At 34.4% G+C, this 288,358-nt stretch overlaps 3 protein-coding genes and 11 long non-coding RNA genes across 23 annotated transcripts; 7 read left to right on the top strand and 7 right to left on the bottom strand.

The window, feature by feature from the left end:
• The first annotated feature begins 54,753 nt into the window (after positions 1-54,753).
• LOC149415936 (trypsin-1-like) lies at positions 54,754-87,819 on the top strand. 6 transcript variants are annotated; one of them, XM_089641511.1, is made up of 10 exons: positions 54,754-54,963; positions 70,207-70,311; positions 71,031-71,153; positions 71,482-71,814; positions 74,094-74,254; positions 75,059-75,171; positions 76,023-76,184; positions 76,968-77,062; positions 81,524-81,684; positions 86,539-87,819. In XM_089641511.1, the coding sequence occupies exons 2-10, from the start codon at positions 70,212-70,214 to the stop codon at positions 86,707-86,709; spliced, it is 1,419 nt and encodes a 472-aa protein (XP_089497637.1). In that variant the 5' UTR covers positions 54,754-54,963; positions 70,207-70,211; the 3' UTR covers positions 86,710-87,819. The 6 variants fall into 6 exon arrangements, with proteins under 6 accessions (XP_089497637.1, XP_089497641.1, XP_089497642.1 ...); XM_089641515.1 differs by having other exon boundaries at positions 54,755-54,963; positions 70,207-70,290; XM_089641516.1 differs by lacking the exon at positions 54,754-54,963 and adding an exon at positions 62,742-62,816 and having other exon boundaries at positions 70,207-70,290.
• A 959-nt stretch (positions 87,820-88,778) lies between these two features.
• On the top strand, positions 88,779-90,846 carry LOC149415935 (uncharacterized). The gene is made up of 2 exons (XM_089641820.1): positions 88,779-88,952; positions 89,504-90,846. The coding sequence occupies exons 1-2, from the start codon at positions 88,899-88,901 to the stop codon at positions 90,797-90,799; spliced, it is 1,350 nt and encodes a 449-aa protein (XP_089497946.1). The 5' UTR covers positions 88,779-88,898; the 3' UTR covers positions 90,800-90,846.
• A 15,276-nt stretch (positions 90,847-106,122) lies between these two features.
• LOC149415934 (allergen Tha p 1-like) lies at positions 106,123-109,440 on the top strand. Its single transcript, XM_089641510.1, has 2 exons — positions 106,123-106,366; positions 109,090-109,440. Exons 1-2 carry the CDS (start codon positions 106,165-106,167, stop codon positions 109,257-109,259), a joined length of 372 nt encoding a protein of 123 aa, XP_089497636.1. The 5' UTR covers positions 106,123-106,164; the 3' UTR covers positions 109,260-109,440.
• A 126-nt stretch (positions 109,441-109,566) lies between these two features.
• LOC149415933 (uncharacterized) lies at positions 109,567-114,102 on the bottom strand. Its single transcript, XR_016303500.1, has 2 exons — positions 113,951-114,102; positions 109,567-109,734 (listed from the first exon to the last, which is right to left on the bottom strand). It is a non-coding gene; the product is annotated as an uncharacterized LOC149415933 (long non-coding RNA).
• Positions 114,103-122,015: 7,913 nt separating this feature from the next.
• On the bottom strand, positions 122,016-123,450 carry LOC149415932 (uncharacterized). The gene is made up of 2 exons (XR_016303608.1): positions 123,299-123,450; positions 122,016-122,462 (listed from the first exon to the last, which is right to left on the bottom strand). It is a non-coding gene; the product is annotated as an uncharacterized LOC149415932 (long non-coding RNA).
• Positions 123,451-133,532: 10,082 nt separating this feature from the next.
• Positions 133,533-134,844, bottom strand: LOC149415931 (uncharacterized). Its single transcript, XR_016303607.1, has 2 exons — positions 134,699-134,844; positions 133,533-133,861 (listed from the first exon to the last, which is right to left on the bottom strand). It is a non-coding gene; the product is annotated as an uncharacterized LOC149415931 (long non-coding RNA).
• Positions 134,845-142,022: 7,178 nt separating this feature from the next.
• On the bottom strand, positions 142,023-179,203 carry LOC149415928 (uncharacterized). 3 transcript variants are annotated; one of them, XR_016303499.1, is made up of 2 exons: positions 148,721-148,802; positions 142,023-142,438 (listed from the first exon to the last, which is right to left on the bottom strand). It is a non-coding gene; the product is annotated as an uncharacterized LOC149415928 (long non-coding RNA). The 3 variants fall into 3 exon arrangements; XR_016303498.1 differs by lacking the exons at positions 142,023-142,438; positions 148,721-148,802 and adding exons at positions 147,363-147,810; positions 179,135-179,203; XR_016303497.1 differs by lacking the exon at positions 142,023-142,438 and adding an exon at positions 147,363-147,810 and having other exon boundaries at positions 148,721-148,841.
• LOC149415930 (uncharacterized) lies at positions 156,323-158,686 on the bottom strand. Its single transcript, XR_016303606.1, has 2 exons — positions 158,533-158,686; positions 156,323-156,682 (listed from the first exon to the last, which is right to left on the bottom strand). It is a non-coding gene; the product is annotated as an uncharacterized LOC149415930 (long non-coding RNA).
• LOC149415929 (uncharacterized) lies at positions 161,002-163,051 on the top strand. The gene is made up of 2 exons (XR_016303605.1): positions 161,002-161,157; positions 162,788-163,051. It is a non-coding gene; the product is annotated as an uncharacterized LOC149415929 (long non-coding RNA).
• Positions 179,204-180,960: 1,757 nt separating the features above from the next.
• On the top strand, positions 180,961-183,149 carry LOC149415927 (uncharacterized). The gene is made up of 2 exons (XR_016303495.1): positions 180,961-181,108; positions 182,882-183,149. It is a non-coding gene; the product is annotated as an uncharacterized LOC149415927 (long non-coding RNA).
• Positions 183,150-211,542: 28,393 nt separating this feature from the next.
• LOC149415926 (uncharacterized) lies at positions 211,543-214,838 on the top strand. The gene is made up of 2 exons (XR_016303496.1): positions 211,543-211,700; positions 214,643-214,838. It is a non-coding gene; the product is annotated as an uncharacterized LOC149415926 (long non-coding RNA).
• Positions 214,839-226,405: 11,567 nt separating this feature from the next.
• On the bottom strand, positions 226,406-230,843 carry LOC149415925 (uncharacterized). Its single transcript, XR_016303494.1, has 2 exons — positions 230,538-230,843; positions 226,406-226,707 (listed from the first exon to the last, which is right to left on the bottom strand). It is a non-coding gene; the product is annotated as an uncharacterized LOC149415925 (long non-coding RNA).
• Positions 230,844-246,503: 15,660 nt separating this feature from the next.
• On the top strand, positions 246,504-256,841 carry LOC149415923 (uncharacterized). 3 transcript variants are annotated; one of them, XR_016303492.1, is made up of 4 exons: positions 246,504-246,656; positions 247,520-250,095; positions 254,598-254,798; positions 256,827-256,841. It is a non-coding gene; the product is annotated as an uncharacterized LOC149415923 (long non-coding RNA). The 3 variants fall into 3 exon arrangements; XR_016303491.1 differs by lacking the exon at positions 256,827-256,841 and adding an exon at positions 255,015-255,029; XR_016303490.1 differs by lacking the exons at positions 254,598-254,798; positions 256,827-256,841 and having other exon boundaries at positions 247,520-248,060.
• On the bottom strand, positions 251,704-254,746 carry LOC149415924 (uncharacterized). Its single transcript, XR_016303493.1, has 2 exons — positions 254,620-254,746; positions 251,704-253,299 (listed from the first exon to the last, which is right to left on the bottom strand). It is a non-coding gene; the product is annotated as an uncharacterized LOC149415924 (long non-coding RNA).
• Positions 256,842-288,358: the final 31,517 nt, after the last annotated feature.

The following is a 288,358-nucleotide window of genomic DNA, read 5'->3' as shown; positions in this document are numbered from 1 at the left end:
TAGCTAACCTAGGAACAGATTGGCAAAATAAAATGCAGCACTTTGAAATAGTCGATGTCACTTTAAGAGCACTTTTAACATTTTGAAAACAAAAAAATTCAGTAGTAACATGTATTACAATTATTTCTCCTCATTTCGACTGGTACTACTGCAGTTCCAGGCGGTATTTTCCTGACGATAGCCAAGTTTCAATAACAAAACTTTTCAATAATAAGAGTCTAATTTGTCCCTGTGTCTTACGTGGGAAATATGATCGACCACATCTTTAATTCCGTATATCTTTGTATTGCACACGATACAGTGATAATTCGCCTCTTTCAAGTATTGTACACCTTCAACAACAACGGGATTGTGAAAGCACGAGCGCAGATGCGCAAACGCCATGGGGATGCTGACAATACCGTTGTAATCGCAATCGACACATCTGTAACAATTTTTACCCGTTTTAACAATGTATATATAAATGTGAACAAGATTTGAATCATCACTGATTCTATCTTTTAGCAATTTGCCGTCCATCCCATATCTTTCAACAGGTGCTGCATTGTTTGCTTGGTTATTGTCGTTAGTATCTACGTTTAAACATTGATTTTGCTTGTCGTTGCTTAAAGCCCCGTTGTTAGTTTTGGTGACCTTCTGTTTACTGGAACTTGCAGCGCTATTTGGGTTTTGTGGCAAATTTTCTTTTTCCATCGAAGCTATTTTCAATTGTAACTTAAATGACTTCAACGAATTAACGTGTTCGGTAGTTTTTGCATGGTTCACCGCATGTACGTTGCTAAAAGTAGCGTTTCCTTTGCACACGTTGCAAGTGTAAGCCAACGGTACATGTCCGTACCGTAGATAAATCATATTATCCGACAGTAGTTTTCGCTCTTTAGCGAGTGGGCTTTTTGGGTCTTTCAAAAGTTTTAAATTATCCAAATGCGTTTTTCCTTTAAGATGTGCCTCAAAGCATTTTTGATTGGGGATATCTCGAATGTCGCAAGCCAAACAAGTAATCTTTTCGTTAATTTCAGATATCGAACTAGAGCGAGAAATCTCGTCCGAATTAACATCAGTTGAAGATTGTGCTTCTTCGTTATCATCGAGACTCCCTTCGATATCCAACGAACTTGATTCCGACTGCCGTTTATCGAAAGAGCTCTGCATTTCTGTCGTATCTTTAATTGTGACCATTTTGTTGAGTTCCGCGAGATAAATCGATCGGCGAATTGCATGGTTCGGCGAATATACATGCGCTTTGATCGCACGTCGTGAATATTTCATTTCGGTCGTGCAACAACCACAGAAAATAAGCTTTCTAGGCGGATCAATGAAAATTGTGTCCTTTTCAATAAGGGTGTCGGTCATGGAATACGGCGAATTCGGTGCAAAAACCAAAGGGAATCGTTTAATCATTACTCTTTGCAGTTTAGCGTTGAACTGGCAGAGTTTTACTATGTGCCGGATGTCGCCAACGTGTTGCGTGATAATGGTTAAATCTGTCGGGAAAATAGAATGGCATGGATTGCATTTCTTGAGGTCAGGTTTGATTTTCACCAGTCTATTAACGGTGGACATTTTTCTAATCCGTTTAGAGACTTGTCTTGAATATTTCTTTTCTTCTGCACCAGCACTCTGATCATTTACGTTTTTAGTTTCTTCTGCATTGGCAGCAGCCGGGGTGTAACTTTTTTTCGCTGTTGTCTTCGGTCCAGTCATTTGCAAGTCGACAAATGCCGGATCTTTCATTTCAATTATCTCGGTAAGTGTTGATAAGCTTTGTGCCGATGCGTCCTGATCATTTTCTTTCTGTATCCACTCTTCTAGCGGGATATACCAGAGGTCATTCGGTAAATTCTCTTGCGAAATCGAATCAGATTCGTCGTACCTTCTTTTGAGACTTACCGGTTTGCTTGCGACGACTTTAGACTCATCACGAGCTTTGGTTTCGACAATCGCTGGCTTTCCGCCTTTCGTTTTCGGTGTAGCTACTTTACCAAGTTCCGATACTTCTTCGAAAGTATCGCGGAACTGCCTTGAAAGTTCAAAGTTAATCGCATGTTCTTCGATAGTGAGATGCGTCAAAATATTGTGATGAATATCCTTCAAAATCACCGGCTTGCGACAAATACCGCAATATGCAAAATCAGCAACGGGATTTACAAACAATTTATCTTGACGAAGGTGTTTTTCCGTCAACGGATATTGCTTCCCAAATCCGAAAATGTCCGGATTCGATTTGATGATTTCCTTCTGCACTTTATAGTTGTATTCGTTGAGCGTATTTTGATGTTTTGCGCTTTCGGCGTGTTGTACCACGTCATATAATATGTTACTCAATTTTGTATCGCACGGAATGCAATTTAAAGTATCACCATCGAACGGCACAACCATAATACGATTTCCTCGTAAAAAAGCAGAGATCCTCTCGTCGTGCATGTTGATTTTTCTTATTTGTTCTTTCATACAAAAAACTTCGGCAATATGCGCTTTGCTGTTGATATGAGAACGGATAGCTTTGGCCGCATATTGTAGAGCAGATCTGCAACAAACGCAAAATGCATTCTTGGTGGAAGGATCGATGAATATTCTATCGTTCCACAATGCATTGGCGGGAAGGCCAAAAGTTTGCACGATATTAGGATACGTCTCAAGAATTTTGCTTTGAACATCGAAATAGTAAACTCCTAAACTATCTAAATGCTGCGGCGTATAGATATGTTCATTCAAATTAAGATGCGTGACTGTGAATTCAACATTGCAAGGCGTGCAAAATACAGTGTTAGTGCCGCGATCGCTTTCTACCAATGTGTGGATTTTATTTAACTTCTTTCTCAACGCTTTACTTATCACTCTTGACATATCACAATCGCCGGTTGACATATCGGAACATATAGATTCGACAGATGATTTTGAATCTTGGGGCTTGATTTTCAAAAATCCACCTTCTAATTTAAAAGCGGGTTTGATGGATTCAGAGGTGATTTCGATTGATTGAATTTTGTCCTCAATAATAAAGGTTTGGTCTGCAGATCCTTCCATTTCATCTGTTGTATTTGAATAATTCAATTTGGAAGGTGATTTTATTGTAAAGAGGTTTGAATTTGAACTTTCAGCTTTTGAAAATGTTTCAATTCCGGGCAGCGTTTCAACAGTTTCTTTCGAACATCCCGCTTTTGGAACAGTTTCTTTCGAATTTACTGCTTTTGGAACAGTTTCTTTTGAACCTTCCACTTTCGAAACAATTTCTTTTGAACTTCCCGCTTTTGGAACAGTTTCTTTTGAACCTCCCACTTTCGAAACAGTTTCTTTTGAACTTCCCGCTTTCGGAACAGTTTCTTTTGAACCTCCCACTTTCGAAACAGTTTCTTTTGAACTTCCCGCTTTCGGAACAGTTTCTTTTGAACCTCCCACTTTCGAAACAGTTTCTTTTGAACTTCCCGCTTTCGGAACAGTTTCTTTTAAACCTCCCACTTTCGAAATAGTGTCTTTTGAATATTCCGCTTCTGAAACAGTTTCTTTCGAAGATTTCGCTTTCGAAACAGTTTCTTTTAAACATTCCGCTTTCGAAACACTTTCTTCCGAAAAAATTTCAACTTGTAGTGCTTCAACAATTCCACTATCAGGTACAAGAGATTGTTCCAAATCAGCCATCTCCACATCTTCATCAAGCTTTGCGGCAATCCTCTTCATCAGTTCATCGTCCAAAAACTTAGCGACGAATTCATCGCACTTCAATTTGACCGCCTCCAATTTGTCTTTCAATTCTAGCGCCTTGTTCAAAACCGATGGAGGGTCGACAACTTTAAAAAACTCCATATTTTCAGAAATCTTCTTAACTTTATCCATTGAAGTTTCTACTTCGTTAATGATTCTTTCTAACGCAGCGTCGACAGAACGAGCTTTGCGCTTCTTCTTTTTATCCTTTGCACTGTCGCACGAGACCAAGAAATTGGCCATTGACTGCGAAAAAGCTCGTTCTTGCACTTTGAAATCTTCATCTAAACTTTCATATTCTTCGTTACAATCTTCGTATTTATCAAATTCTATCGGATTTACGACAGTACTGACTTCTTCGTTTACGATAAGCACCTTCTGGGTTCCGTTTTCATCTATTTTCTTCAAAACTGCCGTAATTAGCAGCACCATCTTAACGATTTCGTCCAAATCGCTAAATTTACTAGATCTTTCAAAATTCATTTCCACGGCAATGTTAACTTTCTTCATTAAATCTTCCAAAGCAATCGCATTAAGAAGGTTGGCGTTGATCTTTGTGTAATTGAATGTTTTTAAATTCTCTATTAAAGTCGGCACGCGAGACCAGGCGGTTTGTTCGTCTATACCGCGCAGATTTTCAACAACGTACGCCACCTCGTATTGCGAGAAGACTTGCTGAGCGTTGTTTTTGCCGAGATTGTACGCAGGGTTCAAATTCAAATTTGGAAGCATTGTGTCAATGATCTTTGATGTTAGATCTTTATACAAATTAAGATAATCAGATATTTTTTCTTTTCCTTCCATTTTTGATTTCTCAAAGTCCAGATTTTCTGTAAAAGATTTATATCGTATATATCTTTTTTTTTTTTGCAGAAATATGTTTTATTTGTCAATTTTTGTATAACTTTTTATTTATTTCAAGAGGTGTTAAATTGTCCCAACCAACGTCTTGTAGTTTATGATCTGAAACAAACAAAAAAATAACACAATATTAGAACAAATTGATTTAAAAAAAAAAGCTTTTGAAATATTGCAGATACTGTCAGTATTGCCCTGGTGAAAGACCACCATTGAGTTGAACCGAAAAGTTGCTTGAAATGGCTTTTGTCATGTTTTGTGACCAGATTTGAATAACCTGGTACTTCCCTTCAGCCTCACAATGTACCCCAATCGTGGATGCCATCGCTCAATGCCTCTGGACAATTGGGAGTTGGGACTTTTGTGCAGTATTCACATTTTTAAGAATATGTTATGTCGTCTTAATTATATTATGGGGAGCAACGAATGCGAGAAACTACCTAATTAACCGTCTCCGCAGGGGTAGGCAGTAACTAATCTCTATAATCGAACCTACACACTTCTCACACAATCATACATGGCTTTACCACGCGTTTGCCTCAGGGATCTCATTTCTGCAGTATTCAGTCTACCCTTTCTCTATCGGTTTCATGCCTCAGGATTGGCACCAGCACGCCATTGTGGACTGCTAGCTAGCTTCTTTTGGACAATTGTTTGTTAGCGCTAATCACCTCCGTCAATGCAGTTGCAGCAAGATTATTTATTTATTTATTTATTAACGCCAATTATAGCGGCTTTTACAAAAGAATAACAATTGTTTTACCGGTTTCGTAATAATGTTGTTTTTACAGGGAGTGGTTATTAGCCATTCGCCCAACCCCTTACTGGAGGAAAACAAAACTAAAATCATGACGCAAACCAGAACCCCACACCGCAGAATAAAAGACAAAGTGAATTTTAAAAACTCCTATAACTTTGAAGTGGTCGAAGAGTTTGCCTACCTGGGCTCCATCATAACGCAGGACAACGAAGACCCAGTAGAAGTAAGAAAGCGCATCACAGCCGCTAACAACACTTACTTCGCGTTGCTGCCAATGTTCAAATCCCGAAACGTCCATAGGAAAACCAAAATAACCCTGTATAAAACAATTATTAGAACGGTCTTGGCCTATGGATGTGAGGCGGGAACACTGACAGCAAAGTCTGCGGAACGGCTGGACACCTTCGAAAGAAAGGTACTTGGAAGAATCTTAGGAGCGGTGCGAGAGGGAGAGGCATGGAGAATCCGCCACAATAAGGAGCTATATGACATCTACCAAGCTCCCAGACTCTCTACTCATTTACGGCTCCAAAGACTAAGATGGGCCGGACATGTGCACCGAATGCCAAGCACACGTGTACCAAAGAAGGTTCTAACAGGACACCCAAACGAAAGGCGGGCAGACCTAGGCTGAGATGGGAGGACGATGTCAGGAAAGATGCCAGAGGACTACTCCATGTTGCAGATTGGAAGACGACGGCCGAGGACAGAGGGCGGTGGAGGCTCATGTTAAAGGAGGCCAAGGCTCCAAATGGGCTGTAGCGCCATTGAAGAAGAAGAAGAAGAACAATTGTTTTACATATGAATACAGAATATACATAGATAAAAAAATATAAATATAAAATACATAAAAGAGAACAATAGAAATAGTAGTATCAACATAAAAAAGTACAATGAGTAGGTTATTATAAATACAATACAACATATTATAAATACCGGATATTATGTAATGAGTGTTAAGAAATTAATACTTTAAAACTGTAAACTAAACAGGATTAAAAAATGGCTAGACTACCATTCACTTACACTAAATGCTAATAAAACCAAATTCATCACTTTCAAAATAAAAAATACAAAAACTCTGAAGAAAACCTTAACTTGAAAATTCATAGCCCGCATCACTTAAATGAGGATTGTAATTGTCCCTCATTAGAAAACGTTGACCATATAACGTGTCTAGGTCTAAAAATAGATGGAAATTTAAAATGGACCAATCACATTAGCTATTTAGATAATAAAATTTAAAAAAAACTATGTTATTTTTTCAAAACTATCAGAAATGTGCTCATTAAAAAAGACTTAATCAAAATCTACATGGCTCTCTGCCAATCACTGTTAGAATACGGTATTATCGGATGGGGCAGTGCAAACAAAAATATACTAAATCCACTAATTAAAACTCAAAAAGCCATAATGAAAATTATACTGAAAGTTCCTGTAAGAACTAGCACTGAAGAAATCTTCACTAATCTTAACATCATGTCAATTAAACAACTATATTCTAAAACTATACTCATTTACATTCATAAGTACAAAACCCAAGAAATAACAACAAACACATACAATAGAAACACTAGATCTCATGGTCAAAAACTTATCCAACAAATAACTACTAATACAACTTTTGGGCAAAAAAGCTTTATATATCATAGTATTAAACTCTACAACAAAATACCACTCACACTCAAAAACCTCGACACTTTAACATTTAAATCTGAAATAAAAAGCTGGATACTTAATATAGGGAGATCTGAAATAGAAAATTAACTGAGATCAAACACAGACTAAAACAGAATCAACTGAACTATACCAAAAAACACTATCTTACTTATTTTAAAATTACTTAAAAAATATATATACTACATTATACTTTGTTGTAATATTAATTTCTTATAATTAAATTATAATATGTAAATGACATCCTCAGCACGGGAGATCCCAGTGAGGATATCATTATATCTATGTGTTAATAAGAAAAGAAGACAATAAATCATTATTATCATTATCATTTGATTATAGTCAATCTGAGAAGCGCTGACAGACAGTTTTAATTAAGTAGTGTTTGTATGAGGTTAAACTAGCAATGTTTATAGATTCATCCAAAACATATTTATTTCCAAGTACATGCAGGCGATTCATTATGGAATTGAGTTCAGCGTTAGATCCTGTATTGTTGCAATGATAGGGTAATTTGAAACGAACTGATCGACTAGGTACATGGAAACATATTAACGAAAGAAGTTCAGGGGAGTTCAACAGGTTGGTAACGATTTTAAATAAATAAAATAGGTCAAAACCACAGACATATGAATATATAGACTAGAAATTAAAGGTGAGGGGTAAAATCAACTGATGAAGAACGAAGAGGGTAAAGCTGACTGTGATTCGTCAATAAATCAATCTGACAGTATATAGGCATCTCGCATTATAATATCACCATTTAGTTCTTAAAAGTAAAATCTGCTTTTGAATGAATAGACATTTTTACATGGGAGCGCAAATTACTCGCCACGTTATGAACAAATTTGCGAAGTCCAAATTCGGCAAAAAAAATTTCTTCTATTTTCAGAGTCGAATATTTTGTTTACGTATTTAGTTAAGACACTTTTATAAGTGTTCATAATTTACTTCCCAGTAACAACGATGCGCACACTTGAGAATCGCTACATTCGACCAATGTTGGCTCGATGTGATAGTATATGTTTCTACAACTGATTCATATATTATACGACGTGAATAAGCTTAAAATGATGCTTACATATGGAATGTAATACGACAATTGGGTTTATTCTCTTTTTCACATCTATTTTTACAAGTTTTCATATCACAAGCCACTATTTTGCCGTGTTATTTCATAAAATGCCTCGACCATAGCTCGACGCTAGTTCGAACAAGAATGATGACGTCACATTCTCAAGATTCACGGGAAGCCATACGCGAGCCCAGCCGGCTCCAATGGAACCGGTATGGGGAGTGGGGAATAATACGCTTTTAATCACTTAGGGCAGGTCTACTAATATTCATATGTCTATGGTCAAAACAAATTCTTCTTTCTTTTAATGTATCGAGTCCCAATAATTGTAACAGAGAGGGGTAATTAATGTTTTTTGTTATTGACGGCCAAGTCATGTTTTTAGTTGTCGCAGGTGATATCTAAATAATAAAGGTATATAAAAACACATGCGTATTCGAAAGCAACGTTGTGTCAAAATTTCAAAGCAATCGTTGAAGAACTTTCAGAGCTATAAGATTTAGAACAAACAAACATTTTTATTTATATAGACAAGTGGACCTCGCAAAGCTTCGCTATTGCTAATGTCTTTCTTAGGGCGTCTCCGACTTCTTTCACCATTCACTACTGCACACCACAATGTTACTGTTAAAAAACTACATTATGTCGTCTTTAATTCGACTCTGTATCTCATTCCTGTGTAGAGATATTGCGTTAAGTATTCCTCGGGCGTCCCCGACTTCTCCTACCATTCACACTTCTCTCTAAACACTCCTGGCACTAATAACAACAAACTTTGAAATTTTCAGCAATATCGGTCAACTACTTTTCGAGTTTTGCTAGCGCAAACATATGGAAGCTGAATTTTTATATATTAAGATATATAACATCTCGTCTGTTAACATAAATGCCTTATTTCATATAAATTAATTATGCTTCTCTATCTCTATACTATGTCTGAACTATGCGTCCCGGAAAACCCTGGTCTGAGGCAGTCAACTCTTAGATCAGCAACATCAGCAGCTGTAGGCAGACTGATGGAATTCAGGTCTAAACTAAAAACATACCTTTTTAAGCTGTCGTACCCTTAAATTAAATATACCTTTCCTGAGAGAAAATCCAGTTATATCCAATTATGTCCTAAATCTTGTATCTAAATTTTGCGAATAAACAATTAGTTAATGTTAATTAAGTGTTAATCTCAAGTGATCTACCAGGTAAGTATTGTACTGTATATTATCTCCATATATAGTTAGTAATAACTAGACATCGGATTATATGCACTAACAAAGTGCCAAAATATGCATGCAATATGCACTAAAAAAGGCCGAAATATGCACTAAAAACTCTTGATTTTCCAAAATATGCACAATGCAAAATCAAAAAACCATTTATATTTTTATATATTTTAATTAAAGACCGTACAAAAACAGCGAAATATTCTTAAAATTTTGCATAGTTTTTGTGACAATATACAACTAAGTATTTTTCCAAATTTTCGATCTGTGACGTTTGTCACCCAGTATTAATTTGTACGCCGAACACGACAACTCTACGTCAACTGACGTCATTGGACAAAATTTAAAATTTGGCGCCATTTCTGGAGATACCTGTGCCGTTGATGTAGGCATTAATGTTCTTCATATCTTCAAGACTCGGGTTTTTAAGCAAAATAGAGTCTAACTTTTTACGAATCTTTTCTGATATTGAATTAGGAAGGGCGTTGGCGAGTTTTTTTATTGTTGATACATTATTTCATATTCTAATTCAGTAATGTTGGCCTCACTGGGTTCGATCATTGTTTCCAGTATTTCTATTGCTTTAATTAGAGCAGGGCTTCCCGAACTGGGAGTCGCGACGCCCCGGGGCGCCGCGGGATCAATGGCGTCGTGAGGCAATCTTTATAGCGTCTTCCACACGCACACGCACACGCGGGGGGGGGGGGGCGTCGCAAAAATATGGCAACTTCCCAAATGCTAGCTTGCTTGAATGAATTGCAATGGCCTCAGAACTGTCAAATTGCCCAACTACTTGTTTTACTGCCTCAAAATTTTCAGCATAGAATAATACTGCATTTAGCCAAGTACCCCATCGAGTAATTATGGGTTCTGGCGGCAACGCTAGATTTGGCAATTGCTCTTTATAAGACTGCACACGCGACGGTGCTTTTAAAAACACCTTTTTGTAGAGGAAATCAATTTATTAACATTCCCATACTCTTACCGTATCTCTTCTGCAAGGCGATGAAACCCGTGAGCTAAGCAGGTAATGTGTAGTAAATTTGGATAAAAAGGCTTGGCCAGCTTTCACCATGTATGGCGCAGCATCAGAAACAAACATGCAGATTTTTTCATCCACAGAACAATCGGGAAACAAAGATCTTATGGAATCATTTATAAAACGAGCAACAGTTGAATGATTTGTTTTTTCTAGGATTTTACAGGCAACCAAGTCACCTAGTAGCTCCCTATACGTAGATGATACCTCCCGCTATTAAACGAAATATGCACGATTTGGGAAAAAAGGCTGAAATATGCATTAACGTCGTAATTAGAGAGTTATATGCATTTGCATATGCAAATATGCAAATGCATATAATCCGATGTCTAGTAATAACATAGTAGAAATGTATTATATACTTGTACAGCGCCCTTGAGGTGATTTTGCACAAAAACGGGGCTATAAAAATCTTCCAAATATTATTATTTAAATGTGTCTATAGTCACTACAGTCAAATTAAATGTTTAACACACAATATCTCAGAAATGACTTTTTCACATGACGCTGTTTTCCGCATAAGTGTTGACTTGTTCGGCAATATGCAATAAAAAATGGCAATTTATCTGGCACATTCACTTGCACCTCTATTGCTGTAGAATTACTGAACAAAAAAAAACTAGAAAACGTAATCAATTTATCTATGTTCGTTTGTTCAAAATACCCTTATACCTCCGAAATTTCTTCAACGATTGCTTTGAAATTTTGACACAACGTTACATTCGAATATGCGTGTGTTTTTATAAACCTATATTATAAAAATGTCACCTGTGACAGGTAAAAACATGCTTGTTCAGATAAACAGCGCCATTTGTTATTCGTAAAAGCACAACGCGCGCTTGTTTCTCTATCTGCGCAGACAGACTTAGCAACAGCAAAGCGTGGCGGGGTACAGTTAGTAATCAAATAATTCTCTTTCAATAGATAAGAAAAAATAATCTATATTAACTCAAGATAGTAAAGTAATCAACATTGAATTAAAATTAACAGTGATTAAAAATGTTTAAATTGCAACATGATCGAGTGGTTCAAAATGATGGGTTCGCAGTTCAATCCTCCGCTGACTAAGTCCTCCATCATTGCACAAGCCACACTTTAATACCAAAATGATGACAGTAGAGAGAATTCTGATAGATTTTCAGGTTGTTCGTAACTTGGGAATTTTAGTCTTTCATAACAATAAATAATGAGTTTCGCATACGAGTACCAACTGTTCCCAACCGTCTGAAGCCAGTGAGACTATCGCTTCTCCGATTGGGGTTCGTTGTTAGGCTGAAGGCAGCAGGGAGGGGAAGGAGGTGGAGAAGAGGAACTACCTGGTTATTTCGATCTGGTCACCAAACACGGATTAAACCAAGTACTAAGAAGATAACCAACGATCATGCTTTATACTGTGCTGCCTCCTTTTTTAGCCGAAGTTTTGGACAGCATGACAATCCTCTAAAAGCTGGTAATTACACTATAATTTAAAATGGTTTTTATGCGTTTAGTTTTGGTGTAGCTGTCAATTACCGGATACCAAGAACTATTAAGCTTAGCTCCGTTGTCTTTATTAAGACACTTCGGCCTGGAAAGGTAGTTCTATCCGTTCGGTCGATTGATGCTTAATTGATGTTTTTACATGAATATTATATACCAATCTCTTTGTAAAGGTCCCAACTATATGTACATAATTATCCAATCGTAATGCAAGTCTTTTTGTAAATTTATTTTTGTGCCGTTCATTTACATCGGTATTTCAACAAAAGGATAATATTTTATTTGTTAGTGAAATAATTCAATTCCTGGAATGAGGGTTTTTATGACCGTGAAACCTGATTCAAATCTTTTTCTCCGTTCTGCACCCACTCAACTCCTACGTGCAAGCGAGTGAGAGATGTCGGGCATATTTAAAGAAAGCAGGTATGAGCAATTACCGATGAGCGGACCGTAATAAACATATTACAAGGTTAACCTTTTCATTACTATGCTAAAAAAATCCACGTGTTCCGGTGTTGTGTAGTCAATACACAACTCAAAATAAGCGATTTAATATCGAAAAAATATGAATATTCCTAGCTAATCGCTTATGTTTATTATATATTATATCAAAAGTGATAATAATTGTAATTTAATTGCTGAAAACATGAAAAAACCATCGGCAGATGGTAAAAAAACGTGCAAGGGGTCCATATCTAACGATGGTCCGCTTTTGACTGGCTGGCGGCTGGCACACACCGAGATGTGCGGTCGTAGGTATTGATGGTCTAAATCAAAATACAACTGCGGACGTGTGGATTTCTCATGTTCCGCATAGCGAACTAAATTGGGACATCAATAGCGTGTCATTTCCTTCGCACACTCATCGCGTAACAGTGTCACACGGTTGATTGTATTGGTGTATTTGTTTCCGATTTTTAAGAAAAATCTCTGATTTTTAATTGAATTTGAAAACTATGTAAAATATTATTTTTTAGTTCAGTGCATAAATGTATAACAGAGGAATACCTAAAATCTGAACCCAGAATTTATTATATTTATAAAGTTATTAAAGTTATTAGAAGCAATGTGTAGTAAATACACACCACAGATTAGGAAAGGTTAATGGAGTTGCATTTCAAATAATATTTGATTTTCGTTTAGTACTTTAATAGCTTGGGTATGCTGAGTTATTATGTAGAAATTTTTATTAAAATGTTTTAATTATTTTCGAAGATATAGCCATTTAAAACAAAGTAAAGAAATTCGCACGGGACCTTTGTACAAGCGAGTGAACATATCTTATCATCTCAATAACACCAGTGACATAGAATGTAGTATTCGCTGCAATATTTAAGTATATAAACGCTGCCCGGTGATGTATTTCTTTTCCGTGTTCAATAGAAGGCACACAAACTCCAACGGCTCGGAGGGCTTTGAAGCAGAGAATGGACGGTTATCTCGAGAGTATTTCCTCCTGGGGTAAAAATAATCTCAAGACCCAATCCTGTCTGATTACGTCTAAAAGGGATCCAAATGATAATCTAGTCTCCTTCAACGGAAGCAATCTTCCCAACAGGCCTTCCATTGATATGCTTGGTGTAACTATAAGTGACCAGCTCAGGTACGGGGGCTCCATCGAAGCCAGAGTAAAGTTGGCCTCTCAGAAGCTGGGCGTACTGTACAGGGCCCGCAGATACTTTAATAGTACACAACTGCTGACCCTGTACAAATCGCAAGTGCGCCCTACTGTCGAATTTGGCAGCCATCTCTGGTCCGGAGCCCCTAAATACCTGAAAAAAACCCTTGACTCTGTGCAAAAACGGACGGTCCGTTTGATAGATTCCCCAATCTTAACAAACGGACTGCAATCTTTAGAGCACAGGCGTCAGGTAGGTATGCTGTCCTTGTTCTATCGGTATTACAATGGAAGATGCTCTGAGGAACTAGCGTCATTGATCCCTTCGGCACCGGTGCGTAGTCGGGATACACGCCAAACGCGCGCCCAACTTTTGTACACGGTTGACATTTGTCACATGAGAACGGGTCGCTTCTACGATTCGTTCTTAAGTTCAACAGCTCGGCTGTGGAACGAACTGCCGGCCTCTGTGTTTCCTCCCTCCTACAACATGGGACTCTTCACCATGTTCACTCTTTCCTCTCCACAAAAAGACCCTCCACACAGCATCCCCAAAGATGATATAGGCCCTGAATGAAATTATTTTGTTCAGGGCCTCCTGTGTGGAGTTAATATAAAAAAAAAAAATTAAAAAATATTAATAGAGTTTAGAAAGAGAATTAGAGTAACAAACCCGTGCGTGTTTCTAGGCAGTCCTGCCTCCTATTGAACACGGAAAAGGAAATACACTGCCCAGTTCTATTCAATTGAATGAAGAATTAACTGGAAAATAAAGCTACCTTCTACTTATCTACAATGCTGTAAAAATGAGATCCCCGAGATATTTCTCAGGCGTTCCCGACGTCTTCTACTATTCAAAACACTATCTAAACACACCTGGCACTAATAAGAACAAACTTCGAAGTGGTAAACTTGTAGAATTGCGCTGCATGCAAATGCTGTTTAAAAAAACAGCACTCGATTTCAACTTAAATATCTAATGGAGACAACTATTTATGTTGCACATGCACAAAATAGGTTTTTAAGGTTTAGTTTAGGGTGTATTTCCTAACCATTAAACTTAACTTTGATTGAGAAAAAATTAAACTTGAATCTATTACCATCTCTCACCACATAAATAGTTATTTCTTGTGATAATTAAGTTGAAACCAAGTGCTATTTGACAAGTATATCCTTTGAAATTTTCACCGATATCGGTCGACTATTTTTCGAGTTTTGCGAGCTCAAACCTACGCAAGCTGAATTTTAATATATTTAGATTTAGTATAATGAACACAGTTATTTAATTATTATAAATAGCTGTTGGAATACACGATACTAAAATAATTATTGTTGTACAAAACACGGCGCAAATTGACAAAATACAATGTATTACAAAATGTATGTGTAGTTTAAATTAAAGGGGTGAAATGCAGATCACGCCAAACTCTGGGAATTGAATAAAAATGCACTTTCTAGATGAGAAAAGTGTGTAGAAACTCATTAAAAAAAGAATTAAGGCGCGGAAGAATAAATTGAGGGAGATACAGCCGATCAAAGTTTAATAAAATTGCACTTCGCGATCTGAGGGTAAAATTCGGTTTATGGGAGTATAACCGAAATTGAACTTGATTTAGACTAATTTAGGGCTGGGGAATCCGAATCTGAAAGAATTAGGTGGGGGTCGGCACTATTAACTGAGTTATAGGGTTTTGAAACTTCGTACGCGATACATAGGAACCATGTTTTATTTATCAATTATGACTTAAGAAAATCAAATTAACAACTATTTACTTTTGAAATTTCAGTAGTGCCAACCAAAAAAAAAAAAGTGTTGCCATATAATAATAATATTTTTTTACAAAATAGGTTAGGTGTTTAGTTTGGGTTAGAGTAGGCAGAAGAACATGGGAAAAAGGTATTAGAATTAAATCACAAACCAGTCTATACAAACCTAGCGTAGCCCACAAACTACTTGAAAACTGGGATATAACTCTAAAGGGGACGCGAGCAGGCGTTATTAAAGGGGCAATTTTGTGTGACAGGAAATAACATGGAAAAAAGGTATTAGTATTAAATCACAAACCGTCTATACAAACCTAGCGTAGCCCACAAACTACTTGAAAAATTGGGATAAAACTCTAAAGGGGATGCGAGTGGGCGTTATTAAAGGGTCATTTTTTGAAGTGTAACTTCTTTAGGCGCGTAATGGATTTTCGATGGACGGAGTAAAACCGAGTCAGGATCGACACGAAAATGCGGATACCCCCACCACCGCTCACCGTTCACTGTCCCTCTCTCACCATATGCGCTTGTTGAGGTGGGGGAGCCGCTCACGAACGTTCTCTCTCTTCTCTTCTTTCCTCTCTCTCAGACACCAGCGAACTGCGCCACGCCAAGCATCAGCTGCTTGGTTAGTATACTGCGTCGTGAGTGTAATACGAGTGAAATACGTAATTGATTGTGGTTCATACGGTTTAACAAAAGAAGTTTCACTTCTGTCTTGCGTAGGCTTGACACACCCACTTTTTTTTTTGTTATAGAAAATCACAGTTAGGTTAGGTTATATATATACATAAATTAAGTATTTACAAGATTTTAAATAATAAACTACCAATCTGGCAAATGATATTTAATTTTCAGAATTTTCCATGCATTGATATTATTATATGGCAATACTTTTTATTTTTTGGATGGCACTACTGAAATTTCAAAAGTATTAAAAGTTTTTAATTTGATTTTCGTGACAAAATATGGCGGCGGACTGTCCGAATATGGTGATAATATCAGATCGCGAAGTGCAATTTATTAAACTTTGATCGGCTGTATCTCCCTCAATTTATTCTTCCGCGCCTTAATTCTTTTTTTAATGAATTTCTACACACTTTTTTCATCTATAAAGTGCATTTTTATTCAATTCCCAGAGTTTGGCGTGATCTGCATTCCTCCCAAATTAAAGATTGCACCGTCACAAAGAGATTGGTTTATAAAATTATAATTGATGAATAAATACATCTGCAGAAAACGCTTAACAAGCAAATAAAACACTAATAATTATTGTTGTAAAGAACCAATAGAAAACAATATCAAAACACGTCACACGAAATGCAATTCTGGTTTAAATTAAAGATTTAACCTTAATTAAGATTCTGGAGTAATAAATAAAGCTGTAGAAAAAGCTTAACAAAAAACCAAACATGAATTGTTGCGTAGCATTGGACGGTAGAAAAACAATGGTAACAGATGTCATACGAAACGAAAATGTAGTAATTAAAGATTATTAAATCTTTATTAAAGATTCTGGCATGCGACAAATGTTATTTAATTTTTAAATAAAGCTGCAAAAGACACGTAACAAACAATCAAACCTCAATTGTTACGATGCATCGGACGGTAGAAAAACAATGACAACAGATCTCATACGAAACAAAAATGTAGTAATAAAGGTTATTAAACCTTTATAAATATTGTGCAATATGTAAATTTGTTTTTAATCAATCAATAGGGCTGAAATAATGGTTTATAAAACTTACTGCGTACTGTTTTTAGCTGTTGGTAAATGGAAGGCGGGTGATCCGGTGAATATGACAGCGAGTCGTTTGGAACAATAATAAAATATCTATGAAACTGTAGAGTTTTTTTTCGACCGGTACCTAGTTACAAAATAAAAATAATTTTCTTATAATTTATAAATTCTAGCATTTATTAACTAGCTAAAGTCCCGGACATTGTGCAGGCTTAACACAGATATTTTCCTCTTATTTTGAACGTCAAGTGTGCAAAATTTCATCAAGAACTTTATTTTTGTTTTAAAAATTATTTTGCGTAATAAAATAAATTTATTTTGTTCGTGGGTTACGAATAACCTGACAATATTATAAAATCTCCTACTACCACCACAGTAAGCGGAAAATGTTTCTGTTGCTTGTATGGTGATGGGGGACTTAGCCAATCGAGGAATTGAACGGAATTGCACTGACTGGTCGAAGTAGTTTGAAAATTCAGCTTGTGGTGGAAAAAGGGGGTGGAAATAGTTTTTCGAAATATAATGTAAACAGTGACCTTCCTTCTGTTTTGAAGGTCATGTGTGCAAAATTTCATCATGGAAATAAATGTTTGTAGATTAGTATACAAATCGAAGCCACGTCTCCCGCTACAAACACTTTTTTAAGGGGTGTCTATGGTCAAAGTTCACAAACTTTGAGAGATGATTCTATATGATTCTAGGTTGTTTTATTTTTCCATAATTTACAAACAATTCTTATTTTTACCTGAAAAAAGTTAATGTCTTTTTACTAGTACTATCATGTAAAATTACCTTCGGAAGTTTGTGCAATTTAATCCTCCGACCTTGTACAGATTTTTTTATTTCATTTGGGAAATATATTATATTTTATGTTGTTTACTTGAAATAAAAACATCGCTTGTAATATAACGCAACACTACAGCTTTGACTCTTTGGGCGAAATAAAATAAATGTTTCCATCACAAAGAAATTATACGTATTTTAATCTTTATTTATTTATTGGAATAACTTGGTTAGTAATACCTCAAATTGTAATATTTAATTATTGAAGACAATATTAGCGATTCTAAACGAAAATCTGAAACATAAAAATCAGAACAAAACATACGGTCACATCTAGGACTCGAACCTAGGACTCTTGCCTTGCCGGGGCACCACTCTACCAACTGAGCTAATGGGACCCTATCTCTTTCGGTCATATTTACTGTATCATACTTCGAATAAGAACTACCGACATTGTCTTCATTTTTCTCACTGCAAATTTTTATTGGCAACTATCTTTACCTATGATCGCAAGATTCAACCAGAACTAAATGCAATCTAGACAATGTCTTAGATAAATATACTTATTTTAATTTTAATGTGCGACACCTATTACAGGTGATTATATAAAAACAATCACTTGTATTTAATTGATTATTATTGTATCCCAATATTTTTATGTTGTTATCACGCCAAATATACATGATATATATACTGGGGACGATATTTATTTCATATTCTCACTCCGCTATAATATTTTAACTTATTTTATTTTAATTACCCTTTTACGCTGCCTTCAATAATTTATTTTGACAAAACAATATTTCTATCGTATATTTATTTATTTGATTGATACATGATTTAAAATTGATGTTTTTGAAGTAGCTTAATTGGCGACCAGTCGCCTTTTAGATTTTTTCCGGCGCCGATTCTCGCTCTGAGTAGCCTAAATGGCGATATATCGCCCTTGTTGGCAACACTGGTTCTGAGGTTTATACATTCCGAATGAAGAAAAACGAACGTTTGCGCTAGTCTCACGGAATTCCGAATACGGAAAACGAATTCGGAAATCGAGTACGGAAAACGTATGTATGCGGCCAGCCTTAGAGAGTACATGTGGTTTTTTGTGATATTTCACCCTCCATGCTAGGGATGACCCTGTGTTATGGCGGGTGAATTTTACAGTTTGCGGACATAGAATGTATACATTACTATAATATAAAAAAAGAAAAATAAGGAAAATGATATATAGCTAGTTTGGGTTGCAAGAAAAGGATGGAGAAGTTAAAGAATTATAAGAAGATGAAAAATTTAAGAAATTATTAGTAAATAGATCACACTAATTAATTATGTACATACTATACCGCTAAGTTAGGGAATGAGGATATATGTTTTGTCTGAATGGTGATTAAATTGGTAGAGTGTAAAATGAATGGGTATTGTAGTTGTAATGTATTCCGTGTGTACGGATCCATTTCGTAATTAGTTTTTTTAAAGAAATGGGGAATGGAATATTAATATACCTGAAGTTTTTTTTGTCAACAGCTCCAAAGAAGTGCTATAGCTTACATCTCTTTTAAGATATTTCAGCTTTAGTACAATAATCATTTTAAAGTTATTTCTCTGAGAAACCGGTTACTTTTGTGTTGATATCTTTGTTTTTTCTTCAATCACATCCAAATATGTGACTTACAATAATTGGAGATGCTATTATTTTAATATTCTATGTTTTACCTACGTTTATAGGAAAGAAAAAGCGCATTTTATGATTGTCAGTACAGAACAATGATTTGATAAGAAGTTATTTTTTTATCCACTGGAGCGGTTTTTGGCATACTATGCCAAGTTCGCAAAAACGTTTTGAGCGATCGCTTGCATGGCAAATTTATAGAACCTAAAAATATGGAATAAATGGTGAAATATAGGTTTATTTATTGACTTCAAGCCGCAGTAAGCAGTTTCAAATGCTTCCATTTTAATATTGTGAGGAATGATATTAATTAAATAATATGGTAAATGCATATATATGACAACAATGGCTCGAGTGGCTAAAAGTGTTCGTCCCTCAATAGGGAATTTGGGTGAACAAAAGGACCTAGCAGATTCATACAAAGTGTGACTTTGTATGAATGCAATCATGGACGTAAAAAGCCATGGATATAGCATTAGTGCCATTTTGTATGAACGGGATTGAAGCCAAATCTATGGTGAGAAGAAATTGCATGGCAGACATCTTATATGACTTTACCTTTCAACTGATTTGCACGCAAAATGGTGCATAATGAAATATTATTATTTAATTTTTGTGTCGTTAATGCAGTTATAACGGATTATGGTTTGTTTTTGAGTGTTTGATTCAATTCAATTTGTTTATTAATTTCAAAAACATTACAAAATTGTCAATTTCAATGCGTTTTTAAAATAATTTTATAATAAGAATTCTAAGATTAATATTTACAGTGTGTATATCAACTATACCAGTGATAATAGAGCTTGCCTTTTAAAGGAAGCTTCATTGATGCAAAACATGTCGATATCCGAATTGATTCTGTTCAACAGCAAGATTGCTCTCCCCACAGGCATGACCTGCAGACAAGTTAGTTCTGCAGGCCGGGAGATAAAATAATCTATGTTGTCGGTGACGTAGATAACCATCGGGAACATAAAAATTAATGCTCTCCATGATGACCGAGTTTTCAAACCATCCACGAATCAGTCTAAAGAAATGTGTAGCAATGCGCACATCTCTCCTGACCCGTAGATAGTTCATTCCGAGCATACCCAAAAGAAAGTCAGTGGGATAGAGCCACGGGTAGTAGCCATACTCCCTCATGTAGAGAAATCTCAAGAATTTCTTCTGAACTCTCTCCAACATGAAAGAATGGATTAGACAAGGGATAGTCTTTAACAAATTAAAGTAGGTTTTGGCATTGTTCATACATCTTTCTCCTCACCGCGGCTTCTCGCTGTCCTCGAATTGCCCCATCCAGAGCTTTTTAGGTTAGGTTACCATGGGTGAGGCAAAATTGACTGGCAACCATCTTGTTTGATAAATGATGTGTAAAGTGATGCAAAGTGGTATGTAATGAACTGTTATAATTTATTTTTTGCGTAAATTAACTTAAAACCGCTTTATTTTTGGTATTTGGTAGGAAAGGTATGTCAGTAAAAAAAATCAGTAGGTTTTGAAAATTTTTCATATAAAAATTTCCCTCGCCCCCGTTGATTCGAATTGTTCTAAATTAGGTACGTTCAGGACCTTTTAGGTTGGTTAGTTGGCTAGTTACTTCATATCGCTGGGTAGGTACTAAAATGGCGTGATCAAAAATAATAACTAAAGTAGCGGTGATATTTTTTACGCTGGCAGCACTGGCCAAGTTTCTACTGATTATAGTTTATCTATGATTTATGTCCTCAAAATCAGCGCGGTTATTAAAATGCAAATTTTATAATAATACGTAATTTTTAATGATAACCATCACTTTTGGCAAAAATAATTATGTTGTCACCTTTAGCTGCATGCGTAGTAAATTTTGATTTTCCCAAACATGCTAAAGGCTCGTTCGCATTGGTCGAGTAGTTTAGTCAAGTAGCTCGCTACTCGCCATTTTTTTTTTTTTTTTTTTTTTTTTTTTTTTTCTTATTATTTCTGGCTTTCACCCTTCAAGGGTGTTCTTGGCCATCATTTAAAATTATTGAGAAATGAAAGGTGAATTTAAATATTAATTTTATTTAAATTGGCAAATTTCAAAATTATAATGAAAATTGGAGTCGAGTTCAGACTTAGAAGAGATGAGATGTTGAATGGAGGGGAGGCAATTTTAGATAAGGCTTGATAGAAGAGAGGATATTTGTTTAGAGAGGGACAACCAAAAAATATGTGATCTAAAGTTCCCACTTCTAGACCACAGAATGTACAATCTGGGGAGTCAACAACGTGAATTTTAAAAAGATGGGAAGGAACGGAACAATGTCCGATCCTCATTCGAATGAGTGAAGAAATTTCTTTTTTGGAAAAATGAGGGAATTGCTGAAACCACGGTTTTGATGGAATAGTCCTTTGTATTGAGGCATAGCAGGCTCCCTTGGATTGACTAGCAATGTGCCAATACTCCGACCAAACATTGCGGGATCTATCTTTGATGATGGAAAAAATGTCAGATAGGGGAATGTGGTTTACGAGGGTAACAACAGGGTTGGACGCTCCTTGTTTTGCCAAGGCATCCGCAATATCATTACCCATGACACCAACATGTCCAGGAATCCAAATCAGAGTTACAGTTTTACCAGAGCTTTGAATGGAGGCTATCATCTCTCGAATAAGGCATACAAAGTGATCATCAGGATGAAGAAGAGGACTGGATTTAAGTTTTTGGAGGGAACTGAGAGAGTCAGAGAGAACGAGGGAATGTTCAAAATTATTTTTGATTATATATTTGAGAGATTCTATTATTGCAATGCACTCGGCTGAAAATATTGAAAATTGATTTGAAATTGAATGAAATATTCTGTCATTAGAATTATTGTGGTAAACGTTAATACCTATACCACAGTTAGGAGAGTCGGGAGATTTGGATCCATCAGTAAATAAAAGAGAAAAGTTGGGCCATTTAGATGAAATAATGTCATTGAACATATTATTGACAGTTCGGGCCGGGAGATTGGAATGGCTTTTAAGGATTCCGATCCCTTCTATTATTGTTGGGGATAGGGTGACGTGACTATATTTTAATTTGTATAAGGGAAGTAGATCATTTTGGATAATGTGAAGCTCTGAGAGAGACTTAAAATTTTTACAGATGTCAGGAAGAGGTTTAGTTGAAGCTCTGATTGTAGATGAATGAGTTGAGTGAATGAACAACGAGACGCTGGGGATAACCTGATGACATTTAGAATTTAAACATTTAAGAACAAATTTGTCAGCAAATAGTTGACGCCTTAAATAAAGAGGAGGATCAGAACATTCTACTTGAAGGGAATTGATGGGTGACGATTGCATCGCTCCAGTTATAATTCGCAAAGATTTAGATTGAATTTTGTCTAATTTATCAAGTACATTTTTTGAGGCAGTACTAAAAAGTGGGCAGGCATAGTCAAGATGGCTTCGAATAAGTGCGTTGTAAAGCAACTTAATGCAAGTAGGGTGAGCACCCCACCAAACGCCAGATAATGATCTGATGATATTTAAATTTTTTTCGCATTTAGTAACTAAATTATTAATATGGGAAGACCATTTAAGTTTCCTATCAAATGTTACTCCCAAAAATTTTACTTCAGAAGCGTTGGGGATTGGAGAATTTTTAAATAAAATTTGAACGGGGGGGTTTTTATGGCGATTTGAGAAGGTGACACACTGAGTCTTTTGGATTGAAAGTTCAAGACCATTTAACGTGAGCCATGTGCAAAGGGCATTCATGGCTTCATTAAGATATTTGACGGCGAGAGGGATGATTTTGGATGATAAGAAGAAAGCTATGTCATCTGCGAACTCAATAACTTTTACTTGTGGGGGAATAGCGACATGCATATCATATGTGTATATATTATACAGTAAGGGGGACAATACATCGCCCTGTGGTAAACCCTTCCAAATAGACCTACTTTGAGGAAAAATATCTGGAAGTTCAATGAAAATTTTTCTATCTAGAAATAGATTAATAATAGATTGAACAAACATGGGGGGAAGGCCAAGGCCTAGAAGTTTTTTTTTCAAGATTGGGATGGAAACATTGTCAAAGGCGCCTTCTATATCTATAAAGACGGCAAGACAAACTTCCTGTTTAGAAATTGATAAATTAATATCAGTACTGATGATGGCAAGGTTATCTTGAGTGGATTTTTTTTTCCTAAATCCAAATTGAGATGGAGAGAAAAGCTGTTTACTCTCGACAAAAAATTCTAATCGGTTTTTAATTAATTTTTCATAAAGTTTACTGAGGGTGGATGAAAGAGCGATTGGCCTGTAGTTGGATCCAGAATTTGGTGATTTGTTTGTTTTTAAAATAGGGATGATTATTTGACAACTCCAGTCATCAGGCATTATACCAGTCTGGAAGATTTTATTTAAGATGCTTAAGAAGTGATTTAGAACATTATCATTACTATTTTTGATTATGCTGTAAGGTATACCATCTCTGCCTGGAGATGAGTCCTTGACTGTTGATAAACAATTTTTTAGCTCAATTAAGGTGAACGGAGAGTCTAGCCAATGATTAGACATAGGAGTATTATAGATGGGCGTTATTTCATCTAAGTTAGGTACAGAAGGGGGGGCAATTTTGTCCAAAAATTCATCGATCCATTTAGAATGAGACGCTCGAGGAGATGGTGAACTGAAGGAGGATCTAAATCTTCGGATCATAGACCAAACTTCCGAAATTGGAGTGTTCGGAGATACTGAACTGCAGAAGTTGTACCACCCAGATCTTTTTTTTGACCTCAATACCCTTTTGGCATTGGATTCAGCATTTTTGTATATAAGATAGTTCTCCATAGTCATATTGTAACGATAGGAAAGAGATTTAGCTTTCCGAATTCTTACTACTTTGGAACATTCCTCATCCCACCAGGGAGTTGGAGGGAGTTTTTTGAGAGATTTAGTTTTAGGGGGAGGATTTGATTTATTTATTGCAGTTATGAGCATTGATTTGAAGTTATTATAATCATCTTTGACGGAAAATATATCGGTGGCGGGTGAATTTAATAGGAACTTGTCCATATGAGAGTTAAATTCATCCCATTTGGTGTGTTTCGTTTTAATTTTTGTCGAAATATGAGACTTGTCTGATTGGAAAGAAGTTTGATAAGTAATGGTGATTGGGAAATGATCACTGGAGCAAGGGTCGGGGGACACCACCCACGAGGAGAGAGAAGCCAGACTAGTAGAACATATCGATAGATCCACTGCACTGGGGTTTGTGCTGGGGCGTGAGATCCTAGTAGGAGATCCGTCATTCAAAAGGAAAAGGTTGGATTGATCTAGGAAATCCATCACACTTCGACCATCTCGGTCGGAGAAAGCAGAACCCCAGACGGGGGAATGGGCATTAAAATCGCCTAATATAAAGAAAGGAGGGCTTAGTTGACTTACAATTTGCAACCAAGTTTGTTTATTGAAGTGGGCTGTTGGGGGAAGATAGACTGAAATAAAGGATGTGTCCTTTATTTTAGCTGCAACCATTTGAAAGTCAGCATTGGGGGGTTTGATATTATTTATTGGGGAAAATGATATGGATTTTTTAATAAAAAGGGCAGCACCGCCGCCCGAACCTTCCGGGCGGTCGTCGCGGAGACAGGAATACCCTCCCACACAGTGGCGGATCCAGGGGGGGGGTCACGGTGGTCATGACCCCCCCCCCCTGGGCCCCAGCCCAGGGGGGGTCATGACTACCTAGGTCCTGGGCCCATCCAGGACCTAGGTGGACCACTAATTAAAATTGTTAAACATAATGTTTTTATATATTTTTTGTCACAATATAAATTTTATTTAAGTACTTTCAATATTTAATTAATTTAATATAATACTTTGTTTGACGGCAAAAGCATTATTCGGGAACGAACGCATCGAAAATTCGAATGTTACCGCGTCACCGCGCACCGCCACCGGCGCGCGCTTCGGCCGCCACCTTTCATATTATTATGACACATTTCGTGTAACCACGTGTGACGCTTGCGCGCGCTTTGTTTCGACTAACGTCTAGCGTCTAGCAAAACCTAACCTCAATCGGAACGACTAAACTTTATTAATAAAGTGTTTACTTTTATTTGTTTACTAAGTTAAAAAAAATAAGTTCCAATATAAGTAATAGTGTTCTTAAAAATTGTTGCTGCAAATTCAATTCATTACAAGAAATGGTAAGTAATCTAATCAGTTTCTTCATTATGCCAGTGTATGTGTGTTTAAACTCAAATGTTATTTGTTAATGTTCTAAAGCTGGGGTTAGACTCGTAAGTTTTTTTTCCTGTAAATCGCTCTTGAAGGCGAGTTTGGCCAAATTCCCAATGTAAACGACACCAAAAGTCACTTAACGTAATTTTAGTAAGTTACAGAACTTATTCTTTCGGAAGTTTTTTTGACAGGTCTGGACAGGTCTAACGCGCCCGCGCGAATTACCAGCCTTCCTATACTTCCTAAAGCAATTCTTAAGGCGAGACACAACCTCATTCATCGAGGTTTTGCCCAAGGCTAACATTTTAATTTATTTCGGCGAAATTATAATTGAATTTAAAAAAAATAAAATTATGCCGCACGAGGGATCCAAGTTATTTATATTTTAGATTAATAAAACAATACCTTACAATTAATATATTTTACGTTCAACGATTTTAAAACTTTATAACCCGTGTATAACTATAAAGTTAGCGGACTTAGCGGTAAGTACCAGATTTTATTTTTCTAGATGATGAATTAATAACTTCGGAAGTGGACACATTTTTAATATTTGTAACAAATTCTTCAGAATCAATAAAAATGAAGGCTAAAAGTGTGGATAGATTTTTTTACTAAGATTACGAAAACGTTAGTAATTTTTTTTAGAAATGCATAGTATTATTTTTAATGATGGATTTTGAATGATTTACATGAAAATGTTCCGTCTCCGATTATGTTCCCTTAATTTTGTAAAATTCCACACTGATTATTTTTTTTATACGGCAACACTTTGATATCCGGCGAATTTTTGAATTTGACGTTTAACGTTCACTAGATTTATTGTTTGTTCTCTGCGAACTTAACCACCAGGGGGGGTCGACTCCGACCTAAATTTTGGTCCTAGAATGGTGGCGGTTTGGTGACGTCATAGCAATATTTAAAATGCCAATATCCAATAGGAACACTTTGAACGCCATAGAAGAACTGAGTTGTATAAAATGGGATATCTGTGGTAACAAAAGTCAAAAGTCAAAACACCACATGTTTATGGTTATATTCATGGTTCTTCGCCGACGTAAATATTTGTGAAAAGTGAAAGTAGATTTGTTAAAATGCCTCGCTAATTTCGCTGTAGTGTCGAAAGCTGTGAGGATGTTGTTTCAGTGCGACACGACAATAACGAGAGTCTGTTTCGGGAATGTGCGTGGAGAATTGGCAGATTAGATTATATTTATTACCCGATTTTGGCAAATTATGCACATGTTTGTAGTTCGCATTTTGCAAAAGAATTAAAAACGACGTGGCTCGTTGAAAAAAGATGCTTTGCCGACCCTTAATCTTCCAGATATCGGAATATATCGGGATTTACCTGGTGCACAAGGGACCCGGGATGTTAACCAAAATGCAGGTGCGAATCTCCCTCTGTTTGTTTAATGTTTCTAATGTAACTTATCATTAACTTTATTTATTATTAGAGAGATAGAATGAAAGAATAGACGTTGATTTGAGTCGTTATTATGATAAAGATATTCATTCAATAGAATTATTATTTCTTCAAAGCCAGCAACTGAATTACAGATATAATATTCTATGTTTTGTTTGAGTAATGTGATGTTTATTTATTTCAGATTTCTTCCCTGAACCCAGCAGCGGGCTCATTGCTGCCAAAATGGACGTAGAAGCGTATACCTTCATACGCTTCTATTTACAACTGTTTTATTTTTCTCTAAATGAAATAATATTCTAATATTCTGTTTTGGTGTGTTAACATTTTAATCTCATTTAAAATGTGTTTTGTGTTTACACAAGCTTGTATGTCCCTTTTTTGTGTTATCTGTGTTTGAGTAATAAAATAATTCATGCAATTACGAGTTTTTCATTATTAAATAATATTTTAGGCTAATAAATTGGGACCGTATTTATATTGTCTATGGTAGTACCGTTTTTTTTTTTTTACTTTCCTCTATCTTTGGTCGATGGTTTGTGACGTCGTGACAACTATTCCCTTCTCTCGCCCTTCTCTTTCTTTTTCTCTTAGTTCCAAAAAAATCCGTCGGACGAAATATGTTCAGTACTAAAAGCACGAAGATGACGATCTAGGTGTAGGTTCATTTATGTTAACCACTTAACCTTTGATTTGACTTTTTGCATGAGTAGGTGGTTTGGTATATTTATGCTTTTTGCTAAAGATGGCGGTGTTTTGACAGATGTTATGAACAGAACTCCGTACAATTTCATGCCATTTTTGTGACATTCGTGTTGAAAACGTTCTTTTTTAAATGACTTTCGGCTAGTTAATTACCCTTTTTATTCTACTCTTCGATAGACTGGATAGACACTTCATACCTACAGTGAATATTACAGTGGAACGATTCAAATTCTTTACCAGGAAGCAAAGAAATAACGGTCAACAAGCTGTTATTATTTGTCTATTTTGTCGTGACAAGCAAAGTGTTACAATAATAATGTCGAGTCAAATTCTGCAAATGCAGAATGCTACGGATATGGTTGGCGAGTGGAAACGTTTTAAGCAATCATTTATTTTATATATGATGGCGAATAACTACAACGAGGAAAAGGAAATTCAAAAAGTTGCAAGATTCCTACACACAATACTATGTTGAAGACACACCTGACACCATGTTATATTGTGGTGAAATAAGAACACGATTAATAATTGTAATCTGTACTGAATTGGTTGACAATTGACATTACACGAGCCTACGCCGCCCGGGCTTGCGGAGCAAAAGACAATCTTAATGATATACCTAGTGTTACCATATCCAACAATACCTACTTTTTACTTGTATATATTATTATCAAAATTAAATTATAACTTCTTGTAACTGTAACTGACCGGACCTAAGTCCTCCATCACAACACAAGCAAGCATTTTCGGCTTTCTGTGGTGGTGGTAGGAGTTATTGTTGGGTTATTCGTAACCCGGGAATGTTTGTCTTTCTTTAAAAAAAAAAAAAAAAAACTTGACCACGACTACGTGACCCCCCCCTGGCGCCAAAGCTGGATCCGCCCTTGCTCCCACATTAAAGTGGGTGGATGGAGTAAACCAAGTCTCCGAGATAGCAGCCAAAGAAATAATGTTGGAATTTAATAGGTTAAGGAGATCAGATTTGTTAGAAATAGCACTTCGGCTATTCCACTGAAGTATTCTGACATCCTGAAGAGTCATTTTGAATAAATGATTTTAATGTGGAAATAATAGTAGCAGCGTTGGACGGTAGATTAGTTTGAGAAGAAATAAGGTCAATTAGAAGCATAATAAGAGTTTGGATAAATGAAGAATTGTCTTGGGAGAGTTTTTCAGAAAGTTTAAGAGAGTTCATTGAGGACGGATTATAATTATTTGCACACCCATTTGTGGCATTTGAAAGAGGTGAACCATTGGGATTTAAGAGCAGTGAGTTGTGTTGTGGCTGATCGTATCCAGGAGCCGGTTTAGAGATAGCGTTTTTGTATGTGAATTTAGTTGAACGAGAAGAAATTGTTGTAGTGGAGGGAAGAGAGTTGGATGAGGAGTTGCTGGATAAAGCCTCAGCAAATGATTTTTTGACAGGCGGGAATAGTTTAGAAGCCTGCAGAAAAGACAAGTTCTGAGAGGCCATAGAAATTTTAATATTTTTTTGGCGAGATTGTTCTGGGCAAGATGTGTTGATAGCTGTATGTGAGCCTGAGCAGTTAAAACATTTAGGTGAGGATGAAGAAGGACATTGGTCAGCTGCGTGGTTTTCTCCACATTTAAAACATCTGGGTTGAGATCTGCATGCAGCTTTGGTATGACCAAAACGGCAGCAATTGAAACATTGAGTGGTGGGATAAGTATACATTTCAACTGGTAATGAGTTGAAGAATAAATATATATGGGAGGGAAGAGATTGACCTTCAAAGGTGATAACGACAGATTGGGAGGGCTTCCAAGAAATTATACCCTCAGAGGAGTCCTTGTAATTTAGCCTCCTGGCTTTTATGGGATTGCCAATGTGTTGGGGGGTTGAAAGTGAAGACAGAATTTCTTCGATGGACAGATCGGTCGAGATACCTCTGACCAAGCCCATGCGAGTGACATTGAAAGTAGGGATATATGCCTTGAACTTTGAATTAGATGAAATGAAGATATTTTTGATGAAACTGTTGGCAGCTGACCCTGAGAGGAATTCGACGGAGATTCGGAAGCGACCCTCGGCTTTTACACCTCCAGGCTTGATTGAAAGATTCTTGCTATTTGATAGGAATTTGCCAAATTCAAGAGGGTGGATGGTTTTTCCTTGCTCAGTTTTTTGGGCGTATACTATGAATGGGCCACGGGAATGAGGAGAATAAAAGTTTGTTGGAGGAAGTTGAGAAAGTGCTGGTGGGGACTGTGAAGTCGAAGGCGAGTCAAGTTTTATTGGGGAAGAAGGAGTAAATTTCCTTTTTTTGGTAGAAGTCAAAATGACAGAATCACTGTCAGAAATTTCTACATTTTCCCCGTCTGGGGGGTCCGGAGAGGGATCTGGGGGCTTTGTAGGGGGTCCAGGAGGGAAATCTCCCTCCATTATTCACAACAGTAAACAACTACAATAATAGTATGAAAAATGACAGAAGTAAAAAAGTTTATAAATATCTGGAAATCAGCAGCGAAAAGTGACTCCTGGAAGATCAGAAGGGAGAAGAAACCTCAAGGCACAACACACTACACTTTTTTTTTGGCCAGAAAACAAAATAGAATGGAAAAAAATTAATTTTAGATAGAGCAAAACAAAACAACTGATGACAGCCAAATGTTATTGTTGCAAAAAAAAAACTACTACTCGCCATTTGACAGACCAAAAAGCGTTCGCATTGGTCGAGTAGATTTCACGAGTGAAGTGTCAAATTGTAAGATGAACGGGCTGCAACGCAACAAAGTAAATAGGCTAATTAAGCTGATTGTAATGGATATTTTAGAAGAGGTGGAGGAAGAAATTAGTGAGACGAAAGTGAAAAAACTATGGATACGAAAATGGATTAATAGAAGAGATGCATTAGGAGCTACAAATTCTCTTCTGAAGGAAATGGCATTTGAAGATCCGAAAGAATACTTCGCGACTTTGAGAATGACTGAAAGCTGTTTTAATTTCCTTCTAATGAAAGTGCAGTCACAAATTCAACGCACGGATACCCTTTTCAGAAGTGCAATTCCCGCAAAAACCAAATTACAGGCAGTTCTCTACTTTTTTGCTACAGGATGTAGTTTAAGGACAATCACACATCTCTTTCGACTTGGAAAATCAACTGTTTCGGAATTCATTATAGAAGTTTGTGAAGCTATCTATGAATCATTAAAGGAATTTATCAAGGTAAGATTAAGAGCTGTTTCACACAGCTACAAATATAGTAGATGGCTTATTTCAGCATATCATTCGCCATAAATTCCCAATGGAACGACCACTGAAATAGCCACTAAAATAGGCCATCCCGCTATAATTATAGCTGTATCTAAAACGGTTCTAAATAAATTATAAATATAATTTGAGAAACATTTATTAATTTTCACATGGTTTAAATATTAAAATTTACATTAAAGTTATTCGATGTCATGGTTTTCATGTGTTTCAATTTCATATGTGTCTTCTGGGGGCTCATCTAAATAAATTACATCATCATAATACGAAGTATTACTACATGGAGAGTCTTGCGAATCATTTGATACTGGTGTGACTATCCTGGTGAATCTATTTTGCTCAGTTGAATTTTGAAGGTGTTGGCGTCGAATTCTGTTCATGTACAGTTGAATATATTCCTGGGTTTCAAGTGCCAATAGCAAGGGCAAAGATTTCAGTTGTAAGCCGACGTGTCTGCCGAAGACCTCAAACTCGTCTTCTTCTGTAGAGTTGGCAACCTCAGTTATCTCCTTTAGTTGACTCACCATACTCGAAAGTTGGGAAAGCCGCTTTTTTTTGTAGGGGGTTTAGATACGGGTTCACGAAAAGAATTCATAGTAATTCTGCTTTCCTCAGTATCTGTATCCGTGTGTATAATGTCTTCCTGAAAATAAAGTAGAATGTTGTTTATATCGAATGTATACATTATTATAAATCTTTTTTCAGGTTCCCGCCACCACAGACTGGAATATCATTGAGAACGGATTTCGAAAAGAATGGAACTTTCCTGGATGCTGTGGAGCAATCGACGGCAAACATGTCGTCATTAAAGCACCTCCTGAATCAGGAAGTTTATACTACAATTATAAAGAGACAAACAGCATTGTCTTAATGGCAGTTGTAGATCATAAATATTGCTTCAGTTATATAGACATTGGATGTAATGGGCGGGTTTCTGATGGAGGCGTATTTCGAAACTCTCGTTTGTATCAAGCATTAGAAAACGGTATTCTGCCAGAAGGGCATGTACTAGTTGGAGATAATGCATTTCCCTTGAAAGAATACCTTTTAAAACCTTTCCCAGGAAATCGATTAACATCAAAGCAAAAAAAATTTAATTATCGATTGTCTCGGGCCAGAAGAATAGTTGAAAATGCTTTCGGTATACTAGCTGCCAGATTCAGAGTGTTTGAGAAACCGATGCCCTACAGTCCTGAGAAGGTTGTTTGCATTGTAAAGGCGTGTTGCGCTTTACATAATTGGCTCAGAGAGACAAAATTACAGAACAAGCAGTTGGAATATACAGTAGACAAAGACAATTTTGATTCAGGAACTGTTATCCCTGGTAATTGGAGGGTGGAGCCAGAGCCTCAAGGATTGGAACCACTACCAAGTTGTCTGTCCAATCGTTCATCCCGAAGGTCTACAGATCTTCGAGAAAGATATGCAGATTACTTTGTGAACGATGGATCGGTACCTTGGCAGACAAGAATGGTACATTAAAAACTGATGTATAAACGATAGAATAGAATTGAAATGTACTTGCCAAGTTGCTTTCACTTTCTGTTAACATTGTATTAATGTTTCTGAGGGATCCATCTAATAGATTGAACCATTTGACTGATGGTGAATATACTGCGTCAGTTCCGGCACCGGAGGGTTTTGACTCCTTTATTTTTTTTAACTCCTGTGAGTAGGTAGATCTGAAAAGAAATTATTAATGATTAATGACTCTGCTACTACTTTAACATAAATTTATAATAATACAGGCACTTGTAATATACCATATAAATAAAAAAAACTTCACTAACCTGATGCTTTTAATTTTCGCTCTTATCTCCCTATCACCAAATCCAGGAATATTCATCCCTTTTTCTAATTCAGCGTATGCTGATTCCCTGATTTGTTTGATCTTATATCGGGGCGACTTTATATTCCACAAGCATTCGTGTTGTAAATACAACGTCACGAATTTGACAGTAGCGTTTTCGCTCCAACGACAAGACATTTTGGCGTGTTTTGACGGCTACTAATGCTATACTCGCTATACTGATCACTGACTAATGCAGCCAGTGACAATAGACCATCGATAAACTCTATAAATCTGCCATAGACACATGATGAGGGACGCTACTCGCCCGAAAAAATAGAACAGAATGGATTGACTTGACTAAATCGCTGACTAAACTACTCTACTAAATTTATGGTGTTCGCACGTGTCCAGTTACTAAATTACTCGCTACTTGACTAAACTACTCGACCAATGCGAACGGGCCTTAAGCGACAGTGATGAGAGACGGAATTTTACTGTGTATCACTTGGGCTATGTACTGTATAGTACACCAAGTACACCCATCTTCTGAGACTTAACTGGCTTCGATAGAGCCCCCATGCCTGAGCTGGTCACTGAATTGCGTCAATCATGTCAATGAGGGGCATTTTGGGATGATTGCTTCCGTTGAAGGAGACTAGGTTGCGCTGTAATACAAAATTCAAACAAAATGAGACACTTTATAAGTTGAAGGGTACGTGGGTTTGTATTTTTGATGCTTCACAGTGTAATAAAGACGAGTTAGTGCTGGCAGAAATCCAACCCACCGTAATTAGTGCTAAAAACATATTTTTTTACAATTTTATTTTGGCAGTCGGGAATGGATAATGCAGCCCCGAGAAACATTCATTTTATAACCTACACCTTTGCCATAAGTCACCCCAATTGGCAAACTACGGCCAGTGGCTTAGCAATAGCATGGGTGACCGAGTTCATGAGGTAAGGTTAGTCCAGGTCTTGGCGGCGGCAGCATCTGCCGATCAAATGCCTAGCGGGCCGGAGCGAGAAAGTCTGGTTGACGGAGGCTTTTTGAACTCTCTAGCCTCATACAGCGCAGTTAGAGGATTGGATTCATACGTCCGTTACTCCTTGACACACTTACCACCAGATTCCTAACTTCGTACCTTTTTGCTTTTCAGAACCGCCTTTCATTACTTTTATTTAAAAAAACACAGCATTCCCTAAGATGATGGAAAGTATTTTCCTCACGGCCTCCCGTGTCGAGCGAAAGAAAATAATTTGTTCATATATATTTTATTTATTTGTTATTTCTCCATTGTTATATTTGTTCAAACGCTTTACACATTTAATATTATTATCGATACAATATGAAAATGTAACACAGCATGTAAAGCAAGAATATATTTTTTAAATCAACTAAAAACATTTTTAAAAAACAACAGAAATACACAGCGTATAAGAAATATAAATGGAAACATTTTAATGGTCACCATTAAATCCACAGAATATTTTTAAGGATACCATTGTAGTGGGTAGAATAAAATAAAAACAAGTTAAATTAATCGAAGCAAATTAATTTAAGATTTTGAACAAACGAAAACACACATTTTTATTTATACAGAAGACTAGATTTTCCACTTGTCGAAATAAATTTTACTAAAACAATATGTCCATAATATGATGTGTTAAGTATGTCAACCATAATCTTATGAGCTAAATTCTGTAACGGCGAACTGCAGTATACAATTGCGATACCGTGTTCGAGCTGTCGCAATAATACGTCAGATTTTTTTGTTGCAATATAAAAAATATTGGTTACATTTATTCATATGTATTTTACAAAATATTATATTTAAAGTCATGTCTACCTAGACATTCTTGTGCCAGATAATGCGACAATTTTTACTTTGGTCATGTATTATAATATGTTCTGTATAAAATATTTTTTAATTTTATTCTGATTGATTAGTAATACAAAAGCAATTCATTAGGAGATTATTGTAGTTTCTTTTATAGTTTGCTAAATATAATGGTTTTGCATTTTAGTAGTTTTAAAATTAGGTGTAATGAATTGATTTACATTCCTCGTGTTGTAGTATTCCCGATTTTATTTTTTCTTTGCACTTTCTTAAAATGGAAGCTTAAATAGTATAAAATAAAGTCGCTGTCCGCGTCTGTCTGTTTATGAGATTAGTTATTCTAAACTATGCAAAGGATTTTGATAGGGTTTTCATTATCATTCAGAGAATTTCTTCCGAAAGGTTTAAATATACAATACATGCATATTACATTTATAGAAAGTAGAGAAAAGTCGATGTTTTATAATCAAGTCATAAAAAATATATTTTCGGATGCTTACATTGCTAACGCTGGCTAAATCTTATGAGATACATCAAAATAATGTACTACGGAATTGTATATCTTTAAAAGGCCTACAGAAAAGTAGACAAAGGTATATGTCTATCTCCTACGGATAACTCCTAGTAACGCCAGGTATACGTCAGCTTGTTTAAAATATGTCTATATCTAACAAATATATATTCAATTCCTTCTTCTCTTTACTAGCTCTGTAATGAGTCTATTCCACTTTAGGTTTTTATCAATGATCACACTGAGATATGTAATTTCAAAGGAAAAGTTAACTACAGTACATATAGGATAATGTTGTTTACAGTTTACATTGTCACATTTTTCACGGTGAGGCATGGAACTGGCAGAGAACGGATGAAAGTAGACTGAATGCTGTATAAATGAGATCCCTGAGGCGTATACCTATGTGGTAAATGATCGCGTGAGAAATGTGGAGATCCGCAAGGAGTTTAAAACTGATGTAAGAGTAATAAGTAAGATTAATAATGGGACGCTTAGATGGCTTGGGCATGTGTAACGAATGAACAATAAAAGGAGTGTTAGGAGAATATATGACGCAAATGCGAATGGTAGCAGATGTCGGGGACGCCCGAGGAAGACATGGCACGTGAATATATCAAGTAAATCAGATACTTGAGTCGGGCCATGTCAAGAGTCAGCATACTTTCTGTTGGAAATGTCATTTAGATATATTATAAATAATAATGAAAAGATAATGACTCACGAGGTACATGAATAAATCAAGAAAAATGATCGCTCAAGGCTGTCAATTATTGAATTTAATATAAACAATTAAAACATTGATCCATGATCTGATCATTTTAATAAATATAGTTCTTCAACGCGATCCGAAGTCAATAAATATGAAGAATTTATTCGGAATTATTTCTATCGTGGGATGGAATAGCAAAACCTGGCGCTCACATTGTTGAGTTGTACTCAATTTTACTCATAACTAAAGATTACTCGAGATTAATTTAATATGTTGTTTTTCATACTTCAAATTAATAAGATAATTAAGAACACGAAGTTTCCTTGATTTCACTATGAACTGCCATGTGTAATCTCAAAGCAGAATTTTTACTGCAAGTATAATCACACTCACGACAAGAAAATGTTTTTTTTCCAGCGTGAGTCGCCAAGTGACGTTTTAAAGCTGATTTTCTTGGAAATTTATAACTACACTCACCACACGAAAAAGGTTTAATCCCAGTGTGGTTAGACATGTGCAGCTTTAGTGTTGAATTCTTACGACATTTATAACTACACTCCGAACAGGCGAATGATTTAACCCCGGTGTGGATTGACGAGTGCGCTTTTAAAGTTGATTTTCGCGTGAAAGAAACATTGCACTCAGGACACGAAAAAGCTTTTATACCAGTATGGTTTATCATATGCAATTTAAGATTCGAATTCGTCTTGCACGAATAATTACACAAATTACACGAAAATGGTTTTATACCAGAATGGGATAGCATGTGTAATTTTAGCGATGTTTTCAATATACAAGTGTAATTACATTCTGAACACGAAATGGGTTTAGTTTTTTTATGTGTCATCATGTGTACTTTAAGATACGCTTCTGTTATACAAGAATGACTACATTCCGTGCATGAAAAAGATTTTATTCCAGAATGTGTTAATAGGTGTACTTTTAAGGAAGATCTTCGTGGAAATGTTTTACTGCACTCGTCACATTGAAATGGCTTGATGCCTAAATGAGTAGAAACGTGTCGTCTCAAGTTAGATTTACGCGTGAAAGAAATGTTACATTCAGAACACTGGAATGGTTTGTTCCCCGTATGAGCAAATAAATGTCTTTTTAAGTACGACTTCCATCCGCATGAATAAGTGCAAAATGGACAGGAATACATTTTAGCTCCACTGGGAGAAATTGTTTGCAGATTTAAATCTGAAATAGATGGCACAAAAGGTACAGTGCAAAGAGTACGTGGATGTTTTTTTACTGCTGTTAGTTGAGACTCTTTTTTGATTTGTTGCTCGTGTGGTTCACTTGTTGTTAGGTTGGGTTTCTTTTTATCCCTCTCTTCAAAATCTGTAAGAAAAAAAATATTATATTATCACCTTAGGAAGATGAACAGTGGATAAGGAGCAATTCTGAGGTGGCTGAGACAACAATCACAAGCGGAACTATTCTGGAATATGTGGCACGACTTTCAGATCACCGTGGAACACGGAATCATCGGATGACTTCGACCTTAATCGGGAAAAAGATGCACATCAGTTAGAAAAGGTGTAAGATAATAACAAAATCATGTACCTGGTGAATTATTGAAGTTTTTCACAGATTCATTTTTTACATCTGAAAATTCAATGTCGATTTCTGTATAGACTGTCGAAGCGATATCTTTTTTACTTGTCCCTGGTTCGTATTTTAAGACTTCCTCTTGTTTTAAATCGATAAGCTCCTTGAGTTCTTCTTTACTGTCGACATTTTTAAGATCTCCTGTATATTCGATTTTGATTTCAGGAAAGTTTGAATAGATTTTCGGGTTGAACGAATCCTCTTCGTCATCACAACTAGATTCAAGTTCTGTTTTTATTTTAGACATATTGAGAATTTTCCAGCTATTGAGAATTGTGGTGTAATGTTTATTTCAGTTACTTTATTTGTTTTCTTCCCCTCTTTCTGTTACAAGCGTTGTTTTTGATCAAGAGGGAGATGTTGGATGATATGCATGCTACTAAAAGCTCTGTTTTAATAGCTATTTATGTTGGATTGCAGTTTTTTAAGAAAGATTGATACTTCTTTTTATGTTAGGTACATGTTTTTTGACAAAGAGAGAGATGTTGTTTCATATTTCTGCTCACGTGAGCTCCGTTTTAACGTTTCTTTCTATTACATTCTTTGTTGAACAGAAAGAAGGATATAATTTTACTATCCGGCCACTAAAAGCTCCATTAACCACTAACCATTTTTTTAACCACTTTTTTTTACGTTCGTCGTTTAAGAGAAAGGCGGATAGGTAATAGCGTGATTTTATTAATGTGAGCTCTGTTTAAACGTTTCTTTCTGTTATATGAGATGTTTTTGACAGAAGTTGGGGTTATGTTATGATCCTACTGCTAATATTTCCGGTTTAACCACTTTCTGTTATACACATTGTTTATTTAGAAGAACAGATGGGTTATAATATTATTATGATCTTTCTTAAAAGAGCTCCGTGGTTATCTCTCTGAGAAAGAGTGAGAATCAGCGGTATGCCTACCTACATAACTTAGTTTATCAAATGTTTGTGTTATATTTTAGAACACTTTTGACAAAAAGCATGCAAAACGTCAAATGTAAATTCCATAGAATACTTAAATAATGCACCACTTGCTAGTGATGTACAATTTTCGAATGTGATTTCGAGAATTATTATTCGTTTCGAATAATGTTTTGAGTATTAGTGATTTTCGGGAAATAATAATACTATTGCGTCATAGACAGAACCCCATCGAACACAATCGATTAGTAAGTGCTATGAGCACTAACCAACTGGAAAACATTAGGGTTAGTATCAGCACTCCACTATGGATTGCTAGCCTTGTCCCTTATGACATTTAAAACTTGTATGGGCACAGTTCTTTATGCAGTCATACTGCAAAACAAAGTATGCCATTTAACATTTCTTTAAAGTAACTACTGTTTTCAAATGTGCTTGAAAAATTAAATTCATAAAGCATATAAATATCTTTAAATCCAATGTCCATATTCCTTTTCAGTCCCGATCATCAAATAAGTAGGTATTCTAAAACAAAATATAACACGATATCGTTTTAAAATTCATTTAAACCAAGAGAGACCGTGCAGAAAAATAATTTAAATAGGTACATTAGCGTGAATCTGTAAAATGTAAGTGATGAGTCCCATTTCCAACTCGGTGGCTTCGTCAGCAAGCAAAATTGTCGCATCTGGGGCTCGGAAAACCCAAGAGTTATTATTGAAAAGCCTCTCTATCCTCAACGTGTGACTGTTGGTGCGGTTTATAGTCCGGCGGAGTCATTGGACCTTACTTTTTCGAAAATGAGGCTGGAGCAACAGTTACGGTGAATGGATTGCGCTATCGAGAGATGATTAATGATATTTTATGGCCGGAATTAGATGGTATTGATCTGGACAACGTTTACTTTCAACAAGACGGCGCTACGTGCCACACAAGCAACGAAACCATTGATCTTTAACGATTGAATATCAAAAAACAACTTTTATTGGAAAACCTTGTATAAAAGCTATTTTTTCAATAATTAATTTAAAAAAAAAAATGGAACAATAATGTTCGGTTCCCAACAAATAACGGCTCTAATTGTAGTACTGAATATTTACTGAGTTTAAATTATTTGCAAAAAAAGGAATTTAAATTACTTACAAAAGAATTTTGTCCAGAATTCTGCCTCCAGGGTTTTAGTGTGGAATAATGAAAATTTGGATGATTCCAATTTAGTTTTTTATTTAAAAAAAACTCACTTATAATAATTTTATGAACAAATAGATCGCGTACGCAAGAAGAGATTTAGGGCTAATTCGACAGCTAGACTGCTGGAGACAGAATAATATTATTTGCCTACTAATAATATTATACTCTACCTAATAATACCAGCATCACAAGAATGTAGGTAAAAATAATGTTGTAGTTATTTTCCGGAGATGTAACTCCCTATAATTTACCCTAGACTACCTTTCTTCAAAATTAATGTTATGAATGGGTGTCTCTAATTATTATGTAGTCAGTACTTCTAGGTACCTCCCGAAGTAAGCGTAATTTACCTCCGGACACCCTGTATTTATTTATAATTCCAATATTTGAAAGGGTTTTTAATTAACTTTCCATAGCAGTTTTTAGTTATTTGTTATCATGGAACCTAGTGGTTAAAATATATGACTCTAGGAGTTAAAAATATATCGAAATGCTCAAATTGAAAATTCGTTTTCTTGGATTTATGTGTATGTATAAGTTATAAATATTGATTATTTAAGGAATTTTCGCACTTAAATTTGCTTGTTAATAATGAGATTCTCACGAATACGGATCTAAAGAATGTTTCTTGTTCACACTGAACTTATAAACGTCTAGAAGTTTTACAATTTGATCGCATTTCTTTTGAAATTGATACACCTTTTCAAACATCGAAATGGTTTCTTGAACAACTAACTAACTAACAATCAAGCCCTTTCCCCGCAGGGGCAGACCAAGAGGATGGACCGCCAATCATTTCAGTCTTATCAAATATGTGGTTGACTTGATCGTGCCCGGGCGTCCCCTCATTCACATTCCCATCATATTTATAATTCTTATTTATTTATCTGACTTAACAAAGCAAATACACGTTCAGAGTACCAAATCGTAACACGAGTCTTCCAGAGTTGTTCTTTGTTTATTCGTTGAAAATTAAGTATTTAATTAATTTCTCAGTCTAAGTATTACACAAGCCTTGAAAAACGTCAGTTCCGTTGATTTTTAAATTAATTCTATACTAAAATATAAATAAGAAAATATTGTCTCTCTAATATTATTTACTATACAAGATGTCCGAAGATAATTCTACATGATAGTACAAGTAAAAAAGTTAAATAAGTTTTTTCTAAATTTCAACGTTTAAGGTAGTTTTCAGGTATAAAAGTTGAATTGTTTCTATGGAGAAAATAATATACTTCCATGGAAAAATATTTTTCTATTAGAAAAAAACAACGGAATTTGTTAAAAAGTTTATTTTTGATTTTTACTTCTGCCATCATATAGAATCACCTTCCGAAGTTTGTGCACTATACCCCCGGACACCCTGTATAATATAATCTGTAACTTAATTTTATAACAAATTATTATAAGCAATAATTAATTACTCGCTTGAAATATTCATGCAAATTGAAAATATCTCCCGATTAAAAATAAATGCCGCTGACGGTAATTGAACCCGTGCCTTCTGATGTCCAGTCAGGTGCTCTGTCAGCTTATTTTCATAGTAGATAATATACAGTACCACACTTACCTGGTAGGTCACTTAAGATTAACACTTAATTAACATTAACTAATTGTTTATTGGCGAAATTTAGATAAAGGATTTAGGACATATTTGGAAATATAATTGGACTTTCTCTCAGGAATGGTATATTTAATTTAAGAGTATGACAGCTTAAAAAGGTAAGTTTTTAGTTTAGATCTGAATTCTGTTGGACTTGTTATGAGGGAGTTTATTCCAAGCCTTCGGCCCAGATACTCCGAAAGCGCGATCACCAAACCAAGTATTTGGCTTGCACTTAGGTTCCATCAGTCTGCCTACAGCTGATGATGTTGCTGATCTAAGAGTTGACTGCCTCAGACCAGTGTTTTCCGGGACGCATAGTTCAGAGATGTAGGGTGGGGCCATTTCATTGATGGATTTAAACACCATCCGGCACAATTTGTACTGGATTCTTTCAGGGCACTTGAGCCAGTGAAGGTTACGAAGGAGTTCTGACATGTGTGAATATTTAGAAACCCCCGTTATGAGCCGTGCTGCTGCATTAAACACTGATTATTCTGAGGCATGTTATTATAGCCTTCTTGTTAACTAAATTCCGTGCAGTTGAACACATCTAATATTTCCTAAGATGAATTAAAATGAAAGTAATGCATAATGATATTGTTGTCACAATTAAAAATAATATCGAGTGTTTCTAGTTGGTATATGAAAGATAATGAGGTTTAGTAAATCAGGGCTGTCTATATTACCCTTAATAAATTTAAAAATGAAAATCGTTTTGTTCGTTAATCCGTTATAGTAGAACGGTCTTATATTGTTATTTATGTAATGTAAACTGTTGCATTTGGCAGCCACCTCTAGTGTGAAGCCCCAAAATATCTAATAAAACCCTCGACCTTGATAGATTCCCCTCTCTTAACAAACGGATTGCAATTCTTAGAGCACATGCGTGAGGTAGGTTTGCTGTCCCTGTTCTACCGGTATTAAAATGAAAGATGCTTCGAGGATCTAGCGTCATTGATTGGCATCGTGTAAACGGTTGACATTTTTCACCGTTGACTCGTTTTTGAGTTAAACAGCTCGGCTGTGGAACGATTTGCCGGCATCTGTGTTTCCTCCCTCCTACAACTTGAATCTCTTCAAGACCTGTTTTCACTCCTTCCTCTCCTCAAAAAGAACCTGCACACAGCATCCCCGAAGATGACACTATCCGCGAGGAAAATATTTTCGTCAGGGCCTCCTGTGTGGAGTCAATGAAAAAAAATGTGTTTTACATCGCATAAAATCGATATCTAAAGCATTTCTAGGAAATATTCCTTAAGTGGTTTCGCTTCACTTGTCAAACCATTGCGGAAGTTCTATAATAAAAACAACTAAATCTCGAGTCATTATTGATGTTGTCTTATTGTGTACGGTGACTGGAAAATCGTGTGCACAACAACCAGAGATGTGCTTTATTTCAAATAAATCCATTTCAAATGGAAATGCAAAATGCAAAATGGGTATTTTCCATTTTGCATTTTAAATGCCTTTCTAAAAACCATTTTTGATTTTGCATTTTAAATGCTTTTCTCAATGCATTTTCCATTTTAAATGCTTTTTTGCAACATTCTTCCTACTATCTCCACTCATCTTAGCCCCAAATATCAGTCGGTCCTCAACCTCGCTATGAGAGATAATTTACATTTGTCAAGTTGCTCCCTGGTAGGAGCCCTGGCAATTGAGTGATACCATTACAAAAAAATACTGATTCAAATACTGAACATGGGGCCATGACGCTGTAATATTAAATGTTAGATAGCAGTTTCTATGTTTTTACGTTGGCAACATTAGTCCCGCGCAAAAATTTTGTGGTTTCATAATCTGTAGTCGTGGTGTTTTTGGATTTACTATCATGTAATATGTTTGTTCTACATTGATGTCCATTATTAAAAGACAAAATTGTTTAAAAATTCTATAATTATTTTAATTGTTTGACCTTAGAAACCATTTTGCATTTTCAATGCATTTTGAAAATAGGTATTTTGCATTTTGCATTTGAAATGCTTATCTAAAACCCATTTTGCATTTTGCATTTTCAAATGGAAAAGTTTTGACCCATTTCCATTTTGCATTTCAAATGGTTTTGGGTACCCATTTTGCACATCTCTGACAACAACTCACCATCACGCTGTTTTCCAGCAGAATAATTGAATTACCTATAATGGTTTATACATTTTCGTAATACCTAAATAACTAAGTAACTTCATCACGCCGTTTCTCCGCAGGGGTAGGCAGAGAGTACGGACCGCCAAACAGCTCGGTCTTAGCACACACTTCTTGCCTCATTTACATTCATACTCTTGATATGGCCAGATTCAAGTATCTGATTCACTTGATCGTGTACATGTCTTCCTCGGGCGCCCCCGACTTCTGCTACATGTACATGCCCAAACCATCTAAGAGTCCCTTTCTTAATCTCACTCATTACGCTTACATCGGCATTGCAATATTTGAGGTTATCCACATTTCTCACACGATCACACATGGTTTTACATAGGGATCTCATTTCAAGAGCATTCAGTCTACTTTCAACCTTTCTCTGCCAATTCCATGCCTCACTTCCGTACATCAGGGTAGGTACCAGCACCTTATTGTGGACTGCTAGCTTCGCTTCTTTGGACAATGTTTTGCTGGCGCCAACTGCGTTCAGTCCTCCAATAATGGAGTTACAAGCATTTACCCTATGACTAAAGTATTAGTATTAAAAATCATATTTGTAAAGAAATATTCGCTTCTGTTTGATTTCTATTGTTTTTCGCATGACAGCTGTTTCGCCCTTCGAAGACATCATCAAACTACGACCCAAGAGAATTATTAATACGATTTTTCTTATTCCTACACCTGTGTGTTGGTATTTTAGCCCATAATAATGGAGAAAACCCCTGTCAAAATCCGTTGCGTAGTTTAGAAGAACTAAGCGCACAAACAGACAGACGCGGATAGCGACTTTGTTTCATACTGCAGGGTTTTCCAATAATAAGTGTTATTTTGATATTAAAAGTAAAAAAACCAATGGTTTCGTTGCTTGTGTGGCACGTAGCGCCGTCTTGTTGAAATTAAACGTTGTCCAGATCAATACCATCCAATTCCGGCCATAAAAAATCATTAATCATCTCTCGATAGCGCAATCCATTCACCGTAACTGTTGCTCCAGCCTCATTTTAGAAAAAGTAAGGTCCAATGACTCCGCCGGACCATAAACCGTACCAAACAGTCACACGTTGAGGATAGAGAGGCTTTTCAACAATAACTCTTGGGTTTTCCGAGCCCCAGATGCGACAATGTTGCTTGTTGACGAAGCCACCGAGGTGGAAATGGGCCTCATCACTCAAGATGATTTGCATTTGATTCACTCAAGTGAATTTTAATAATTTTAATGCGTTGTTGAAGCGTGTATCGTTCCATTTTTCTTAATGGCGTAGTTTCTACTTGTCAAATATCAAAAAATGACAGCTTCAAAATTAACATCTACCGAAATAGCGGGCTATTCAAAATAACACCTCTTATTGGAAAAACTCTGTATTTAGAGATTGATACAATAAACTAGTGATTAAAAAGTAAATCGAACAACTAGAAAAACAGAGGAAGCTACAATCCAAAAATGTGTATATTCTTGGTGTACCTTATATTGTAGGTAATAGGCATTAAAATCGCTTGACAAACGGAGTCTAGAAATGTTCGATTTCAAGCAGTAAACTGGTTTTTATTTATTTTGCATTTAATTTTATAAGAAATCAAAAAGTTAATCAAGTGAAACTGTCACAGATAATCTTAGCTATAATACTGTATTTTTTAAAGTTGTTTCCTTTATGCGTTCATACATTTCAATTGAAAAAAAATTTTTTTTTTAGTAGTTTACATTTATATTTTTTATAGAGTAATTTATTTTTTAATTTGTATTCTGCTCAAGCGAAACGATAGGAAAACCTTCAATTTATCTAAAGCATATTTTTTGGTATTCATAATGTACACCAATTCGTTATAAACATTAATCAAAATAGTGATTTAGCACTAAGCTTCGCCTTAAGGTAAGCTGAGCAGCAGTACAATAATGAGTGTATATTACATAGTATATTACGCCGAGTACAGACTAGTTACCGAGTAGTTGTCGTTGAGAAATGTTGTACATTCAAGTAATAGTTGTTAAATAAATATTAATGAGTACAAGATACGTACTTAAGTTACTATGGAAGTAGTTGTAGAATAAATTTAATAACATTGTTGATTTTAGTAAAAAAATATGAAATGTTTATTGTTGAGTTTATTGTTAGTATTTAGCAAAACCTTTATAATGACATAGGGAGTCCAATTAAAGTGTGTGTAATATAGTTTTTTAGCAATAATATTGTGGTATACAAAAGACATTAATATTATGGTATATAAAAGACATTAATCCACTAGTAGGTATATAAAAACAAGCAAATTATAATGCAAAAATGCCTGTCAAAATTTTAAAGCAATCTGTGAAGAACTTTGAGAGATTTAAGATTTTAATAAACGAACATTTACATTTGTATTTATATAAATATATATATTTATATATATATAGACTATTACTACGCCTTCTCGGGTGTCTCCGACTTTTTCCATCATTCACTTCTTGTTCCGTCACGCCGATTTGCTTTTGACAGACCGTGTGCTGACCAATAGTATGGTCAGATTTTGAACTGTACAGTTTGAAATCACACACGTCAACTATAATCGCGGAGTGCCGTGAGCCGTACAATCGCATCAAAACGTTCGTCTTGTCAAAACCAATGTGTGTACTATCGCCGGTTATTTATCGGAATAATTCCTTAAACGTATTTTATCGCAATCCAATTCAAGATAACGAGTGCTACCGTACAAAGATCACCGTTCCAGTGCTGACAGATGATTCTCAAGATGCAGATTTCGTTCGCCACCCGGTAAGCTGACTGTGAATTAACCTTACAAATTGTGTTATCGCATTTGCCTGTCATAAGCAATAGGCTTTATCCATGCTTTATCTGTGTGGAATAGCCCTTTAAAATACGGCTATCCCAACCCTTGTTCGTTCCTCGAACACTGCTGTATACCACAATGTTACCGTCAAAAAACTACATTATATTGAGTTTAATTCGACTAATTTTCGAGTTTTGCAAGCACAAACAAATGAAAGCTGATTTTTATATGTAGAAAGATGTTTTTCCAAACACTGTATAGAATTTTATTTACAGCTTGCAACCACCACAAAAAATGTAACAATGAATTATATTACAAAGTATATTTTTTACTGTAAATTTACCGAAAAACGCTATTTTCTGCGATTAACTTGCTGCCAAACTAACTCAAACCAGAAATAATGTCCTTGAAGCGTAAGGAATCAGTTCCTGATTTTTTACTGAAAATTCTGAAGGATTTATTTAATTAATCTGGCATCTTTTTATCGAATTGCTTCTTTCATTGAGAATATTCTTGTTAGAGCAGCAAAGCTCATTGGCTCCGGATCTAGAGATAGCTGGTGCGAAACCCTGTAATAATAAATATTTAAAAAATATTACAATATGTGATAGGTGCATTTAAACAATGTGTTATAAAATATAATAGCAAATAATCAATTTGGGAGGCGGGTATGGGTACCGTCGCCCCGGAAACCATTTATTGAGTAACCGACACCCCTGTCAAATATCATTGCAAGTGTTTTGCTACATTTTGTGACTTAGCAGAGGTGCCCGGGTTCATGGGGTAACATAATATATGTTTAATGATTTATCATTTATCATTTATCATTTATCATTTATCATTTATCATTTATCATTTATCATTTATCATTTATCATTTATCATTTATCATTTATCATTTATCATTTATCATTTATCATTTATCATTTATCATTTATCATTTATCATTTATCATTTATCATTTATCATTTATCATTTATCATTTATCATTTATCATTTATCATTTATCATTTATCATTTATCATTTATCATTTATCATTTATCATTTATCATTTATCATTTATCATTTATCATTTATCATTTATCATTTATCATTTATCATTTATCATTTATCATTTATCATTTATCATTTATCATTTATCATTTATCATTTATCATTCATCATTCATCATTCATCATTCATCATTCATCATTCATCATTCATCATTCATCATTCATCATTCATCATTCATCATTCATCATTCATCATTCATCATTCATCATTCATCATTCATCATTCATCATTCATCATTCATCATTCATCATTCATCATTCATCATTCATCATTCATCATTCATCATTCATCATTCATCATTCATCATTCATCATTCATCATTCATCATTCATCATTCATCATTCATCATTCATCATTCATCATTCATCATTCATCATTCATCATTCATCATTCATCATTCATCATTCATCATTCATCATTCATCATTCATCATTCATCATTCATCATTCATCATTCATCATTCATCATTCATCATTCATCATTCATCATTCATCATTCATCATTCATCATTCATCATTCATCATTCATCATTCATCATTCATCATTCATCATTCATCATTCATCATTCATCATTCATCATTCATCATTCATCATTCATCATTCATCATTCATCATTCATCATTCATCATTCATCATTTATCATTTATCATTCACCATACATCATTCATCATTCACCATACATCATCCATCATTCATCATTCAACATTCATCATTCATCATTCATCATTAATCATTCAACATTCATCATTCATCATTCATCATCCATCATTCATCATTCATCATTCATCATTCATCATTCATCATTCATCAATCATCATTCATCATTCATCATTCATCATTCATCATTCATCATTCATCATTCATCATTTATCATTTATCATACAGAATAACAATAAATATAACATTTCGAGTTACTATAATACATGACAGATCGATATATCACAACATACTTAAAACATTACATTCTTTCCTTTATAAAACCCTCCATAGAGCATCACCAAAGATGACATTGTCCCTGCGAGAAATTATTTTTCTCATGGGCTCCTGTGTAAAGTTAAGGTAAAAAATATAAGTATTTGATAATATAAATTAAACAATTCAATTAATAACTCACGAATAACTCTACATCTTATGACTTTGTATTCTAAATCACTGGTGCGAGTGATATTCCGGACTGCAGTTAACTTATCTTAATACCCATCAAGAGTCCCAACCGCTCCTTGCTAGCCGGAGCTAGTGAGACTATGCAATCCCTAATTGGGGTATGTTTTAAAGCTGAAGGTAGTGGGGGGGATCGTGGGCAAATCTGGCTGTATAGATCTGGTCACCAAACATGGCTAAAACCATTTCAAGCAAGGTTTAATTTTTTTAATGAGATCGTTTTCCACACAAGAACGTGCCGCAAATATATCATGTAATTATTTAAATCAAATTTACTGGCGCATTGAATTTTAAGCCGCGACCTGCGGATTGCTAGTCGAGAGCGTTACACTTCGACCAGTGCAGTTCAGTATCCAACATCAGGGCTGATTAAAATAATATGTTAAAAATTAATTGCAAGATAACATTGTTAATTATGACATGTAATAAATAAGACAAAGATCCTGGGTTCGATTCTCAGTTGCGACCGTTTTCTTTTTACTTTCTTTGTCTTATTCTGTGTCATATTTACGTATTATCATCTTCTAAAATGATGAAATAAGTGACGTCAGTACCGCTAACCTTCATTGGGAGTTGGCACCAGTTACCAGTTAACGTAGAAAAGTAATTATATTTCCTTATATTCGATTGAAAAATCTATTGACATCAATAAAATGAAGTCATTTAAATATGCAAATAAATAGTTTGATAGTTCTTTAGTCTGAGCATGCGCAGTGAGTCATCGTCGTGGTTTTCCTGTAACCAGTTAGAGCGCATGCGCCTGTTCCGACTACGAAATCAATAATATACATTTAAATTGCCGAAACAATACTGACATTTTGTTGTGATTTGTCCTTATTTCTGTGCATTCTCTTGTCGGAGATTGGCAACCATCGAGAGGAACAACAGATGGATTGCCTGTGTTTGTTCTACTAGTATTTTCATTGAAGGTGCTGCGAAAAATTGTCGAGAGACTGCGCGACAAACGTTATTAGTACAGGGATGATATTTTAATGCTAAAACTTAACAGAAACAAACGATGTACAATATGCTGTGTCTTTGCCATCGGTATTTAAATAGAAAGCTCTTCAAAGGACTAGCATCCTTCAAAAATGATATTACACAGTCGGGTACTAGAAAAATACAGTGTGTGGCAAGCCTACGCACGACGGAAGTGAAACTTTTAGTATTCTTCTCTCTCTCTTTTCATTTCATTCTCTCTTTTTTCTGTCTATTGACATATTTATAAGTAGCATGTGATTAAAAGTTATAAAAATATAGGATTCGAACCCGGGTCCTGCATAACGAATGTCGAACGCTCTGTCTCTAGACCGCGAGGAGAGGTATCTCGCGCGACGAGAACCGCGTATAATTGCTCAATTTAATTACTCAATAACCGCTCAATTGACTTGTCCGGCTGTGTTTTTTACTAAAAAAACTTGTCACGCACGTCTGCGAGGGTAATTAGTCGCGTTATCGGCCTTGATTAGTAATTTTAATGATTCAAAATAAAAATAATTAATCAAAATACCGAGCGACTCTACCGGCTCGATTTGTAAGCTATATTTCGACCAAAATAAAATATAGTCAAAATATCTAAAAGTCGCAGCACGAGAGCATTTTATCACTTTTCCTCGTATTAAAAAAATCACAAAAAGAAAAAAAAATAGTTAAAGCGGGGATCGAACCTCGGTTCTTCACGACGACAGTAGGGCGCTCTGCCTCTAGACCACGAAGCTGAGTTTGGAGAGTGACCTAAACTAGGTATATACCTAATATTAGCTAGGCTCCTATAGCGAAATGATCACGGTTTTTCGTGACGGTCATGAGTCGGTTTTACTCCGGTCCTCGAAATTGCATGACGCGCGTAAAGAAGTTTCACTTCAAAAATACAAATGTATATTATATATATTATATAATATATGTATATATTCCTTAATTATGCATATTATTACATGTACCTTGATAACATTTATCAGGTGTTTTCATAAAAAAAAAAAAACTAATATTCGGGTGTACAAATACGTCTGAAAAAGTTTTTATTTTGATTACTTTGAAAAATATATATGTATACATATAGAATATATATTACTAGCTTAACTATTAATGTAAAGTATGGAAATATAATTCATAACAGCAGCGTGTACAAATGTTAACTAAACCAGGCAATTTGGCTGTCCTAAAACGGGAAAATTTCCTAGTTGGACAGCCAAAGCTTCCTTAATATGTATGTAATTATTTGTATCCAATAAATAAATAAATAAATATGATTCTTTCTCGTATTCAAGCGACCGTTTTTGCTAAGCTCGATGTAAGATGTTGAGTGTTTACGATACTCAACATCTCATACAATTAGTTTTAAATGGCTTTGGAAGTATTTGGTGATCAGATCTATATAGCCAGATACTTTCCCACCTCCCTCTACCCATCTCCTTCCAATCACCACTGCCTTCAGACTAACAACGTACCCCAATTGGTGATACGTTAAACCAGCAACGCTCGATTCGGGAACCAACACATTTGTCCGCTCGACTACTAATCTAGTATTCTTTTAATTATTGTGGCAGTAATATTGGATTGTGACACATGCTAATTTAGTTATTTGCACAAATTATAAATTCTGTAGTCTGTAGAAAGTAGATTTATAATTTAATATGAGAAAACAGCAACGCTCGATTCGGGACCCTAAACATTTGTCCGCTCGGCTACTAATCTAGCATTCTTTTAATTATGGTGGCAGTTGTATTGGATTGTGACACACGCTAATTTAGTTATTTGCACAAATTATAAATTCTGTAGTCTGTAGAAAGTAGATTTATAATTTAATATGAGAAAACAGCAACGCTCGATTCGGGACCCTAAACATTTGTCCGCTCGGCTCCTAATCTAGCATTCTTTTAATTATTGTGGCAGTTGTATTGGATTGTGACACATGCTAATTTAGTTATTTGCACAAAATATAAATTCTGTAGTCTGTAGAAAGTAGATTTATAATTTAATATGAGAAAATATTGACATTGCAAAACGTGTTTTGAGGCCCGCTGCTTGTCGGTTGTCGATAATGCGGTTCCGATACGAGACTTGAGGTCAGAGGTCATCGATGCAATCTTTGAAGAGGATGCCAACCATAACTCGATAGTAAATTGTAATATACTAACCGACATGTACCCAAAGTTGCTCGGGGATATGAATCGTTTGTAGTTAAGTTTTGAGGTTGTAAATTTTAATATAGGTACCTACCTAAAAACTGAGTCTATTTTTTAACGTGGAAACATGATTATTCCAAAGAATTGAAAAGTTAATTTTTTATAAGTTTTCGTTTCACTTGATCGTACCATGTCTTCCTCTGGAGTCCCCGATTTTCACCATACACTACTGTACACCAAATTGTTACTATGTTTAATTTAATTCGGCCATGTTTCTCATTCTAGTGCAAAGATAATGAGTCTTTCTTGGGTGTCACTGACTTTTCCAAGTCCACAGGGGGCAAAAAAAGAAACATTTGTTTTTATACAGGGTGTCTTTTTAGTTTTATTATATTTTTTACTGTACTATCATGTAGAATCGACCCCTTCTAAACTCTCTCACTACTATCACAGTAAGCGGAAAATGTTGCTTGTGTCGTGATGGAGGACTTATCCAGCCGAGGAATTGAACTCGGTTGAGCCTCGGTGGTACCCAAATGCAATTCCAACTCAGCCACTGACCGATTTACACCTAAATAATGATTGTACAATGTTTGAAGTTACATCATTGCATTTCGAAAGACAACAAGAAATTTATATTTCGAATTACCACCGGTTATTACTAATCTTGAATAATTATGATATCTGTCAAAAATTTAAATAAAATTAATACATATTTCAAATGGTAACGGGCAATTCAGGTTGGTGGCAATTCAAAACACCCTTGAAAAGTGATATCGTGTCATTAAAAGTGATATAATATCATGAAAAGTGATGTAATGTCATAAAAATTTAAATAACGTCATGAAAATTGATATAATGTCATGAAAAGTGTTGAAAAAACTAGATTTAATAGGTTGCGTGAAGTTATGTCACTTTTAACTACTTTATATCACTTTTCTAAAGTGTATTGAATTATCACTGTCCTGATTTGTCATTGAACCATTTCAAAAATAGAATTATCTGTAGGTACATTGTGGCGGAGGGCGTTGTGGTAGTTTTTTTATATAAATCTACAGTTATATTCCAAGATTGATGAAATTTTGCACACTTGAATTCAAAATAAGAAGAAAATGAAAAGCCCGGACAACGCCAGTGACTTTGAACTTAACCGCTTTTCTGAATCGTTCCCACAATCAGTTCCAATTTCGAAAAACAAAATCGCAGTTGTAGAGTTCATTAAATTATTACATTAGCTCCACACTCAATAAAATAATTGCCCTCAGGGCATATATCATCTTTGGAGACGCTGTGTGGAGGGGAATTTTAGGAAAGGTAGGAGAGAACCCTCTGGGCCTTCCCCTAGATGCGCCACTGCCTCTGTAAAATACATACAGATGTAATTTTATCCGACAAACCTGAAAATAGTCAACAATTAATTAACGTGTGGATGTGATAAAGTATACAGGTTTCTCCGATGACACGCTGTTGACTACTTATCGTGTTTACCTTGATTAAAAAAATACCGCTAATTATGTTAGCACCAATGACATGATTTGGACTAATCAAGAGACGTGTATTAGGGATGAGTCGTTCATGAACGAACAGCACAATTGAGGTAACTCTTTTTGATGAGTCGTTTACGTACGACTCGTGATAAACCGTACCACGGCTAGTAGTATTTTGTTATTTTAGAAAAATATGCCATTAAAATTATTAAAATTATTAATTGTTAATTTGACATTTTCCATTTGTCCTTAGTCCAGTTTACTAAATGCATATTAAATCAAATTTTTAACTACGTACCCTCTCCCCCTGCTGTATGTAAGATATACATATAAAATATCTCAGTTATTTTCATTAAGGTGTGTAAGATATCTAAGATATCTCCGTTATTTTCACTAAGGTGTGGAAGATACCCTAGATATCTCAGTTATTTTCACTAAAGTGTGTAAGATGTCTAAGATATCTCAGTTATTTTCACTAAGGTGTGTAAGATATCTCAGTTATTTTCACTAAGGTGGGTAAGATAAGTTAGTTATTTTCACTAAGGTGCGTAAGATATCTAAGATATCTCAGTTATTTTAATTAAGGTGTGTAAAATTTCAGTGCAGAAATTCTGGGACTAAGTACCATATGTATTACTCTTTGCCCAGAATACTAACAGAGAGAAACAATTGTTTCCTATAATGAATCAATGCATAATTTTTAAACTCAAATGATAAAAAATATTACAGATGTCCCGAGACAGTGGGGAGGTAGGGAAGATGAAGTGTAGGAAGTACCTGACTGTTCAGACCCTGGTCAAGTACGGTCGATCGATAAAGGTTTTTCGATATTGCTGTAACTTGTCATCGTTCCCGAGACAGTCAGCCTGCAGATCGCCAACGCCAACCAGTTCACAATGACCAAGTATTTTTTTGTTCTCTAACGATCTGAATTAGACGTGTTTGGTGACCAGATATAGCCAGGTACCTCGTCAACTTCTTCGTCTTAGTGTGATTACCCTCTCCACAATTAACACGTCAAATACCCCAATGACTCCAGTCCACAGAGCTTAGACTCCTATAAGAGGAAGCTACAAGCCAAAAATGTGTATATTTTTGGTATACCTTATATCGTAGGTGATAGGCATTAAAATCGCTTGACAAACGGAGTCTAGAAACGTTCGATTTCAAGCAAAAAACTGGTTTTTATTTATTTTGTAAATTTTATAAGAAAACAGAAAAGTTAATCAAGTGAAACTGTCACAGATAATCTTACCTAAAATACTGTATTTTCAAAAGGTTGTTTCCTTTACGCGTTCATACATTTCTATTGAAAAAAATTTTTTTTTAGTAGTTTACATTTATATTTTTTATTGAGTAATTTATTATTTTATTTGTATTCTACTCAAACGAAGCGATAGGAAAACCTTCAATTTATCTAAAGCATATTTTTTGGTACTCATAATGTATACCAATTCGTTATAAAGATTAATCAAAATAGTGATTTAGCATTAAGCTTCGCCTTAAAGCACTGTCGTCAGGTAGGTATGTTTCTCTTGTTCTACCGGTATTACAATTGAAGATGCTTCAATGTGCTAGCGTCATTGATCCCTTAGAAACCGACGCATAGTCGGAAAGCACGTCAAACGCGTGCCCAACATATTTACACGGTTGAGATTTGTTGCATGAGAACGGGTCGTTTATTGGTTCAACAGCTTGGCTGTGGAACAATTGCAGGCATTATGCTCATCACACCCCCACACAGCATCCCCAGATATGATATGATAAACCAACACTAAAAAATACCAGAAGAGTTAAGATTATTGTTATTTTTTAAACAGTGTTTTGTTCGTAAGCCAGCAGTTCTCCATCACTTCGGTTTTACCAATATGTCATCTCAAACGTTTATTACACCTCCCGTCTATAATAAGACACACGCGAGGACTCAGTTTTTACATAAAACCAGGCAGTGCAGACGTCTGATAAACTGAGTTTACTGTTCAAACAGACAATGTTATAATTATAATACATAGTTATTCCGATGTGTTAAATATTTATATATAAAAATCATTAAAAGAACTGCACTTCAGTGAAAATTAGTTTTACAAGATAAAAATAATCACATTGTTTGTTTCTTTGACCTCGGTGAGTATTATTTTATTGTCATCTTTAGTGATTATAATAATAATATAATAATAATAATGTTTATTTCAGCTGGACAGAGCGGTGTGTGCAATGCTCTGCCTGCCATAAAAGTTTACATTTAAGTTAATACATAAAAATAAAATGAATAAAGATATAAATAAAAATAATAAATAAAAAATCAATACATTGATGTGCACATTAGGACTTTATGGTGGCTTGAGTGAAATTCTCCATCTCCGGTGTAGAGGCGCTCCCTGCCACTGGGCAACGGCCTGGACAAGAGTGTTGTTCGATCTCTGGTAGCGCTGACTCGTCCCGGCTATTCTGTGGCGCATCAAAGCAGCGAACCCATGCACCCTTCCTTCGGTGAACATCTGTGAGGCGCTGCATCGCCAGGGGAGGCCAAATAGGGCTCTGTATGCGTGGTTGTACTGTACTCGGAGTGTGTTCATGACGCCTTGTGTGTATGTCGTCCATAGCTCGCTAGTGTAGAAGCTCATACAATATGTTTGGAAAAGTTGCTTCTTCACCGGAGGACTGCATTTGTTGAATCTCCTGGCAAGCATGTTAGCTCTCACACTCAGTACTCTTCTTTGACGTTCTATGTCTTTTTTATCATTTAGGTCATCGGTGATGACATGCCCCAAATATTTGCCCCAAACATGTTGTGTTATTTGAGATGTAAAAATAATATATATTTAATAAGATTAAGAAAGGGAAGCTTAAATGGTTACGACATGTTGAGATAACGGATGTCAGTCCACAACGGAGTGTTGATACTTACTGCGAAGTTTATAAAAAATAATTTATTAGTATAGAAAGTCACCATAAAACTTTAACTTTAACTTTAGTTACCATAAAACATTTATTTTTTATTAATAAAAATTTGTTTTTACTGAGAAAAGAAAGAAAACTTAGCCATGGTATTGATGAATTTGGTAGGACTGAAGTTTATTTAGCATATTAACAGCAGTAACGCAGAAATGCGCATTAGTCAGCGTGTGTATACATGATTGCCACCAAAAGTTGATAGAATGCATTGTCATCAACAAAGAACCTATTTGCCGAGTTTCAGCTCGATCGGATGACGGGAAGTGGGTTGATTTCCGCTTTCAAGATTTGCATTAATTTATTACCGAAATCTAATGTGAACTTCAAATAGACGTATTTAAAATAACATACTGTATTTTTTTGGTTTAACTGGGGATTGACCCTTCCTCCCGGGGGACTGGAGTCAACCGCGCTAACAACTGAGCCAAATCTCAATTGGGTAGGACCGACAATCATTTCGTATATCACAGCTGTAATGTCATCTAATTTCAGAGTAATGCGTATAATGTCCACGTGTGTGTGCGTGTTTGCAACCATTCTTAGATTTTTTTACGATTCGTAATTTTTTAAATACATTTATTTGAATTTTACTTTTATTTTCTTGAATGAATGTTTGAAGCGAATGAATGAAGGTATGAATTAAGTGAATTAATGAATGTATGAATGAAGTGAATGCATTAATGTATGAATTAAGTGAATGAACGTATGAATGAAGTGAATTAATGAATGTAAGATTTAAGTGAATGCATAATAATAATAATAATAATAATAATAAATGATTGATTTATTGTCTTATTTTCATTGGTAACGTATATAGATAATGATATCCTCACTGGGATCTCCCGTGCTGAGGATTTCATTTACATATTATAGGTAATTTAATTATAAGAAATGAATATTACAACAAACTAACATACGAATTTAATTATAAACATATATCATGTAGTATAATTTTTTTTTTTTTAATAATTTTAAAATAAGTAAGATTGTGTTTTTTTGTATAGTTCAGTTTAGTAGATTCGGTTTTAGTCTGTGTTTGATATCAGTATATTTTCTATTTCAGATCTCGTATCCAGCTTTTTATTTGAGATTTAAATGTTATAATGTTGAGGTTTTTGAGTGAGAGTGGTATTATTTTAATAAGCAATAATTATTCGCCTGAAACACTCATCCACATTGAAAAATCTCCTGATAAAAGATACATGACGCCAACGGGACTTGAACCCGTGTCCTTTCGATTTCCGGTCGACAGCTCTGACCACTGAGCTATGGCGGCTTATCTCTTATCCGCGAAATAATTCAATATATACTAGTGATTCATTCAACCATTACTGCTTATTACATTTATTGTAGAGTTTAATACTATGATACAAGAAGCTTTTTTGCCCAAAAGTTGTATTAGTAGTTATTTGTTGGATAAGTTTTTAACCATGAGATCTAATGTTTCTATTGTACGTGTTTGTTGTTATTTCTTGGGTTTTGTACATATTAATGTAAATGAGTATAGTTTTAGAATATAGTTGTTTAATTGACATGATGTTAAGATTGGTGAAGATTTCGTCAGTGCTAGGTCTTACAGGAACTTTCAGTATAATTTTCATTGTGGCTTTTTGAGTTTTAATTAGTGGATTTAGTATATTTTTATTTGCACTGCCCCATCCGATAATACCGTATTCTAAAGCGGCCGCTACACTACTCGCTTCGGCGCTTCGACGAAGTCCTCGACGAAGTTAGCCGAAGTCCGAAGTGCGTGCCCACACACTCGTGCAACTTCGCGAGTAGCTCAGTCTCTCGGAGTCCGTGCACTAGGCAACATGGACGTTCAAGTGGCAAATAAAGGATGAAAGTAGATTAAATGCTGTTGAAATGAGATCCCTGAGGCGTATAATAATAATAATAATTGGATAATTTGTAAAGCGCCGTTTTTGTGAAAAATCACCTCAAGGGCGTATGTGTGGTAAAACCATGTTTGATCGTGTGAGGAATGTGGAGATCCGCAAAGAGTGCAAGGCTGATGTAAGCGTAATGAGTAAGATTAAGTAAGGGACGCTTAGATGGTTTGGGCATGTAGAGCGAATGAGCGAAGATAGGAGTGTGACGGCCGGCATAGTCCAGTGGTAACGCATTGGACTGCCATTCCGAAGGTCGCGGGTTCGAACCCGGCGTGCGCAAATAAATTTTATTTGATTAATTTGTGTTATTTCACAATTAATTAATTAAAATAATATATAGTATATTTGCGGCACGTTCCAGAGTGGAAGATACTACCAGTATCGCCCTGGTGTAAGACCACCATTCAGAATTGAAACGTTGCTCCAAATGGCTTTAGCCGTGTTTAGTGACTAGATCTGAATAGCCAGGTACTTCCCCACCTTCCTCTTTCCCTTCCCCACTTACCTTCAGCCTCACAACATCCCCCAATTGGGGATGCCATAGTCTCACTGGCTCCAGACGGGAGCAGTTGGGACTCTTGTGAGGTATTCACTATAAAAAAAATATAAAAAAAAGGAGGATATATGATGCAAATGTGAATGGTAGCAGAAGTCGGGGACGCCCGAGGAAGACATGGCACGATCAAGTGAATCAGATACTCGAGTCGGGCCATGTCAAGAGTCAGAATAATAGAAGAGTATGTATGAGACGATGTATGAATGTGAATGAGGCAAGGAGTGTGTGCCAAGACCGAGTTGTTTGGCGGTCCGTCCTCTCTGCCTATCCCTGCGGGGAAACGGCGTGATGGTTAGTTAGTTATCTTTATAGTCCCTTTCAATTGGGTCCCAAATAACCGCCTCGGATTGGAGTGTTTCTAGAAACAAAAAAATTAGGTCCTGTGACCACAGTGTAGAAGCCATATTTTATTACGTATAGTCACTATGACTCTGCGCACGCACAACCACCAAACACGACGTCTCGAAGCGAACTGAAGTGAACCGAGTAGTGTGGACAGACACTTCGTGTTCGAACTTCGAGTCCTTTGACTCGGGCGCATTTACCGACAACAATCGGAAGTCGGGCCAAGCGAAGCGAAGATGCCCGAAGCGAAGCGAAGTTCGTGCCCACACTATCGTATTAGGTCAACTTCGATCAACTTCGCGAGTAGTGTAGCTGGGCTTTAACAGTGATTGGCAGAGAGCCATGTAGATTTTGATTAAGTCTTTTTTAATTAGCACATTCCTGATAGCATTAATGCATGAATGAAGGTATGAATGAAGTGAATGCATTAATGTATGAATAAAGTGAATGAAGGTATAAATGAAGTGAATTAATTAATGTAGGAATGAAGTGAATGCATTATTGTATGAATGTAACTATATATTATAATAGGATATTTTTAATTGATTAATTGTTACAAAACAGAAGCGATTCAAACAATTTTAATTAATTACGGAAAGTTTACATGCGCATGCATATATAGTCTAATCTAGAGAAATATTCTAATAATTCGGTACACGAATAGATATATTGTTGGCTTGTGTATATTAGGGTGAAGCGGTCTAGTATGGAGAATTGTTTTTACCGTAATATCGAATTCCGCGTACGCGGGATTGATTGGAGTTAAGAAGGTTTTTAGAGAGATTTTAGAGAGATTTTTAGAGAGGTGATTACTCATACGATGAACTGAAAGTAAAATTAAGGACGGGTTGTTTCGGAGAATTTATCTCTATTGTTTTCGTGCCTTATTTTTGTCATAGCATGTTTTATTGTAACATTTATTCTTGTATTAACTTTTTGTAATATGTAATGAGTTAAATGGACTTAGTCCATTAGTAAATCAATAAATAAAAAACTTAAGCTACTAAAGACAAAGATTTTTTAATTTTTTAATGATGAACTAATGTTTATAAGACAAGGTTTTTATGCATAGCATAAAGGATAACAAATAATTATAAGCAAGTCGCCTAAAATATCAATATAAATTGAAAATATCTCCCGAATAAAAATAAATCCCGCCAACGGGAATTGAACCCGTGCCTTCTGATTTCCGGTCAGGTGCTCTGAAACCACTGAGCTATGTCGGCTTATTTCCAACCCGCCAAATGATCCAATATGTACTAGTAACTCAATCAACAATTACTGCTTATTATATTTTTTCCATCTGTAAACAACCAACTTTATTTTTGTAGGAAAGGCTTTGTTAGTGCTAAATTTCTCACTAGATGGCGTCGAGACATATTATATCTTCATTTAGTACAGCACAAATTTCAAGAATTCCTATTGATAACATTAATTATGTCAGTTTGATGAATCAATTGCATCTAATAACACTGTCTGACAGGAGAATTATTAGAGACCTGGTTGTGTTACACAGAGTCATTAACAACTTAATCGATAGTCCTGCCATCCTTGCCACTATTAAATTATAACATTCTTCTGCAATACATACACGACCAACTATCAGACACACTCACTGACCAATAGGATGGATGATCTGGGCAACAAGTATGGGGGTGCTATTGATTTATTTATTGACTCCATATATAGAACTAAGCATAATCTATAGTATCTATACCAACACTTTGTCGATTCCTACAAATTAGAGTAGCGTTGGTAAATTAGTTTTAATGTTTTGTCTTATATGTAGTGTTGTTGTAATTTCCTTTTTACTTTATGTTACTCTTACGTTTTACTAATATTGCTTCATATTTAGTTTCCTTTTTTTTGTAATCACAATTTTACAATTGTGTATTTTGTACCTTCTTTACAATGAATTACATCTATTTACTGTCAGTATCTCCTGTATAATACAGATATTCTCCTATGTACACTGCATCATGTATCACTTCTATGTAAAAGCCTTTTTAGGCGTATATACAGGGTGTATCGGCACTAACCCGACAAACTTTAACCAGCTATTCCTTAGCACATTTGGAGTAAAAAATGTTATGGGCACTTTGCTGTCCGGTAGCATTTTTTTTTCAATTAAAAACAAAAAAAAAATTAAATTTCCACACTACATCACTGTCATTGGCATTGCGTTTCGTGTTCAACAGCTGTTATAAGCAAGTATGTCAAAAAGCGTCATCGCTCTTTCGCACACACTAAATAATAATAGTTAAAAATGCGACGAATGGTGCCGTGCCATTTCGTTATGATTGTAGAAGTGCGCCAATATAGGTACACACGTGCATTATTCAACGGAATTCGAATAAAATATTTGCCAGAAGGGTTTTCAAACATTGACAAAGGATAAAACAGTGGTGACATGTAGTGAAAATATGAATAATAAATTTTTTATTAAAAAAAAACGTTACCGGACAGCAAAGTGCACATGAGATTTTTTACTCCAAATATGCTAAGGAATAGCTGGTTAAAGTTTGTCGGGTACGTGCCGATACACCCTGTATAAATAAATTAATTTATTGGTGAAGTATTTTCGACTTGTCAAATATTATTATTTTTTAATGATAAACTTATGTTTATAAGACAAGGTTTTTATGCATAGCATAAAGGATTTACGCAAAGATTTTTCCTTATCACACTCAAGTTACAGTAAGATGTGTAAAAATTATAACCGAAGTCTCAAATACTGTTTGGGAAAACTTGAGATAGCTAAATGAAAATAAGGCTAGAATCAGGAAAAATATGCAAGTTTTCAACATCAATACGCAGGTATGGTACTGTATCATTTGTAAGACCTTTCGAGAATCTTTTGAGAGGAGGTTTTTCATGGTGTTTAGTATTATTACTGACAAGTTTTAAATTCTCGAAACGAAAATATAATGTGTGTTGGATATACTGATTGTATAAAATCGTAAAAATGAAAACAATTGTGGCATTTGTGAGAGTAGAAAGAGAAATATGGAGAAAGGGAGATAGAGCTAATGTTTCTAAAATTGGATTGGTGATGTGACCGTTCAAGGAGTTAAAAGATGGATAGACTATCAGACTGTTGGTAAGGCTATTAACCCCTAGGGCGTCCATTTAAAAAAAAGTATTTTTATCTTATTTTTTTTTATACTACGGAAACACTTAATATTTTTGACGTTAGAAAGAGGAACAATAATTCTTTCCAGTTTGCCTCAAATATGTATACAGGAATCCATTAAAAAAATCCTAAAAATAGCCAAAATTAATAATTCATATTTCGCGCCGCTATCGTAACATTTTAACAGTATTAAATTATTTCTTATTTTTTATTATATTAACGATATAAAAGTGAAAGTACAGCTTTCTTACAAATTCCCCAAACACAACGAAAGTTTTTTCTAAATTTCGAATTCAATCAATTTTTTTTAAATTGGAGTAAAAATTTAAATAAAAATGTGGTTAGCGTTTTGGACAATATTTTTCACGTTTGATATTAAAAATTTATTATTTAGAAATGGTAATGTTTATTTTAAATGTATACACCGAAAAGAAAATTTCATCTAGTTTCTAAAATAGTATTTGTTTTTACGGAAAATTAAAAAAATTAGACGTATACAGCGCATTTGAAATACACAGAAAACATTGCAAACTGAACAAAAGTGTTAAAAGTAAGAATCCACTAAGACTACAAATAAGAAGGCAACAGTACCCACATTTTTAACTATTTTGAGTTCTTTTTCACTTAGATTTTCACGAATTCAATCCCTGGGGTTTTGCAATACCACCCTAAAACACGTTTCTCGTTCGTTCAAATGCCACACAAACTTGTTTTGATATTGTTTGATAGAGTTTTCACATACATGGATAGAGATGTAAAAATATATTTTCAGGCATTACTTTGAGATTAGTTAACCTTCCGGAAGAAATTATTTAAATTATAGTGAAAACCCCATCAAAATCCCACGCGTAGTTTAGAAGAACTAAGCGCACAAACAGACAGACACGGATAGCGATTTTATTTAATACAATTTAGAGATATGTACTACGAAATTTTAGTTTTGAACATCACTAATTCCTTTATTAATCTCTATAATTGTTCCGTTTCTTTTTCTATGCTTTTTCTTTTCAAAGTTTTATATCCATGTTCGAAAAGCGGCTGTCAAATCAACTGTCACTATATTAGTTTAAAACTTTTAAACATCATTCAAATAAACGTACGTATGCAGTTTCATTGGTAAATATTAATTAATTATTATTTTTGGTAATTATTTACCTCACCGCTGCACTTTCAGACGCCGATTATGGATATTAAAATCTCAAAAGTTACTACAAGACAACTATGTGTACAAAATAGGTTATTAAATTAATAAGTTGTTAAAAAAGTAATTTAAACTTATTTAGATTGCAGCGAAATTTTTCCAGTGTAACTAGATACTTAAATAGCCCAAAATTGCGGCAAAGAGATCGTATTATACGGTTAATTTTTAACTTTGGTTAATAAAAATGGAATTATAATGCATCTTTTACCATTTAACTTTTCAGATCTATCAAAAGTTGTATCGATTCCATTCTTCTGCAGAATGATCTTGATTCTCTTGTCAAATGGTCGGAATTAAATAAATTACCCTTCAGCATCCAGAAATGCAGTGTAGTTACATTTACAAGATCCAAAGATACATTTCTATTCCCATATCACATTAATAAAAATATATTAACACGCAAAAACGAGATTCGTGACCTTGGGGTGATCTTCGAAGCAAATCTCTCTTTCAAATCCCACATATCTGACATTGTCTCCCGCGCCAACAAAATGCTTGGATTTGTTCTTCGTAATGCGAGATCATTTACTAATGGAATTGCAATACGGAGAACATATGAAGCACTTGTCCGCAGCATCCTGGAATACAGCTCCATTATTTGGGCCCCTTCTGAACAAAACCATATCTTAGAAATAGAAAAAGTACAAAAAAGGTTTATGCGTTACCTGTATATGAGGGAATATACATAATATCCATTCCCGTATCCATCCTTGTTATTAACAGGAATGCTCGATTTCAATACATTAGAAGCCCGCAGAAAAATATTTTTAGGAAAACACTTTTTTAAGTTAATCTCTGGTACAATACACAATCCGCCTATGTTGAAAGAGGTTAACTTAACAATTATACTCGAGGGAGATCCCATGCACTCTTATATGCTCCGAAAGCGAGGACTTCTGCCTATCAGAACGCGCCAATACACAGAGCGACTCAACTGCTTAACGATTCTGCATTAGCCATCGACATTTTCAATGTCACCTACAGACAATTCAGTAACTATCTTTTAACACATGTCACAAAATAGTAAAACTGCCTCTGTAAACTTTTTAATTTGTAATCTTCTCCATGATATATTGGTGTATAACCGTTTTATGGAGAACATGATAAAATAAATAAATATAGCTATCCAGCGTATCCCAGAATAATTATTAATGTGTTTAGTTTCTATAAGTAAAGTCATTGTGGTCATTTAATATATTCCTGAATATATACGACCTATGATAACTCAGTAAGTGACTGATTAATAAGTCAGTCTCTTGTTGAATTATCATGGGTCGTGTCAAGTGTCAATGTAACAGAAGAGTGGTGCCAACAGAAGCCAATCTGCCAACTGTCAAAATTATTAGATAAAATATATCAGTTTAGCAATGGGAAGGCAAACAGAGTGGAGAGACAAGCACCATCCTTTTTGAAAGAAAAACCAAATTAATGAGAGTCATGTTATGTTAATTCTTCAATATGGGAGGCAGGTTTGTGTTACAAAACACCTTTACCATAGGTCACCCCGAGTAGTTCGCTACGTTGGTGAGTTAGCAGGGGTGTTCAGGTTCATCGGGTGAGATGTATTTCGGATGCACCTGCCAATCAGCTGCGTGGCGTGACAGATCGAGAGGGGCTGGTTTGAGACCTTCGACCTCTCCAACTGGTATTTCAACCCATCCCAGCGGGAGGGATAGATCAGCAACATCATCAGCTGTAGGCAGACTGATGGAATCTAAGCGCAAGCCAAATACTAAGTTTGGTGATCGCGCTTTCGGAGTATCTGGGCCGAAGGCTTGGAATAAACTCCCTCCAGAACTAAGATCCATAACAAGTCCAACAGAATTCAGGTCTAAACTAAAAACTTACTTTTTTAAGCTGTCATACCCTTAAATTAAAAATACCATTCCTGAGAGAAAGTCCAGTTATATCCAATTTTACAATTATTCCTAAATCCTGTATCTGAATTTCGCTAATAAACAATTAGTTAATGTCAATTAAGTGTCAATCTCAAGTGACCTACCAGGTAAGTATTGTACTGTATATTATCTCCATATATAGTTAGTAATAACAAAGATCATTGTAGAAATGTATTATATATTTGTACAGCGCCCTTTGAAGTGATTTTGCGTGAAAACGGTGCTACACAAATATTATTATTACTCTTATATGTCTGTTACTCACTGATCCCTTGATTCCTACGCATCCCTCGTGCCTTTTTCCTTCCCAGAACTTCTTCTCCTTCCTTTCCTTAAAAAGACCCTCCACACAGCATCCCGAAAATGACGCCCCACTCTTGAATTTGGTCTGGAGCCCCCAAAATACTTGAAAAAACCCGTGACTCTGCAGAAATAGGCAGTCCATTTAACAGATGTCCCTAATTTAACAAACGAAGCACAAACGACACAGATATCATGCTGTCTTTATTCTACCGGTATTTCAAATAAAGATGCTCCAAGCGACTAGTGTCAGACTCAATATAAGTAACGCAAGACCGTGTCGTTTCTACGACTCTTTCTCGAGGTCAACAGCTCGGCTTGCGGAATGATTTGCCGGCCTCTGTGTTTCCTCCCTCTTACATCATGAATCTCTTCAAGAACCCGGGAACTTTACTAAAAAACTGTCTATTTAAATATTGCAAGGAAAAAAACGGCAAGTAAAATTATTTTTCATTAGATTTCTGAGAAATTTAAATAATAACTGATTAATTAACCACTAAAGTCAATAATAAAACCACAACATGTAATGAGTGTTGTAATACCTAAGTAATTATTCATTTTATATTAAAATGGGCTTCTTGCATGCAATTTTAATTGATTTTTTTTTACATTAGCTTCACACAGAAGGACCTTAAATAAAATAATTCCCCTCAGTGCCAATGTCATCTTTGGGGATGCTCTGGGAAGGAAAAATATAGGATGGGTGGGTAGGAATTTGGGGGTCATTGTGTCTAGGTATGACAGACGTATGATAAAGACAAACCTTGCCCCGTTTACCCGGGCACCTCTGCTAAGTCACCAAACGTAGCAAACCACTTGGGGTGACCTATGGCAGAGGTGTTGGTTATCCAATAAATGGTTCCCGGGGCGGCGGTTCCCAAACCTGCCTCCCAAATTGGAAAGTTGAATTTATATGAATATATATTTATACATACTCCGAATAAGTACCTTCTTATTGTAACCTATATATTTTTATTATAAAAAAAACTTAAAGGTGGTAATTAAGCCACTTCCCGTCACCCGACCGAGCTGAAACTCGTCAGATATACTCATTGTCGATGACAATAAATTCTGTGAACTTTTGGTGGCAATCACGCACATATACGCTGAAATATACGAAATTGAATAAAAATTACAGCAGTTCATCTATCTATATAAATAAAAATGTAAATATTCGTTTGTTCAAAATCTTAAATCTCTGAAAGTTCATCTTAGGCTTCTTAAGCTTAAACACTTTTAAACTTAAAATCGAAATTTTACAAAATATCGATAGCGACGTTTATTTGTTTGTACGAAATAACTGTTTTAATTTTTTTGCATATTTGTATATTAGACACTTGCCCAGTTTTTGGGGAATTAATGAGGAAAGAAAGGTAATATATTTTTCTTTTCCGACTTTATGTCCGGGTTAAATCTTCCCTACAGGAAAAACTAAACCCTTCCACACACTTTTCCACAAATGATCATCTAGTCAATCCACATTATGCAAGTGCATTATATAAGCATTATAAATACAAAACAATACAAGATCAACACGTCAACTCACCAGAGATCAAATGGGAAAATAATTCACCGACTCCAGATATTTTCATATCAGAGGGGATATCATACCGCTCGGAAGAACTCCTAACTGGACCTATAAATTTAATTACCAAACTTTGGTGAATTGTTTTTAAAACTTGATTGTGCCTAAATGTATACTCAGACGGCGCTAATACAGAACATCCCTATATTATATGTTCTATAGTTTCCGGAAAAGCCAAACATTTTCTACATAAATCATCAATTTGATTTGTATCTTTGATTATATGCTTCCTATAATTTTTAGTATTAATGACTCTATCCTGAATGGCAAGCATAAATCCTTTTATTTCTGCGCATAACTCTGCAATACTCAACCATTTTGTTTGACGAAAATTTGTCAACATACGTTTGGTTGAGATAATTGAAGTGTTTTGCGTGTAAAATTTTAAGAATCTAATAATTCCTGGTTGGGATTTATAAAAATATTAACATTTTCGTTGTATAAATTTAAAGGTGTAATGTTTCTATCTGCCTTGCAAATTATTTTGTGCATTTCTGAGCTATTAGCTTTCCTACGGAAAAAAGTTCTTAGCATTTCTATCTGATTATGTTTCAAAGAAGTTATTTTGACTATACCTCTACCTCCTAAATTTCTAGGTAAATTAATTCTTTCTACAACTTTATTATTTTTATTTTTATGTAAGTGGCACATATTGTAGCAATAGATTTACTATGAATAATTATCATAAAATTAGCATTCGTGTAATGTTAAGTCATTAATTTTCTACAGGAAATTCCTCGTGAGGTAATTTGCTTTTCCTTTCCTAAACACTCATCAACGAACTTAAATATATATAATTAAAATACCCGAAAGTTAAATTTCTCTAATAAACAATAAACAGTGTTAATCTCAAGTGACCTCACAGGTAAGTATGGTACTGTATATTATCTGCCTGTACAGAATATCAATAAATAATATTAATATATTCGGCTATCGGTATTATACCTAGCTCTCTCATTAAAAATTTAGGCGTATTAGATCTATCAAAAAATACATGTAGGATTACGAAAGATTTTTTAAGTATTTATGTTGAGGGATCAGTAGGATTTATAGGCCCTGTTAGGAGTTCTACCGAGCCGAACCCTCTGATATGAAAATATCTGGAGTCGGTGAATTATTTTCCCATTTGATCTCTGGTGAGTTGTCGTGTTGTTCTTGTATTTTTTGCATTTATTATGCTTATATAATGCACTTGCATAATGTTGATTGACTAGATGATCATTTGTGGAAAAGTGTGTGGAAGGGTTTAGTTTTTCCTATGGGGAAGATTTAACCCGGACATAAAGTCGGAAAGAATAAAAAAAGTTGATTCTATCATCATGTTCATTAATCACATGCATTTTACATATAGCTTTGTATTATTGATTGACGAATCGGTGGATGTAATCTGTTAGATATAGATTGACATTACTTTGACTAGTCTATAGTTAGTAATAACATAGATCATTGTAGAAATGTATTATATATTTGTACAGCGCCCTTGAGGTGATTTTGCACAAAAATGGCGCTAAATATTATTATTAAGTTGGCATTCAGTTGATTCTGACTAGCTACATGTAAGCATTATAATTCAATGTTTGTAAACTGTGTCCGGAAACTAGTGGATCAAGCAGAAAACATATGAATCTACATCACATAGAAAATATAGATATATATTTTTTTTCGATCTAGCATTTGTTTTTGCTCCGTGGAACTAGCGTCATGCATTCCTTCGCAAAACACGCCAAACCTGCGCCCAACATGTATATGTTATTATAATGTTATATATCGAGGAACAGCATGGATTTAGATCTGCTAAATCTACTACTACTAACTTACTATCCTTTACCAATTCCATCGTCAATGGCCTAGAAGATAACTCACAAATAGATGTTCTATATACCGACTTCTCTAAAGCTTTCGACAAAGTAAACCACTCAATCCTTATGGCCAAACTATATGCTATCGGTATTAGAAACCCCTTGCTATCATTCTTTAATTCTTATTTAAGCAATAGAAAACAAAGAGTTAAATTAAACAACTTTGTGTCTACTATTATTGAAGTAACGTCCGGCGTACCTCAAGGAGCACATCTAGCACCGCTTCTTTTTAACTTGTTTATAAACGACATTATTAGTATTTTTTCTCATACACGCTTTTGGCTTTTTGCGGACGACAATAAGATTCTAAAGATAATAAAAAATCACGATGACTGCCTTCTTTTCCAATCAAATATCGACTCTTTCAATGATTGGTGTAAAATTAATTGTTTGAAACTAAATGTCGATAAATGCAAAATTATGTCCTTCTATAGATCAAAAAAACCGATTGCCTTTGAATACAAACTTAATAATATTTGCTTAGCAACTGTTACATCTATTAAAGACCTTGGTGTCTCTCTTGATAGCAAGCTTTCTTTTCGGGATCACATAACTGCAATCGTTAATAAATCCCTCAAACTACTTGGTTTCATCACTAGAATCACTTCGGACTTCAAAAACGTAAATACCCTTAGAACTCTTTACTGCTCCTTGGTTCGCCCCCATCTTGAATATGCTTGTGTTATCTGGTCTCCTTTTTATGCTGTCCACATTCGACGCATTGAATCTGTTCATTGCTAGGACGCTAGGTTTAGAAAAAGGCAAATACTCATATGATGAAATTGAACTAACTCTAAACCTCTCTCCTTTGGAAGTCCGTCGGGAAAGAAATGACCTCATTTGCTTCTTCAAAATTATAAATGGTATTATTGATTCACCTACTCTACTGCAACTCATTCCCTTCAATATCCCCTCGCAAAGACTCAGAAATAATGAACTGCTCTTCCTCAACCATCATTCGACAAATTTTGGATATTATTCACCATTGTCCAGAATGTGTAGACTGGTCAACTCAAGTCAAAACCTTAACTTTTTTGGAATAAGTCTAAATGATTTTTGCCAGTCGCTAAACAAGTGACGGAATATTATAAGTGTCCTGTGGTCCTGACCCAAGGTGTAGTCTTGACTTGATTCGACTTGTCACTTTATTTTCTTATATTATATGTATCTACCTTATGTCTTTGTCTACTCCTATATTTTTCATTTTACTTTATTTGTGTTATTATTTTGTAATTTGGACGATGTCCGTTAGTAATAAATAAATAAATATGTACACAGTTGACATTTTTTGTCACATTAGAATGGGTCATTTCCAGTGGCGGCTTGTGACTGAAACTGCCAGTAAGTTCACCGGGGTTGTCATTGGATATGTGGCTATGTCTTCTGGTTCTACTGTATGTCTCCCCGGGTATCAGCCTTGTTCCCAACAGGGCAGGACATTGGCACCAAAGGTGAATTGGAGTCTCTTCATCCTCTTCACATTTCCTGCTTCTGTTGGTGTTTTCCACTCTCATGTGTCTCCTGAGATGGCAGTGTCCTGTTAGTAGTCCTACCAGTTAACACTGCCAATTTGGTTTCTTCTTTGTTTGTATTTCATTAATATTGCTTCAATTTTTAATATAATGACGTATTATTTGTTGCAGTGACTATGGGCGCAGAATGGCGCTTGCTGTTGGCCGGTTTCCTGCTGGTGAGTTGGACGGGACTTGCAGCAGCTCAAATCGGAAGTGAGTTAGACTTATTCTTAGGTATTTACTCTTTCTGATTTTCACGGCCCTTGATCCCCTTCCTTCTTACAGTCATCTCATTGACGTGCTTCATTTTAGTCTCATTGGGAGCTGTTAAAAAGGTCACAAGGGTCTGACAAGGATCTTATGAGCTTCTTTTAGGGGTCTCACAGGGACCTTATAAGCTTTTTTCAAGGGTCTCACAGGGATCTTATAAGCTTTTTACAAGGGTCTCCGAGAGATCTTATGAGATTATTTCAAGGGTCTCACAGGGATCTCGTGAGCTTCTTTCAAGGATCTCCGAGAGATCTTGTGAGATTCTTTCAAGGGTCTCACAGGGATCTTATGAGCTTTTCTCAAGGGTCTCACAGGGATCTAATGAGCTTATTTTAAGGATCTCCGGGAGACCTCATGAGGTTTTTTCAAGGGTCTCTGAGAGATCTTATGAGATTCTTTTAAGGATCTCCCAGGTAATGACGGTTTTTTTAAATGTGCGTTTGTGCAGTGAACTCCCATAAAAAATGAAAAGAAATGGGACAAACTTGTATTATAATTTTACCAAACTTTAAACAGCAAATTCAAACACAAAAGTTAGGTTAAGTTTTTTGACGCATGTAATTCCAGTATGTTTAATTTCGTCTATGTGCAAATCGGGCAGCGTAATATCGGTACGTGAAATTCACACCTTCTTAACCTCATTTTTCTATATTTTTCCTTGTATAACCCTTGTGTGTTTGCAGTTGACGAACCCTGCACAATCCAGCGTGACGGTTCTTCAGGGGTGTGCAAGCTGATCGACGACTGTCCCTCCGCCGCTGCGCTGATCGCCAGCAGGCAGAGGCCCACAATCTGCGGTTTTGCCGGTAACGTATCCTTAATTTCACACTCCTACATTGATTTTGCTAAGGGAAGTTTGATACATCAAAAATCCATTACATATCATTTTGATAATCAACGCAAATTAGAATTTTCGATTTTTGGACGGTCTCCGTTAATCGCCTGATCTCGACCCGTCACAGCTTTTGATCAAATTTTTATCACCCGAAAAGTGTAACAACATCACCGCTCTGCTTGAAAGCCAATCACGGTTTGCTCAAAAGCTGAAACCGTGTTTAACGGGAATAGTTCAAATGTCTAATTAAAATTCTCGATCAGATTCAACTTTTTTTCATAATGTATTTATCGTTCCAGGTAGAATATCAATCGTTTGTTGCGAGCGACAACGTCCAAGCCGACCAGTCAACAATAACAACAACAACGGCTTCAACAATAACGGAGACAACAACAACGGTAACACAGACGCCAGTCGATTCTCCAACCTGCCGAGCAATAACAACGGATTCAACAACAACGGCTTCAGCAACAATAATGGCTTCAGCAACAATAACGGGTTCAACAATAATGGCTTCAGCAACAATAACGGATTCAACAGTAACGGCTTCAGCAACAATAATGGATTCAACAATAACCGAGGCAACGGTGATTCTAACGGCAGGAGGCCACTGAAACGCGTCAGTATCAGAAGTACGTATTTTATTTAAGGCGATGCCATACGTAGTAATGCAAAATCATGTGTTTATGGTTTGAAAATTTGGTCACCTAGAAATGTTTCAGATGCTTTAATTAAATACTGCGAGTAGAATACATCTTGGCCTTTGAAATAATCGAGTATTTTTTAGATAAATCTTTTTATAAGCCCAGAAAAAAATAATGTATAAGGCCTATGAAAGCTGCTTTAAAGTTCAAAATCTCCTACTTACGAACCCATTTTCGGTTATAGTTTTATTGTATAATGTGGCAAATTAAATTATTTATAAAATGATCGAAAAACATTTAAATATTTGTGCCTGAACATCCACAAAATAAAATAAAAGGCACTTTTTGGCCACGTTTTTTTCTTGCATAAATCAAAACAGGTGGATGGTGTTAAGCGGGAATTCAAACCTTATCGCCATCTACATAAGGTGTGTTATTGATAGCGGCTTGATTCAAAATATTACACGACGTAGTGCATCGCCTTAATGTTATTACTAAACATACTAATTTCTGTTGTTAGTAAGTTGGTTAGTAATGTGAAATATTCCTGCGTAATGCGAATCATTATTTACGTTCAATGAACTTTCAATTCTGAATTGGAACTATTTACAATATCAGAAAACACGCGTGTTTTATCTGAACTAGGTCCAGTGGACATACTTTAGCTGCACGTTCATGTATAATATATTCTTTGAATCGCTATCCTTTTCATAAACGGTGCTACATTTCTTGTTTGATTAGTATGAATATAACGTGTCTTGTATTTTTATAATGTCATTGTTAGATGTCGTAATTTTTCAGGTTAACTAACATTTGATAGGTAATTTTATTATTTTGTAAGGCAATGATGCTGACGCAAATACTTATTTCATAAATACGTCCAGCGTCACATATCCTACAATTATAATATTCCGTGATTTTTGAGAATATTTTCCGTCAGTCTGTGCTAGTTGTTATGGGTCAAAAATCATGGATTGTAACTTGTTTTGCCATGTTGAAAATCAACAAATTTTGCTTCCATAAAATTGAAAATATATCAAAGATATACAGGGTGTATCGGCAAGTACCTGAAAAACTTTAACCAGCTATTCCTGAGCACATTTGGAGTAAAAAATGTTATGGGCACTTTGCTGTCCGGTAGCATTTTTTTTCCATTAAAAACAAAAAATAAATAAAAAATCCACACTCCGTCACTGTCATTTGCATTGTTTCTCGTGTTCAACAGCTGTTATTAGCAAGTGTGTCAAAAAGTGTCCTCGCTCTTTCGTACACACTAAATAATAATAGTTAAAAATGAGACGAATGGTGCCGTGCCATTTCGTTGTGATTGTAAAAGCGCGCCAACGTAGGTACGTACGTACATTATTCAACGAAACTCGAACAAAATATTGCCAGATGGGTTTTCAAACTTTGAAAAAGGATAAAACAGTGGTGACATGTGGTGAAAATATGAATAATAAATTTTTTATTAAAAAAAAATGTTACCGGACAGCAAAGTGCCCATAACATTTTTTACGCCAAATGTGCTAAGGAATAGCTGGTTAAAGTTTGTCGGGTACGTACCGATACACCCTGTATACAAATATATTAGTTGCAGAAGTCGGGGACGCTTGAGGAGGACATGGCACGATCAAGTGAATCAGATACTTGAGTCGGCCCATGTAAAGAGTCAGAATAATAGAAGAGTATATATGAGACGATGTATGACTGAGTTGTTTGCGGTCCGTCCTCTTTGCCTACCCCTGCGGAAACGGCGTGATGTTTAGTTAGTTACAGATTTTAACCGTCTCACCGTTGAATTTGGCAGCCACCTCTGGTCTGGAGTCCTAAAATGCTTAAAAAAATCCTGGCTGCAGAAATGGTCGGTCCGTTTGATTCCCTTATCTTTAAAAACGGATTTCAATCTTAGCATCTCAAATAGGAATGCTGTCCTTGTTCTACCGGCATTTCAATGGAAGATGCTCCGAGGAACTAGCGTCATTAATCCCTAATTAAATACGCGCCAAACATTTGTAAACATTTGATATTTGTCACGTGAGAACTGGTTTCTACGACTTGTCTGTGGAACAATTTGCCGGCCTCTGTATCTCCTCAAGTTGTTCACTTCTTCCTCTCCTCAAAAAGACCCTCTACACAGCATCCGCAATGATGACATAGGCTCTGGGGAAATGCTGAATAAAAATTCTTCAAATTGAGCCGCGCACGGTGGATTTCTGAACTGATTTGTTGAGCGGTACCTAGGTTAAATTACGGGCTTGTATTTGCAGTGTGCGAGGAGTTCAGTAGCCAGGTGACGGAAGAGCTTCAGGCGCTGCCACTCCTGCCTGATCCTGAGCCCATCACCTTCCAGGTGGCCAAGTGCTCGCTGCCCAAGACCCCCCTCATCGTGGGTGGGGAGGAGTCCAGGCCGGGAGAGTTCCCCCACATGGTGAGTTCATGATGAGACCTTTTTACAAGTGGCGGGTTCATGATGAGAACCTTTTACAAGTGGCGGGTTCATGATGAGACCCTTTAACAAGTGGCGGGTTCATGATGAGACCCTTTTACAAGTGGCGGGTTCATGATGAGACCCTTTTACATGTGGCGGGTTCATGATGAGACCCTTTTACAAGTGGCGGGTTCATGATGAGACCTTTTTACATGTGGCGGGTTCATGATGAGACCCTTTTATATGTGGCGGGTTCATGATGAGACCCTTTACAAGTGGCGGGTTCATGATGAGACCCTTTTCCAAGTAGTGGGACTTTTTCACACATGTTGATATCATAATAAGACCTTTTCCTATATTTTTGGTCCTTTTCTCACATGGTGATTCCATAAAAAAGTCCTTTGACACGACCTTTTCCCAAATGGTGATTCCATGGCAAGACCTCTTCTCAATTGATTCCATTGACCGACATCGCCTTTGGGTTCCACCCGGGCGTTGTGCGTTCAATTCCTCGGCTGGCTAAGTCCTCCACCACAACACAAGCAACATTTTTCACTTACTGTGACAGTAGTAGGAGATTTTTTACATGTTGTCAGGTTATTTGTAACCTGGTATTTCTTTACAAAAAAAAAGGTTAAAATCTTTTACCAAATGATAGTCCATGATAGTACCTATTCTTACATGGTGAGCCCATGATGAGACCTTTTCCTAATATTTTCCCACTATAATGATGGTAGCAGTAGTCTATGTTCAATATAATATTACCTGGACATTGTTTGATTTCCGCTTTCCATTGGTTTCCAGGTGGCGGTGGGCTTCGCCTCTGGCAACACCGTCGTGTGGAGTTGCGGTGGAACCCTCATCAGCAACCAGTTTGTGGTGACGGCCTCTCATTGCACCTACAACAAGCAGACTGGGTAAACCTTTAATATATAAAAATTCATCCTGCAAATGTTTGTGCTTGCAAAACTCGAAAAGTAGTTGACCGATATCGCTGAAAATTTCAAAGTTTGTTCTTATTAGTGCCAAGAGTGTTTAGAAAGTGGTTTTTGGAACTTGGAGACTCCCGAAGAATACTTAACGCAATATCTCTGCAGTGGAATGAGATACGGAGTCAATTTAAAGTCGGTGTAATGTAGTTTTTTAACAGTAACATTGTGGTATACAGTAGTGAATGTTGAAAGAAGTCGGAGACGCCCGAAAAAGACATAGTAAAATAAAACTTCTGTAAAAATGCAATACATTTCAATTTAGACTCATAACATATATCTCTTGTTATATTAATACTATCAAAAATACCAATTTCGGGTGTCTGTGCGTGGTTATTTGTCACTGTGAAAATTTTCTGCGTGAAATATGGTTCAATGAACTCAAATTCGCTTTGAATTTAAGTGTTATTTTCAAAATTGGAACTGCTTGTGTGAAGAATAATTATTTAGGCAAGCGATAAAGTTTTTAAAATTTAGATACCTACCTATAATATAATATTTAAACACTCAAATTCAAAGCGAATTTGAGTTTATAGAACCAGAGTTTACTCAGGACTAACGCACATCACAGACAACCGAAATTAGTATGTTTGATAGGTAGGTAGGTACTTTATCGCTTGTCTGAATTCTTCAATCAATCAGTATTTCCAATTTTAAAAATTGTACTTAAATTCAAAGCAAATTTGAGTTCATCAAACCAAATTTCACGCAGGAATTACTAACAAATATTAAAGACAACTGTAATTACTATGTTATTTTTTATTTTTTTTATTTTCCAGTGGTCCCCCAACTGTTGCACGTTTGGGTGCTCACAGCCTCGTGTACCAAGATGACCCAAAATGGGTCGATGTGACCATATCGCGGGTCATCGTTCATCCTGAATACACGGCACGTAGCAAATACAACGATATCGCGCTGTTGGAGCTACAAAATACAGTCACGTGAGTACTTCATTTCTGCATATATCATTCCGAACAAGAGTCCTAAGCGCCGAGGGGGAGAAGATGGGGTTGTATCTAGCTTTTCAGATTTGGTCACACTATTGGAAATTAATAAAAAAATTCACTTAACCTAACATAATCTAACTTTTTCCTAACCTAACCTATTATTGAGTGAACATAGCAAAGACCTGTTTTAACTCAACCGTTTGGCATTTCATCTGTCTCCGTTTTCAAGAATCTGCTGCTAAATAAACAGTACAGTCACAAAACTGCATTTATTCTTCTTTCGTATGGTGGGGGGTGTCAGATTTGAATATCTGTGGACCTCGTCAATCCCGCCGGGGAATGAATACAGCTGGCATTTGTTGACCATGTGTTTGGTGGTCTACACCGCACTGCATTCACACATCACCGTCTCTTTAAGGCCTCATCTGTGCATCTTGTGGGCACAGCGATTGTGGGAGAACCTTATCCTATCGATGGCGGACCAGAGTTTGCGAGGCAGTGAGAATCTAGGCTGTCTCTCAGTGGGGTCGTGCGCGAGATGGGCATTTCGAGATGGCAGGATGAGAGACAACATCATCTTACGTTTTATTGCAGCGCCTTCTTGTATTCCCTCAGTATTGCAATCTCTCGCCTGATATTTAGTGGGGTTATGTTTACAAGTACGAGGAGCCAAGAGAGAGGCGTACATTTTAAGGTTAACACCGTTTAACAGTTGAGTAGTGTTTTTTTTTATTAGTAAGGCTGTAGCTCATCAATTCTGTTGTATGTATGTTGCAGATTTACTGAGACTATCCGACCAGCCTGCTTATGGCAAGACTCTACCATTAACCATCCCAAGGCCATCGCAACTGGTTGGGGAAAAATTGGATACAGTAAGCAAATTCCTAGCTAATAAATGTATGTCATGATGTTGTATCGAATCAGCTTGCAGTGGACTATATCTAATCAATAATTTTAACGTTTCAAATTGATACAATCGCTTGGTTAACAGTTAGATTCTGGCCCCGAGGAACACTGCGTTTGTTATCACTGAACAAGGTTTCCGTAATAGACTCAATATTATATCCCACTGAGGGTCAACTCTTTGCACGCGGCCGTATCAACTGTTATTACGTCAAAAAGCCCATACTCACACGCGGCTGTATCAACAGTTGATACGGAAACTTTGACGGCCGATATTCCAGCGCTCTTTCGTCATAAATGTATTTCTTGCTCACTTGGACATTCGTAGAACTATCACGATGCTGACATCTACAAGAATTTCTCAAAAATAAAATTGTATTTCATAAAAAAAGATCGATAATCAAGTGCGCCTCTTCGCGCCTTTTAGTCCTTTAGTTTACATTTTTGTCAACGGATGGCGTTAGTACTAGTATGTCATTCACAACTTTTCATAACTAAAAATGATAAGTGATCATGGTGTCCCACTTGTGTCTATCACCTAAGTACACACACACCGAGTGAATGGCGGGACCACATTCAAAAGATACGGTACGTCTTTGTATGAAATTTTGTTTTTATAAACATCTAAGAGTGTTGACACACGAGGATTTGTTTTCATATTGTGGAGAATAATCTGTTCTGTCTATATAGTCCAATAAATCATGCCAGAATGCTATAGTTTGACATTTAATTGCGTGCATAGGTATTTGAAAATATGTACCGCGTACGGGTATAGATAAAACGGAGCAAATTAACGCATTCAAAAGGTTAAACATTACAATAACTAATATTTTAGAGTTCTTGCCTAAAATGACTTTGACTAAAATGAAAATGTCAAGCGACCTAGAGGTATCATTTAGCAGCCCCAAACCTCTTGTCATGCTATGCTGGGCCATAACGTCCGTTCTTCCGTGTGGAATACAGAGTTGTGGCGTCGACCCTGACGGTAGTTGTTCGGTACAAACAATTTATAGCATTCCAAGAGGTATGGGCTGTCAATGTAATAGTTCATGATTTTAAAAGCTGTTACTTCAAGGGTCCCATTTCTCCTGTCAAAATATGCTGAAAATGCCAGTAAAAAAGTGCTTTTTTTATAGATAATTTATATAAAAAAGAAAAACCGTTGCCATTTCTGTTACAATACACTAATTTTTTCGACATTCTCTTCAGAAGGTTTCAAACCAAAGATATTAGAAGAACGAGATGTGCTATGAGCAGTTCATACTGTGTGGAATTGTTTTGCCCAGTGTCGCCGGTTTTGTTCACCAATACTACTGCACACCTTCGCTTACGCTAAGGTATCCGCACTAATACATACAACAGATTTCTGTGCGTACACGTCCCGATACCGTTCAAAGTACCCTAATTAGGTAGTACTCCGGCTACGGTCCGGCGGCCAACATAGCATATCTCGTTCTTCTAATATCTTTGTTTCAAACTATGATAATAAAAGCACAGAAATTGAATACTACATATTTATTGACAATTACAGAAGATATATGGAAAATGTACAAGATTTATTTACAAGATCGTTTTGCAAACATAGCATTTGGCGGCAGTTCCAAGAATTGCGTATTTGATTGTCACATTTTCAAGGTCATCCTCACTATGGTTGCTGTCGCTAATAACACACAACCTCCGATTGACAGGAACGACAATATCACTTCCGCTATCGCTCTCATAATGACTAACACTGATTTATTTATTTATTTATTATTCATTAACGCCCTATCGGGCTTTTACAGAGTAAATTGACAGTTTATGTATGTAAGTGCATATATATATTTATGGTTTTGTCATTTCAACATCTATATCTGAACTTTAATCTGCAAAATAGTTTTTTCTTCAAATTTGAAAATGACAATTAAATTAATTTTCGTTATTAACCTTTCCTTATCTGTGGTGTGTATTTACTACACATTGCTTCTAATAACTTTAATAACTCTATAAATATAATAAATTCTGGGTTCAGATTTTAGGTATTCCTCCGTTATACATTTATGCAATGAATTAAAAAATAATATTTTACATAGTTTTCAAATTCAATTAAAAATCAGAGATTTTTGTTAAAAATCGGGATCAAATAACCAATACAATCAACTGTGTGATACTGCTACGCGAAGAGTGTGCGAGGAAATGACACGCTACTGATGTCCCGCTTTAGTTCGCTATGCGGGAACATGAGAAATCCACACGTCCGCAGTTGTATTCAATTTAGACCATCGATACCTACGACTGCATAGCATCCAGCGCCAGTCGGTCGCGGGCCGTTGTTAGATATGGACTCCTAGCATGTTTTTTATCATCTGCCGATGGTTTTTTCATGTTTTCAGCAATTAAATTACAATGATTATCACTTTTGATATAAAATATAATAAACATAAGCGATTAGCTATGAATATTCATATTTTTCCGATATTAAATCGCTTATTTTGAGATGTGTATTGACTACACAGCACCGGAACGCGTGGATTTTTTTAGCACAGTGTGCCAGACGTAATGTGTGACACACAAGACTGTAAACAGGGCGGTGATCCCAATCCGTGGAGGCGTGAGATGTCTTCCTTCAGTGGCGTGGAGGGGTAGAACGGGGCCGTCTCTGAAGCCGTTGTAGCTGGTCCGATGCTGATTCTGGTCCTTGTCGTAGAGTCCGGGTCTTGTTGTAGAGGCAGAGAGGTCCGGGGTGAGGCGAGGGTCAGAAGAAGAAGAGAAGGCGAGTAGAGTCAGAAGTCGGAGCGAGGTAGAAGGCTGAGCAGAGAGAAGTGTAGAGCTGGTGGTGGTTGCTGGATATCTAACTTTTCAAGGGACTGTTGCCCGTTTTATAGGACCCCGGCGGCCTTCGCTGGCCGAGCGACGCTCACACGGGCCCGCTTTCTCTTTGATTCCTGGAATCGAAGCCCGTGTTTGTGACGCGCCCGCGGCCCGCCGCCGGGTTGGCTACCGCCTCTCGGCCGGTAATTTCGGGCTCGTGGTCGAACGCGACCACGGCCTCTCTTTGTTCAGACACGATCCTCAGAATCGCGCTTGGGGAACGTTCTGACGGCGAATCACCTCGCACGCTACGACGGCGCACGGCCCCTTGCTTCGGGCCGGGGCCGAACGTTCCCTCTCGTATAAGCACGACTCTAATAATCGTGCCCGAATTAAATGCTCTCATGATTGTACCAGCTCTAACAATACTTCTCTGCCCGTATACCTCTATCCAAGCTCCGACGTTTCATTTATTGATAACTTTTTACATTTTCATACATAGTTACATTTACATTTCAGTTACATACATTTTATACATTTAGGATTTATTTTAATTTTACATACATTTACTCCAGTTTATTTAATTTAAGGACAGGCAAAGTTAAGGCAAATAAAAGATTTTAATATGGGGCGACCGCGCCCGATCACGGAGCAGTACGTCCGTTACACACAGTAAGGGAAAAGTTAACATTCGTTCACAGTTGATGTTGGCTTCTTGAGGACGGTGTAAGACGGTTCGTATGTGGAACGAGCTGCTGGTATCTGTTTTTCCTCCTTCATATAATACGGGCCTCTTCAAGACCCGCATTGATAAATTCCTTCCTACAGCCCCTACCTTAACCTGCCTCATAACGCTGCCCAACTAGGTGGCGTCATAGCTCTCCTACATAGCCTTTACACTGTACAGATAAAAGCGCTCTTGTGAGGAGTACTCTAGAGTTCATCAAACCACAGTTACAGACAGACACGACACACAACCAAAATTAATATGTAATGTGTTTTTTTCCGATTTCGCTAACATCATCTTGTTTTTCTGTTATCAGTTATATTATATATAGCGAAATCTTCACTGATTAATGTAACACTGTTAAGGCGATGCCATACGTAGTAATGCAAAATCATGTGTTTTTGGTTTGAAAATTTGGTCACCTAGAAATGTTTCAGATGCTTTAATTAAATACTGCGAGTAGAATACATCTTGGCCTTTGAAATAATCGAGTATTTTTTAGATAAGTCTTTTTATAAACCCAGAAAAAAATAATGTAAAAGGCTTATGAAAACTGCTTTAAAGTTCAAAATCTCCTACTTATGAACCCATTTTCGGTTATGATTTTATTGTATAATGTGGCAAATTAAGTTATTTATAAAATGATTGGAAAAAAATTAAATATTTATGCCTGAACATCCACAAAATAAAACAAAAGGCACTTTTTGGCCATGTTTTTTTCTTGCATAAATCAAAACAGGCGGATGGTGTTAAGCAGGAATTTAAACCTTATCGCCATCTACGTAAGGGCTGTTATTGATAGCGCCTCGATTTAAAATATTACACAACGTAGTGCATCGCCTTAAAAGTCATTACCTATGTCAAAATTGTCCTCAGTTACCATGTCCGTGCTATAGTCTGTCCGTTTCCCTAGCCGAGGACACTTCCGACGTGCTGATGAAGGTACAGCTGGACTTGATAGACAGCGTCCGCTGCAATGAGAGGATCTCCAATATGAAGTCGCTGAAGAACGGCATTGTTGCGTCGCAGCTGTGCGCTGGTGACCTGAGCGGAGGACGCAACGACACGTGCCAGGTGACCAATCCTATTCCTATTATAATCAGTGACACTAAGGCCAGAAACTATTTTATTTTTGATTGATCACCGCCATAGACATTTGTATTGATAGACCGGCCCAGAGAAAGGGGAACAAACCATGTTGCACGGAGCGGGGAGATGGTGTGGAGGTGCGCAAATCCTTCGTTCGCAATTGTGCGGGGGTTGGATGCGGTGGTGCGATAAAGACTAAGACAAACAAAAACGAATTGAATTTGCCTTAGTGTTTGCAAGAGGAAATGATTGGGAAAGGCCAAAGACTTACCCTGGTCTCGTCCTCCATAAGCCGCTGGTTCTTTACACTTATCAGCTTGCATACAATTAAGGGCAATTCCCTTTTAACATTCGCTCACTTAACACAAAACAAAACAGTGACATTCACTGCGGCGGGTAAAAACGTTTCACTGGACGATTGTGATGCTCCAAAAAAACAGTCACAGCCGAGTTCAACATATGCGGGTATTCACAAAAACACGAATGTTCGCGGTAAGATGCAACGATAACAATGCACCTTGTCTTTGGGCCCGGGTCGAGGAAAGGGGACAAGGGGCAAAGGGGGGGTGAAGGGTTCACATTTTAAGGCAATTCAATTTTAAAACCTCACGCGCAACTATGGTGTGATAATTAATTGGTCAATAAATGAATCGTGACAGTATACAGGCACCTCGCCATTTAGTCCTCGAAAATATAATCTGCTTAAGAATTACAAGCCCATTTTAAAATAGCGTACAAATTGCTGGCTGCGTTACAAATTGGGTAAACAAAAATTTGGGCTTGTTTCCAAAATCGAATATTTTGTTACACACCTTTACAAATGTCCAATAATTTACGCCCCTCAATGGGGCCTTTAAGAAACCGAGGAGTGGAGAGGAAAGACAAAGTCCTCTTCCCTCGTGGAGCCTTCAGGGAACCAAAGGGGAGTGGAGAGGAGAGATGAGGCTCTCTTCCTTTGTGGGGTCTTCAGGAAACCAAGGGTGATTGGAGAGGAGAGATGAGACCTGGGAAGACACATTGTAGAACCAGAAGAACTCGCTGATGGAACTTGTAGGACTACTAACAGGACACTGCCATCTTAGGAGACACATGAGAGTGGAAAACACCAACAGATGCAGGAAATGTGAAGAGGATGAAGAGACTCCAATTCACCTATGGTGCCAATGTCCTCTGCTCTGTTGGGAACTAGGCGCAGATACCTGGGGAGACATACAGTAGAACCAGAAGACATAGCCACATATCCAATGACAACCCTGGTGAACTTTATTAAAGGGACTGGGTTGTTGTTAAAGGAATGAGGTAAAATGAGAGATAACACAATGGGCCTATGGCCTAACTGCTCACGGGAACTATATGTAAACCATCTCCGCTCTATAAATAAAAAAATATACACACCTCACTCATTTTTGCATCATTACGCAATGAAATTTGTAGGTGGTTCAGTTAAAAGTGTACATTTGGACCCCGCGCAGAAAAGTTCTACAACGGACTGCTTTGCAAACTTTCGTTTTCTGCTCAAGGTCTGATTATTTCGATGTGCACTCTTCAGCGGTCAACGTACAACTGATGTCGTAGTTTATTCAAAGCGTTCTCGGACTCTCCTGGTGCCAAAATATGGTCACGGGGTTTGGCTCCAGCTCTTCAAAATGATACGAAGATTATGTAAGGGCAAGTCTATCATTTTAGATGTCTCTGATCATCGCACAAGAGTCCTAACTGCCCTCATCTACATCACATGTCATAGAGAACCTAAAAAAAATAGGCTTTTTTCCATTTGAAAATTTTATATCGCCAAACAAGACTCTACGTTTGTCTGTTGTCTGTTAACAATATTTCTCTTAGGACGGGTTGTTTCGGAGAATTTGAACAATTCTTCAAATTTCAAAGTCAATTTTCAGGTTATGTGAAAGATTTTTTCAAGTTCTGTTTTTATTTCAGTTCTGTCAAGCAACTACCCTATGCTAATATAATAACAGAACTTGAATAGGACTTTCACAGAACCCGGAAATCAACGTTGAAATTTGATGATTTGTCGTCTCTTTGGGAGTTATTCCTCCTAGCCTGACACGGACTCATAAAAGTCATGCTATCTCATTTTCTATTATGTCGAGATATGTGATTTAAACAGTGTTAGAAAAAGAAAACAGAGCGCTTTCAGTTTTCATACAAAAGTTATCCAAATAATTATAATATATTCCAAAAAGTCATTGACTGCTATTGCTTTTGTGTTGTGAAAGATTTGTCAAAGTTGTGACATTTGTGTAGTTAACCCTCCGATGGGCAATATGGCCTGGCCAGGCCATATTTTTTTCAAAAATGATTTCTTTTTTTTCTGTTGACTTTTTGGCCAGCGGTATCAATTTACTTTACAACTCGGCGAGCTGCGATGAATAGTGCTATTGCCTATAAGCTTGTGTTTGTATTTAAGACATAAATAACGACTTTACCACATGGCCTGGGCAGACCATTGCGTATGGCATCAAGATTTGGTCAAATTTACACGGGAAAATTTCCAGATGCTTGATCGTGAAGCTAATCAAGGTGTACGAGTTGGATTTATGTAACAAATATCGCTTTACTGGCCGAACAGTATATCCTGCAACACGTCACTCGACTTAGCCATAATTCTGATGGAAAAAAAACTTGCCATCGTTGGTTCTCTATGTGCAAACAGTGTGTTTGTCTGTTATGTTCACATATAAAACATACATACTGTGTGCAGAAACGGGCGGTCCGTTTGATAGATTCCCCAATCTTCACAAACGGACTGCAATCTTTAGAGCACAGGCGTCAGGTAGGTATGCTGTCCTTGTTCTATCGGTATTACAATGGAAGATGCTCTGAGGAACTAGCGTCATTGATCCCTTCGGCACCGGTGCGTAGTCGGGATACACGCCAAACGCGCGCCCAACATTTGTACACGGTTGACATTTGTCACATGAGAACGGGTCGCTTCTACGATTCCTTCTTAAGTTCAACAGCTCGGCTGTGGAACGAACTGCCGGCCTCTGTGTTTCCTCCCTCCTACAACATGGGACTCTTCAAGACCCATGTTTACTCCTTCCTCTCCACAAAAAGACCCTCCACATAGCATCCCCAAAGATGACATAGGCCCTGAGGGAAATTATTTCCTTCAGGGCCTCCTGTGTGGAGTTAATATATAAAAAAAAAATACATATACAACATTTTGACACAATCATAAGCACTATTTGCACACCTGCCTTTATCTAAAACTAGTTTGATAGCCCACACCTCTTATATGGCCTGGCCAGGCCACATTGCTAATCGAAGGGTTGAATGTGTTTTTTTATATATTTCTTATAAATAATTTTGATTTTTTTTTATTAACAATAAAGATTTTTTACAGGTTTTTTTTCGATGTGTGTCTCACTAGGATAAACCTGTGTCGAGACGGACGTATTGAGTACATAAAGTAATGTTTACATATTATTTGATACATATAATATTTCATAACATAAATAACAATGTGAAAATGATAAAAAAGAATAAATAATAATAATAAATGATAAATTGGTCAATCAGCATCTAGTACATACTTATGAGGGAATTTTTATAAAATTTTTGATCTTGGATCCGTCTTGGCTGATGATCCAAGACTTGATGTCTGTTTTATATTTCGAAAAAAATTCGTTCAGTCTAATGGCTAATGGGAGAGCATTATATAACCTTGTTGCAAAATATCTAAAATTTCTCTGGCCAAAAGTTGTTTTAGCGAAAGATTTGTAAGAGATTATGTCCTTTGGTTCTAGTATCGCGAGCAGTTTGGACATTGTCAAAAGTAGTTTTGTGTTTGAAGAGGTATGCTAGTATGTTTTTGGCATAAAGTTGCCTAATGTCCATAACACAGATTTTCCTAAAGATTTCATCTGAGCTGCTTGTGATTGGTAGTTTGAGGATAATCTTAACTAACCCTACACTTGCCTACAAACTTAATGGAACACCTCTAAAAGCAGTGACATTACAACAAGACTTAGGAGTTACCATATCACAGGACTTGAAATGGGAACCACACATCGCTGGAATTGTGAAAAGAGCAAATTCACTAACATATCTAATCAGGAAAACCTTCCTTGACCTAACACCGGACATGATGTTAAAAATATATAAAACATATGTGCGACCTCTCCTGGAATATGCTTTCCAAATATGGAGTCCTTACTTCGCAAAGGATATAAATCTGTTAGAGAGAGTACAGAGACAAAATACCAAGAGCTCTGAAAGATCTACGATACCAAGATACACTCAAGGAACTAAGATTACCAACCTTACAAGAAAGAAGAGAAAGGGGTGACTTGATCGAGACTTTTATCTGGACATTACAGTTGCCCTAGCATCCAACAAATCTTCACATTACCAAATCCTAGAAAACACTTCCTTGCAAATAGAGTAGTGGATGCTTGGAACAAACTCCCACAACATGTCATCGATGCAACAAATATAAATCAATTCAAAGCTCTATTGGATTCACATTTGGAGAGAAGAAAGGACTTAGTTCAAACTTAAAACAACTCAATTGCTGGCAAACTTGTTGTGAAATCAGATATGAGCGCATCAGCAGAATGCTGCCTGCTCATTACATAATAATAATAATAATAAGTTTCTGAGCTTTAGATATTGGATCAATGGCGGCAGCGTTTGCTCCTCCCCATGCTATGATACCATACTCTAATAAAGATTGACAAATAATGATTCTGACTGATCTTTTAAAGTAACTTGACAACAAAATATCAATAGACCCCAGGGGTTAGCTGCAGAAACAAAAAGATCCCCATTATTTTAAGAGCTTGCTGTGTAACTTGAATTCTGTTTCTATTCCAGGGAGATAGTGGCGGCCCTCTCGTAGTGAGTTCCACGACGAACCGGTGCGTCTTCAATCTCCTCGCCGTGACCAGCTTCGGCTTTGGTTGTGGATCCGCCCTTCCCGCTGTCTACACCAGAATCTCCAGCTTCATACCCTGGATTGAGAGTGAGGTGTGGCCTAATCAGTAGCGGAACACAAACTGTACTTAAGTCTGAAGCGCGATCAATCCGTGGCACTTACGTTATGGATCTACGCATTAAACTACTTCATTACATTACGACTTAAGTCTAAAACAGGATCTGTACATTGCGCTTAAGTTTAATGGACGATCATGTGTGGTACTTGTCTAAATCATCTATCTAGTCTATGTTTGACACTTATGTCTATAGTAGGATCTATGTTTGACACTTTGATTTAAAGCAGTATCTTTGTTAGTCACTTTAGGATTTCAGGATATATGTTTGGTACTTAAGTCTAAAACTGAATATACGCATTCACTTAAGTCTAAAACAGGATTTACGCATTACACTCAAGTCTATCTGTAGCAGGATTTACGTATGTATTAGAAGTCTAAAGTACAATCTTTGACACTTAAGTCTAAGCAGGATCTATTTTTGTCGCTTAAGTTTAAAGTAGGATCTATGTTTTACACTTAAGTTTAAAGTAGGATCTATGTTTTGACACTTAAGTGTATGTTTTACACTTAAGTTTAAAGTAGGATCTATGTTTTGACACTTAAGTGTATGTTTTACACTTAAGTTTAAAGTAAGATCTATGTTTTGACACTTTGGTCTAAAGTAGGATCTATGTTTTACACTTAAGTTTAAAGTAGGATCTATGTTTTGACACTTAAGTGTATTTTTTACACTTAAGTTTAAAATAAGATCTATGTTTTGACACTTAAGTGTATGTTTTACACTTAAGTTTGAAGTAAGATCTATGTTTTGACATTTTGGTCTAAAGCAGGATCTATGTTTTACACATAAGTTTAAAGTAGGATCTATGTTTTACACTCAAGTATATAGTAGAATTTATGTTTATAATGTGTATTAGAAGTCTAAAGTAGGATCAATCCATGGCGCTTAAGTCCAAAGCAGGATCTACGCTTACGCTTAAGTCCTAAATAGGATATACCCATTAAACTTAAGTCTATTCTAGGATCTGTGCATATTTAGTACTGCAATCCACCAAGTCCAAATTAGCTATGGACAGAGAACCAATACTCAATATATTGTAGTTATATTATTTAGGTTTAAGTTGACATTATGATTTTAAATATAAAAAAATATATAATTTTACTGTAATATTTTATTTTTCAATTACCTGGCGAAATTCGCAACAAATTTGGGTCTGTTTTTTCTCTCACAAGAGCGCCCCCGTCAACAGTGCAAAGAAAGTGGAACTATACCGCCATTCAGTTGGGCAGTGTTGTGAGGCAGGTTAAGGTAGCGGCTGCAGGAAAGGATTTATTAATGCAGATCTTGAAGAGGCCCGGATCGTATGAAGGATGTAACGCATGTGTCGATAGCTTGTTCCACATACGAGGCACGTCTATAGTCTAACAAAAAATTGTCCAAAGAAGCGAAGCTAGCAGTCCACAATAAGGTGCTGGTACCTACCCTGATGTACGGAAGTGAGTCATGGAACTGGCAGAGAAAGGATGAAAGTAGACTTAATGCTGTAAAAAATAAGATCCTTGAGGCGTATGTGTGGTAAAACCATGGATGATCGTGCGAGAAATGTGGATATCCTCAAAGATTGCACGGCTGATGTAAGCGTAATGATTAATATCAAGAAAGGGACGCCAAGATGGTTTGGGCATGTAGAGCGAATGAGCGAAGAAAGAATGTAAATGTGAATGGTACCAGAAGTCGGGGAAGCCCGACGAAGACATGGCAGGTCAAGTGAATCAGATACTTGAGTCGGGTCATGTCAAGAGTCAGAATAATAGAAGACGATGTATGAATGTGAATGAGGCAAGAAGTGTGTGCCAAGATCGAGTCGTTTGGCGGTCCATTCTCTCTGCCTACCCCTGCGGCGAAACGGCGTGATGGTTAGTTAGTTAGTTAGATAAAAATTAATAATAATGTTCAAAATAACAATTTAACAAACATTGCAAAAATTAAAAACCACAGCAAAGCAAAGAAACTGGACGAAGTATTTGCAAATGTCAATATTAATTTAGATTCCAATGCAAATAATGGCACGGGAACAATACTAAACGTTATTGACGTTGAAACAAGTGGCCATTCAACAAATATAACACAACAGCTATTGTTGGAAGAACGCCAAATAAAGGACAGTTGGAAGAAAAAGAAAAACTTCAGAAAATAATTATGTTTTGAGACGACAGCAGTAATTCTACGGACTCTGCAAAATGATCTTTTCAAATATTGTGGTGACCTTTTTGGTTGCTGCTCTGACCCATCAAGTAAGTATATTGTTTAATTAATTTTACGTTGTCCATTACAAAAACGTTTTCACTGTGTTTTCCTATTAACCCTTTCCAGTTTCGTGAAATCATAATACATTATTATTTTTTACTGGTTCAATTCCCGTTGGCGGCATTTGTTTTTACTCATCTGTGTTTTCTTTCTGTAGCTACATACGACGAAGTTCTAACATCAAGCTTCCATTAATTTCAAAAGGATCTAACATCGGCGCATTGTAATTCGTCGCTTTGCTTGAAGGGATTCTGACTCCGCCTTACTATGTTCTGAGATGTCAAAGTTTGCACAGACCATTTCTCATATGATGTTAAGTATACGTCCTATTTAAAATTTTTACTTTAAAATTTAATCTCCAACAAGATTTAAACTCAAAATCAGAAATGGGTAAATGGATAGTGAGAAATCGTCTTTACAAACTTTGACACCTCATATCTCAGAACAATGTAAAGTGACCTTAGAATCCTATCCAACTACTTTCATATATAGTCATGTCTCTTTAATACACCCAAACTTACATGTATTTGTTTTTCAGGGCGCCATCGCTTATCCTCAAGGAATCATACCAATCAGTGCAGAACCGGCAATAGAACCGGCTCCAGTCGTTACTGACTCGAAGCCAGTTTTTGCATCCGAGTCAGATCCTGTCACTACAGACCCGAAGCCAGTTTTTGCTTCCGAGTCAGATCCTGTCATTACCAAATCGAAGCCAGTTCTTGCAACCGATCCAGATCCTGGTACTACTGAACCGGTGCCAGTTCTTGCAACCGATCCAGACCCTGCCACTAGTGAACCGGTGCCAATTATTGCAACCGATCCAGATCCTGTAACTACTGACCCGAAGCCAGTTCTTGCAACCGATCCAGATCCTGGTACTACTGAACCGGTGCCAGTTCTTGCAACAGATCCAGATCCTGAAACTACTGAACGGGACCGATTTCTTGAAACCGATCGAGGCCAATTTCCTGATTCTCCACCAACTGTCACCGACCCTCCTCCAAAAAGAGTTAATCAAACTCTAGGAGCTGAACCTGTAGAAGCCAATTTAGATGTTGACGCTCAAAAAGATCCAGTCGCTGTCCCAAAAGACAACGGTGCAAATGATAATGCCAAATCAAAGACCTCGGTCAAAACAAAGAAGAATGGTGCATCCATCACTGAAACAGTAACAACATCTGGCGATGAAGACACTAAAGTAGAGAGTAAAACTATTACTAGAGTCACAAAGAAAGGAAATGTGATTTCCAAGACAACAAGCAAGGTCTTGGAAATGGGCAGTGACCCAAAGAGCAAACTTGATGATGTCGAAGTTAAGACTATGAGCAAAAGCATTGTAAAGACAAACAAAACAGGAGATCTTGTGACAAAGGCGGACAGCAAAGTCATCAGCAAGAGTGGTAAAAAAGCTGATCAACAAGTCCAAGCTGTTGCAACTGCCGCAAGCACTAGCGCAGCTGGAAACGCTGAAGCAAAAGCCAAAAGCACAGCATCGACTTTGACTAAGAAGAGTGGAGCCACTGTCGCAAAAGCCATCACCAAAACTGAGACTGTTGTAAAACCAGGATCTTCAGCAGCAGCCACTGCGACAAGTACAGCAACATCTGGAAGTGGTGGCTCGGCTCCAGCTGGAAGTTCTGGAACTGCTGCAAGTAACGCTGCCACAAGCGGAGGTGGTGTTGCAAGCGCCGACTCTAAATCTGGAAAAACCAAAAACAAAAAGGGGGCAGTACTTAGTAAATCCACAAGCACAAGTACCAGCAAGGGTAATGGAGGAACAGCAAGCAGCGCAGCCAATTCTGGTGTTGCTGATGCCAAGAAAATACATACCTAAATATTTTTTAATATTCTTTGAAATATCAGATTGCTTTTTTCTTTCTCTTTGTTGAGTTTTAATCATGTCTTTCAATTTTAATTCATTATCTGAGATGAGTCAACAAACCAAATTCATAAAGCCCAGTTGTTTTGCAGAAATTCAAATGTAACTTTGTCAACAAATGGCTTTTCAACGACAATCTGTTTTACATTTGAAAGGTCCAGGTTAAACACTGATACTGGTTGTGTTTCAACTTTCCTCCAAAATTATATTATGCTGATAAGATTAACAGCATGATAGTTGCCCTCCAGAGGCGGATTTGCAGTCTTGGCCGCCCTAGGCCCCAGACCATGTAGCCGCCCCTTCCTCAGTACCCATCATATTGACCAGGAGTATCCAAACTTTTCAGTAAGTTCCTAGGGTCAAAACCGTTTTAATTTTACTGCCATTATCATTCATGGTTCATGGGGTGAGATTTGTCCAGGTCTTGGCGGCGGATACATCTGCCCACCTGCTGCGTGGCGGGCCGGATCGAGAGAGACTGGGTGAGGGAGGCCTTTTGACCTTTTCAGCCGGACTATCTTGACCCATCGCCTTGCACCGCAGTTGGAGGGATGTATTCATACGTATGTCACTCCTGGACACACTAATCCCCAGATTCCTACCCACCCCTCATACATTTTCCTTTTCAGAACTTCCTATCCTTCCCTTCCTTAAAAAGACCCTCCACACAGCATCACCTAAGATGACATAGGTCGTGAGGGAAAATATTTTCCTCAAAGCCTCCTGTGTGGAATTAATGTAAAAAAATACGCTTGCTAAATTCGCTAGTTCAATTACTGTATAATTGTCGATTGTCGCAGGCCGGATTGATGACATTGGCGGGCCGTTGTTTGGAGACCCCTGATATAGACTATAGACTACATAATGAATTTACTTTATTGAGAACTTTTATCGAAATCGATTCAGAAATTTAGTTAACTATAATAGCTGCTAGTTTGTAATACTTTCTAAGGTTTCAAGGATTTGAATAAAACATTTAAAACAGTTTTAGGTTTAATTTATTTAACTAGTTTCAGGTTTATTCTCATACAATAATATATAAGTGTTTCACAGTTACAATTAGGGTTGCCAGATACGGGCTGGATAAAAAGTTATTATTAAGTCTCCAAACAAATAAAAGAAATCAGCACCTCTTTTAAATAAAAATCAACGGTACATATTGGAATATAATAACTAAACTTAATTTTTTTTATTGTTTTTGTGTTTAATTGGTAGAACTCAATTTAATTTTTTTTAAATTTAATTAAAATCAAATTTAATAATATAATTATTAAGTTCTGCAAGTATTTTTTGGTTTTTGTTATTGTTACAGCTGTTTCGGCTTTCAAGGCCATTTTCAAACTGTGGTTAAGCCACGTTTTGACAACTTATTAATATAATTCTATTTTACCCCCTCCCAAGTTAAAATGATTTATTACCGGTTAAACCAATTTATTGATAAAAATAATTGTGACAATAGATTTCATTTTATGTGGGGGTATTTTGAAGTCTGTTTTCCCCACATTAATGTTATCTTAATTGTTTAATAATGATGTAGCAGTTATTAATTTATTTAAATGTGTTATATTGTTTAGGTTTTGTGAACATACTTAGAAGCGGGGAATAAATAGTTTTCCTTACTTTATTAATTAATGTTATATTAGGGTCATTGGTTCTTTTATTGATTTCTAATTGTTCAAGTAAATTTAATCTAAGGCCCTTTCTTTCGATGTGCAAGGGTTTAAGTTCGTTGTTGTCAAGCGGGACGTGATTATTTACTAAGAGATGTTCTGCGAATTTTGAAAATGTGCTCTTATTATTATAACATCTTATATGTTCTTTGAATCTAGTTGAAAAAACCCTTCCCGTCTGTCCGATATAAGTAGCGTTGCAATCGGCGTGGTCACATTTTAATTCATTAGCCACTATTATTAAGTTTAGGATTTCTACTTTTAGAGTTTTTAAGGTTTGTTCCTATGTTATTATTGGTTTTGAAAGCTTATTGAAACATATAAACAAGGTTACAATTTTTTAACAATATAAACACCAATATTTCAATCACTCTCCTAATAAAGCAGCTGCTATATTTAGGCCGCATTTTTTTTTATTTCTTTTGCTATTTTTATGGATATTGGACCGATAAATTCGAGACATGCAAATTTTTCTATATTTTTATTATTTGCCGGATATGTTAAATTAATTTTATTTTTATATTTCTTATTTTTTATAATTTTTTCGATGTTATTTATGTTATATCCATTACTAACCGCGATCGTTTGTATCGTTGCCTTTTCTTTCTCATACGCTTTATTGTCCAAGGGAATGTTAATGAGTCTATGTACCATGGAATGGTAAGCTGATAATTTGTGAGACCAAGGATGAGTTGAATTTGCATTTATTGTAGTGTCTGTAAAAGTTGGTTTTCTAAATATTTCAAAAGTATGTTTATTATTATCCTTTCCAATTGTTAGATCTAAAAAAATTATTTTACCTTTGATCTCATGTGATCTCTCTCTTTAATCTCATGAAAATGGCCTTGAAAGTCGAAACAGCTGTAAAAATAACAAAAACCAAAAAATACTTGCAGAACTTAATAATTATATTATTAAATTTTTAAAAAACTAAACTTAAAATACAAATTAAAACGTTGGTAAAAAAATGTACGTAAAGCATTATCTAACATTAAAAAAAACTGAACTCAAAACAAAAATCTGGCAGTTACAATTCTCGTCTGCACTTAAGTGCAGCAAAATCATTAATTAGATCTTCGCAATCCAATTTCCTTAAAAATCTGCTTCTATGTTAAGCAAAGCAAGATTGTTCAGCCTTTGCTCCGCCATTGTTGTGCGTAAATAATTTTTTACACGTCGTAAATAAGAAAATGATCGTTCTCCAGAACAGTTACTGGCGGGAGTACACACACACATTCGAAGAGCAATATCCACGTTTGGATAAATGGTTTGAAGATCTTCAGTTCGTAACCATTTTAACAAACTGACAGCATTGTTTCGATCCTTATTTTTCACACTGCAGTGAGCACGAAAATGGAGACATTCTTCTGAAAAATGGGCTTCTAAATCACTAGAATAAATCATTTGCAATGATTTTGCCTTTTCTTCGACTTCAGACGGGCTTAGTTTTGTCAATTGAGTAATAAAATTAAATTATAGCTCTGTGTGTGAACACGCTATTATGCATAACAATACCTAACGCGGTTCAGTCACTAGGGCAACTGAATCACGGTAGGGATTGGAAATACGCGAGCGGGCTAGCGACGGAGCATGATAGGTGTGGCGAGGGCGGCTGCGGGGCGTGGGGGCGCGCTGTGTGCTGTGTGTGAACACGCTCTTGCATATCGCTATTTCGTACGTACAATATTTAGGTACTTAGGAAGTAATTTCTTGTTTTCATCTGTGACTTTTTTGTCACGATTGGCCGCCCCTAATATCTGGCCGCCCTAGGCCCGGGCCTACATAGGCCTAAGGGCAAATCCGCCTCTGTTGCCCTCTGCTTATCACAATTTGTTCATAAGCTCAAACGGACATAGAATTGGGATGACTTTATCACACACGCATTTCTGCGAAGCAACTGAATCTAAAATGATATATTACATATACAGGGTGTATCGGCACGTACCCGACAAACTTTAACCAGCTATTCCTTAGCACATTTGGAGTAAAAAATGCTATGGACACTTTGCTGTCCGGTAAATTTTTTTTTTAATAAAAAATTTACTATTCATATTTTCACCACATGTTTTATCGTTTATTATTTATTTTATTATTTATCATTTTTTTTACCGTTTTATCCTTTGTCAAAGTTTGAAAACCCACCTGGCAATATTTTATTCGAGTTTCGTTGAATAATATACGTACGTACCTACATTAGCGCGCTTTTACGATCACAACGAAATGGCATGGCACCATTCGTCTCATTTTTAGCTATTATTATTTAGTGTGTATGAAAGAGCGAACATGCTTTTTGACACACTTGCTAATAACAGCTGTTGAACACGAGAAACAATGCCAATGACAGTGACGGAGTGTGGATTTTTTTATCATTTTTTGTTTTTAATTGAAAAAAAATGTTACCGGACAGCAAAGTGCCCATAACATTTTTTACTCCAAATGTGCTAAGGAAAAGCTGGTTAAAGTTTGTCGGGTACGTGCCGATACACCCTGTATAATTCACAAAAGAACGAAAAACAGATCATATACTGGATAAATATCAAAAGATACACAATTTTTCCAAATCATATTCACCACAAACCAAACAAAACAATTTTAATATACTAGAAATGATTATCAATTATCATCTACGTTTTTTTATTTTGTTTTATTCTGTTTTCTTCTTAACTGCTTCATTATTTTTTTACTTTACCAGCAGACATGTACCTGGCGTTTGCTGGGGGTTATCCTTAGGAGATAGTCATATACGATACAGGACTTTTCTATAGGTCTTTTTAAGATATACAATTTCGTTGTACATTATTTTGATGTATCTCATAAGGTTTAGCCAGCGTTGGCAATATAAGCCTCCGAAAATACTTTTTAGGACTTGATTACAAAACATTGACTTTTCTCTACTTTCTATAAATGTAATATGCATGTTTTGTATATATAAACCTTCCGGAAGAAATTCTCCAAATTATAGTAAAAACTCCATCAAAATCCGTTGCATTTAAGAAGCACTAAACGCACAAACAGAATCACGCGAATAGAGACTTTATTTTATACTATTTAGAAATTATCGTCCTTTTTAGGGGACTTTTCATTTGAATGGTAAAAAATATTTATTAATACACAACATATTTACTTAACTGCATCATTAACAATCTTTTGTATTTGTAAAGTGATAAATTAAAGATTTCCACTGACTCGGTATAATTATTTTCTGGGCAGTGAGAGCATATGGTAGTTAGTACTTGAATTTCTGCAATGAATTACATCCCGACTTCCAGTATTACGTAGTTGAATCCAAAAGATTATCAATGCAATCAATTCTTGACTATAAAATGGAGCAATTAAAATTTTATATAGATATATGTACTAAGTCAGTATATCTGTATAAAAATATATATTTTTGATGAACGAAGTATGCATGAAGAATGAGTTAATGATGAATGTAAGTAAGTCTAAAGTAATGGTGGTTGAAAAAGAGAGTACGAAAGCAGTGTGCAATATAGTTGTTGCTGAGGAATACTTGTCGCAGGTGGATGAGTTTGTGTATTTAGGAAGTATGTTCTAGAGAGATGGGAAGGCTGACAGAGATATTGAAACAAGGGGAAATGCAGGGAACTCCATTCATGGAGGACTGAACGCAGTTGGCGCTAACTAAACATTGTCCAAAGAAGCGAAGCTAGCAGTCCACAATGGAGTGCTGGTAACTACCCTGATGTATGGAAGTGAGGCATGGAACTGGCAAAGAAAGGATGAAAATAGATTGAATGCTGTTGAAATGAGATCCCTGAGGCGTATGTGTGGTAAAACCATGTATGATCTTGTGAGGAATGTGGAGATCCGCAAAGAGTGCAAGGCTGATGTAAGCATAATGAGTAAGATCAAGAAAGGGACGCTTAGATGGTTTGGGCATGTAGAGCGAACGAGCGAAGAAAGGAGTGTAAGAAGAATATACGATGCAAATGTGAATGGTAGCAGAAGTCAGGGACGCCCGAGGAAGACATGGCACGATCAAGTGAATCAGATACTCGAGTCGGGCCATATCAAGAGTCAGAACAATAGAAGAGTATGTATTAGACGATGTATGAATGTGAATGCTCTCTGCCTACCCCTGCAGTGAAACGGCATGATGGTTAGTAAGTTCTTTTTTAGTTTTACTAAGTCAGTAAAAATCCGTCTGTCCGATAATTTAAACATATTCATTTGATTGCTGGAATACCCATTTCAAAACTTAGGACGGGTTGTTACGGAGAACTTGAACAATTCTTCAAATTTCAAAGTTAATTTTCAAGTTCTGTGAAAGATATTTTAAAGTTCTGTTTTTATTTCAGTTCTGTCAAGTAACTAGCCTATAATTATATAATAACAGAATTTGAATAGGACTTTCACAGAACCCGTAAATCAACGTTGAAATTTGATGAATTGTTCAAATTCTCCGAAACAACCCGTCCTTAGAAAACTTTAGAATTTATTTAGTATTTTTTCAATAGCTTGTACAAAAATATTGTAATGTACCCACATGGAACCCTCCAGACAGGAGAATTGTTCTCGAGTAGACTTTTAACAAAGTAGACTTTTAACAAAGTAGACTTTTAACAAAGACTTTTAACAATATCACAGTTTAATACACTTAATATTGTTGAAATTTCTAGTCAACCTAGACTACACTTCAGCATACTTTGTCTTCACTGTCATAGATTGGCGTCTAAGTTACCGTTACCAGAAATGAAGCTGTTCACTGTTCAAATTGATTCCATCTATGTACCTCCATATCTTTTAATACCCTTGTGCTTGTACCTATCATTTGTAACTACAATTTGTCCCTACGCCAAACAAAATATAGAATTTGGCTAACTACAATATATAGTATACATTGTGTCTATTCATTTTTAACTTATTAGAATGACACGCCAATAAAAAAAGAACAACTAAAAAACGAATCACGCTTATATATTCAGGGTGTATCGGCACATACCCGACAAACTTTAACCAGCTTTTCCTTAGCACATTTGGAGTAAAAAATGTTATAGGCACTTTGCTGTACGGTTACATTTTTTTTCAATTATAAACAAAAAATGATAAAAAAATCCACACTCCGTCACTGTCATTGGCATTGTTTCTCGTGTTCAACAGCTGTTATAAGCAAGTGTGTCAAAAAGCGTGTTCGCTCTTTCATACACACTAAATAATAATAGCTAAAAATGAGACGAATGGTGCCATGCCATTTCGTTGTGATCGTAAAAGCGCGCTAGTGGAGGTACGTACGTACATTATTCAACGAAACTCGAATAAAATATTGCCAGGTGGGTTTTAAAACTTTGACAAAGGATAAAACAGTGGTGACATGTGGTGAAAATATGAATAGTAAATTTTTTATTAAAAAAAAATGTTACCGGACAGCAAAGTGCCCATAACATTTTTTACTCCAAATGTTCTAAGGAATAGCTGGTTAAAGTTTGTCGGGTACGTGCCGATACACCCTGTATATATAATACACGATAATACCCAATTGTAATATTTAGTGAACAACTGCTGACCCTGTACCAATCGCAAGTCACTTGCATTAGTAGTCACCTATGATCTGGTGCCCCAAAATAATTTGTAAATCCTGACTTAATGCTGTGCAGAAATGGGTGGCCCTTTGGAAGACTTCATTTTAGATTACAGACGTCATGTGGAAATGCCATACTTGTTCTACTGGTAAGGAATTAGCATCATAGTCGGAAAACAAAACAATATATTATTTCTTATCCAAAAGTATCATAAAATCGTTGACAGCCATGTTTTACTAAAGCCAAATTGCGATACTTGCCCAGCTATTCCAAGTAGAATTAATTTTGAAGGCAACAATAAATTCACTACTACTATCTATTATAATATTTTGCTAGATTATACATATGAAAAAGACACTTTTTTATACATATTAATATTCTGTTCAAATGAAATATTTATTTATTTAATATCAACGGTATAAATATACCATAAACAATGATAACATGTCACAGGTCACAGTTAAAATATTTTAAAAAAAGAATTACAAATATATGTGGCATTTGATTGTGAAATGACATTAGAGAGTAAGAAAGTAAGTAAACAAGAGATACAAGTACATAAGTTTCTGTAGTGCAAATAAGGTAGAATTAGATTAAATTAATATTGATTGAAAAGATTTGATAGCATAGCCCTCTTGTACCTACCTTGCGTGCAGTTAAATAGATCTGCCACATCTGCGTATCTATTACTAACTTCATGCAACCTAGGTACAAGCGAGTGTTTGGAATACTCAGTCCTGATATTGTTGCATTTAAACAAAATTTTAGAACGAGTAGCTCTCGTGGGTATATGAAATTCAATGAGGTTAATTAAATCAGGACTGTCTATACTACCATTTACAATTTTGAAGATAAACATTAAGTCGGATATTATTCTTCGATCTGAGAGTTTTAATAAATTTAGATTTTTCATCAAGTAATTATAATTTATATTTTCAATGGGAATACCGAGTTTAAAATTAATGTGTCTTAGGAATTTATGTTGAATTTTTTCGATTGAATCTGAATGTAATTTGTAGTGGGGGGACCAGATCGAGGAGTTATATTCGACTTGACTGCGAACCAGGGATGTATACAAAATTTTTAATGTTGAAATATTCTTGAAACCTCTGGAATTTCGAAGAATGAAGCCTAGCATTTTCATTCCTTTATTATTAATATTATTTATATGCGATATGAAGTTTAATTTAGAGTCGAAAGTTATCCCCAGGTCATTAATTTCTTCGACAGAGGTAAGGATTGAGTTATTGAGTTTATATGAATGAATAATTGGTTGATTTATTCTCTGTTATTATAACATTCTAAGTCTTAATAGAATTTACTTTGTATTAATAACTATTCATTATCATAAACAGTTCATAGTTCGATTTATGTCAGGTCTTATACAAACCTAGTATTCATTCAACTATTACTACACTTGTAGATATTTCTTTTAATTATGTATTGTTTTACTGCACTTCTATTAACAACTGTATCACTTGCAACAATATTTTTGTGTAGACATTACTTGTTCTGTAATCACTCCATTGTAAAAGCTATTTTATGGCGTTTAAATAAATAAATAAGAATTATGACTAGTACTAACCTATTTTACACTACATGGGCAGAATCACATTGTCCTTCTTGAGACTCTCAAGGATGATGCTGTGTTTTAACTTATGAAAGCATAAACACTTTATCTAAATTATGTGAACTCAGCATACCACATTTAGATGACTTATTTAAATGATTCGATTTGAACCCCTCCCAATTTAAAATGATTTATTACCGGTTAAACCGATTTACTGATACAATAATTGTGTCAAGAAATTTAAAATTTTGTTGGAGTATTTTGATGTCTGTTTTCCCCACATCAATATTATCTTAATTGTTTAATAATGATGTGGCTGCTATTAATTTATTTAAATTCGTTATATTATTTATGTTTTGTGAACATACTTAGAAGCGGGGAATAAATAATTTTCATTAATTTATTAATTAATGTTATATTAGGGTCATTGGTTATTTTATTGATTTCTAATTGTTCAAGTAAATTTGAAAAGAAAATGTTCTTGAAAGCTGAAGCAGCTGTAACATTAACAAAAATACTTGCAGAACCTAATAATTATATTATTAAATTTGATTTTATTAAATTAAAAAAAAATTAAATGGGGTTCTACGAATTAAACACAAAAACGATAAATAATTTAGATAAATAGTTTTCCTAGTGAGGTGTTCACAAAACTACTTTTAACCCATACAATAATTGCTAATACCTCAGCATAGGTTTTCCTAATGAGGTGTTCACAAAACTACCTTTAACACATACAATAATTACTAATACCTCAGCATAGGTTTTCCTAGAGAGGTGTTCACAAAACTACTTTTAACCCATACAATAATTACTAATACCTCAGCATAGGCTAAGTACTTGATAAACGACCATGTATGTGAAAACATTCCCAATATAGAAACTGACATTAAATAGTTCATGGAAAGATATATACATTGCTTATCCAGCCAAAGCGGTTAGTTTATCTGTTGTATATACTTGAAATAATAATATTTTCTAAGAATGGGTTGTTTAAAAGAATTTGAACAATCCATCAAATTTCACGGTAAATTTTCAAGGAATGTGAAAATTCTATTCAATTTGTATTATTATTTCAGTTCTTTGAAGCAACTGGACCATGTTGAAATAATAACAGAAATTTAATAGGACTTTCACAGAACTTGAATATTAACTTTGAAATTTGATGAATTATTCAAATTTTCTGAAAAAATCTAAAGATATTTTTAATGTTCCATATATTTCTTCATTTTAAAAATGTCGTAAAACAATTATTATTTTAGAAACAAGACTAAAATTTAAAAATTTAAAATTTCCTTTCAGATTTATGTATTTAAAATATACTTTAATATTTAAAAATTACAATATTTTAATTTCAAACACGAAAAAAGTTGAAAAAAACATTACCGAAATATATACATCGAAAAATTTCACAGAAATCACAATTCTAAAAAGACATTAATTTTGTTTAAAGGATTTAGAAGAAAAATATATAATTTAGAATAAAAAATACAAAAAATATTGAAGTTGCTATTCATTCTCATATTCTCACATTCCCGCAATATTATACAAAGAAGAACCAGTTCGTTACAAAGTGACTCAGTCAAAACTCACAACAAATTGGTGGCGGCTCTTTAGCGGGGGTGTTTTGGTCAATGACCACCCAAAATATAATGCAATAGTATTTATATAAAAAAGGATTTAACAAACATCCTGATTATTAATTTAGTTTTAATATTCGTACGGTAACAGCGGGTTCCCGTGCCATCTACAGCCCAAACGAAAAGCTTCTGTATGTACCTACCGTGGGTCACTTCAAGTTTTGCCCCAAGTTATCTGCTTTCTTTCTCTTTGCTGTACAAACAAAGGAGGTAAACACTATCATGTCTGACGTATGCTTAGTATCATACAAAATTTATTTTATAGAGATTTTCGGACGTGGCCGCGGTGAGATAAATATATCTACGACCTAAGATTATTAAGGTATTAGGCAGCGGTCGGGGAACCGGGGTAAATTACCCCAAATGGCGTAAAAATGTTTTTTTTGGGGTAATAAGAAAATTTTTCTACTTTGCTATTTTGGAAGACTATGAAAATATTACTTTTGATGACATCAAGGATACAGTTATAAAACATCTTACCAAACTCAGAGAGCGGTTCTCTGACTACTTTCCAAATCTTGATATACATAATTTCAATTGGGTTGTAGATCCTTTTAAAAGTGAATTTGCTAACATACCAGAAGAACCTCCGGGTTTGGCAGAAACAATACTTGAACTTCGATCTAATATTAAGCACGTATTCAATTTGAGAGCAAAGCCAATCTGTCGTCTTTTTGGATCTCAAAAGCTACGAAGGCTTACAAAATTGCACATGAGGAGTAAAAAAGTTGCTGCCATTTGCAACAACCTATCTTTGTGAACGAGGCTTTTCCACTCTAATGAACATAAAAACGAAGAACAGAAATCGATTAAACGCCGAAGACTGTATTCAAATTACTCTTACATCAAAAAGTCCCAATTTTGAAGTAATTGTATCAAACATGAAGCAACATCATTTCTCCAAAAACTGAAAATCTCAATTTTTGTTTGATCCAATTTGAGATTTTTTTTTGTTTGTCTATTACATACTTACTATTTTCATGTAACTTTTTTTTTACTATCCGTGTAAATTAATTCAATAAATAATGTTTATTTAAATATACATTGATTGTCTTCTTTTCAAAATGGGGGGAAGGGGTAATATCGACTTACGCAAAAATATTTTGGTAATGGTTTAAAAAGTTCCCCGACCGCTGTATTAGAGGGAGATGTGAAAAAATGTTAGTCGAAAGTTTTTTGGGTGATAAAAATAATAGCCATCTTCAACTTTAATATTATTTCGCGAAATTATGTTTATCATTGTTGACGTAATTTGTATGGAATAATTAAAAATGTCAAATTCTGTGGATAACATATCGAAAGAAATTGCAAAAAAATCATTGAATCGTGACAAACGTATTGAAATAAAGTGTCAATTAGTTTATGTTACAAGAGATAAAAATAAAGAGGTTAAGAGGTTACAACAGTCTTATTCTTTATCAGTACATTTGCGGGTGCAATAAAATGTAGGTATTGGTAGGTACTTTTGCTTTCTTTGTTTACTTTCTACTAATGTGTCTACTAATAAACAATGGAATGTTTGGAGTTAGTGATCTATTAGCTATAAGTGTAAATAATTTGATAAATAATCTTAGTTGGACAATATTGAACTAAAGGTGGGTACCGGCAAGTTAATTGCCAGAGGCGGATTTGCCCTTAGGCCTATGTAGGCCCGGGCCTAGGGCGGCTAGATATTAGGGGCGGCCAATCGTGACAAAAAAGTCACAGATGATAACAAGAAATTACTTCCTAAGTACCTAAATATTCTACGTACGAAAAAGCGATATGCAAGAGCGTGTTCACACACAGCACACAGCGCGCCCCCACGCCCCGCAGCCGCCCTCGCCACACCTATCATGCTCCGTCGCTTGCCCGCTCGCGTATTTCCAATCCATTCAGTTGCGCTCAAAGATATTAGAAGAACGAGATGTGCTATGCGCAGTTTGTACTGAGTGGAATTGTTTTGCCGAGTGTCGCCGGTTTTGTTCACCAATACTACTGCACACCTTCGCTTGCGCCAAGGTATCCGCACTAATACATAGAACAGATTTCTGTGCGTACACGTCCCGATACCGTTCAAAGTACCCTAATTAGGTAGTACTCCGGCTACGGTCCGGCGGCCAACATAGCATATCTCGTTCTTCTAATATCTTTGGTTGCGCTAGTGACTGAACCGCGTTAGGTATTGTTATGCATAATAGCGTGTTCACACACAGAGCTATAATATGCGTGGGATGGCGTATTTCAGCATATCGCTCGCCATACTTTCCAATTTGGAATGTACGGCGAGCGATATGCCGAAATACGCCATCCCACGCATATTATAGCTCTGTGTGAACACGCTCTTAATCACTTTACAAAAGCTATAATAAATAAATAAATCAGAGATAATAAAATAATACAATAATAAGATGTTATTTATGCCAATTATGAACTTTCCACTGATGATAGTGAATAATAAAGTGTTACATTATAATAATTTTTCTTTAAAAAATAAAAAAAAAAATATTTTTAGTTAAAATCTATGAAAAAGGGTGGGGGGGGGGGCTGGAGGAACGTAGGAATAGGATTAAGAGGCAAATGATTTTTATTTCTTTTTAGCATTGTTCTAAAGTAGCCTACGGAGTTCGGATTTGTGACATCTATGGTCAAAATAGATAAAGCATTGCAATTTGCAATAGCTCCGTGTTAAAATAAACGGCTGGCCAAGAAAATGTTTTAAATAATTACAATAAATGTTTTACGAATGGTAGGAAATGTGGTCCATTTTTGGACCGACATCAATCGCAGAAAAATAAAAGTGGTCCGTTGTCCATTTTTCGACCGAAATCGTTCCAGAGGAACAAACCCGCATAGGGATTGGAAATACGCACCCGCTCGCGACAGGCGACAGCTAGCAGTCAGTGCCGGCAGTGGTCAGTATGCCAGTCATGCCAGTGTGCGTACAGCAATTGTAGCGAGTTGACGAGCGTTTTTCTAATTTCTTAAAAGTATTACAAACTAGCAGCTATTATAGTTAACTAAATTTCTGAATCGATTTCGGTAAAAGTTGTCAATAAAGTAAATTCATTATGTAGTCTATAGTCTATATCAGGGGTCTCTAAACAACGGCCCGCCAATGTCATCAATCCGGCCTGCGACAATCGACAATTATACAGGAATTGAACTAGCGAATTTAGCAAGCGTATTTTTTTACATTATTTCCAATTGACGACCGGCATAGTCCAGTGGTAACGCATTGGACTGCCATTCCGAAGGTCGCGGGTTCGAACCCGGCGTGCGCAAATAAATTTTATTTGATTAATTTGTGTTATTTCACAATTAATTAATTAAAATAATATATAGTATATTTGCGGTACGTTCCAGAGTGGAAGATACAACCAGTATCGCCCTGGTGTAAGACCACCATTCAGAATTGAAACGTTGCTCCAAATGGCTTTAGCCGTGTTTAGTGACTAGATCTGAATAGCCAGGTACTTCCCCACCTTCCTCTTTCCCTTCCCCACTTACCTTCAGCCTCACAACATCCCCCAATTGGGGATGCCATAGTCTCACTGGCTCTAGACGGGAGCAGTTGGGACTTTTGTGAGGTAATGACTATAAAAAAAAAAAAATCGAGTATTGTTTTATTAAGCATTTTCACCATTTGCGCTTAGTATTAATAATAATTAATAATATTAATCTAATCTAACATTCGTATTTAGTTATTTCCCTTTCAAACCACCTTTGAACGCTTACTACGAATTTTCCACCCTCAATGATAGATCCCGCAATAGAGTATTGGCACATTGTTAGTCAATGCAAGGGAGTTGTTCTCTCTGATTCTCACAGTTCACTCCAAAAACTTAAATCCAGCCCTATTCTTCAACCTGGTGATCACTTTGTATGCCTTATTGGAGTGCTGATAACCTCATTTTAAATCTCTGGAAAATCCGTAACTCTGATTTGGATTGCAGAACATGTTGGCATGGTAAGTAACGATATAACGGATTCCTTGGCAAAACGAGGAGCATCTAACCCAATTGTTAACGTCATTTTGACACAACGTTGCATTGCATTCGAATACGCGTGCGTTTAATATACCTTTATTCTAAAGACGTCACCCGTGACAATAAAAAACACGCTTTTTCTATCTACAATACAGCTCTAAAAATAAACTAAAATCACAGACATAGGAATTAATAGACGAGAAGATAATGGCGAGGGGTAAAATCAACTGTTGAAGAACGAAGGGAGTGAAGCTGACTGTGATTCGTCAATAAATCAATCTGACAGAAAATAGGCATCTCGCATTATAATATCACCATTTACTTCTTAAAAGTAAAATCTGCTTTTGAATGAATAGACATTTTTACATGGGAGCGCAAATTACTCGCCACGTTATGAACAAATTTGCGAAGTCCAAATTCGGCAAAAAAATTCGGTTCTATTTTCAGAGTCGAATATTTCGTTTAAGTATTTAGTTAAGACACTTTTATAAATGTTCATAATTTACTTCCCAGCAACCAACCAGCTTTATGTTTCGCGTCCAGACGCTTCTCGATGTGATAGTAACAACTGATTCATATTATACGATGTGAATATGCTTAAAATAAAGTAAAATAATGCTTTTATATGAAATGTAATACGACAATTGGGTTTATTCTCTTTTTCACATCTATTTTTACAAGTTTTCATAGTACAAGTCAACATTTTGCCGTGTTATTTCGTAAAATGAACCGATGATGCCTCGACCATAGTTCGCACAAGAATGATGACGTCACGTTTTCAAATTTCACTTGAGGCCATACGCGAGCACAGCCGGCTCCAATGGAACCGGTATGGGGAGTGGGGATAATACACTTTTAATCACTTAGGGCAGGTCTACTAATATTCATATGTCTATGACTAAAATCATGTTTTTTCCCATTTTTCAGATACAATGAATTTTCATCTGCTTCTAAGTAGTTTCTTCCTGGTGGCACTCATAACTTTGTCAGCGGGTAAAGGTTACAAAGAGTACCCAGCCAGCTACAACGATATCGATGTCATGGGAATCCTGAACAACCGCCCCCTGCGCGATGCGTTTGTGGAATGCTTGATGGATCGTGGTGCCTGCTCGCCTGAAGGGCAAACCTTAAAAGGTAAGCAACAACAACGAATTTTTAAAATCTATTTAAATGAAAATTGTCTTCTGTATCTTTTTTAAAACAAAATATTTGAATTTTGGATTTGAACTTTTAGAAAACAGTTTTTTCATCGCTATTATTGATTGACTTTTCATCAGTTTTTAAAGGAATATTAAATTATCATGGAACCACGATCTTTTAGAATACATCTTTTTCAATCGAACTTTTGTTTTCTTGAATGAAGTTGAATCTTGGAAATGGGAATTAACCCTCTTCCCGACATCTGACCGAGCCGATACTCGACAGATAAACTCACTATTGATGACAATACATTCTATTTAACGGTGGCAGTCATGCACACGCGAGTGGACATATATTATGAAATTCGATGACATTACAATGTCCTATCCAGAGATGTGCAAAATGGGTACCCAAAACCATTTGAAATACAAAATGGAAATGGGTCAAAACTTTTCCATTTGAAAATGCAAAATTCAAAATGGTTTTTAGAAAAGCATTTCAAATGCAAAATGCAAAATACCTATTTTCAAAATGCATTGAAAATGCAAAATGGTTTCTCAGGTCAAACAATCAAAATAATTATAGAAATTTTAAACAATTTTGTCATTTAATAATGGACATCAATGTAGAACAAACATATTACATGATGGTAAATTCAAAAACATTTTATTTCATGTGACTACAGATTATGAAACCACAAAAAATTTGCGCGGGACTAATTTTGCCAACGTAAAAACATAGAAACTGCTATCTAACATTTAATATTACAGCGTCATGGCCCCATGTTCAGTATTTTTTTTAAATCAATTGCCAGGGCTCCTACCAGGGAGCAACTTGACAAATGTAAATTATCTCTCATAGCGAGGTTGAGGACCGACTGATATTTGGGGCTTATGAAAAAAAGATGAGTGGAGATAGTAGGAAGAATGTTGCAAAAAAGCATTTAAAATGGAAAATGCATTGAGAAAAGCATTTAAAATGCAAAATGCAAAATGGTTTTTAGAAAAGTATTTAAAATGCAAAATGGTTTTTAGAAAAGCATTTAAAATGCAAAATGGAAATTACCCATTTTGCATTTTGCACTTCCATTTGAAATAAAGCACATCTCTGGTCCTATCCAATCCGGATTACGCACAGTTGGTATGTTATCTAGAGTTGGTAAGGTTTAAACATTCTATAAGACATTTCAAAATAGATGTTAAAGTAAACAAACATAGTTTATTTTACAGGTTGATTTAAAAAACATATATTTAACTCACTTCCCGACAACCGATCGAGATATATGAAACATGAAACTATATGAATACGAAACTTGGCAGATAGATTCATTGTCGATGTCAATGCATTTGACCTTTTGTGGCACTTATGCACACACTCATTTTTCAGAAATGGTTTTATTATATTTAAAAAAATACACCAGTAAATATATGAAATAAATGTCGGTGCTATCGATTGTGGGTAAATTATATAAAGTGTTTCTTCCATGTGAATATATTATATAAAACATTTACCTATCAATCACAGAATCAACTCTACGATATGGAATAACCATTTGGGGACATTCATGTAAAACTAACTCAAATTACCCACAATCAGTACAAAATTCATTATTGTATCAAAACTAATGGGACAAAATATGATTCAGGATATATATCTGAGTCTGAATATAAAAATAAATTGGAACATGAACACTACGCTAGGTTCACAAAGAATGAAGGCGGCTTGTTACAAAATATAACAATAAATACGGACAGCAAACCCTAGAATATAATATGCTCAAAATGTACAACATGTTGCCAAGTAACAGATTCAGATATATGCTGAAAACATGGCCTTTAAGTAGAAATACTTCAAACTAATCTTCACCATCAATCAATAGTTTATTTATTTATTGGCATGTAAATTTAGTGTTACTTTAGATTATGTGTGCCAATAATAAAATGCAACAGTGTTATGTATATTATTTATAATAAGTAATAATATTAGTATACATATTTACATTGTAATTGAACCTATACATCCTGTTGACAAACTGCTTAGTTGTAGTTTAACAGGATAGAGATAAAGAACAATAAAAAATGATAATATATTTAAAAAATCCAATTAGGATTTCACTTGGGTCTTAGCGGTGTTCACTCCAGTCCCTCGGGAGGAAGGTTTGATCTCTTAGTTGTTCCTTTTTATTTTTGTCTCTTTTTCTATCTACTGCCATTTCTTTTACCAACTTTTTCTTATTCATCTAACTCTACTTATTTTTCCTTTTTTATGTAGCACTATAATTTGAAAAAAGGGTTTCTTTTCGCTTTTCCTTCTCTATTTCTATTTTTTAGTTCTTAATTTCTTTTGATTTGTATTTGTTTATTTTATTTTTTTATTATTATTATTATTCATCTTCTTTTTCTTTCTATTTTCCTTTTTAAGGTAGAAATGTACATTTTTATTTTAAAAGATTTTTCTTTCCCTCCTCATGTATTTCTACTTACATTTCTTTTTTTGTATTTTCTTATCTTTTTTTTCTTCTTTTCCTTCGTTTCCTAAAGGTCCATTCTCACTACAAAGTAGCTTCATCTGTATACCCGATAACGTAGGGTTTGTCGTACCGGGATTCCAGTCAACTATATCTATTTTACTGTTAACATAAGAGTAATTGTTCCTTGCCACATTTTCTTGTCTAGATGTATTGAAATGTTAACGTAATATTAATTGTTGTTTTGCAGATATACTTCCGATGGCCGTTAATGACCGTTGTGGACAATGTACTCCTAAGCAGGTTTCCTTGTATACTAAAATCAAGAAACACTTCAAAAAATCTAGGATCCCGGGAGATCGCCAAATCTGGCAGGACATTGTCGTCAAATACCACATCAACAACCCCAGGAAAGGATGAGGTGGCAGAAGTCGTAAACTCCATCAAAACCTTGTTCCTGTCTTGACTTGACATTATTACATTTTTTAATTATCCCGTATTGCAGCATTTCTCGTTGCAATAACGTCGTGTAATATATAATGTTTTGTAATTGAACAAGGTCCGTTAGAAAATAAATAAATAATTAACTACAAATTTTAAACGGAGATTTAATTTCTTTTACTCGTGTAGTTAGTGTGTTTGTGCTGCAGGATTTCATTTTTTATATGAATTTGGGGGTATAAAAATTACCCCTTCCGGTGCGAGAGGGTTAAAAAAAACACTAGAATTCTAAATTGTGAAAATTTATTCATGACCAACAAACATAGTGGTAGTTCGACATTTACCACTGGCCGACTGATGGACCGTCATCAACTAGTTCAGCCAAGTCCAAGTCACCGAGCTCATCTGCTGCAGCTGGTGTATCGTCTTCCCCAGACTGGGCTACTGCCAAACTCTGCGAAAAATAAAAGATAATAAGAAAATAATTATTCAATTTTATTATGGACTAGCTGATGTGTACCCGGAGTTACTCGGGGTTATGAATGGTTTGGAGTAAGTTTTTGAGGTTTTTAATCCTAGTGTATTGAAAAACAAGGTGCATTTAAATAGATATAAATAGTATTATTGTAAAGAATTTTAATAAAAGATTACGGTTGTTCTCGACTCACTCTACCATTTTACTTCCACCTCATACATTCTCTCTACCTATGGATATATCATATCCACAATTTACCACATATTCTATTAATTTCACTGTGTCATGTTTTCCTCGGGCGTCCCCGACTTTTTTTATTATTCACTTCATTTCTCTTCCATTGATATGCTTGGTGTAACTATAAGTGACCAGCTCAGGTACGGGGGCTCCATCGAAGCCAGAGTAAAGTTGGCCTCTCAGAAGCTGGGCGTACTGTACAGGGCCCGCAGATACTTTAATAGTTCACAACTGCTGACCCTGTACAAATCGCAAGTGCGCCCTACTGTCGAATTTGGCAGCCATCTCTGGTCCGGAGCCCCTAAATACTTGAAAAACACCCTTGACTCTGTGCAAAAACGGGCGGTCCGTTTGATAGATTCCCCAATCTTAACAAACGGACTGCAATCTTTAGAGCACAGGCGTCAGGTAGGTATGCTGTCCTTGTTCTATCGGTATTACAATGGAAGATGCTCTGAGGAACTAGCGTCATTGATCCCTTCGGCACCGGTGCGTAGTCGGGATACACGCCAAACGCGCGCCCAACATTTGTACACGGTTGACATTTGTCACATGAGAACGGGTCGCTTCTACGATTCGTTCTTAAGTTCAACAGCTCGGCTGTGGAACGAACTGCCGGCCTCTGTGTTTCCTCCTTCCTACAACAGGGACTCTTCAAGACCAATGTTAACTCCTTCCTCTCCACAAAAAGACCCTCCACACAGCATCCCCAAAGATGACATAGGCTCCGAGGGAAATTATTTTCTTCAGGGCCTCCTGTGTGGAGTTAATATAAAAAAAAAAACTTTTTATTATGAGATGCACGTCGTTAATGTTTAAAAAATTACATTATTTAGACTCCGTTTCTCATTCCATTGCAGAGTACCTATTGATTATTTTGGAAAACCGTAATTTTTTGTACATCTTTAAGTAATAAACTTATAAACAATATAAATAAAAACTATTTACAAATTTTCACATAAACATCAAATTCAAAATTGTAAGTATTAGATAAATAATAAAACAAGAACGTAAATAAATGATAATACATAAAAACAAATTGTCTTTCCTTCAATACCAACATCAATAATCACTAATATTTTTTATTTATTTTTTATTGTACAACAGAACATTCATTCCAGTTGCAGTAAAATTTTACATCATATCAGCATTTGGGTAAGTGACTCTTCAATAATTGTTTTAGGTCATTTAGAGAATAGTCATTTACATCCAAATTCTTTGCTAGTTCGTTCAACAGCACCACTCCCCTCGTCATGCTATGCTTTGCCAGGACGTCGGTTTTGCCTTTTGGTACTCTGAATAAGTCATGGTATCGACTTCGGCTGTAGTGGTCTGGTACATATAAATCATAGCATCCCAAGAGGAATGGGCTATCAATAAAATTGTTCCAAATTTTGAAAGATATAATGGCTAGACTTGCTTTCCGCCTAGTTTTCAGACTCACAGAATTAGTTTCCTCAAGTAAATCGATATGGTGCATGAACCTGGGATAAGTTCCATGTGTTCCATATATACCTACACCTAAACTGAACAAATGTTTATAAAATAAATGGCATCCAGCTGAACAGGATTCATAACAACAACATGATAACTTGCAGTATCTTATTAAAAATTATAAATTATTCAATGTTAGCTGGAATTTAAATTTAAAATATTCTTGAATTACACGAAAATATGTCAATATCATTAAAATTTTTATAAAATAAATTCTTGTTTAAAAGTGCGACTATGATTACCGATGATTTTTAACCGATTTTCCGAGCATAGACTTATTTTGATTGGCAATTTAAATCGAAATACTAATCTTAATATGCATTGCGAGTCCGAATTTAATTTTTAAAATTTAAAATGGAGTCATCAGCGCCCTTGAGGTGATTTCTCACGAAAACGGCGCTATATAAATTAGCCAAATATTAATAAGGCCTTTCTTCAAACTTGTTGAAAATTTTTCTTTTCTGTAAGTCCGAACCAATTCTAGTGTACTAATCCTTTCATTTCTAAGAGTTTCGTTAGTTTTCAACTTCGTTTGTTGATAAGCCAGTTATTTTGCATAACGATAGACATTATTAAAAAATGTGTATATTGACAGTTAACCGAAGCTTATCTGATAATTATGGAGGCCACGCTAAAATTTGTCAATCGTCGGGCGTCGGTCGAAATATTTCTTATCAATCGTTGATCGTGCTCGCAAATATCGCTAACTGACCATAGATGACAGATTTTGTCAATTTTCGGCGCAGAAAAGTTCAAAATGGACTGCGCTTTAAACCTTTACCATATTTGTCTATCTCAATCTATCACAAGTTACTATTAGACACACTGTTTTCGTACTCTCTCTTACAAACACCATGACTTTAGACTTACTTACATTGATTATTAAATTATTCTGCATATTATATTATTATTGTGATGAAATTTGTTCATTCCGGAAACGAGAGACTGGGTATCTTCCAAACTATTTGAAATAACCGGATTCTTGTTGCAAAAGCAGGAATTCACCTTTATGGAGAAAAATAATATCAAATTTATACAAATAAAAAAAATTAATATCTTTGAGTAAAACCTCAAATTGTAATATTTAGTTATTGAAGACAATTTCAGCAATTCCTCAAACGAAAAATTGAGACAAGAGTCCTGTGTTCAAGTTCTTGATATGACTGTATCTTTTCTGTTTGAAAATTTCGTTTAAGAATCGCTAATATTGTCTTCCATAATTAAATATACTATATTTTTAGGTTAAGCTTAGGATTAAACCTACCTCCAAAGAAACCGGCTTTTAATTGCAGTGAATTTTTAAAATTGTCTTTTAAAACATAATATTACCACCTGTATGGGTGACTGTCACCAAAAGTTGATAGACTGCATTATCATCGACAGCGGGTATTTAGTGTCAGCGAATTACAGCTCTATCGGATGTTGCGAAGTGGGTTAATTTTCACTTCTAAGATTCCACTTCATTCAGGAACATAAAAAGGCATTTACAAAAAGATGTATTTAAAAAAATCGTTGTTCAATGACGGTTAAATACCCTTTTTAAAAGTGATGTAAAGTCAAAAAAACTAATCTAGCAAACCTAACCTAACGTGATTCATTTGACCTGTTTAACCCAGTTTTTTCACAACTTTCATGGATTCATATCGCTTTTCAAAGGTGTGTTGATTTGTCACAGTGTTGGGTTGTCTGGTTGCCATTTTTTACGTATACACCGTATTCCACGCTCATACTGTGAAACTTTGGGGAGTGATTATTCAGAGATTAGAGGCATTGTCAATCTAACACGGTAAAAGTCCAAGTGTTTGCTTGTAGCCGAAGTTTTATTGATTAATAGTGTTTAAGAGAAAACCCCGTAGAACATATTCACATTTTGTTTCTTATGTTTTATTTAGTTTTGCGACCAGCTGGACTTTAACATGGATTATAAGAACAAAATATACCTAGTGAGCCAACTGATAAACTGAAGATGAAACAATATTAGTAAAACATGTAACAGTAACAAAAAGAAACTGAAAGAATACTACATGTAAGACAAATTACTAAAACTAAATACCAACGCTACTAGAATTTGTAGGATTCAACGAAGTGCTGACATAGATTAAACTAAGTTCTATAAATGGAGTCAGTAAATAAATCAATAGTACCCCCAAACTTGTTGCCCAGATCATGAATTCTATTGGTTAGTGAGTGTGGCTGAGTTGTGTATGTATTGCAGAATAATGTTACATTTTGTCTTGTGTATATATTCGGCACATAGAATTTGATAGTGGTGACTATGGCAGGGCTGACAATCAAGTTGTTAATGGCTCTGTGTAACACAACTAAATAAATGTACACGAATAAACCCTACCCAAATTTTCGTGGAATGAGCGATGAACACGGTACGTCTATGAATGGTTTAACATGAACAATATGATAAAAATGATTTAAAAACGTGTTTATTTTCAAATAAAATATGTCTTACCATGAATGCGGCAAAGATCATGAAGCAAACGAAAAATATGTTGCAGAACTTCATTTTGGTATTTTTGAAAGTCAGTCGAAGACAAAAATGTTTTGCAATGTGGTGCAGATGTTTTGACTTCTTTTATAACCACATTCAGATGTCAATAATATAAATATGAAATAATGAATGACAGGGCTGTGCGCTTAATAAAAAATATTACTATACAAAAATTTTGCACACGACTTCTGCTCAATTGTAGTGAGCAGAATTTGTAGTTTTTGTAACACGAAATATATAAATACCCCTAAAGCCTATGACATTTTGCAATGCACTTTTCTCATAATAGAACTGTCAGAATATATTAAATTTGATTTTAGATAAATTTGCTGGTTTTGATCGTTTTTTAAAATAAAATACCTTTCTTGAAAGTAAATGAAAGACTTTTCCAGATTTAAAAATACAAATAGACTTCCCGGACTATCTATCATTTACTTCTGTGCAATATTATATTATGATGGCCCTCCTTTCCTTGCTCCACATTTCAAAACCATTTATGTCCCATCGTCGATCTTACTCCTTGTATTTTTCCGGATCTTTACATTTAAAGAACGGTAATACTATACGGTTTAACTCACATACTATAGCATATATACATTTCTATAGCATACAGTCTACTTTCATCTTTTCTCATAGTTATACAGCGCCTTCATTTCAATATATTTTAAATAGCGTTGGTCAAAAAGTCGTTCCCTGTGGCATTCCACAAAGAGTATCTTATTTCATGTTTATTCATTAAAAATATTCTTTATTTGATTTGAGCTCGTCCCATTGTGGACTGTTTGGTCACTTCATGTGACCAACAGAGGTTTTACTACAAATATGCCTCAGGGATCTTATTTCTATGGCAAACAGTTTATTTTCATCTTTTCTGATAGTTAGTTAAACAGCGTCTACATTTTAATATATTTAGAATAGCGTAGGTCCATGAATTGTCCACTGTGGCATTCCACAAAGAGTTTATTATTTCATGTTTATGCATTTAAAATTATTATTTTTTGATTTGAGCCCTGATGGTCACATGAAGCCCAAGTGATTTTACCAAAAATATGCCTCAATGATCTCATTTCTACAGCATCCTGTCTATTTTCATTTTCCCCTGAGTCATTGACGTACATCGTCATTGGTATCACACTCCATTGAAGACTGCTAGACATAATCATTATCGGTATTACACTCCATTGTGGACTGCAAGACACAATTATTATTAGTATTACACTTCATTGTGGACTGCTAGACACAATCATTTTGGTATTACACTCCATTGTGGACTGCTAGACACAATTATTTTTAATAATATTTGGATGGTTAAGAAAATTTCAAAATTATTCAAGTGTTTCACATAACCCTAAGAGAATTGAATGAATCCAATCCCTTATAAATATTTTCAATTTACACAGCTGCGTTTTTTTGTTGTTTTCACCTGCTGTTTGCGCGGTGAGAATCAATTATTTGTTATTTGATTTCTAGTGACTAACAGTGTAGTTTTTGTTTCCACATTTTTTTTATTTTCAGATTATACAAACGAAATTTATTGCAAAAAATTATAACTGAAGCAAAATAATACTGCGTGACATTTTCTCGACCGGAATTACTATTGTGAATAATTTTTGATTTATCATGGTGTGTTAACTAAACTAAAACCCGAAAACCACACTGATTTAACTAATCATTATCACGTGATAACTTCTGCATACGTCCTGTATAAACGCACAGTTCGCCACAATCTACACATCTGCCTTGATGATGAATTCTATAACGCTGTCTGAAACGTTGGTATATTTGGTCTATGGTTGCCTCCGTGGTCGATCGGTATGGCTTTCGTCTATGAATCCGGAGGTCACAGGTTCAAATCCCAGCTTGAGCAAACAAATCTTATTTTGTTAATTGTTTTAGATTGAGTAGGGTGTGGAGTGTACTCTCGGTAGCAAAGTAATCAAAACGTTGCTTGAAATGGCTTTAGCCATGTTTGGGGACCAGATTTTTATAGTCAGGTACTTCCCGACTTTCCCCTCTCCATCTCCTTTCCTTTCCCACTCCGCTTGCTTTCACATATTACCCCATTTAAGGGTTCCATAGTCAAACTGCCTTCAGATTGTTAGGAGCAGTTGAGACTCTTGTGCGATAATCACAACATATATTTATTTAAGGTACTCAAATTTAAAATTAACGGGTTCTTCAAAATGAACAGAATTTTTAAAGTGTCACCAATTTTTTGGCTGTTCTATCAAGCCTTATCTAAAATTACTTCCCCTCTATTTAACATCTCATCTCTTCTAAGTCTGAATTCGACTAAGGCTCCAATCTTCCATATAATTTTGAAATTTTCCAATTTAAACAAAATTTAAATATAATTTACCTTCCTTCCTCCATAATTTGAATTTATGGCCTAGAACACCATTGAAGTCTGAAAGTAAGAAACAAAACTATGAAATTTTTGAAGTGTTGTAAAAATATTTCATTAATTTAACTGAATTTTGATAAAAAAATAATAATTGTCAACAAAATAAGGAAATTGATTTATATATTTTTGAAAATTCGAAATAATCTCTCATTGGTAAATTTAACATCGGTCTACCACGCTATAGTATAATCAAATTTTTAATACGCTGTAGTCAGCTGCATACAAAACAAATCTACTCCCTGTTGAAATTTTACAACGTCTAATTATAAAAACAATATTGAAAAAAACTAAGAGATTGTCCAACACACCTAATATTTGAAGAATTTTTAGTGTTAAAATTTAATGATCTCGTCCAAAACAACATAAAAATTCAAATGATAAAATACAAAACAAAATCACAACACAACTGAAAGTCGTACTCGTCAAAAACATATATTTCCAACACGAAAATGTAACACCTCTTTTGCTCAACATCATTACATATATCTAGGGAAAAAATCGAAAACGATAAAAACTTACTGAAATCGATTAAGGCGATGCCATACGTAGTAATGCAAAATCATGTGTTTTTGGTTTGAAAATTTGGTCGCCTAGAGATGTTTCAGATGCTCTAATTAAATACTGCGAGTAGAATCCATCCTGGCCTTTGAAATAATCGAGTATTTTTTAGATAAGTCTTTTTATAAGCCCAGAAAAAAATAATGTATAAGACCTATGAAAACTGCTTTAAAGTTCAAAATCTCCTACTTACGAACCCATTTTCGGTTATGATTTTATTATATATGTGGCAAATTAAGTTATTTATAAAATTATCGAAAAAAATAAAATATATATGCCTGAACATCTACAAAATAAAATAAAAGGCACATTTTGGCCACGTTTTTTTCTTGCATAAATCAAAATAGGCGGATGGTGTTAAGCGGGAATTTAAACCTTATCGCCATCTACGCAAGGGTTGTTATTGATGGCGGCTCAATTTAAAATATTACACGACGTAGTGCATTGCCTTAAAGAGAAGTTTCATGTAAAAATACCAAAATGATGAAATTATCTTCTTAATTAATTATAAATTTTAATTTGTTTTTTACACTTTTTTTAATATTCATATTTCCTTAAATCATAATTACGAACACTATATTCTTCATATTAATGCTCACCACTCTTTTAAACACAAGCGCCAGCTTCTATAGAAGAGAAACATTTAAAAAAAATCAAAAGGGTGAAAACTAATATTATGAATTATTTTAGTTAACATAAATGATTATATTCCGTAAATTTATTAATTATTCAATAAAGAAAAAAATTGCTAAAAATTTAATGTAACTCGAACAGCCGTGTAAACAAAAAAAAGTTTCTTTAAACGCCATAAATGCAATAATTAATTAATATTTACCATTTCTTGATTTATGACTTCTACAAGCTAATCAAACAGAACACGCAACAAATCTTTTTGAATTAATATAATAATCAATGTTACCTTCATAACCATATTTTTATATATCTCAACATCATATTAATTCATTTATTCGTGTTCTCCACAAACCGCTGATGCACCAATAATATAAGATTACAAATTTGAGGTACACGTTTGAGCCGCGAGGGTTGGAAATAAATTGTCACTCTTCAGGGGTACCCCAGGGATCCGTTTTGGGTCCACTTCTCTTCATCCTTTTTACAAATGATGTCGCCAAAATAATCATTTGATCTCTTGTCTTACTGCTACGCTGAGGATCAGCAAGTTTATTTTTAGAAATGTATTATATACTTTTACAGCGCCCTTGCGGTGATTTTGCACAAAAACGGCGCTGTAAAAATCATCCAAATATTATTATTATTTATTTTACACGAAAGTGTAAAAAGGTCCAGGGGGCTGATTTAGTATTTTGTGACATGGCACTTCAAAATACATTTGTTGAACTGAACGTTGAAAATATCGATGGTCAGTAGTCACTCTGTTGATTGGCGCGTACTGATATGCAGAAGTCTTAGCTTTCGGAGCATAAAACGTGCATGGGATCTCCCAAGAATATACTTGTTACAATTGTTAGGCATATATAAGTTAACCTCTCTTAACATAGGTGGATTAAGTATAGTTACAGAAGTTAACTTAAAAACTTGTTTGCGTAAAAATGTTTTTCTAAGATGTTGAAATCTAGCATTCTTGTTTAGATACAGGAATTGATAGCATGTATTCTCTCGTCTGCAGGTAACGCATAAATCTTTTTTGTTCTTTTTCTATTTCTAGGATATAATTTTGTTTAGAAAGGGCCCAAGCCAAAAAGCAGTGTTACAGGATACTGCGAACAAGTGCTCATATGTTCTCCGTATTACGATTACATTAGTAAATGATCTTGCATTAAGTACGAAGAACAAATCCAAGTATTTTGTTGGCGTTTGAGATATTGTCAGATATGTGGGATTTGAAAGAGAGATTAGTTTTTAAAATCATACCAAGGTCTGTAATCTGATTTTTTGCATGTACATATTTATTAATGTGGTAGGGGATCAGGGATTTATCTTAGGATCTTGATGTGATGTGATGTGACAATACTGAATTAAGTTTCAAGCATTTGACAAGAGAATAAAGATCATTCTCCAGAAAAATACATTTGATGTGACTTTTAATAGATTTTAAAAGAATAATATCATCTGAAAAGATGGCACATTTAAATTATTTATTTAATTTATTTTTTTATTTATTTACTTCACGCCTATTAAGGCTTTTTACATGCATATATATTAAAAAAAATATTTACGAAATTATACACGAAAATAGTGAACAACAAAATAAAAAAAATTACAAAAAAATAAAGTCAATATAAATGAACTTGATCTACACAGCATGTAGGCACAAAACATAAATAATACAAAATATTTTTTTCTGTTTCAGTTGAAAAAATTATTTTGTGTTATCAAATTAAATACCTTTATTAAAATATTCCACTTCTTGATGAAAGAAACTTCAATAAGGTATGCTTATATATCGAAATTGATTTACTAAATATATCAACAATTTGAGCGGTTAATGGTCTTTTCAATGTCATTAATAAATAAAAGAAAGAATATGGGTCATTGGTTCGATCCCCGGGGAATGCCGGAGTTGGTTATGTATTCCTGAGAAAGATGGTGTCCGTAACGTACCTGTCCACGAAAGCGAAAATCCGATATCAACTTTGTAAAATACTTTAAGGTTTGTTGGAGGTGATTGGCGATTATTAATATTTGTGAATAAATCAGGGGTTCTAAAAGTTTTGCGTGTGCTGATAAGGCACCAATACCTCTATAATAGTCGATTACCGACTTTTTGCAAGTGTAAAGGTGTAATGTTTGTTAGTTTCCATGTTTCAGGAAAGATATTATAAGGAAGTGAGAGGTCAAAAGTATATCTACATATCAACGGCGAGGGCGGGACAACATGGGAGGGCATGGGTACTACCGCCCCAGGAACCATTGGATAACAAACACCTCTACCTTAAGTGACCCCAAGTTGTTCGCTACTTTTGGTGACCTAGTTTAGGTGCCCGGATCATGGGGTGAGGTTTGTTCAGGTCTTGGCGGGGGATGCGTCTGCCGATGACGGTTGAAGGAGATACTTTGACCTCTCCAGCCATACTTTCACAACCCATTTCTTCTCATCGCAGTGAGAATGGAATGGATTAAGAATTTCTTCACTCCTGTGTGCAGTGACCTCCAGATACCTTTTTCTTTCCAGAATTTCCTCTCTTTCACATAAAAAAACCCTCCACTCAGCTTCCCGAAAGATGACATAGGTCCCGAGAGAAATTATTATCTTCATGGCCGCCTACGTGGAGCTTATGCACAATAACCATTACACAAGCTGTTCCACTTATTAAAATTATATTTTTTTGTGTGAACACCGCAGAGAAGAGTCCCAACTTCTCCCAACAGTCTGGAGCCAGTGAGACTATGGCATCCCCAATTCCAATCCTCAATTGGGTATGTTGTGAGACTGAAGGTTGTCGGGAATCGGAGGAGACGTAAGAGGAAGGTGGGGGAGTATCTAACTACTCGAATCTAAATACAATTTACTTGCGCACGCCAGGATTTAAACCTGCGACCTTCGGATTGCTAGTCGAGAGCCTTACCCCTCGATCACGGAGGCCGTCTAACTAACTAACTAACCATCACGCCGTTTATCTGCAGCGGTAGGCAGAGTGGACAAAACAACTCGGTCTTGGCACACACTCCTTGCCTCATTCACATTCATACATCGTCTCATACATACTTTTCTATTATTCTGACTCTTGACATGGCCCGACTCAAGTATCTGATTCACTTGGTTATGCCGTGTCTTCCTCAGGCGTCCCCAACTTCTGCTACCATTCACATTTGCATCGTATATTCTCCTTACACTATTTTCTTCGCTTATTCGCTCTACATGCCCAAACCATTTAAGCGTCCTTCTATTGATCTTACTCATTACGCTTACATCAGCCTTGCACCCTTTGGTGATCTCCACATTTCTCACACGATTATACATGGTTTTACCACACATACGCCCCGGAGATCTCATTTCTACAGCATTCAGTCTACTTTCATCCTTTCTCTACCAGTTCCAAGCCTCACTTCCATACATCAGGGTAGGTACCAGCACTCCATTGTGGACTGCTATCTTCGCTTATTTGGACAATTTTTGCTAGCGCCAACTGCGTTCATTCCTCCATGAATAGAGTTACCTACATTTACTCTTCTTTCAATATCTCTGTCAGCCTTCCCATCTCTCTAGAACATACTTCCTAAAAACACAAACTCTTCCACCTGCTCCAAGTGTTCTTCATTTACAACTATATTGCACAATGTTTTCGTACTCTCTCTTTCAAACACCATCACCAACAACTCATTCTTCATACATAATTCGTTCATCCTAGACACAAGAGACTATAGATCTTTCGTTCTATTAGCAATCAGCACCGCATCATCAGCATACAACAGGCAACATACTTTTAGATTACTCAAATTCACACCCAGTCCCACCTCTTTCAATTCTTGCATACAATTATCCACAAATAGATTGAACAACCAGGGTGACATTACGCAGTATTGTTAAATACCTTTTATGATTTCAAACCAACCCGTAAAACGACCGTTTGCCCTAACACATGCAACGCCTCCCTCATACAGAGACGCAATTGCCTGTGTGAGATTCGTTTTCACTCCATACTTGGACAACACCTTCGATAGTTATTTTCTTTCGACTCGGTAGTATGCTTTTTGTATATCTACAAAGGCACAGAGAAGTTTATGGTTTTTTGCCAGAAACTTCTCAGTGAGCATATGCACCCCCTTCCACCCATAAAAGCACCTTGCACATCCCACATTTTATCATTTGTTTCATTAATTGTTGTTATATTCAGAGAAAATTTGAGTTCAGTGAATATGAATAATTTCACTCATGAATAATTCACATCACAGACGACAGAAATCTGAATGTTTGACGAATTGATTATTATTAGGCGAAAATCACACTTTTTGAACAACTCTTATTTATAGTACATCGATTTAAATAAAATAGTACACATACAGTATTGCGATTTCTAATAAAGAAGGAAAATCAAAAATTTCTTTTGAAATCGTCCCATTCGTCAACAACAAAAAAACACGTTTATTTTATTTTATTTATTGCATTCTAAAATTTTGGAAATAACAATCCTATCCAAACATTTTTGAGAAAATACAGCTTTCACTAGACTTTCAAATAATAATGAAAGCATTTTTCACAGAGTTGCTAGATAACATTCTTTTTTAGCTGTTTCGATGACTAGAGGAACTTCTGTTGAATCTTTTATAATTAGTTTGAAGCAGTTGGAATTTTGATTAATAGTATTTCTGTAGAGGAGAGTTTATTTGTGTTCTTCTTTAAGTTTCATTTCATTGTTGGATTTGAAGAGATTATTATTTTCAGTTTCCTCTAACCCAGCCCTTGTTTATACCACCACCCCTTTTGTTGTTGTTGTTGTTGTTGTCATTGTTCTTGTTGTTCTTGTTGTTTTTGTTATTGTTATTGTTGTTGTTGTTGTCATTGTTGTTGTTGAGACGAGCTGATGTGGCCTGAAAAACGTACAAACAGATACCAGTTAGCTGAGTGAACAAATGGGTTTAGTTTCCTGTGTGGCATCGTTGGTTCAATCCTCTGCTGATAAAACAATTTTTCTTATTTCGTGTCCCATTAAGGAATCCACAAGGGACGCCATAGCTTTTTGGAAGAGGGTTCTCCCACCTAGATATACTCTTGGCAAATAAAAACTGTAATACAGCGTAATGGTAAAAACATAGAAGAAGCGAATGAAGATTCGTTGGACTAATCATTACATGATGGACGTCGAGAATGTTTGTGTCCGCGAACTTCTGTAAATCGAAGGATCGTTGTTAGTGGAGGTCCCAAAACTGTACCTTTAGAGGACGGCAAAGTTAGAATGAAAAGGGTAAATAAAAAAAGGAAGATGGCCTCATTCATTGGACTAATTCTGTAACACAGATATCAGACACATATTAAGTGTGGATAGTGCAGGCCCGCAAAACTTTAGGGACTCTAAAGTTTAAAAGAAAATGGTTACTCCTTTGTTTACCGAAGGGAAAACTTGAACCTGAAAATACTCACTGTGTCGTACAGAAAAAGGCAGAAGAAGGCAAAGGAAGAACACAGATGACATTTTGTTCAGAATAGTGGGGAATAAAACGAAATAAATTCACACATACGCAATAACGTATTCCGTGAAACCTATGTTTAAGGTTTATGATTTAAATTTTCATTTTTTAACTCCAAAACAAGAACCTCGGCATACAACTTTGACATGCACCGACTCTTCACCAAACGAACAAGAAAGGAACAATCATACATCCATGGGAACCAAAAAAAACAGAACATATATATTAGGATATCTTACCATGAATGAAGCCATCAGCACAAAGGCGACGAAAAGGATACTGGCGAACTTCATTGTGATTTGAATGATTGATTCTGATACTCGCTATAAATATGCACCCGCTTTTATACGCTTTTGCAACTGTAATAATGTAATAAAACGCATTATCCTATTTACTTACAGGTAAACATTTATTTATTTAACGCCATTGTAGCAGCTGTACCAATTACTAAAATAGAAACAAAGAAGTTATTTATTTAGTTTACTGATTTATCGAAGGCCTGTTATATTGTTAATTTATGACTATCTGATAAATTCACTATTAACAACATTTATATAATATGTAGGCATCTATCTTATAAAAGAACTTACATTAACACGTTGAGATCCGAAGTGAAACAGTATTTTTTCTTTATAATCTTTATTATAATTTTTATCTATAATTAACAGTGGCAGAATCATGGAAGAAGAAGTCAATCCACGCGAGTATATAAATAAAGCCACGAAGAAAAAAAACGAAATTACATCGGTATTCGAGGATAGCTCAACAAGAATCACGAAAGATACTAAAATAGAAATCTCCAAGAAAATATATTCTATCATGGAAAATATTTCGCATATGGCGATAGACCTGGCAAAACTGAAAGAAAATAAAAGTGACCAACGCATCAGCATTAAAAACCAATTTTCACCAAGGAAATGAGACTGACGAAAAAAACTCCCCAATTATAATATCACCATTAAATACGAACTTAAATCAAGACCATCTCAAGGCAACAATACAGAATAAAATTAATATATCTACTCTGGGAATCGTAGTAAACAGCATGAAAAAATAACTAACAATCGATTGGTAAATGCCCCTAAAAAGGAATATGCAACCAAACTGAACAATAAAATTAACAAAATATCCAAAAAAGACAAAAAAGAAGAAATACTATGAAAAAAACCATGCATAATATTCAAAGGAATACAAATAAATTACACAAACGAAAACTTCTTAACAGACCTTGTACTCCAAAATGAAGACAATAAGATAATGACAGATCAAAATCCGGACATATTTCAGGTGAAAGAAACAAATCATACAATATAACATAAATCATGTATATTGTAAAAGCCTTTTACGGCGTCTAAATAAATAAATAAATAAATAAATAAATAATTGTGGTACCGAATGTTGTAAAAAATTACCACATAAAAAAAAACGTGTCAGCTGAGGATTCTTAAGGATATATGTTGAAGACTGCGACCCTTTAATTCAATTCTACCATTGTCTAGGATTTGGCCATACTGCACATAAATGGCTAGATAAAATTAAAAAAAAATAAGAAATATGTACTGCGCATCAAATTATCGCAACATCGCAGAAGACCACCAATAGACATTACTTATTAAACATTGCTAAACCAAAAATCGATAACGATTCGGAATAAATTCATATTACCCAAAAAAACCATCAACCATACTAATTTAAAATGGATGATTTCGTTTCAAAACAATTAAAAAATATTTCCGAAATTCAGGAATACGAATTTAATCATACATCTTGTGATTTCCCCCCCCCCCCCCAATTTTAACGGTTTATTCACCAGAATCTCTCTCTGGTTTCAATCTTGGGATTGGTTTGCAGCAATTTCGTCTAATCTCCTCTTCCAATCTTCCCTGTCTTGTGCGGCTTTTTTGACTTCTGCATATGATGAGCAGCGCACGTCCACCAGCAGGTCCTCCAGGTACTCTCGGCATGGGCGTCCCCTAGAGTTGGTCCCCTCGGTCATACCCTCCATTATGACATGCAAGAGGCCTTCTTGTCGTATAACATGGCCGATCCATCTTGCACGCCTTTCGGACAAGGTCCTGAGCAGGTGCCTTCCTCCTTCGATTCTTTGGAGAACCTCCTCATTTGTAATATGGTCTCTCCAGGAAATTCCTAACAGTCTTCTTTAGGACCACATGTCAAAAGCCTTTAGTATCCGTTTATCTCTTTCAGATAGGCACCATGTTTCGCAGCCGTACATCAAGATACTCCATACATAGGTCTTGATGAGGAGTATTCTCAGTTTTAGGTCTATATTATTCGATTCTATTATTTTCGACCTTTTATTGAATGCAAGCCTAGCCTGATGTATACGGCTGTCGACCTCGCTCTTAGACCGACCGTCCCATGTTATTTTGCTCCCGAGGTAGACAAACTCCTTGGTGTTCTTTAGTGGAACTCCTGCCATCTCTACTCTCATCTGATGTTGCGTTCGGCCTGCAGTCAGCAGCTTTGTTTTGTCTTTATTTATCTTCATGTTGAAGTTGTTTTGAAGAATGTTTTGCATGGTTGTTAAGGCCTCTTGCAGTTCTTCTTCGCTTTCAGCAACCAAAACAATATCGTCAGCAAACCTTATCATATCCACCTTTTGCCCGTGTATCTTTACACCTTTTCTGTGACTCATTCTCTCTCTCAAGTCATCAATCGCACTCTGTATATAAGCATTACATAGAACAGGTGACAGAGAGCATCCCTGTCTCACCCCTTGTCTTATACTGGCTTCTTTTGTTTCATTGTCACATCTAATTATAGCAGCCTCATTCTTGTATAGCGCCTGGATTATTCGTATATCTCTATATTTTATATTAATTCTCTTCAGAATCTCGAAGAGTCTTTTCCATTCTACTTTGTCAAAAGCCTTCTCCAGGTCTATGAATGCGATGAATGTGTTTTGGTTTCTTTTTATTCTTTTTTCTAGTAGTATTCGTAGCGACAATATTGCTTCTCTGGTTCCTACACCTCTTCTAAAGCCAAACTGGTCTCCGGAAAGGATGTTCTCTACCAGAATATTCGAAGTATATTTCGCTATTTCGATGAGTTCATTATTAAAATCAATAATTTAAAAATTCAGCCGGACTGCATAGTGTTAACAGACCCATTCAAAATGATTAATCACCCGCCTATCTCCTACCAAACTATTATTACACCCCGACAATAATAAACATTAATAAGAATAGCAGAATTAATAATAATAATAATAATATGATTACATTAAGGCACAATCAAGTTTTAAAAATAATTTACAAGAGTTTGGTAATGAAACATAACTTGACTGACTTCCGTAATATAGTTATATATTATGAATAGGAATCAAATTAATTTTTAGAAAATGAATTTAATAAAATATATTATGACAAAACTATACTAATAGACCGAACTATCGTATCCGGTTTTTAAAAAAAACTACTGAATCCGAAATACACCATACAATGGAAAACTTGAGAGGCGGCTCTTCTCCAGGTTTTGACCATATTCCTGTAAAAATACTCAAAACAATGAAAATGTACTCACTTACACCTTACTCAGTCTGACCAAAGATATATTTCTCACAAATATAAAATCACTCATATCGCCTATCTTTAAAACTGGTGACTCACAAAATGTCTCAAATTATAGACCGATATCTCTTATATTGAATATGGCAAAAAAAATTGACCGGTCGGTGGCCGAGTTGACATCGCGTTTGAGTCCCACTCAGGCGTAGTGTGTTCAATTCTTCGCCTGCTTAAGTCCTCCATCACAACACAAGCAAATTTTCAGCTTACTGTGGTGGTAGTAGGAAATTTTCAAATATTGTCAGGTTAGGTTAGATATTCTGGATGAAAATAAAATATTACACTGAAGTCAATACGGCTTCATAAAAACAAAAGGCACACAAGGTGGTTGTTACATCACTTATATACTCGACACTTGCTGAAGGCAATAAATGCGCAGGAATTTTTATAGACCTAAGAAAGGCATTTGATAGTATCTCTCACGTAAAGCTTGTTAAAAAACTAAAATCTAATAACATTAACGATAAAGCCGTTCAATGGATAGAAAGTCATTATTTGACAAATCGCCCACAATACGTTAAAATCAATGACAAGACTAGCGACCAAGAAATGTCAAATTTCGGTATTCCACAATGCACAGTTCTGGGACTGCTACTTTTTATTTTGCATGTAAATGACATATTTGTTCAACCATTACATCGAAAAATTATCTCTTATGCTGATGATACAGTCTTTATAGTTAAAAAAACACGGGAACAATTAATTTTAAAGCTACAGAAGATATAAATAATCTAAAAATATGATTTGACGTTAACCTTCTGTCGTTATATTGTGAAAAAACATACAGCATCCCCTTTGAAATAAATACCAACAATATACCTCCAAATCTTCAAACAATCCTACATGATCATTCTCTCACACAAAACGACGATAATCACTGTCGACAAACATGCACATATCTAGGAATAATCATTGATAAAAACCTAAAATGGAAAGATTACATGTGCCATAGAATAAAGAAAATTAGGAAATTAATTTATATTATCTTACGGATCACAAATTTCTTATAAATGAAAAATCTTTACTAAATATAATATATGCATTAGTACAGTCTGTTTTATAATATGCCATTATCAGTTGGGGAGCAGCTTACAAAACTAGCCTGACTCCGATCGAAATTTTTCAAAAATTCATAACAAAAATGATACTAAAAAACCTCCAGACTTCCCCACTGAACGCGTATTCAAAGAATTCAAAGTTCCTACATTTATAAACTTATTTATGGAAAATTCATTTATTAAAATTTTAAAAGAATAAGATTAATACTCATTCATAACTGAAAATCGAACCAAACATAAATATATATTTCCATTCCCTAAACTACACACTTCTTTTGCCCAGCACTATTATACCCACCAAGGAAAACATTTCTTTAATAAATTACCAGAAGAAATCAGAAGCATTAATGATAAAAAAAAAATATGTCCTCTAAAATATTTTAGGGAAATCATTAACAAAAAACTGCTTCCCCCAGTTTCAATTGAAAATCTCACAAATTAATCTACAATACTCTATTTAACTTCCCTAATATTTTTTTCTTCTGAGTATGGATTTTAATTTCGTAATAATTTTATTACTTTGTAACCATGACCTTAATGTAACATAAATCTTTAATTATAAATATATTAATTATTTCACCAAATAACACATTTTTTTGCAAATGTACACTCCTCTTCCATCCACAAGCAAATGCTTTTAATGGAAGAGTAGTATAGTAAGAAAACAGAAGCCATATAAAACCCCTAAATTGTACTTTGAAATTGATTCACCGAGTGTACGGAGGCATAAAAAGGATGCACTATTCCTGTATACAGTTGTTAACAATAATATTCAATGCCCAGAGTTGCTAAACAGGATTCCATTTAATATACCTGCGCGTTCAACACGCTCTTGTATCCTGTTCAGGGTTGTCAAAACAAAACGAACTCTAAGTAGAATTATTGCCTGAACAGACTATGCAATAATTATAATAGCGTATTATCTAAGGTTGATATTTTCAGTTGCGAACTTACCAAATACAAGAGGTCCATAAAAGAATATTTCGCTGATGTTTTGTGAATAGTGTTTATGTTTCTATTGTTTATATATCTATTATGATTTGATTTATATCTACAACCTCTCTCCATGGCTATAAATGTATTGTTTTGTAAATTTTTCGTTTTATATAATCTTTTGTTTTGTATAAATTTTTTAATTCATATTCCTTTCTCACAAATTTAAATAACTTATTCCATATTATGCTGTCTCATTCAAAGTCACAAGGAGGAAATCCATAATTGGTTTTATTTTACTATATAATACTTATGTACAAACTGATTAAATGTAAACTGTTGATTTCCCGAAATTAAATAAATAAATAAGTAATATTATGTTCAAAAGTTGAATTAATAATAATAATAAGATTAACTCTTGCTTGCCACATTTTTTCTTGAATTTGTGAGACAATGGCGAGTCTAGATATATTGATAAGTCATTGTTTGCAGCGCAATGTTACGAATTATGCAGCCACAGGTGTTTGATGTGGACTTAATAAAACTTATTTACACTTTTGTGTTTATGGAAGACTGAATGCCATCAATTTTGAATGATGGTTTAAAACCAGGGCGATACTGAGGGAATCTTCCACTCTGAAACGTGTTTCAGGTATAATTCATCAAATTTTATTTATTTTATTTTATTAATACAAGACTTAGAGAGTACATATGGTTTTTGTGATATTTAACCCTCCATGCTAGGGATGACCATGTGTTATGGCGGGTGAATTTTACAGTTTGAACATTAGGCCCGTTAAGGTTATTCTAAAGAACTCCACTGAAGCAATAAATATCCTCAGGAGAAAGAACTTTTATCTGACCAACTCCACTGTTAAAATCTTTTCCGACCAAACACCGAACCAACGAAAATTCTCTTCGGACCTCCGCCAAGAATTGGAAACTCGGATAAAGGGAGGAGAAGTTGGGTTAACAATAAAATATATGAATAACAAGCCCACAATAATAAGGTCAACTTCAAAAAACTCAAACACATCATCGGATACGGCCAAAATATCCGAGGCTGCCGTACCAAACTCATAGAGCTACAAACTACTCTTCCACTACTCCAACACATTGAAGTTTTTCTTCTTACCGAAACTTGGCTTGATCCTGATATTCACACCGAGGAACTTGGATTTTCATCTTACAACACCTACCACCTTGACAGAAATCCAGCCACTAGTACTAAAACCAGAGGAGGAGGAGTTCTTATATCCGTTACAAAATTACTGCCATCCACTCGATTAATTTGTAAACATCTGGACGTGGAACAGGTATTCGTTTTACTAAAAACTAAATCAGGCAAAATTCTACTGGGATGTGTCTACATTCCTCCTGGATCCAATATCACAGTCTACAGAAACCACATAGATGACCTCGAAACCTTTAAAAATAAATACCCTGATGCCAGAACAATTTTATTTGGTGACTATAATACCCCTTGCATTGATTGGATGAATAAGGACTCTTATAACAACTTAAGCCTACCAGAAAATGCCCGCGAAATAATAGATATGACGAACTTACTCTCTCTACATCAAGTCAATCAAGTCTACAATACCAATAATCGGCTGCTGGATTTAGTATTCTGCAGTGATACCTCAGTCCATATTGCTAAATCAGTTGACGAGCTTCTCCCCCTAGACTGCCACCACCCCGCCCTAAGCATAACCATCACTACTAATAACTCACCAGATGACACAACTGTTCTTCCTAACCTAACTTATAATTTCTCCAAAGCTGACTATTCTAACATGAATCAATATCTTGCAAATGAAGACTGGTCATTTCTTCACCATAATAATACTATTAACTATAATATTGAATTATTTTACAAAATTATTAATAAGGCCATTGAAAGCTTTGTACCACTTTCACACTTCAAGGAAGCGAAGTTTCCAAAATGGTTCAGTGGCGAGCTAATTAACCTAGTTATCTGTAAAAAAATTGCACACAAAAACTTTAAAGAATCGAACTCTCTTATCGACTACAAGATATTTCACAACTATAGAACTCAATGTAAAAAACTATCAAGAAATTCATATTTCAATTATATAAATGGAATCGAAAACTCTATACCTTCTAATATACAAAACTTTTTCACTCACGTTAACTCTCTTAGAAAAAACAAACAAGGTTTACCCCTTTCAATGCACTTCAAAGAAAAGAGTAGTACTGACATGAATGTAAAAACTATTTTGCTGATTATTTTAAAAGCGTCTATGACGAAGATATCCCAGTCAATTATATACCACCTTCGTCGCTTAACGAGAGCATACATATCCCTGCCATACACATCAACATAAACGACGTTATAAGTAAAATCAAATCCTTAGACAAAAACAAAAAGGCTGGACCTGATAATGTACATCCCAATATCCTGATAAATTGCATTACTTCACTGGCTGAGCCGATTTTTCTATTGTTTAATCAATCCCTTGACACAGAGTGCTTCCCTGATATTTGGAAACGTTGTTATCTAACTCCTATATTTAAAAAGGGTAATAAAAGTGATGTTACTAACTATAGACCAATATGTAAGCTATCTGTAATTCCTAAACTTTTTGAAAAACTATTACTTGATAAAATTTCACCATGTATTAACCATCTCATTGTTCCGAATCAACACGGATTTTTGTCAGGTAGATCAACTCTGACAAATCACTCGTTATATGAAAACTATATATCAAACGCATTAGCTAACAGAACTCAAGTCGATTCCATATATACGGACTTTATCAAGGCCTTTGACAAAGTATGCCATAAAATTCTCCTGATCAAACTACGTAAGCTCGGTATTGACGGAAAACTTTTAGAATGGTTTGCTAGCTATCTAACTAATAGAGTTTTACTTGTAAAAATCAATTTGTTCATTTCCAATCAATTTATAGCTACCAGTGGTGTACCACAGGGGTCTCATTTAGGCCCAATATTATTTTTACTGTTCATAAATGATATTGTAAATATATTAGATGAAGATATCAATACGTTACTTTTCGCAGATGATTTAAAAATATTTAAAATAATCAAAAGCGCTGAAGATTGTATCTGTCTACAAAATAATTTGAACAGGTTAATTAATTGGTGTTCTCTTAACAAACTTCATCTGAACATAAATAAATGTTATTCAATTAAATTTTACAGAATAAATCAACCAATTATTCATTCATATAAACTCAATAACTCAATCCTTACCTCTGTTGAAGAAATTAATGACCTGGGGATAACTTTCGACTCTAAATTAAACTTTATATCGCATATAAATAATATTAATAATAAAGGAATGAAAATGCTAGGCTTCATTCTTCGAAATTCCAAAGGTTTCAAGAATATTTCAACATTAAAATTTTTGTATAAATCCCTGGTTCGTAGTCAAGTCGAATATAACTCCTCGATCTGGTCCCCCCACTACAAATTACATTCAGATTCAATCGAAAAAATTCAACATAAATTCCTAAGACACATTAATTTTAAACTCGGTATTCCCATTGAAAATATAAATTATAATTACTTGATGAAAAATCTAAATTTATTAAAACTCTCAGATCGAAGAATTATATCCGACTTAATATTTATGTTCAAAATTGTAAATGGTAGTATAGACAGTCCTGATTTAATTAACCTCATTGAATTTCATATACCCACGAGAGCTACTCGTTCTAAAATTTTGTTTAAATGCAACAATATCAGGACTGAGTATTCCAAACACTCGCTTGTACCTAGGTTGCATGAAGTTAGTAATAGATACGCAGATGTGGCAGATCTATTTAACTGCACGCAAGGTAGGTACTAGAGGGCTATGCTATCAAATCTTTTCAATCAATATTAATTAAATCTAATTCTACCTTATTTGCACTATAGAAGCTTATGTACTTGTATCTCTTGTTTACTTACTCTCTAATGTCATTTCACATTCAAATGCCACATATATTTGTAATTCTTTTTTTAAAATATTTCTACGATTTTAACTGTGACATGTTATCATTGTTTATGGTATATTTATACCGTTGATATTAAATAAATAAATAAATAAATTACTATAATATGAAAAAGAAAAATTATGTAAAGCTAGTTTGGGTTGGAAGAAGAGAATGGAGAAGTTAGAGAATTATGAGAATATTATAAGATCTATTTACTAATAATTTGAGAAATTATTAGTAAATAGAGCACACCAATTATTTTTGTACATACTATACCGCTAAGTTAGGGAATAAGGATTTATTATGTTTTGTCTGAAAGGTGATTAAATTAATAGAGTGTAGAATGAATGGGTATTGTAGTTGTAATGTATTCCGTGTGTAAGGATCCATTTCGTAATTTGTTTTTTAAAGGAATGGGGTTGACTCACGGTTTTTAGGTTTTCAGGGATAAGGTTATGGATTTTAGGAGCTAGGAAGAAAAATTGTCTTTGAGCTGACGTTGTATGTAGTGAAGGTACTTTGTAGTGACCGTTGGTTATTGTTCTGGTGGTGTAGTTGTGTTGTAAAAGAGTTTTGTTTTTATATTTGAACAAGAAATGTTTTAGCTAAAATTTATGTTTATTAATAGATTCGACCTTCGGATTGCTAGTCGAGAGCCTTACCCTTCGATCACGGGGGTTGTCAAATACTTAAATTCAAAGCAAATTTGAGTTCAGTAAATATGAACAACTTCACTCACAAATAATTTAAATCACAGACAATAGAAATCAGAATGTTTGACGATTTGGTTGTTATTCGGCGAAGATAATAATTTTTTGAACGAAGCGATTTACGAAATATAGTAACACATTATATAGTTTTGCGATTTCTAAAGAAGGTAAATCAAAAATTTCTTTCAAAATCCTCTCATTCGTCATCAAAAAAACACGCTTTTTTTAATTTTTTTTATTTATTGCATCGAAAATTTTGAAAATATCAATCATATCCAAACACGTTTGAGAAAATACAGCTTCCACCAGACTTTCAAATAATACTGAAAGCTTTTTTGGAATTTTGAAAAATGGTATTATTGGTGATGTTCTTCTTTAAAGTTCATTTCATTGTTGGTTTTGAAGAGTTTAGTATTTTCCGTATCCTTTAACCCAACCCTTGTTTACATCATTACCCCTTTTGTTGTTTTTGTTGTTGTTGTTGTTGTTGTTGTTGTTATTGTTGTTGTCATTTTTGTCATTGTAGTTGTTGCGACGAGCTGATGTGGCCTGAAAAACGTACAAACAAAGTTAGTCATTTTTTTATCAGTTAGCAGGTGTTTCGTTATTTCAATCCAATTTCATTTCGTGTTCAATTGAGGGACGCCATAGCGCTTTAAAAGAGGGTTCTTGTACCTAGATAAACTCAATGGCAAAAATAAAAACGATAATACATTGTAGTGATAAAAAAATAGAAGAAGCGAAGGAAGATGAACGATTAGTTAGTATAATTATGTATCCTAGACATCGGAAATGTTTATGGATCATATTACCATGGATAGTGGAGACCCCAAAAATATACCTCGAGGGACGCCACAGTTTAAAGAAAATGGGTATTCTCTTGTTTACCAAAAGCAAAGTTGTGGAAACGGACTGCGTCTTGCCAAAATCAAAGAAATATTTATTTTTCGGAATAACTGTATTGAGTAAAACCTCAAATTGTAATATTTAAATATTGAAGACAATATTAGTGATTTCTAAACGAAAAGAAATATGTCTACGCTTATGTGTATCACCAGTCAGTGGACTGTACCCCAAGGTAGAAAATTTTCTGAAACGGACTACACTTTGCGAAGATAGTTTTTTTTTTCTATGTTAAGGTTTTTTACCAGTCTTAATCAAATTATGTCTGAAAAACGTCCGCAAAGTGATTGAGAGTAACATTTAGCATAGTCTTTTTTTTAAACTCAGCCTCCCCGGGGCAAAATTCTAGGAGCGCCACAAAAACCTCAGCATACAACTTTGACATCCAGCAACTCTTCATTTAACGAACAAGAAAATAATGAAACAATCATACACCAATGGGAACCAAAGAAGAAACAGAAAAAACATAAAATGATAACTTACCATGAATGAAGCCATAAGCACAAAGGCGACGAAAAGGATATTAGCGAACTTCATTGTGATTTGAATGATTGATTCTGATACTCGCTATAAATTTGCACCAGCTTTTATACGCAGTTTCAATTGTAATAAAACGCATTTTCTTATTTACTTACTGGTAAACACTTATTTATTTAACGCCATAACAGCAGCTGTACCAATTACTAAAATAGAAACAAAAAAAGTTATTTAATTATTTGACTGATTTATTGGAGGCCTGTTATATTATAAATGAGTATTTAATACATACATTATGAATATTATTTATTTAATTTTTGAAGACAATATCAGCAATTCCTAAACGGATATTTGAAACAGAAAAATATACGGTCACATTTAGAACTCGAACCCTGGACCCTTGCCTTGCCGGGGCGCCGCTCTACCAACTGAGCTAATTGTACACTATATCCTTTGTCATATTTAAGTGTATATGTATAAGCTTTGATTAAGGACTACCAAAATTGCCTTCATTTTACTCACCGCTCATTTTTATTGGCTGCTATCTTTCATCTGGGAAGCTAAAAGGTACGAGGGTTGGGTAGGAATCTAGGAATCAGTGTGTAGATGTGAAGGCAATGGATCAAGTGACCAGTTGAAGAGGTCAAAGGGTCTCTCTTAACCAGCCTCTCCCAATCTGACACGCAACGTAGCCTTTGGGAAAGCACATCCTGAGAACCTATCACAGAGCGCTGTCCTAGTTCTTGTATGTTCAATAAGCCTTTTTAGCAAAACTGAGTTATGAATGCCATTGTGTTCATTAGCCTATTACGCATTAATGTAGCTAAAAAAAACCAAATTTTTCGGTTTTTAACTGCTATTTTCAGCATTTCTCGAGTGCCAATATCCACTCACGGAACAATTTGTTAGTTCTTGTATGTTCAATATTCTGTATATTGAACGTTCAAACACTCAAAGTTATGCATAGAATAGTTTTAAAAAAGTTCATACATATTTGTTCAACGTTCTGCCTAGTCGTGCCGCAATTTGAGTTCTTGCATGTTCAATATTCACTTTCAACCAATCAGGAGTCGGCTTGTTACGGCTTTAGGATTGTTAGCGGCCATCTTGGTTTTTTATTGTTTTCGAACTGCCATCAGAGCTTCGCATTGTTCTATTAAAAATACGTTTAATTGTGAATAAACTGCTGTTATTGAAGTGAAAAATGACTTCACCGACTACAGAATCAACAAACCTTAGACCAGTGGCTCAAATAGAGAGGTAAGTCTTAAAATTATGTTATTTATACGCATTTCCAATATATTTTACATGTACTTTTTGAACTTGCTAGGCATATACACAGGATGCTCCATTTATTATTTATTAATTAAACTATTTATTACACCTTTCGTTCTTTACGTAAAACAAGTCATAATAAATTAGTTATTTTTATTCGTAATTTGTTTATTTTAATACGTTTTAAATATTCTAAAGATAAAATTAACCGATTTGTGGACTTAATCATTAAAAACGTATTATGTTAAATATGTGTCAGTTTATAACCTTGCGCTCGTAACGGCAGCCCGTCCCACGGTACTGTCTTCGCGCTCTCGTTACGCCGCAACGTAACACTTTCATGACGGTAGAAGAGTTGTTAAGTACGCTAAAAAATGAAGTTCAAAAAATACAAACCGTTAAAGACTCGAAAACCAAAACTAATATCGAAAAAATTATCATTGATCTTGACAATGAAGTGAAATCTGAAATATTAAAAATGCAACAACAAATAATTCAACTACAAGACAAACTTATCGAAAAAAACGACCAACTGGTGGGAAACTTTGAAAAAATAATGAAAAGCGCAACAACACCATCCTATGCACAGGTATTATCAACAACCAAAGTCACTCCTCGAGAAGAAGAGAGATTCTCAATCATCATTTCGTCGACCAAAAATAATGCTAAAGCAGAAGAAATTGAAAAGATAATAAAAAAAGAAATAAATTTAAGTAACATAAAGATAGGAATAAATGGTTTGAGAAAAACAAAAGAAGAAAAAATAATAATATCATGCCCAAAAAAGGAATATGCAAATACCTTAACCGCCGAAATAAAAAAACTGAATACCGATTTGGTGGTAAATGAAATTCAAAAGAAAAGACCAAAAATAATAATAAAAGGATTAAAATCCAATCTTACTGAAGACGAAATAGTTTGCGGAATAATTACCCAGAACGAAGGAATTGAAAATGTTTACAAGGAAAGTGAAGACAACAAAATCACACTTATAACGGAGATAAAAAACACAAACATAAACGAAAAGCAGCGCCAATTCACTAGCTACATCATGGAAACCAGTGGCAAAATGCGAAAAAGTCTCCTTGCACTCGGTAAACTAAATATACAGTTTCAACGAGTAAAAATTGAAGATTGCGATCCATTAACTCAATGTTTTCATTGCTGTATGTTCATGCATACGGCTAAAAGATGCCTACACCGAACCAGCCCTCCAATTTGCCCACACTGTATGGGCGATCACATCCTTTCAAAAAAAATGATGTGGTCAATAAATAAATTGTGTTGAACAAACAATGTTAAGTTATGTGTTTTCCGTGAAATGTTTCAAACGACTGACGACCTCAGGCCCCTCCACCGAAACTAGTAATTTTTGTAGCTTATAACTTCGGCACATTTTTTTTTATTTTTTTTTTTATTTCAGTGTCTGTTCCGCCTTTCCATAAACTTGTTTGTCGTATTATAATCCACGGGTTATTTATTATTTATAAAAAAATAAAAATGTCTTCACGTTATAATATAATGGAAATGTAAAAGGAAAAAAAAATACTATTCGAAAATAAGTAAGCTTGAAAAATAACAAACATAATTAAAAAAAAAAACAAAGCGAAAGCCCTCCAAATATATGTATGTATATAATTTATAAAATAATTTTGGTACCCACATTTTCGTTTGTCTGATATGATTTAATACTTATCAGTTCCAATTTTAAAATTAAATTTGAACTTGAATAATTTTTTGTTTTGAAGAGTTTTATTTTAAATGTAAATGTACATTTAAAATAAAACTCTTCAAAACAAAATGTCTAGAAATTGTTACATAGTTAATGCCCAAGAAATACAAAAAATTGAATAATTTTACCTATGTTGTTACACATATGAATATTTCACATCACGCATGCACCGACAACCGAAATTAGTATGTTTAATAATGCACAGCTTACTCATACGAAACATCATTAAGACGTATCTTTGTACATAGTTACGCTTTCAAACTTATATAACCTTAATCATAATATTTGAATGATTTAAAAAGTGTCGCCTTTGTTGACAATTACCTGAAGAACGCTGTTTGTGTACATATTTCAAAGTAATAATTTAGGACAACTACTACTTACAAGATAAAATTATATTGTTTGAAATCTGAAAATCACCCTGTACGTACAATTTACCACTATTTGGCTTATTGAACATAAAATATCTCAAAGTTTTGCACGCCGAATTGTTCAATATTCTAACAATGTGTTCAATATCCAAAAGAATTAAACATTATTTTCAACCAATGTTCAATATCCACCTTTAAAGTCATAATATGGGCATATTATAGCTTCAAACTTCGAAATTAGACGTTTCAACATTTCCTGTAATACATATGTATAAAATGAAATGACCAAAGCCGAGAATTATTTAGAAAATGCCAGTAAAAACAAAAAAAATGTCTCCTGTAAAATTTGCAAAATGGTTTATTGAACATACAAGAACTAAGGCAGCGAGAGGTGTTGGTTATCCAATAAATAGTTCCCCGACTGCTTGGTATTTTTGCCTGGTAACCGTTCCGCTCCAATACATCGGTTAGCTTTATAAGTTACGACCCAATTTACAATTAATTCATTACAAATAATATACAGTTTGTGTATATTCGCAGTACATTTATTTTACCAGAGAATAGAAAACTATACTTGGAACATATTTTACATTTTGTATATGTTAAATTTGGAACAAATGTTAAATTTGGATCGTATATTAAATTTGGATCGTATATTACATTTTGAATTTGTAACATTTGGAAAATATGTTACATTTTGTGTATGTAACATTTTGTATATGTTATATTTGGAACATATGTTACATTTTGTAAATGTTTTTGAAAATCAATACAATTGTATAGTTTTTTTTTTTATTTATTGTTTTTGTGTTTAATTCGTAGAACTCCATTTAATTTTTTTTATAAATTTAATTTAGATTAAATTTGATAATATTATTATTAAGTTCTGCAAGTGTTTTAGTTTTTTATTATTGTGACAGCTGTTTCGGCTTACAAGGCCATTTTCAAACTGTAGTTTGAACAGTTTGAAAGTTTGACAGTTTGAAAGTTTGACAGTCTGACAGTTTTAAAATGGCCTTGTAAGCCGAAACAGCTGTCACAATAATAAAAAACTAAAACACTTGCAGAACTTAATAATAATATTATCAAATTTAAACTAAATTAAATTTATAAAAAAAAAAAAAAAAAAACAATTGTATAGCTTTCGATTTCGTCGTTTTAGTAGCAGGAGGTCGAGCACGGACGATTGCTGAACAATACTATGACAGTACTAAATTAAAAGAGAAATGAAAGAAAATGTTTCCATTTCTTGGCAAACCTTAAATTAAATTACTGGTAAAACCAAGAAAAAAGATTTCATTTGTAAATGCACCCAAATTATTTTATTAAAACGTAAGTACGAAAAAGATCACCAAAAAGAACAGGGTCCTTATTCCGTGTTCGTCTTTTAGTGTAAGCGAGTGAGCAATTGTAATCTCAGCCACACGTGTGATGTGATAGAATCTAGTATTCGAGGCAAATACGAAAACGCCACCCACTACCGTTTATTTCGTTCATACAGTCTTTCTTTGTTATACATGATCAAAGTTTGAATTAAGAATTTACTGGAAACATAAGAATGTTTCTAACTTGCCACAATGTATATTGAATTAGTGAGACAATGATGAGTTTAAATGTATTGTTACGTCATTGTTTGCATTATTTTGAGTTATGCAGATACAGGTGTTCAATGTGAACTGTGTTTTTAATAAATCGTTTTTAGTAAATCACTCAATACGGGTGACTTTCCTGAAACACTCAAGTTAGATGTTACACCTGTGTAGCTGCACAAACTACATGGTCACATTACTGCGTACAGAGAGTTCCACTCAACCAAAACCGGACTACTTCATAAGCTATCAGACATAACTCTTGCCGTAGAGTCAGGTAAGTTATCACTTATCTCACTCCTAGACATGAGTGCAGCATTTGACACGATTGATTACGAATTCCTTATCAGGGGATTAGAAGAAATATTTGGTTTGAATTACGATATCAAAAAATTTAATGTATCCTTTCTATTCAATCGCTTACAAGCCGTGAGGGTTGGAAATAAATTGTCTAACTTCGCAACACTTTATTCAGGGGTACCCCAGGGATTCGTTTTGGGTCTACTTCTCTTCATCTTTTTTACAAATGATGTCGCCAAAATAATCGAGTCATTTGGTCTCTTGTCTCACTGCTACGCTGACGATCAGCAAGTTTATTTTTCGTCTCAAAATTTCGTATAACTGAATGTCCAGAAGCAATAACTCGTTGAATACCTTCAAACAAGCTGAAGCTGAATCCATCTAAGACTGAGTTTCTCTGGGCAGCCAATTTCATATAAGATTCACCTTTTTATGTTTCCAGCGATATCATTGCAAAAACAACAGTCAAACTGCTCGGTGTCAATTTAGACTCGGGCTTTTCGTTGAGAAGTCAAATAAATAGAACTGGAAGCACCGGCTTTTTTCACCCAAGACAACTCAAGTCTGTCCAAAGAAACCTTTCCACAAAAGCAACAAACAACTTATCAACTGTTACGTAGTCTCACGTCTCGATTACTGCAACGGAATTTATGCCAGCCTTCCAAAATATCAATTTGAAAAACTTCAATCAGTGTTTAATGCAGCAGTATGGCTCATAAGCGGGGTTTCAAAATATTCGCACATTTCAGAACACTTTTGTAACCTTCGCTGGCTCAAGAGCCCTGTAAGCATCCAGTACAAATTGTGGTGTATAAATCCATCAGTGAAACGGCCTCACCCTACATCTCTGAACTATGCGTCCCAGAAAACACTGGTCTGAGGCAGTCAACTCTCAGATCAGCAACATCATCAGCTGTAGGCAGACTGATGGAACCTAAGCGCAAGCCAAATACTAAGTTTGGTGATCGCGCTTTCGGAGTATCTGGGCCGAAGGCTTGGAATAAACTCCCTCCGGAACTAAGATCCATAACAAGTTCATCAGAATTCAGGTCTAAACTAAAAAAATGAATTTTTAAGCTGTCATACCCTTAAATTAAATATACAATTCCTTAGAAAAAGTCCAATTTTATCCTAAAACCTGTTTCTAAATTTCGTTAGTAAACAATTTGTTAATTTTAATTAAGTGTTAATCTCAAGTGACCTACCAGGTAAGTATTGAACTGTACACTATCTCCATATATAGTAAGTAATAGCGTAGATCATTGTAGAAGTGTATTATATAATATTAAAAAAAAAAAACATATACATTTATTAATTTTCCGAGTATAGGTCTCAAATCTCTTCCTTGAGGGACACCATGGTTTGCTGGAAGATTTTTTTGGTCATGGATTTGAAGTGGGGTTCTTGATTCTCCACAATCGGGGAACTTCCGAAAGTGTGATTACGTACATAGTGTCAGTCAGAAGCAGTTCTACTTATCAAAATGATCTTTTTTGTGTGTTTACCGCAGAAGAGTCCCAACTGCTCCCAAAGAGCTGGAGCCAGTGAGACTATGGCATCTCCAATTGGGCTATGTTGTGAGACTGAAGGTTGTGGGGAATGGGAGAAGACGTAAGAGGAAAGTGGGGGAATAATTGGCTACTCAGGTCATTTCAAGCATCGTTTCAATTTTGAAACGCGTCTCTTTGGAACGTGTCTCAGGTATACACTATTGAATGAATTGTGAAATGATACAAATTCATCAAATTAAAATTACTTGCGCATGCCGGGATTTGAACCTGCGACCTTTGAATTGCTATTAGAGAGCCTTATCCTTGGATCACAGGGGCCATCAAATATTTAAATTCAAAGCAAAATTTGAGTTTAGTTCACGAATAATTCACATCACAGACGACAGAAATAAAGAATGTTTGACAAATTGATTATTATTCGGCAAAGATCAAACTTTTTGAACTATCTGTATTAGAGCTATTTACAAAACAAAGTATAGCGATTTCTATTAAAGCAGGTAAACCAAAAATTTCTTTCAACATCGTCTCATTGGTCAACAACAAAAAAACACATTTATTTTATTTTATTTATTGCAATTGAAAATTTTGAAAAAACAATCTTATCTATAACACGTTTCAGAAAATACAGCTTTCACCAGACTTTAATACAATAATGAAAGCATTTTTCACAGAGTTACTAGATAGCATTATTTATTAGCTGTTTCGATGACTAGAGGAACTTCTGTTGAGTGTTTTATAATAAATTTGATGCAGTTGAAATTTTTAATAATAGTTTTTTGGACAGGAAAGTTTATTTGTGTTCTTCTTTAAGGTTCATTTTATTATAGGTTTTCAAGAGTTTAGTATTTTCCGTATCCTTTAACCCAACCCTTGTTTACATCATTACCCCTTTTGTTGTTTTTGTTGTTGTTGTTGTTGTTGTTGTTGTCGTTGTTGTTGTTGTTGTTGTTGCGACGAGCTGATGTGGCCTGAAAAACGTACAAACAAATACCAGTTAGCAGCTGAGTGGACAAATGCGTTTGGTTCCCTCTGTGGCATCGTTGTTTCAATCCTGATTAAACGAATTTTTCTTATTTCGTGTCCAATTGAGGGATCTTTAGGGACGTAGCTTTTCGGAAGAGGTTTCTCGCACTTAGATAAACTCTTGGCAAATAAAAACGTTAATAATGGTAAAAAAATAAAGAATCGAAAGAAGTTGAACGATTCGTTTTACTTATTGTGTATTCAAGACCTCGGGAGTGTTTGTGTTCGCTGCTGTCCATGTTTTTTATAGGACCGTGGATAGTGGAGACCCTAAAACTGTACCTTGAGGGACACCACAGTTTAAAGAAAATGGGTATTCTCTTGTTTACCGAAGAGAAAATTGTAGAAACGGACTGAGTCTTGCTAGGATCAAAGAAAAATGTCTACGTTTATATGTATCACTGGTCAGAGGACTTTGTGAATTTTTTTTTTGATCTATGTTAATATTTGTCACCGGTCTAAATCAAATTATGTTTGAAAACCGTGATTATGATTAACATAATGTGCAGTATGGCAGCTGGAACTTTTGTCACTAATCATTTATCATAACTTTTAGAATTAGGCTTGTTCAAACGTTGCAATAACGTCTTGTGTAAATTTTATAGATATGTATGGCATATTTCCTTTTTTAAATTCAGCCTCCCCGAGGCAAAAGCCTCGGAGCGACACAAAACCTCAGCATACAACTTTGACATCCACCAACTCTCCACTATACGAACAAGAAAAAAAAAAGCGGTAATTCACCCTATTCCCAAGAAAGGTGACCGCTCCAACCCGGCCAACTACCGCCCCATAGCGATCACATCAGTTCTGTCCAAAGTGATGGAACGTGTGATCAACGACAAACTGCTCACATACCTCGAGAAGAACAAAATTATCAACGACCGTCAATACGGATTCCGGCGGAACCGCTCGTGCGGTGATCTTCTCGCGTATGTGACGCATGTTTGGGGGCGGTGCCTGGAACGTCACGGTGAGACCCAAACGGTCGCACTAGACATATCCAAGGCCTTTGACCGGGTCTGGCACCGAGGACTTGTCAACAAATTGCATTCTTACGGACTTCCCGCATCCCTGTGTACGTGGATTGCTGACTTTTTAAGGGATAGGTCGATTCAGGCGGTTGCTGACGGTTTCACCTCTTCCTCGCACTCCATAAATGCTGGCGTCCCACAGGGATCGGTTCTGTCTCCGACTTTGTTTTTGTTGCACATCAATGACCTTTTGACATGTGCACCGATTCATTGTTACGCGGATGACAGTACAGTTCATGATAGTTTTTTGTTTGACAAGCCCCCAAAGGGCACACAAACCCCAACGGCTCGGAGGGCTTTGAAGCAGAGAATGGACGGTTATCTCGAGAGTATTTCCTCCTGGGGTAAAAATAATCTCGTCGAATTTAATGTTTCAAAGACCCAATCCTGTCTGATTACGTCTAAAAGGGATCCAAATGATAATCTAGTCTCCTTCAACGGAAGCAATCTTCCGAACAGGCCTTCCATTGATATGCTTGGTGTAACTATAAGTGACCAGCTCAGGTACGGGGGCTCCATCGAAGCCAGAGTAAAGTTGGCCTCTCAGAAGCTGGGCGTACTGTACAGGGCCCGCAGATACTTTAATAGTACACAACTGCTCACCCTGTACAAATCGCAAGTGCGCCCTACTGTCGAATTTGGCAGCCATCTCTGGTCTGGAGCCCCAAAATACCTGAAAAAAACCCTTGACTCTGTGCAGAAACGGGCGGTCCGTTTGATAGATTCCCCAATCTTAACAAACGGACTGCAATCTTTAGAGCACAGGCGTCAGGTAGGTATGCTGTCCTTGTTCTATCGGTATTACAATGGAAGATGCTCTGAGGAACTAGCGTCATTGATCCCTTCGGCACCGGTGCGTAGTCGGGATACACGCCAAACGCGCGCCCAACATTTGTACACAGTTGACACTTGTCACATGAGAACGGGTCGCTTCTACGATTCGTTCTTAAGTTCAACAGCTCGGCTGTGGAACGAACTGCCGGCCTCTGTGTTTCCTCCCTCCTACAACATGGGACTCTTCAAGACCCATGTTCACTCCTTCCTCTCCAAAAAAAGACCCTCCACACAGCATCCCCAAAGATGACATAGGCCCCGAGGGAAATTATTTTCTTCTGGGCCTCCTGTGTGGAGTAAATATAAAAAAAAAAAAAAAAGAAAAATAAGTGAACAATCATACACCAATAGGAACCAAAGAAGAAACAAAATATATTTATTAAGAGATCTTACCATGAATGAAGCCATAATCACAAAGGCGACGAAAAGGATACTAGCGAACTTCATTTTGATTTGAATGATTGATTCTGATACTCGCTATAAATTTGCACCAGCTTTTATACGCAGTTTCAACTGTAATGAAACGCATTTTTGTATTTACTTATCGGTAAACAGTTATTTATTTAACGACATAATAGCAGCTGTACCAATTACTAAAATAGAAATAAAAAAGTTATCTAATTATTTGACTGATTTATTGAAAGCCTGTTATATTTTATATTTTTGAGTATTTGATACATGCATTATGAATATTATTTATTTAATTATTGAAGACGATATCAGCAAATCCTATACGAATATTTGAAACAGAAAAATATACGGTCACATCTAGGACTCGAACTCAGGACCCTTGCCTTGCCGGGGCGCCGCTCTACCAACTGCTAATAAGACCCTATCTCTTTTGTCATTCTTACCTGTATCATACTTTGATTAAGATCTACCGAAATTGCTTTCATTTTACTCACCGCTCATTTTTATTGGCTGCTATCCAAAACCAAACCAGTCTCTCCCAATTTGGCACGCCACGTAGAGTGGGCAGGGTCATCCTGGATACACCTCACTCGATGAACCCGGGCAAGCCAACCACTTTGGGTGACCTATCACAGAGGTGTTGGTTGTCCAGTAACTAGTTCCGCGACTTTGCAAGATTTGGCTCTTATGATTGCTTTGTATGTTTGAGGGGTAACCATTCCGCTCTAATACATCATTTAGCTTTATAAGTTTCGACCCGATTTACCATTAATTCATTATAAATAATATACAGTAATTGGATATTCGCAGCACATATATTTTACCACAGAATATAAAAAGTGCCGGGAGTATTTACATAGTGGTTTTAACGGTAGAAGATATTGGGGACGTACGAGAAAGACTTAACTCACTATCTTTGCACTGTAACGAGATACGGAGTCCAATTGCTGTCAAAATAATGTATTTTTGAGCATTAATTAGGTAAATTTCATGATACTACGTGAAGAAAATGGTGGAAAAAGTTGGTGGTGTCCGAGAAAGAAATGAATCAAATGATTATTTTAGGTAAAATGAACGAAGAAAGTAGTGTAAGGCGAATATCTGACTTGAAAGTGAATGGTTAAAGAGGTCGAGAGATCATGTGAAACAAATAATTATTAAAATACAATAATATTATTTCCACCTTTGAAATGCACCCAGTTATCAGGTACTCTAGAAGTGACTACAAAACATTGGCCCAAACCATTTATAAGTCCCCGATTAACGCCGGGTACACGTCAGCTGTTTGATTAATTATTGTTTCCGGTAAATATTCAGGATCGCTGACCGCGCTTAACATGATTTTTTTAAAAATATTATCTTTTGATTTACGTTAATTATTAAAAAAAGAAAGTGACTGCATTTAGGAAATTTTTAATCACTTAAAATGAAATATCGCCCTTCGTTGTATGGGATGATAGCCATTTCAAATAATTTATGTTAATTGGTATAACTGATTCCACTTATTGACCGACTTCACAAGGATTAGAAAAAAAATAGCAAGTAATTTTGTTTACAATTTTAGCGACATAAAACAAAGTATTTTTTCTCTACCAGCCTTCTGTAGTAAAGGTAAATCAAAAGGTTATTTTTCTTTTACTTTTCTCAAGCATTGGCTTCTGTGAAAAAGTAGTATTTAAATCTCTTAGTAAATAAAAACCCAATGAAAATACGATTTTATATGCAATTTATTTATTTTTTTGACAATAAACAAAACATATTTATTCATTTTCCGAGTATAGGTCTTAAATCTCTTCCTTGAGGAACGCCATGGTTTTCTGGAAGGTTTTTTGAAACTAACTAGTTTTAAAGTGGGGTTCCTGATACTCAACAATCAGAGAACGTCTGAAGATGTGTTTAAGTAAATAGTATCAGTCATAAGCAGTTCCACTTAATAAAATGATATTGTTTTTGCTGCTCCCAACAGGCTGGAGCCAGTGAGACTATGGCATCCCCAATTGGGGTATGTTGTGAGACTGAAAGTTGGGGAGGAGATGGGGAGGAGGAAGGTGGTTGAGTATCTGGGTACTCAAATCCGGTCACCAAACACGGCCAAAGCCATTTCAAGCATTATTTCAATTTTGAATGGTGCTTTTAAGCCAGGGTGATATTGAAAGTATCTTGGAACTCTGGAACGTGTCTCGGGTATATCATATTTAATTAATGAATTGTGAAATAATCCAAATTAATTAGACAAAATCTAATTGCGCACGCTGGGATTTTAACCTGCGACCTTCGGATTGCTAATCGAGATCTTTAACCCCCGTCCACGGGGCCGTTGAATACTTTAATTCAAAGCAAATTTGAGTTAGGTAAATATGAATAATTCCATTTACTAATAATTCACATCACAGACAATAGAAATATCAGAAACCAGAATTTTAGACGATTTCATATCATACTTTTTGCACTATCTATACAGAATCTATCTATGTACAGCAGATTCCATAATATAGTACAAATATAGTACAGTTATTAACTTAATATACTACATATATAGTATAGCGAATTCTTATAATTCTTATAGGTAAAGCAAAAAAAAATTCCGAAATCGTGTCATTCGTCAACAACATAAAAACACATTTTTTATTTTTTTTTATTTATTGCTTCAACAATTTTTAAAAATAACAAACCTATTCAAACACGTTTGAGAAAATACAACTTCCACTAGACTTAAAAATAATAATGAAATCATTTTTCGCATAGTTGCTATATAGCATTATTTATTAGCTATTTCTATGACTAGATGAACTTCTGTTGCATCTTTTTTGAAGTTGGAATTTTAAATAATAGTATTTCCAGTGGTGAGAGTTTATTTGTATTCTTCTTTAAGGTTCATTTTATTATCGGTTTTCAAGAGTTTAGTATTTTCCGTATCCTTTAACCCAACCCTTGTTTACATCATTACCCCTTTTGTTGTTTTTGTTGTTGTTGTTGTTGTTGTTGTTGTTGTTGTCGTTGTTGTTGTTGTTGTTGTTGTTGCGACGAGCTGATGTGGCCTGAAAAACGTACAAACAAATACCAGTTAGCAGCTGAGTGGACAAATGCGTTTTGTTCCGTCTGCGGCATCGTTGTTTCAATCCTCCACTGATAAAACGATTTTTTCTTATTTTGTGTCCAATTGAGGGATCCTTAAGGGACGCCATAGCTTTTTTGAAGAGGTTTTTTGTTCTTAGATAAACTCTTGGCAAATAAAAACGGTAATAATGGTAAAAAAAAAATAGAAGAAGCGAAGGAAGATAAACGATTCGTTGGACTTATTGTATATCCCAGACCTTGGGAATGTTTGTGTTCGCTGCTGTTCATTTTTTTTATAGGACCGTGGATAGTGGAGACTCCAAAACTCTACCTTGAGGGACGCCTCAGTTTAAAGAAAATTGGTATTCTCTCGTTTACTAAAGGGACAATTGTGTAAACGGATTGCGTCTTTCCAGGATGACAGAATTATGTCTACGCTTTTGTATGTCACCAGTCAGTGGACTGTACCCCACGGTGGAAAATTTTCTGAAACGGACTACACGTGTCGAGGATAAAATATTTTTTTTCTATGTTAATTTTTTTTACCAGTCTAAATAAAATTGTGTCTGAAAAACGTGCGCAAAGTGATGAAGAGAGAAAAAGATGATTCAAACAATGTGCAGTATTGCAGTTGGGACTTTTTTCACTAATCTTGAAGCGTAACTTTTAGAAATTGGCTTGTTCATACGTTGCAATAACGTTATGCATGGCATATTTTCTTTTTTAAACTCAGCCTCCCCGAGGCAAAATACTGGGAGCGCCACAAAAACCTCAGCATACAACTTTAACACCCACCAACTCTCCATTAAACGAACAAGAAAAATAAATAAACAATCATACATCAATGGCAATCAAAGAAGAAACAGAATATTATATATTAGGATATCTTACCATGAATGAAGCCATAAGCACAAAGGCGACGAAAAGGATATTAGCGAACTTCATTGTGATTTGAATGATTGATTCTGATACTCGCTATAAATTTGCACCAGCTTTTATACGCAGTTTCAACGCATTTTACTATTTACTTACTAATAAACACTTATTTATTTAACGCCATTACAGCAGCTGTACTAACTACTAAAAAGGAATTTTAAAAGTTATTTATTTATTTGACTGATCTATTGAAGGCCAGTTATATTATTAAGTGATGAGTATGTGATACATGCATTTTTTATTTATTATTAGGGTTTGATGGACATTAACAAAAAAATAATATAACCTCACACAGGATGCCATGAGGAAAATAATATCCCTAGGTCTTTTTTAAGGAAATGAAGAAGGGGAAGATCTGGGAATCTAAAAGGTATGAGGGTTTGGTAGGAATCTAGGAATTACAATAAAATAATATTCATAATAATGTACACAGTTGAGCAGCATGAAGCAAGCTACGGGCACGAAGCTATCAGGGCGAATCATGTCGCGCAACGTATTTCGACTCGTAAAGAAGTAAATTTATTTTTTAGTTTTCTTTCTTATAATTTTTGGTTTATCATGTAGCATAGTTAAATGATTACTTGTTTGTTACGTTTAATCAAACTGGTGACTTATAAATTCATTAATTTTTCAACTTACTTCGAGTTTCTAACCACCCTTGAGATTTAAATTAAATAAAACTATTATAAAGTCTTCTTTACAACTTAAAACATTTTTTTTTTTTTTTTTTTTTTTTTTTTTTTTTCTGAATATGAATATGAATATTTATTACATTTATTATATAAGTACATTTTTGTTTGTTTGTTACAATATAAGATAAAATATTTCAGGACCCCTCTTCCATAGAAGCATTAGCTTGTGGCTGGAAGAGGAGTGTACATTGTTTTATTGCAATAAGTAAGTAATTTAAAAATTAAATGATTTTAAACTTATTTAAATGAAGTGAGTTATTTTTCATGAAGTGAGTTATTCTAAAGATTAATTCAATTGGAAACATTTTTATTTTTTGTGAGTTTGTCTTTAAAATATTTTTTTACAGTGTTTATTATTTTGATGTTATCATTAATGTTTCTAATTTCTTCAGGTAGTCGATTGAAAAAAATTCTTGCCCGGTAAGTGTAATAATTTTGTGCAAAGGAAGTGTTTAATTTTGGGCATGGAAAAATATATTTAAGTCTAGTACGGTTTTCAGTTAGAAATTGATACTTGTCTTTTTCTTTTATGATTTGAATTAGTGCATTTTTAATATAAAGATCTTTAAATGAAGGCACTTGAAATTCTTCGAATAATCGATCCGTTGGGTAATCGGAAGGTTTTCGTAATATTATTTTAATTATTAACCTTTGTACCACTTCTATTGGAGTAAGGTTAGTTTTGTATGTGGATCCCCAACTAATGATACCATATTGTAGCGTTGATTGGACCAAGGCATAATATATTAAATATAGGTTTTTTAAAGACAAAAAATTTCTGATTCTTAAAAATACATATATCAGTTTTCTGATTTTTTTTACAATTTGACATATTTGTTCCTTCCAATTCAAATTTTTATCGATAATTACTCCTAGATATTTGATTGTGTTTGTGTTTTTTAGTATTGTGCAGTTTTGGAGACAGTAATTTTTATTATGTGTTTTGGAATTGTCATGAATGATAATGTTAAAATTTTTAGGGATGTCTTTTGTGTGTATTGCAAATGGAATTACATATGTTTTATCGCTATTTAGTGATAGCAAATTAATGTCGAAGAAATTCTTAAGAGTATTTATGTCTTCAGTGGCTTTAAGTATTACGTTTTCCCAAGTTTTTTCACTTATTATTAGAACTGTGTCGTCGGCATACGAAGTAATTTGGCCATGTAGTGGTTGAAAGAAAATGTCGTTAACATATATGATGAAAAGAATTGGTCCAAGCACTGTACCTTGCGGGATTCCAAAGTCAGAATGTTCTTTATCGCTATTGACATTATTTATTTTTACGACTTGTGGTCGATTTTTTAGGTAGTTTGAAATCCATTTAATCGCATTGTCTTTTATGCCTATATTATTCATTTTTTTTAGTAGAATCTTATGCGATATGCTATCAAAGGCTTTCCTTAGATCAATAAATATACCTGCACATTTTTTACTTTTATCTAAAGATTCGTAAATGTATGAAGTTACGTTAGCAATAGCATCTTGTGTGCTGAGAGATTTTATAAATCCAAACTGGTTTTTGTGTAGTATTTTATTATTATCTAGGAAATTGACTAATTGTTTTTTTACTATTTTTTCAAAGATTTTTCCTATATTTGAAATTAAACAGATTGGTCGATAATTTGTTACTTGATGTGGATCTCCAGATTTGTAAATAGGTGAGATTATTGTATTTTTGTAGTTCGTTGGAAATATTCCTTTTGTTAAACTTAGGTTTATTAAATGAGTGATTGGTTTTATTAAATAAGGTTTCATAGATTTTAACATATGTGCCGTAATAGAATCAAAACCGGGAGACGAACCTACTTTCATATTATCTATTATTTTTATGATTTCACATTCTGTTGTCGTTTCAAACGTTGAGAGTATATTACGTTCCTGTAAGTTTTCATTATTATGATTTTCCGGGATAAAAGATTTTTGGATATTTTTCGCAAGATTTTTTCCGACATTAGCAAAAAAAGAGTTAAATATGTTTGCACATTGTTTAGGTTGCATATTGGCATCTATAATTTTGTTATCATGCTCAATATATTTTACGTTTTGTGTTTTTTTTGTATTGTCAATAGCCAAATTAACTGTTTTCCACATTTGTTTTTGGTTATTTTCTGAGGATAATATTTTATTTTTAAAAAAATCTTCTTTACTTTTTTTAATATAGGCTGTTAATTTATTTTTATATTTTTTATATAAAATATATGCATTTTCATTTTGGGGATTTTTTAAAGTTGTCTTGTAAAGTTTTTCTTTGTTTCTAATAGATATTATAAGTCCTTGTGTAATCCAAGGCTTTAAACATCTTAATTTAGATTTTATGTGTGTTGTTGTTTCATTTGTTGAATTTTTAATGTGTTGCGACAGGGTATTTTCAAAGTTAGTCGAACATGTTTCAGTGTCATTACTGTTTAAAACATTGTTCCAATCCTCTTTTTTTAGCTTTTCAGTGAGAATGGTCATATTAATGGTGGATTTTTTAGTTATTATATTATGTTTTTTTTGTTTAATATTGTTATTATATAGAAGTAAGCATGAATGATGGTCAGTTATGTTAGTTTTCCAAACAATTGATTTTAATTTGTGAAGATTTTTAATATTTACGTTTGTCCAGATATGATCTAAGCAGGATGGAGTATGTTCTTTTATTTCTCTTGTGTTTTTATTTATGCAAGATATGAAGTTTTGTTCAGTCATACAGTTAATGTATTCATTTTTGCAACCATTTTCAATTTTGTCATTAATGTTTAAGTTAAAATCACCTACAATGAAACAAAGCTTATTTTTAAATTTCGATAATATGCATTTAAGGTCATTAATAAACGTAATTATATTCGAGCCGTGCGTTCTATAGATAGCTATTAGATGGTACATTGATTTGCCGAGTTTAAAATGTATTTCGATGCAGTTAACTAAATGTATTGGGTGTTCAATTATTTTAATAATACTAAATTTATTACTTGCAAATATTACTATTCCACTATTTTTATTGATATCTATTTTGGTAGAAATATAATTGTATTCGGGTAAGCAATAGGAAGGTGACTCAGCATTTGTAAATGTTTCGGATAATACTATGAAGTCCGGTTTTTTTATTAAATTATTTATTTTTAGAGTTAGCTCTTCAAAATTTTTTTGAACACTACGAATATTTAGGTGCATAATAATTATATCACTGTTGTTTTTAGAAATAATTTTGTTACATGAATCAGTGGATATGCATTCATATTCTTGAATTTTAATATTTTTTTCTAATTCATTATTTATGAAATCATCTGAAATCATCATGAAATATTGTGTTACAGATGAATGAGTGTGCAAATAAATATGTTCGGAAGTATATTTTGTTAGTAATTAAGAACTCGTTTCTATTAATAACGTCATAATTGGGCGGAACAATAATAATCATATACTTATAAATAATAATGTAACTCGACTGTGAGTTGTTAGTACTTAAGTAGATACTGCAAATTTGAACAGGCGCTATTAAACAGGGTGTCGACATTGATATGCTGTAAACAAAGTATAGTTGAGATATTAATTTCTTACTTGTTTTTTTTAATGAATATAGCATTTTAATTATAGTCAATTTTCTGGTAAGCAGATTCTGTCATTTTCTTGACGTAGTGGCACTTGCTGTCATTCGCTCGATGGTTAGAATTTATTTTCCCATTTCTTTTTTTATTAAAGGCTAGACAATTGTAGCACTTTGGTGTTTGATTTTTATTTGGGCAGTTCGCTAGAATGTGTTCTTCTGCGCAGTGGAGACATTTGGGTTTTTCTGTTTTCTTTCGGCACTTGTTGGCAGTATGTTCGAACCACAGGCAGTGGTAGCATTGGGACAATGGGTTGGAGTCCTCTACGTGAACCCGCATAAATCCCAGGTTTATTCTTCCTTTTTCGATTAATAGTTTTCTCATTTGACCGGTTGTTTCTAGGATGTAGTTGGATAGTTGATCGCTTCTTTTGTTTTTTATTTTTGCCATTATTTTGGGCATGTGTTTGCTGTCTTCTTTGGTAAGTTGATAAATGTCTTCATTTTGTTCTATAAAATCTTCGTTAAAATCTTGAATGTTGTAGTCTTTATGTATTCCTTTGATGATAACGTTCGGTTTACGTTTTTTTATTTCTGATGCAGATATGCTGTTATTTTCTTTTTTGTTTATTTCTTTCATAATTTTATCAGCGTCTTCTTTTTTGGGGCAAGTGATGATAACATTGTTATTAATTGTTTTTTTTATTCCAGAAACTTCAACTCCCAATTTCCCGACTCTAATTTGTTTTTGTATGTTTATTTTTATTTGGTCAGTGTTTTCATTATTATTCGAAATTATCTTAATTGTATGCAGCTCTTCTTTAGGCAAGTTTGATTTTCCTTTTTCAATTACGCTAGCGTACGTTTTTTTGTCGTCCGCCGTTGATTGTTGCGGGGGTTGAGAGACAATTTTTTCATATGTCATTAATTTACCCTCAATTATTCCAACCTTGGTACCAACGTCAATCATTTTGCTTGAAAGGGTAGATAATTTTGTCAAAAGTTTAGCCATTTGGTCTTTAGTAATTTTGAGAGATGGATCCGTAATGGCATTATGGATGCCGTCAATGAGTTCTTTTGCTTCATTAATAGATATGAGGGCGTTGTCGTTAGTATTCATGTTGTTGTGTGTGACAGCCCTGCTTGAGTACACAATGTAATTTATTTGATGCGGTAGTATATTTGCATCATGTTGTGCGCACCGTTACACCGATACATGCGAGGTAGGTACTGTGAACTGTGATTGTATGCGTCCAAAATGAAATGTTATTATCACTTGTTCTGTCACTGTCACTGAAGATTTTAATTTCACTTTAAAATATTTAAATATTGTTCGGTTTTAACCAACTATTAATCTTGTTTATTAGTTGTCCCTCAAGGGACTACTTTCGATTTAAATATATGCTTTAAGCGGACTTTTTACCGGGTTTAGTACAAATTTAACACGGAGCAAAGACAACGTGTGTCTTCCGATATTATTATTCACAACTATGTAAAATTTAAAAAATAACAATGTATATCGTCAACTATAACTTTTTTTTTTTAAATTTTACATTATAAGAATTTAGAATGCGATAGAATGTAGTATTCGACGCAAATACTAAAACGCAACCAACTATCGTTTGTTTCGTTCAAGTGAATATCTATCATTGTTAAACATGATCAATGTTTGAATTAAGAATTTACTGAACACATAAGAGTATTTCTTACTTGCCACATTTTTGCTTGAATTTGTGAGACAGTGACAAGTTAAGATGTATTGTTACTTCATTGTTTGCAGCGCAATGTTGAATTATGCAGCTACAGATGTTCGATGTGGACTTTACAACTTATTTAAACTATTGTAATCATTATTGTTTTCAATTTCATCCTTCAATACGGCAATAATAATTTGTCTAATTATCTAGCACGGTTGACCGATAAAACTCCATATCATCACGAAATTGACTAAATCTGTCATCTATATTAAGTTAGCGATATTTAAGAGCACTTAGGTATAGCACGGACGATCGATAAAGTCCTACATCAATACGATATTGACGAAATCCGTTATCTATGGTCAGTCAGCGATATTTGTGAGCACGGTCATCTTATGACTCTGACAGTCGGTCGACATAAGCCGCTACTTTTAGCGTGGACTACAAGGTATCGGAAAACCTGTCAATACGCACAACTTTTTGGATGATGTCGTTCGTTATGCAAAATAGCTAACTTATTAGTGAGTGAGGGTGAACTAACTAAGCTCTTTGAACTGAAGTATATCATGTACACTATCCAAAGACTTAATACATTAAAATAAATGCTAACTAACTACAAAAATGTACTGTGAACTCCTCTTCCAACCGCAAGCTAACGTTTCTATTGAAAAGAAGTATTCAAACCTCTTAAAATGTATTAACCCAATGTGTATAACATTTTATATGTAATTATTTTATTTCTTTAATAATAAAAACAAATATATATATATTTATAAATTATCCGACATAGGTCTCAAATCTCTTCCTTGAGGGACCCCATGGTTTGCTGGAAGATTTTTTTGTCAAATGGGACTTGAAGTAGGGTCCCTGATTTTCAACAATTAGGGAACTTTTAAAGAAGGTGTGTTTAAGTAAAAAGTGACAGTCACAAGCAGTTCCACTTATTTAAATGATATTTTTTGTGTGAATACCGCAGAAGAGTCCCAACGGTCTTGAGCCACTGAGACTACTGCATCTTCCAACGGGGTATGTTGTGAGAATGAAGGTTGTGAGAAATGGCAGAAGATTGGGGAAAAGGAAGGTGGTTGAGTACCTGGCTACTCAGATCCGGTCACAAAACACGGCCAAACTCATTTCTTGCATCGTTTCAATTTTGGAAGGTGGTCTTAAACCAGGGCGATACTGAAAGTATCTTCCACTCTGGGACGTGTCTCATGTATACAATATTGAATAAATGAATTGTGAAAGAATACAAATTCATCAAATAATATTTACTTGCGCACGCCGGGATTTACAACTGCGACCTTCGGATTGCTAATCGAGAGCCTTACTCCTCGATCACGGTGGCCGTAAAATTCATTAATTCAAAGCAAATTTGATTTCAGTAAATATGAATAATTTCATGCACAAATAATTCACATCACAGACAATAGAAATCAGAATGTTTGACGATTTCATATCATACTTTTTGCATTATCTATACAGCATCCTACTATGTAATGCAGATTCCATAATATAATACATATATAGTATAGCCATTAACATAATATACACATACATAGTATAGCGATTTCTACGTATGTAAATCAAAAAAAAATTGAAATCGTCTCATTCCTCAACAACAAAAACAACTAAAAACCATAAAATTTATTTATTGAATTTGAAAATTTTGAAAATAACAATCCTATCTAGGTACAACACGTTTGAGAAAATAAAGCTTCCACCAGACATTAAAATAAAAATGAAAACATTTTTCAAAGAGTTGCCATTTAGCTTTATTTATTAACTGTTTCAATGACTATAGGAACTTCCATTGAATCTTTTATGGTTAGTTTGAATTTTGAAAAACGGGTTTTCTGGTGAGCGGAGTCAATTTTTTTTGTTCTTTTGGTTTATTTCATTATTGGTTTTGAAGAGCTTAGTATTTTCCGTATCCTTTAACCCAACCCTTGTTGACATCGCTGCCACGATAGTTTGTGCGACGAGCTGATGTGGCCTGAAAAAAGTACAAACAAACACCAGTTAGTAGCTTAGGGGACAAATGCGTTTGGTTCCCTCTGCAGCATCGTTGGTTCAATGCTCTGCTAGTTTAACTAATTTTTAGGATTTAGTGACTCCTTCAGGAATACTTGAGGGATGCCATAGTTTGTTGAAAAGGGTTCTCGTACCTAAATAAACTCTTGGCAAGTAGAAGAAGAGAGTAGAAGAAGTAGAAGAAGTGAAAGAAGATGAACGATTCGTTGAACTAATCATTGTATCATGGACGATTGTAGGAAGTGGAGGTCCCAAAACTCTACCTTGAGGGACGCCGTAGTTTAAAGGAAACGGGTCAAGGAAAAGATGATGATGACCGGTTCATCGGACTTATCATGTAACAAAGACGTCGGGAATATTTGTTGGATCGCAGGACCTGAGTAGTGGAGGTGCCAACAATTAAGGCACGCCATACTTAAAAAAAGGAAAAGGTTAAAATAGAAGAAGCAGAGGAAGATGACCGATTCGTTGGACTAATGGTGTATCACAGACCTCATAGACCGAGGATCAAAGAGTTATGTCTGTGCTTATGTGTATGACCAAGCATTGGACTGCACCCGACGGTAGATACGGACTACACATTGCGATGATATAGGATTTTCTTCTATTCTAAAGCTGTTCAGCAGTCAAAATCAAATTATGTCAATGTGAACGTGCGCAAAGTGATGAAGAGAGAAAAAGATGATACGAATAGTGTGAAGAACGGCAAATAGGACTTTTGTCACTTGTCATGTACAGTAATTTTTAAAATATTTTTATTTTATTTTTTATATTAACTCCACACAGGAGGCCCTGAAGAAAATAATTTCCCTCAGGGCCTATGTCATATTTGGGGATGCTGTGTGGAGGGTCTTTTTGTGGAGAGAAAGGAGTGAACATGGGTCTTGAAGAGTCCCATGTTGTAGGAGGGAGGAAACACAGAGGCCGCCAGTTCGTTCCACAGCCGAACTGTTGAACTTAAGAACGAATCGTAGAAGCGACCCGTTCTCATGTGACAAATTTCAACCGTGTAAAAATGTTGGGTGCGCGTTTGGCGTGTATCCCGACTACGCACCGGTGCCGAAGGGATCAATGACGCTAGTTCCTCAGAGCATCTTACATTGTAATACCGAAAGAACAAGGACAGCATACCTACCCGACGCCTGTGCTCTAAAGATTGCAGTCCGTTTGTTAAGATTGGGGAATCTATCAAACGGAACGCCCGTTTTTGCACAGAGTCAAGGGTTTTTTCAGGTATTTAGGGGCTCCGGACCAGAGATGGCTGCCAAATTCGACAGTAGGGCGCACTTGCGATTTGTACAGGGTCAGCAGTTGTGTACTATTAAAGTATCTGCGGGCCTTGTACAGTACGCCCAGCTTCTGAGAGGCCAGCTTTACTCTGGCTTCGATGGAGCCCCCGTACTTGAGCTGGTCACTTATAGTTACACCAAGCATATCAATGGAAGGCCTGTTCGGAAGATTGCTTCCGTTGAAGGAGACAAGATTATCATTTAGACCCCTTTTAGACGTAATCAGACAGGATTGGGTCTTTGAATCATAAAATTCGACGAGATTATTTTTACAACAGGAGGAAATACTCGAGATAACCGTCCATTCTCTGCTAACAAGCAATAATCTGCTAATATAAGCAATAACGTCTTCTGTAAAACCTATGTTTTAAGTTTAAGATTTCCATTGAATAAAAATCTGAGAGTGCCATAGAACCTCAGCATGCAACTCTCCACCATACGAACAAGAAAGAAACAATCGTACATCCATGGGAACAACAGAAGAAGAAACAGAAAAAAAAAAATATATATTAGTATATCTTACCATGAATGAAGCCATAAGCACAAAGGCGACGAAAAGGATATTAGCGAACTTCATTGTGATTTGAATGATTGATTCTGATACTCGATATAAATTTGCATCACCTTTTATATGCAGTTGCATCTGTAATAAAATACATGTTCCTATTTATTTAACGCCATAACAGCAACTGTACTAATTACCAAAATAGAAATAAAACATTATTTATTTGACTGATTTATGGAAGGTCTGTTATTTTATTAATTTATGAGTGTTTGATACATTCTTTATGAATATTATTTACATAACTTGTAAGCATCCATCTTATTAAAGTATTTGTAGAGGGTTTGAAGTGATATTTATTTAAAATTGTTACATTAACCACACACACCAGAGGAAAATATTTTGTCATCTTAATTTAAAGAAAGAAAGGAAGGGAAGATCAGGGAAGCTTAAAGTATGAGGGTTGGGTAGGAATCTAGAGATCAGTGTGTCCAGGAGTGAAGGAAGTATTAGTTTATTCCTTCCACTGCTGCGCAAGGCGATGGGTTGAAGAACCAGCTTGAGTTGAAGGACGCCATGGTCAAACGGGTGTTGAGGTGGGGTTTCTGATTTTCAACAATTGGGGAACTTCTGAAGAAGGTGCGTTTGGAGAGTTATAAGTGTCAGAGGACCTTTATTCTGTGACACCTGAGCAGATGAATATTTAATTGGGTTAAAGTTAACGGTGAGAATTTACACTTCAAGTATTGCCGTGTTAAAAGACCTCCATTCTCAGGTCATAACAGGTCGTTCTCCTCTCCACATATTCAGCCTCACAACGTTTCACAATCGGGGACATCATAGTCTCTCTGGCTTCAGACGTATAGGAGCTGTTGGAATGCTCGTTAAACATTGTCATCTTCATGTTTTAAAGGATTATTTGTGACAAAAGAATTAGTCAAGCCCTGACCAAGCTCTTAAATTGAAGAAAATCGTAAGCGCGGTCTATTGAATCCGGCTAATGACAGTAGTTGTTCTTGTTAAAATATGACACCTTTTGGATAAAGACATCATTATCTAATTGAATCCCTTTTCAGTGACAAAAATAACTTCCAATGTACATATAAGTTAGTATTTCAACTCAGCATTGTCAATTTCTTCATATTTTTAGGTTTGTCAATTCACGGAGAGACCCGCTAGTGTTGCTATCTGTGAGGTATTTTAACTAGGCGATGCAGGTGGGGGTTATCCAGGTGTTAAGCTGATGTGGTAGGAGAGGCTGAGACACGCATAAACTCTGATAAACTCTTTACATAAACTGTGCAAGAATTCTGTCTCGCTTGCACACATTTCACCATCGTTTAACGATTTTGTGTCAATATTGTTTGGGTATCAACAGCGCTACTGTGTTCAGGGTATGATATAAAATAATTGAAAGTTAGTCTTTCATTCTAATGTTGAGTTTTCAATTTCAGATTATTTCAAAGTATTTATTTAATATTGTAAGAAATCGGCGAAAACAGATCCTATATTAAGTTTTAACCGTTTGTATGCACACACTTGGTTGTTATCAACATTTGCTTTTGAAATGAAAAAAACAGTTGCATCTGTTCATATACAGTGTTATTGTTTTATTTGTTGATACAATCATTAAAATTATGCTCTTATATTGTTAAGTAAAATACTATCACTGCAAAAGGTCTTCAACGTCAATTTAAAACTTTTGTTCGAGGAACTATAACATGCCTAAAGTTAATCAATATTTTTTTAGAAAGAAATTAGAACACAGACAATCATTTTCTATAATCGCATAATATTAGAAACACTCCGATTAACATAATTGTTAGCAGACAATTTTGCTTGTACAATGATGGAGATTTGCTTATCAGAAGAATTGAATTCGAGTTGCATTTCAAACAGACAAATATGTGGACTTAATTCAAGTTTTAATGTAGTTCCAATAATTTGCGTCTCCCGGGAACCATTTATTGGGTAACCAAACCATGTTTTATAAAAATGAATAATTTATTGAGATTGTTAATTATTTTGTATCAGGAAGTTTTCTTCTTGGTCTCCCAACCCATCGCCTTACACCGCGGTGGAAGACATCTGTCTCTCTTTGACACACTGAGTCCCAGATTCTTTCTCACCCCTTTATACCTTTTACTACTTCCTTTCCTTAAAAACACACTCCACACAGCGTCCACAAAGATTACATAGGCCTTTGAGGGACTTCGACTTTTAAGACTTCTAGGTATTCTTGATTGAGGGATTATTATGTGGACAAAATAACGCTTGTATATTAGCGCGCACCCTCTAACATTCGAATTTACTTATATCCCTTTCAAACCATCTTTGGACGCTTAATATATGGCCTTAAGTCAGATTTGAAACAAATCTGAAAAAAGGACGTCAAAAGTAGTCAAAATACAGACTAAATAATTATTTTTCCACAATGGTCAAAAACTTTTTCGTGTATTACAAATTGATCGGTCTGTTTGATTGACATCTAAGAAGTTCTGCATACACCTGTTCATTTGCTAAAGTATAAAAGCTGGACCAACTTCGCATCAACCACTAATCAACTTTGATCAGTTAATCAATCAATTGTTCAAAATGCAGTTCCCTATTCTGTTCTTTGTTTGCTTCCTGCTCGCCACCTCTATGGTAAGATATCAAACACAGTTTTCTTTCTTGCTATATTACATTTATTTTTATTATTAGATCATTTATTAAATGTATGGCATTTAATTGACATTTACAAAGCATTGATACATTAAACGCCATACTAGTCAACAACTGCCTGCGTCACGGTGACCGATACATTATCGTTAATTTTTATAAAAAACTTTACACAAACAATATAATGTAAGATTTTGGGTCTCATAAACGTATTTAGAACCCTATACAACTGATAACCATGTAGAATACAAGTAGTTGGTTGTTTTTTGAGCTGCACAGACCTAAAGCACGCCGTAAGAGGGTAAAAATATAAACATTATCCACTGGAGCGATTTTTGGCGTATTATGCCAAGTTTGCTAAAACGTTTTGAGTAATTCCAAGTTAAAATGTGCCCTACTAATAGAACCTAAAAATATTGGCTATAAGCCACAGTAAGCAGTAATATATGTTTTCATATTAATATTTTGAGGAATTGTACCAATCATTCGAGTAGATTTATGAATTAGTTTTGAATTAACATTTGAATTTCTTAATAAAAACGCATTTAATCAAAACTTTAAGGGTGAAATATTATCTATTAAATTCAATTAAGATTAAAATTAAAATATATATGTATATATATATATTTCACTTTTTTATTCGATTACAATGCTCAAAAATATTAAAGTACAATTTTAATGTAACGTATGCATTTATAATGGTCAAAATACGCGAATGTGATATTTAGATAAGTAATCATGCTGGAAAGGGATGAATATAATATGGATAAAAACAAATATAATGCAATACGAAACATCCAAAAATGAGATCTAAAACGGAGCAATTAGCATTTCAGTTAACATTTTATATAGTATTAAGATAAATGTATCAAGTGACGCAAGTAAAACTTCAATGAAAATATAACTACAAATTTTGTTGCTAGTTAGGAATAATATGAATAGAAAAGATATGATTTATTTTTTTAGTTATTGAAGCGAACTACTCTTAACTTCTGTAATGTTTTCTTCGATAACAGCAAAATTACTTTATGGGGTAATTTTAATTTAAAGACATTGAATAAAGACTGTTTCAAACTCGTACTAATAAATAATATATTAAACTGGCTGCGAAAGAGCTGGCAACGTTGCGTTTCAGCTGAGTGACGCACGTGGTTCCTGTTTTGAAAAATCTAGGTTATTTCTGATGTATTATTTTTTACTCAACTATTTACCCCGTAATCGTTTTTTTACAAATTTCCTAAATAAAATTAATGTGTTTTTAAAACTTCGTGTTCTCCACAACTTTTCGACGTTTGGAGTAAAAGTATATGTTATTTATTTATTTGAATTATTTAAAAGAAAAAATAAATATTCAAATTTATAAGAATCAATGTTTAAACCAAATACAAAAAGTTACAAGATAATTTTATCTAATTTCTAAAACTTGTATTTGTTTAAGCGACATTTTTTCAAAAATTAAATATAAATAACATTGAATGTAACTTGGAAATATCCAAAATTTGACGAGAAAGTTGTGTGAGTACAACATTCTTCTAAAATAAGACAAGGGTTATATTTTTTACAAAACTTTTCTTTTGAAGCTATAAAAATAATTTTTGTTTTCCAATTTCTACAGATGGTTTCAGCCAGTTCAGGAAAAGGAAAGCATGGCGGCAAACACGGCGGCAAACACGGCAGCGGTGGTCGCGGGGGAAAAGGTAGCGGGGGTCGCGGGGGACGCGGTAGCGGAGGTCGCGGGGGACATGGCGGCAAGGGGAGCGGGGGACGCGGTGGCGGGGGAAACAGCGGAAGCAACGAAAACGGCCATAACGCATATTGTTAAGAAACCATTATATAAAAAAATCTAATTTTTGATTAATAAAGATTTTTTAATGATTTACTTACTCTCTTAATTTATCCTTCTTAAGTTCCTAATTGCTGAAGATTGTGACTCCTATTCCAATTTCCATGGTGGACATGGTTCCTTCATTCCTTGTGGTTTTGAGCTGCATGGAGAGCCAAACACACCAACTTACTGGACGCCAGTGATACTTGGTCACTCCAGCGCTTTAGTGACCTTCCTCCTCTTCACCTGTCAAACAATTTGCCAGTGACTATGAGTTTCTCAAAGTTGAAGTCCTCAGTTTGGTAAGCAAAGTGTCCAATCTTAAAATAAGCTGTAGGCAGATAGTTGAAAACCTGTCGTGGATACCTAGCTCTTCCGGAATGAACGCATGTGTGCGTCTGGCTGTGCATTTATAAAAAAGGTTATCGTTGTTACTGTTAAAGTGAAAAGTAGAGGAAGAAGAGGAAGAAGAGGAAGATGACAAATGTGTTGGACTTATCAGATTGTTGAATTGATGAACGTGGATAGTGGTGGTACCAAATAGCTTCCTTGAAGGACGCCGTGGTTTATAGTTAAAGGTCTAGAATTACTCGAACCTCCATAGTCACTGATAAAGTGGATAGCAGGACAACCACAGGGAGATAATTAATGCTTTAAACTGATTAAATATCGTTGATGTTCAGAATATTAATGTCATCTACGACCGGATGATAATCATCCAATATTTTTAATAACTTGTGTTAGTACTCTGATGAATACCTTATATAAACTCTTTATGAGTCTTTAGCTCTGGTTTTTTCCGGCTCAGTGGAAAAAAAGTAACATAACACCTTATTTCAAAAAGGCGATAAAAGCGATTGATCAAACAACATACCAAAAAAATGTCTGCTTTACCGAAACTTTTTGAGAAATTAGTGCTACATATCGTCGTACAATCTATTAACAACACTATTGTTCTAAACCAACATGAATTCATCACAAATGTCGCTCTACCAGTTATTTAATGATTTGATTTTAAATCCCTTGGTTTCAAAGAACAAGAGGAAAACACTGATTTTAGTAATGCTTTTGACAAGGTTCGCCATCACATAATTATATATAAACTCCGATTGTTGGGCATCAAAGGAAAATTATTACTTTTTTTATTAATTAAACTTTTGAACGTAATATTAAAATTCAGATTTTACATAGCTTCTGTTTTCTATGTATACTACTCTTCCACTAAAAGCATTTGCTTGTGGATGGAAGAGGAGTGTACATTTGCTTAAATATAATGGTATAGTAATATAATGCATTATTTGATGAAATAACTTACATATTTTAAATTAAAGATTTATGTTGCATTAAGGTTATGGTAAAAAAGTAAAAAATAATGGCGAAGTTAAAATCCATACAAATTGTTGCATTAGGAAAGAAGAAAAAAATATTGTAGAGTATTGTAGGATAATTTGTGAGATTTTAAAGTGAAACTAGGGGAAGCAGTTTTTTTAAAAATGATTTTCCTAATATTTTTTTAAAATGATAAATTCTTCTGATTTCGTCTGGTAATTTATTTAAGTTTTTTTTTCCTTTGTGGGTATAAGGGTGCTGGGCAAAAGAAGTGTTTAATTTAGTTATTGAATTGGATTGTTAGTTATCTAAGTAATAGGGTGCTTAGAGTAAAGATAATTTTTTTTTACCAAATGAAGTAAGTTTAAAAATTATAACAGTGTGCAAAATAAATACATTTAATTATTCTACTACTCCAGAAGGTGAGTTCCATGAGATCGTGTTTACGGAAGGAGTAAGTGTTACATATAAGATTCGTAACAAGGTGTGTGTGCATCATTTTATTTACATCGCATGTATGGTCTTGGTGTGTGGGACCTTTAAGTACCTACACATTGTCATTTTGATATTGGTCAAATTGACAGCCCTGAAATTCTGACTTGGAGAGTTGCCAAACCTGGGGGAGCAAGGATCTGTGATTTGCATTGGAAGCAGTCACCATTCTTTGATCACCAGCCCAGAGCAGCGGGCATTCTTCTTTGCTGAGGTTTGACATTCACCAATTTTTGTGAGCATCAGCTTTGCATCTGGAGCATTGACGATTGGATTGATGGTGATCTTCCGATCCTCATTGGTTAAGAGGGACCCTTTTGGAGACCAGCAGCGTGAGGCTGTTTTGCATTGGACTAAAAGACTATTTTTTGGATAAATTATAAACTTTGAGTTGCTGTGAAGAACCGTAATCTACTACTTGGAATCAAGAACTGGTATCACACCTTCATTTTACCTATGCAAGCCCAGCGCCAGACAGATTAAATAGTAGGACGCTAATAAATTTATTTTTTATTATCTCTTTTTATGGAAATACATTTTTAGTATTCTTAAATATTTTTTTTTATTTCTAGATAATAAACCCATCCTTACTTTTATTTGTTGCCACTTAATCCCAGGGTAACATTAGTAAATTCAAAAAGAAAATAATGTTTCAAAGGTGATGTGCGAACAGAATTCAAAGTCTTATTGAAAAACTACAAACGTGATTAAATAAACAAATTTCAATATTTAAATTGGCTGCACATATAATTCAATCTTCAAATTAACATGAAACAATTTGTTTTACACGTTTTTAGAGAATTAGTATAACAACAATTGCCAAAGTTTTTTTAAATGCTAGATATTATAGATTGTATGTGTAAATTAAGGGTACAACTAGGGCTGCCACCTTTCCGGGTTTGACCCGGAGTCTACGGGTTTGCATGGTGCATGTCCGGGCTACGGGTTTAACTCCGATATCTCCGGGTCAGACCGGACCCTCAGGGATCTCAAAAAATGTATCTAATGGTCATCAGATACTTTGACTAAGAAAAAGGTGTTCAAGATAAATTAGGGGATTTTTATGAGGATTCCAACGAAACATCTCAAAAGATATTTTGAGAACATTGAAAATTTTATGCTTCAACATGACAACTTTGCTGTCTGCATTCTCTGCAGACAATGCAACGGTGAATTATGGTGCTCACGATTCCGTGTCCCAAAAAATTAATGAGAAATATTCTGACACCAAAGTCGTTAAAGCAAATTGTAATTGTCACGTTCTTCAAAGTGTTTGCGGAATTTTTGAACAGTGAAAATAACGTGAACGTGAACAGTGAACAGAACGCATGAGAAAATTACAAACATCTTTTGAGGATTTCCAAATTGAATACAGAAAAAATTTACGACCTTGGCTTACTTGATGGTTTAGTTTGGGGAGAGCTGTTGACCGATTGATATTTTCTAAACATAAAAGACAATGTTGAAAGCCGACTGCATGATGAATTTTACGGTGCCAAAAAAATGAGAAACATAAAGTTTTTGAGGCCTTCTGATCAGGATCAATTAGAAAAGAAGTCAAGAAGGTTTACAGGAGAACTCTTGAATACATACAGAAATATTATGATTTTGAGGATTCTGTATTCAAAATCGTTTCCAAATTCGATCTAACAAGTGCAGTAAGTTACGAAGATACTGTGGAAGCACATGGTTTCAAAAATGTCGACGAAGATAAACTTTATGACGAGACCCGAAAAATTAAAGTATTTCCTCAGTTCGTACATTCTAGTGATTCCACATTGCCTGTTAATTAACGATGGGTTCAGTTATTCAAAGTCACCTGAACCTTCACCGAACTGCCAAAAATATATTTTTTTTTTTCAATCCCTATAAGCAATGCTTTTGCTGAACGCGTCTTTTTTTAACCTTTCCATTAATTTTTCCGTTGTTTAAAATAAGCGATTTAATATCGGAAAAATATGAATATTCATAGCTAGTCGCTTATATTTATTATATTTTATATCAAAAGTGATAATAATTGTAATTTAATAGCTGAAAACTTTAAAAAACCATCGGCAGATACTAAAAAAATGTGCGAGGGGTCCACATCTAACGACGGCCCGCGACTGACTGACGCTGGATGCTATACGGTCGTAGGTATCGATGGTCTAAACTGAATACAACTGGGGACGTGTGAATTTCTCATGTTCCCGCATAGCGAACTAAAGCGGGACATCAGTAGCGTGTCATTTCCTCGCACACTCTTCGCGTAGCAGTGTCACACGGTTGATTGTATTGGTGTATTTGATCCCGATTTTTATCAAAAATCTCTGATTTTTAATTGAATTTGATAACTATTTATTTATTTATTTTTTATTTTATTTGGGACACGAACAGTTTACATTAGTAAAAGCATAATAAAAATTGAGTTACAATAATTAAGCCATTTACAGGTTTCCACATAGGTATTGTATACAAATGTAGTGATTCCGAGATATTTACTAAGGAAAATTACATTTCAAGAGATAAGTTATTTGGGTGGGAATAGGGAGGGGGTAGGATGGGGGGATCGGTTAGGTTGAGTTTTAGTAATAAAATATGCGTATCAAAAAATTAAAAGAGAAAAAAAGGAAGTTAATAGAGTGGTGGTTGTATTAGATGGTATCTGTAGTTATTGTTATTGTAATGTATCGAGAGAGTGTCTGTGGGATTTTAAGGAGTGTGGTGCAGAGTTAAATATGTCAAATTGGGAATAGTGTATGCTAAAAATGTTGGACGTACGATAGATGAAAGCATTCTGCTTAGAATTAGTGTTGCATCGAGGGAGGCTAAAAATCATGTCTGATCTGGTTCGTCTGTTAGGAACTCGTATCTGTATTCGTTCTAGGAGTTCTGGGCAATCAACGACGGACCTGGCTATTTTTTGAAGAAAGCGTACATCGGCCGAGCTTTTTCGAACTTCTAATGATAGTATATTGAAGTACGCTGCTGAATCTTGGTGACTTAGATGTGGGCGGTAGCTGCGGAAATCCAAGTATCGTAGAAAACGATTTTGAACACGTTCGAGAATTTCCACATATGATATGTATTGCGGGTTCCAAACTTGTGACGCGTATTCTAGTAAGCTGCGGACATAAGCAAAATATAGGATTTTTATTGTTCTAAATTTATTGAATATTTTACATGTCCTAAGAATGAATCCTAACATTTTAGAGGCTTTTGATGTAACTGAGTCTATATGAATATCAAAAATAAGCTAAGAGTCCAATGTCACTCCCAAATCTCTGATTTATGTTTTGTTGATTAATATTGAGCCGTTCAGATTATATTCATTTATAATGATATTTTTATTTCGTGTGAAATTCACAACGATACACTTTTTAACATTAATTTTAAGGGTGTGCTGTGTACAGTAAATATTAAGATGATTTAGGTCCTCTTGCATTTTTTGACAGTCAGCAGTACATCTGATAGGATAAAAAACCTTCATATCATCTGCGTAAAGTAATGTTTTGGAGTATTCGAAGCATTGGCCTATATCATTGATGTAAATGTTAAATAGTAACGGTACCAATAGAGATCCTTAAGGCACACCTGATGGGACGGTTACCCAGTCCGAATTAAAGCCACCCCCAATTACGACTTGACTGCGGTTTGATACATAAGATGAGAGCCATCTGAGAAGATCACCGTGGACTCCGATTTGCATAAGATTGCGTAATAATATGTCGTGATTCACTAGGTCAAAAGCTTTGCTATAATCCGTATATATTGCGTCTACTTGTATACGTTGATCCATATAATCTTGCAAAAATTCCGTGAATGCTATTTGCTAAGTTGTTGTTGATTTTCCACTCATAAAACCATGTTGGTTAACATTGAGTGAGGATTTCAAAGCGGGAAACATCTGATCGTATATTATTTTTTCAAACACCTTGCTGAAGACACAAAATTTTTAAATAGGACGATAGTTTTCAATGTCAGATTTTTGCCCGGTTTTGAAAATGGGTGTTATGAAGGCAGTTTTCCAAGTATTATGAACCACACCCTCTTTTAAGGAACGATTGAATATAATGAATAACGGCTTAGAGAGACTGCTTGCGCATTTCAGGATGAAGAAGGGGGGAATTTGATCTGGGCCTGCGCCTTTATTTAGTTCTAAATTTTCCAGATATGTCTGCACCAGACGTTCGTCAACTTCAATACAATGAATGGTGGAAGAATTATGAATGTCGTAGTTGTCTGGCATATTTTGAAAAGTTTGAACATCGTTGGTGTAAACAGAACTGAAATATTTGGAGAATGAGAAAACAATCTCAGATCCGTTCTCAGCTTTTTCATCCCTTAGGAATACAGTGTTTGGCACACCCTAGTTGTCTGGCATATTTTGAAAAGTTTGAACATCGTTGGTGTAAACAGAACTGAAATATTTGGAGAATGAGAAAACAATCTCAGATCCGTTCTCAGCTTTTTCATCCCTTAGGAATACAGTGTTTGGCACACCCTGTGATTTGGAGTTTAATTTAACATAATTCCAAAGATTTTTTGGATCAGAGGATATTTTATGTTCGACATTAATAAGGCATTGATTGTGAAATTCTCGTTGTAATTTTTTATCTCGTGATCTTAAGAGAGAGAAAATGGAGTAGTCAGATTGATTTTTGTAAATTTTGAACTTTTTTAAATAGTTATATTTTTTTACAAGGACATTGCAAGGTTAATCTTGAAATTTCGCTGAGAAAGCTTTCCATGTTTTCATTATACGCTGGACCTTTGGGAAGGTAAACACTATGTTTAAAGTATTGCACAGCGTACTCTTATTTTTAAGGATAACCATAAGTCTTCTGCTTTTGAGTGCCACTCTGGACGCCCGCGGGCTACCAGTTCGCGTCGAACAGCGATCAAGACACCTCCGCCCAAGCGTTGACCAGTTGCACAGTAATTTCGATCTCGGCGGGACACGTCATAACGATCGTTGAACAGTTCTTCGTTACGGATGCCATCAGTTAGCCCCGATTCATTAAAGGCGATAATATCGTATTCGTTGAATCTGACAGCATTTATCAGTGTATCAGTTTTTGTACGTAAGCCTCTTACGTTTTGATAATATATATTTAATGTCATTTCATGGCTGGTTTAAATCTGTATTTGGGTGTAAAATAGTAAGCTAGTTGTATGCCTGATTTTATATGGGAGGTGAAATATTATTTTTTAATTCATTTGGACTTGGTTTGATGGACATTAACAAAAAACTACACTAACCCCACACAGGATTCCATGAGGAAAATAATATCCCTAGGTGAATTATTACAAAGTCCTCTTTACAACTTAAAACCTTTTAAAAATAAAAATATATTTCGTCAACTGTAACTTTTTTTTTTTTAAATTTTACATTAAAAGAATTTAGAATGTGATAGAATGTAGTATTACACGCAAATACGAAAACGACATCATCTATCGTTTGTTTCGTTCATGTGAATGTCTATCTTTGTTAAACATGATCAATGTTTGAATTAAAAATTTACTGAACACATAAGAGTATTTCTTACTTGCCACATTTTTGCTTGAATTTGTGAGACAATGACAAGTTTAGATGTATTGTCACTTCATTGTTTGCAGCGCAATGTTGAGGTATGCAGCTACAGATGTTTGTTCGACTTTTCAACTTTTATGTATTTATTTATTTATACGCCCGTTGGGCTTTTACATACATAGTTTATAAAAAAATAATATTCTGAAGATTGTAAGTTCACAAAAGTAATAGTAAAAATGCATATAACCATATCCATTTGGCATATTATAACAGCAAGTAAATAGTAAATGCATACAATAATTATTTGTAGGTATAAACCTGTTGTACAAAAATAAGAATAACAATATTCCTACTCCTAAGTATACAGACTTAATTAGTTAATAAGAAATGTAAAGTTTATATGTAAATGCTAGGTAGTGGCAGCAGTAACATGATACAATAGGACACATAGTGTAAGAGGCCTTTGAGTTAGAAAATTAACGAAATAATTATTGGCAGTATTGTTAACAAATAAACTGCGTTTCACAGGTTGTCGTGGCCTGCTAAATCGAGGGCGATCGGTCAGCCATTTTACATAGTTTTTATAAAAAAATATTGTGAAGATTATAAATAATTATAATCTTTAATTAATTATAGATAATGAATAGTTAAGCAATAATATAACAATCACCATTTGACATATAAAGCCAAGCAAAAAGCAAATCTAAACATGATAGTTTGTAGGTATAAGCCTGTTTTGTCAATCTTGAGGAAATAATTCAATAAGAGATAGCTAGATGTTTATTGTTTTATTTTAAAAGTTCTAATAAATTGGTTTTAAATTAGGAAATCGATTGGAAATGATAGACATCGATTGAACTATATTTGTTTCCAAGTGTATGAAGCCTTTGAATTGGAGAGTTTACGAAGTAATTATTGGCAGATTTGGTAACAAAATATAGAGCATTTAAACAATATTTTAATTAAGCTCTTTAAATCGAGGGCTTCCAGGTTGCCATTTGATATATTGAAAAGGAAAACTAAGTCACTCATTGTGCGTCTTGTAGTTAAATCGCTTAGGTTTAGTAATTCCATTAAACATGTACAATTAAGTTCTTCGATTGGTATTCCAAGTTTGTAATTAATAAACCTTAGAAACTTATGTTGTACTCTTTCAATTTTTTGCTGATGAGTCTTATAAAATGGAGCCCAGATTGTTGAGTTGTACTTCAAATTACTTCTTACCAACCCAGTATAAAGCAATTTGAAGAAATTAATTGTTTTAAATTCTTTTATCGTCCTCAGAATGAACCCCAGGCATTTCATGGCATTGTTGGTTATTTCATTTATATGAGGAACAAAAGTTAATTTACTGTCAAATAATATACCAAGGTCCTTAATTTGTTCGACTCTTTTTAGGAAATTGTTGTTGATGCTATATTGATATTTAATGGGATTTTTGATTCGGGTAAAAGTTATTGATTTACATTTTTCAATGTTGAGAAACAGTTCATTAAGGGTGCACCACTCTTGTAGCCTCACAAGATTTGATTGCAATAGTTTTGAAAATTTTTAAATCGTCCGCAAATAAAATTATCATAACTGCATCAAAGATGGTAGTTATGTCGTTGATAAACAAGGAAAATAACACTGGGCCCAGATGTGACCCCTGTGGGACTCCGGTGAAGATTTCAAAGTGATGTGAAAAATGTGAATTGATTTTTACTGATATTTTTCTTTTGAGAAGGTAGCTTTCGAACCGACTTAAAATATACCCAGTCATACCTAGGGATCTTAGTTTGTTTAAAATAATTTTATGTGAGACTTTGTCGAAAGCCTTACTAAAGTCTGTGTACACTACGTCTGTTTGAAGGCGATTTTTCATGGAATTTGTTATATATTCCTGATATATCATTAGGTTTGTTAGAGTAGATCTTTTTGCTGAGAAACCATGTTGTCGATGTGAAATTAATTTATTGATTTCAGGCGAGAGTTTAGAGAGCAGGGCAGATTCAAGTATTTTCGGGATTGACGACTGGATACAGATAGGTCTATAGTTGGATATATCAGATTTATCACCTTTCTTGAATATTGGAGACAAAAAGCTTGTTTTCCATTTTTTCGGAAAAATTTCAGTTTTTATGGACAAATTAAAAAATTTAGTTAGAGAATAAGTCAATACTGTTGAGCATTTCGATAAGAAGATTGGTGGAATGTTATCAGGACCAGCCGATTTGTTAAGGTCAAGGGATTTTAATTTGGTTCTTATATCACGTTCTTCAAATATGCATTGATTGAAATCGATGTTATTATTATTAGGTGTTGTGGCGTCAAGCATTGGTGAGTTGTTTGTAGAAGCATAGATTTTACTGAAGAATTAGCAAAGAAGAAAGAGCAAACAGATTAACAACTTCTTGGCCGTTTTGTTATCTAAATACATGTTGGAGGGAATACCGGAGTCATTTTTGTTAAGTAATTTTGAAAATTTACAGATGTTATGGGGGTTGGCAAGAGCCAATTCTTCACAGTTGTCGATGCACTTTTTATAACTTTGCTTGGAAATTTTTTCGTTTGACTTTCTGAGTTCGTTAAATTTAGCGTAATCAATTGGATCGCGTGTTGATTTGTAGATTTTATGAGCCATTTTTTTGTCTCTAATTATTTTAATGAGATCGTTACTGCACCACTTTGGATAGCTATGTACATACATTTTTGACACGGGTACAAGCAAATCAATAGATTTATTTAGAATTGATTAAAATTTATCTACCATTTCATTTATGTTTTCTTCAAAGTCCAAGAAGTTCCAGTCAGTTGAAGATAAAAGATTAGTGATTTGATTATAGTCGGCTTTGTAGAAGTTCAATTTCGTTGATGCCGATGGATTTATTTTTTTAATTGAACTGTTGCATTCGATCAGTAGAGGGGGGTGATATTTGTCTATTGGGAGTATAGATTCAATAGATGCAAATACTTATAATACAAAAACTAGGTCGAGAAGACGAGAATTAATATTGAGTACATAGTTTAGCTGTCGTAGATTTAGAAAATTTGACATCTCGATTATCTCATGAGAACCATGGTTGATGTTGTCCGTGGTAGAAGTTTTATTGTTATCTATGTCCCATATTACATTTGGCAGATTGTAGTCTCCTGTCATAATCATGGTGGAGCCAGAAAATTTTCCTTCTGATTGTTTCGATTTCGAAGTAGTGGTCCTTGTATAGTTGGGCTTCGGAAGATGGGGATATGTAGATACACCCAATGATGATTTTTTTCACTTTTGGTGGACACCATGATGAAAAATTGTTCAAGATGTTGTCACGTCTGAGGTCAGGTCTGATGAGCATGGACCCTTGTCAATCACCAGGGCTATGATGAGGCTAAGGCAAGGAGGCATAATGTGTAAAAGCATTGAAGAACCTTGATCATGTTGTCACGTCTGAAGGTGTTTTGAGAGTCCGCCAGCGGTGAGCAGGTTGCGCCGGGTAGAGATTCGTGGGATAGAGTGCGCGAGGCCATCTTCAATTAATCAGCATCCATTGAACGTTTAACGGAACAATGATGATTCATCTTTGTGTCACCTCGACAGCATGCTTGGTAATCCAGTGTAGTCTCCAAGGCATTATTACTCTTCAAAACCACTCACAAATAAAACCATTTTTTTATTCAAATAACTGATTGTATATTTTAATCTCTTCGAACAATACCACTCTAAAGAAGAACCGGCTGATCTCGCGCAGGTGTCAAAACGTTTGTTTTATGTTTGGTTAATTTACACGGAAAGTCTCCGAAGCATCGGTTCATGGTATTCGCGTGCTCTTTTCCATTTTTTTTTCAATATTCATTTTGTCTCGCAAAACACAACGCACAACGCGGAATCGTCCTCTCCCGTATTGTCCCCGATCTTCCTACCCGCGTTATTTTGCCTGCCCGTCCAACCGATCGCAGGGAAGCCACCCGAAGAAACTCTCAACAAAACAATAACTGGGCACTACCCTGGCAATCCAAACTTGCACAATTCTTTAACGTTACAATTTGTATGTATGCACCTGAGTTTTCTTGATTTGAGTCTATTGTTTATGGCTAAAAATACACCTCCTCCTCTTGTTTTAATGCTTTCGCTTCTGTCTTTTCTATATACAGTGTGATTAAAGAAGCCCAATTCGGAAATTTCAATGTTTTTACTAAGCCAAGTCTCAGTGAAGGCGTAGGAGTCGTGGTTCAAGGTTGGTAAGTTTGTTTTCAGGTCCTGTAATTTTGTCCGAAGTCCTTGTACGTTTTGATAGTATAATGAAATTTGAGTGTTTAGTCTGTTGGATCGTTTTAACGATTGTAGGATTGTTATTAATATATTTTATTGTGATATCCGTTTCACGTGAAGACTTCCTTTTTTCCAGTTCTTCTCTTAAATCTATTGAATGTTTACGTTGTAGAAAAGACTGGTCTTGATAAATTCGGATATGATTTTTCATAGTGTCTTTCTTTTTTAGTAGAATTTTCGGCAATTAAGCTTCCGGAAATTCAACTTTTATACTTCTCGGTTTGTCAGTTTTCCGAATACCCAATCTGTAGATTTTTATGTCAAGGTTTGTTGTCGAGGCATCCATATCGGAGATAATTTTCTTAACTGCTGCGATACCACTATTTATTGATTCAGTCTGAGATGATGAAGTATTCTCCAGAATGTTATGAATAATTAGATTTTTGTCTCTGAAGCTTTGTTCTTTCATTGCAGCGATGATTTCACACACGGTTTGGGTTTGGGCTTGTGGGGAGTACACATTTGGATTTAAACTTTTAAGAGCCGTTAATTCATCCTCAAGGTTTGCCATTTTTACTGCCATTTGAGCGATGGTTCCTAATATATCGTTTGTTCTAGGTATTATTTTAGCGATCTGCTCTTTTGTAAATTTATTGTTAGGCTTCATTATCATATTGGTCAATGAGTTGACTGCGTCTATCGCCAGTGAAATATAAGCCTGAGCGTCCATATTAATTAAAAATTTGTAAAATTTTAATTGAAGATATGGCTGGTGGGACTGCCTTGTTTCCGCTGCGCTTGTAGTAACCGCTATGAATGATAGCTAGTAAGTACCTCTGGCCAATACACTGCAATACACTATGCACTGTTTTTTGCGGAGAGCGTTTGGTATCCGCTACCCACACAGTTCGCGTTGAATAATGTCACAAATATATTTGGTGCACTTGACTTTTTTGTATTATTTGTTTCGAGTTATTATGTGATGGTTAATCGTGAACAAAGTAATGCACTATTCTGACTTCAATGCTTAAGCATTTCAAGGAATGGAATTTTCACTAAAATTTTCGGTAGAACTCTTTAAATTTTGCTTTTTTGCGAGACAGAATATTATGCGTGTGAACTGTACAAATCTCGTATATTTTTCCAACTTATTTACACTATTTTAATCATGGAAATCTGAATGCCTTCGAGGCATTATAGCATTTGTTTTCAATTTCATCCTTCAATACTGCAATAATAATTTGTCTAATAATCTAGCACGGTTGATCGATAAAACCCCATATTAACACGAAATTGACTAAATCCGTCATCTATAGTCAGTTAGCGATATTTGCGAGCACTAAGGTATAGCACGGACGATCGATAAAGTCCTTTATCAATACGATATTGACGAAATCCGTTATCTATGGTCAGTCAGCGATATTTGTGAGCACGGTCATAGTATGCTTCTGACAGCCGGTAGACAAAAGCCGCTACTTTAAGCTTGGACTCCAAGTGTCGGATAACCTAATAATTAATAACATAATTATGTATTTTTTTACTGCACTTCTATTAACAACTGTATAATTTGCAATAATATTTTTGTGTACACATTACTTGTTCTGTAATCACTCTATTGTATCACTCTATTGTAAAAGCCATTTTATGGCGTTTAAATAAATAAATAACCTGTCAATATGAGCAACTTTTTGGATGATGTCGTTCGTTATGCAAAATAGCTAACTTATTAGTGAGTGGGGGTGAACTAACTAAGCTCTTTGAACTGAAAGAAATCATGTACACTATCGAAAGACTTAATAAATTAAAATAAATGCTAAATCACTACAACAATGTACTGTCAACTCCTCTTCCAACCACAAGCTAACGCTTCTATGGAAAACTAGTATTCAAATCTCTTAATATGTATAAACCCAATGTATATACCATTCTTTATGCAATAACTTTATTCATTTAATAATAAAAACAAATATATATACTTGTTTTTATGTTTTTTATGACCGGTCGGTGGCCGAGTTGACATCGCGTTTGAGTCCCACCCAGGCATAGTGTGTTCAATTGTTCGGCTTTCCTCCATCAAAACACAAGCAACATTTTAAGCTTACTATGGTGGTAGTAAGAGATTGTCAAATATTGTCAGGTTATTCGTAACCCGGGAATGTTTGTCTTTCTTTAAAAAAAAATGTATAAACTATCCGAGTATAGGTCTCAAATCTCTTCCTTGAGGGACGCCATGGTTTAAAGGAAACGGATCAAGGAAAACTTGAAAAGTGTGTGAATACCGCAGAAGAGTCCCAACGGTCTTGAGCCACTGAGACTACTGCATCTTCCAACGGCTTATGTTGTGAGACTGAAGGTTGTGAGGAATGGGAGGAGATGGGGGAAAAGGAAGGTGGTTGAGTACCTGGCTACTCAGATCCGGTCACAAAACACGGCCAAACTCATGCATCGTTTCAATTTTGAAGGTGGTTTTAAACCAGGGCGATACTAAAAGTATCTTCCACTCTGGAACGTGTCTCATGTATACAATATTGAATGAATGAATATGAAATAATACAAATTCATCAAATAATATTTACTTGCGCGCGCCGGGATTAACACCTTCGGATTGCTAAGCAAGAGCCTTACTCCTCGATCACGGGGCCGTCAAATTTTCAAATTCAAAGCAAATTTGATTTCAGTAAATATGAATAATTTCATGCACAAATAATTCAAACCACAGACAATAGAAATCAGAATGTTTGACGATTTCATATCATACTTTTTGCACTATCTATACAGCATATATCTATGTACAGCAAATTCCATAATATAGTACAAATAAACTACATATATAGTATAGCGATAGGAGCGGAGTCAATTTTGTTGATCTTTTGGTTTATTTCATTATTGGTTTTTAAGAGTTTAGTATTTTCCGTATCCTTTATCCCAACCCTTGTTGACATCGCTGCCGCGGTAGTTTGTGCGACGAGCTGATGTGGCCTGAAAAAAGTACAAAAAACACCAGTTAGTAGCTTACGGGACAAATGCGTTTGGTTCCCTCTGCAGCAACGTTTGTTCAATTTTTTTTTTTTTAATTTATTTCTATATATAATTTACAGTTTCACATAATTATTTATATTTGTGTATGATACATTTCAAACTTGTAACTATAATATGTTGTGTGTAAGGTAGGTTTGAGAAGGTGATACTGTATGTGAGTAATATTGCATGTTTCGTGAACACCTCACTAGGAGAACCTGTGCTGAGGTGTTTACGTGGTTATGTATAGGTGTGACAAGTATTTATGTGTTGTTGAAGTTTTTATTTTTTATAAGTTTTAATTTTAATTTTTTAATTTTTTGTTTTTTTGTAAATTGAATATTCATATAATTTTAATGGTTTTTGTAAATTGAATAATGCTCTGCTAGTTTATCTAATTTTGAGGATTTAGTGACTCCTTCTGGGATACTTGAGGGATGCCATAGTTCGTTGAAAAGGGTTCTCGTACCTAGATAAACTCTTGTCAAGTAGAAGTAGAAGAAGTAAAAGAAGATGAACGATTCGTTGGACTAATCATTGTATCATGGAAGATTGTAGGAAGTGGAGGTCCCAAAACTTTACCTTGAGGGACGCCATAGTTTAAAGGAAACGGGTCAAGGAAAAGATGACGATGACCGATTCATCGGACTTATCATGTAACAAAGACGTCAGGAATATTTGTTGGATCGCAGGACCGTGAGTAGTGGAGGTACCAATAATTAAGGGACGCCATACTTAAAAAAAGGAAAAGGTTAAAATAGAAGAAGCAGGGGAAGATGATCGATTCGTTGGACTAATCTTGTATAACAGACCTCATAGAAGTCGCGAATGTTTGTCTCCACAACACTCTTGCGAGGATCAAATAGTTATGTCTGTTTTTATGTGTATTACCAAGAAACGGACTACACATTGCGATGATATAGGATTTTCTTCTATGCTTAAGTTTTTCGGTAGTCAAAATCAAATTATGTACGAAAAACGTGCGCAAATGGATGAAGAGAAAAGAAAATGATACAAATTATGTGAAAAACGGCAGATAGAACTTTTGTCACTTATCATGTATGGTAAATTTTCACATGTACCCAATAAAGACTTCTGTAAAACCTTTTTTTTATGTTTTAGAGTTTCGTTGAATAAAAATCTGGGAGCGCCATAGAACCTCAGCATGCAACTTTGACATTCACCAACTCTCCACCATATACCATATATACTCTCAACCATAATTTCTTACTATGATTTATTACTATACTACAGATTTATACTTATATTATGTTTATATCCCTTTTTTTCAAACTTTTAACCTTATTTACTATTTACTGATTATACCATTATACTTATATTTATATTGTTGCATTCCTTATGTTGCTGTACTATTCTCTGTAAATTAGTATGTAAATGGCACATGTTGTGCCGTATATGTGAAATAAATAAATAAATACGAACAAGAAAGGAACAATAGTACATCCATGGGAACAACAGAAAAAGAAACAGAAAAAAAATAAATATATATCTTACCATGTATATTACATTACATATATCTTACCATGAATGAAGCCATAAGCACATAGGCGACGAAAAGGATACTAGCGAACTTCATTCTGATTTGAATGATTGATTCTGATACTGGCTATAAATGTGCACCAGGTTTTATACGCAGTTGCAACTGCAATAAAATGCATGTTCCTATTTATTTAATGCCATAACAGCAACTGTACTAATTTTCAAAATAGAAATAAAACATTATTTATTTATTTGACTGATTTATTGAAGGTCTGTTATTTTTTTTTTAATTTATGAGTGTTTGATACATTCTTTATGATTATTATTTACTGTTATTATATAAGCATCCATCTTATTAAAGTATTTGGAGAGGGTTTTAACTTCTGAAGAAGGTGCGTTTGGAGAGTAATTAGTGTCAGAGTACCTTTATATTGTGACGCCTGATCAGATGAACATATTATTGGGTGAAAGCTTACGGTGAGAATTTACAGTTCAAGTTCAGTATGATATAAAATAATTGGAAGAAAGTTTATCATTCTAATGTCAAGTTTTCAATTTCATCGTGCTCCTGCTTCATATTATAAAGAATCCCAAATGCAAAGCTATAAATCTATTAATATTTTACGAAACTCTACTTAACTGATGTTTTCATAAAAATATCTAACAAATTCAGATTGACGATTTATTATCTATCTGTAGTTTTATATTTAAAGAATATTATTTTAATTGCGTTTTTAAAAATTGAAATTATAATATTTGGTGATTTTTTGTGGGTTATAGGACCTTATATAATAATAATGATGCAATATACATACTAAAGTATTGGTTTAACTTTGTAAGGAATTGGCGTAAACAGTTCCTATATTTAGTTTTAACCGTTTAAATGCACACACTTGGTTGTTTACAATATTTGCTTTTGAAATGAAAAAAACAGTTGCATCTGTTCATATACAGTGTGATTGTTTTATTTGTTTATACAATCATTAAAATTATTCTTTTATTGTTAAGTAAAATACTATCGATGCAAAAGATCTTCAACGTCAATTTACAACTTTTGTTCGAGGAACTATAACATGCCTAATGTCAATCAATCATTTTTTAGAAAAATATATGAAAACAGACAATCATTTTCTATAATCGCATGATATTGGAAACACTCCGATTAATAAAATTGTAAGCAGACGATTTTGCTTGTACAATGATGGAGATTAACTTATCAGAAGAATTGAATCCGCGTTGCATTTCAAACGGACAAATTTGTGAACTGTAAAGCAACTAAACGGTAAATTCAAGTTTTAATGTAGTTCCAACAATTTGCGTCTCCCCGGGAACCATTTATTGGGTAACCAAACCATTTGTTATAAAAATGAATAATTTATTGAGATTGTCAATTATTTTTTATCTTGGGAAGTTTTCTTCTTGGTCTCCCAACCCATCGCCTTACACTGCGGTGGAAGACATCTGTCTCTCTTTAACACACTGAGTCCCAGATTCCTTCCCACCCCTTTATACCTTTTACTACTTCCTTTCCTTAAAAACACACTCCACACAGCGTCCACAAAGATTACATAGGCCTTTGAGGGACTTCGACTTTTAAGACTTAGGTATTCTTGATTGAGGGATTATTATGTGGACAAAATAACGCTTTTATATTAGCGCGCTCCATCTAACATTCAAATTTATTTATATCCCTTTCAAATCATCTTTGGACGCTGAATATGTGGCTTAAAGTCAAATTTGAAACAAATCTGAAAAAAAAGACGACAAAAGTAATCAAAAACAGACTAAATAATTTTTTTTCCACAATGGTCAAAAACTTTTTCGTGTATTACAGATCGATCGGTATGTTTGATTTACATCTAAGAAGTTCAGCATACACCTGTTCATTTGCTAAGGTATAAAAGCTGGACCAACTTCGCATCAACCACTAATCAACTTTGATCAGTTAATCAATCAATTGTTCAAAATGCAGTTCCCTATTCTGTTCTTTGTTTGCTTCCTGCTCGCCACCTCTATGGTAAGATATCGAACACAGTTTTCTTTCTTTCTATATTACATTTATTTTTATTATTAGATCATTTATTAAATGTATGGCATTTAATTGACATTTACAAAGCATTGATGCATTGAGTCACGGTGACCGATACATTATCGTTAATTTTTATAAAAAACTTTACACAAACAATATAATGTAAGATTTTGGGTCTCACAAACGTATTTAGAACCCTACAAAACTGATAACCATGTAGAATACAAGTAATTTGTTGTTTTTTGAGCTGAACAGATCTAAAGTACGCCGTAAGAGGGTAAAAATATAAACATTATCAACTGGAGCAATTTTTGGCGTATTATGCCAAGTTTGCTAAAACGTTTTGATCGATCGCTTGTCATAGTGTGCCATACCAATAGAACCTAAAAATATTGGCTATAAGCCACAGTTATCAGTTATATATGTTTTCATATTAATATTTTGAGGAATTGTACCAATCATTCGAGTAGATTTATGAATTTATTTTGAATTAACATTTAAATTTCTTAATAAAAATGCATTTAATCAAAACTATAAGGGTGAAATATTATCTATTAAATTAAATTAAGATTAAAATTAAAAAATATATATATTTTTCACTTTTTTATTCGATTACAATGCTCAAAAATATTTAAGTACAATTTTAATGTAACGTATGTATTTATAATGGTCAAAATACGCGAATGTGATATTTAGGTAAGTAATCATGCTGGAAAGGGATGAATAGAATATGGATAAAAACAAATATAATGCAATACGAAACATCCAAAAATGAGATCTAAAACGGAGCAATTAGCATTTCAGTAAACATTTTATATAGTATTGAGCTCAATGTATCAAGTGCCACAAGTAAAACTTCAATGAAAATATAACTACAAATTTTGTTGCTTGTTAGGAATATTAATATGAATAAAATAGATGTTGCTTATATGCTCATTTTTTAGTTATTGAAGCGAACTGCTCTCAACTTCTGTAATGTTTTCTTCGATAACAGTAATTTTTTTATGGGGTAATTTTAATTTAAAGACATTGAATAAAGACTGTTTCAAACTCTTACTAATAAATAATATATTAAACTGGCTGCGAAAGAGCTGGCAACGTTGCGTTTCAGCTGAGTGACACACGAAGTTCCTGTTTTGAAAATTTTAGGTTATTTCTGACATATTATTTTTTACTCAACTGTTAAAAGTGATGTATTTTAATAATATAAAAGACTTATTTAAATATATATCCAAAAAAGAACGCTTATGTTGCGCAATAAACGACAACAATAAATCCAAAGTTTAATTTTTGTGTTATTATCTGGGAAATACTATAATTTTTTTTTATTCATAAACGAGTTAAAAAGTAACGTTATCGTTTTCTTACAATTTTCCTAAATAAAATGAATGACGTGTTTTTAAAACTTCATATTCTCCACAATTTTTCGACGTTTGGAGTTAAAATATATGTTTATTTTAATATTTATTTATTTTAATTATTTAAAAAAATTTAAATATTCAAATTTATAAGCATCAATGTTTAAATCAAATACAAAAAAATAAAAGATAGTTTTATCTAGTTTCCAAAAATTGTACTTGTTTAAGCGACATTTTCAAAAAAATAAATATAAATAACATTGAATTTGACTTGGAAATACCCAAAATTTGACAAGAAAGTTGTGTGGGTACAAAATTCTTCTAAAATCAGACAATGGTTATCTTTTTAACAAAACTTTTCTTTGAAGCTATAATACCTATTTTTGCTTTCCAATTTCTACAGATGGTTGCAGCCAGTTCAGGAAAAGGAAAACATGGCGGCAAACACGGCAGCGGTGGTCGCGGGGGAAGCGGCAGCGGTGGTCGCAGGGGAAGTGGTAGCGGTGGTCGCGGGGGACATGGCGGCAAAAGGCACGGGGGGAGCGGTAGCGGGGGACGCGGTGGCGGGGGAAACAGCGGAAGCAACGAAAACGGCCATAACGCATATTGTTAAGAAGCCACGATATTAAAAAATGAAATTTTTGATTAATAAAGATTTTTTTAATGATTTACTTACTCTATTAATTTATCCTTCTTAAGTTCCTAGTTGCTGAAGTTGAGACTCCCACTCCAATTTCCATGTTAGACATGGTTCCTTCATTCCTCGTGGTTTTGAGCTGCATGGAGAGCCAAACACACCAACTTAATGGATGCCAGTGATACTTGCTCACTCCAGCGCTTTAGTGACCTTCCTGTACTTCACCTGTCGAACAATTTGCCAGTGACTATTAGTTGCTCAAAGTTGGAGTCCTCAGTTTGGCAAGCAAAGTGTCCAATCTTAAAATAAGTTGTAGGCAGATAGTTGAAAACCTGTTGTGGATACCTAGCTCTTCCGGAATGAACGCATGTGTGCGTCTGGCTGTGCATTTATAAAAACGGTTATTGTTGTTACTGTTAAAGTGAAAGAAGTAGAGGAAGAAGAGGAAGATGACAAATGTGTTGGACTAATCAGATTGTTGAATTGATGAACGTGGATAGTGGTGGTACCAAATAGCTTCCTTGAAGGACGCCGTGGTTTATAGTTAAAGGTCGAGAATTACTCGAACCTCCATAGTCACTGATAAAGTGGATAGCAGGACAACCACAGGGAGATAATTAATGCTTTAAACTGATTAAATATCGTTGACGTTCAGAATATTAATGTCATCTACGACCGGATGATAATCATACAATATTTTTAATAACTTGTGTTAGTACTCTGATGTATACCTTATATAAACTCTTTAATGAGTCTTTAGCTCTGGTTTTTTCCGGCTCAGTGGAAAAAAAGGAACATAACACCTTATTTCAAAAAGGCGATAAAAGCGATTGATCAAACAACATACCAAAAAAATGTCTGCTTTACTGAAACTTTTTGAGAAATTAGTGCTACATATCGTCGTACAATCTATTAACAACACTATTGTTCTTAACCAACATGAATTCATCACAAAAGTCGCTCTACCAGTTATTTAATGATTTGATTTTAAATCCCTTGGTTTCAAAGAACAAGAGGAAAACACTGATTTTAGTAATGCTTTTGACAAGGTTCGCCATCACATAACTATATATAAACACCGATTGTTGGGCATCAAAGGAAAATTATTACTTTTTTTATTAATTAAACTTTTGAACGTAATATTAAAATTCAGATTTTACATAGCTTCTGTTTTCTATGTATACTACTCTTCCACTAAAAGCATTTGCTTGTGGATGGTAGAGGAGTGTACATTTGCTTAAATATAATGGTATAGTAATATAATGCATTATTTGATGAAATAACTAACATATTTTAAATTAAAGATTTATGTTGCATTAAGGTTATGGTAAAAAAGTAAAAAATAATGGCGAAGTTAAAATCCATACAAATTTTTGCATTAGGAAAGAAGAAAAAAATATTGTAGAGTATTGTAGGATAATTTGTGAGATTTTAAAGTGAAACAAGGGGAAGCAGTTTTTTTTTTAATGATTTTCCTAATATTTTTTTAAAATGATTAGTGCTTCTGATTTCGTCTGGTAATTTATTTAAGTTTTTTTTTCCTTTGTGGGTATAATGGTGCTGGGCAAAAGAAGTGTTTAATTTAGTTATTGAATTGGATTGTTAGTTATCTAAGTAATAGGGTGCTCAGAGTAAAGATAATTTTTTTTTACCAAATAAAGTAAGTTTAAAAATTATAACAGTGTGCAAAATAAATATATTTAATTATTGTTTGGCGCTATATACTTACCTTTATAGCTAGCCAATTAATGTGTATAGTGTAGGTTGTGATAAAGTAAAAAGATGTTATTTGATAATTTAAGTTTAATGAAAACACGTTACACTATAACACGAAATTAATATCAGAAGGATTTAGTCGGAATCAAGAAATGTCGACTGCCAAGGTAGACCGGAGAAACAGGAATGTCGGTCGGTAACGAATTAGCAGCGAGCTCTGCTTTCGGGTTGCTATCCCAAAATCAGTGTTTCCGTATGCAAAAATATCATTTAGGTTGGTTGACAGTTCTTGACTCCACATACCTTCCCCCCAGTGTTAACGATACATAAAAGAAAAAATTAGGGGTTCTAAAAAAAATAACACAAAAATTGCATGACGTCGGTTACATAATATAAACAAATTCAATGTGTGACGTCATCGCAAAATAACATAAGCCTATGCGTTCAGAAAGATATATCTTAAATGGTGAAGTTACTTTATGAACAATACATTTATATGTTTGTGAACGCATTGGCATGAACAAATTCCTACAAAACTAATAATAACATTATTTGAAAGTTAAATCCTTTTAAAAATATGTTGTTTCTATTTATAATTGGAGCATTTACTGCATCGACAAGTTTTATATTTTGTATTTATTTTCAAAACCAAAAGTTGCAAACAGAGTGCATTTAAGACTTTAATGTTTAAAAACAATAAATGGTATTACAACATTTGACAAAAGTGGTTATTATTTAACTTATCTAAACCTTTTTATATGGTAATGCATCTACGAACAGTGTTGTCGGAGCATGTTATGAAATTAAACATAAGTTAATTATAAAATAAAAAGTAGGAATCTATTTCCAGTTGTATATATTTTTAATAATGCATCTACAAACAGTGTTCGGAGCATGAGTTGTCAATTATTGAGTTATTTTAAAGTTGTATATTCTAAATATTATTTATTACATATTTAAATAACTACAAATTTGTCTTATAATATAGGAACATGATATCAATATATAAAGTATGAACAGAAGTGTTTCTTCAATCTTTGAACAAAAGGAAACGACGATTAATGTCTCTATATTATAAAATTATTTATATCTGTGTTATGGAAAAAAAGAAAAAAATACATATTTAAATGTTTTTGTAAAAGTACATATAGCAATAGCATGGCTGTGAGTACATAACTCTAAATGTTTATCTTTGAGATTACAAGATAATTAAAATTATAAGAAAAAAACTGTCATATGTTCGTAGAATGTGTTTGTATAGATAATATTATCAAATGGCTATGTTTTCTTACGAACAAATGACAATGGTTCAATTCTGTAAAAAAAATAATAATACATATAGGTCTCAACGACATGTTACATCAGATGAATGATCACTACATCTGATGTAGCATTGTTAAAAGCGTTTATATTTATAACAGAGTCATCACATAAAGTGGTAAGTTATTTCTAAACAAGATTTATACAGAAGTTGTCGCATATAGCGAAATGGATAATTATCTTAGAAAATATATGTATTTGAGTTTGCACTATAATATGGTAAGTTAAAAGTAAGCTAGGTAACTTTGTGCGATTACATGATATCACTTCATGGTTTTAAAGGATGAAAGTATTCATCGTAATAAGGTTTTTTATAAAATGATAAATAACGTAGTAATTTGCAAAGTAATTATAATAAGAAAGGTCAGGTTTTCATCAAGAACCTGTACACTTAAATATTATTTATGTAACAGTAATTTAAAGATAAATAAATGTAGGTATATGGAATTCAATCTTTAAATCGATAGCAAGAGTAGATTCTTAATCAATGTTTCTATCATAAGTTACAGAAAATTTATGTGTAAGAAAGTTATGTCTTTTTTATGCATTAGTATGTACCGTATCTTTTTGGAAAATGGACTTGTCGACCTGATCTTGTTGTTGTTTTTGCTTCAGGTGAGTCTGGCATAGATGCATGATCTGGAACATTTTCCTCGGTGGGAACGAAGGCTGGTTTCAGTCGGTCTATCGAAACGCGCTTAGGTTTACCTTTAATGGTGATGACATAGGTCTTGTCATTTCGTTCCTCGACCTTATAAGGTCCCTCGTATGGGTTTTGTAACGGTTTTTTAACACTGTCTGTCCGCAGAAATACGTGCGTAGAAACGGGAAGTTCCGAGTGTACAAAATTTTTTCTTGAGCTGTGATTAGAGGTAGGGGTTGATTTAATTAATTCAAATTTCCTCTGTAGACGTCCGATATAAGTATCGGGTTCTTCTCGTGGAGTACTTGTGAAGAAGTCGCAGGGGAGTTTAAGAGTTCTTCCATAAGTAAGTTCGGCTGGCGAACATTTCAATTCTTCACGAACGGTAGATCTCAGGCCAAGTAATATAAGTGGGAGGGTTTCCATCCAGTTTTGCTCACCACTTGCCATGAGAGATGCTTTTAAAGTTCGGTGCCAACGTTCTATGATTCCATTCGCTTGGGGATGGTACGCTGTGGTTCTTAAGTGTTTAATTCCGAATTTCTGAGTAAGCTTTTTAAATAAATGACTTTCGAATTGACGACCCTGGTCCGAAGTTAAGGTTATCGGTACTCCATGTCGTGCGATCCAGTGGTTCGTCAGTGCTGAAGCTACTGTCTCGGCTGTAATGTCCTTTAAAGGAATTGCCTCGGGCCAGCGGGTAAATCTGTCTATTATGGTTAATAGGTACTGATACTCGTTGCAAGCTGGCAATGGGCCTACGATGTCAATATGTATGTTGCTGAAGCGATCTTCTGGTAATAAATACGTTGCCGGCGGGGCAACCGTATGTTTGGAGATTTTAGCTTTCTGACAAGCGATGCAGTGCTTCACGAAGTATCTTATGTCAGCTTTCATGTTTGGCCATACAAATCATTGTTTGATAGTGTTAGTTGTTCCTGCAACGCCTGGATGACATACGTCATGTATGCTCTGTATGACAGTTTTTCGCATGTCTAGTGGTACAAAAGGTCTGACATGACCTGTCGAGATGTCACACCATACTGATGTGTCTGTGCCAGGGATCACCATTAGTCGTAAGGATAGGGAGGAGTCATCTTTTGCCTTAATTAATTCGTCGTCTTGACTCTGCGCTTGTCCCATTTCCTTGTAATCAATAGTAGGACTGTTAATCTCTTCGACCCGAGATAGAGTGTCAGCTACTGTGTTTTGGTGTCCCGAAATATGCCTTATATCTGTAGAAAACTGCGCAATAAAATCCAGTTGTCTCTCCTGGCGTGGAGAACTAGACGCTCGTTTTTGATTGAAGGCGAATGTGATAGGTTTATGGTCAGTATAGATAGTGAACGTGCGACCTTCTATGTTGTTTCGGAAATATTTTACAGCTTCGTAGACACCTGTTAGTTCACGATCGAATGTGCTATATTTACGCTGCGGTGTTGTAAATTTCTTAGAAAAAAATCCAAGAGGTTCCCAAGTGTTATTTTTAAATTGTTGTAAAGAAGCTCCAATTGCCATGTCAGAGGCATTTACCATGATGGCAATTCTTGAGTTGGGATCTGGGTGTGCTAGGAGGGCTGAAGGATTTTTACAATCATTGAATGCTGCTGTCAGCTCCTCGTTCCAAACGAGTGAACGCTTGTCGTTTTTCTTGTATCCTTTAATACAGTTAAATAGTTTTTCTTGAGTGTTGATGGAATTTGGGAGGAACTTGCGATAATAGTTCAACATTCCTAGGAAGCGTCTTAATCCGTTTGCAGTTTTTGGCAGCGGAAAGTCGGTAATAGCCTTGACTTTCTCTTTGATCGGTGTCATTCCCTCTGAAGTGATTGTGTGACCAAGAAAGTTAACAGTTGTCACACCAAAATTACACTTTGAAACGTTTATAACGAGGCCATTATCGGCGAGTCGCTTAAATAGAGTATCCAAATGTTTCCTGTGTTCTTCTTCGTCTTCTGAGGCTATCAGGATATCGTCCAGGTAGACAAAACAAAAATCAAGGTCTCTGGTAACTGCGTGCATAAATCGTTGAAAGGTCTGTACAGCATTTGAGAGGCCGAATTGCATAGAAGTGAACTCAAATAGGCCAAATGGTGTGATTATGGCCGTTTTAGGGATATCCTCTGGTTCAACTGGTATCTGGTGGTACGCTCGAGTGAGATCTATAGTGCTGAAGATTCGTGCTTTCAAAAGTTTGTGCGAAAAGTCGTGAAGTTGCGAAATGGGATATTTGTCCGCCAGAGTTTTTGCATTTAATCGCCTGTAATCACCGCATGGTCTCCACTCTCCATTGGGTTTCCTCACCATATGTAATGGGCTTGCCCAATTACTTTTAGATGTTCTACAAATTCCTTGTTCCATTAAAAATTTAAATTCTTTTTTTAGCAGCTTCCAAAAGGGCTGGTGCCAGTCTGCGGGCACGTTCTGTAACTGGGGGTCCTTTGGTCTCGATACAATGGGTGACGGAATGCTTTCTAATTTCTGGGATTTTCATATTTGGTCTAGTTAAACATGGGTATTTATTCAAGATATCGCCGTACTTTTGTGATGATGCTATTGTAGAGATGCCAGAAGTAGGTCCTTTGAAAGTAGTGCCTTTGATGTGTAGTCCTGTCGATTAATCCAATAACATTGCTTTCCTTAAATTCACCGTCAGGTTGTAGTGATGGAGGAAATCAGCTCCGAGTATAGCTCTCGATACATCAGCTACGATGAAGCGCCACTTCATTGCTCGGCGTAGACCGAAATTGAGTTCTGTAATTTTTGTGCCATATGTTTTAATAGGTTTACCATTTGCGCCATATAATGTTGTTGGAAAATTGTCAGAAGTTATACATTTCGTACGGTGGTCCTTATTTCTAGGAATAACGGAAACATCTTTTTTTTTTTTTTTTTTTTTTTTTAATTTTTTTTTTAAAAAGAAAGACAAACATTCCCGGGTTACGAATAACCCAACAATGTTTGAAAATCTCCTACTACCACCACAGAAAGCCGAAAATGTTGCTTGTGTTGTGATGGAGGACTTAGCCAGCCGAGGAATCGAACACGCGACGCTCGGGTGAGACCCAAGCGCTATGCCCACTCAACCACTGACCGGTCATCTGCCCCCGTATCTACTAGAAATTTCTGTCTGGTTTCTAAATCGTAAATGAAGAGACGACAACTGTTGTATGGAAGTTCACATGTCCCTACTGTGGGCTTCCGTTGGCGTTTCCCGCGTTCGTGCTAGCGTATGTGCATGGTTTGTAGCACCGGTAAGCCTTGTCGCCGTACCTTGCATGCGGTTGGCAATATCCAAGATTCTTTATAGGAGATTTGCCGCGAGACCTGGACCTGGGTCTCCAAGCGGTAGTTTGCCGAGAAGAACTTGTTGTTGGTTGGGAGTAATCTCTTCGACGTGGGCTTTGGTACCTGCGGCCACGGAAGTTGTGAGACTGGTCGTCGTTCTGATTGCTTTTCGACAATTTAAGTTTTTTCACTTCTTGGGTTAAAGAAACAATCTGGTCTTGTAGATTTTGTAAAATGGCGTTTAATCCTGATTCGGGATGCGACGAGCCTAGTTTGTGGTTTTCCTCCACCGCGCTGCATTCAGGTTTCTGATAGACCTCTAAAATTTTATCAGCGGCCGAAGCTAGCTGATCTATATCGTTGTCGGGGAGTGCTGATAGAATTGCTTGGGCGTGTTGAGGCAAGCGCTGCAGCCAAAGAGTCTTCACTATCGCACTTTTATTAAGCATTGGTCCCGCCAATTCTACCATATGTCGTAGAAGTCCAGTGGGTTTTCTGTCTTCTAACTGGATTCCGGTGAGTAGACGGGTCAGGCGTTTTTCCTCCGAATCCTGCAGGCGCTCAATCAATGCAGTTTTTATTCGTACATATTTATCTTTAGGCGGTGGTTCAATTACTATATCGCTAACCAATTGTTGTGTTTCGGAGTCCAATGCCGCGACGATTGTATTGTATTTGGTAAAGTCTTCCTAAATTCTGGAATTCGAAAATTGTGCTTCTGCCTGGGCAAACCACAAGGCTATATTGGTTTTCCAGCAAGCTGGTAGGCGTACAGATACATGGTGCACGTTTGCTTCCGTATGTGCTGCGCGTTGGTCTTCCATATTGTTCAACTTATCTTGTGAAATTGTTACAGGTTCTTGAAACGATGAAGGTATGTTTGTTTCTTCCGATGAGGTCATTTCCAATAATATGTTACGTAATACGTTAAGCAAGACATAGAAAATCAAAAAAAACTATAGAATAATGTGTAAGAATCTATTCCATCTACCGGATATCTTAGCAAGTTATTAGCGGGTTCGCGTTTGTATTGTATTTTAGTGAAGACGCAAACCGCGTCACGTAAGCTATTGTGAAATAGTACGAAAATGATATAAATTGGGTAATATAGGTTACAATATGAATTTGATAGTACAAAATAGTGCGATGTTAAATGTTGATTACCTCAAAGTAAGGTTTGGCAATTATTGGGCAATAACCTTATAATTACTACAATAATGTACATTTAAAACATAATTATGTAGGTATGCTGAACAATTCATTGTTTTGCGATATGGCAATAAGAAATCGTGATATAGGTTACTTGTTTGAGATATGTTGGCTGTTCAACTGCAGATTGTCCACGTGGATTGTTGCGTCAGCTTCATTGTCTGGGAAGTAGATTCTGCCGTTGTGGGTTGTAGGTTGTAGTGGGTAGGTTGTAATTCATCGAAAGATTATGATGCCATGGTTAGCCACGTTGTTGACAGCCTGATTTCAGGATCTTTCTCACTGAAATTAATTTTAACACGCACTTAATTTTCATAAAAATAGTAAAACATTTCAAGCTTTAGGGATTGATTGACAAATAGGGTATTGATGGAAAATATACCACGTGTATATTTCCTTAAATTACCGGGACATTTACTTGAATTTATATTAAAAAATTGATTTGTAAGAGAGATATTAATTGGATTGTACTTACTGATCTTGCCCGGGATTCACTATTTCTCATTTCTGGTCCCTGGCAGTGACGGAATGTTGTAAAATGATACGAATGTCGGTAGTAATTATATTCTGAGTAGTCGAGGGTCACCAATTTGGCGCTATATACTTATCTTTATAGCTGGCCAATTAATGTGTATAGTGTAGGTTGTGATAAAGTAAAAAGATGTAATTTGATAATTTAAGTTAAATGAAAACACGTTACACTATAACACGAAATTAATATCAGAAGGATTTAGTCGGAATCAAGAAATGTCGACTGCCAAGGTAGACCGGAGAAACAGGAATGTTGGTCGGTAACGAATTAGCAGCGAGCTCTGCTTTCGGGTTGCTATCCCAAAATCAGTGTTTCCGTATGCAAAAATATCATTTAGGTTGGTTGACAGTTCTTGACTCCACAATTGTACTACTCCAGAAGATGAGTTCCATGAAATCGTGTTTACGGAAGGAGTAACTGTTACATATAAGATTCGTAACAAGGTGTGTGTGCATCACTTTACTTACATCGCATGTATGGTCTTGGTGTGTGGGACCTTTAAGTACCTACACATTGTCATTTTGCTATTGGTCAAATTGACAGCCCTGAAATTCTGACTTGGAGAGTTGCCAAACCTGAGGGAGCAAGGATCTGTGATTTGCATTGGAAGTAGTGGCATTCTTTGATCACCAGCCCAGAGCAGCGGGCATTCCTCTTTGCTGAGGTTTGACATTCACCAATTTTTGTGAGCATCAGCTTTGCATCTGGAGCATTGACGATTGGATTGATGATGATCTTCCGATCCTCATTGGTTAAGAGGGACCCTTTTGGAGACCAGCAGCGTGAGGCTGTTTTGCATTGGACTAAAAGACTATTTTTTGGATAAATTATAAGCTTTGAGTTGCTGTGAAGAACCGTAATCTACTACTTGGAATCAAGAACTGGTATCACACCTTCATTTTACCTATGCAAGCCCAGCGCCAGACAGATTAAATAGTAGGATGCTAATAAATTTATTTTTTATTATCTCTTTTTGTGGAAATACATTTTTAGTATTCTTAAATATTTTTTTTTTATTTCTAGATAATAAACCCATCCTTACTTTTATTTGTTGCCACTTAATCCCAGGGTAACATTAGTAAATTCAAAAAGAAAATAATGTTTCAAAGGTGATGTGCGAACAGAATTCAAAGTCTTATTGAAAAACTACAAACGTGATTAAATAAACAAATTTCAATATTTAAATTGGCTGCACATATAATTCAATCTTCAAATTAACATGAAACAATTTGTTTTACACGTTTTTAGAGAATTAGTATAACAACAATTGCCAAAGTTTTTTTAAATGCTAGATATTATAGATTGTATGTGTAAATTAAGGGTACAACAAGGGTGCCACCTTTCCGGGTTTGACCCGGAGTCTACGGGTTTGCATGGTGCATGTCCGGGCTACGGGTTTAACTCCGATATCTCCGGGTCAGACCGGACCCTCAGGGATCTCAGAAAATGTATCTAATGGTCATCAGATACTTTGACTAAGAAAAAAGTGTTCAAGATAAATTAGGGGATTTTTATGAGGATTCCAACGAAACATCTCAAAAGATATTTTGAGAACATTGAAAATTTTATGCTTCAACATGACAACTTTGCTGTCTGCATTCTCTGCAGACAATGCAACGGTGAATTATGGTGCTCACGATTCCGTGTCCCAAAAAATGAATGAGAAATATTCTGACACCAAAGTCGTTAAAGCAAATTGTAATTGTCACGTTCTTTAAAGTGTATGCGGAATTTTTGAACAGTGAAAAAAACGTGAACGTGAACAGTGAACAGAACGCATGAGAAAATTACAAACATCTTTTGAGGATTTCCAAATTGAATACAGAAAAATTTTACGACCTTGGCTTACTTGATGGTTTAGTTTGGGGAGAGCTGTTGACCGATTGATATTTTCTAAACATAAAAGACAATGTTGAAAGCCGACTGCATGATGAATTTTACGGTGCCAAAAAAATGAGAAACATAAAGTTTTTGAGGCCTTCTGATCAGGATCAATTAGAAAAGAAGCCAAAAAGGTTTACAGGAGAACTCTTGAATACATAACAGAAATATTATGATTATGAATAATACAGAATACATACATACTTGAATACATACAGAAATATATTATTATATAATCCGTATATATTGCGTCTACTTGTATACGTTGATCCATATAATCTTGCAAGAATTCCGTGAATGCTATTTGATAAGCTGTTGTTGATTTTCCACTCATAAAACCATGTTGGTTAACATTGAGTGAGGATTTCAAAGCGGAAAACATCTGATCGTATATTATTTTTTCAAACACCTTGTTGAAGACACAAAATTTTTAAATAGGACGATAGTTTTCAATGTCAGATTTTTGCCCGGTTTTGAAAATGGGTGTTATGAAGGCAGTTTTCCAAGTATTATGAACCACACCCTCTTTTAAGGAACGATTGAATATAATGAATAACGGCTTAGAGAGACTGCTTGCGCATTTCAGGATGAAGAAGGGGGGAATTTGATCTGGGCCTGCGCCTTTATTTAGTTTTAAATTTTCCAGATATGTCTGCACCAGACGTTCGTCAACTTCAATACAATGAATGGTGGAAGAATTATGAATGTTGTAGTTGTCTGGCATATTTTGAAAATTTTGAACATCGTTGGTGTAAACAGAACTGAAATATTTGGAAAATGAGCAAACAATCTCAGATCCGTTCTCAGCTTTTTCATCCCTTAGGAATACAGTGTTTGGCACACCTTGTGATTTGGAGTTTAATTTAACATAATTCCAAAGATTTTTTGGATCAGAGGATATTTTATGTTCAACATTAATTAGGTATTGATTGTGAAATTCTCGTTGTAGTTTTTTATGGCGTGATCTTAAGAGAGAGAAAATAGAGTAGTCAGATTGATTATTGTAAATTTTGAACTTTTTTAAATAGTTATATTTTTACAAGGACATTGTATTGTTGTATTGTTGAAATAAATGTTTTAAATGATCCACAAAACTTGCCAAGTTGGTATTGAATATGTCAACATCACCCAAGTAATGATTTCCCATGGTGTGAAGTCGTATCGGAGAGTGGGCAATGTAGTTACGCTTATGTGTGCTGCTGTAGAATATTGTATTTTGTCGTGTTGTTACTGTGGGTGTATGTATGTTTATAAGTCGCAGGAGTTCACAACAGTCGAATTTAGAGTTAATTATTTTGAATAAGAACGTTAAATCGTTTATTTTACGTCTATCTTCTAATGTATGTATTTTTAGAGTATTTAATAAGAAATTTAATAAATATCGTATTCGTTGAATCTGACAGCATTTATCAGTGTATCAGTTTTTGTACGTAAGCCTCTTACGTTTTGATAAAATATATTTAATGTCATTTCATGGGTGGTGTTAATCTGTATTTAGGTGTAAGATAGTTAGCTAGTTGTGTGCCTGATTTCATATGGGAGGTCAAATATTATTTTTTAATTCATTTGGACATGGTTTGATGGACATTAACAAAAAACTACATTAACCCCACACAGGATGCCATGAGGAAAATAATATCCCTAGGTGAATTATTAAAAAGTCCTCTTTACAACTAAAAACCTTTTAAAAATAAAAATATATTTCGTCAACTGTAACTTGTTTTTTTTTTTTAAATTTTACATTAAAAGAATTTAGAATGTGATAGAATATAGTATTACACGCAAATACAAAAACGACATCATCTATCGTTTGTTTCGTTCATGTGAATGTCTATCTTTGTTAAACATGATCAATATTTGAATTAAAAATTTACTGAACACATAAGAGTATTTCTTACTTGCCACATTTTTGCTTGAATTTGTGAGACAATGACAAGTTTAGATGTATTGTCACTTCATTGTTTGCAGCGCAATGTTGAGGTATGCAGCTACAGATGTTTGTTCGACTTTTCAACTTTTATGTATTTATTTATTTATACGCCCGTTGGGCAAAAGCCCAATATATACATAGATAGTTTATATATTTATTATATTTACATACATAGTTTATAAAAAAATAATATTCTGAAGATTGTAAGTTCACAAAAGTAATAGTAAAAATACATTTAACCATATCTATTTGACATATTATAACAGCAAGTAAATAGTAAATGCTTACAATTATTATTTGAAGGTATAAACCTGTTGTACAAAAATAAGAATAACAATATTCCTACTCCTAAGTATACAGACTTAAATTATTAGTTAATAAGAAATGTAAAGTTTATATGTAAATGCTAGGTAGTGGCAGCAGTAACATGATACAATACGACACATAGTGTAAGAGGCCTTTGAGTTAGAAAGTTAACGAAATAATTATTGGCAGTATTGTTAACAAATATACTGCGTTTCACAGGTTGTCGTGGCCTGCTAAATCGAGGGCGATCGTTCAGCCATTTTACATAGTTTTTATAAAAAATATTGTGAAGATTATAAATAATTATAATCTTTAATCTTCTTCTTTCGTATGGTGGGGGGTCAGAGGGGGACATCTAGATCTGCGAGCCATTTTAGGGCCTCAGGCGTCGCCATGTGGACCTCATCAATCTCGCCGGGGAATGAATGGAGCGGGCATTCGTTGACCACATGTTCGGTAGTCTGCACCGCACCACATTCACACATCGCCGACTCTTTAAGGCCCCATCTGTGCATCATGTGGGCACAGCGGCTATGGGAGCACATATAGATAATGAATAGTTAAGCAATAATATAACAATCACCATTTGACATATAAAACCAAGCAAAAAGCAAATCCCAACATGATAGTTTGTAGATATAAGCCTGTTTTGTCAATCTTGAGGAAATAATTTAATAAGAGATAGCTAGATGTTTATTGTTTTATTTTAAAAGTTCTAATAAATTGGTTTTAAATTAGGAAATCGATTGGAAATGATAGACATCGATTGAACTATATTTGTTTCCAAGTGTATGAAGCCTTTGAATTGGAGAGTTTACGAAGTAATTATTGGCAGATTTGGTAACAAAATAAAGAGCATTTAAACAATATTTTAATTAAGCTCGTTAAATCGAGGGCTTCCAGGTTGCCATTTGATATATTGAAAAGGAAAACTAAGTCACTCATTGTGCGTCTTGTAGTTAAATCGCTTAGGTTTAGTAATTCCATTAAACATGTACAATTAAGTTCTTCGGTTGGTATTCCAAGTTTGTAATTAATAAACCTTAGAAACTTATGTTGTACTCTTTCAATTTTTTGCTGATGAGTCTTATAAAATGGAGCCCAGATTGTTGAGTTTTACTTCAAATTACTTCTTACCAACCCAGTATAAAGCAATTTGAAGAAATTAATTGTTTTAAATTCTTTTATCGTCCTCAGAATGAACCCCAGGCATTTCATGGCCTTGTTGGTTATTTCATTTATATGAGGAACAAAAGTTTATTTACTGTCAAATAATATACCAAGGTCCTTAATTTGTTCGACTCTTTTTAGGAAATTGTTGTTGATGCTATATTGATATTTAATGGGATTTTTGATTCGGGTAAAAGTTATTGATTTACATTTTTCAATGTTGAGAAACAGTTCATTAAGGGTGCACCACTCTTGTAGCCTCACAAGATTTGATTGCTATACGCTGCAATATGATTAGTTATTGTTTTGAAAGTTTTTAAATCGTCCGCAAATAAAATTATCATAACTACATCAAAGATGGTAGTTATGTCGTTGATAAACAAGGAAAATAACACCGGGCCCAGATGTGACCCCTTTGGGACTCCGGTGAAGATTTCAAAGTGATGTGAAAAATGTGAATTGATTTTTACTGATATTTTTCTTTTGAGAAGGTAGCTTTCGAACCGACTTAAAATATGCCCAGTTATACCTAGGGATCTTAGTTTGTTTAAAATAATTTTATGTGAGACTTTGTCGAAAGCCTTACTAAAGTCTGTGTACACTACGTCTGTTTGAAGACGATTGTTCATGGAATTAGTTATATATTCCTGATATATCATTAGGTTTGTTAGAGTAGATCTTTTTGCTGAGAAACCATGTTGTCGATGTGAAATTAATTTATTGATTTCAGGCGAGAGTTTAGAGAGCAGGGCAGATTCAAGTATTTTCGGGATTGACGACTGGATACAGATAGGTCTATAGTTGGATATATCAGATTTATCACCTTTGTTGAATATTGGAGACAGAAAGCTTGTTTTCCATTTTTTCGGAAAAATGTCAGTTTTTATGGACAAATTAAAAATTTTAGTTAGAGAATAAGTCAATACTGATGAGCATTTCGATAAGAAGATTGGTGGAATGTTATCAGGACCAGCCGATTTGTTAAGGTCAAGGGATTTTAATTTGGTTCTTACATCACGTTCTTCAAATATGCATTGATTGAAATCGATGTTATTATTATTAGGTGTTGTGGCGTCGAGCATTGGTGAGTTGTTTGTAGAAGCATAGATTTTACTGAAGAATTCAGCAAACAGATTAACAACTTCTTGGCCGTTTTGTTATCTAAATACATGTTGGAGGGAATACCGGAGTCATTGTTGTTAAGTAATTTTGAAAATTTACAGATGTTATGGGGGTTGGCTAGAGCCAATTCTTCACAGTTGTCGATGCAATTTTTAAAACATTGCTTGGACAATTTTTCTTTGACTTTCTGAGTTCGTTAAATTTAGCGTAATCAATAGGATCGCGTGTTGATTTGTAGATTTTATGAGCTATTTTTTTGTCTCTAATTATTTTAATGAGATCGTTACTGCACCACTTTGGATAGCTATGTACATACATTTTTGACACAGGTACAAGCAAATCAATAGATTTATTTAGAATCGATTAAAATTTATCTACCATTTCATTTATGTTTTCTTCAAAGTCCAAGAAGTTCCAGTCAGTTGAAGATAAAAGATTAGTGATTTGATTATAGTCGGCTTTGTAGAAGTTCAATTTTGTTGATGCCGATGGATTTATTTTTTTAATTGAACTGTTGCATTTGATCAGTAGAGGGGGGTGATATTTGTCTATTGGGAGTATAGATTCAATAGATGCAAATATTTTAACAAATAAAGGATTTGCAAAAACTAGGTCGAGAAGACGAGAATTAATATTGATTACATAGTTTAGCTGTCGTAGATTTAGAAAATTTGACATCTCGATTATCTCACGAGAACCATGGTTGATGTTGTCCGTGGTAGAAGTTTTATTGTTATCTATGTCTCATATGACATTTGGCAGATTGTAGTGTCCTGTCATAATCATGGTGGAGCCAGAAAGTTATAGTTGGGCTTCGGAAGATGGGGATATGTAGATACAGCCAATGATGATTTTTTTCACTTTTGGTGGACACCATGATGAAAAATTGTTCAAGATGTTGTCACGTCTGAGGTCAGGTCTGATGAGCATGGACCCTTGTCAATCACCAGGGCTATGATGAGGCTAAAGCAAGGAGGCATAATGTGTAAAAGCATTGAAGAACCTTGATCATGTTGTCACGTCTGAAGGTGTTTTGAGAGTCCGCCAGCGGTGAGCAGGTTGCGCCGGGTAGAGATTCTTGGGATGGAGTGCGCGAGACCATCCTCAATTAATCAGCATCCATTGAACGTTTAACGGAACAATGATGATTTATCTTTGTGTCACCTCGACAGCATGCTTGGTAATCCAGTGTAGTCTCCAAGGCATTATTACTCTTCAAAACCACTCACAAATAAAACCATTTTTTAATCCAAATAACTGATTGTATATTTTAATTTCTTCGAACAATACCACTCGAACAAAGATCCGGTTGATCTCGCGCAGGAGTCAAAACGTCTGTTTTATGTTTCGTTAATTTACACGGAAAGTCTCCGAAGGATCTGTTCATGGTATTGTCGTGCTCTTTTCCATTTTTTTTTCAATATTCATTTTGTCTCGCAAAACGCAACGCACAATGCAGAATCGTCCTCTCCCGTATTGTCCCCAATCTTCCTACCCGCGTTATTTTGCCCACCCGTCCAACCGATCGCAGGGAAGCCACCCGAAAAAACTCTCAACAAAACAATAACCGGGCACTACCCTGGCAATCCAAACTTGCACAATTCTTTAACGTTACAATGTGTATGTATGCACTTGAGTTTTCTTGATTTGAGTCTATTGTTTATGGATAACAATACACATCCTCCTCTGGTTTTAATGCTTTCGCTTCTGTCTTTTCTATATACTGTGTGATTAAAGAAGCCCAATTCGGAAGTTTCAATGTTAAGTCTCAGTGAAGGCGTAGGAGTAGTGGTTCAAGGTTGGTAAGTTTGTTTTCAGGTCCTGTAATTTTGTCCGAAGTCCTCGTACGTTTTGATAGTATAATGAAATTTTAGTGTTTAGTTTTTTGGGATCGTTTTAACGATTGTAGGATTGTTATTAATATATTTTATTGTGATATCCGTTTCACCTGAAGACTTCCGTTTTTTCAGTTCTTCTCTTAAATCTATTAAATGTTAACGTTGTATAAAAGACTGGTCTTGATAAATTCGGATATGATTTTTCAGAGTGTCCTTCTTTTTTAGCAGAATTTTCGGCAATTTAGCTTCCGGAAATTCAACTTTTGTACTTCTCGGTTTGTCAGATTTCCGAATACCCAATCTGTAGATTTTTATGTCAAGGTTTGTTGTCGAGGCATCCATATCGGATATCACTATTTTTTGATTCAGTCTGAGATGATGAAGTATTCTCCAGAATGTTATGAATAATTAGAATTTTGTCTCTGAAGCTTTGTTCTTTCATTGCAGCGAGGATTTCGCACACAGTTTGGGTTTGGGCTTGTGGGGAGTACACATTTGGATTTGAACTTTTAAGAGCCGTTAATTCACCCTCAAGGTTTGCCTTTTTTACTGCCATTTGAGCGATGGTTCCTAATATATCGTTTGTTCTAGGTATTATTTTAGCGATCTGCTCTTTTGTAAATTTATTGTTAGGCTTTATTATCATATTGGTCAATAAGTTGACTGCGTCTATCGCCAGTGAAATATAAGCTTGAGCGTCCATATTAATTAAAAATTTGTAAAATTTTAATTGAAGATATGGCTGGTGGGACTGCCTTGTTTCCGCTGCGCTTGTAGTAACCGCTATGAATGATAGCTAGTAAGTACCTCTGGCCAATACACTGCAATACATTATGCACTGTTTTTTGTGGAGAGCGTTTGGTATCCGCTTCCCACACAGTTCGCGTTGAATAATGTCACAAATATATTTGGTGCACTTGACTTTTTTGTATTATTCGTTTCGAGTTATTATGTGATGGTTAATCGTGAACAAAGTAATGCACTATTCTGACTTTAATGCCTCAGCATTTCAAGGAATGGAATTTTCACTAAAACCTTCGGTAGAACTCTTTAAATTTTGCTTTTTTGCGAGACAGAATATTATGCGTGTGAACTGTACAATTCTCGTATATTTTTCTAACTTATTTACACTATTGTAATTATAGAAATCTGAATGCCTTCGAGGCATTAAAACATTTGTTTTCAATTTCATCCTTCAATACGGCAATAATAATTTGTCTAATAATCTAGCACGATTGATCGATAAAACCCCATATTAACACGAAATTGACTAAATCCGTCATCTATATTCAGAGCATATTTAAGAGAACTAAGGTATAGCACGGACGATCGATAAAGTCCTATATCCAGAGATGTGCAAAATGGGTACCCAAAACCATTTGAAATGCAAAATGGAAATGGGTCAAAATTTTTCCATTTGAAAATGCAAAATGCAAAATGGTTTTTAGAAAAGCATTTCAAATGCAAAATGCAAAATACCTATTTTTAAAATGCATTGAAAATGCAAAATGGTTTCTCAGGTCAAACAATTAAAATAATTATAGAATTTTTAAACAATTTTGTCATTTAACCCTCCGTCAGGCACACCTATGGGCGAACCAAAATCGAGCGCACCCGGCCTGAGAGGCCACCAATATATTTTTAGCCCCCACCTTCCACTATATTAATTCTAATACAAAATACTTGTCGGGTAGTCTTTACTGGGATCTAAAGAAAGGAATCAAACCAAATATAACACAAAATAACCAGTTTATTAAACATTACCAACCATAAACTAAAATAAACAATTTTCCAAAAACAGTGTTCAAAATAATTGGTCAAACCGAGCTTCATAAAAGTAATAAAAATTTAAAGGTAAGGTAGGTGGTAGTCTCTACTGGCTGCAGCCGTAGCCAGATATGGACGATGAGGTTCCCAAATCAGCAGCCGAAAAACAAGTTTGGCACAGCGCGTTTACGTGGAGTAAACAGATCGGTTGATGACAACCTAAACATTCGTAAATCGTCATCCTCCTAAATCCTGATTCAAACACGCATGTTCCACACTTTTGCCTTTTTTGAGGTGTTGTAGGGGATGTGTTTTATTGGAAGCGAGTTTGCAACTGAATCGGCATTCCACTTGTATTCAGATTTCGCCGACCTAGTTGTCCGATGTCACTCTCATCGCCTAAATCTTCAACCAAAGCTGGATCTTCAGAAGCATCATCATCGAGAAGAAACGTCACCATATCATCAGCATCATTGCGTTGAGAGAGATCATCTTTTCTAGCCATTTCGGCAGAAATGCCTAAAACTTAAATTATAATTCAATCGGGCGCACTCTGCCTGAAAGGCCAGGGTCCAATACAGAACTTATTTCTCAAGATACAGATAAACTTCATACAGAACAGGCATAATTGAGTATAATGAACAACTGATTCTTGGGCACCATGCCTGTTTTATGTACTTAAATAAATAAAATAAAAATATAAAACTGCAAATAAAAATATCCTGAAAAAGGTCAATCGAAATCAAAAATACAATCGGGCGCGGGCGGCCTGTGAAGCTGAGTGTAAGGTGTAAGTGAGATGCGTAAAGACCGACGACTGACTGAAGACGGGCGCCATGTAAGGTTCCTTAAGTTAGGCGAGTAAAATGAGGGAAAGGCGGGGGCCGCCTCTTGTAGAGGGAGATTGGAGAGGGAAAAAATGTCTTTGGTTGGCCTCTGAGGCCGGCTGCGCCCGACGGAGGGTTAATAATGGACATCAATGTAGAACAAACATATTACATGATGGCAAATCCAAAAACACCACGACTACAGATTATGAAACCACAAAAAATTTGCGCGGGACCAATGTTGCCAACGTAAAAACATAGAAACTGCTATCTAACATTTAATATTACAGCGACATGGCCATGTTCAGTATTTGAATCAGTATTTTTTGTAATGGTATCACTCGAAAAATGTAAATTATCTCTCATAGCGAGGTTGAGGACAGACTGATATTTGTTGGCGCTTATGAAAAAAAGATGTGTGGAGATAGTAGGAAGAATGTTGCAAAAAAGCATTTAAAATGGAAAATGCATTGAGAAAAGCATTTAAAATGCAAAATGCAAAATGGTTTTTAGAAAAGCATTTAAAATGCAAAATGCAAAATACCCATTTTGCATTTTGCATTTCCATTTGAAATGGATTTATTTGAAATAAAGCACATCTCTGCCTATATCAATACGATATTGACGAAATCCGTTATCTATGGTCAGTCAGCGATATTTGTGAGCACGGTCATAGTATGCTTCTGACAGCCGGTAGACAAAAGCCGCTACTTTAAGCTCCTTTGGACTCCAAGTGTCGGATAACCTAATAATTAATAACATAATTATGTATTTTTTTACTGCACTTCTATTAACAACTGTATAACTTGCAATAATATTTTTGTGTAGACATTACTTGTTCTGTAATCACTCTATTGTAAAAGCCATTTTTTCGGCGTTTTAATAAATAATTAACCTGTCAATATGAGCAAATTTTTGGATGATGTCGTTCGTTATGCAAAATAGCTAACTTATTAGTGAGTGGGGGTAAACTAACTAAGCTCTTTGAACTGAAAGAAATCATGTACACTATCGAAAGACTTAATAAATTAAAATAAATGCTAAATAACTACAACAATGTATTGTCAACTCCTCTTCCAACCACAAGCTAACGCTTCTATGGAAAACTAGTATTCAAATCTCTTAATATGTATAAACCCAATGTATATACCATTTTTTATGCAATAACTTCATTTATTTAATAAAAAAAACAAATATGTATATAAATACTTGTTTTTATGTTTTTTATGACCGGTCGGTGGCCGAGTTGACATCGCGTTTGAGTCCCACCCAGGCATAGTGTGTTCAATTGTTCGGCTGTCCCCCATCACAACACAAACAACATTTTAAGCTTACTATGGTGGTAGTAAGAGATTATCAAATATTGTCAGATTATTCGTTACCTGGGAATGTTTGTCTTTCTTTAAAAAAAAATGTATAAATTATGCGAGTATAGGTCTCAAATCTCTTCCTTGAGGGACGCCATGGTTTAAAGGAAACGGGTCAAGGAAAAGATGACAATGACCAATTCATCGGATTTATCATGTAACAAAGACATCAGGAACGTTTGTTGGATCGCAGGAGCGTGGGTAGTGGAGGTATAAACAGTTGAGGTAAGATTTTTTTGTCAAACGGGACTTGAAGTAGGGTTCCTGATTTTCAACAATTAGGGAACTTTTGAAGAAGGTGTGTTTAAGTAAACAGTGCCAGTCACAAGCAGTTCCACTTATTTAAATGACATTTTTTTGTGTGAATACCACAGAAGAGTCCCAACGGTCTTGAGCCACTGAGACTACTGCATCTTCCAACGGGGTATGTTGTGAGACTAAAGGTTGTGAGGAATAGGAGGAGATGGGGGAAAAGGAAGGCGGCCAAACTCATGCATCGTTTCAATTTTGTAAGGTGGTCTTAAACTAGGGCGATACTAAAAGTATATTCCACTCTGGAACGTGTCTCATGTATGAAATATTGAATGAATGAATATGAAATAATACAAATTCATCAAATAATATTTACTTGCGCACTCCGGGATTTACACCTACGACCTTCGGATTGCTAATCGATAGCCTTACTCCTCGATCACGGGGGCCGTCAAATTCTTAAATTCAAAGCAAATTTTATTTCAGTAAATATGAATATTTCATGCACAAATAATTCAAACCACAGACAATAGAAATCAGAATGTTTGACGATTTCATATCATACTTTTTGCACTATCTATACAGCATATATCTATGTACAGCAGATTCCATAATATAGTATATATATAGTATAGCCATTAACATAATATACTACATATATAGTATAGCGATAGGAGCGGAGTCAATTTTGTTGATCTTTTAGTTTATTTCATTATTGGTTTTTAAGAGTTTAGTATTTTCCGTATCCTTTATCCCAACGACGACGTGCGACGAGCTGATGTGGCCTGAAAAAAGTACAAAAAAACACCAGTTAGTAGCTTACGGGACAAATGCGTTTGGTTCCCTCTGCAGCATCGTTTGTTCAATGCTCTGCTAGTTTATCTAATTTTGAGGATTTAGTGACTCCTTCTGGGATACTTGAGGGATGCCATAGTTTGTTGAAAAGGGTCCTCGTACCTAGATAAACTCTTGGCAAGTAGAAGTAGAAGAAGTGAAAGAAGATGAACGATTCGTTGAACTAATCATTGTATCATGGACGATTGTAGGAAGTGGAGGTCCCAAAACTCTACCTTGAGTGACGCCGTCGTTTAAAGGAAACGGGTCAAGGAAAAGATGATGATGACCGATTCATCGGACTTATCGTGTAACAAAGACGTCGGGAATATTTGTTGGATTGCAGGACCGTGAGTAGTGAAAGTACCAATAATTAAGGGACGCCATTCTTAAAAAAAGGAAAAGGTTAAAATAGAAGAAGCAGGGGAAGATGATCGATTCGTTGGACTAATCTTGTATAACAGACCTCATAGACGTCGTGAATGTTTGTCTCCGCAACACTCTTGCGAGGATCAAAGAGTTATGTCTGTTTTTATGTGTATTACCAAGAAAAACACTACACATTGCGATGATATAGGATTTTCTTTTATGCTAAAGTTTTTCGGTAGTCAAAATCAAATTATGTATGAAAAACGTGCGCAAAGTGATGAAGAGAGAAGAAGATGAAACAAATAATGTGAAGAACGGCAGATAAGACTTTTGTCACTTATCATGAATGGTAAATTTTCACATATACCCAATAAAGACTTCTGTAAAACCTATGTTTTATGTTTAAGAGTTTAATTGAATAAAAATCTGGGAGCGCCATAGAACCTCAGCATGCAACTTTGACATTCACCAACTCTCCACCATACGATAATTTCTTACTTTGACTTATTACTATACTACAGATTGCTACTTATATTATATTTTTATCCCTCTTTTTCAAACTTTTAACCTTACTTACTATTTACTGACTATACCATTATACTTACATTTATATTGTTGCATTTCTTATGTTGCTGTACTATTCTCTGTAAATAAGTATGTGAATGGCACATGTTGTGCCGTATATGTGAAATAAATAAATAAATAAATACGAACAAGAAAGGAACAATCGTAAATCCATGGAAACAACAGAAAAAGAATCAGAAAAAAAATTATATATATATCTTACCATGTATATTACAATTACATTACATATATCTTACAATTAATGAAGCCATAAGCACATAGGCGACGAAAAGGATACTAGCGAACTTTATTGTGATTTGAATGATTTTTTTTTTTTTTTTTTTTTTTTTTTTTTATTTATTATAAATTTTTAAAGATACAGGTATATGCAGTCCCACAAAGCTGTCACACATGACGGCTTGTCTGTAGGTTCTACAAATAATATATATAAAACATTTTTAATTTTTAATACATGTATGACACAAAATTATACAATAAACAACATCACAAAATAATATATATCAAAGTACCTACCTATATACAAATTATTTAGGCAGGTACGTTGAGATGTTCAGGAATACATCAATAATAATGTTCAGAGATACATTGATTCATCGCTTATTAGCCAACGCTTAGTGTTTTTGGGGCAGGGTCTCTCATTATTCTGAGGTTTAAAATAATTATTAAATTTATTGAAAATCTCTGGTATTAAATATTTAAGCGTTCGGCTTCCATACTTATTTGTTACTCTTGGAATAATGAGGCCCTTATTTTCAGTGAATCTTGTTGTGTGATTATGCACCGGTTGCTTTTTATATTTGCTATCTCCCTCATTATCCATTATAATAATGTACCAAAGAAGACCCTTTATTGGAAGTAGGCCCTCAGAACCATACAGTAGTTTTAGATTACTTCTTTGTCTGTAGATATTCGGTGGTACAATTTTTTTTATTACAGCAATTTGTAAGTTTTGTATATATTTAATATAAATATTGCTTGAGTGCCCCCAAGTTCGTATGCCATATCTGAGTATGGATTCGACCATAGAAAAATAAATTATTTTAAGAGTACAATGAGGCAAAACAAATTTCAGTTTATAAAAATTACTTGCAAAAGATCGGAGCTGGTTACAGATTTTAGCCACTTGTTTATCCCATTTAAATTTATTGTCTACTATTAGTCCCAGATAAGTATATTCGTTAGTAAAGTCAATTGTTTCACAGTGGCAAATATTTTCAATTTTTCTATGAATACATTCAGAATTATGAGCAATTATTTTGGGTATATTCCATATTCCCAGGCTTGGTGATTTTACATACATACATTTTGTTTTTTTAACATTAATAATTAAACCAACATCATGAGCCCATTTAAGTAGCTCGTTAAAGTCACTTTGCAATTGTTGAATAGCTATGATAGGATTTTCATTGGATACTACAAGTGCAGTATCGTCAGCAAAAATGAATCTAAAGGCCTTTTTAAAGAGTTTTGACATAACAATAACATATATAATGTACAATTTTGGACCTAAAATTGATCCTTGCGGTACTCCTGATTTAATATGTCTTCCTTTACTCATATCATTTAAAATCTTTACGTTCATTTTTCTATTAGTTAAGTAGTTTTTAAAGAATGAGAGGAGTTTACCCCGGATTCCAATGTTTTCAAGAACCTTAATTAATTGTATATGGCTGAGAGTGTCAAAAGCTTTTGAGTAGTCAATAAAAAGCACCAGTACATGTTTTTTAGAATTAAGTTGAGAATTTATAAAATCAGAAAATTTTTCCAGCAATTTATCACAACTTTTTTTTTTCTGGAACCCGTACTGGCATTCATCTATAATATTCAAATTATTCAAATATTTATCTAAATTTATCGAAATATATTTTTCTAAAATTTTTTCTAGTGCCGGGAGAATAGAAATTGGCCTGTAATTGTTAATTTCGGAGTGATCTCCATTTTTGAAAATAGGTCTTACAATGCTATTTTTTAATTCATCGGGGATGAGGCTGGTATCGATTATTCTGTTGATAAAGTGAGCAATAACAGGGCTAAGTAATTTGACATGTTTTTTTAAATCAAACATACGAATTAGATCTATGCCCGGTGACTTTGAATTTTTCATACCTCCGATAATATATTCAATTTGCTTAGCATTAGCTCTAGGTAAGTACATTGAATGCGGTAGGGATTCTTGCAAGTGATTAGACGCTCGGAAATCACATTCATGTAACAACTTATTAACTCCTTCATCAAAAAAGTTAGCAAAATTTTCTGCCACTGCATCAGAAAATTGTGACTTTAGGAAATATTTAGATAAGACTTCATCGCAACCAGATTTATTTTTCCTACCCAAAATTGTATTAATTTCATTCCATGTTTGGTCTTGAATTGAATCTGATACTCGCTATAAATGTGCACCAGCTTTTATACGCAGTTAGAACTGTAATAAAATGCATGTTCCTATTTATTTAATGCCATAACAGCAACTGTACTAATTATCAACATAGAAATAAAACATTTTTTTATTTATTTGACTGATTTATTGAAGGTCTGTAATTTTTTTACTTTATGAGTGTTTGATACATTATTTATGAATATTATTTACTGTTATAATGTAGGCATCCATCTTGTTTAAGTATTTGGAGAGGGTTTTAAGGGATATTTATTTAAAATTGTTACATTAACCACACACCCCTGAGGAAAATAATTTGTCATCTGTTAGTTTCTATGTGGAGTGTCTTCTTTAAAGAAAGAAAGGAGAGGAAGATCAGGGAAGCTAAAAGTATGAGGGTTGGGTAGGAATCTAGAGATCATTGTGTCCAGGAGTGAAGGACGTATAAGTTTATTCCTTCCACCGCGGAGCAAGGCGATGGGTTGAAGGACCAGTTTGAGTTGAAGGACGCCATGGTCAAACGGGTGTTGAGGTGGGGTTTCTGATTTTAAACAATTAGGGAACTTCTGAAGAAGGTGCATTTGGAGAGTAATTAGTGTCAGAGTGCCTTTATATTGTGACGCCTGAGCAGATGAACATATTATTGGGTGAAAGCTAACGGTGAGAATTTACAGTTCAAGTATTGCCATGTTTAAAGACCTCCATTCTCAGGTCATGACAGGTCGTTCTCCTCTCCACATATTCAGCCTCACAACGTTATAAAATCGGGGACAGCATAGTCTCCCTGGCTTCGGATGAACAAGAGCTGTTGGGATGCTCCTTAAACTTTGTCATCTTCATGACTTAAAGGATTATTTGTGACAAAAGAATTAGTCAAGCTGTGACCAAGCTATCTAGCATGGCTTAGAGTTTATTATCAATACGATATATTGACTAAAGTTGTCGTTTATTGTTGGTTAGCGATATTTGCTAGTACGTTCAACAATAATATATAAGAAATGTTTCGATGGCCGATAGACAAACGTCAATTTACCCATCGTTTTACTAATGTCGTTCGTTATGCAAAACTACTGGCTTATTAATGAAAGCAGATTAGAAATCTATTGAATCCGGCTAGTGACAGTAATTGTTGTTGTTTAAATATGATGCATTGTGGATAAAGACATCATTATCTAATTGACTCCCTTTTCAGTGACAAAAATAACTTCCAATGTACATATAAGTAAGTATTTCAACTTAGCATTGTCAAATTATTCATATTTTTAGGTTTGTCAATACATGGAGAGATCCGCTGGTGTTGCGATCTGTGAGGTATTTTAAATAAACGATGCAGGTAGGGGTTATCCAGGTGTTTAGCTGATGTGGTGAGAGAGGCTGAGACACGCATTCATCTCTTTACATAAACTGTGCAAGAATTCTGTCTCGCTTGCACACATTTCACCATCGTTTAACGATTTCTTATATATTTCGTGTAAATATCGTTTTGGTATCGACAGCGCTACCGTGTTCAGGGTATGATTTAAAATAATAAGAAGTAAGTCTATCATTCTAATGTTAAGTTTTCAATTTCATCGTGCTCCTGCTTCATTTTATAAAGAATCCCAAATGCAAAGCTGTAAATCTATTAATATTTTACCAAACTCTACTTAACTGATGTTTTCATAAAAATATCCGCAAATTTACACTTTCACAATGACGTCAGCTTCACAGTTCACTGCTTGCGAACAGATGTCGCTAATGTATATAGGTATTTTGCAAGGACGGGGTCCGATTGCTTCCGAGATTTTCTCTGGTTCTATGACTCCCAATTAATGGACGTTTTCGGAATAATACTATTAAATTTTTTAAATGATTTGGGTTATAGTGTCCGTCCAACTCCGGCCCAATTATCTTTAGAACTAGGATTTGCTTTGATTTTAAGTGTCATATTCAAAAGTGAAACAGTTTGCTTCGACAAATTCAGATTGAAAATTTATTATCTATCTGTAGTTTTATTTTTTTTAAATTGGAATTAAAATATTAAGTGATTTTTCGTGGGTTATAGGACCTAATATTATAATAATGATGCAATAAATGTCTGTACATACTGAAGTTTTTATTTAAAAAAAAACAGTTCCTATAATTAGTTTTAACAGTTTGTATGTACACCCTTGGTTGTTTACAACATTTGCCTTTGAAATGAAAAAACAGTTGCATCTGTTCATATACAGTGTGATTGTTTTATTTATTTATACAATCATTACTATTATGCTTTTATATTGTTAAGAAAAATACTATCACTGCAAAAGATCTTCAACGTCAATTTACAACTTTTGTTCGAGGAACTATAACATGCCTAATGTTAATCAATAATATTTTAAGAAGAAATTAGAACACAGACAATCATTCCCTATAATCGCATAATATTGGAAACACTCCGATTAACATAATTGTAAGCAGTCGATTTTGCTTGTTCAATGATAGAGATTTACTTATCAGAAGAATTGAATCCTCGTTGCATTTCAAACAGACAAATATGTGAACTTAATTCAAGTTTTAATGTAGTTCCAACAATTTGCGTCTCCCCGGAAACCATTTATTGGGTAACCAAACCATGTTGTATAAAAATGAATAATTTATTGAGATTGTTAATTATTTTTTGTCGGGAAGTTTTCTTCTTGGTCTCCCAACCCATCGCCTTACACCGCGGTGGAAGACATCTGTCTCTCTTTAACACACTGAGTCCCAGATTCCTTCCCACCCCTTTATATCTTTTACTACTTCCTTTCCTTTAAAACACCCTCCACACAGCATCCACAAAGATTACATAGGCCTTTGAGGGACTTAGACTTAGACTTTTAAGACTTAGGTATTCTTGATTGAGGGATTATAATGTGGACAAAATAACGCTTGTATATTAGCGCGCTTCCTCTAACATTCGTATTTACACAAATCCTTTTCAAACCATCTTTGGACGCTTATTACGTGGCCTTAAATCAGATTTGTAACTTGTAAAAGGACGACAACAGAAGTCAAAATACAGACTAAATAAATTGTTTCGACAGTGGTCAAAAACTTTTTAGTGTATTACAGATCGATCGGTATGTTGGATTGACATCTAAGAAGGTCAGCATACACCTGTTCATTTGCTAAGGTATAAAAGCTGGACCAACTTCGCATCAACCACTAATCAACTTTGATCAGTTAATAAATCAATTGTTCAAAATGCAGTTCCCTATTCTGTTCATTGTTTGCTTCCTGCTCGCCACCTCTATGGTAAGATATTGAACACAGTTTTCTTTCTTTCTATTTTACATTTATTTTTATTATTAGATCATTTCTTAAATGTATGGCATTTAATCGATATTTACAAAGCATTGATACATTAAACGCCATACCGGGCAACAACTGCTTGCGTCATCGTTAATTTGTTTAAAACTTTGAAGCAACGAAATATTAGTAGATTCATTGGCTTTAAGTCACATTAAGCAGTTTTATATGTTTTTATATTAATATTTTGAGGAATGGTATTAATTAAATAATATGATAAATTTATTATATATAGGTATGTGACACCAATCATTCGAGTAGATTTATGAATTAGTTTTGAATTAACATTTTAATTTCTTAATAAAAACACATGTAATCAAAACTACAAGAATAAAATATTATTTATTAAATAAAATAAAAATTAAAAAAAAATATATATATATATATATATTGTTAAATTTTTTATTGGATTACAATGCTCAAAAATGGTTATTTAAGAATAAACTTAATGTAACGTATGCATTTATAATGGTCAAAAATTGTGAATGTGATTTTAAGATAAGTAATCATGCTGAATGCAATAAATACGTTAAAGCAAATATAATGCAATACGAAACATCCAAAAATTAGATCAAAACGGAGCAATTAGCTTTTCAGTTAACATTTTATATAGTATTGAGATCAATGTATCAAGTGCCGCAAGTAAAACTTGAATGGAAAATATAACTACAAATTTTGTTGCCAGTTAGGAATATTAATATGAATAGAACAGATATTAATTGCTTATGGTAATTTTTTTATTTTTTATTATTTATTGAAGCGAACTGCTCCGAACTTCTAGAATGACTTCTTCGATAATTTCAAAATTATTTATGGGGTTATTTTAATTTAAAGACACAGAATAAAGACTGTTTCAAACTCTTACTAATAAAAAATATATTAAACTGGCTGCGAAAGAGCCGGCAAAGTGCCGGCAAGGAGATTTTCGGGTTTTTCGTGATCCGTGAATGTTTGTCTCTCTTTAAAATAAATCTTTATACCTATATTTAAAAAAAATCTCGTGTCACGGTGTTAGTGGTCGCACTCATACGAAACGGCTAGACCAATTTTTATGAAACTTTGTATGTATATTTGTTATTTTTTTTATTGTTATTATTTGTTAGGTATGAGAATAGGTCGTAAAGTATATTTGTGACCAATAGGTGATTAGGGTGTACTTTCCAGAAAAATTAGGGTGTCTGATACACTGTAAAACTGTAATTTATTTTCTTATATTATTAACGACAACTCCTTTCCTAAAAGTCAAGCACCAGCTTAATGCACAAAATTGTACTCTGCAAATATGTTGATTATTTAAAATAATACTACCTAATAAAGAAAAAAAATCTATTCAAACTGATGAATTACGCAATGTTAGCCCCAAGGAATGGCGCTTAGAGATTCAGCAAGTTCATAACATTAGTTTTTATTTTACCCAATCGCACATGTTAGATACACTCCCTGAAGATTGATACCGATTTATTTCGACGCGCACTACATGATTCGATCATAATCTTGATTTGGCAAAAAAAGAGTTACGTGAAATTAGATTTAGGTAATTTACAAAAACATGTATGGTACAATAAATAAATAAACAATACCCCGTGATTTTAACAATAATTCCGTTTAAGTGATGTTTTTTGAATTACATTAATGTAAACATAAATACAACAAATCAGAGATGTGCTTTATTTCAAATAAATCTATTTCAAATGGAAATGCAAAATGGGTATTTTCCATTTTGCATTTTAAATACTTTTCTAAAAACCATTTTGCATTTTGCATTTTAAATGCTTTTCTCATTGCATTTTCCATTTTAAATGCTTTTTTGCAACATTCTTCCTACTATCTCCACTCATCTTTTTTTCATAAGCCCCAAATATCAGTCGGTCCTCAACCTCGCTATGAGAGATAATTTACATTTGTCAAGTTGCTCCCTGGTAGGAGCACTGGCAATTGAGTGATACCATTACAAAAAATACTGATTCAAATACTGAACATGGGGCCTTGACGCTGTAATATTAAATGTTAGATAGCAGTTTCTATGTTTTTACGTTGGCAACATTAGTCCCGCGCAAATTTTTTGTGGTTTCATAATCTGTAGTCGTGGTGTTTTTGGATTTAGCATCATGTAATATGTTTGTTCTACATTGATGTCCATTATTAAATGACAAAATTGTTTAAAAATTCTATAATAATTTTGATTATTTGACCTGAGAAACCATTTTGCATTTTCAATACATTTTGAAAATAGGTATTTTGCATTTGAAATGCTTTTCTAAAAACCATTTTGCATTTTCAAATGGAAAAGTTTTGACTTATTTCCATTTTGCATTTCAAATGGTTTTGGGTACCCATTTTGCACATCTCTGTAACAAATGAACGCCTATGTTGCGCAACAAACGACACCAATAAATGCAAAATTTTATTTTGTGTGTTATTGTGGGAATTATTATACTATTTTTTTAGGCATAAACGATTTAAAAAGTAATGTAATCGTTTTCTTGCAAATTTCCTAAATAAAATGAACATGTTTTTAAAATTTCGTGTTCTTCACAATTTTTCGACGTTTGGAGTAAAAGTATATGTTATTTATTTATTATAATTATTATTATTTAATTTAGACATTCAAACTTATAATTAGTATCAATGTTTAAATCAAATACAAAAAACTAAAAGATAATTAAATCTAGTTTCTAAAAATTGTATTTGTTTAAGCGTCATTTTCAAAAAAAAAGAAATATAAAGCACATTGAATGGAACTTGGAAATACCCAAAATTTGACGAGAAAGTACTGTGGGTACAAAATTCTTCTAAAACAAGACAAGGGTCTTTCTTTTGGTCAATCTTTTTTACAAAACTTTTCTTTTGAATCTATAATAATAATTTTTCTTTTCCAATTTCTACAGATGGTTTCAGCAAGTAAAGGAAAAGGAAAGCATTGCGGCAAACACGGCGGTAAACACGGCAGCGGGGGTCGCGGGGGGCATGGTAGTGGGGGTCACGGCGGACATGGCCATGGCAGGGGACACAGCGGCCATTGTTAAGAAGCCATGATATAAAAAAATCTAATTTTTTATTAATAAAGATTTTTTTAATGATTTACTTACTGTCTTAATTTATCCTTCATAAGTTCCTAATTGCAAAGGATTGTGACTCCCACTCCAATTTAGATGGAGGACATGGTTCCTCCATTCCTCGTGGTTTTGAGCTGCATGGAGAACCAAACACACCAATTTACTGTACGCCAGTGATACTTGGTCACTCCAGCGCTTTAGTGACCTTACTCTTCTTCACTTGTTGCACACTTTGCTTTGAGTTTCTCAAGGTTGGAGTCCTCAGTTTAGCGAGCAACGTGTGTCCAATCTAAAAATTAGTTGAAGGCAGATAGTTGAAAACCTTTTGTGGATACTTAGCTGTTCCAGAATGCACGCATGTGTAAAAATGTTATAATTGTTACTGTTAAAGTGAAAAGTAGAGGAAGATCACAAATGCGTTGGATTAATCAGATTGTTGAATTGATGAACGTGGATAGTGGTGGTACCAAATCGCTTCCTTGAAGGACGCCGTGGTTTATAATTAAACTTTCGAACGTAATATTAGAATTCAGGTTTTACATAGCTTCTATTTTCTAAACTCTTCCATTAAAAGCATTTGCTTGTGGATGGAAGAGGAGTGTACATTTGCGTAAATATAATGGTATAGTAACATTATTTGGTGAAATAACTAAAATATTTAAATTAAAGATTTATGTTGCATTAAGGTTATGGAAAAAAATATTATGGAGGATAAATAGAGTATTGTAGGATAATTTGTGAGATTTTCAAGTGAAACAAGGGAAGCAGTTTTTTTTCTTAATGATTTCCCTTATATTTGTTTTTAATCATTAATGCTTCTGATTTCGTCTGGTAATTTATTAAAGATTTTTTTTCCTTTGTGGGTATAATGGTGCTGGGCAAAAGAAGTGTATAGTTTGGTTATTGAATTGGATTGTTGGTTATCTTAGTAATAGGGTGCTTAGAGTAAAGATTATTTATTTATTACAAAATAAAGTAAGATTATGAATTATAACAGTGTGCAAAATAAATACATTTAAGGCGATGCACTACGTCGTGTAATATTTTAAATGGAGCCGCTATCAATAACAGGCCTTACGTAGATGGCGATAAGGTTTAAATTTACGCTTAACACCATCCGCCTATTTTGATTTATACGTGAAAAAAACATGGCTAAAAAGTGCCTTTTTATTTTATTTTGTGGATGTTCAGGCATAAATATTTAATTTTTTTTCGAACATTTCATAAATAACTTAATTTGCCACATTATACAATAAAGTCATTACCGAAAATGGGTTTGTAAGTAGGAGATTTTGAACTTTAAAGCAGTTTTCATAGGTCTTATACATTATTTTTTTCTGGGCTTATAAAAAGACTTATCAAAAAAATGCTCAATTATTTCAAAGGCCAAGATGTATTCTACTTGCAGTATTTAATTAAAGCATCTGAAACATTTTTAGGCGACCAAATTTTTAAACCAAAAATACATGATTTTGCATTACTACGAATGGCATCGCCTTCAATGCACAAATTAACATATTTCAATCTTTAAATTATAACACACATAATTCAATCTGCAAATTTACTTAAAACAATTCAATATACACGTTTTTAGAGAATCAGTATAACAACAATTGCCAAAGTTTTTTTTTTAAATGCTAGGTATTACAGATTGTGTGTGTATATTAAGGGTACAACATATCACTGTCCAAATTTCAAGGAGATATTTGGCTTTATGAATTGTTCATATTTCAACGTTTTGGTTTCCTTAATTTTGTTTTAGGACATTATTTTATTTTATTTTATTTCAATGTAATATTTTCAGTGTTCACATAATTATTTATATTTGTACATGATATATTTCAAACTTATAACTATAATATGTTGTATGTAAGGTAGGTTTGAGAAGGTGAAACTGTATGTGAGTAATATTGTATGTTTCGTGAACACCTCACTAGGATATATGGAAAGGTGTGACAAGTATTTATGTGTTGTAGAAGAAAGTTTTTATTTTTTATAAGTTTTAATTTTAATTTTTGTTTTTTTATTTATTTTTTGGTTTTTGTAAATTGAATATTCATAAAATTTTAATGGTTTTTGTAAATTGAATATTCATAATAAATATGTAAAAAAAATATTAATATATGTTAACATATAAGCGCATATAAGCGCATATATTTGTATTGTAAGTGTGAGTATAGTTGGTAAAATCTCGAAAAACGTGTTTATTTATTATACACTTTTTATGGTTTTGTTATGTTTGGTTTGGAGTTATTATGTTTTGAAAAAATAAAATATCTTGATATTTGATCCAGGCTGTGATATGTTTTTTGTGAATGTTTTCGGATGTATTTTCAGTTAGTAGATGCTTCAGAGTAATGGGCATACAATTAAACAGTTTCGTAGCGTAGTATCGAAAGTGTCTTTGTCCGTGTGTGGTGTGTGTTATCGGTATATTTAGTGTTTTATTTGTTAAGGATCTGGTTTTTAACGAGGTTTTTGGTTGAATTGCAATATGGAGTTTGTGTTGGAGGAGGTTTAGTAATGCAGATTTGGCATAAAGTTGTCTTATTGACAAGACTTTTAATGTTTTGTAAATTTCGCTTGGTTCTGTGTCGAATGGTACTTTTAGGATTATTTTAATTATCGCCTTTTGAATTTTTTGAATTGGGTCAATTGTCATTCTTGTAGCACTTCCCCAAGCTAGTATTCCATATGTGGCATTGGCATATTGTGGCATGGATTGACACAGTGCAAAATATATGTATCTGAGTATTGTTAGAGGAAAAATGTTTTTGATGGACTTCAGTAGGTACATGACTCGTTTTAGTTTATTAGTGATGAAAGTAATGTGGTCAGTCCAGCAAAAGTGTGTATCAATAATAACCCCTAGGTATTTTATTTGTTTTACCCTTTCTAAACGTTCGCATTGGCAATTAAATGAAATTGTTTTTTTCATAAGAAGCAATTACTTTGTGGTTAGACATTAATTTTTTTAAATAAAACAAACACTTTGTATTTAACCACGAATATTTATTATTTTACACATCGACAGGTTTCGCTTAAACCAAGCTTCATCAGGATATTATAATAACTAAATACTAAGACAGAGTTGTTGGTTATATATAGGTTGACAGACAGGAGGAAAAAGAATATAATTAGACAAAGACAACATTATTTTGAAGCGATACAAAGGATAATCAATAAGTGGAAGTAACTCTGTTTTAGTATTGAGTTATTATTATATCCTGATGAAGCTTGGTTTAAGCGAAACCGGTCGATGTGTAAATAATAAATATTCATGGTTAAATACAAAGTGTTTGTTTTATTTTAAAAAATAAATTAAGTTTGTTCACAGTCATGTAGTAATAGGTCTATGTTAGTTAGAGGTTGGCCTCTTTGTGTTAAACTGTGTGTGATGCATTTTGTTTTAATTGTATTAATGGTAAGAGTTTTACTGTTAAGCCATTTTTTGACAATTGATAAACATTAATATATTAATTCGAAATATAATATTTGAGGCCTCAAGTGGGTTTCCTCAGGGGTCCCAACTCGGCCCAATATTTTTTTTATTACACATCAATGAAATCTTTGAACAATTTGTACAGGGTGACTACATGTAACTATCAAACCTAGTTTTTGTTTCATCACTTTTCATGACTCTATATCACTTTTTAAAGGTGTGTTTAGTTGTCATTTGATGAAATATCATGGAAGCGTTATTTAGATATATAGCTGATGAGCGGGAGTTTTCAATAATTAGTACTACGGTTCGTTTGAGATTACGACGACTTCTGTCCAATCTGTAGGAGGCGTATTAGAAGTTATTCTGTTGCGTGAGTGAACTCGTACTCAGATATTCGCCTGATGATCGGCTTTCATTTGCTGTACTCGTTACCATTCGGGTATGGCCGACATGTTGGCTCTGTCATGTGGCGTTACTATTAACACCTGTGGAGACATCTTACAACTATTTAAACTCAATATAAATATCTCGAATTACACACTTATGACATTTGTCAAGCTGTCTTGAAACTAGAACTATTTATCAAGAATAGTAAAATTATAATTTTTATTCTTATGGAAGTCATAAACATAAAATAGGTAAGTGAGTCAAGGTAAGTGCATACTTTTTGCTCTGTTATATATTATATCCCACAGCCGCTATCTATAAAAATATGTTACAAAGCCCTTTATTTAGTTCCTAATCAAATATGGTGCTTTTCCAAGCATCGGTTTACCTGTGACGGCATTTCAAATTAAAACAAACGTTTGATCTCAACTTGCGAGTAGTGTGTTTCTTTTCAATTCACCTTATATTTCGAAAACCTCTGGTGCGAGGACGCTGTAATTAGATGAGTACCTTTATTCTGAATTGAAATACGTATTGATTTTATAATTATTTAATAAGACTAGATACACTTTGCCCATAAAAATTCGGCCATGGAGGAAGTGCAACCACTGGGTAGATGAAGTTACCCCACAAATCTTTATATGAAATATCTTCCTACTAGTGATGCACGGTGCCAGTTTTTTGGTTTATTTTTAATTTAATAATTAAATTAATTACAACTATGTAACTCTATTTCTATGAACAAAAAAAAACACAGTAAATTACCAATTTATTGAATTTTGAGGGGAAAATTTTCTAATTTTGATTTTTTCAAAATATGTATGACAAGGCTACTAAAGAGAGATATGCGCATCGGAATGGCGCACAGAAGCTCTATTTACGCAATTTTTACATCGTGTATTTTGAAATACAAATAATTGATTTTTTTTTTGTTTTAGACATCAATCATCATGATATGACTATTCTATCAAAAAAAAATTAACAATGTTGAAGAACAACATGCGTAATCTAAACTGAGAGCACTTACCGATAACTTAATCGAGTCATTTGATCTCTTGTCTCACTGCTACGCTGACGATCAGCAAGTTTATTTTTACTGCGCTCCAAATGAAATCAATAGTCTCAAGATCCGTATAACTGAGTGTCTAGAAGCAATAACTCGTTGGATGTCTTCAAACAAGCTGAAGCTCAATCCATCTAAGACTGAGTTCCTCTGGGTAGCCACAAACAAAACGTCAACATTTCATAGAAAATTCACCTATTACTATTTCCGGCAGCGATATCATCCCAAAAACAACAGTCAAACTTCTCGGTGTCAATTTAGATTCAGACTTTTCGTTTAAAAGTCAAATAAATAGGACTGTAAGCACCGGTTTTTTTCACCTAAGACAACTCAAGTCTGTCCGAAGAAACCTTCCTTCAGAAGCAACAAAACTACTTATCAACTCTTACGTAGTCTCACGTCTCGATTACTGCAACGGCATTTATGCCAGCCTTCCAAAATATCAAATTGACAAACTTCAATCAGTGTTTAATGCAACAGCACGGCTCATAACCGGGGTTTCAAAATATTCGCACATTTCAGAACACCTTCGTAACCTTCACTGGCTCAAGTGCCCTGAAAGAATCTAGTACAAACTGTTCTGGATGGTGTTTAAATCCATCAATGAAATGGCCCCACCCTACATCTCTGAACTATACTTCCCGGAAAACACTGGTCTGAGGCAGTCAACGCTTAGATCAGCAACATCATCAGCTGTAGGCAGACTGATGGAACCTAAGCGCAAGCCAAATACTAAGTTTGGTGATCGCGCTTCCGGAGTATCTGGGCCGAAGGCTTGGAATAAACTCCCTCCGGAACTAAGATCCATAACAAGTCCAACAGAATTCAGGTCTAAACTAAAAACTTACCTTTTTAAGTTGTCGTACCCTTAAATTAAATATACCAATCATAAGAGAAAGTCCAGTTATATTCAAATTTTCAATTAAGTCCTAAACCCTGTATCTAAATTTCGCCAATAAACAATTAGATAATGTTAATTAAGTGTTAATCTCAAGTGACCTACCAGGTAAGTATTGAACTGTTTATTTTCTCCATAAATAGTTAAGTAATAACACTGTAGAAATGTATTATAAGTTTGTACAGCGCCCTTGAGGTGTTTTTGCACAAAAACGGCGCTATAAAAGTCATTCAGGTATTATTATTATTATTATTAACTTAGCATCTTGCGACGACGTTAAAAATTTGAAAAGAACTGTAAGAAAAAAAGAAAACATTCCGGGATGGAATCATATGGTTGCATCCAAATATGCAGCATCGAGACGCGCCTTTCTTTCATACCTCGAGGCCGGAAAACCACTCTCAGGGCCAGCGGCCGAAGACAGAATTCTTCCTGTACCGAACGATTTCCAAAGTAGCTCTGAAAAATGTCATCATAGAAAAATTAATGGCATTGCCACCTCATTGATAAATAAAGACGTTTATAAAGTTTGGCAAAAAGCCTCTTCAGAATTGAAAACTTATATGAAAACTCCATTCTATGTCAATAGAGTAAAAGGAAAGGAAAATATCGCGAATGAATTTCGTAACATTCTCTCTAAAGTGGGTGAAGAAGCAGCAGAACAATATAAGAATGTTAATGTATGTTTGAAAACTGAAGGTAATTTACTAACGGACAAATTACAAAATAATAACAAGAATACAGTAAAATGAAAAATACAGGAGTAGACAAAGGTAAATGAAAGCAGAGACATAAGGCAAATATAATATAAGAAAATAAATTGACAAGTCGAATCAAGTCAAGACTACGCCGTGGGTCAGGACCACAGGACACTTATAATATTCCGTCACTTGTTTAGCGACCGGCAAAAATCATTCAGACTTATCCCAAAAAAGTTAAGGTTTTGACAATGCACATTCATACACATACACATTCTGGACAGTGGTGAATAATATCCAAAATTTGTCGAATGATGGTTGAGGAAGAGCAGTTCATTATTTCTGAGTCTGTGCGAGGGGATATTGAAGGGAATGAGTTGCAGTAGACTAGGTGAATCAATAATACCATTTATAATTTTAAAGAAGCAAGTGAGGTCATTTCTTTCCCGACGGACTTCCAAAGGGGAGAGGTAATATTACCACTATTAGCATTAATCCGCATATGTTAGAAAGAGCTGTAAGAGAAATGGCAATAATAAATGCCATAGGAGATGACTCAATAGTTCTTGAGCACATTAAGTATACTGGAACAGCGATTCATATTATTCTAGCAAAACTACGACGAAGACGGTAATTATTTCCATAGTTAAATCAACAAAACTTTATCAATCCGTGATCAATAACTACCGACCAATTTCACACTCGACCGCCGCACAGTGCCAATTTTAATGATTTGGCGCGACATCGCTCTCGGCGTTCGACTATTTGGCACCATTGATGTTTTTTTTAAGTATTAATAAGAAATACCACTTATTTTTTGTTAATTCTTTTTAGTTGAAATGTTGATAATAATTTTAATGCTTTTATAAAAAGTAGCGTGTAACTTGGGCGCTAAGTTTGTATTTTATGAAAATTAAGTACAATAATTTCTTAAAAATGCAATTACTGGAGTGGCTGGCTTAAGTTGGTGGTGATTTTTTGTCCGTGAACAAACAAGACACAGCAATAATATCCTATTAAAATTAGCGTGAAGACTAGTGAAGATTTTTATTCCTACTCCATTAAAGGGAAAAAAAATGGAAAAAGCTAAACTTTGAACCAAGGCAACAGTTATAATTTATGAAAAAAAGTTTTTTTTCAGTTACTTAAATAAAGCACGTATTTTAAAGAATATCTCAAGTGATTTTTAAAAGTACTTTTTTGTATAATAAGTTCACAAACAACCCGATTTCGAACGCCTTTAAACTCGCCTAGATACAGCAGCATAGTTGCGCGCCCGAATATCAGTGTACCCCTGTTCTGCGACTAATTACATAACACATAATAATTGAGTTTCAAATGTTAATTTAAATTGACAGTAAATAATTGGGAATAACTTTAATTTTATTCTAACGGTACGAAGAACTAAATATTACATACAGTTGATCTTTCTTTGACATATCGGAGTCAAATATAGAATTCTGAAAAAAATTGACGAAAATTAAGTACAATCATTTCTTAAAAATGCAATTACTGGAGTGGCTGGCTAAAGTTGGTGGTGATTTTTTTTGTCCGTGTACAAAAAAGACACAGCAATAATATCCTATTTAAATTAGCGTGAAGACTTGTGAAGATTTTTATTCCTACTCCATTAAAGGCAAAACTTTTGTAAAAAAAATTGGAAAAAAGGTAAACTTTGAACCAAGGCAACAGTTATAATTTATGAAAAAAATATATTTTTCACATCTTCGGATCTACCGGATCTGCCCTGATGATGGACACTGCAACGCTGTCCGAAACGTCGGCTAAAGAAGGAGTTAGCGCAACACGGCATAACACCCCAAAAACAAAAAACAAAAATATTTTTCAGTTATTTAAATAAAGCACGTATCTTAAAGAATATCTCAAGAATTTTTTTTAAATACTTTTTTGTAAAACAAGTACACAAACAACCTGATTTCGCACACCTTCTAACTCGCCTAGATACAGCAGCATAGTTTCGCGCCCGAATATCAGTGTATCCCTGTTCTGCGACTAATTACATAATAATTGAGTTTCAAATGTTAATTTAAATTGACAGTGAATAATTGGGAATAACTTTAATTTTATTCTAACGGTACGAAGAACTAAATATTACATACAGTTGATCTTTCTTTGACATATCGGAGTCAAATATAGGATTCTGAAAAAAATTGACGAAAATTAAGTACAATCATTTCTTAAAAATGCAATTACTGGAGTGGCTGGCTAAAGTTGGTGGTGATTTTTTTTGTCCGTGTACAAAAAGGACACAGCAATAATATCCTATTAAAATTAGCGTGAAGACTTGTGAAGATTTTTATTCCTACTCCATTAAAGGCAAAACTTTGGTAAAAAAAATTGGAAAAAAAGGTAAACTTTGAACCAAGGCAACAGTTATAATTTATGAAAAAAAAATTTTTTTCAGTTATTTAAATAAAGCACGTATCTTAAAGAATATGTCAAGTAATTTTTAAAAATACTTTTTTTGTGAAACAAGTACACAAACAACCTGATTCCGCACGCCTTCAAACTCGCCTAGATACAGCAGCATAGTTGCGCGCCCGAACATCTCAGTTCTGTGCGTAATTACCGAGCAAGTAAGCTTCGGATGTTATTTTCAATGTTTTTTTTTAATGTCAGTGATTAACTGAGAACACATTGGTAAAAAAAAAAATCATTTCGGGAACATGCCGATCTGGGGTCAATGTCGCGCCAGCGCTCAAATTTAAGCCACTGTGCGCCGTGGTGAGATTATTTTAAAAAATCTTTTCGACTGTCGTAACAGAACATCTAAAGACAGAGGATAACCAGTTCGGAAATCTGCACTGTTAACATTTATGGCAATATATATATTACTTAAAAAAAATCATCCACTGAGGAAAACGCCAATCTATACCTGCTTTCTGAATTGAAGCAAAGCGTTTGTCACAATAAACTCGTGAAAAGATAAGTTTCGGAAGATGTAATAGAGATTCTTTCAATTTGGCTCAATTTGGCACACGCAGCGAGAAAATATTGTGAAATGGTTTGGCGAGTTTTCCAACCCATTTTATTTGAAAAGTGGCGTAGGGCAAAGAGGAAGCATGTCTCCAGCACTCTTCAATATATTCACTGATGAACTAATTCAAAGACCTAATAACACAGCAAATAGGTTGCCATGTTCAAAAAGTACACTTGGCGCACTAGAGACACGTCATAACAAAAATCATAACTTTGTACGTAATACGTTCAAATCAATCTTTATGGTTTTGAAATGTAAAAACGAAACACCTTCCGTATGGCTAGACGGAAGGAAAGTTGATATTAGTCGAAGGGTTAAATACATGGAATACCTGATATGGAAAGAGAATGAGCGATATCCGTTGGAGCAGAGATGCTGTCAAGGCGATTTCGCTTTTGCAGTACAAATGTCAAAAGGGTAGGTACTATTCAACGCTTTCTGCACTTCGCTGCACACGTCAGAACTATGGGTAGATTAAACTGCATCCCAAAGGCATAAGCCAAACGTCGCCTATAATAGTGATAATCGCCAACTTTACTATTCCACCTACCGAGATACTGCAGTGCTTCGGAAATTTTCCTGGATGGACGAGTGCACTCTTTCAGAACACTTCTCCGCCACACTAAAGGAGGCTTATGGGGCACACTACGTCAATCAAATAATACAATAATCACTGCCGTGGTTACCTGGATGGAGTTCCCGTGATGGATCTTTGATATCAAATATCCTGTATAAACAGCTGCTTGTATACATTTTTCAGTTTTTACTTATTTTCCGCATTTTCAAATTTGTTTTTATTTTATTTTATTTATTAATTGTTTCTTTTTTATATATTTTTATTTTATATGCCTATCTACGGATTGTTATTTTGTCTACATTATTTTTCTTTGATTTGTCTGATTTCGTTTTTTTTAGTAGAAAATATGGAATTTATTGCATAACAATACCCCGGCATACATTCTGAAATAAACAAAACTAACAAACTAACTAACCATCACGCCGTTTCCCGCATGGGTAGGCAGATAGGACGGACCGCCAAACAACTCGGTCTTGGCACACACTCCTTGCCTCATTCACATTCATACATCGTCTCATACATACTCTTCTATTATTCTGACTCTTGAAATGGCCCGATTCAAATATCTGATTCACTTGGTGGTGTCATGTCTTCCTCGGTCGTCCCCAACTTCTGCTACCATTCACATTTACATAGTATATTCTCCTTACACTCCTTTCTTCGCTCATTCACTCTACATGCCCAAACCATGTAAGCATCCCTTTCTTGATCTTACTCATTACGCTTACATCAGCCTTCCACTCTTTGCGGATCTCCACATTTCTTAAACGATCATACATGGTTTTACCACACATACGCTTCAGGGATCTCATTTCAACAGCATTCAGTCTACTTTCATCCTTTCTTTGCCAGTTCCATGCCTCACTTCCATACATCAGGGTAGGTACCAGCACTCCATTGTGGACTGCTACTTCGCATAAGTTATAAGGTATGACTTAAAACCTCCTGACCTAATTAATTCCTTTTTGTGTATATTAAAGTTATTATTTTAATTCGACATTGTCAATTTAACAGGTTTTTTTGTTTTTGTCAATTCTTAGACAAATCCGCCAGTGTTACCAACATAGTATGATGATTCAATTGTTAATTTCATGTCAATGTTGGTTCGTGTATCGATAGTTCAACCACATATAACAACATACTGAAAGTCTATCGATCCGATGTTGTTAAGTTATCAATTTGATTGTGCTTAACCCCAGGAGCTGTTGAGTTGAAAGGATTCAATCAGTTTTATATTATCGTAAATAATTTTTTATGTATTATAGCCAAAGATAAAAAAATTCCACTTTTGTAAACCATACTTAAATTTGAGTTCATTTACTGAACAAGATTTCACATTTCACGTTGGAATTACTTCTCAGCCAAGAGAAAATAGTAAGTATCTTTGATTAAAAATAGGCATCGAATATAGTATATTTTAGATTACCTGCATACGTACAGAGATCTCTGCTTAAGTAGGTACATTTTTAAGATTTAAAATTTGTATCGAAATCGTCTCATTTTCTCGGAATACAAAAACAAAAAAAAACTGTAAAATTTATTTATTAAATACAAAAATTAGTGTTGAAATTTGGAAAATCGAAATTCAATCCAAAAAAATTTGAGAAAATAGAACATAAATCTAACCTTAAAATAATAATGAAAACATTTTTCATTATTATTCAATGACTAGAAAAATGTATGTTATATCTTCTTTGGTTAGTTTGAAGCGGTTGTTATTTTGAAAGACGCTTTCTGGTTCATGAAGAGTTTAGTATTTTCCGTATCCTTTAACCCAACCCTTGTTTACATCACTGCCGCGATAGTTTGTGCGACGAGCTGATGTGGCCTGAAAAAATACAAACAAACACTTGTTAGTAGCTGAGTGAACAGATGCGTTTGGTTTCCTCCTTGAGGCGTCGTTGATTCAATCGTTGAATTTAGTGTCCCATTGGAGGATTCTCGAGAGACGCCTAAGTGTATGTGAATAGAGTCTCCTATCTAAATAAACTCTTGGCCACTGGAAATGGAAATTAGAAGAAGCAAAGGAAGATGAAGGATTCGATTGATTTATTCGCGGACACAACATTTACAACATATAATGATGTTGTGAGGGTTGTGTCCGCGACCCTCCGTGAGGTCCTTAAAGTCTACCTTGAGGGACGCCATAGTTTAAAGGAAAAGGATCAAGGAAAATATGAAAATGACAGATTTATTGGACTAATTCTGTAACACAGGCGTCGGGAATATTTGTTGGATTGCAAGACCGTGGGTAGTGGAGCTCCCAAAAGCCTACCTTAAGGGACTCCATAGTTAAAAGTAAAATGGTTACTCTTTTGTTTACCAAAGGAATAAATTTGACCTGGAGAAGACGGAGGAAGCTGATAATGTTCGAAGATGAAATTTGGTGCAGAATCATGGGGAGTGACACAACTTGGTTAATAAGGGCAATTAAAGCGGGGGTCACAATTTCCATCAATAACAGAAGATTAAGACGAAACGAAAAAAAATAAGAGCTGTAGTCTCCGGTAGAAGACAAAAGAAGCTGTCAGGGTTCTCTCTCACTCGGAAAACGTTAACCTCAATAAACGTACCTGGTGCAGTCACAGTTTTTATACGCATATGATGTGCAAATATGTCATAAATGATTCTGAATTGTGTAAATGTGGACAAATTCTAGCAACAAAACACATTATAATCGAAGAATGTTCACTTCATCAATGAATCATCTGTGATGAACCAAGTGACTGGCTCTGATTGGATAATCTCAGCAGATAGCCAAAATTAAACAAAAGCAATATATAGAAGTTTTTCCAGGAAGAATTGTTGCATTTTAATCATTCAACTAGTGACTAATTTTTTTTTATTTATTATTTATTAACGCCCTATCGGGCTTTTACATAGTAAGTTGACAGTATATGTATTTAAGTGTAACATGTACATAAATAAAATAGCTAAATATAATTTACTCATAAGGTATTTAGAAAATAATATGGTTTAGTAAATCAAAGTATGAAAAAAAGATCTTTTTTTAAAGCTAATAAATATTATAAGTTAATAACTAGCAAAAAGGTCTAAAATTAGTTGCCTTTTGAAACTCTCAAAGTTATTAACACCAAATATGTCGATAAGTTTACAATATTTGTTTGCAAGGTGATGAATTCTTGGAATTGGTGAGTACAAAGAGTAGTTAGTATTGAGGTTATTGTTACATTTAAAAGTGTCTATGCTTCGAGTTTGTCTGGCAGGTACATTCATATAAATTAATTCCAATAATTCAGGGCTGTCAATGAGAGATTTGATAATTTTGAATAAAAATAATATATCAGTTATAACTCTTCTATCCGATAGTTTGAGAAGTCTGGTTTCGGTACGTAAGTTATTATAATTTATAAATTCGATGGGAATATTCATTTTAAAATTGATGTACCGAAGAAATTTATTTTGTACCTTTTCTAAGGCTTGAGAATGGACTTTGTAGAACGGTGACCATACTGTTGAATTATATTCTATTTTACTTCGTACTAATGAGCAATATAAATGTTTTAAAGTTAACACATTTTTAAACTTTGCCCCCATTCTCAAAATAAAACCGAGCAATCTCATTGCATCGCTAGTAGTTTCATCGATGTGTAAGTTAAACTGTAGACTTTCGTGGAATAAGATACCGAGATCTAGAATCTGTGAAACTCGAAGAAGATTAGCGCCATTAATGAAATAAGAAAAATGAAGAGGATTTTTACCTTTGTAAAAACTAATAATCTGGCATTTACTAATATTTAGTTGCAAATCATTTTCTGAACACCAAGCAAATAGTTTATTCAGATTCGACTGCAAAATAGCGCGATCATTATCATCTTTAATTATTCTGTAGATCTTCAAATCATCGGCAAATAACAGAACTTTGACTTTGCTAAAAATATTTACTATGTCATTGATGAACAAACAAAATAATATTGGGCCCAGATGAGATCCCTGCGGTACTCCACTTGATGCCGCAAATTTGTAAGAAGTGAATGAATCAACCTTTACCGCTAAGTACCTTCCCAACAGATAACTCTTAAACCATTCAAACATGCTCCCTCTCACTCCCAACAATTTTAATTTACGTATTAAGATTCTGTGGTTTACTTTATCAAATGCTTTACTGAAGTCAGTATATATGGAGTCAGTTTGATATGATGTGATAAAGCCATTAACGATATCATTAGTGTATAATATTAAATTGGAAAGCGTTGATCTTCCTTTAATAAATCCATGTTGAATTGGTGAGATTACTCGTTTAAATTGAGATATCAACTTGTCTAGTACTAGGCTTTCGAAAAGTTTGGGTAAAGAAGACATTATGCATATTGGCCTATAATTTGTTACTTCGCTCTTATTTCCTTTTTTGAAAATAGGCGTCAAATGACTAAAGTTCCAAAGGTCAGGAAACACACCTGATGAGAGTGACTTCATAAATAACTTATGTATGGGATGTGACAATGAATGCATACAATTAACTAGGAATCTAGGTGGAACTTTATCGGGTCCTGAGGATTTGCGGGAATCGAGACTCTTCAGCTTAGACATAACGTCCTCTATAGTTACTGTACAGTCAGATATATTAAGGTTTTCAACCAAATTAGAACAAGAGTACTTACTGTCTACACTATTACTAACATATACACCACCAAAAAACTCAGCAAACAGATTAACAGTTTCCTGTAGATTTTGTGATTGTTTACAATCGAATGACATAGTACTAGGTATATGAGTTCCATTTTCTTTTTGGGATTTAACATATTTCCAAAAGAAATTTGAGTCCTCTATGAGAGAGCCTTCGACAACACACATGTAACTGTTATAACATTTAGTAGAGAGCTTATTACATTCTGCCCTCATTTTTTGAAAGGCAATATAATCGATAGCCAGGCGACTTTGTTTGAACCTCTTGTGCGATATTTTTTTGACGTAAATTAAGTCAATCAGTTCTTTTGAGACTTCATTTAGACATTTAGAATTTAGACTTCAGACTAATATTTTTCTCATAATTATTACAGACCCTCGCAGCATGAAAATTATGGAAACGGACTGCCCTCAAGAATTTAGTCTATGCTTGTGTATATCACCAGTCAGTGAAAAAAACGTACTACTCTTTGCGATGATAAAATAATTTTTTTCTATGCTAATGTCTTACTCCGGTCAAAATCAAATTATGTCTGAAAAACGTTCACAATACGTGAGAGAATAAGATGATTCAAATAATCGTTGCTCTAAATCGTTTTTATCCAACATTCCATTTTTAGCGAAATTGAGTTAAGTAAGCAGTTGTTCTCAGAAAGCATTTATTTATTCGATACAAGTGAAAAAAAAACCTTTTAATGTGTTTTCATGATGCATTTTGTACTCGTATTAAGTCCACCAAAATTAAACAACATTCCGAGCGTGTTTATCCAACACTTTGTCCTACATCCTAATTAAAAACTTGTTTTCTGCGTTAACGCGTTGCAAAAACCTTTTCCATAAAACTTATCTTTTTTAACTCAGCCTCCCCTATGTAAGATCCTGGGAGCGCCACAGAACCTCAGCATAAAACTTTGACTTCCATCAACTCTCCATTACACGAACAAAAAAATCAGTGAACAAACATACATCAATGGGAACTAAAGAAACAAAATATATATTAGTATATCTTACCATGAATGAAGCCATAAGCACAAAGGCGACGAAAAGGATATTGGCGAACTTCATTGTGATTTGAATGATTGATTCTGATAGTCGCTTCAAATGTGCACGAGCTTTTATACGCAGTTTCAACTGCAATAAAATGCAATCAACTATTTATTTACTGGTTAACACTTATTTATTTAATGCTATAACAGCAACTGAATCAATTTATAAAATAAAAAATAAATAGTTTTTATTTATTTAACTGGTTTATCAAATACCATTACTTTACGTTTAGGTTATACATGTACAATAGTTATTTATGGATATATTATGTGGATTTTATCATTATTATAAAAAAAAATTGACGGCCTCCGTTGTCGTGGTTTCAAAGTACATTTTATGTGATGATTTTGTGATATTTTACAATTTATTAGTTGAAAGAAATAAATATTGTACTTGCGGCACGTTCCAGAGTGGAAGATACTCATAGTTTCGCCCTGGTGTTGAAACTTTGATTGAATTGGTTTAAGCTATGTTTGGTGACGGGATCTAAATGGCCAGACTTCCCCACCTTCTCTTCCGCATCTTCTTCCCCTCCCCAATACCTTTAGTCTCACTGCATACTCTGATTGGAGATGGCATAGTCTTTTAAGGGACGAATTTGATTCGATTTAGCGATTCCTGATTCTTTCTTAAGTGAAATTACTTTGAATGTTTCAAAATTACATTCGTCACAATCCCCGCCCCACCCAAGCTGTTCAATATCTATAAAAACATATTTTTATTTTTTTGGTCACTCTAATTACAAGTGACTTGAAAGCTGTCACTGTAAACATTATTATTATTATTGATAATATTATTATTCCAATCTAACCTTTGACAATTGCTAAATATACAAAACAAAAAAATTTAAAGAATATTTCTTTTTTTGGGAAGAATTCGTCATAAAAATTTAAAAAAACTACACTCACTATTTGCACCAACATTATTGCACCACATTTTGACAACATGTTTTGACTGAGAACAAAATTAGTAGCAAATTCTCCAAAACAAAGCAAAAGGAACTAGATTTGCAACAGTCAAACACTGAACATGATGATATTAATGCATAAAAAAATAAATTACATGCTACCAAAATACATTTCAAACAAAATCATAAGCAACAAGAACATTATTTTTTTTTGGGGCATTCAGATAAAATAATGCCATTGAATATATTATTGTACATGATGTCTTGAGTGGTTGAACAACGAGTCTTTGGGGATAACTTGAGTCTCATTGTTCATTTAATAATAATATATTTCACATAAAATTATACGGTAAAATATATGCGGAAACTTTGACTAGCCAACTAGGAATGGATCCTGTTTTAGGCCAGTCAAATTGACAAATTTAGTTCATTTAGCTCTCTGCTAATCCTTACTAGCTTACGGCATTATAATCTGGGGTCGCTGTGCACAATCTACCATCGAACCTCTACTAAAAACCCAAAAAATGGTAATACGTGTCATTAACAAGCGACCGACAAGATACCCCTACACTCGACTTCTCATAGAGTGTAAGGTCTTAAACATACGACAACTCCACCTAAAATTTTGGCTAATACATTTCCTGTTCAAATATAAAAACAAAACTCTTTTACAACACAACTACACCACCAGAACAATAACCAACGGTCACTACAAAGTACCTTCACTACATACCACGTAAGATCAAAGACAATTTTTCTTTCTAAAATCTTTAACCTTATCCCTGAAAACCTAAAAACCGTGAGTCAACAAGATTCCTAAAATTAAAAAGAAAAAAAATTACGAAATGGATCCTAACAAACGGAATACATCACAACTACAATACCCATTAATTCTACACTCAATCAATTTAATCACCTTTCAGACAAAATATAACATATCCTTATTCCCTAACATAGCGGTGTAGTATGTAGATAATTAATTAGTGTGATCTCTTTACTAATAATTTCTCAAATTTTTCATTTTCTTATAATTCTCTAACTTCTCCATCCTCTTCTTGCAACCCAAACTAGCTATACATCATTTTATTTATTTTTATAGTAATGTATAGATTCTATGTCCGCAAACTGTAAAATTCACCCGTCATAACACAGGTTCATCCCTAGCATGGAGGGTGAAATATCACAAAAAACCACATGTACTCTCTAAATCATGTATCAATAAAAGAAAATTAAAAATACCATAATTTCATGTTACGTTGTTTAATGGAAAAAGTGTTAAAATTGAATTCTTGTTACAACCTTTAGTTAAATATACAATTTTGTACTTATAAGAATAACCGAAATGAAAAAATAATATCTTAAAATAAAAAAAAATAGTATCGAATGCTCATGTTTAACAATAGATATATGTTTGGTTATTTGATTCGATTGCAAAAATTGAGAATCAAAACATTCCTCAAGCGTAATAACAAAATATAATAATTAACGAAAATGACATGTCCTCCAGCTTTAGGAGCCGGCAAAGAAAGTCAAAAAGATTCTAAAAGGATGCAGCAAATGATGAAAAACTACAATTGAATATTTATCTTAAGAGGAAACCCGGGCGCTGAGAAATTTGAACAATAGGTATTTTAAAAATCACTTGCTATTTCACTCTGCTCAGCGAGCGCGCTATCGATGTGTAGGTACCCACCCAACCAAGAGTGTGTGCGTGCATGTTACGCTCGACTCCCGCCTCTCCCGCATCCCGCCTCCTCCGCCTCCCGCATCTCCCGTCTTCCGTCGTTCGTCATGTATCTGGTGTTTGTGGTTATCTTTCCAACTTATTTCTCCGTTACTGATTTTTGTCTCGGCGTATAATCTCGGCGAAATGGATTTTGATAGGATTTTCACTATCATTTAAAGATTTTCTTCCGAAAGGTTTACACACGTAATTTATAAATATGTATTATATTTATAAAAAGTAGAGGAAAGTCATTGTGTAATCAAGTAATTAAAATATATTTTCGGGCGCTTAAATTGCTAACGCTGGATAAACCTTGTGAGATACATCAAAATAATGTACTACTAATTAATTGTATTGCTCTTACTTACTTGACCGGTCAATGGCTGAGTGGGCATCGCGTTTGGGTCCCACCCGGGCGTCCCATGTTCGATTCCTCGGCTCGCTAAGTTCTCCATCACAACACAAGCAATACCTTCCGCTTAGTGTGGTGGTAGTAGGAGTTTTTCAAATGTTAGGTTATTCGTAACCAGGGAATGTTTGTCTTTCTTTTAAAAATTAAAAAAATCTTACTACCCATATAGGTACACCTACTAAAATATGTAGGTGCGTACATTTGAACTGCCTCCGTGGTTGAAGGATAAGGCTCTTGGCTACGAATCCGCAGGTCGCGGCGTGCGCAAGTAAATTTTATTAAATTAATTTGTGTCGTTTTGCTAAATTAATCCATTAAAAATAATACAAAATACTTGTTTGGACAGATAGTTATCTTTTTTGTTTATCAAAACTTAACTAAACCATTCAAGTTGTTTGAGACAGGGAAAAGTATTAAAATAAAATATTTATTTTTTATTTTAGTAAAATTCCTGAAATCAACAGGTTTTAATTCCCTTGCGATGTTTATTTGGCCAAAATGACCAATTTTTACCACATAAACATCGCAAGTGACCAATTTTCGATATAATATTGCAATTTTTTGTTCACTATTTTGTTTTACGAATCTTATTATTGTGTTTTTTTTAATAGAGCCAACGCCAATGCCATTCGTTGAAATTTTGAAAATGACACGATAGCCATAACACCCTTGCCAATCACCACACTGCAAATCGAATGGTGTCGAGGAAACCTCCAATTTTTTCCACTCTACCTCCAGACATGTCGGGGTTTTGAAAATCGGATCATGAGTAAAAATGAACTAGTATTTAAATATCCATGTAACTCGAAAATAATAGAAAATGTCATGACTAAACGGCGCAACTTTTCCTACTGTGTTTTGTTATAACAGATCACCACGCAAATGGCATCTTTTTAAAAATATTTATTTAAAAAAAAAATCTTTATTCATTGTAAGTTGAGGATTTTTTGACTTTCATGCTAGGTACAAGTCCGTGTTACGACCAAATTCTGTATCGGGTTGCTACAGGGTTTTGTTATAATACTCGTCCAAATAAGTCGCGTCTCAACTTGAGCGCGCACATACAATAGTCAGGTGGTTTCTTGCTGCTAACTCATCTTCAGTCGCGTCGCGACTTGAGCGTGCGTTTAGACTGGTCTCCCGATCCGGCCTGCCACGCAACTGGCGGACCGATGCATATATCGCCAAGACCCGGACAATCCTCACCCCCATGAACCCGGGCACCCCTGCTCAAGTCACCAAACGTAGCGAACCACTTGGGGTGACCTATGACAGAGGTTATCCAATAAATGGTTCTTGGGGCGGCGGTACCCATAACCACCTCCCAAATTGGAAATTATTATAGTACTTGACGTATACAAATTGAATTTGGTCGTATTTTAGTAAGATCGGCAAGTATGGTATACTCGAAATAAGTCACTAAACCAAAAAAAAACTAATAAAATATATCAATAACTCGGGAAAAGACAACACTAGTGCACCGACACAATTCGATATACTACGCTACATCACTTTGTTAAATAAATAAAATAACTATATACATTATAGGTTATTGAAGAATTATAATATTATGCTAGTTACCCAAAAGTTATTTTTAAAAAAATTATCCATTTGAGTGTTTTGTATCCATATTGGCAATACGGAACGAAATCACCTCGGAGTCGGTCTGGCCGTAACGGATGTTTTTTTACAGATATTATTTTACGTAAACATATGAAATTAAAGTAAGAATATCGGAATACTTCACCAAACAAACAAAAAAGTGACCAAATGGAAAAAATAATAAAAAACATCGATTACTCGGGACAACACAACACTAGAATATCGAATATCGATTTATGACTGCGTGACATCACTTTACACAAATACATACAAATTTATCTAAACCCTGTCCCCCCGACCATTACCTCCCGAATACTGAGCGAAAGGGACACATGCAGCTAGGGCTACAAATACCTAAATGAAAATCGAGGTTTTGTATTCCCCATTTTTCTCCTCCAAAAGTTAACCGATTTTCAATTTTTTTTTACCAACTACATAAAAAGAAACTATTCTATGTTGGACCGTTTTGCTTTTTTTCAAAATATATTGTCTAGTTTGTAGACTGAACGTCTTTTGACTGCGTTTAAATCAGGCAATTTTATTGATTTTTGGAAGGTCATAACTTCTATAAGAAGCAATTTATCAAAAAAAACAAAACGTACCGACACGCAAATCGCCAATCTATTTTATGTTAAAAAATGTTTGCTCCAGGATTAAAATCCAGAAAGATAAATGGGGACTACGTTTGTATGGAAAAATCAACGCCCGGTTACGTCTTAAGTGAGTGAATAAAAAGCGACATGAGACAATGGTTGATACCCAAATGTATTTTTGCCATTTCCTTGCTTCATTTTTTAATCTTACTGAGATATTTTCCCTTAGAGCACTTAATATAAAATAAAACCGGTAAAGTAAATAGATGGTAATAATAATAAAAAAAACAAATCACCGCAGGAGTTGGAAGGTAGAAAAATGGGAAGTGAACTGTTTATAATCTAGTTGGGTGATTAGAAATGATAAATGTATCAGTGTTTTTGTATTGTATGGACTTTAAAGAATTATGTATGAGTGTTTTTGCGATTATGTATTTTTATATTTTTTGTAATGAGAATATCTATTGATCAACATATGTTCACTTTTGACCCTCCCTTAATCAAGGAGCTAGTCGTTGATCAATTTGCGCAAAACATTTTTACTTTTCGTTTTCCAAGCATTGGGAATGATATTAAATAATTTAGGTCCTAAGTAGGAAAATTGCCGTTGCCCAAGAGACGTCGAGGTTTTTTTGGGACTACTGGATTATTCATTGAAATACGGGTGTCGTGAAGGTGGTCGATGGAAGGGTACAAGTAATATAATCTTCCTAATATACAGTTGTCTAATATCGAAAACTTTTATTTTCGTGAATAATGCATCACTGGGGTACCTGAATGGTTTTTTGAGCATGACCTTTAGTAGTGATTTCTGTGCTTTAACCAGGAAGTTTAATATTATTTTGGCACAGCCACCCCAACGTAGGGATGCATATTCGAGTAAAGAATTACACATGGCATAGTATATTGATTTCATATCTTTTACAGAGAGAATATTTCTGATGGTCATAAAGAGGTTCATTGCAAATGTGAATAGTAATATTCAGTATTTCCTTGAGTTGTCCTGCTTGTGTTGCACTAAAACGTATGAATTTGGTCTTATCCGTGTCGTAAAAAGGCAAGTTTTTAATTTAGATCTGAGTTTTGTTGGACTTGTTATGGATGTTAGTTCCGGAGGGAGTTTATTCCAAGCCTTCGGCCCAGATGCTCCGAAAGCGCGATTACCAAACTTAGTATTTGGCTTGCGCTTAGGTTACATCTACCTACAGCTGATCAAAAAAAGGACGCTTAGATGATTTGGTCATGTAGAGCGAATGAGCGAAGAAAGGAGTTTAAGAAAATATATGATGAATAATAGAAGCGTATGTATGAACCGATGTATGAATGTGAATGAGGCAAAAAGTGTGTGCCAAGACCGAGTTGTTTGGCGGTCCGTCTTCTCTTCCTTATCCTGCGGAGAAACGGTGTGATGGTTAGTTAGTAATTTAGTGTATTTATTTTGGTTTTTCTGCTTTAGTTGCACCGAAAAAGTTAAATTGATTTTTATCAGAGTCGAAAGTGAGGAGATTATTGTCTAGCTATTGTTCAGCCTTGTTTATGCCATTTTCTGTTTTACTGTGAGCTTTATTCCAATTTTCGCCTTCAAATAATAAAATCACCAGCAAAAGTGATAATATGGTCGACAAAAAAACTGTAAAATAGTTAATTTATATAAATATTAAACAAAAGTGATCCTAGAGTACTTCCTTGAGGAACACCAAATTAAATAATAGCTGGATCGCTTAGAGTCTTAGAGTATCGTTAATAAGCACTCTTTGGCTTCTATTTTTTAAATAACTACCCAACCATGTGAATGTCTGGCCTTGAATATCAATGCGCTGTAGTTTTTTCAACAGGAATTACTACGAGATAGTGTCAAACGCTTTGGCGAGATCCAAAAAGAGCGCAATACATAAAATGAACGTTTTTTTTGTAGGTATCATAAATCCGATTTCACTAAAAAAAACCTTTTTAGTGCCAGTAGTGTTCATAGAATGCTTTGGATGATGGAAGAAATTGGGAGACTCTCCAGAAAGACTTAACGCATCATCTCTGCACTGAAATGAGATACGGAGTCGAAATAATGTAGTTTTTAAAAGTAAAATTTAGGATTTGATGATACTACATAAAGTGAATGGTAGAAAAAGTAAGATATGCCCGAGGAAGACATGAATCAAATATTTATTTGTGGTAAAATAAGATGTGAGTGATGAACGAAGAAAGAAATGTAATCATAGTTAACAGGTATTGGTAGTCATTACAAATAGGAAGTGGACCAACTAGATCGATGTGTAAGTTTTGGAAACGATCTTCAGGTAGAATATACGTTGCTGGTGGTGCAATGGTATGTCTGGATACGTTTTCTTTCTGGCAAGCAATACACTGTTTTACAAAAACTAATATCTTTGGCCATGCTTGGCCAGAGAAATCTCTGTTTGGTAGTACTTGTTTTTCCCGAGATTACGGGATGGCATACATTGTGAACACTTTGGATGACCTGTTTTCGCATGCTAAGTGGTATGAAAGGTCTGACATGACCGGTTGAAATGTCACACCATAATGAAGTGTCAGTGCCAGGAATCACCATTTGACGTAGGACGAGGGCGGAGTCATCATTTGCCTTAGAAAGATCGTGATCTTGATTTGCGCTATTCCCATCTGTCCGTAGTCAATTGTAGTAGGACTGTCAATCTCTTCAACTAGAGATAAAGCGTCAGCTACTGTATTCTATTGCCCAAAAAAATGTTTTAGGTCCGTCGTGAATTGAGCGTCTAATTGTCTCTCCTGACGAGGGGAGCTTGATGAGGGGATTTCCATCTTAAAAATGCATCAAGTTGTCAAGTGATCAGGTAGAATTTAAACCTCCAAACCATTTGTCAAGTGCCCGAACAACGCCGGGTACTCACCACCTAGTTATTTATAATCATGAATTATAAATATTCCAATGAGAGTGTTTAAGTATGTTGTTTCCCTTTGAGTGTCTGTGTGTCTATGAATATGTTGACTATGTTACATTAGTGCAAAACCTTGACTTTCTTCAGAAACAAAAATCATGTTTCATTCGAATATTCCATCAATAACATAGCTTTAGAAAGAGTCACGGAAATGAGAGATCTTGGAATTATTTTGGACGAAAAACTAAGTTTCACCAATCATATCCATCAAATTGTGAACAAAGGTATGAAAACACTAGGGTTCGTATTAAGAACAACTAAAAACTTTAATTCTTTACAAGCCATTAAACTATTATACGTATCTCTAGTAAGAAGTCTAATTGAATATAACTCAGTAGTTTGTCTCCATCTTACAAAATTCACATTAACAACATTGAGCGAATACAAAAAAAATTCTACGTTTTATAAATTTTAAATTAAATATCCCTGTCGAAGACTTCAAATACAATTTCTTATTAAATACTCTGAAAATACATACATTAGAAGATAGACGTAAAATAAACGATTTAACGTTCTTATTCAAAATACTTAACTCTAAATTTGACTGTTGTGAACTCCTGCAACTTATAAACATACATACACCCACAGTAACAACACGACAAAATACAATATTCTACAGCAGCACACATAAGCGTAACTACATTGCCCACTCTCCGATACAACGACTTCACACCATGGGAAATCATTACTTGGGTGATGTTGACATATTCAATACGAACTTGGCAAGTTTTGTGGATCATTTAAAACATTTATTTCAACAATACTCCTAAACACATCATGTAAACCAACAAATAGCTGTAATTTTCTGTTTTTGTTTCTTGTGTTTGTATGACTTGTTGCATATCTTTTATCAAATGTAATTTTATTCTTATTTTTTATGTTTCAAAGTATCTGTCAAATTAAAATTATACTACCAACCATGTAAAAGCCCTCTGGGCGTTAAATAAATAAATAAATAAATAAAAATTATGCATGATTTTAGATTTTCACGGCCAAAAGTATTATAGTGATTTGTTTTTGGGGTATTATGCCGTGTCACGCTAGCTCTTTCTTTAGCCAACGTTTCGGACAGCATTACAGTGTTCATCATCAGGGCAGATGTGTAAATTGATGCAAAAACAAATCACTTTAATTTTGTTACATTATATATATATATATATATATATATATCATTATCGGTATTGCTAGAATTGATAAGCAGAAATTCTGGGACTAACTACCATATTTATTCCTCTTTGCCCAGAATACTAATGGAGGGAAACAATTATACCAAGTCAGTGGACATCTTCAATTTATCTTTAAACAAATATAAAATGTTGTTAATGAAGCAATTCAGTTATGTACAATAAATAATGTACCTTTATTTCATAATATTTACAAGTAAAAGCCCCGAAAAAAGGCGTTAATAAATAAATTAATATATCTATCTGTCTATGTATTTTATGTCTTTGAGTTGCTGTCACTTGAAATTTAATTGTTGTGTATATATTTTCTATATTTTAGCTTCCCGTTATACGTGTGTTATAATTAATATTGTAAATATATTCTGCCGTTTTCAGTTCAGCTAAGAAAATCTCGTCTTTATATTCCTCCAATTTGTCAGACTTTTTTTGTTTTCATGGAGGAATGGCTGAAAATAACAACAAAAAATAATGCTTAAAAATATTTACTGTGTGCATCGGCAAAGCAAAGTTGTTCAACGAATCAATGTTTATATTTCCCAGACTGTTCAATATTGATTTAAAAAATGCAATGTACGTTTTTTTTAAATCCAAATAAACTCACGGAATTCAAGAAAACACGTGTCAAAGCTTTTTAAAATTTTAATTCAAATTCGTTTGCTTTTACGCCCAGCTGGGATTTTACACCGATTATAAGAACAGAATATACCGGTGACCGGATAAACCATCAAAATGATAATTCATCACATTTTTAAAAAGTTATATAAAGTCATAGAAAGTGATAAAACAAAAACATTTTTAACTGGTTTAAGTAGGTTAGGTTAGGTTAAAAAAAACCTTTTTGCATCGTTTTTAATGACTTTATATCACTTTTTAAATGTGTGTTGAATAATCACTGTGTTGAGTTATCATGGAACCGAATATATATCTAGTGAGCCATCGAAAACTATATACAATTTTTTTAAATCATAAAATAACTTAGCGATTAAATAAATGTGAAACAATATTAGTAAAACATGAGACGGAAACATAAAATAAAATAGAAACTTGAATAATACTACATATGAGACAAATCACTAAAACTAAATTCCTAACCCTACTCTAATTTGTAGGTTTCAATAAAGTGCTGGTATAGATTACACTTAATTATATAAATGGTGTCAGTAAATACATCAATAGTACCCTCAAGCCTGTTGTCCAGATCATGCATCCAATTGGTTAGTGAGTGTGTCTGAGGGTTGATTGTGTATGATTTGCTTACGTTTGTCATGTACGCCTCTTACACCCTGTATAAAAGTGACATATTTACTTAGTGATAAATTTTACTCATCAACCTTCATATTTATTGTGAGTTTAAAATCATCAAAAATGTCCAATATTCATGCAATCTGTAAATGCATGATCGTGTGTCTAATACGTTTTAATATTTGTAGTTCATTTGCAATGATTTTTTTTTAAACCTGCCAATTAAATTTTTCATTTTACTCATCGTCGGCGTTCGTGTTTGAGTGATTTTATTTGATTAATTTGTCTATTTTTCTTATTTTTTAGCTATTAAAATATATTGTACATTTGTGACACCTTCCAGAGTTGTAGATACTCTCGGTATCACCCAGGTGAAAGACCACCATCGAAGTTAAGACCAGATCTGAATACTCAGGTATTTTCCCAGCTTCATCTTCCACATCTCCTTTCCGTTCCCTCTGACTCATAACATACTCCATTTGGGAATGCGATAGTCTCATCGACTTCGGAGGGGTTGAAATGGCTTTAGCCATGTTTGTTGACTATATTTGAATACTCAGGTATTTTCTTAGCTTCCTTTTTCCCATTTCCTTCCTCTCCTCAATAACTTCAGTCTCAATACTCTAATGATTGGAGATGCGATAGTCTCGTTGAATGCAGACGTCTTTAAATGGCTTTAGCTGTTTTTGGTGACCAGATTTACATCATCATCATCTTATTCCCGATATCCTTTCCATCCCTGCTACCTTCAGTCTCATAACATACCCCGAAATCGGGTATGCTATAGTCTAACTTTCTCAAAATAACTTTTCAGAATTTCATGTTCTGGACCGCTGAGCGCCATCTCTCGAAAACAGTCAAAAACTGAATAATCTTTTCAGTATAATTACATATTCGGATGCCTTTTATGAACAAATATAATAAAGGTGTTTTGGATTGTCAACAAGTCAACTTTTAAAATATACAAATGTTCGACAGATTGCACTCATAAAACTCAAGCAGTCCACAATAGTGTCCTGACACCGATGGATAGAAATGAGACAAGTAAAGATGAAAGCAGAATGAATACTGTGGAAATCAGATCCCTGAAGCGTATACATGGTAAAACCGATTTGGCTTGAATTGTCCAGCAAAGCTCACCTTAAATTAAACAAATAATAGTTTTAATCCGTAATCGTGAAATAAGAAACTCTCCAAGGAATTCCACAGTGTTCAATTCTTGGACCTGTGTTATTCTTATTCTATTTAAATCAAGTCACTTTATAGTCAGTAAAAAAAACGAAACAAGAATTACAACCAAAAAATGAGAAAAACAACAAGACGAAGAAGAAATATAACAATGAAGACAAGAGAAAGAAGGAGAAATAATATGAAATAGTAAAACTTTAAGAAGAAAAAATATTTATCAAAAGAGAAGTGCTAATGTTACACGTATTACGAAATACGCAAAAAATATTTGTCCAAGGTTTATTTTTAACTTGTTCGTCCAATTGCACAATAGCAAAACACACACCAACTGAGACAATACTTATTTCAAACCAATATTATTTGTGTGCATCGGCAAAGCAAAGCTGTTCAACGAATTAATGTATATATTTCCCAGACTGTCCAATATTGATTTAATAAATGTTTTCCGACTCTGATAAACAGATTTTAAAAAATGCAAATGTTCTTCACAAAAACTAGATGATTGCTTTTTGAATCTAAAATCTTGTTAGGAATGGTAGAGGTCACAAAAAGAGTTGAAGTGAAATATTTAATATGCGCATGGCATCAAACTAATCTTATTGAACTACGTGATTATTGTAAACCTCTCGTGAAGCAATCGACTTACTTTAAAAAAAAAATCGGTCATCCTAGTCTCCTCGCTTTGTTCACATTTATTCATCGTCTCATACATAACCTTCTGTTATCTGACTCTTACGTGTCCCGACTCAAGTATTTGGTTCTCTTAACCTTTCCTTATCTGTAGTGTGTATTTACTACACATTGCTTCTAATAACTTTAATAACTCTATAGATATAATAAATTCTGGGTTCAGATTTAAGTTATTCCTCTGTTATATATTTATGCACTAAATTAAAAAATAATATCTTACATAGTTTCTAATTCAATTAAAAATCAGAGTGTTTTGTTAAAAAACGGGAACAAATACACCAATACAATCAACCGTTTGACACTGCTACGCGAAGGGTGTGCGAGGAAATGACACGCTATTGATATCCCGCTTTAGTTCGCTATGCGGGAACATGAGAAATCCACACGTCCGCAGTTGTATTTAGACCATCAATACCTACGACCGCATAGCTGTGTGTGTGCGTCCAGCGCCCATCCAGCACATGCAACCAGTCACGGGCCGTTGTTATATAAGGACTACTCGCACGTTTTTTTAGCACCTGTCGATGGTTTTTTCATGTTTTCAGTAATTCAATTACAATTATTATCACTTTTGATAAAAAAATAATAAAATGAATATGATTAACTATGAATATTTATATTTTTCCAATATTAAATCGCTTATTTTGAGATGTGTATTGATTACACAGCACCGGAACGCGTGGATTTTTTTAGCACTCATATTTAACTGTGTCATTCCGTCGCATCACATTCCGGACATGAACCCAAGACCTACGCCTTGCCGAGGCGGTGCTATACCAACCGAACTAATGGAACCCCATTCCTTTCTGTCATATTTAACTGTGTCATACAGTCGCATCTAGTACATGAACCCAAGACCTACGCCTTGCCGGGGTGGTGCTATACCAACCGAACTAATGGAACCCCATTCCTTTCTGTCATATTTAACTGTGTCATACAGTCGCATCTAGTACATGAACCCAAGACCTACGCCTTGCCGGGGTGGTGCTATACCAACCGAACTAATGGAACCCCATTCCTTTCTGTCATATTTAACTGTGTCATACAGTCGCATCTAGTACATGAACCCAAGACCTACCGCCTTGACGGGGCGGTGCTATACCAACCGAACTAATGGAACCCCATTCCTTTCTGTCATATTTAACTGTGTGATACAGTCGCATTTAGGACATGAACCTAAGACCTACGCCTTGCCGAGGCGGTGCTATACCAACCGAACTAATGGAACCCCATTCCTTTCTGTCATATTTAACTGTGTCATACAGTCGTATCTAGTACATGAACCCAAGACCTACCGCCTTGCCGGGGCGGTGCTATACCAACCGAACTAATGGAACCCCATTCCTTTCTGTCATATTTAACTGTGTCATACAGTCGCATCTAGTACATGAACCCAAGACCTACCGCCTTGCCGGGGCGGTGCTATACCAACCGAACTAATGGAACCCCATTCCTTTCTGTCATATTTAACTGTGTCATACAGTCGCATCTAGTACATGAACCGAAGACCTATCGCCTTGCCGGGGCGGTGCTATACCAACCGAACTAATGGAACCCTATTCCTTTCTGTCATATTTCACTGATATCATACTTCGATTCGATTTGTGAGGAATGTGGAGATCCGCAAAGAGTGCAAGGCGGATGTAAGCGTAATGAGTGAGATCTAGAAAGGGACGCTTAGATTGTTTGGCATATAGAGCGAATGAGCGAAGAAATGAGTGTAAGGAGGATATACGATACAAATGCCAATGGTAGCAGAAGTCGGAGACGGCCGAGGAAGACATGGCACGATCAAGTGAATCAGATACTCGAGTCGGGCCATGTCAAGAGTCAGAATAATATAAAAGTATATATGAGACACTGTATGAATGTGAATGAGGCAAGGAGCGTGTGCCAAGACTGAGTTGTTTGGTGGTCCGTCCTCTCTGCCTACTTCTGCGGGGAAACGACGTGATGGTTAGTTAGTTTTATATTCTTCATATTATCAATACTACCACATTCTTATTATATGTAAATTTAATACTCAGTGCGGGAGATCCATCAGTGAGGATATCATTATCTCTATTTGTTACAAAAAAGGAAAAAAAAAATCAAAAAAATCTGAGGTTATGCCTGGGTTATGTCTTCCCCACACTAAACTACCTACCTAAACGTTATCTACATTTTCTAACCGCACATTCTTACTGTCTGTCATCTTTATGTATGATCCCAAGATTCAACTCGAACTAAATGCAATCTACGTTGTGTCTTGGATATATGTATCCTATTTTTATTTTAAATTTGCGACATCTATCGACTTTTCTCCAAGTCTAGGATGAATATTTATTTTCTGGAATAATTTGATGAGACAAACCTCAATTTGAAATATTTCAAATTGTTAACCATTCAGAATTGAAACGTTGCGTGAAATGTCTTGTGACCAGATCTGAATACCTAGGTACCTTCCTCTTCCCTATCTCCTTTCTATCTCCACTAATTTCATTCTCACAACATACCACGATTGGGGATGCCATAGTTCTCACTAAACCACAGGCTCCCGACCGTTGAGAGCAGTTGAGACTCTTGTGCGGTATAAATATTAAAAAAAAGCAAAAAATATATGATTTCAAATTCTTTCCGAACTAAATGCAATTTAGATAGTGTCTTGGATAAATTGTGTGTATATATATATATTTTTTTTTTAATGTGCCATATCTTTTGAATTTTCTGCAAGTCTATGATATTTATTTTTTTAGTGTCTTGATTAGCAAAACCTCAATTTAAAATATTTAATTATTGAAGACAGTGTTAGCGACTTTCGAACGAAAATTTGAAACAAAAAATTATCGGATCTAGGACGCCCGTATCTTCTTCTGTTTAAAATTTACATTTAAAAATCGCATTGTCTTCAATAATTGTACTTTTTTAATATTTTGTAAGCTCTAATTTTTTTTATCGAAGTGTTAAAAATACTTATTGAATACTTACTCAACTTATAATGTTACCTTTTCATCTAATTAAGGTATTTTGCTATTTTCTATATGGCAGAATGACTCACCGTTCTATTTTTTATATGGCAGTATTACTTACCGTTCTACATTTTTTCGGCAGAATTAATCACCGTTCTATTTTTTTATATGGCAGAATGACTCACCGTTCTATTTTGTATATGGCAGAACTACTCACTGTTCTATTTTTTTATATGGCAGAACTACTCACTGTTCTATTTTTTTATATGGCAGAATTACTCACCGTTCTATTTTGATAAAATATCACTATTATTTTAATGTTAATGTTATTTTACTGTGAAAACACGATATTCGAAAAAATAAATTATACGTAGAATGTTATAAAAATAATGAATTTTTATTGCATCCCTACTGCAAGGTACCTACGATATTTTCTGATACACCTGCTGGAAATAAATTACTTTTTTTTCATATTTACTTTTTCAAAGTCATCTGAAATGTCAATAACAAAGGACACTTCTGGTGTGAGGTTGAAATCGGAGTATAAAAGATCTACAGACCGCAAATCTGGCATCAGTTCTATCCCTTCGATAAGACAATCAAGATGCAGTTCATCAATCTCTTCCTCGTGGCTTTTGTGCTCGTTGCAACAGCAATGGTAAGAAAACACACTAATATACCTATCTGCATAGTCAAATACATTCAAAAACGTCTATCCAGTGTAAAATCATCTTAAACGACAAAACAGTACAGGATAGCATTTTTACGAATAATTTAAAGTAATTATTAAATAATATTTCTAATATTTCATTAGATATGTATAAATATATTTGTAAGTTTACTGATATAACTCGACAATTTTGCCACTTGCATTTCGTCTGTCTGTAAATTTGTTTCCGGTTCAAGCTGGTGACCATTTTAATGGTTCAGTAAAGATTCTCCTCTTCAAAGGCCTTCGAGCTGTTGGAGTTTGGGTATTCATTTGGGGGCCTGTCAAACAAAAAGCCATCTTCTATCATTGTACTGTCATTCGCGTAACAATGAATGTGGCATTTTTACTAACTATGAATAACGTTCAAAATTTGCGGAAGACATATGGTTAATTTTTCTGATTCCAATAATCGTATTAGCAAATCAAACAATTTTCAAACGACATAGAAAATGTATTGGTCAACATAAAAATAAAATATAAATTACTTCATTATCGAAAGTTTTTCTTAATGTTTTCAAGAATGAACAGCAATAGAAAAACAGTGTAAAGCACTATTGGTACACACGACAAAAAATCGTTGATGCTTAAACAAAAAATAACGAACAAGTTGAACAAAAACAATGTTGGAGACATAACCGATTAGTGTGGGACGCCAGCACTGATTCTAAGGAAGAGGTGAAACCACGAGCAACCGCCAGTTTGAATGAACTTTCTGATCAGCATTAATTTTACTTTGACCTTGTTGATCACTAGATCTACATAATGGCTTGCTTGCGTTTAATTAATTATTTCTGTTTACATAATTTCAGGTCAGCTCTGCTGGACTTGTCAGACCAGGCTACTGGGATGATGATTACAATGATTACCATGGCCACTGGCCATCCAGGTATAATAGATACAACTCGTACTACGATTACTAGATTGAGTACTAAGGATTGCCCACCATCAACACTACCATCAGAAGAACACAAAGTTATTTTATTAAACCAGTTTATTCCATCCCATGTTTCAATGATGTGGGCGATGAGCAAAATAATTTGAATAACTACGATTTTTTGTCGATGGGTTGGGTTCCGAAACTGTTGCCCAATCTCTGCACAAAGGACAATCGCATACTTCAGTTTGCCAATATCTACAACATCTACTAGATCGTAGTTATACTAATTTAAACGCAGTACTAAATTGTAAAAAAATATCTTTCAAAGTGAGGAAATCTTGCCATGGGAAGATGTTAACCAAATTTATCATTTTCCTCGGATGTTGAATTTGTAACAACTTGTTATTGTGTTTTTTCTCATTTTTTGCAACATTTTGATATGATTTGACTCTTTATTAAATTTTTTAACTGAATTATGATTGTTTCAATTTGAGTGCTTTCATCAAGATAAAATGTTTTTTTTCTGTATCTGTCTGTGGACTTATTTCTTGGTGTTTGTTTCTATTCTTCTATTTGGCATGGAAACCAAGCATTAAAACGGAAAAGAAACGTTTGATTTTTTATTTATATATATATAGATCATATAGTTATAGTAAACCAGAATGGCAGATTATATTAGAAAATGATATAGTATTTTTAAGAAGTAAGATAGCTTGAGTAATAGAATATGAAAACGGAAATAGAAGTAGAAATATTTGGAGACACGTAGATAAATTGGGAGAAAATCAGGTTATAGCATTGATAGTGGTAGTAATGAAAATATAATCAATGATTTATTGGATTTATTTAAACAAAAATTAGGTTTAAAATCTAGTAGCTTAAAAAGATAAGTATATCAAAAAATATAATAATAGATTATTCAAGAAAAATTAAAAAATATTAGGTTCCAGACTTGACGATACACAAAATATTATCTGGAATAATAATATTCCGTTGCCATCCGAATCAGATATTTGGATTAAAATTTGGAGTAAAGACATAAAACATAACGAATCAAGTCCCTGGATAGAAAACGAAGAACTCAATTGTTCAGACATTGATTAAATGAGTTTTTATAATTTATAGGTTGAATTGTTAACAAAATGATCAAAAATACTCATAATTGGAAAGCCATAGGTTGCGATTGGATACAAAATTTTTGGTACAAACGTTTGACTACTTTACATCGTCTTTTGGTAAAAAATCTTTCAAACTTTTTCAGACAACCTCAAAATTTTCCAAATTTTCCAACTGCACTACATAAATGTTGCCTATAAGCTAAAATATCAATAATCCATCTCAGTATAGACCCATTACATGTTTACCAACTATATTTATAATTTTAACCTCTTGCTTGACAGATTTAATATATACTCATTTAGGTGAAAAAAAACATTTTATCTGAATGTTAATTTTATGTTATTGATTCTGTAATTCTAAAACAGATGAAAACTGGAAAGCGTAATTAACATACTTGCAATTTTGACTACCAAAAGACTTTCAGTAGTGTCCTGCACTCATCTCGGATCAGGAAAATTTTATAATGCAATATTTCTGTTCGGCACAATTAAATGATCCAATACAGATTTAGATAACTTAGAACGATTAATTAGAAGTACGAGTTATTTAACTTAACATCTTGTTATGATGCGGTTCTAGTTCATATTTTTTTTATATAATTATTAATACTTTTTTATGTAGTACTGCATCATTACATCTCCACCCGCCTCAATGTTTATAAAGTAGGAACTGGCCTAGTATTGTTGAGTGCAACTTCTAGTTTTTGTCTATTGTTTTTAGAGCGACATCTGGGTGAGTTCCGGGAGAACTCACTTCCTTGCCTGCGGAGAAATCAGATGGTGGGCCTGATTTCTCGGCAGACGACAGTCACAGTTTTCTGGAGTGAAATTGTTTGGGAATGGTTTCCCTTTAATCGGAGAGGCGAAGTCTAATTTTATACGCGGAGATTGCATAATAAAATCGTATAAATGGTGTAAATACGAAGTTCCATAGTGGAATTAGTTCCGTGGCTCGTTCGAGTATTGTAACCACGCGGGATCATGAATCGCAAACGGAGTCAGACGTGTTATCGGGTGTGATCTGCCATGAATCCGACCCATCCTTTATGGGATGAAGAAGCCAGTGGCTTAAAATATTGTGCCCGGTTCCCGGAAACATAAGGATAGTATTCTTTCTCGCGGTTTGGCACTACGCCTACCGCATTTTCACCAGGGCCGTGGGGAGGCCTATTTTTACCCTGCCCTTGCCCTTACCTAAAGGGAATCCTCGCCAGGATACACGGATGCGACCGCGGGCACCTGATACCTCTTCCTCAGTCGCCAGATTACACAATTTCCTGCCACGGACAGTCGCCAGGAGGCGGAACTGACTCTTCCTCTTGCTCCGGCTGGAGCCCCTAGGAGCTCAGCCTGAGGAGGTGCTGCTCCAGCTCGAGTAGGATGTTTCTTAGTTAGCTAGATAGATAAAGTGTGGTCGGAAACTTGGGGGTAAGCTTATGTCTAACTGTTATTATGTTGTTTTCTCTATAACTCATACAGTAGAGTGTGTAGACTTATATTGTATTCGAAATAATATACATTCATGTTACTCTAAATCTTCTTTCCTTGACTCTAAAGTACACATTGTAACCTGACACATTTCTGGTTTCGTACCCAACCCCCTGAGAACCCTGGGATCACAAACATTCTTGTGGGTAACTACCCCTCAAGAATTTGCGCTTCCAGTACAGGATAAAGTTTGTGATTCCACATTTATTATTATAACCAAAAATGTCTGGTGAGTATTGTAGGCTGCACGTAGCAAGTTACCCATAGCACTACTGTACGTAGCAATCTTTGAGTTAGATAACTTTGTAGGCAACATCTAACCTTACTGACAAGGCCAGTATGGTTCAATTTATTCATTAATTGTTTTGTATCAGAATAAGATACGGTTGCATCTAGGACGACCGTATCTTTTCATATTTTTTCTGTTTCAAATTTTAATTTGAAAATAGTTCACATTGACTTCAATAATAATACATTTTTAATATTTTTTATCAAAGTTTTGTAAATACTTATTATGTTACTTTTTCAGTATTTCTTTTATAATGTTACTAGTGTCAAAGATTATTGATACGAAAATTCTTACAATGATAAATATCTTAAGATGTTACCTTTTCAGTGCTTCTTTTATAATTAATTTATTATCAAAGATTAATGAAAAACCGAACAATATAAACCTATTTACGAAATGTTATATCGCATAGTTTTAATTTAAAATCGCTTAATAAAAATCCTGCAATCCCACAGGATTTGAAAAAGGTGCGTGATTAGCAAACCTTAGGTGAAATTATAAAGTTTTATATATTTAACGTATTATATCCATAGTATATGCCCAGATATTTTTATTGATTTGCGATAAGCTTTTGAAAGTATTTCACGTACAAAATTAATTAATAAATTGAACGATATTGTCACTGTCAGTGAGGTTACTTATTGGTTACAAAATTATCTTTCTCTAAGAAGACATCATTATATTAAATTAAATAACTCATTGAGCAAAGACTTTGAAATTCGGAATCCCTCAAGAAACTGAAATAGGACCAGTTTTGTTTTTAACTTATCTTAATTCCGACTTAATTAATTTAGCACTATGTGGAAAACTTATATCATTCACTGATGAAACCACAATAACATTTGAGAATATGTACATGAAGTAGCTACATAAAATGAGCTTAACAATGCAGCCAATGATGAATTATTTATACTGGGTTTTTACAGATATTCTCACTTACGTGAGAACTATCCAGTTATAAAAACTCAGTTACGTTACAGACAAAATCTACAAATTACATACATACAGGTAAAAATGCAATTAAATACAGTTAAACTTTTTATTAAGAAGTGATGTGATGACAATCATTAAACACAGATAAAACTTTCATTACTCTCTTCAAACTTATCAGATGGCTAAGGATAGATTACTAAAGTAGAATATTTAAAGAGTGGTAAAATGATTTCACTAGGTTCATTAATGCTGGAAACTCTTTACAAAAGTGAGCATTTTTTGTCAATCTGTGTTTTGAGTCAGTTTGGAGTCGGCAACACTTCTTTCAAAGTTTCACCGTCTATCGATATTTCTATTTTTGTTGGTGTTACTCGTTTACCAATGTTCATACATTTTGTTATAGTTATATTCATTTTCAGTTTATTTTTTTCAGCTCTATTGATTATTCTTCATTTAATTGATTCGTTATGTTCATCTAAAATAATAAGGTTTCAATAGCTCAATTGGTACAGTGTTGTCCCGGCAACAAAGGGCTCCAGGGTTTGATTCCCAGCTGCGACGGTTACCTTTTATCAAAGTTTTTCTTTTACATGTTCAATAATATAATTATATTCAATTTACAACAAGCAGACAAAAAATCAGTTTTCTTATAAAACAAGTTCTACTGTGTAATTATAACTCCAAAAAGGAGGCTATGATGAAAATGATTTCACTTAGAGCGTATGTCATATTTAAGGATACTGTGTGAAAGGTATTTTTGAGGAGAGGAAGGAAGCACAATTCCGGAAAATTGCAGACAGTCGAACTGTTGTCGAACTCAATAACGAGTCATAGAAACGACCTGTTCTCATGTGACAAATGTTAACAATGCAGACATGTTGGGCGAGCGTTTTGCGTGTTTTTCGACTATGCACCATTGCCGAAGGGATCAACGACGCCAGTTTATCGGTGCATCTTCCATTGTAATACTGAAAGAACAAAGAGAGCACACCAACCTTTCGCCTGTACTCTATGGATTGAAACCCGTTTGTTAAAAGAGAGAAATCTATCAAACGGACATTATCAAACTGTTACCTTTTCTATTTCATGTCTCATTGAGACCTGTTCATATTATCTTCAATGATTAAAGATTACAAGGAGGTTTGGAAGTTCAAACAACTTATTCAAATAAATTGAACTTCCAAAAATGTTTCCTTATCAATCCAGCGAATTTTGAGAACGCAACATTTCAAATGTTTCCATGCCGAAAAGAAGAATAGAAAAAAACAGACTTACTACACAGACAGATACAGAAGAGACTTTTTATCTCGATGAAAGCACTCAAAAAGAAACAATCATAATTCAGTTAAAAATTTTAATAAAGAGTCAAATCATATCAAAATGTTTTAAAAAATGAGAAAAAAAACAAGTTTTAACAAATTCAACATTCGAGGAAAATGATAAATTTAGTGAACGTCTTTCCATGCCAAGATTTCCTCACTTTGGAAGATATCTTTTTACAATTTGACTATTTTAGTACTGCATATAAATTAGTATAACTACAATCTAGTAGATGTTGTAGAGATTGACAAACTCAAGAATGTGAATGTTCTTTATGCAGATATTGGGCAACAGTTTCGGAACTCAACCCATCGACAAAACATCGTAGTTATTCAAATTATTTTGCTCATCGCCCACCTCATTGAAACATGAGATGGAATAAACTGGTTTCATAAAATAAGTTTGTGTTCTTCTGTTGATAGTGTTGATGGTGGGCAATCCTTAGTACTCAATCTAGTAATCGTAGTACGAGTTGTATCTATTATACCTGGATGGCCAGTGGCCATGGTAATCATTGTAATCATCATCCCAGTAGCCTGGTCTGACAATTCCAGCAGAGCTGACCTGAAATTGTGTAAACAGAAATAAATAATTAAACGGAAGCAAGCCACAATTTAGAACTACTGATCAACAAAAACAAAACTAAACTTATGGTAATCAGACAGTTCATTCAAAGGTGGTGGTTGCTCGTGGTTTCACCTTTTCCTCATAATCAGTGCTGGCGTCCCACAGGGATCGGTTCTGTCACCAACTTTGTTGTTCAACTTTTGTGAGTTAAGTATAGAATATCGGATTATTAAATGAGGATCTGCCTCAAACACCCACATGAAGCAGCTAGTTAAAACATAAAAAAGGAAAGAATATTACTTCTGTCATTGTATTTAATAGAAGTGCTTAGATAATCTCAGAATGTAAGACTTTTTGGTTAGTGTCGTTTGTTATGCAAAATAACTGGCTCAATAATGAATGAGGGTGAACTAACAAAGCTCCTGAAATTGAAAGAACCACAGACGTGATTAATTCATCTAAGACGCGACCAATTGATTCCGCGAAACAAGAGCTGTTAATCATGAGTATTATGACTAATGACTACATGTACTAATTAACTCCCCTTTTAGTGTCAAAAAGTACATGCCGACTGCCAATTTATAATATAGTTGATATTTCAATTTGACACTGTCAATTTATTAGTATTTTTAACTTGTACATAGCCGTCTGATGTTTAGTAATATCAAATAAGGAGATACGCTAGTATTGCCAGCGTATATCGAATTTTGATATTTTGAGTTATCAATATCGTTCTGACTATCGGCAAATCGGTATAAAATCATTGGTAGTTACGCCTATCGATACGATATTGTAAATTTATCAAATTCACTGCGCTAGACCACTGTACAATTTACTGTTTTAACAGGGCAGTTTTACAGTAGTATATTTATATATAGGTGGGTATTTTTATTTTCTTACTGTGAAATGTCTAACTCACTGAGCATTGAAACCAAGTAATGTCAAACTCACTGAGCATTGATACCAGGAAATGTCAAACTCAATGAGTTTTGATACCAGGAATTGTCAAACTCACTGAACATTGATACCAAGAAATGTGAAACTCATTGAGCATTGATAACAGAAAATGTCAAACTCACTGAGCATTGATACCAGAAAATGTCCAACTCACTGAGCATTGATATCAGCAAATCGAAAAATGATGATCTTTCTACCAAAAGTGTTCAGAGTTGTTTATTTATAATGAGTATGAATTATCTTAAAGAATGTCTCACATTTTTAAAATAAGTTAATTTGCTTTATCACAATTTACAATTAAAAAAAAATAATAATCTATGTTTCCATTTTTTCAACAGGTATAAAGTTTTTTTTTCTTACCACTGCTGTTGCAACGAGCACAAAAGCCACCAGGAAGAAATTGATTAACTGCATCTTGGTTGTCTTATCGAAGGATAGAACTGATGCCAGATTTGCTGTCTTCAGACCTTTTATAGTCCCCCTTTGACTACACAACAGAAGTGTCCTTCGTCATTGACATTTCGGATGACTTTGAAAAGGTAAATATTATGTATATACTAAAAAAAGAAAAAGCTATTTATTTCCAGCAGGTGCATCAGAAAATATGGTAGGTACCTTGCAATTGTAGAGATGCAATAAAAATTATTAAATATTTCATTTAGGTTTTTAAAACAATCAATATTTAATTAAATATTTCAAATATCACGTTTTCACAGTAAAAAAATATAAATATTTAAATAATACTAATATTTCAGCAAATTCAAACGGTGATGCAGAATGCCATATAAAAATAGCAACGCAACTAATTAAGATTGACATAAAAAGGAAAACAAATAACTTTTAATCTAGTAAGATTTAAAACTGGCAAGAATTTAAAAAAAAAATCCGAAAATACGTCAGCGCTTAATGCACCTCGAACCGCTTCGAAATATCATATTCAATATGAATTTTATATATAAAAGGTATATAACAAACTCACACTTAGTATCAAACAAATCAAAACAAAAAATAACTACATTCAGGACATTAAATCTTGACTTAAGGAACTACCGGATAAAGAACTTACTAGCATATTTAAAACATCGTCGTAGAAGTTTCTGGAAAAACTTACTCAAAACATGAAGTCAAACTACAGAAGTCGCTGAAAACTTCCAAAACCTAGTCCCCCTCAACAAAGGATCTCCTAGCGAGGAGGACTACGAATATAATGAATATCTATTATACATATATATAAATATACACACAAAAATGTTAAAAAAAACATATATAGCTATTAAATGAATAAAAAATTTTAAATATACAAATCAAGAATAACAATCTGACTGAAAGAGATTAATGACAAAACTCTGAAAAAAAACATAGAAAACTAATAAAACAGAAATGAATTACTTAAGTTCGCCTCAGCACAGGTCACCCTAGTGAAAAAGACTTAGAAATACAATTTACTATACATATATTTTATATTATATTTTGGGTGTACAATGTTTAATTAGTCGCTAAAATAAAAACAGTTTAAATTAAGGTTGATGTATAGAATTTGTGAAGTTCTCTTGACTGAGAAAACAATTACAGATCTCCTCATAGCAGTATATTGCATTTAACAAAACGGTATATTTAACAATTGACAGGTTGTATAATTATGTACACAAATTTCGACTACCATAAAACTCGCAAGGCACTAGTGCGGTAGTCGAAAGGCACGTACAAAACTATACACAATAACTTGTATTATGAATACAGACCCAAGCGTGTCCAATTTTTGCAAAGAAAGAGATAAAAACTTTAAAAAAACCCTTAAAATATGTTAAACATCGAGTCAGTAATCACCGCATTCTATGGATACGTATACTCGATGATAAAATTCGGAATAGTTTTTTGGGGAAACTCAGTAAACGCCAAAGATGTTTTTATCATCCAAAAGAGGTGCCTACGAAAAATTACAAACTCTGATCACCGGGATTCATTTAAACCAATTTTTAAAAATCTCAAACTTCTGACAGTGATAGACATATATATATATAATGGAGTTATGCCTGTTAGTTCGATCATCTCCAGAAAAGTTTCCACAAAAAAACTCAACACATAAACACACTACAAGGTTCACAGAAAACTTATTAATCCCAAAAGCAAACAAAACTATATTTCAAAAAGGACCACACTACATGGCCGTCAAAGTATATGAAAACCTTCCACGTAGCATCAAACAAATAACCGACATACTCAAATTTAAATCATCACTAAAAACATTTATTTTAAATAAATGTCACTATACCTTAAATGAATACCTCTGTTTTTTATTTACAGACATTTGCATGTAATTGTTGGGTTATGTAATATAATGTGTATTTGTTGGGTTAGCTGGAAGAAATAGGATGTAACCTATAAGATATACCCTTTGTACTCTGTATTTTTATGCAGTAAATATTTTTTTGAATTTGAATTTGAATTTGGTCAATGACTGTTTGGTGTTTTTTGATGGAAGCACCCTCCCCAATAAAACTCCATTTAAATGCTTGGAGTATTTAAATGCATAGACGCAATGTAGGCATGATGTGTCTGTTCTACAGGTATTTCAATGGAGCCTGCTTCAAGGAGCTAGCAGCATTGATTCTTGATGCACCGGTGCACGTGCGCGAAACTCGAAGGACACGAGCTGAACACCCGTTCACGGTTGACGTTGGCTTCATGAGAACGGGCCGTTTTTACGACTCGTTTTTGTGTAAGTTGGCTCGTATGTGGAACGAGCTACCGGCATCTGTTTTTCCTCCCTCCTATAATCCGAACCTCTTCAAGGCCTGCATTAACAAATCCCTTCCTACAGCCCCTACCTTATTCCGCCTCACAACGCCGCCCAACCGGGTGGTGACATAGTTCCCGTGTTTGTACATTGCACAGGCAGGAACGCTCTTGTGAGGTGTCACATAAAAAAAAAGTATGTATATCAGACTGGTTCTAACAAACTAGGCGTCTTGTATAAGGCTAGCGGATTCTTCAAAAGTGACCAGAAAAAAACCCTATACAAATCTTATCTATAATTATCCACAACAAAATAACTTTGGAGTCACCACTGGACTAGATCCCCACAACACACTTGCTTGATTAAGTGCAAAGGAGAGCGAGCGAGCGATCCAATTCCTTCCGCATTGGGCAGCACAGTGGTTGAAAATGCTCATTATCGTCTGATAAATCTGAAACTTCTTTGTTCCTTATCAAAAAAAAATAAAATTTGGTATGCTGATTAAAAAAAAAACAATATTTTTTTAATGCTTCCGATTTTGTTGTCCGGGTTAAATCTTCCCCATAGGAAAAACTAAACCCTTCCACTCACTTTTCCACAAATGATCAGCTAGTCAATCAACACTATGCAAGTGCATTATATAAGTAAAATAAATACAAAACAATACAAGAACAACTACACGTCAACTCACCAGAGATCAAATGGGAAAAAAAAATTCACCGACTCCAGATATTTTCATATCAGAGGGTTCGGCTCGGTAAAACTTCTAACAGTGCCTATAAATCCTACTGATCCCTCAACATAAATATTTTGAAAATCTTTCGTTATCCTACATGTATTCAAAATGACCGACTTTTGCATCTTTATATATAAATTTTTTGATAGATCTAATAGGCCTAAATTTTAATAAGAGAGCTAGGTATAATGCCAGTAGCCGAAATAACGAACGGTAATATTTTTATAGTCTGAGAATGCCAAATTCTTTTAATCTCATTTCCTAAATCTGTGTATTTTCTTATTTTTTCATTAACAGATTTTTGAATATTACAGGAATTTGGAATAGCGACATCAATGATATAAGTTATTTTTTTAATTTTGTCATGTAAAACTATATCGGGTCTATTATGTCTAATCGTTCGGTCTGTTAGTATAGTTTAATCATAATATATTTTATAAAATTCGTTTTCTAAAAATGAATTTGGTTCGTATTCATAATATGGTATTATATTACGGCAGTCAATCAAGTTATGTTTAATTACCAAACTTTGGTGGATTATTTTTAAAACTTGATTGTGCCTAAATGTATACTCGGACGGTGCTAATATAGAACATCCCGATATAATATGTTCTATAGTTTCCGGAAAAGTCAAACATTTTCTACATAAATCATCAATTTGATTTGTATCTTTGATTATATGCTTCCTATAATTTTAAGTATTAATGACTCTATCCTGAATGGCAAGCATAAATCCTTCTATTTCTGCGCTCAACTCTCCAATACTCAACCATTTGTTTGACGAAAATTTGTCAACATACGTTTGGTTGAGATAATTGAAGTGTTTTGCATGTAAAATTTTATTTGACCAGGAATCTAATAATTCTTGGTTGGGATTTATAAAAATGTTGGCATTCTCATCGTATAAATTTAAAGGTGTAATATTTCTATCTACCTTGCAAATTATTTTGTGCATTTCTGAGCTATGAGCTTTCCTATGGAAAAAGTTCTTAGCATTTCTACCTGATTATGTTTCAAAGAAGTTATTTTGACTAAATCTCTACCTCCTAAATTTCTAGGTAAATTAATTCGTTCTATAGCTGAATTTGGATGATGGTAATTAAACTTTGTTAGCGTAGTTCTAATTAATCTTTCTAAGTTATCTAAATCTGTATTGGACCATTAAATTATGCCAAATGAGTACGTTAATAGAGGTATTGCCCAAGTATTTATTGCTTTTACTAAATTTTTAGCAGATAGATTGCATTTTAAAATTTTCCTGATCCTAGTTTGAAATTTAATCCTAATATCATTTTTAATACTAGTATGGTCTAATCTATTTGATTGTGGGTATCCTAAATACTTATAAACCTCATCCCTTTTCATACTAGTAATTTGGAAATTTCTAAATATACTCTCGTCCCCATCTACAATTTTGCCTTTCTCTATATGGATCGTTCTACATTTATCTAAATCAAAAGTCATTTTGATATCATCTGAAAAGTTTTTAACTACCTCGATCATTTTCTCTAAATTTTGTTCAGAATTCGAAAATAGTTTTATATCATCCATAAATAATAAATGCGAAATTGTACTACTCTCCCTTGTATTACCCTTAACTTTTATTCCAAACTTGCTTTTAATTAACATTTTAGATAGAGGATTCAATGCTAAGCAAAACCAAAGAGGACTCAATGAGTCTCCTTGAAAAATCCCTCTTTTAATTGAAATGCCCGGTATTACTATTTTCTTACCTTTTTAATTGATAAGTAAATTGATATTCCAAAAGGACATAATATTTTCCAAAAAGCTAATAATAATGGGGTTAATTTTATATATATTTAATACTTTGATCAGTCACGAGTGCGGGACACTATCGAAAGCCTTTTGGCAAGTATGTAAATTACGTTTTCGAGTTTGAATCTGTTTTAGAATTACAGAATCAATAACTAATTGTTCTTTACATCCCATATGTTTTCTGCGACAACCTTTTTGTTGTTCAGATAAAATATTTTTTTCATCTAAATGAGTATATATTAAATCTGTTAAACAAGAGGTTAAAATTTTGTATATTGTCGTTAAACATGTAATGGGTCTGTACTGAGAGGGATTATTAATATTTTCGCTTTTGGGTAACATATAAGTAATGCCCTTAGTTAGAAAATTTGGAAAATTTTGAGGTTGACTGACAAATCTTGAAAGATTTTTTGCCAAAAGAGGATGTAAAGTAGTCAGACGTTTGTACCAAAAATTATGTATCCAATCACAACCCGTGGCTTTCCAATTATGAGTATTTTTAATAATTTTTGTTAACAATTCAACCGATATATTAGAAAAACTCATTTGTTCAATGTATGAAAAATTGAGTTCTTCATTTTCTATCCAGGGAGTTGACTCGTTATGTTTTATATCTTTACTCCAAATTTTAGTCCAAAAATCGCGCATATCTGATTCAGATGGCAACGGAATATTATTATTCGAAATAATATTTTGTTTATCGTCAAGTTTGTAATAAAATATTTTATCATTTTTCTGGAATAATCTATTATTTTGTTTTTATTATACGTATAATTATATCTTTTTAATCTACTAGCTTTTACGCCTAATTTTTGTTTTAATAAATCCAATAAATCTTTTATTATATTTTCATTACTATGACTATCAATGTTATAACCAAATTTTCTACCAATTTCATCTACATGTCTCAAAATTTTCCTACTTCTATTTCCATTTTTATATTCTATTACTATAGCTATGTTACTTCTTAAAAATACTACATCATTTTCTAATCTGATCTGCCATTTTGGTTAACTATAACTATATGATATATCATCAGAGGATGATAATTTAATTCCTAACTTATTACAAACAGTAATAGCAGTAGCGTATACTATTGTATGAAGATCTAAAAAACTAATTTCGTCAAATATGATTTTTGGTAAAATTATGTTATTTAATTCAAAAATTAATTTTGATAATTTCTTTGACGTATGCAATTTTGGTAATTTTGATCTAACTGTTGGCTCTACATCTATATATCTGTTTATATTATTATGAAGTAAGTTAGCTAATTCTATTACATTATCATCAACAAAGTTTAAATTTGCAATGTTGATTTCCCTAAGATTATAAATAACGTCTAAGTTATTTGAATCTACCGTAATATCATTGGACATTTCGACTAGAATATTATCCAAACTATCTACATTCAATGCATCTGATATGACATTATCACTTGTGATAATTTGTTCTAAATTATTTTTCCTTTGCAATCTATCTGCTACTTCCCCTTTAATCTGTTCTAATGTGACTACAGGAATTAAATTATTTTTGAAAATAGCTCACTTTTGGTCTGCTAATCTTTGTTCGTTTACTTGGGCAATCAGATAATTTTGTGAGAAAAGTAAATGTAATTTTTTCCTGTATAACAACATATCTGTTTCTACTTTGGTTACATAAAAATATGAACGAACAATGAACATATTGACATCGTTCGTCCATTTCATACGTTGTCTAGGAATACCTGCTTTTGTTTTTTGGGGTCTTAGACTATCCATGTTCATCTGTACAGATGACATAATAATCCCCTGTTTGCAAATGACATTGTTGTCATTTTGCAAAACAACTAGGAGATGATTGTATCTTTACTACTACATTCCAGTAACCAAATCAATAAATAATTTTCAATGTGACTAAATTAAATATTCTTATCAAACTACCTTTCGACATAACAAATCTATAATTTCCAATTCAACTACCTTTCAACATTACGAATCTATGATATATTATATTCCAGAAAAACGTTATCGACATAAAAATATACCTTTAAAATATATTTTTATTTTTTTCAAATGAATGTCAAATATTGTTGTTTACCTTGGTTACTAGGGTCCTCAAATATTTTTTTTTAAATCCTATTTATTTACCTAAATATCCTATGGCTTACTGGCAGTTTATTTAATGCGTTATCTGATATACTCTTCTTTAAATATTTATATTTTTTGGGATCAAAGCTAATTCTTTTCTATCTGATATTACAAAAAATAATCAGAGAGCAAATTCAAAGTATATGTCTTAACTATACTTTCATATTTTTATTTAGTGAATTGTTATAATCATTCTTTATTTATTCAGTCTGAAAAACAAAAACATTGTTTTACTTCAACAAATTCACTTGTAATATTAATAATAATAATTTAATATTCAAAAAATCTGTTAATGAAAAATAAGAAAATACACAGATCTAGGAAATGAGATAAAAAGAATTTGGCATTCCTGTAATATTCAAAAATCTGTTAGTGAAAAAATTAGAAAATACACAGATTTAGGAAATGAGAAAAAATAATTTGGCATTCTCAGACTATAAAAATATTACCATTTGTTATTTCGGCTACTGGCATTATACCTAGCTCTCTCATTAAAAATTTAGGCGTATTAGATCTTTCAAAAATTTGTTTATAAAGATGCAAAAGTCGGTCATTTTGAATACATGTAAAATAATGAAAGATTTTTTAAATATTTATGTTGAGGGATCAGTAGGATTTATAGGCCCTGTTAGGAGTTCTACCGAGCCGAACCCTCTGATATGAAAATATCTGGAGTCGGTGAATTTTTTTTTCCCATTTGATCTCTGGTGAGTTGACGTGTAGTTGTTCTTGTATTGTTTTGTATTTATTTTACTTATATAATGCACTTGCATAGTGTTGATTGACTAGCTGATCATTTGTGGAAAAGTGAGTGGAAGGGTTTAGTTTTTCCTATGGGGAAGATTTAAACCGGACAACAAAATCGGAAGCATTAAAAAAATATTGTTTTTTTTTTAATCAGCATACCAAATTTTATTTTTTTTATGATAAGGAACAAAGAAGTTTCAGATTTATCAGACGATAATGAGCATTTTCAACCACTGTGCTGCCCAATGCGGAAGGAATTGGATCGCTCGCTCGCTCTCCTTTGCACTAAATCAAGCAAGTGTGTTGTGGGGATCTAGTCCAGTGGTGACTCCAAAGTTATTTTGTTGTGGATAATTGAGATTTGTATAGGGTTTTTTTCTAGATTGACTAGATACTAGATGATCATTTGTGGAAAAGTGTGTGGAAGGGTTTATATTTTCCAATGGGGAAGATTTAACCCAATCTAAAATCGGAAAAAAAAGTAATTTTTTAAATATTTAAATTGAGGGATCGGTGGGATTTATAGGTCCAATTATAAGTTCTACCGAGCCGAACCGTCTGCTATGAAAATATCTAGAGTCAGTCAATTATTTTCCCATTTGATCTCTGGTGATTTTACGTGTTGTTTTGTATTGCTTTGTATTTATTATGCTTATATAATGCACTTGCGTAATGTGGATTGACTAGATGATCATTTGTGGAAAAGTGTGTGAAAGGGTTTAGTTTTTCCTGTGGGGAAGATTTAACCCGGACATAAAGTCGGAAAAAAATCAAATAATAAGTTAGTAAAACATGTATTGTGTACCCTTTATTATTTTAAAAGGTTTTTAGCCTCGTCATCTAGCTCCAGCTTCTTTTTCGTAACGGGCATTCGTATGCTAGAAATGAATGGATCTGATGAATAGAGCAAAGAATGCAGAACATCTTCGTTTTAACATTTAGAGCAATTAATAAGCAATCAAATTTCTTTAAATAAATAAATACATAATATTAAAAATACATATTATTAAAGCCTAAGAAAAAACCTTTTCGGTGATATATATTATGCTATATATAAACTAGTTCAAATGCTTTAAATTTAGAACTCTTTACTGCTCCTTGGTGCGAACACCTATCTTGAATATGCTTGTGTTATATGGTCTCCTTTTTATGCTATCCATATTCGTCATATTGAGTCCGTTCAACATCGGTTCCTAAAAGGGATTGCTAGGAGGCTAGGATTAGAAAGAGGAATTACTCGTTTTATGAAATTGAACAAATTCTAAACCTTTCTCCTTTTAAAGACCGTCGGAAAAAAATCTTATCTCATTCGTTTCTTTAAAATTATCAACAATTTGATTGACTCACCTAAATTACTAGAACTCATCACATTCAATATACCTACTCTTAGACTCAGAAATAAAGAACTGCTCTTCCCCAATCAACACTCGACTAATTATGCTTATAATTCACCATTGTCCAGAATATGTAGAATGGTCAACTCACGTCAAGACCTTGATATTTTTGGTATAAGTCAGAATGTTTTTTGTCGCTCACTATGCAATTGAGGATATTTTGTATCACTTTAGTTTTAGCAAGGTCTTGGCTTGACTTGACACATCTATTTTCTTATGTTTTTCCTGTTTGTCTCTGCTTTTATAATACCATCCTTTACTCTTGCATTGTACATTCTCCTAAATCTCGTGTCGTTTTGTTATATATTGGACGAATTCCGTTAATTAATAAATAAATAAATTTACACCACGAATTATTCCACATTTTGATTCAATAAAATATCTCTGCCCAAACCCATACTTTGATATTATTTTAAATATACAAAGGAACAAAAAATCTATCGATCATTTATTTACTTAAAACCGATGTAAGTATTTCTAAAAAAATGTCATTTTTTTCGATTTATCAGACGGTTTTGTTCCGGCCCAACCATAGTGGGTCGGCCCTGTCTGGCCTACGTAAACATTGTCACATCCGGAACTGCTGATTTTATATACTCCAAGTGTTTCAAGAGGAATTGATGAAGATGATGGATACTGTTTGCTGTCCGAAACGTTGGGTAAAGAAGGAGGTCCCCTCAACATGGCATAATAATCCAAAAATAAATCGCTGCAAGAACAGTTGAAGTTTTCAAATCGCCGCAACGGGGTTTTATTTGCTGGTCTGAGTATTATTATGTTTTCGTTCAGTTGTCCTGCTTGTTGAAAATTATTATTATTAATTTATAAGTTCACTCTTTTTCCAATAATATAAAAAATATCAACAGCAAATTAAAGTATAAAAGACTGATAAATTAATCACTTTGGAACATCGCTTCGATAAGACAGTCAACATGCAGATCATTAATATCTTCCTCGTGGCTTTTGCGCTCCTTGCAACAGCAATAGTAAGAAAAAAGTACAAGACAGAAGTATTTCTTTCATTTTATATTAGCTGTCTTGTTGAACCCGGCGCCTTTTAAAGTATTTGCTTCACGTGAATGTCATGTCTTCCTCGGGTGTGGCCAATTTCTTCGATCATTCGCTTCCACGTCATAAATGGTCTTTATACCCCTTCTTTGCTCACTACACACGCCAAATTGTACCACACATAATTATTTGACTGTGTCATGTATTCCTGGAACATTTCCAAATTCCTCAACAATTCGCTTTTTCGGTATTTGTGGTGTATTTGTCTTTCTCCTGTACATGGATGCTTTAGAATCCTTTTTTTGATTTTTTTCCAGGAATTCTAATCAAAAGTGGGGAAGTAGGTAGTACCCAAAATTACTATTCTACTTATATAAGTCTACGATCAAATTTACACAACAATTGTTCGTAATATACAAAACCAACAACACGGATTTCTTCAAAAAAGATCAGTACTAACAAACTTGGTAAATTTTATGGAATGTTTGACGTGCAATATGGACAATAGAAACCATGTAGATGACGCAGTTGATAATCGGAAACAGACTTGATTTTTTCGAAAAATTTTAAGATCATCGGCAAAAAAAGCATAATCACAATTTTATTTCGAGCCAAGGTCATTTATGAATATAAGAAAAAGCAGGGGGCCAAGATTTGAACCCTGTGGTACACCGGAAGTTACAATTATAGGGGATAATTTGTATCCATTAATAAGAACTAATTGAGTTCTGTTATATAAATATGATTTCACCCAGCTAAGTAGATCCCCATATATTCCTATTTGTTCAAGTTTTTTTAGTAAGATGGAGTGATTAACTTTATCAAAAGCTTTTTTGAAATCAGTATAAATTGCATCTACTTGTAATCTTTCATTAAAAGAATTACATACGTAATTACAAAATTCCAAAAGATTTGAGTTAATAGATCTTTGAGGAACAAACCCATGTTGCCTAGTGCAGAGAAGGGGCTTAAAATGTGAAAAAAATATTTTTATATATCAGAGATTCAAAAACCTTAGCAAAACAGGATAATATACTGATAAGTCTATAATTTTTTACTAAAGATTGGTCTCCCGATTTTAATACTGGTACCTCATGTGCTTTTTTCCACAGATCAGGAAAAGTTCCCGTGGTTAGGGATGCATTAAAAATTATAAAAAGCGGTAAACATAAAGAGTTTGAAAAGCAACTGACAAAGAAAGGAAGAATATTATCTGGGCCTGGACCCTTGTTGGAATCTATTTTACTCAAAAAACATTTTATTATATCTGCACCAATATGTATTTTACCCAAATTGCTTTGATTGTGTTCAGTTATGTTTGGCATTGAACCATTAGTGGATGATTCCGAATTGGTATAAACAGATGAAAAATATTTAGAAAATATGTTTGCTATGTGTTCACCGTCATTTGCGGAAATATCGTCAAGATGCATTACTTTAGGAATACAATTGGTTTTTCGTAAAGATTTTGAGTATGACCAGAACACCTTTATGTTACCTTGCAGACCACTTTCGACAGAGTTGATGTATGATTTATAACATTCGCTTTGTATTTTTTTTGTAACTTTCCTTAAATAAGAAAATTCTCTATAATTTAACTCGTTACCATGTTTTTTTACCTTAAGTCTTATGTTGTTTTTTTTCTTAAGAAGAGCAATCAATTGCTGATTAAACCAGACAGGATATTGATTTTTTGTTTTAGTAATATATTTTTTAAAGTGTTTGTCAATTATTTCCCATAATTTTTCATAGAACAAGATCACCATACTATTCACACTTTCATTTTTAAAAAGAGTTATCCAATTAACAGATAATAGATCCTGTCGACATTCATGAAAGTTTCCCTTCCTGAAGTTATATTTTGAGTCACTTCTATTGATTTATAAAAATTGATTTTTATTTTGTTTCACCATTATTTCAAATGAAGGGTGATATTGATCCAATTTGGTTAAGCCTGGTGCTATATGTATATCTATGTTAACTTTATTAGAGAAAACAAGATCCAATAAATTTTCATTTGTATTTAGTACATTATTGAATTGATACAAGTTGCAAATTGATGAAAGGTTGACAAGACTGTGTGCTTTCATGCTTTTATAATTAGAAGATGAAAGTACATTATTTTAAAATGAATTGTCAGGTAACCATTTTATTTCGGGCAAATTGAAATCACCAATAATAATAAACTGTGAATTGGAAATTGAATACTTTAAATACAGATCTTTCAATCTGATTACAATAATTGTCTACAGTTACACTAGGAGGAATATAGAGGATGCAAATAAAGATGAGCGAGTTGGAACGAGACTTAATTACAAACCACAAATCTTCATTGTTACTCTCCAATTCCGTTTTTCTGGAAACAAGAAATTTTTTTAGAAACGGCGGCTAAAACTCCGCCACCTTCTTTAGACGCATATTTGGTTGACTCACGATCTCTCCTAAATACTATATATCTGTCATCAAACAGTTCTTCACTAAACACTGTTGAGTTCAACCATGCTTCTGTGTTGAGGGTCTTTTTGAGGAGAGGCGTGAGTGAACATGGGTATGGTAAAGATAAAGATTAAGTATAAAGTACGAAAAGCTATAATTAAAATAACTGAACGATTCCGGAGACGGGTATAAGTACCGCCGCCCCGAGAACAATTTATTGGATCATCAAAACCTCTTCCACAGGTCACTTAAGTGGTTCGTTACTTTTGTTGACTTAGCAAGGGTGCCCGAGTTCATGAGTTTGCCTACCTACTGTGTGGCTGGCCGGATTTGGAGAGACTGGTTGAAAGAGCCCCTTTAACCTCTCCAACAGTACTCTCTCGACCCATCGCCTAACACCGCACTGAGAGGGATGAATTCAAACGTCCGTCAATCCTGGACATATAAACCCCAAATTCCTACCTACCTTTCACAACTTTTTCCTCCCCAGATCTTTCCCTCCTTCCTTTCCGTAAAAAAAACCCTCCACACAGCATTCATAAAGATGACATAGGCCCTGAGAGAAATTATTTTCCTCAGGGCCTCCTGTGTAAAGCTAATGTAAAAAAAATGTTTTCACGCATTTTCAGTCTACATTGCTTGTAATGTCGGTGTGAAATATTGTTCCCGTGCGGGAAGTAGGAAGGGGGGTGTGGCGGTTGTCAATGTCGACCATATTTATTCCTCATTAGCTAGAGTGCTTATGGAGGGAAATAATTATACGAAGTTAGTGGAGGTCTTTAATTTATCACTTAACAAATACAAAAAACTGTTACTGAGACCGTTTAGTTACGTTTAGTAAATATGTTTTAATCATCGACCACCAAAGGCTAGACAGGGCGTGTGGATGTTAAAAATGACACCGAAACCAAAATTATTGGTTCCAAAAATTGGGCTTAGAAAACATTTATGGAAAAGAAAGCACATTATTTTGCAGGATTCGCAGATAAGAACATTTTTTTTTTCTTTTATCTTTTGTTGGTCTGTGAGGACCAAATTTTTCTCCCAAGATATTATTCTTTCGAAGCGAGACGACGGAATCAGATGGGTTGTAAAATTACTCGTTGGTTGGCCGAATTATTCGACCGAATTTGTATGACACGCCATGGTTTTAATATATAATTTTTACTAACTAGTAACTAGTAAAAGCCTCTACAAAAGGCGTTGATCAATAAGTCGCTGTCCGCGTCTTTTTGTGCGGTTAGTTCTTCTAAACCAAGAACCAGATTGAGTTTTCACGATTATTTATTCCGAATATATATATGATAATCATATATATATATATATGATAAAATTGTATTATATTTATAGAAAGTAGGGAAAAGTCGCTGTTTTGTATTTTAATTAAATATTTTATTTCGTTTACATTGCTAACGCTGGCTAAACCTTAAGAGAAACATCAAAATAATGTACTACGGAATTTTAGATCTGAAGAAAAGTCTGCAATAGTATATATCTATATCCTAAGGATAACCCCCAGTAACGCCGGGTACACGTCATAAAGTAATAAAGAAATAAAATATTGCACTACTGCATTACACTATTGCACAGCCACAGCACACGTTTTACGAAAAGAAAAGTCTGAAAATCATACTAATATAAAATAAGCATTATAGCCTAACACTGGAATATTGTACCAGTAACTTTTAATAAACCTAAAAAGAACTTCGCGCTTGTGGAATACGATAACCCTGTACTAAAATCGTAAAAAGATGGATAATAAACGAAAAATCCACCTATATGATTTAAGATTTTCACGGCCAAAAGTATTTTTGTTATTTGTTTTTGGGGTATTATGCCGTGTTGCGCTAACTCCTTCTTTAGCCAACGTTTCTACGTTACGGACACTGCAATGCTGTCCGAAACGTTGGCTAAAGAAGGAGTTAGCGCAACACGGCATAATACCCCAAAAACAAATAACAAAAAAAAAAAAAAAAAGAAAAATCCACCTGTCCGTAACTTTTACTCGCAGCCTATTGATTCGACTAGTGTTAACATACAACAAATAATATTTTCAAATTTTCTATCAATGTAATGGGTGTATGTACGATACTTCTCATTATTCTTATTAATTAAAATCAGAGAAGCAGTTATGTGGCTGAATGTGCTGGACTACCTTTTTTAAAATCAAAATCCTGTTTTATATACCATGTTTTACGTATCACTACAACAATAAATAAAAATATGTGAGGCGTGTTGAAACAAAGACAGCAATCTCCACTTCTTTTCATTTTAAGTAAAATGCAATAAATGTTTTTTTTTGTATTTTTCCAATGCCTTATGTATCACACCAGCTGTTCACACTTTGTATGGGGTGGCGGTTTTAAATATCATATTTCTGGGTCTCTGATTGGCTCAAACAAAAACTGCTGTTTTTGTTCCGTAACCTGAAGGAAATCGCCATGTTTGTTGTGGAACTAAATATTAAAATTAAAAAATGTATGGAATATTGTCGTTTATGCTCCGAAACCTTTGCAGCAGTCGATAGTATTTTTGATTCTCTATCCATCGCCATATCTAACTCATTTTACACCAATGGTGGAGATTGCTGTCTTTGTTTCAACACGCCTCATGTGTTTATTTTCATTTACAAGTTTGGGAGGACATTAAGAATATCATCGTTATAAAATGAAATTTTTAGTTGATTTAGGTAATTGTACATAATTAATTGAACCGACAACGTGTAGGTGGGAACATATTTCCGCTGATGACATTAAACTGTTCTTCAAGGTCATTTGAGGACTGTAGAAAACTCCAATCGAGGGTCCCACAACTTTACCGAATCGTTTAAAGAAACAGATTGGTCCCCAGAGGCTGCGCCAGCTTCCAAACTGAGTAAAGGGAGTGCAACTTAATTTTTTTATAGAGCTTACAGAGAAGGAACAAAGAAGTAGTCAGAATAAAATAGAAATATTTACGTAGAAGCTGGCGTGTACCCGGCATTTCTCGGGGTTCATAATAATAAAATAATATTTAAATATAGATAAATAGATGTGACCGTTTCCTTTTCTGATTTTCTGTTTCAGATTTTCGTTTAGAAATCACAAATATTGTCTTCAATATTTAAATATTACAATTTGAGGTTTTACTCAATACAGTTATTCCGAAAAATAAATAAAATAATAATTGTTGATTGAAGTACTAGTAAATATTGAATTATTTGGCGGGTTGGAAATAAGCCGACATGGCTCAGTGGTTCAGAGCGTCCGACCGGAAATCAGAAGGCGCGGGTTCAATTCCTGTCGGCGGCATTTATTTATACGCGGGAGATATTTTCAATTTGTATTGATATTACAGATAACTACAACCTTCTTGTGACTAAGTTCCGTGCAGTTGAACACACCTACAATTTATGCGATATTATTCCCAACTGTGAATATTTAAATGTCTCAGTCCTGATATTATTGTCGTAATAAAAATAATATTTGATCAAGTAGTTCTAGTTGGTATGTTGAAGGTGATTAGGCTCAATAAATCAGGGCTGTCTACAATACCATTAACAATTTTAAAAATAAAACTCAAGTCGGAAACGAGTTTGCTATCTGAGAGTTTAAATAATTTTAATTCTTTCATCAAATGGTTGTAATTTGTTGTATCTATTGGTACACCAATTTTAAAGTTGAATACATCTTAGTAATTTAAGACGAATTTTTTCAATGGAATCGGAGTGGATTTTAAAGTGGGGGACCAGATAGAAGAATTATATTCGACTTGACTTAGAACTAAGGAAGAATATAAGATTTTAATATTGATAAGTTTTAAAATCTCTGCCATTACGGAAAAAGAAGCCGAACATTTTTAATCCTTTATTTGTCGCTGTATTGATGTGAGAAAGAAAATTAAAATTGGAATCAAAAATTATGCCAAGATCTTTAATTTCATTTACAGAGGTGAGAAAAAAATGCTTATTTTAAATTTTAAGGTTGATTTATTCTAAAAAAATCTTATTATGTAGCATTTACTAATGTTTGTTAAGTTTTCCCCAATCTTGAATGTGAATACAAATAAATTAAAATAAATAATCTTTAGTTTTTTGTTAGTTTAAAGAGCTTTAGATCGTTGGCGTAAAGTAATTCTTTAAACAAATACAGTAACGATGCCATTAATAAACAGTAAAAAGTATTGGACCTAAATGGGATCCTTGAGGTACACCACTTGTTGGAACACAACCCTCTATGATATTTTTTTAAAATACACAAATTTATAACCTTGGTTAAGTCCACATCAGCCATCTGCAAATGGCCAACTGCATTTGTCCACATTGTTGCAAATGTGCAAATATGCTTTGGAATGCCAATATGAAGTTAGTACGGAGAGGTTTTAGTATAAAAGGCCAAACGAATGCAGCACTGGTATCAGTTTTCTCGCTTCGATAAGACAATCAACAATCAACATGCAGTTCGCCAGCATCTTCCTCGTAGCCTTCGTGCTCTTCGCTTCTGCAATGGTAAGTTTTAAAAAACTTCATCTCTTATTTTTTTTAATGGCTCTTTTTTTAGACTCAAAACAACAACCAATTAAAATACAAAAAATAAGTAGATTTTAATCTTGCATTTTTAACACAACATCACTTTCACAATATATTTTATGAATTTCAAACCCACTTCTTCAAAAAAGGCCCTTAATGGCTATCAAATAATAATGTTATATTTGAACTTTCGCTAAACAACTGGGCCTTAATATTTTCAAATGTTGATTATTTGAGGATATTTACGTCACATTTGTATTTATTTGGTAAAAATAAATAATGTCCATCACAATGTTAATGTATTTGCAAATTTATGCGGCGGTCCGTGATTTTTCAGTAAGCTATAATGGTAAGATTGAAAATATTTTATTATTGATGTTGCTTGCATCAATTGAAATTAAAAAAGTACAGCAACAACATCATTCATGACATAATATTCAATCTTGCCACTCCAGCTCTATGAAAGTTTACTGACCGCCGCTGTACCTATTGTTCATTTACTCGATCAACTTTTCATTCTTACATTTCTTGGCACAGTAGATGCTTAAATTTTGTAATTTAAAAAAAATCTTAAACACACTTTAGGTAAAAGCTCGTATTGAACATTTTGTTTCCAATTCCATTTGCATACCAAATATTTTTTTATTCAATCGTGGGAGAGTAATATTTCATTTTTATATCTGTGAACGTGATAATTTTTCATTATTTTTTGTCTTAATCTTAGGTATCATTTCAGAGCAATCTAAAGCATACTTTTACCCTTTCAAATTATATATAGCGCCTTCAGTTGAATATCATAATAGCGAAGGTCTAAGAATGGTACCCTGTAGCATTCCCCGGGAAGACTCTCAATATTTTCATTATAAAGCTAAAATTTGTCTTTTCTTTGATTTCAGGTCAGCTCTGCTGGACTCCCGAGGCCCAAGTACAACAAGTACGATAATTACGACAACTACAGGCCCGCCAAGTACAACAAGTACAACATCTACTAGATTGTGTAGAGATCTCCTCATCACTATTCTAGTAACATGTAATCTAAAAAGCGTTGTGTGAAGTGGGGAAACTGACGCCTTGAAGAGACTAGTAACAAAATTTTATATTTCCTCGATGTTAAATTCTGTTACAATTTTTTCTTGGAATTTTCCTATATTTTTACATCGTTTTGATCCGGCCTGACAAATGATTTGATTGTTTAATAAAAAATATCAATAGCACAAATCTTTTATTTTTTGTAATTTCGTGACCTATTATTATCAATGGCAAAGTACGCATTATGGTACAGCAGCCAACAAAGCCACGTGACCAGAGGGAATGCTACCTCATACTATTATCAAATTGGTAGAACAATTGTTCAATCCAATATGTTTTATCTTTAACCTCAGGACTTTCACATCCACATTTCCTCAATTCTGGAAACTTATTAAGGAAAGCCCGATTCAAAAATCAGAGAGTAAAACGGAAGTCCAGAACTACAGACCAATAGAAGTACTGTCAATACTTCCGAAAATATTTGAAACAATAATTTGTGAAAAGCTGAACTAACAAATTAAACCGTATCTCTGGAGAAATCAAGACGGATTTTCAACAAAGAAATCCAGCGTCTCTAAACTTCTCGGACTCTCATAAAGAGGTGCAAGAAGATTAGATGCGCAACATCAAACCGATGTGATCTACACGGACTTCGCAAAGCCGTTTCATCGTGTTGATTACGACGTACTGTTACGAAAACTAGCAGGAATTGGGGTCTACAAACCTCTTCTAATTTTATTGCCTCCTATTTGAGGAACAGGAGACAGTACGTATACATCGACGAATATTGGTCAAAGAAATTCTCTGCATTCTCTAGAGTACCACAGGGGTCACACCTAGGGCCACTTCTATTTATAATTTTAATTGATAACATTCAAAGATGCATCAAATATGCCACTTGACTACTTTTTGCTGATGGTTTCAAATTACGTATGAAGATTTGTGACGGGGAAGATTGTGTCAAATTTCAAATCGATTTGGATTCAATTTTATCATAAGCTGATGAAAATAAATTCTTTTTTATCAAAAAGAAATGAATCACTATGTCATATACACGTTTGAAAACGCCACCAAGTTTGTTTATTCTTTTAAATAAAATAAAATGTCACCAGTAAAATCCATAAAGGATCCAGGGGTATTATTGATCACAAACTTATGTTTTCAAACCATATATTGCAGTTGATATCATCATGCTAGAAGCTTCTATGGTTTGTAATAAGAGGTTGCAAACAGTTTTCTAATCCTAAAGCATTGATGAATTTGCATAATTGCATCAACATTACCATAATCAAGTGACAGTTGTGTTTTACTCTGCTCCCTAAATTAATTAAAAAAATACTATGTTTTAGTGAGCATTTTGCACAAACGTCGCTTTCTGTTTGCTTGGAAGAAATTTAACAAATTTAAAAGTAACGAATTTGAGTGGATTTATTGATATTACATTGCAGAAATCGATTTTGAAGTAAATAGTCATCACAGTGATAATATTGTTGCCATTAATTTACCCACTATGAGTTCTTCCTGCAACCAATGTAACAAGGCAGTACAAACGTCTGACTGTATGAGGTGTATAAGTTGTAAAAACCAAATTCATCTCAGCTGTGCCAAAATGACGTTTGCAAATTTTAAGAAGATGTTGGAGGAGAACAGGGAGTCATGGACGTGCACTAAATGCAAAACAGGACAATCACCGCTCTCCAGCAATCTCAACTCTGTCGACTCCTCAATTCTTCTTAGCAAAATCAAGAAACTCTCCTCCCAGCTCCACTCAATGAATTCGAAACTATCTTCCTTTGAACAGACAATCGTTCATAATAATAGCACAATCGAAGACTACACGAACAAAATTTTGGTTTTAGAAGAAAAATTAAAAAAAATGGATAAGCTTGAAGCCGAAGTAATCGAATTAAAAAAATTCGTCACTTATCTGGACAAAACAAACAACGAAAGAGAACAGAAGCTGCTCCTCAATAATATTGAAATCTTTGTTCTCCCCGAAAATAAGGATGAAAACCTAGCAGACAGTCTAATAAAAATCGCATCTAACGTTGGACAAATCATTAAAGAAGAGGACATTGAATTCATTAGTCGAGCCAAACCTCGCCAACATTCTCAAGACGGAATAGCAGCAGCTCCCCGTGACGCCCGCCCTCGAAACGTGGTGGCTAAATTCATCTCCAAAAGGAAGAAGGATGAACTACTTGCAGCCATTAAAAAGAAGAAGGGGGTCGACTGCAAGAGCGTAGGTGTTGCAGGAGGTAAAATTTTTATAAATGATCACCTCACCAGAAAAAATAAATTGATACTAAGATCAGCAAAAAAATTTAAAAATATAAACAAATATGATTTGTTATGGGTACAAAACTCAAAAATTTATAAAAGAAAAAATGTTACCTTTCCTGCTATCCTCGTCTCTGGTCAAATCGTATTGAACAACTTAACTCAATGATTTCTTCTAAACTTAATTTTAATTTGATTTTATTTAATTTTTGCTTTCAACTTATACCACTTTTGTACTCAACCCTAATTCTATATACACACTACTCAACTTACTCAAAACACTACAACATAATACACTCACATCTGCGCAAATCGAAAACCATGCTCACCCCAGTGGACTTTTGGCTGTTGAGTGAACATAATAATATGTATTTATTTATTTTTTTTACATATTATTCTATTTACTTCGAATCAATATTGGATAGTAGTTTCTCTTTTACATGATGCATAACAACATTATAATTTTTTATCAAAACGCACGTGGCCTCCGATCCAAGACTAAAGAATTCTATCAAAACGTCCTGATCAACAAATTCGACATAATATTAATTAGCGAGACGTGGTTAGTTGACAGCATATCCGATGATGAGCTGTTTGATTGCCGGTATAACGTATATAGAAATGACAGAGATACTAATCGAACGGGTAAAACTAAAGGGGGTGGCGTTGTTATAGGTATAAAAAAAGACTTTAAAGTTCGATCTCAAAAGTCATGGACATCAGAAGCCGAGGATATTTGGATCTCACTATTACTAAGGCATTCAAAACATTGCATTTCAAATATTCATATTTGTTGCTCATACTTACCAGGAGTTAGTCCTAAGTTGTCTAATGCACAGCGTTTCTCTATTATCAATAGTCATACAACTACCATATCTGACTTAACTACTGAATTTCCAAGTGACATTTTTCTAGTAATAGGCGATTATAATATGCCAAATGTGAGCTGGAACTCTACGTATCAGCCACGTAGTATTGACCTCTGTACCTCTACCCTCCTTAGCTGCCTTTCGTTTTCCAATTTAACACAGTATAACGAAATTTATAATACTCACGGACGAATTTTAGATCTCGTGCTTTGTAACACTGCAGTCATTGTCTCCGCGGCTGACTCGCCACTAGTAATCGATAATGCACATCATAAATCTATTATAGTTGAACTAAATATTCCTCTCCCTGCTACCACCCTAAAACCCCAGATAGTCAAAATGTTCAATAAAGTTACCTACGAGGTAGTTAATGATGCTCTCAGAAACAGTGATTGGTCTTCTGTCGTTAATGCACAGGACGTAGATGCTGCAGTGCATTATTTTTATGGTATTATTGATGCCCTGATAGATGATCTGGTTCCAAATAAAGTAATCAAATCAACCAAATTCCCAACATGGTATTCGGCGGCTTTAATTAACATAACTAAAGAAAAATTAAAGTTTTTTCGTGCCTGGAAACGGTACAAGAATCCTCTAGATTACCTATCATTCTCAATACTTCGCAAAAGACAAAAGAAAATTTCTAGTCATACTCATAACGCCTACATTGCTCGATTGGAATCAGATATACAAAATAATGTTTAAAAAAAAATGGAATTATGTTAAGACGCAAAGAAAATCTCCCACTATACCAGAACATATGACCTATCATTCGACAACGGCACACGATAGCAAAGAAGTTACAGACTTATTCGCTGATTACTTCTCAACGGTCTTTAGAAATGAATTTTCAACACTCAATGGTAATAATAAGGAAGATCCTCTGAACAACACATTAATATCCTCAATTAAAATAAATGAAGAAATCACCTTGAAACATAGATATTAAAAAAGGACCAGGAATTGATAGGCTACCCGGAGTTTTTATACGCAACTGTAGTAAATATATCTGTCTTCCGGTTTGCGCCATCTATAAAAAATCACTGACAGAAGGAACGTTTCCCCTCAAGTGGAAATCAGCAGTTATCACACCCATCTATAAAACCGGTGATAAGCATGACGTTAAAAACTACCGTCCAATTTCCCAACTTCCTATTTTAAGCAAAGTTCTAGAAAAAATTGTCTTTGATCAATTATACTCGGCTATTTCCACAATAATTACACCGAATCAGCACGGATTCATGAGAGGTCGGTCTACGACATCCAACCTGACCCTTTTCATTAACTTCTTGCATAGCAAGATGGATGACAAAGAGCAGGTTGATACTATGTATACAGACTTTTCTAAGGCTTTCGATCGCGTAATACACTCAATTCTTTTGAAAAAGCTTGTCTTATTTGGTATACACGGTGACCTATTTAGATGGATCAAATCTTACATTAGTAACCGTAATCAAGTAATCTTAATCAACGGCGTCTTCTCAAAATCTATCGAGGTAAAATCTGGTGTCCCCCAAGGGTCCCACCTAGGTCCGCTAATGTTCAACATTTATATAAATGACATTGGATCATGTTTTCAAAATTCCAAATATGTACTTTATGCCGATGATATGAAAATATTCAAAGTTATTCGTTCTCTTTCTGACTGCGAAGCGTTACAGAGTGACCTAGATGGGCTTGCAAGTATTGCAAAGTTAACTGTCTAGATATAAACGTTTCTAAATGTCACACTATGACATTCACCAGAAATAAACTCGTAATTAAGTACTCATATTCACTCAACAATGAACCTGTCATCTCTAAAACGGAATGTAAAGACCTCGGCGTTTACCTTGATAGCAAACTTATATTTAATAAGCACATTGACTCAATCGTTAATAGGTCATATAAAATGCTTGGTTTCGTGCTACGTGTAAGTAAAATATTCAGTAATCCGCGTACAATTGTAATGTTATATTTCGCATTAGTCAGAAGTACACTGGAATATGCATCGCCTATTTGGAATCCGCAATATAAACTTTACATAGATAGTATAGAACAAATCCAAAACAAGTTTATAAAATATATTACCCACAGATTCAACAATAATTTTGAGTGTACATTTGAAACTTTGCAGCGAAGACGAGCAGTAGCTGACTCAATATTTATACACAGAATTTTAAACAATGAGATTGACTGTTCTGAACTTTTGTCCCTTATTAACTTTAACATACCTTTGAGACGTACACGACATACAGTGCTATTCCACACGCTTAATTATAAAACAAATGCAGCATCTAATTCGACAATTAACCGAGCTCTTCATACTCTAAATAATATTTGTATTAACTCTAACATTGACATTTTTTCGGATTCACTGCCCAAATTCAAACGTGGCATCATGTCAATAATTTAAAAAATTCAATGCGCATACATACAGACATACACACACACACAAACACTCACACACACATTACACACGTCACACACACACCTATGAACTACCTGGTAATTAAGGAATAAACATACCACTTAGCAGACATTACAAGGAAACATATCATAGGTACACAACATGAAGTATCTTATTCCTGTATATTGTTTCATCTCTGTAAATTATGTACTGTTTGTTTCAATAATATAAAATAAAAAATAAAAAAAATTATAAGGTCTTATACAATTACCTTAACTTAAGTTAAGATTCAAACAAAGTCGAAGTCGAAACTAAGTCCTCAGATTGGAAACGAATTATAAAAAATTCAAAAGCTCAATAAAAACACTATATAAATAGCATATTGGAATATGGAATAATAGGATGGGGCTCAGCAGTATCAAAACATATAAAACAGCTGAAGGTAACTCAGAATTGCATCATAAAGACCATACTAAAGGTTCCCATAAGGACGTCAACAACAGACATTTTTAAACAATTTGACGTTCCAAGCATACAGAAAATCTATGCCAAAAATATTTTGGTACAACACCTCAAAAATAATTCTCAGGAAAACACCTCACATACTCATAAAACCAGAGCCAAACAAACAGAGATACTAACTATACCAAAGTGTAACTCTACCTTTGGACAAAGAAGCTCTGAATTTTTAGCAGTAAAGGTATATAACAAACTCCCACTTAGTATCAAACAAATCAAAACAAAAAACAACTGCATTAAGAACATTAAATCTTGGCTTAAGGAATTACCGGAAAAAGAACTTACTAGCATATTTAAAACATCGTCGTAGAAGTTTCTGGAAACCCTTACCCAAAACATGGAGTCATACCATAGAAGTCGCTGAATAACTTATCCAAAACCTAGTCCCCCTCAGCACAGGATCTCCTAGTGAGGAGGACTATGAATATAATCAACATCTATTTTTTATATATATATTCTTATAAAAATTAAAAAAAAATGTATAATATAGCTACTAAATAATTTAAAAAAAATATATATATATATATTAAAATCGTTTATACATAAAAATACAATATTATCTCTCAATTATTATTATATTGAAATCCTTTTCTCTTATTTCTTATTCTTATCTCTTTTCTTCTTTTACACCCTTTTCTCTTTTCTATTTGATATAATTTTGTTATATTTAAAAAAATTATTTTGTTATATTAAAAAATAAAAATTCTTTTCACTATCTTTACACTCTCTGAAAAAATATGCTTAGTTATTATTTACACGCGTTTCTCCGCCTTTTTAACACGAACATTTGCTCTAAAAAAGGTGGATCACGATGTACTGTAATAAAAAGAAAACAAACTTAATGTAATGTAAAAACATGTAATTGTAAATTTAATATTAAAAAATACAGCGTGTGACAAGCCTACGCACGACGGAAGTGAAACTTTTAGTATTATTCTCTCTCTCTTTTCATTTCATATTATTATTATTCAGAATGCTGTACATTATAGTTTTAAAAACTTCAATTTATTTATAGGCGTTTTGTTAACAAATAAACGTTTAACTAGATTCATAATATTGACATATTTATAAGTAGCATGTGATAGTAAAAAATAAAAGTTATAAAAATATCGGATTCGAACCCGAGTCATGCATAACGAGTGTCGAACGCTCTGCCTCTAGACTGCGAGGAGAGGTATCTCGCGCGGCGAGAACCGCGTATACAACGTGTACTCCTCGTAAGCTGGGTCCAGACATGTTCTTTTGTCCGTACCGTACCTCCGTTTCGTACCAGCGTCGCGATCCAAAAACTCTGGACGCATCATCTTTTGTCCGTACCGTACCTCCGTTTCGTATCCGCGTCGCGATCAAGAGCCCGTATCTCCGTAACGTCGCTGCGATCATCGCGTGTTCATTTCCTCCTACCATGTCGTCGACTGCGGAAGTGTTTGAGAATTTGACGATTGCTTGCGCGTCCTTCATTGTTATTCACAATAATATAACGAAAAAAAACAAAAAAGGCGACGTTGGTGGGAGTTAGAATTGTTCAAAAACAGAGAAAGATGTGGCGGAAGAGCTTTAATGATAGATTTAAAATTTCAAAACATAAGTGGAAAATACAAAAACTTCACTCGCATGTCACCAAGCGACTTCGAGTACTTCATTAATTTAATTGGGCCAAAAATAAAAAAGGCGGATACCACATTTAGAAAATCTATTTCGATACAAGATAGATTAAGCATAACTTTGCGTTATTTTTAAAGTAATAATTCCTGTTTCCGGGATCCCACAGAACTTCCCTGGCCCTATATTCATCGATAAGCTTCACAATATTGTAGTTATCCCACTGCATTTTTCACGCTGATTCGGGTAGTGACAGAGAACACGACCAATGCACGCCGTGAACACGTCCAGACTGGCGCAGACCCGTACCGTATCGCCTTTGAACGGGTCGAAAAACCGACTCGCGATGGATCGGAGCGTACCTCTATTCGTATCGAGACGCCGTACCACCGTACCGTACCGAACGGGCGTCCAAACTGGCGTTCTTGATCGCGACGCTGATACGAAACGGAGGTACGGTACGGACAAAAGAACATGTCTGGACCCAGCTTTATTCGTTTTCGTTTTCGAACACGGCAAATGAATAATATCACATAACGTCTCGTTAACGCTTTATATAGGGTCGAATCGAAGATATATCGGCAGTGTGAAGTCATATCTGTCGTTTTTCAAAATATTCCCGAATATTTGTCCGTTTTGGAAAAGATCTATCGTGTTTTAACAGTCTCATACCTGTATGGAGTCTGAATTTGAAAAAAATTTCTAAATTTTGAAAAACTCACTTACGGCTGTATTTTAATTAAAAAAACTTGTCACGCACGTCTGCGAGGGTAATAAGTCGCGTTATCGGCCTTGATTAGTAATTTTATAGATTCAAAATTAAAAAAAAAAAATAATAAAAATACCGAGCGACTCTACCGGCTCGATTTGTAAGCTCTATTTCGACCAAAATATCATAAAGTCAAAATAATATTTCTAAAAGTCGCAGCAAGAGAGCATTTTATCACTTTTCCTCCCCAGGGGCTGCGCCAGCTTCCAAGCTGAGTAAAGGGAGTGCAACTTAATTTTTTTATAGAGCTTACAGAGAAGGAACAAATAAGTAGTCAGAATAAAATTGAAATATTTACGTAGAAGCTGACGTGTACCCGGCATTTCTCGGGGTTCATAATAATAAAATAATAATTGTTGATTGAAGTAATAGTACATATTGAATTATTTGGCGGGTTGGAAATAAGCCGACATGGCTCAGTGGTTCAGAGCGTCCGACCGGACATCAGAAGGCGCGGGTTCAATTCCCGTCGGCGGCATTTATTTAAACAAGGGAGATATTTTCAATTTGTATTGATATTACAGATTACTACAGCCTTCTTGTGACTATGTTCCGTGCAGTTGAACACACCTACAATTTATGCGATACTATTCCCAACTGCATGTAATCTCGGTACAAGTGAGTATTTTAATGTCTCAGTCCTGATATTGTTGTCGTAATAAAAATAATTTTTGATCAAGTAGTTCTAGTTGGTATGTTGAAGGCGATTAGGCTCAATAAATCAGGGCTGTCTACAATACCATTAACAATTTTAAAAATAAAACTCAAGTCGGAAACGAGTTTGCTATCTGAGAGTTTTAATAATTTTAATTCTTTCATCAAATGGTTATAATTTGTAGTATCTATTGGAACACCAATTTTAAAGTTGAATGTATCTTAGAAATTAAAGACGAATTTTTTCAATGGAATCGGAGTGGATTTTAAAGTGGGGGACCAGATAGAAGAATTATATTCGACTTGACTTAGAACTAAGGAAGAATATAAGATTTTAATGTTAATAAGTTTTAAAATCTATGCCATTACGGAAAAAGAAGCCAAACATTTTTAATCCTTTATTTGTCGCTGTATTGATGTGAGAAAGTAAATTAAAATTGGAATCAAAAATTATGCCAAGATCTTTAATTTCATTTACAGAGGTGAGAGAAAAATTGCTTAGGTATTTTAAATTTAAAGGATGATTTATTCTAAAAAAATCTTATTATGTAGCATTTACTAATGTTTGTTAAGTTTTTCCCAATCTCGTAATTTATTTGAATGTGAATACAAATAAATTAAATTAAAATAATCTTTAGTTTTTTGTTAGTTTAAAGAGCTTTAGATCGTTGGCGTAAAGTAATTCTTTAAACAAATACAGTAACTATACCATTAATAAACAGTAAAAAGTATTGGACCTAAATGGGATCCTTGAGGTACACCACTTGTTGGAACACAACCCTCTATGATATTTTTTAAAAATACACAAATATATAACCTTGGTTAAGTCCACATCATCCACCTGCAACTGGCCAACTGTATTTTTCCACATTGTTGCAAATGTGCAAATATGCTTTGGAATGTCAATATGAAGTTAGCACGGAGAGGTTTTAGTATAAAAGCCCAAGCGAATGCAGCACTAGTATCAGTTTCATCACTTCGATAAGACAATCAACAATCAACATGCAGTTCGCCAGCATCTTCCTCGTAGCCTTCGTGCTCTTCGCTTCTGCAATGGTAAGTTTTAAAAAACTTCATCTCTTATTTTTTTTAATGGCTCTTTTTTTAGACTCATAACAACGACCAATTAAAACACAAAAAATAAGTAGATTTTAATCTTGCATTTTTAACACAACATCACTTTCACAATATATTTTATGAATTTCAAACCCACTTCAGGCCCAGTTGTTTCGCAGAAATTCAAATGTAACATTGTTATTAAATTTCCATTCAGCGATATTTTGTTTTTAGACATTTCAAAAGCATTTACCGGGAACGTTTCAACGGTCCAAAGAAAAAAAAGGCCCTTGATGGCTATCAAATAATAATGTAATATTTGAACTTTCGCTAAGCAATTGGGCCTTAATATTTTCAAATGTTGATTATTTGAGGATATTTACGCCACATTAGTATTTATTTGGTAAAAATAAATAATGTCCATCACAATGTTAAAGTATTTGCAAATTTATGCGTCGGTCCGTGATTTTTCAGTAAGCTATAATGGTTAGATTGAAAATATTTCATTATTGATGTTGCTTGCATCAATTGAAATTAAAAAAAACTATAGCAACAACACCATTCATGTCTTAATATTCAATCTTGCCACTCCAGCTTTATGAAAGTTTACTGACCGCCGCTGTACCTATTGTTCATTTACTCGATCAACTTTTCATTCTTAAATTTCTTGGCACAGTAGATGCTTAAATTTTGTAATTTAAAAAAAAATCTAAAACACACTTTAGGTAAAAGCTCGTATTGAACATTTTGTTTTCAATTCCATTTGCATACCAAATATTTTTTTATTCTATCGTTGGAGTGTAATATTTCATTTTTATATCTGTGAACGTGATAATTTTTCATTATTTTTTGTCTTAATCTTATGTATCTTTTCAGAGCAATCTAAAGCATACTTTTACCCTTTCAAATTATATATAACACCTTGAGTTAAATATCATAAAAGCGAAGGTCTAAGAATGGTACCCTGTAGCATTCCCCGGGAAGACTCTTAATATTTTCATTATAAAGCTGAAATTTGTCTTTTCTTTGATTTCAGGTCAGCTCTGCTGGACTCCCAAGGCCCAAGTACAACAAGTACGATAATTACGACAACTACAGGCCCGCCAAGTACAACAAGTACAACATCTACTAGATTGTGTAGAGATCTCCTCATCACTATTCTAGTAACATGTAATCTAAAAAGCGTTGTGTGAAGTGGGGATACTGACGCCTTGAAGGGACTAGTAACAAAATTTTATATTTCCTCGATGTTAAATTCTGTTACAATTTTTTCTTGGAATTTTCTTATATTTTTACATCGTTTTGATCCGGCCTGATAAATGATTTGATTGTTTAATAAAAAAATATCAATAGCACAAATCTTTTATTTTTTGTAATTTCGTGACCTATTATTATCAATGGCAAAGTACGCACTATGGTACAGGAGCCCAACAAAGCTACGGGACCAGATTGAATGCTACCTCATACTATTATCAAATTGGTAGAACAATTGTTCAATCCAATATGTTTTATCTTTAACCTCAGGACTTTCACATCCACATTTCCTCAATTCTGGAAACTTATTAAGGAAAGCCCGATTCAAAAATCAGAGAGTAAAACGGAAGTCCAGAACTACAAACCAATAGCAGTACTGTCAATAATTCCGAAAATATTTGAAAAAATAATTTGTGAAAAGCTGAACAAACAAATTAAACCGTATCTCAAAATCAAGACGGATTTTCAACAAAGAAATCCACCGTCTCTTAACTTCTCGGACTCTCATAAAGAGGTGCAAGGGGATTAGATGCACAACATCAAACCGATGTGATCTACACGGACTTCGCAAAGCCGTTTCATCGTGTTGATTACGACGTGCTGTTACGAAAACTAGCAGGAATTGGGGTCTACAAACCTCTTCTAATTTTATTGCCTCCTATTTGAGGAACAGGAGACAGTACGTATACATCGACGAATATGGGTCAAAGAAATTCTCTGCATTCTCTAGAGTACCACAGGGTCACACCTAGGGCCACTTCTATTTATAATTTTAATTGATAACATTCAAAGATGCATCAAATATGCCACTTGACTACTTTTTGCTGATGGTTTCAAATTACGTATGAAGATTTGTGACGGGAAAGATTGTGTCAAATTTCAAATCGATTTGGATTCAATTTTATCATAAGCTGATGAAAATAAATTCTTTTTTATCAAAAAGAAATGAGTCACTATGTCATATACACGTTTGAAAACGCCGTCAAGTGTGTTTATTCTATTAAATAATATAAAATGTCACCAGTAAAATCCATAAAGGATCCAGGGGTATTATTGATCCCAAACTTATGTTTTCAGACCATATATTGCAGTTGATATCATCATGCTAGAAGCTTCTATGGTTTGTAATAAGAGGTTGCAAACACTTTTCTAATCCTAAAGCATTGATGGATTTATATAATTTCATTATAAGGTCTAAAATTGAATGCGCCTTAACTATACGTGCCTATATCGTATATATATATATATCATATGACTCCCCTAATTTAGAGATATTTCAGGAATTTAATGTACCATCTATCACAGAATTGTATTAGAGAATCGCCTTATATCAAATTTATAAAGAATATTTTATTTATAAAATTCACCTCTCAGATAGCCTAAGCAATAGATTTAAAACTAATGGCTTAATAGCCATTCCTATGCTTAGAACGACCACGGCTCAGCAACACTATTCGTATTTAGGTGTGAGATGGTACAATATATTATTGTACAAAAATAAAATTAGTGTAACCGAAACTGTGAATTATGAACAATTAAAAAAGTTAATTAAGTCCCTCAAATTGGATAATGATAAATTGTACCCCTAATTTTCTTAAACTTACTCAATCTGTAAAAAAAAATATATTAATTTGATTGTCTTTAAAAAAAAAACTATATTTCTAAATTTTTCTTGATATATTGTACCCTTAATTTCCTCACGCTTACTTAATCTGTAAAAAGATGTATTATTTTAATTATCTTTAAAAACACAATTTTCTTATTTGTGTACCTATGTTAATATTATGTTTGTATTTATTTCAAAAGTTTTTGATTATTGTTTAAAAAATCATTAGAAAAAAATGTAAATACTCCTCCCATAAACACGAGCTCCTGGAGCTCAACTTATGGAGAAATAGAATAATAACGAAAAAATTATATATATAAGTCTGCATATTGTTATCATTTATAATGTTAAATAATAAATAAAAATATCTTAATTTAAGATTGGAAACGAATTTAATAAAATTCAAAAGCTCAATAAAAACACTATATCAATAGCATATTAAAATCGTTTATACTTAAAAACACAATATAATCTCTCAATTATTATTATATTGAAATCCTTTTCTTTTATTTCTTATTCTTAACTCTTTCCTTCTTTTACATCCTTTTCTCTTTTCTATTTGATATAATTTTCTTATACATAAAATTTTAATTTTTTGTTATTTAAAAAAAATAAAAATTCTTTTCATTATTTATTTATTTATTTATTATTATTACACGCCCTAATGGGCTTTTACACACCACAAAGTTTAATAGTAGAGTATCACAGTTATTATAGATTCTACAAAATTAAAACAATAAAGGAAACATAATACAACGAAAAAAGAAAAAATATTAAATGTTACAACAAAAGCATATAATAAAATAAGATACATTAGTAAAAATGATAAGAAGTCTCACATAAATAGATATTCAAAATAAAAATAAAAATATATATATTGCGGAAATTATAGATGTCTATTTGTGTCTCGATCTATAAAAGAATTGAAATAAACAATATTTATATTGATTATTTTTAAGATGAAATATATCTCCCAGATCAGAGTATTTATTTCCGAGACTGTGAAGTCTTGGAATTGGGGAATTTTGATAAGACAGTGTCCTTGTGTTGTAAAAATAAAAGGGTAGTAAATTTTGGCAAGATCTTTTGGGTATGTGGATGCTGATTAATTGGAGTAACTCAGGACAGTCAATTTTGTAATGAAGTATTTTATGTAGTACTATTAAATCTGTGTTTATTCTTCTTTCAGAAAGTTTTAATAAGGACAATTTATCTAGTAAGTAGTTATAATCAATGTTTTCTACAGGAATATGCAATTTATAGTTTATATACTTCAAGAACTTATGTTGAATCTTTTCAATATTATCGGAATGAATATTGTAAAAGGGAGACCATAATGTAGAGTTATACTCTAGTTGGCATCTAACAAGGGTTTTGTACAACATGATAAATGTGCCTAAATTATTGAAGTCTTTTGAAATTCTCAAAACAAATCCAAGAGTCTTAAGAGCCTTATTGATAATGTTATTAATATGATACACAAAAGTTAGTTTGCTATCGAACAATATACCTAGGTCAATAATTTCACTGACGCAATTTAAGTTTTTATCATTTAATGTATATTGAAAAAATATTGGATTATTTATTCTGTAAAAATTAATGAACTGACATTTCTTTATGTTCAATGCAAGTTTGTTGATAGAGCACCATTCAAAAAGATTTCTCAAATTAGTTTGTAATATAATGCAATCATTTATGTTATTAATCTCTTTATAAAGTTTCAAATCATCAGCAAAAAGTAATACTTTTATGTTAGTAAATATATCAACAATGTCATTTATGAATATAATAAACAAAATGGGCCCTAAATGAGAGCCTTGTGGCACTCCACTTGTGGCTATAAATGTGTATGAATTTGTGCCATTTATTTTCACACTAAGACTTCTATTGGACAAATAACTAATAAACCAATTTAATAAACTACCATAAACTCCAAGTGTGGCTAATTTATTAATTAATATTTTGTGACACACCTTATCAAAGGCCTTGCTAAAATCAGTGTATATTGAGTCAAACTGGCATCTGTTTGCTAAAGAATTGGATATGAAGTTTTCGTATATTAGTAAATTAGTTAAAGTAGATTTATTTGAACAAAAGCCATGTTGGTAGGAAGTTATAATTTTTTGTATGTTGGAAGTTATCTTAGAGAGTACAATTTTTTCAAAAAGTTTGGGTATCGCTGATTGGATACATATCGGTCTATAATTTGTAATGTCCGTTTTGTCCCCTTTTTTAAAAATAGGGGTAAGAAAACTGTGTTTCCATGTATCAGGGAAACAACCTGTTTCTAGAGACTGCTTAAAAATTAGGAAAAGAGGAACAGTTAGGCCGTTTAAACATTCCTTAATTAACACCGGTGGAATATTATCAGGTCCAGCATTTTTTCTAACATCTAACAAATTTACATGCTTTTTGATATCATTAATTTCTATGCGTATTTCAGATATATCCAGACTAAGATTTGTTGAGAATTGGGGAATTTCGTTGCTAGGTATATCCTCTTCATATACAGACTTAAAATAATCGGCGAATAAGTTTACAATGTTTTCATCATTACAACCAATTTTCCCATTGAAGTTCATACAAGGAGGAATACCCAAGT

Source organism: Hesperophylax consimilis, chromosome 17 (assembly GCF_061612785.1).
Source record: "Hesperophylax consimilis isolate HC1 chromosome 17, BYU_Hcon_1.0, whole genome shotgun sequence".
In the NCBI taxonomy this organism is placed as follows: Eukaryota; Metazoa; Arthropoda; class Insecta; order Trichoptera; family Limnephilidae; genus Hesperophylax; species Hesperophylax consimilis.
Note: the sequence above shows the minus strand (reverse complement) of the source record. Positions and strands in the feature narration are given on the sequence as shown.

Excerpts from the sequence above, each read along its gene's own strand:
- LOC149415934 (XM_089641510.1), top strand. The coding sequence starts at position 106,165 with ATGAATTTTCATCTGCTTCTAAGTAGTTTCTTCCTGGTGGCACTCATA. Across the intron at positions 106,367-109,089 it reads TGAAGGGCAAACCTTAAAAG|ATATACTTCCGATGGCCGTT; the intron begins GTAAGCAACAAC and ends GTTGTTTTGCAG.
- LOC149415936 (XM_089641511.1), top strand. The coding sequence starts at position 70,212 with ATGGGCGCAGAATGGCGCTTGCTGTTGGCCGGTTTCCTGCTGGTGAGT. Across the intron at positions 74,255-75,058 it reads CGGGAGAGTTCCCCCACATG|GTGGCGGTGGGCTTCGCCTC; the intron begins GTGAGTTCATGA and ends ATTGGTTTCCAG. Across the intron at positions 75,172-76,022 it reads ACCTACAACAAGCAGACTGG|TGGTCCCCCAACTGTTGCAC; the intron begins GTAAACCTTTAA and ends TTTATTTTCCAG.
- LOC149415935 (XM_089641820.1), top strand. The coding sequence starts at position 88,899 with ATGATCTTTTCAAATATTGTGGTGACCTTTTTGGTTGCTGCTCTGACC. Across the intron at positions 88,953-89,503 it reads TTGCTGCTCTGACCCATCAA|GGCGCCATCGCTTATCCTCA; the intron begins GTAAGTATATTG and ends TTTGTTTTTCAG.